Here is a 288,358-nt window from a genome sequence, read left to right as displayed (position 1 = left end):
TTCACCGTCAGGTTAATTTGATTTTCTATAGGACTTCCTTTAAATATTCAGTATGGAGGTGCCAGCGGGATTTAGGTAAAGAACTCCGAAGGACCCAGAGTGATGGGAGGCAAGCAGGCTATAGGGAACTAATTCACTTCCCCCTGAATGTGGACTCATTGTAACCAGGAGAATGTGGAACAAGGGACAATTCATAATTTCAGAGGATAATTCAGAAAAACAGTCTGCTGCTTCCATCTTGTCCCATGGCGTAGTGTTCTGAGCCCCCAGCAGGCATCAGGACCCACTGTCTAATCGGAAGGGAACTTTGAGCCGTCCTAGCCAAGCTCATACATTGCATTTCAGACTTTTCAGGTGAGCTGTGTCTTGTTCAATCCTAACAACAGACACATGAAAAGCTGCATCCTGCAGAACATTCTCTGGCTGATCTGGGCATTGCCAGACAGCTGACCACTGTTGCTTGGCTCCCGAAGATTCACACAATGTACTTGGTCCTCTCTGCAGGGATTTCAAGGTGGTGGAAATTTGAAGCGATCTCACCTAGTGGGAGGTACTAAGGAGTTAGGTCACTGGGCACGCTGCCCTGGGAAGGGATAAATGCTGATTCCTCAGAAGTTAGTTCTCATGAGAGTTCTTTATCATAAAGGATTTCCACTGCACATGCTTCACCTCTACTGTAGATGACCACTTCCCTTCCCTCTTCCCTGATATGTTGTGACCCTCATGAGAGGTCAAACTAATGAGGCTGCCTGATCCTCAATTTTTCAGTATCCAAAACAATAATCTAAAGCTTTCTTTATGAAATACCCAGCCTTTGGTATTTCAGCACAGTAACAGAAATCAGACTACTCTAAGCAAACACAGCACAGTGGTGGGAGGTAGTTAGACACTTGTCCCTGTGTATTTACATCTCTCCTGATACACCCTTATGATCAACAACATGCCTGTGTAAGACAACAGTAGCTAAGTGTTTATACCACATGGGTGTGTACCTTCATCTGGTAAGCAAAGAATAATATCAATATGATTTTGAAGGAGCAGTTCTCCTTCAAAATAGAATTATCTTCAAGTCTGCAATTGTTACTGGTCTTCCAGACGTGGCTCCACGATGGTTACTGAAGAATTCAAAACAGATGCACAGGATTTTAAAATTTCATCTTTGTCTTGTGTCTACCACCTGCAAGCCTTAAATACAACTACATTAGCCACAGATCTGTGTCCTTCTTCCCTCAGTTCTGGGAATAAAACCTAGGGCTTTATGATGCTATATATCATCTATATATCATCTATTTATGATCCTCTATAGCACTTTCTGATGGTGTGGTGCTGCTGACCCATCCTCTATAGCACTTTCTGATGGTGTGGTGCTGCTGACCCCATCCTCTGTTGCACTTTCTGATGGTGTGGTGCTCCTGACCCATCCTCTATAGCACTTTCTGATGGTGTGGTGCTCCTGACCCATCCTCTATAGCACTTTCTGATGGTGTGGTGCTCCTGACCCATCCTCTATAGCACTTTCTGATGGTGTGGTGCTCCTGACCCATCCTCTATAGCACTTTCTGATGGTGTGGTGCTGCTGACCCATCCTCTATAGCACTTTCTGATGGTGTGGTGCTCCTGACCCATCCTCTATAGCACTTTCTGATGGTGTGGTGCTCCTGACCCATCCTCTATAGCACTTTCTGATGGTGTGGTGCTGCTGACCCATCCTCTATAGCACTTTCTGATGGTGTGGTGCTCCTGACCCATCCTCTATAGCACTTTCTGATGGTGTGGTGCTCCTGACCCATCCTCTATAGCACTTTCTGATGGTGTGGTGCTCCTGACCCATCCTCTATAGCACTTTCTGATGGTGTGGTGCTCCTGACCCATCCTCTATAGCACTTTCTGATGGTGTGGTGCTGCTGACCCATCCTCTATAGCACTTTCTGATGGTGTGGTGCTCCTGACCCATCCTCTATAGCACTTTCTGATGGTGTGGTGCTGCTGACCCCATCCTCTGTTGCACTTTCTGATGGTGTGGTGCTCCTGACCGCCATCCTCTGTTGGCACTTTCAGATGGGATCCCTTTTCTGCTGCACAATGTATTTTAAGGTTTGCATAAGTCAGAAATTGTTTATTCATTTACCTGCCAATTTGCTATTTCAGTTGGTTTTAATTTTGTCTGTTCTTACCAAATTGCTTATAAAATGAAATACAAAACTTAAATTTCTCTTGCATAAAATACCTAGTAACAAGGAACCATAGTTTTAGCACTGAAAAATATTTGTATTCCTAAGTCATTCCAATGAAAGAAAAAAATATAAATCCTTACTTGTCTTATTTCAAAATAAAATTTATTATGTGAATCTCTTTAAGACATATGGAAGAATTTGTAGATTTTCTCACGGGAAAAGCATCAAGCACAATCACATACATCCAACAAATTCCTGGATAATACTTAAACATGTATGCAACATCGCACCTTACAACTTCAATACGTTACAAATCGAATGATTCAGTTATATTATTATTAGACAGATAAACCATGCACTAAGAAATCTGCTATGGCTTTTAAGAGAAAAGTTAAAAGTTGAGAAACCTCTCATTTGAAAAGTAGGACAACTTCAACTGGTTCGTTTTTAAGAAATATGAAATGCCCACATGTTAGACTAGCTCCACTCATTTTAATTAAAGAAGGAAAATGTTTCTCATTCATTCTTAGTCTAAACTCCTATATCTAAATGTCTGAAAAATAAAACTCTTAAGTATCAGAATCCAGGGATATAAGCTTTTGCCCAAAAATACATAGAATCCCAATGTCAACAAATTATGATCCCACAAAATAACCTCATCATTTAGATGTTCCTTATTTAATAACAATGCCATTTACAGTTGTAAACTATAGGTCATCATTATGCAGAAACTGGTTAAGAAAATTTCAAGTACTCCTAAATAACTATCTTTATAAAAAATGAGTATTCCTATAGTATTCTGGTCTATAGAGAAAGACACATGAAAATTACATCAAAGAAAACTCTAAAATGACAAAGGAAAACATGTCCCTTCAAGTTACTTTTTGGATTTTCAAGGAAGGGTTTATCTGTGTGTAGCCTTAGCTGTCCTGGAACTCACTCTGTAGACCATAGTGGCCTTGAACTCACAGAGATCTACCAGCCTTTGCTCCTGAGTACCAGGCTTCAAATTGCATTAAAAAATAACCAAGAAGGCCAATCTGACTGAACTAACAAAGATAAAATGTATCCCCTGACAAATTCCGGTGGCAAAAACTAAACTTTCGAGCAACAAACAAAACTAAGAGTTTCCTGGTCCATATTATAGTACTTACATTCCCTTATCTTAGGACCTGGAGACCCAGCATAAATTAACATGATTCTGAAAGTACAGTGGAGTTTTACATCCACTGAATCTGGCATTTTTACGTCACCATCCATCATTGCCACCTCACCCCACAGCCCTGGGAAAGATCCAAAACCGTGCCACAGAGGTAGTGCCCAGAGTGGAAAAGGCTGGAACATGGGACAGCAAGGCACAGAGGATTGCCTGCCACACAGTGGCAACAGTGCAAGAAGACCACACATGTGTCCACCAGGTTCCAGAACAACGTTCTGCTGCATCAATGTACCCAGTCCTTCGGATGGCGCAGTACTTCCAGAATTTCGGCTTCCTTGGAATTCTCTGGGGGCGAATGCATGTACTCCCACCTATACACATCCCAAACAAATCAACAAAATGTAATCAAAATAACAATAAATGACATACATAACTAATGAAGAATAAAATGCAAAGAGTAAAAAGAATGCATTGTACCTCTACTTCCCTCTTCCTACCCTGCCTTGAACCCACTTGTTAAAAAAATAGAGAGAAAAGGAAAAAAAAATTCTACTTAAGAAGCTAAATTCCTTAATAATTCTTAGGTATATCTGGGTTAATATTAAGATCCTAAAGTCAAAACACACTGTGATTATAAGCTAGAATTTCATAAAGTATAGATCCTTGGATAATACATCGTTAGATATTAGCTTAATGTTTACATGTGTATCTTTCTAGAAACAATACTGTGAGCAATGCCAACCCCAAACCCTCAAGCACCACTTCCCACTGCCTATGCTCTCTCCAGGTCCTCACACACAGTGCTGACATTTGTCCTGTCATTTCGCACAAAATCCAATATGACGTGCCTTATCCACCCGTAATCTCCTTATAACATCAGCAAAACAAGAACAAATGAAGCTGTAGGAAGACACTGTTGGGGTTAATGTGCAGATTCTATAGGATACAGGGAGGGGGTGATTACTATGATGAATTGTCTCCTTACCGGGCCGTTAGAGGTAAAGACATCAAGATGCTTTCGATCCTGGATCCTGGAGTAAAGAGGCCAAACTTGGTGCCCCGATCATACACCAGATTAAACTCCACGTACCTGTCATAAAAAACATCAAATAACAATAAGGGTGTTTTGTTTTTTTCATGTTCTGCAGCCGGCCCACAGGACTGTCCTTGCAGCCCGAGTGCAGGATTGGAGCTGCGGAAGCACAACTCATGACTGAAGAAGCTTTCACAAAGTTTCTTCCTCTCGTGGAAAGTACTGGTTGAAACGAGTACCACCCAAACTGTAAACTGCTCCCACAGAAGTCTCAAGGACAAGTACTGCAAGCAACAGTAGTGGCTGTGGGATCAGGCACAAAAGGAAAGGGTTGAGAGGCTCAACCAGTCAGTGTGAAAGTTGGAGACAAAGTCCTTCTCCCAGAATATGGAGGCACCACAGTGTGGGAGCCCACAGAAGTGGGTCCACCCCACCTTAACTAAAGGTCAGAGAGTTCAGGCCTAGTCTTGCTCCTTCAAGGTTACTGACAGGAGATTTAATTCAAGACAGGGCTACTAGCAGGATACCTTGACCTAGGGTGTGGTTACTTGGTGTTTTGGGTATTAAGGTGGTAATCATTTTGTTCCTTGTATCATGATAAAAAGGTCTTTTGCTTTCTTTGCCTTTTGTGGATTGGGGTATTAAAGATCATAAGAAATAAACATGGGTGCATTCAGTATTCTCCTAGTACTATCCTAGGTCTATTTCTTTTGTATTTCTGTTCCTCTTGTCTAATATTTCTATTCCACACACCCCAGCCTGGAACATCTAATCCAAGCACCCCTACCCTACCCAGACCGGACCCCGACAGATGTCGCCCCCGTGTGTGGCTATGACACTAAAGTAGTTCTAGGCAACAAGGATTACTTCTTACTTAGAGATGATGACATTCTTGGAAAGTATGCAGACTGAAATCACTATTGAAATGGTGTCACATGAACCTGCCCATTACACTGATGCTCTATTCATCATGGAAATAATTTCATGTCTCCCTTTTATAATAAACTTATGATGCCTAAGCCAATGACATCCATCGTCTCTGAAGTTCAGTTTCACTGTGCTATTACAAACATTTCCAAATAAAATAATGTAAATGAAAACAGAACAATAAGCCCTCCAGAAGTCCCCAGGGAACGCTGAGAGGGAGCTTTTCTTCTGGCCCCTATCAACTAGGAGTCAGCAGACAGAAGCAGCTCGCAGCCAAGAGGCGATCTCCCCTAGGAAGCACAAATAAAAGGGTATTCTACCCGCTGAACAATAGATACAGATTGTGCCCAACACAAAGCAATTACAAATCAAGAAGGATATGTTCTCCCCATGAATAAACAGTTCAAACACAATTGGGAAGAGGCATGCACAACAATTAAGAAAGAAACAGGGTCCTCACTGCAGCCCAAGGCATTTCAGAGAGGCAGTTTCACCTCACTGTGCCTCACAGCAGATGTTAGGAGTGCTGAACATCCACTGCTAAGGACCACAGACCACTGAGCAAGGAGCCATCTGTTAACAGCAACTACCAGCTCAGATCCTGCTCCATCTCAGCATCCCCAGAGATGGGACCACTCCTTCCTCCTCTGTTTTCAGCCATCACTATAAAAGCTACTGCTTTGTGATTCAGTGCTTAGTTTTACCCTCTTTTTTGTTTCTCTTTATGAAAATATTTTTGGTACCTACTAAAGTTAGGTTCAATATATTGTCCAAATTTTCTACCCACTGTTAGGAAAACAGATTAGAAATCCACCTAACCTAAACATCTGTTTCTGTCTTAAACATCACAGTATTCAAAAGCCTCGTCAAATTTAAAAATGTTATTTCTACTGTCCTAAAGAATTCAGAATGAGGGCTGGAGAGATATCTGGGTCAGTGGTTAAGAGGCCTGACTGCTTTCCAGTGAATTCAGGTTCAATTCCCAGCACCCACATGACAGCTAACAGCTGCATCTAACTCTAAGATCTGACACCCTCATGCAGACATACACGCAGGCAAAATACCAATGCAGATAAAATAAAAGTAGATAAGTTATTTTTTAAAAAAAGAATTCAGAATGACCCATAAGCATGAATTTCTCTATTTCCCTTCCAGTCACTTCCCGATTCACTAGGAACCACTCGCAATGGAAACTTCCCTCATTCTTATTTGGTGCACAGGCTGCTGTCTTTAAGTCCATCAACAGCAAAAACAAAGCAAGGCAACAATCACACAAAGAGCATCTCCAGGATCCTTTTGGAAAGACAGACAAGCTTGGTGTGGAAGTTTGTTAGAGGACCCGTAACAATGTAAACAACTGTGTCAATGGATTCCTTTCTGTCTCCGTCTTCCTTGTCACTGACTGGCTTTCATGCACGAAAGGCTATTTTTATTCATTCTCTGCCTGTCTCAAAAGATTAAGTGTTGAAATACGGAGCGGCGGGCTGTGTCCCGCCACCCGGCTAGCTTTACCCGAAATAATTACACGGAAACTGTATTCTTTTAAACACTGCCTGACCCATTAGTTTCAGTTTCTTATTGGCTAGCTTTTACATATTGATCTAACCCATTTCTATTAATCTGTGTAGCCCAAGAGCTGGCTTACCAGGAATGATCTTAACCTGCGTCTGTTTGGAGTGGGAGAACCATGGCGACTCCCTGACTCAGCTTCTTTCTCCCAGCATTCCGTTCTGTTTACTCCGCCTACCTAAGGGTTGGCCTATCAAATGGGTCTAGGCAGTTTCTTTATTAATAAGAAATCACTCCCACATCATTTCCCCTTTTTCTGTTTAGACAAAAAAGAAAGGCTTTAACTTTAACATAGTAAAATTACATATAGCAAAATAGTTATCAAGCAAGAATTACAGTTACAATATTTATATCTATTTTATCTTTTATCATAACTAAGGAAAACTATAACTATCTATTTATTCTTCAACTCCATCAAAGACTCCAGAAGGATATAATACTACCTAAGTAAACAAGAAATAAGAAAACTCTAGAAATGACAGAGACATCTTGCTGCCTGGATAGTCACCCAAAGTTCTTTTGTATGGTTGGGGCATCCATCTTCAGCCTTCAGGCCCATAGTATCCAGCAGACATTTCCATGAAGCAGGAAATTTCAAAGACAGTTCAGTCACTATCTGCTGTGTCCTGCAGAATGTCTCGCAGACTCTTTCATGAGTCAGGAACCCCGAAAGACCATCTCACCTTTAGGCAAGTTTAGCAGTCTTCTCTCTGCGGGTTCTCTGTGTCCATTTTATGCAACAGTCCAGGCAAGAGCAGTTTCTTGCCCAAATGGCTATCAAACTCCATAACGAGCCTCTTCGATGCCCATCTTCCTCTCGAAGTAGATTGGTGCTGCCAGGAGCAGATGTGTCTCATTGTCATGAAAAGTCCTAAGTTATTAAAATATTTTAAATGCCATATTCTGTAGCCTTTGAGAGATATGAAGAATGCCTATCTGAAATATATCTTTATATATCTAGAAAATCTAAGTAACATGACTACAAACTTGACTATTATGATTATCCATCAACAACCTATATTTCCTAATTATACATTACATTTTAAAAATGAACTACACAATCACACCTTATTCAAGATCAAAAATACATATACATATAACAAAATTGACCTTAAAATCCATACCAATGCAAATTATTCATACCTATATCATATCCCCCTTTAAATGTAAAAGAACATTTATAAACAATATTTTGGGAACATGGGCGCAGTTTTTTCTCTCCAAACTGCTTCCTGCTGAATGGGGGCGTCGTTAATTAGGTCTTTCATGGTATAACCTGTGTGCTAGTTTCATCTCAGTCTGCAGTTGAGCGAAGCAATTTTCTGAAGATGTTCACAACAACCTTTCAGGAGGGCGTGGTCTATCATACCAAATTGTAATAGAAGAAATCCACAGGGTCTGGTCCTCTGTGAAAACAAAAGAAGACCCTCTCCAAAGCATCATATTCTTAAACCCAAATTTTGAAATCGTAATACCTTTATATCCATTCTGGTTTAGCTTGGCAGCCCATGTAATGAAATGTCTGTCTGTACTTAGCTCCTTTACAGTCAAAAATTTTAAAGAAAACACAATGTACATAATCCAGACTCTCTGTGAATTTTCCATTTTTACGTGGCTTATTTTTCTTTATTTATTTTAATCTCTTAACTATCTGTACTCTGTCTCTTTAAAGACTTTACCCTTTTTTTAAGACATTTACTTTATTCTCTATATTCTTATTCTTCTCTCTCTGAAGCCTATGTACATTCATCCAACACTGTGATCCACTGAGGTCTGTTATGTCTGAATCTGTTTTATTGTGAATCTGTAATATTTTTACTATCCAGGAGCATTTCTTAAAATGTTAAGCACTTCTTAAAAACTTAAGTTGCACCATGTACAGGTAATACGGTACCACCTGTGTCCTGCCCAGTCTAAACCTTAACTGTGCTGTTATTATGGTAATTATGGTAGTTCCTGCCAACCAGCACAGTTCAGCAAGGAGCAGCTGCTCCTGCCTCAGATCCATTTGGTGCCCCTGAGCTGTGCACAGTTCCAGGCACACAGCAAGTCCTCATTGGAGCCGCACTCAGCAGTTTAATTTTGAGACTGAGCATGCAGCACAGAAACTCTTTTTATCCAAGTTACAACCAAATCTGACACGCAGAGCAGTGAGCAGTCTGAAAACACGTCTCTTCCACCATGCTCTTCCGCCTGCCTAAGCCTGATTCTGCCATCTGCCTAGGTGCAGGCGGGGAGCGCTGAGAGCACTCTCCTTCTGATCCCAAGCGGGAACACAAACATCCAGTCCCATAAAATCCATTGAAATGCTTTAAAGCCAGAGTTTGCAATGGCGGCACAGTCCCAAGAAGCCGCACTTTAAAATGACGCAGCTTTTTTTTCTGTTGCTGTTGCCGAATCAGGAAATCTCTCTACAGCATGCCACCAACAAACAGCAAAAATCTGTGTTAAAGTCTCTCTCCCTTATTTTTAAGCCTTCTCAGGTTTTTAAGTGGATTTAGTCCATCACGTCGGGCGCCACTCTGTTGTATTACGGAGCGGCGGGCTGTGTCCCGCCATCCGGCTAGCTTTACCCGAAATAATTACACGGAAACTGTATTCTTTTAAACACTGCCTGACCCATTAGTTTCAGTTTCTTATTGGCTAGCTTTTACATATTGATCTAACCCATTTCTATTAATCTGTGTAGCCCAAAAGCTGGCTTACCAGGAATGATCTTAACCTGCTTCTGTCTGGAGTGGGAGAATCATGGCGACTCCCTGACTCAGCTTCTTTCTCCCAGCATTCCGTTCTGTTTACTCCGCCTACCTAAGGGTTGGCCTATCAAATGGGTCTAGGCAGTTTCTTTATTAATAAGAAATTACTCCCACATCAATTAAGCAATTAAAATAAACTCATTCCTGAATCTGTAGGAAAGGATTTCCCCTCTCACCAACCTTCTTCCCTTGACATCACCTTTCTACAACATGTTTCACATAAAACACGTTTGAAGACCTATCTCAAGGGCTGTTATACAGAAATACTCAACATACATGGTTTAACACTGAAGACGTATCTCCTGTCCCAAGGACTGTTATACAGGAATTCTCAAGGTGCACAGTGTAGCACTGAAGACGTATCTCCTATCTAAAGGACTGTTACACAGGAATTCTCGGTACACAGTGTAGCACTGAAGATGTATCTCCTGTCCCAAGGACTGTTATACAGGAATTCTCAAGGTGCACGGTGTAGCACTGAAGACGCATCTCCTATCTCAAGGACTATTACACAGGAATTCTCAAGGTGCATGGTGTAGCACAGAAGACATATCCTATCTCAAGGACTGTTACACAGGAATTCTCAAGGTACACAATGTAGCACTGAAGACATATCTCCTATTTCAAGGACTGTTACACAGGAATTCTCAAGGTGTACAGGGAAGCACTGAAGACATATCCTATCTCAAGGACTCTTATACAGCAATTCTCAAGGTGTACAGGGTAGCACTGAAGATATATCTCCTATCTCAAGGACTCTTACACAGGAATTCTCAAGGTACACAATGTAGCACTGAAGACATATCTCCTATCTCAAGGACTCTTATACAGGAATTCTCAAGGTACACAATGTAGCACTGAAGACAAATCTCCTATCTCAAGGACACTTATACAGCAATTCTCAAGGTGCATGGTGTAGCAGGCCTCTGTTCCTTCTTTGAGTCAATGCCTCCTTGCTCAACCTCTGCCTTGACTCTCACAGCTTTCACTTGAACCTGACCATTCCAGTGCTTTCTGTGCATCTAATTGCTGCCATTCTGATAACTCGCAGACTGTAGAGAAATGCCGCAATTCTATCCTGATGCCTCCCTTTCCCAAAAATTAGAAAGGAAAAAGTTAGTTCAGATTTTAGTTCCTATTTTCTTATGGGAAAAGATGACTAAGAGACTAACATTCACGGTCTAAGAAGAGAACAGTAGTAACCGAGATAACCAACTAGATGAGATACACAGTAAGAGTGTAAATAAAGTCAAAAGGGAATCTGAATGGCCCCTGAAAGGGACAGCCTTTTTAGGGGTTGTAGGGGAAAGAGCTGTAAAGGATACAGGGTAAGAACTGAAGCCTGTGCTTACCACTAGGTGTCGCTGACCTAGGGGCGTCCTTACAATGATGCTGGGGTTATCTTAAACTCCAGAGTCCACGTGTATCTCCCAACCCAGAGATAAGAGTGACAGAGAGCTTTTATTTGACAATTAGTGACTTACTGAGCCATGAGGAATTATTCTAGTACTTCATGCATTTGTTAACTCAAAAGACAGCGGATGGACAATGATACACATAGCAGAATGCACAGAGTAACCTGCCATCAGAGGATGGAGAAAAATAATGGTCATTTGATCTAAGAAGTGGTAAAAACTTCACCTAAGGAAGATTCATAAAACTTTCATACTTTGCATACTGACTATGCTCAATCCTGAAGCAGAGTTTTAATTGGCAACTCTTTCCCTACTGAACTAAGAGCCACTTGTCAGTATGTCTATGCTATGCCTGCCTACTCTGTAGTCAGGCCCATGCCTACCCAGGGGAGAGGGGGGCAAGACAGACAGAATGGGAAGGGGATGGTCGATAAATTGTGTATGTGTGTGGGGGGGTGTCAAACACGCATTGCTCAAACATTTCTAAAAGAAAACTGAATTCTCACTGCAAGTTGTTACATGGGGACCAAACAGGGCACACAACTATTTAAGTAAAACAAACTCAGAAAGCAAAATACAAACATGTATCGTTAAACTTGGGATATTTAAGTTGACTTCTTCAAGGTACAGCTTTACCTCCTTAGGGCTCAAAGTTTCAAGTGCCTGAGAGAATTAATATGAATTAAAAGATTTCATCCTACGACTGTGACTCGTGGTACATGCACGATTAAGACGGTCAAAAGAAACAGGGAGCCGCAGAGCAGAGATATGGGCTGGTTCGCGAGAATGCTGTCACTGAAGAGTCTATCTCACTAGCTATGAGCTCACCATGTTCAACCCAGAGTCAGAGGCTGGGGATAAGCATGGGTGAAAAGCACATCCAGGACAATCCAGTTTCACATCTGGGATGTTATCAGACCTGCTGTATAATCTTGGGCAAAGGAATTAACATGGTAAGGGCGCCTTATAATCAGTAAAACGATGGTGCCATGTATACCACAGGTTTCCTGGAAAACCAGACACAAAGTACCTCACACAGGGGCTATGCATAGTAAGAGAGGGCCAAAATAAGTAAAGGTTATCTTTGTTTGTTTGTTTGTTTTCAAAGCAAGGTTTCTCTGTGTAACAGTCCTAGCTGTCCTGGAACTAGCTCTTGTAGACCAGGCTAGCTGCGAACTCACAGAGATCCACCTGCCTCTGTCCCCCAAGTGCTGGAATTAAAGGCATGCGCCACCACCTCCTGGCTAAGGTTATCATTAAATATAAATTATTTGTACTAAAATCACTTTCATAAATATTTAAGATGAATTTTTAATGAATTTATTAATTTATTTTTTTTTCATACCAACCCCAGTTATGCCTCCCCTCTCCTCCTGTCCCCCCCTTCACCCTACTCCACCTCCCATCAACTGCTCAGGGAGGTTAAGGCCTCCCCTAGGAAGTCAACTAGGGCTGCCCTGTCCCCTCACTGAGGCAGGACTAAGGACCTCCTCCCACTTAAGATGACTACAAATTTGTAAGCAGAAAAAACCTTAAATGATGTCCTCATCTTAGCGAAGGAACAGAAACTGCCATTAGGAAACTAAGAGAATTAAATGTCACAAGTACTTACCTCATGGAATATGTGCCTACCACAAACATATATGTATATATATGAATTAAGTAAGCTTTGTGATGTAGATCATTTATACAATGCTATTAAATTCATTTTTAATATTCATCTACTTAATAACAATTAACAGTGCAGATTAATATGGCTAATTAGAAAGTATTTGACCAAAGCAATACAATAGCCACTATTATTAGAGCCGCCCCTACTTCTGTAAGTTGCACAAAGAGATGTTCATGTTCATTCTTCGGTCACTCACCGTCCTCTCCTCAGCTGCTGCCACAGCTTATCCTGGGGGGTGAATGAGTCGTCACAGTGCTTTTTCACAATGGGGACATAGGAAGGAACCACAGCTTCAGCACACGACTTAACTAGGCGGAATGCTTCCTCCTTGGATGGAACGTTGAGATCATCGAAAAAGATGCCTCCGATGCCCCTCCGCTCTCCACGATGCACTATATAGAAGTAGTCATCACACCTGGACCGTGGCAGAGTTAAATCACGGACCAAGAGGAAAGATGAGAGATACACGGAAACAGATGTGAGCCTTCAGGTTCAACGCACTCTCCTCGACTCACACCAGCAATGTCTTTACTTTCTACACAACTATGAAACTAGAACTCTGGCCAGATTTTCCGCAGCTACTACCCATGTAGAACATGCACATACTCTTAACTGTGAAGCAACCAGGCAATTCAAAATAAGTCCATCTAAAGGATAAGGAGCACTAACAACTGCAGCGAGTAAAACAAGAGTACCTCCTGAAACAAGTGATACCAAGCAGGGGATGGGGGTCTCCTAACACTGACAGCAGTTGGGGCGCAAGCCTGAGCTCTTATGATCGACTCTGCATTCACCAAAAGCACAGTGCCATCAACAACTTGAGGTCTCTTTCAGTGTTTAAAGGGGTGACTCTAAGGCCTGCGCCGCAGAGCGACTTCATGCATGTTAAAGCTTACCCTTCTGAGCCAACACAAGCCAGCAGCCTACTCTCCATGTCCAGAGACAGCACTTACTAACACTGAACATGAAGAATATTCCTTCACCTGGAAAGAGTTCTTTGGAAGATCTTTATATAAATAAGGCCCCACAGGCACATCTATTCAAACAAAGGTCTCAACAGCTTACCATTTTTTAAATTTGGGGTAGATATCTGGCCCGTGCTTATCACAAGCTTCCTTCAGAGTGCGGTGAAAATGGACAGCATCCTCTTGGTTCAAGTATGTTGGCGTAAGGTCACATCCACCCCCAAACCACCAGTGAGTATCACCTACCAAAGCAAGGGAGCTGAGTCAGTGTTGCCCAGAGACTCAAGCACACCAGGGGTTGTACTAGCAGGCTTAATTTAGAAACTTAATTCCTTAATATGAAATAGGTCACAGCCAAGGAACATTTAACTGAATTTGGTTCTGACAGCGGTAAAGCTGAGGCTGGCAAGATGTAAAAACAGAAAGAAAAGGAAACAGGAGATAAGGGAGGAAGAAGAAGCTGGCAGGGAAATGGAGGGAACAGTGAGTGATAACAGCCCGTACAGCTGGTCTGGGCTGTGCATCTCGATGTTGTCTTAACATTAGGATCACACAACTCAAATAGCTCAGATCACTATAAGGAAAAGCAGTTTCTACCTAAGACATGAAAGGTTAATACAAACAATGCAGGAGATTCTGATGATCCCACTATTAGGAGTCACCCCAAAGCCAAGGACACGTTCCACTTACCCGAAAAAGGGAGAAAGCACACACTAAGGGAGCAGTCTGCCATGTAAGCACAACTGTTACACATACTCACTCGGTAAGCTGTCAACACCAGCTACCAACTTTTTGTGTGTGTGCACGTCAGTGGATAATGTTTGCGTGTGTGCATGTGAGTGTATACTGTTTGCATGTGTGCAGGTGCACATGGGTGTACATGCAGGCATGTGCATTTGTATAGAAGCCAGAAGTTGACAACAGATGGCTCTCTTAATCACTTCACCATCCTATTTGTTTTGAGGCGTGGTCTCACACTGAACCTGGAACTTACTAATTAGCTACAGTGACTGGCTCCAAATACCCTCCTGTCTATACTCCCCAGCTCCTGGCTTTTTACATGAGTGGCGGGGGGAGGGAGATCCCAACGTAGGTCTTCATGCACTGTATATAGTACACATATACTTGTGTGTGCGCCCCAGTGGCAAGTTGTCAAGTAATTTTGTCCTTTCTCCCTCTTTGATAGGGTACCTTTTGCTTTCCTTAAAATACAGACTTTGCCCAATGATATTCTGCACAACCCTTGAGAGGCTTACCATCAGATTCTTCTACTTCAAAGTATCTGTAGTTGAAATGCATAGTGGGTGCATAGGGATTCTTGGGGTGAATCACAGAGCTTACACCCATAGCAGTAAATGGCAGTTTACCTAGAGAGTAAAATAACATTAAATGGAGAGGTTTGACACATATTATCCCCTGTGATCTCTGAATGCATTCTCATAAGTTGCTTTGAACTGTGTTCCTTAAGATAAGATTTTCACAGTTAAAGCCTGTGAACATCCCGGGCATATGCATCTAACGGCTGTTCCAGAAAAAGTGCTACTTTTAGGTAAACCTGCTGGGAAAAGCGCTGGCAGGAAGAGTTACCCAACTTACCATCCTTCCTCGTCAGGGACATTCCTCTGCTTCGCATCTGGTTTGCTGCTTCCTCCGAGAGATTCCCATGAACAACAGAAATGCTGACCCCAGCCTTTTCAAACACACGGCCATCCTGAAGCACACAGGTGATGCCACCACCCCCTGTCCACAGAAACAGAAAACCAGAGAACAGGGGACCATCAGATGGGATCCAAGTCTCCCAAGAATGTGGCAGCATGAGGGTTGATTCCCCTGTAGCTCCAGAGCCATCGATAGCATATATTTTAATGCACAGGACATTAGATGATTAGCTTAACTTCCTGTCATAAGCCGTACATACAGGGCAAACATTGGACCCAGACACAAACCATCAAAATGTTTCCTCCGTGCTTTCACCAAAGTACTCTCTCTCTTCAAACATCACTAAAAGGAATCCATTTGCTATTCCCAAAATTGAACACCAATGTGACAAGCAAGGGTGCTACACTTGAACAGTATTCTACTTTCACTGAACACAAGAACTCCATATTGCTTTGTGGTTGTTTTTCCTCAACCTACTATTACCTTTAATTTTTAAATATAATTTTAAAATGTAGCTATTCAAACTCTTAAGGAATTTGGAATCTTAGATTGAGTAAAACATATATTACTATTTAGGTATATCTGTTTAATAGGATTTTTTTTTTCTTTAAGACAATAGGGTCACCAAAAAGCCATTGCTTCTCAAGAGTTAATGTTTGGGCTGCTTTATTTCTAAGAGCCGGCAAGAGTGTGCATTTGTCAAAGGATGATCCAGAACAACCCTTCAGTGTTCCAGATGAGGAAAAACTCAAGAGAAGCAGGACAACATATCCGAGATCTCACTGTTGGGAGATGTGGGTGATATTTTTTTTCAAGTGTTGACCATGTTTCTAAAATTCTAAGGACTCTACAAATATTCATAAATTATGAAAAATGGTAAGAAAACAGTAACATCCAAAACTAGCTATATAGTATATGAGATTGAGTCGTGGCCTTTACTTGAAAACATAACAAGATGGAAAACTATGAAAATGAGATGGAATTTCATTTAACATCGATGTGACAATATCACAGGTCAAAATGCATTGAAGATATGCTGTTATATTTCCAGCTGGGAAAAGGTCAGCAATCCTCAAGTTTAAATTCAGGATAGGAGGGGAACAACATGGTCACCAATACATGACTCGACAGGACTGGGTCGTTTCTGGGGATTCTAAGGACATGGTTTCCTTCAAGAAATCTGACATGCAATTCAGTAAGAGCTTCTGAAACATTAATCGAATATTTCTTCTGCAACTCCCAAAAAGAGGTAGGGAGATTCTTGACACAGGGTGTCCAGTAGACACTCGGGATGAAGGATGAGTGTTCCTTCTGCCTCTAGAGGACAAGGGACAAATGCACCCTAACCAGCAGATGAAATGTGGGAGGGAAAAAAACCTATCTGTCCAGTAACAAACTTTGAAGTTTGGACGAGCAAGCTCAAGTGTGATGCCGGAAAATGTTCTTTAATAAACCTATAGAAAATGTAATTATGAATTGGCAGTATTTTGAAACGGCCTGTTCTAAATTGTTGGCACTTCTGGGTCCACATCTGCAATCATAGAGCAGCTCTCTCAATGTCTGTCTTTTTGAGGGTATCCCTTCTAATAGGTCAATCTTCTGTGGGTATTGCCTATTTTAACCTATTCCAATTCTAAGCTGCAACTAGCGCCCACTCCATCCCACAGCAGGTGACAGGAGGGCCCTGCTCACCTTCCTTCCTCTCCCATCGGTCCACAGAGAAGTCAGCGACTCCGTCTACTTGGGCCAAAGCCCGACACACCTGGGCCTGGATATCCATAATCATCAGCTCCATCTTGGTCTTCATGTCCTCGGGTCTCTTCCGCAGCTCACGCACATCGGTCACCGGCGAGCTCATGAAAGCGCTGCAGCGGCGGGCCAGTTCGTCACCGTCCTCCTCCCGCCGTCCAGGCGAGGGGCTTCGCGCCCCCGAGCTCTTGGGCACCATCTCCGCCCGCTGCACGTGCCCGAAGGCGGCGGCTGCCAGTCCTGCCAACCCCGCCAGCGCCGCGGCCAGCCCGGTCCCCAACCAGGACCCGCCTCCAGCCGAGGGGCTGTGGCCCAGCCCGCGGCGGGACTGGGTACCGGCGGTGCCAGGCAGCTGGCGGACGCGGGCGGACGCGCCGCGCGGGGACCAAGCGCGCAGCTGGCCATAGTCGCTCCGCAGCGCGTGCCAGCCGGAGCCCGAGCCCAGCCGGGCCAGTCGCAAGGCCATGTCCCTCCGGGACTGGACAGCGCCGGTCCTGCAGACCCGCCGGAGTGCCCGGGGTCCTGAGGCCGACCGAGACTCGCCGGAATTGGAACCGGGACCAGGGAAGAGACACAACGGGTGTGGGCCGCTGCTGCGGGAGACTGGAGGCAGGCGGGAGTGGAGAATGCTGGGAAGTGTAGTCCGGTCCTATCGCCACCTGCACCCGCCTGAACGCTCCCAGAGTGGAAGATAAGACTCCACCCCTCCCCCCGAGGTGGGTCCCACTCCAAGTCTACCGAGGTCTGTGGGGGTGCGAGCACTGATAAGAGAGGCCGTGTAGCCACGTCCACCTTCGATTACCCTGCTAGCTCACCCAGAAGTAGGGCCGGAAGACTGAGGACAAACGAGCAGAAAGACGACACAGAGACATCCCAGTCTGAAAATGTCAAACAGGGATTGCAGGCTAGTCTTGGCTACGGGTCTGGGATATGCCCCTTCACCCCAGTGCTAGGCTTACCCCCAAGCTCTCTGGAAAGACTATAAGTAAATGGTGGGCTCCTGAGTAAATCCTAGGAGAAACATTCACACTCCAAGTTCACTCTTCCAAATCTCTGTTCTCCCCACAGCCCTAAGCTTTGAAAATATAAGGGCAGAAGCTCGCAGATGGAATAGGCAGCAGCTCGTTCAAAGCCATATGGTGCCTAGACATAAATGTCAACGTCAACATATTTAATCATATCAGAAGGGCTCATTTGCCCTTTTGTTATCCGACATGCTTTTAATTTCTACTAGTAAATTATATTCTAGACCACTGGTTGTTTTCCCACAAGCTTTCTGGCCAGAGCAGTGACAGAAACTCAATAGGTGTGGTTCAAACTAGTCTGTTCACCCCAGGGCTTCCCATGCAAACTGCCTGGGACTGCAGGCTTCCTCAGGCCTGGCAGTAAAAGGGTGGCAGGCAAATGACATCAGAGAGAAGTGATGAAACTTTCAGAGAAGACAAACCCTTAACTTTTAGCTGTAGGGTGCCCTGCCTGGAGACCAACTTGGAAGAGAAACAAAGATAAGAATTATCTCTTGTTTGCCTGTGAAGGCCTGTGGTGTCTAGCTGGGCCTGCTGATGATAAATGAACCCCATTAATGAAAAGGAATCTCTCTAAATATTTTCTCTGTAAGAGACCCCTCCCCCATTTATGCTCCCACTCTGCTAATGCTAAGCTAATGTAAAAATAAACCAAAATGAGGAAAATAAGTGGTCCTGAACAAATTGTGCACTGGTTTCCAGCCTTCCTCATCTTTAGTCTTTCTGTCTCTTTCCTCCCCTCCTAAGGCTTCCATCAAAGTCCTCACATTCAATTTCAATGTGCAGTGCTTAATGGAATTCTTAAATAACCTGATTGGTCTGAGAAAAAAAAATCATCTTCCTAGCCGAGCATAGTGGCTCTCACCTGTCATTCCAGCATTCGGGATATAGAGGCAAATGGATCTCTGAATTTGAAGCCAGCCTGGTGTACATAGTGAGACCCTAACTTAAAGGAAAAAAAAAAAAAACTACCAACAAAAAAAAAATTCATCTTCCTGGAGCTCCAATTACCCCCAAGTCCTACTGGTTGGTGCATGGTATAGAAATAAATATCCCTTCTATAAACAAGTTCATGCATCAGAAAGCTGGTGGGGACGAACTCCGTTGTAAACAAAAGCTATGCAGCAGGGGTATTCACCTGGATCTGAACTGGGTGCTCTGCAGTACTGTGTGTTTATTTTCTAGGTGACCCCAAGAGCCAGGAAATTCTGATTAGCCTCATGCGAACACTAGATTCAGACATTCAGTTGTTAGTCTTCAAACTCCACATGCTTCTCAGAATCCTGATGAGTTTGAGCTTTCCTCAGTCAAAAATCACTAATTTTATTAGTATATTAGCTTACCCTGTTTAGAGAGAGTTTGAGGGAAAACCCCTCATTCCTCTGGTAGCTCACTTGTCTTCTAGAAACACACACACAAGAACATACACACATATACACATGCACACACATATGCATACATACACGTACCACACACACGCACATATACAATCCCCAAGTACCATCCCTAAATTATATCATGTTTACCAATTTTCTGTGATAAGCAACCATGAGGTGAGTCTTATCAAAGTTCCATTGCTTTCAGACAGATACAGAAACACAAGCTAATTAGTAACAAGGTATTGCTAAACATGGCCTTGGCATGCTTTCAAACAACTTAGGAATTCTAGTGGGGTTGTGAGGGGAGTGAAATTAACAAGGAAGGAAAGCTTTTGACATTTTAGTATTCTGTCCTAGGATTTACATTTTGAATTTTTCGTCTTAAGAGAACAGTGAAGAGCTGCCTTAAATCAGTATCTAGATCAGGCACGTTCATGTCTGCCGTTTCAACACAAGTGAGGCTGAAGCAGGGTTACTGTAAATTGAGCCCAGCCTGGGCTACAACAACCCTATATATTAAGTATACAGTGCAACTTAGTGTGGTTGACTTGCTCTTATTTTAGTTAAAGTAATTTTAATGAGATGTCCACAGAGAGAGGTAGAAAAAGCACTCAGATAGTTCACATAAGAGACAGACTCACAGTGCCTGCCCCCTCTCCTCTATCTTTTGTTTTCAGCTTCTCTCTAAGTTTTTTTTTCCTACAGTAATCTTGTCACAATGTAATCACAATGATCCTGTGGCTGAGACTGTCCCAACACCTTGGAGAGCAGGTTGCTCAACAGAGCCTGCACTCTGAGGGTGTCTTTCAGCACACTCTCTAGGTCATTGTGCCTACTTCTAGACATCATGTGATCTAGGAGCAAATAATTTAAAGAATGAACTTGTTCCTTAAGTCTTACAGATAGAGACGCTGTCTGTCTTGGTTCACATGCCCACCTTGGGAAAGGATGATGTACGGACATGGTAATTTCCAACAAGAATTAATGTATGAGGCTTGGGAAAGGGGATGGTGAAGCTGTACCTTGTCTTCTCTAGAAAAAAATGAATTGAGGTGGAAAGACAATAGCATGGATATTCACATAAAAGGGTAGGTTAAAGCATATTCTGGAAAACTCTGGCAACTTGAGTTTGATGCCTGTAACCCAAATAGCAAAAATAGAGCCAACCCCTGTAAATTGTCTTCTAACATACAATAATTTTTAAAAGACAGAGAAAGTATTGAAGTTGATTCTGAAAAACTCACTATGCCTCAAGGTTTTTTTTTAAACAGACAAGCTAGCAAGCACAGAGCAGCAGTTTATGAACAGCAAAGGGCAGGAGGCAAGTATTTAATACATTCAGCTAGCAATATTCTTATTTCTCTTCAGTTAGTCAAGTTACTGAAATGCTGTTCAATAATCCGCTTGTACACTGTAAAGATTTGTCACTCAAATTGGCTTAATAAAATGATGATTGGTTCCAGGACAGGAATCAAAAGCTATGGAGAAACCCTGTCTCGAAAAAAAAAAAAAAAAAAAAAAAAAACGATGATTGGCCAGGCAGGAAGTACAGGCGGGATGACCAACAAAGGAAGATGGGAAGGTGAAGGTCAGAGTCAGGAATCACCAGCAGGAGGTGGAGCAAGAGATGACCTTGCCATGCTAATAAAGGTGCAGCCACACAGCAGAACATAAATAAGGAATATAGATTAACTTAAAATGAAAGACCTAGTTAGCAATAATCCTGAACAACTGACCGAGCATTCATAAGTAATATTAAGCCTCTGAGTGGTTATTTGGAAACTGGCAGGAGAAAGAAGCATTAATTAAATTTGGCATTCCAACGAGGGGCCAAAATTTCAACATAAAACCTGACAAAGCTTAAGAAAGGATTCTAGACACACAAAACAGGGGTCAAGCCTGGCTTCCTGGTAACTGCATTTACTCAGGCGGGCTCTATTTGCTGGTGGTGAGCAGAGGAGCAGCTCCTTTTAGCACAGCTTCCTGTCTCACTGTTAGCCACAAGAACAGATGGCCTTTTTAAGAAGCCCTGCTACCCAACATGGGGATTTGTGATCAGTGGATGGGATGCTAGTTGGTGGCAGTGTGGACTCTGAACCTTCCCAGAGCTGGGGTGGTAAACATGACTCCAGCCTGTACTTTCACCATGAAGCTAGACACTCAGAACCAAGGAATGGGTCAGAGGCAGACATCAAAGTCACAGCTTTGATCATGCAAATTAGCAATTTAAATACTCGTATGTTCAGAAAAAGATAGAGATGTGCAGTAAAGACAGATTCAGATGAGAAAAGGGAGCCTTTAAATGGCATATTAAAAATATGCATAGGCTTGGGAGAAAGAATAAAAAGAATATATACAGCATCAGATTTAAAAATATAGTTTTAAAATAAAGTCCTTAAAAAGAAATATTATAATAAAAATATAAGTCATGTAAAGATGGAAAATACACAGAGAGTCTTGATACTGTATGTTATTGTGTTGTCTTTAAATTTTTTGGCTACTAAAAAACAAATGAAAACTGCTAAGATACATTTGATTATGAAAACTACTAGATTAAATCAACCTATATATTTAAAAAATATCTTGACTTCAAAATTTCAGTCAAAAGACACATTACTCTGGGAAAGAGATTCTGCTTCTATTTCCACAGGAAATTACAGGCTATAGATTCATTCTGGGCTAAGAAAAATCAGGCTTGATCAAGGAAGACCCTCTGAAAAATCTCTGGTGAGAATGGATGGCTCAGATGATCCAATGTTTCAGAGCTCCTCTGCTGCAGTTTCCTCTGAGGTCTACTTCCAGAACAGTCTGCTGGCTTCTGGCTGAGATGATCCAACCTCACAGAATACTCCAGACAGGACTTGATTATAATCTTAAGTTTTCTCAGGGTCCCCCAAAGATTACCAGTACCCCCAATCAATAGGAAGTAGCTTAGAAAACTACACCCACATTCCCAAAAATGGATTGTGGATGTTTGCCTTTGTTTAGGGGAGTTAGTTACAAATTGTTTTGGGTCATAGGGGGAAAAAGAAAAGAAAGAAAAAGTTAAATAAGAGAGTTATTCAAAAATTCCTTTCTAAAGAAAAAGGGGCACAGGATATAGAAATGATAGGATTAAAGGGTAGATTATTGAATCTAATTTTAAATTAAAAAAGCAACTACTAATCTTAAGTAGTTTAATTCGTTTGTATTTTGGTTTATTGACACAAATTTAAAGATTATATTGTTATGCTGTATGTATGTTTCTACTCTTTGTTTGTTTGTCTTTGTTTTTTCAAGACAAGGTTTCTCTGTAGCTTTGGAGCCTGTCCTGGAACTAGCTCTTGTAGACCAGGCTGGCCTCGAACTCATGGAGATCCACCTGCCTCTGCCTCCTGAGTGCTGGGATTAAAGACGTGTACCAACCACTGCCTGGCAAATATGTTTCTACTCTTGTGGGGAGCATTTTATTATGCCATTTATTTAAAAATTTAATGCATAATTAAGAAATATAGATTAACAGTCATCTATAATAGCAAACTTATAGTCATCTATAATAGCAAACTTATAGTCGTGTTAGTTAGGTTTTCAAGGTCATGTAGAGATATATTTCTTTAGGTATGATAAAAGACAAACTTGGTACAAAACTTTGGGATCACAAAGATAAGATAGATAATAGCCCATTTTCTCTAATTTTGCCAAATACAAATAGACTACATATTGTAAATTTAATTCTTACTTGAGAATTGTTTCTTGTTTTATATACTCTTGCTATGTTAAAGTTAAAACCTTCCTTTTTAATTAGACAAAAAGGGGGAAATGCTGTGGAATAATTCTCTTGTATACTGTAAAGATTTGTCATTCAAATTGGTTTAATAAAATGCTGATTGGCCAGTAGCCATGCAGGAAGCATAGGCAAGGGAACCAAACTAAGGGTGATCAGAAGAGGAGAAGGGCAGAATCAGGAATTACCAGTGAGGCACAGAGGGTGCAGGAGATGAATGTTCCATGCTAATAAAGGTACCACCATGTAGTGAGAGTAACTAAGAACTATGGGTTAACTTAAAATGTAAGATCTAGTTAGTAATAAGTCTGAGCTTTTGACTGAGCATTTATAAGTAATATTAAGCCTCTGAGTGCTTTTTGGAAACCAGAGACAGGAGAGAAACATCCAATTACACTGAGAGTGTTACTCTAGGGCTTAGGGATATGTGACTATCTGATCCCTTCAGTATCAATGCTCTTTCCAACCATTCTCATGTCAGGGGCCAGTGGGTAGGCTGGGTCATTTGGGAAGGAAGACCTTGGGGACAAAGCAGTAGCATATGTATATATGTGTTTTGTTTCAAGCAATCAAGGAATGGTGAATCTTGGTACCTGGTGAGGAGCCCTCATCATAGAACAAGGAGAAAGAAATTCAGCCTTGCTTATGTGCACCCACCCTTCACTTCCTTCATGTCTTCATGGCACTCACAGCAAAAGGTCCTTACTCAAGAAAAGGTATTCACTCTGCTTCTGCCCATATCCCCAGATATTCTATTCAGCTGGTGGAAGGGATCACTCTTGGAAAATATATATTTAAGAAGTTTTATCTTAAACCATACTGCCATCACTTTAAATTTAGATGGCAAAAATCTGCCTCTACCTAAAGTAATGTTTTTTTGTTTTTGTTTTTTAAATATTTATTTATTTATTTATTATATATACAATATTCTGTCTGTGTGCATGTCTGCAGGCCAGAAGAGGGCACCAGACCTCTTTACAGATGGTTGTGAGCCACCATGTGGTTGCCGGGAATTGAACTCAGGACCTTTGGAAGAGCAGGCAATGCTCTTAACCACTGAGCCATCTCTCCAGCCCTAAAGTAATGTTTTTTACCTCATGCTTGGAAGCTGCTTTTTAGATATGAAGAGCCTTGGATGAAAGCAGAGAGGGAAAATTATATTTGAACGGATTTTTGCTGCAGGTGGGTTACTGTATTAATGGAGAGGTGGACCTCCAAGGGGCTGAGGCTGAGGACAGGTGAACAACCTACAGTGCTGAAGAAGGCTCACACAGAAACCTGCTTAGAGCAAGGGGTTCAAAGTCAGAAACAAGAGCAAGGAAGCATATTAAGGGACAGAGGAGACCAGCAGCCTTAGGGCCTCTGATGCAGTGTTCCTGAAGAAGTGAGGATGATGGCATAGAGAAGAGAGACTCAGTGGAATCTTTGGCTGCCAATGAAACAAGAGCTTCAGGAAAGAGAGAAGCTATGGGCTTTTCCAATGCTGAAGCAGGAACTCCGTGGGAGCCGTTGAGATCAGGCTTTACCTGCAGACCTCACTTTGCATGCCACTGCAGGACTATACAAATGACCCTCAAGCTAAAGCCAGTATGCCAATTTTAATAATAAGTGGAAAATGTAGGGTCCTTCTGGAGTCATTAATACTTTTGTCAACACATAAAATCTAAGTCATAGTAAATTATATATAAAAATATCTGAAGTACTAATTACTTAGTAATTTAGAACACAAATGACTTTGAGAAGTGGGATGTTTTACTTCTTTGGGCCTTTTGAGAATTGCTTGAGCCATGCTCTCCTTCCTGTTCTTATTGTGTATACTGTGGCCTAGAGCAGGAGGCTTTGCTGGGCTTTGTTAAACTGTCACACTTGTCTCTATTCTGGAGTTAAATACGTACTTAAATAGTACAGCCTTTTGGAATATTCCAGCAGAGCCTGTAGTGCTGCTGGGGGGTTTGTTGTTGTTTGTTTTTCTCTCAAACCCACTTCACTTTCTCTGGATCATTTTCATCCAACCCTAAAAGGTTCTTAGTGTATATTAATAAGTTTGACTTCTGTAAGTTTTTTAACAATTTTTATTACATTTTATTGAGTGCACATGTGTGTGTGTATGTGTGTACTTGTGAACCACAGCACCCTGTGGAGGTGACATGACAATCTGTAGGAATCAGTGCTCTCCTTCTGCCACGTGGGATCAAAGGACTGAATTCAAGTCGTCAGGCTTGGTAGCATATTCCTTTACCTGCTGAGCAACCTCACTAACCACTTCTATAAGTTCTGAATGATGATAATTTTATGTATCGTTTACATTGGGCCACATTTCCTAGCAGTTTTGTCAAGCATTTATCTGTATGTTCATGCAAGGGTAGTTTCATACGAAACTGAAATTTCTATCAATGAGCATTCAGCCTTTCAATATATGTGTAAACCTAAGCCAATCAGTTGAAGACTCAAATGGAATAATGGATGAGCTTACAGATTTGAGATTTGCCAGACTCAAACACTCTTAAAACACACACACACACACACACACACACACACACACACACACCCCTCTGGTCATCCTGGAACTCTCACTGTAGACTAGGCTGGCTTCAAACTCAGAGATTCGCCTGCCTCTGCCTCCCAAGTCTTGGGATTATGTAGTAATATGAGCGGCGGGGCTGCGTCCCCAGCACCCCGGCTGCCTGCTAGCTTAGCTTATGCCCGAAATAACAACACACAAACTGTATTCATTTAAACACTGCTTGGCCCATTCTCTTCTAGGCTAATTCTCACATATTAATTTAGCCCATTTCTAATCATCTGTGTATGGCACCCCAAGGTGCGCTTACCAGGAAGATTCTAGCCTATGTCCATCCTGGGTCGGAGCTTCATCCCGGGAATGGGGCATGGCGTCTCTCTCAGGCCTCTGCTCCTGAGAGGAGAGCTGTCGAGACTGAGTTCACTTCCTCTTCCTCCCAGCGTCCTGTTCTGCCTACTCCTCCCACCTATCTTTCAACCAATAAAATGGGCCAAGGCAGTTCCTTTATTAGCCAATGACCTTCCTCCATCAGGATTAAAGGTGTGCACCAACCCCACCACCCAGATTTCCCTCTCTTAATAAATACACAGCAATAGTCCTGACAAACTTTGACTAATAATTTTTTTGCGTCTCATATAGCTGTCTCAAAATGATAACAGTGTGATTTTCTGTGTCAATAAAGTCTCTTATAATTTCACTTAAGTTTGGCCAAAACCTCGCTTCCATGGTTGCCACTCACTTTTTCTTCCCTTCCTTCACTTTCATCCTTGTTAAATAATTCCCTTTTCCAATCATTCATTTAAATAAAATGTCACATGGATCTACCCCTGGGAGGTAAGGAAGCAGCATTAGTTATACACATTATACCATAAACATATATCGAGCAGGTTCAGAAAGTAACACCATTGATCAGTGACCATAAAGAACACTGTTTTTACCTAGTGATTTATGAACCAAAGAGGCAACTTAAAGTACTTTGCACAATAAGCCAAAGTTGCATAACTGACCTTTGAATTGTGTAGTTGGGGAACGGGGAATAACCGAGGCAGGGTAATTAGCTGTAATCTGTGCATGCTGGAAGGGGAGCGAGCAATGCAAGCACGGACAGTGGGGAACGGGGAATAACCGAGGCAGGGTAATTAGCTGTAATCTGTGCATGCTGGAACAGGAGCGAGCAATGCAGGCACTGACAGTGGGGAACGGGGAATAACCGGGGCAAGGTAATTAGCTGTCATCTGTGCATGCTGGAGCAGGCGACGCAGGGACTAACAGTGGGAAATGGGGAATAACCGAGGCAGGGAAATTAGCTGTCATCTGTGCATGCTGGAGCGGGTAATGCAGGGACCGACAGCAACTGCTTTCCAGTTAACTGCCTTGGTTCATAATCACTGAAGTCCCATCAAGAAGGACCATAAAGGAAACATGGTTGTCACCACAACCAGTGGCCCTTCTGCAAGAATTGTAATATTTCATTAACTAGAGTTATTGCAACACAGAACATTTTTATCATAATTTCCATAAATAATCAGCACACAAAAAAATATAAAGTTGTCCGAATAACTGAAGTATCCTGTGAGCAAAAGTGCTATTTTCCACCCAAAATCCAGTCTTCTTTTTTTCTGCCTCTATCAAGAGCACTCTGGGTTTGAACAGACTTGTAGCTCTTACTCACAAGAAATCCCCAATCCCAATCTCTCTTGACACTTTGACCCAATTGTAGACAGTGGGACGGACAGGAAGGCGTGTGTGCCGCTTCTGGGTTTGGCCTCTAAAGGAAAGGAGGTGCTCCTCCGTGGCTGGGATACAGATGTAAGGGTGGGGACTAGATCGGCTGCTCGGAATCCATCCTAAATAGAATGTACTGTGCGGTCTGAGCAAAGAGCTAGTCCAGCGTTCCACACCACGGACGGCTGCCTGTTGACGGTTGCATCAGAAAGAACAAACTTCACCACTGTTTGATCCTCTGTCCTTGGGGACTTTGGACTATAGGCACTTGACTCCAGCCTGACAAGTTGTTACTTACCATTTCCTGTTTGGGGATAACAATCCAGTATGGAAAAGGGGAGATCTATACACGTATCTTGCTATATGCGTGTAACATATAGTATAACACTTATGATTCATGGATTCTCTTCCTTCCAACTTTCATCTAAAGAGGACAAGAGGAAAGGATAAGGGACACATGTCTACAGTTATTCTTGTGAAATAAGCTGGGCAGGCCCAGCAGCTGCGGTGACTCTGCCACTAACACGGCAGTTGTAAGTTTCCCTCCAATAAGGTGGGATGTGGGCTTCCAGAAGTAAAATTGAATTTTGTGCTGAGAGATGGTTCAGTGGGTAAAGGTGCTTGCCCCAAACCTGATGAATGACCTAATCTTGATCCTTGGGACCCACATGATTTAATAAGAGAATTAACTTTCGATCTCTGCAAGGGCTTTCATACGTACACACATATATGCATCTACACATAAATAAACAAACAAGCATATAAATACATAGCGCGCAATTTAAATTTTTAATGAATTTTAATTCCCAGGACTAAATGGGTACTAATGACAGTCATTTGGTACTATTCATATACTAGTGACAAAGTTCAATTGAAGTTAAAGACTCAGTCATCATGATGAAAATAATTTATCCTTCTATATATGTAGAATAAACGCATCACAAAATCTGGCTCATACACGGGAGAACTTGAAAGGGGGAGGAGAGAGAAGATGAAAGTAATGTAAATATTGTCATCTCAAAAATTAATTTTAACCCTAATTCATTAAACTAAGAATGGTGTCATAGTCGAGGATAGCCAGTAGAGGGCACTCGCCTACTATTAGTCCTCAAATGTTTTAACACTAAGACTTCTGCTTGTGGATGGGACTGTGAATCTGCCCTTTTTAAAGCTTGGTGAACAGGATGACTCGCGGAAACCTGGCTTTGTCATTCATGAACTTGGGTGGTGTTGATTTTAGTTTCCTGAGCCCAGGGTCCCTGACCCATCAGAAAGGTTAGAAACAGAACCCACCTCTTAGAGCTGTTGTCACCAAGTTGATTTAAAGCACAAATGCAGAACAATCACTGACATTTCATCAGGAGTACTATTTTAATAAAGGTGTTTGCTGAATTTCTCTGTGAATCACTGGGCACAATATTATGTAAGAAATAAAAATGGTGGGCTGGAGAGATGGCTCAGAGGCTAAGAGCACCGGCTCCTCTTCCAGAGGTCCTGAGTTCAATTCCCAGCAACCACATGATAGCTCGCAACCATCTGTAATGAGATCTGGTGCCCTCTTCTGGCCAGCAAGCAAACATACAGACAGAACACTGTATACATAATAAATAAATCTTAAAAATAAATAAATAAATATGTTCATTGTCTCGTAGAGCTGCCAACCCAAACGTCAGTTCTGATCCTCAGCTGCAGCAATCATGGAGTGACATTAATCAGGGCTGTGGGGCAGTGAATGAGGTAAGGTAGGGCTGTTCTTTACGTGCGGTTTTGGAGTTTATGCTTTACTCAGAAGGGAGTAGGATCTGTTACACAAGGCATCGAGGCACAGGTCGGATAGCAAGACCAGATGTAGGCTTGAGATGATCACTGTAGGAGAGGAGGAGGTGGAAATGAAGGATGGATGAGTCTGGGGTCAAGTAATTTGGGAACAGAGGTCAGTATAAGATTTCCCCTGTTCTGGACTGGGCAGTGGGGGTGACACCTTTAATCCCAGCACTTGGTGAGGCAGAGGCAGGCAGATCTCTGAGTTTCAGGCCAGCCTGGTCTACAAGGTGAGTTCCAGGACAGACAGGACTACACAGAGAAACCTTGTCTCACAAACAAATGAACAACAACAAAAAAAAAGTCCCTTTTCTAATCTAAGGAAGAATCTTCAGAAAATACTACAATTATTTATATCTATGACTTTGATGATAACAACTTGAACCTTAAAAATATTTTCTTCTTATGGGATAAACATAGCCTCGGGAGTTTAACGGAATCTAGTGAAAAACTTTGCACTAACATTCCCTGATTTATACACAATGCATATTATAAAGATACCTTGCAGGCTCCTTCCTAAGTTCTGGGCATTCAGTCCTCCAAGGAGAAGGTTGTGATCTTTGCAACCACAGGGGAAAGCAGAGCTGCTTTTCCCAGAACAAAGAGCCAAGGAGGACAAGCACTTCTAGATAGCCTGGCAGGGCCGTAGCTAATGTGATGGGTTTCCAAGAACTCAAAAGATACTGAATACATTTCAGTCCACTTTATCACCCTGAGCCAGAATGGGTGAGGCTGCGGAGGTGGGGGTGGAATGGGGCAGTAGGGAAAGAGAGAGCGGGTATTGTGGTTTGGATCTAAAACATACTTCACACACTCAGATCTTGAATGTTTATTCCTCAGCTGATGGTAATCTGTTTGGAGCCTGTGGAATCTTTGAGAGGTGGAGACCAGCTGGAAGAAACACATAGCTAGGGATAGCCCTGGAAAACAATGGTCAGCCCTGGGTTCTCCCCATGCTGTCTGCTTCCTGGCCTCCTGCCTTGCAAACAACCTCTCCCATGTACCTGAGGCCCTACAAACTGACCATGTGCCTGGGTCTCCATGGCATCCTCGCCATAAAGTACTGAAACTCTCTGAAACTGTGAACCCAATAAATCTACCCTCCTTTAAGTTGTCCAGTATTGCGGCCCCAGTGAATGAGATTAACTGATACAGATTACTGGTGCCAGAGATTAGGGTCATTGCTATGATTAATCCTGCCCATGTGGCTAAGTCTTTGAAACTGGTGTGGGAGACAAATTTAGGAAAAAGTAGGAATGTGGGCTGGAAAACCCAGAGAATGAGCTAAGTATAATTGGATAGCCATTCCAATGGGAGCTCAGAAAACTAAAATGAAGATAATAAAGGCTGTGTTCATAAATTTTTAGATAAGATCTCTACGAGGATAAAAAATAGAGGCTAGTTATGTTACAGACTGGCAAATAATTGGCCAGTGTTTTGCTGATGCTGTGATCATTTGAGTGATGCTGAATTCAACGAGGAAAAGGAAATTTCAAGACAGTATAACACTTAGAATGTGGAGTGACCATTGCTAATTGTAAAAGCTCCAAATAGAACAGGATTCAGAGAGTGGCCATATGGGCTACAAACATCAAATCCATAGGGATGGGACTGCCAAATGAATATCATGACATCATAGACCCCCTTGCTGGACATGGAGTTATAGAATGTTATGTTTACCCTGGTGGGTTTTGGTCTGTATTATTCCCATCCCTTGTTTCTATGTCCCTGTTTCTCCCTTTTTGCATGGGAATATTTGCTCTGTGTCTGTATTTTAGAAGCATTTCTTTGTCTCTATTATTTTTCATAGAATCACAGCTGAGGGACAGCCTTGAGACAACACAGGAACAGTTAAGACCATGGTGACTCCTGAGGTTGGGCTGAATGAACTGTGAATTAATTGTATGATTGTCATAAATCTTTGGAGGACAGAGACAGAGTAGTACACTTCTCTTCATGCAGGCTTCTCTTTTGAATGCCTACTAGCCGGTATTGCCATTTTCTTTCAGAGACTGTGAACTGTCTGTGAAGTGAAGCTTAAAACCCTAAGTAAGTCAATGGGGAGAGAGGGAGTCAGTCTTTGAAGATGATGCCTGGTCCCCGCTTCGTATCATATTCTGTGCTTTCTGATCCACTGTTATATGAACAGCCTTAATCTCATGGACCCAGTCCCATAAACTGAGTTGCTCCACCATTGCCTTCCATAGTGGCAACCTTAACAGAAGTAAAGAGTGCCTGAGATCGCCTTGGTTCTATCTAGAACTCACCAACAGTTTATGCTATTTTCAAATTAGTGGTACCAGGGGAAAAGAGGTACATCTGTTTTCTCTCTAGCACCTGAGTGATGACTAGAAATGGCTCCACAAGAAAGGACTTTTCACCTTGGGATGCTTTTGCCAGGAGTCAGCCCCAACTTTACATTTATTTGAGCCTCATCTATTTCCCTCATACCTAGTCACTAAGCGAAAAACGTGCTTGATATAAACAGACAAAACTGCTCTTCCTTCTGTCAAAATCTTAAAAATTACAGACTCTTGGGGTTTTATCCGACACTTCTTTTAAGATAAAAGGAATCGAATATAATGACTTTCAAATTTTACTATCAAATTATTTGAAATTAAATGCTGTGAAGAAGCCCATTTAAAACATGAACGCATGTCTAAGCTGGCTTTGTTGTTGAAAGTTTTGGGTTGGACATGTCTCTGTTGTTGGTCACACTTAAACACTAGATGGTATAAATGGCTTCTTTGAATTGTCAGAATAAAGAAAAGCTTGAAAGTCATGATGAAGCAAATTCTGCTCTCTATAGAGGGTAGGAACAAATCTCAAATAGTAACAGCTGTTTGGCTAGCACAGAAGAATGCTATGCATGGTTATAAAGATAAAACTGAAGATTGTTATTTCAACTCGTGGTGAAGAATGAGATCAGAAAGAATTTTTAGAACATTTTTGGGAGTGGGATCAATGACAAAGCAAAGGAGGGGACCCCACAGGACAGATCAGAGAGTTCCCCAGGAGTCATCGGATGCGCTGTGGCTGGCTGTGGGATAAAAGTGAAATCCAGGAGTGGTCTTAAAGAGAGCTGAAGGAAGTTCGATACCCGTACGTGGTAGCAAAGAACTGAGACAGAAAGGTGACTCCATGTGAACAGGACCCCTACACAGAATTCAACACTGTGGAGTCAGAGCTTCCCGAATGCTGGTCCAGAGATCAACAAGCATACTTCCTATGGGGATGCTCTCTGCACCTTCATAGTGAAAACTTGGGTGTTATAGCTGAGAGTCACCTACGATATCTTGTCTGAGCTTGCCAAGTCAAAAGACCTTGCATTTTCTTATCTCTGGAAATCCACCTTTCTACACTGAGTCTGCGTGTATATGCTTCGAGAACCAGTTTGGTCCTGAAGAAGCAAGAGTATTTGGGGAAGGGAGTGCTGAGAGTTCTTTGTAGTGTCAGGCTGCTGTGTGAAGAATGGATTAACAAATATCTCTTCCTGGCGAGATGCCAGGGGAAGCACAGTTACTTATAGCATGAATGGAGCGGAGTCTTGGGACTCCAAAAAATGGGTGATAGGTTGTGTGGAACCTGCCTGTGGCCATCCCCAGCATGGATAGCTGCCTCCTGTAGAATCTTTCCCCTCTCCAAAGGGGCAGCACATGCTGTAAGAACCAGCACTGACTCTCTCTCAGTTACTTTTCTGTTGCTGTGATAAATCCCTATGACCAAGGGCAACGAGAAGAGTCTGTCATGGTGGGCTAGCATGACAACACACAGAAGACTTGGTGGCCGGAGCAAGGAGTTAAAAGAACACATCTCAACCACCAGCACAAAGCAGAAGAGTGACTAAAAGTAGCACGAGGCTATACATTCTCAAAGCCTACCCTCCCGCCCTGACACACTTCCTAAACCTTCCAAACAATGCCACCAACTGAGGATCAAATCACCTCACAGACATGTCCCATGGTTTGCTTCCTAGGTTGATCTAAATCAATGATTCTCAACTTTCCTAATGTTGGGACCCTTTAATACAGTTTTTCATGTTATGATGATCTCCATCCATAAAATTATTTGTTGCTACTTCATGACTGTGAGTCTTCTACTGTTATGAATCATAATATAAATATCTGACATGCAGGATGTCTGATATGTGACCTCTGTGGGGGTCGTGACCCATAGGTTGGGAATCTCTGGTCTAAATTATTTCAGGTTGATGAGCAAGACAAACCATCACAATTCTGCTCCTTGTTAACTTAATACCCAAACATTATTTTTAAATTATTACTTTAAAAAAATTAAAAAATAAAATATTACTTTAAAATTATTATTAATTTAAAATTATTACTATTTTAAAATTATTTTAACATATTAAACATTATTTTAAAATTACTATTATTTTAAAACCGAAACATCATCTTTCCCTGGCCCCTACAGGTTCATAATGAAAAATACATTCATTTCAATCTCAAACATATCAAGTCATTAAGAATTGCAACACCCTTTACAAATCAAAGTTACTCTTTTTTTGAGACTCAAGCCAAAATCTATCTATCTATCTGTCTGTCTATCTATCTATCTATCTATCTATCTCTCCTTTCTTCTCACTTTCCTCTCCCCTCACCCACCCCTGGTTTTTCAAGACAATGTTTCTCTGTGTAGCCCTGTCTGTCACTGTCCTGGAACAACTTCTGTAGACCAGGCTGGCCTTGAATGCACAGAGATCCACCTGCCTCTGCCTCCAGAGTGTTAGGATTAAAGGTGTGCCACCCCATACCTGGTTGAACCCAATCTCTTAATTAGGAGCCTTTATGGAAGGAAATGTTTAAAAAATTACATTTTTCCAATATTACAATGTTACAATATAATATTGTTACAATGTCTCAATGACTATCCCCATTCCAAAATGGAGGAGTGGGGGCATAACAAGGAAAGATTGGACTAAAACAAGACCAAAATCCCATAGAGAAAACATCGAACCCTATAGTGCTTTGTCCGGCATCTCTGGGCTTCAAAGGGATAGGTAGCTGCCCCCTTCCAGCTTTATTACCTGCAGCACGCATAGCCTCCTCTTGGCGTGGACTGCACCTCGTACTTGGATTTATCTTGGCAGAAGTCAAATCTTGGCAGAGTTTTTCATCTCCAACATCTTGTGGCATCCATCAAACCCCAGGCTTTACCTTTAGAGTTTCATGCAATGGCCTTGTGGGACCTCCTTGCAGAGCCTGCGGCCCTGCCACACATTGCCTGGCTGCAGAAGACTTTGGGAATCTCGATCCAGCTACCATAACTCCCTCATTCTCGTAACTTTCATGCCTGCAAAACCAGTACTACTAGGCAATACCACCTAGTTCTACTACCAGCTCAAGGTGTAGACTGGCCTTTAGGAATAAAGTCTCAACTACCATCGCATGCCTAAAGAAACATTTTCTCAGGTGCTTCAGTTCAATCTGTCTCATTTCAAATCAATTTTCATTTTACAACCTGGGGACTTTGATAGGTAGAGTCTTACCTTCAGGACATCTTACTATTATCCCAGGACAGAGGAATAAGTTTCTCTTTAATAATGCTAATAGCATTAATAAAGACAGATTAGAGTTGTTTTCATACTAACCCCGTCTCTATCTTTAAACTCAGTCTCCTTTCTGCACGAAACTACACACTTTGTTTATTTTCTGCTGTTTGTTGTCCTTTCTGTCTGGGGAACTGGATGAACATGAGCAGTAATTGTGACACAGGCTTAATGCTACCATGCCCTGACACTTCTTCCCTCTCATGAATTAGACCATTGTTTCTAAACTTGGCCTCACCCAAGCTGTGAAGACACAGTCAGGATGCAGCCGGATTCTTCACCTGACCACAACCCAAATAGCCACCAGTCCTGTTCTTGACAGAATTCACGTCTCAGTCTGAAGTATCATGCCAGGCTTCTACTGTCTGTCTCTCTCTTGGCATGCTTGTCTTTCACTCCCCAACAGAATGTCTCATTGAGTTCTGCTCATTGCATTCTAGTGCTCTCTAAATGCTTACGGATTCCTATGGCAAATCCGTTCTAAAGGCCTCTGGCCTACGTAGTCGGGTTTATCTCAGCAACTGTTCTACACTTAGTACCCACTTTCTGGATTAGTTTCTTTTTTCATTAGAGAGACAAAATGCCTCATGAAGGCAAATTAAGGAAGAGAGTCTTTTGCCTTGTGCTTTAAGAAGATATAGTCCATCATGATAGGGATGTCAGCGCAGTAGGATCATGGGGCAGTTGGTTATAAACATAATAAAAAATATGAAAAAAAAGCTCAATTAATATAAAATGTCATCAATGTGGATTCGTTAGAAGAAAGGGGATGGGAAAAGGCAAACGCCTAAATAACATCTTCCCCACAAGGTTTAATATCAGTCAGCATGTCAGTCCTTGCCAGTGACATTCACACGAGCCAACCATCGCCTCCATCATCCTTCTTCTCACACCTGAACCAATCCTGCACAGCCGTTCAATCATAGGATGCCATTGGTGGCATTGGTTCTGCAGTTTTTGTTTTCATTTTTTCCAGTGTTTGTGTCAAACTATGCTGGAATCAAACCAGACACATACTCACCAAAAACAACGACAGCATGTTTTTTCTCATCAAACACTACACATTAGTTCCTCGGCAGAGAAGGAACTGACTGTAGCCGTCCAGGGAAACTGATCTCAACAAGGATTGTCCACATCACAGACTAGCATACGAGGGTGGGTTTAAGAGTTTGTTCGGTTTTCTGTTGCTGTGATTGTTAGTTTTGGTAGTAATGACGTTAGTGGTGGTGGCAGTGTGTGTGTGTATGTGTTTGTACAAATAAACTACGAAAAATTCATGTGATCATATGATATCTATCTTGTTGTGATAAGTATTTACCAGTGTACGTGCTAATAACATAGACATTCTAGTCTGATTAGTGAGATCATAATTCCCTTCTCTTGGGGTAAAATTAGGTTGCTTTTCAGTGGGTGAAAGTCACATTTTTCACTAGGATGTACACTTTGGGGTACCACAAAAAGCATTCGCCAAATTAAAGTGCAGGTATGGTTACTATAGCTATGATAGAGACATGTTGTCAATGCTATTTGTGTCTCCAGAAAGTGGTTAAAGCCCCATTGAACTCTATTCCCTGATCATCTTCTTTTCTATGACTATTTAAGCATTTGCATGTGTATCCAATATAATGTGATATAACAATGCCTCCTCATATTTCACTGATCCTATAATAGGGGTGATTTGTTCTTTCCTAAGAAGACATTAGGCTATATATAGTCAGTGATCTCTTAGTCAATCACAGACTGTTCATTTTTAAAACTATAATTTCATATATTTTATGATAATTATACATAATAAATATTTTTCAGGTTGTAGGGGTTGATTTAGAAAAAAATAGCTGTACCTGAAAGCCTACAGAACATCTGTCATACTTTATTCCAGCAAAATTATTATAAAGGCTATAAAAATAATGTAAAGCAAAAAAGAAACCACTGAAGTTCTTTAAAAATGGATAAATAGCAATATAAGCAGCATTCCTTAGAATGACGGCTATTCTGGGTTGTCTACTGGGGTGTTTCTGGAATGCCAGAAATGGAGGGCATACCTGTGATCTTGAGGCAGGAAGACACACCTTTAATCTGGGCCACACCTTCAACTGGAAGCCTATGGAAGGACAATGGAAGGAAGGTTTCCTTCTTTGGCTGGTTGCCCTTGAATTGGAGCCTACTTCTTTGACATTTCAGCATGTACAGAAGACCAGCTGAAACACCCAGCCTCATGGCACCGAGAAACCACTTGATTTTTGGACCTTCTGTTCACAGCTAGCCATTGCTGGACTACAGCCTATAAGTCAGTCCAATAGATTCCCATTCTATAGAGAGAGGAGATTACTTCCTTAAGTTCTGTGCCTCTAGAGAACCCTGCCTAAACCACTTAGTAATATCTAGCCACAGGATAAAGCTAGTATTCCTTCATATGTGTGCATAAAGTTTATATGACTATAAGTACATATATTCAGTTATGTCTTGTCCCAGAAGGAATAGTAGAACCATGCCACTTTTGTGTGGAGGTATCATTACAGTATCTTAGAATCCTGCAAAGTTAGCCAACTGATCATAAAAGTCTTGCTAAACTACAATCTACAGCTTGTTGATTCATTCACATAGAAACTGCATCATACAGAGAGTAACAAACCAAACGTTTTATCAATAGCCCTTATTACTCACACAGTATTCTGATCTTCTGAAAACTTTCATGAACTGGGGAAGGAGGAGTTGGGTCATGTTTTCCTCAGCTGTGAGCAGAACCAGTGTACAATTTTTACAGCTTCGATGTTCCTTCCCCTTGGCCTGCTCTGACCTGCAGAGTCCAGTATCCCCAAATGTCGTAGCATTTCTGCTTCCCAGGGACTCTGTCATGGAGGTACTGACAGTTTAGACATGTCAGGGCAACATAGGGACCTCTGGAGAATCTTCCTTTCTCCTCCTACTCAAAGATCACCAGCAGCATGGCTTCTACCTTACAGAATTTCATTAGGATCTTTTGGGGAATATTCTTGAAACCCTTCTTCTCAAGGTGTATCCCTTGATGGGGAGCATCTGGCAGCAGCTCAGAGATGCAGTGTATCAGGCTCCACCCATCACAGTTCTGTAGTTGAACCTAAGTCCCAGGTGATTCCTATGTGAACTATGGTTTGAGAGGCAATGTCTTAAACTCTCTGTCTTTCTAAAATGGAGGCATAAATTCAATGGGGGCCAAAAACAATGTTGCATCAGGAAACAAAAGACACAAGTAAAGTGACATTTTTATAGTCTTCCTTAAAATATTTGTGTATGAAACTCTGCCCAGCTTTGAAAGCTTAGCTCCTTCACTGACTCGTCCTCCCTCACGAAAGTGCTCACCCCTCATGACCTCACAGAGATAGACTTTTGGACACATGCAATTCCCACTTGTATTCATGCAGACATAACTTAGGTCCAAGTAGAGATCCACCAGACATATGGAACATTTGGCCTTTTACGTACATAGAAAATACACTGTTATTAATCAGTGCTGGTTCAACATGCTACCTAAAAGTAGCTCATTATGGATCATAGGAATGGTGGATCAAGTACAACAGTCCCTGGCCTCAGAAGACAATAGATAATGAAGAAGTTGGCATCAGGCCAGGTAGGAACTTCAGAGAGATGGAGTACGAAGGAATTCAACAGAGAAATTGGGAAACTACGGCCTCATCTGGAAGCTGCAGTTGTTCTCCGGAAGATCGCCTCCTTTCTGATTCCACTTCTCTGCCTTCCCTAGCAAGACAGATTTAGAATGCATATTTTTTTCAGAGACTCTGCCCTACTCTTCCTAGCTGACATGATTTTGCTTTTTCAGAACCCTGCTTTATCCCACGCTAAGCTCAGCCTTGTGAAGTCTGCTGAGGTCTTACGCACAAAGTTTGGGGTCGTAGGGTAGGTTCTCTGTGGAGCCAGCACGCTGAGCCATCATAGTTCTGAAGGGAGAGGGATGAGCAAAGGCAATGAATCCCTTGTGACAATATACCACTCTCCCAGGGTTATCAGCTTTCTCTAATCATATTTAGAAAGATTGGCCAGAACACTGAACGCAGAGATAACTAGAGTAACTACCCCCTCCACAGGTCTTCTTTGAACAGAGTTGGTCTTCCATTCAGAAACACTGCCTTTGTTGGTGGGTCGGTTACTATTAGTTACAGCTGGAAGAAAATTCACCTTGTCATTAGAAGTGGGCTGACCTATCAGATTTAAGAAGCACTCCACAGCAGTGGGAAGGTCCTTGTTTGGCTGAATTTCCCTAGTGCTGAGATGGATTTCTGCAACCCTTTTTCTAAAGAATGTGTAGATGCTTTGAACCAAGCTGTGGCTTACCACCTGCATATCTCCTATGTGTATTTAGGAATGGTTAGTATGGACTGTTGAACTCCTATGTGGGAGGATTCTGCTCTGTTATGGGTGACAATGGATTTATTATCATTTAGAAATATTCCTAGGTATATTTGCAATTTGATACTAGGTAAAATGGCAACTCAGTTTGTTATGGTATTGATGTCTGTTGATTTAGAACTGTAATTGGAAATCATGGGATAGGATGAGGAGAATACAACCTTTGTAGTAGGTCCCCAGAATTAAATGGACATCGAACAGTTGTGTGAGGCAGAATTAATATGTTTATACCACTATGTGATTATTGGTATATTTTTTAATGTAGACACCTTGGGATTAATGAATCTTTCACTGCATTCTGTCATGAATCTAATAATTAATGAACAAGAGTGCTAAAAACAAGACTAAGCTTCTCCCATCCCCAATATTCTCATAGTCTTACCTCTGTCCTAGGCCTACAGCTTTGTGGTTGATAAGAAAATGCCCCCTTTTGCCCGGTTCTTTGAAAGTCAGGCTGAAGCAAGGAGGGAAGTTGCAAATCAATTCCTAAAACGTCTATGGAAACGTAAGGGTAAGATCTGTCCTCCAATTCATAAGGTAACTATAATTTTACTGCGATCGTCTCTCCAGGGCCTTGTCTAGGCCATGGAAATAATTGATTGCTATCTCGTTTATTAGTTTATTCATGTTCTTAGATGCTCTTCTTTGTGACAGAACTCTAGGGTAAGCGTGTGTCAATACCTTTGGGGGTAAAACTTAGTCACTGAATGCTTGTTTCGCTTTTCTTAATGAAGTACACAAAGAATTGTCTCTGCACCAGCAAACACCACCTGAGGATCCTGAGAAATGCAAATTCACGGATCTCATCCCAGGCCCAAGTTATCTGTGAATGGGACCTCGGAGTTGTATCTTAATACGTTCCTCATTCTGTCTTAACTTGATCCAAATGTTCCATAGACTGAGAAGCAGTATCCTCACAACGTCTTCATAGGCCCATTAATATCCTCTTTCCTATCACTGGTTGAGCCACAGGTTCAGGTTTCATGACTCTTTTCAGTGCCGTACTCCATCTCATTTCTCAGGAAAGACACTCAAAAGAAATAGTCTGAAACTCAGGGACATTACATCCCTGATTATCTAAAACGTTACTGTTGGTTTTTTTTTTAATGAACCTTTATAAAGAGAAATATCTACTAATAAGAAAACAGAATTGTCATCACTATACAACTCCAAACCTAGGAATAATTGAATATATACCTGGGCCATTTACCCTCAATGTCCTTGATTTGTAGCACATTAAACATTATCTCTGCAGGTGAAAATCCTTGATCCCATCTTTTAAATCAGTGTTTGCAAGTGAGCCATCCAGACTCAGCCGATTCCAAGGCACTCAAGATTGTGGAAACTGTTGGATTGTGCACGTCTTATCGTTATATGTAAAGTAGAAATATAACCTGGCCCAAGGAAGGAAATTAACAGCTCTGTTCCTCTCCAACAGAAGCCTAATATGAATGAAATAACCACTCCTACAGAAGCTCTACAATTAGCTCAGGAGCTGGAAAGAACATTAACACAGATCCTGTTAAATCTAAACACGAGAGCTGGTCTGGACCGTGAATCTGATGTAAGGAGTTAATTGATTCTCCCAAGGTCATTTCTCACTTTTGGCTAGCAATTTGCCTATGGAGTGTGCAGACAGAAGTACACGCCACAGTACGTATGTGTGTTTATCCTCCAGGAAGAACAGAAACTCATGCTGAGTGTAACCAGGACCTGAGAGGCTAGAGATCTAAGGAAGGAAGGGTGCGATGCATTACAACCTAGCTTTCCCAGAAGCAAGGTGTTCTGGACAAGTATACAATTATACAAAATGGTCTGGTGCCAGCTTATAAATTTCATTCAGAAATGCCTAAGCTCATTGATCTGAAACCCTGGGAGAACTCGCTACCCAAAACTGCTGGCACCCACTCACAGTTTATTTCGTTTAATATGCTTTGTGTGGGGTCTCCACTTGCTTTTGAAGCAAGTTGCAGGCGATGCTGCTGCCAGCTGGGGGCACCATTTGCCATGTGATCATCCTGTAGTCTTGATGAAACCTTCTGGCTGGTGGTGAAAATTCCTCCTCAAAGTAGAGTTCAACTCACCAAGCCCTTAATGTCTCAGGAAGTCCAAAAAAAAAAAAAAAAAATTACCATAGCACAAAAGTTCTCCACCCTAGTTAGACAATGTGCTCACCAAGAGGCTCTAAGGAGATGTCATAGTTGGACTTTAGGCCTGAATACTTAGCTTAGTCTTCAAAAAGGGGCTCTGGGTATCTACCTAGTCAAAGTCTCCACGTGATTCAAGGAAAGGGGATTGAAAAGTATGCAGTAGAAGCTTGTTCCTTAAAGTCTTATGCACCCCTGATAAAACACCCTGGCACTCTGGCAAACAGGTGCCTGTGTTTACATAGGGGTTTTGAAAGTCTTTGCTCAGTTCTTTTGGCCCTTCAGTCTGCCTATGAATCACCTGGTCCTGCTCAATACTCTATGTAGTGATTTAGTAGATTTCCGGCAGAACTTGAGATTCTGTGTATCTGCTGGGCTCTGGACGGTGGCTCACAGGTTACAGTTGAGATAAATTGCCTTCCATTGAAGGTATGGTCCTTAATGAATGTTCTTCCCTGTTTATGTCTGTAGCTCTTAAGCTTTTTGACATCGTTGATCCAGAAACAGAAACGGAATGAAGATTATTTAAAATGTCAACTGAATTACCAGGAAAGAGTAGAAAGACAGAAACAAAAGAACATCCAGACTGAAAAACCTTCTACTTCATCAGGTGAAGGGATTTAACTTTGAAAGGCAAAGAAGCAAACCGGAGATCAGTGATTTAAGAGTCTTCATCTCCCAATTGCTGAAGACTGCTTTCTTTCCTATTTTTCTAATGCTCATTTTTAAATAAAATTAAATCTGTTTTGCATTATAAATGTGACTTAAGAGTTTAATGCTTGAGAAAGTTTAGTTTTGTTTTGCAAAACTTTAGTTTTACAGAACTTGGTACAAACATTATGAGGGCCCCTAAGGGACATTAAATTTGTTTTTCCTACCTTCACTTATGGTTCTCAAACATTCAGTGACAAACGATATTAGGGGAACTCAAATACAAGTGAATGTATAGACATTAAGTGGTAAACGTTAGTTTATGTGTATGGGTGTTTTGCCTGCGTGCATATCTGTGGACCAAGTGCGTGCAGTGCCTATGGGGTCCAGAAGAGGGCGGCAGATCCCCTGGAACTGAAGTGAAAGAGTACTGTTAGCTCCCCTCCGCGTGCTGAGAATCCAGCCCAGGTCTTTGAGAAGATCAGCCAGTGCTCTTAACATCTGAGCCAGCTCTCCAGCCAGTAACAGTTAAAAATCTCCATATTCTGCCCTCATGTGTGTACGTATTTTAAACTTGAAAAGATTGGGGGGTTTTCTTGTTTTGTTTTTCAAATTAAATGCAGCTTGAAAACAAGGGCTGTTCTTGTAGAAAGGATGATCCCCACCTGAAGGATGTACAGCAGATGGCTAATGTCATCTGGTTCCGTTTTATAAGCAGAGATAGACATGGGTGGAGCAGTTCTGTTGAACTTGTCCATATTGGGTTTCATGGTCTAAATTGATGACGATGACTGACCAGGTCTCTTTCTCAAGAGGGCACCAGATCTCATTACAGATAGTTGTGAGCCACCATGTGGTTGCTGAAAATTGAACTCGGGACCTTTGGAAGAGCAGGCAATGCTCTTAACTGCTCCACCCATGTCTATCTCTGCTCCTGAACCTTGCAGTGTGAGTGCATATGTGAGTGCGTGTGTGTGTGTGTTATGCAAATGTCCTATTTAGAGCTAAGCACTCCATTACCACTTCTGAGCACCTTGACCATATGTGATTGCCTTTATTAGCTGTTGTCTGCTACAAACAGAAGTGCTACAAACCGAAATTTGTAGCAGACAACAGAGGCAGAGAGCACTAATCTATGGGTATAAATGAAAATGTAAATATATAGCAGGCAGTTTGGTACTACGTCCCTTTAGCAAACCAGTTGTAGTAGATTGTAGCCCCTCACCCAGTGTCTACAACCACCTCCAGACCTTTGTCCAGATTTACAGTACTAGGCATGAATTCCATCCTGCAGAGTGAGCCTCAAATCCCTTCACAAAGTTGCTACCTCCATAGCAGTCATGTATTGTAGTGGGCATTGCTAGAAAGGTAGTTTTCCAGTTCACAGTTCTTAGGCCTTTGCTATTGACAGCTTTTCCTCCTTAGCAGTCTGTATGGCACCTCCTGGCCCTATGGAAACTGTCCAGCAGGGAGAAACCTTCCAGCTCAGTTCCCACTTGATTTCTCTGTTTTGCAGTTGAAATATGTCGTTTCTTCAACAAGGTAGTATTCTCTAGTTTATAGTGGGGAGTCAAGAGCAGTGATAGCCTCCTGCCTTCTGTTGGGGTCTCCGTGACCCATAACTTATAAGGTAGTATCTTACACCTATCGCTGGGATTTTCATTTAACAACCTATAGCTTCTGGGAGCAGTGATATCCACCCTGGCAGGGTACCACTCTTCAAACTGTTTATATTTTTTGATTATCTTATCAAGTGGGTCTATTAGGGTTTAATTGTGTGAAAGAGTACTTTGGTGGATCGGGCTCAAGGAATGACACAAAGTCTCATGCCAGGCAACAGACCTCACACAAGAGATTTATTGAGATGGGGGTAAACAAAGACAGCCTCTGATCAAGAGTGGAGGAAGGAGGGAACAGACTGTGAAGCCACTGGCTTTGTGAAGGGAATAGTGCAGATAATAGCGGGGTATGTGACTCGGAGCGACCGTGGAGATGGTGATGATGTGGCTGCTGGTGTTGAGTTACTGAAGGGGGCTGTGGGAGTGTTTCCAACATTCTTCCCTCTTGTTTACTATAAAAGGAGGGGAGATAGAAAAGGGTGACTGGTGAGGCAGGAATGGGGGTACTGTGCTCTTCCTGTTGGCTAGCAGGTGTCGACATCTTCAGGGTTCTCTTGATCCTCACCATCAGGATACATTATGTACTCATGAGTCCCCAGCCATGTGGCTTCAGATTGCTAATCTTGTAACCATAATAACTGATTGTTTGATTAGAGATTTTTTTTAACTCATTGTTGAAGAAATTGATAAAGCAGGGTACAATTGGTAAAAGCAGGAAAATGAGAAGGGGGGATCAGGAAGGGAAGTGTCTAATTCCATATGGGGTTCTCAAAGGGTCCAGGGATGGAGGCATCAAGTTGTTGTCTTACATTTTGGAAGTCTGAAGTTGTTGGCTCAAACTCCTCTCACCAAGATCCACATGAGGCCGACTCTCACAAATTCTCCGACTGCCACATATACACTATGGTACATAGGGGCACACACACGAGAACTCACATCCACGTAGGTGCATAGATAACTGCTTAAAAATGTAAAGCAAACAAAGGCATCCGCTCACCTAGGAGAGTTACTGCTAGTGTGGGGTCAGAGGAGGTTGGCGGCTATAATCCAGCTCATAGCTCCACGTGCACCTGGCCTAGATTGCAAGAACCAGGGAATCTCACCATGTCTGCAGAGATTGGTTGACAAGAAGAAAGCTGAGAAGTAGGATTGAAAGTAGGCTGTGGAACCCAACAGAATATTAAGAAAGCCTGCCTTATCACATACAATCCTCGAGGCAACTGTATTTTTAACTGCTAAGAGCACAGTTGGGCTTTGAGGACACATATGAGCAAAAATATGGGGGCTGGAGAGATGGCTCAGCAGTTAGGAGCACGGGCTGCCCTTCCAGAGGTCCCGAGTTCAATTCTCAGCAACCACGTGGTGGCTCACAGCCATCTATAATGGGATCTGATGCGCTCTTCTGGCATGCAGGCATATAGGCAAATGGAGCATTCACACATTAAAGTAAACATAAATAAAAAAAATACGATACAAAGACACATCTGCCATCAAGTCTTATATTTTCACTCAAAGCTTGCCAACTGCAGGTGCTGTGTGTGGGCCTGGGGATGCCCCTTCACCCTTAGTACTAGTCCGTTAGAGCCTTGAGAGCTTCTGGAGATGAAGCAAGGCCTAGACACTGCTTGCCTAAGGAGTTCTACAGGGAATCTACAGGGAGCACTAACTGGTGAGTTCCTAAAAAAAAAAAAAAAAAATCCTAGAGAAAGAACTGTCTGGGACCAAGTTCACATCCCTGTTCTGTGCCAAACACTGCCCACTTGATGACTTTCAAAACATAAAAACAGGAAAAGTAAAGCGATTGTGTCATTAAGCCAGCAACAAAGTCCTGGCCTGGAAATTAAGACAGGTGGGATTTTTAATTGCTTATTCTATTGCAAGGTGCTGTCACGTGTGTCTTGCATTTATTACTGATAAACAGGGAAAACCAACATCCACGCTGCAGGCCACTCATCCTGTCTTCTTTTCTCCTCAGTTCTGCACAGAAAACATGAGGGCAGAAGCTAGTGCTTTTGACAGGCAGCATTTTGTTCCTGTAGAATACCAAGCCCTAGGAGGAAAGGCGAGATGAGAATTATCACTCCTGCTAGGGTCCAGTCATTCACCTGTTAGAAATGTCTGGCACTTTCTGCTTAAGAAAAGTCACATTAAATAAAATAAATCTCTCAGGTCTATTTTTCTGGAACAAACAAATAAAAAATCCATTGCTTCTGATAATAAAAAGCTAGTAAAAATATAACTTTAGAACATTAGACAAGTCACAAAAGTTGGTCCTAAGCAAATGGTGTACTAGCTTCCCGTCTTCCTCATCCTAGTTCTGCTGTGTGAAAGCGTTATGCCATGTACAAGTGAGTCCTGAAAATGTCTGACTGGTGTGAGTCAAATCGTCTTCCTGGGGCTTCAAACCACCCGTTGTATTAGTTACTTTTCTTGTCACTGTTGGGACCATATGGAGTTTTGGTCTTCAGCTGCTCTTTCCTGCTAGAGCCTTCTGATTTGAGATACTAAAAGCTGTGCCTTGCCTTGAGGATCAGAGGAGAAGGTTTTCACCTGTTGGCCCACTTGACTGTTGGGTATAAAAAGCCTCCATGGTGCTATTGAATAAAGGGCTTCTTACCAGTGATTAGAGGTCCATGGCTCTATCTGTCTCTGTGTGCCCAAAGCTCGCGAAAAGTATTGTAGCGCATACAGCACAGATGGGGGCGCTGTGTACAGCAGTCACTGTGACAAAATGCTTGTCAGAAGTCACTTGGAGAAGGAAGAATTCAGGTTGAATCACAGTTTCGGGGTGGGGGGGGGGGAGGCACTGCAGTGTTCACTGCCCCAGAAATGGTTTCTGTCCATGGTAGCAGGGACACAAAGGCATCTGACTCAACACATCTATTAGGAAGTAGAGAACTTGGGCCAGAACGAAAACTAGCAATAATCGTGCATCCCCACCCACGTGGCCTGTTCAGCTAACTGCATCACATGTGGGAAAAGTTCCAAGACCTCCCTAACAAACTCTTCAAACATATGAACCTGTGGGGGCAGCTCACAGACGACCATAGTAACCTCCCAGCAGGATACCTCAGTTAAGTCCCATTCAGTTACTAGTGGAATGGTGTGCTTTCCCAGAACAGACACGTATTAGATGTCTTGTCGTCTTCATTTTCTTACATTCAGAAGCCAAGACTCCATTCTTACTCCCCTTTGTAACTTTGTCAGGTTACGAGGAAAGGCGTTTTCAGAACTGAAGAAGCTGAATGAATCCAGAAGGAGAGGAGCAAACACAACATTCTCCCATACTGTAGACTTGTTGAACTAGTTGATGAATGCTGATGGGGGCCCAGGATGAGGACAGGAGGGATATACTAGACCTCGCAATGCTGAGAACTTAGAACAAACAGATAAAGAGCCCAAAATCAAAGCATAGGACAACAGGTAGTCATAAAGAAAACGACAAACCTTGAGCTTTTTGTGGCAGTACCATGGAAGCAGGGCAGAAGATGGCACGGAAAAGGAGAGAGGTAACTCAGTGGGAAAAATATTCCCTGTCCAGTCTACAGAGAATCTAACTACAAGAGGAGGTTAGTGCTAAAGGCCCTGTAGTAAGAGGAGCGTCAGGAAATCTGGTCGAACAGCAGTTAACCTGGCACAAACACAGACCCTGTGGTACTAAGGGTGTGAAGTTATGTATTGGCATTTATTTGAGGTTGATGATTGGTACTTTGTTTTGCTGAAAGAAATGAGACAGTATAGCAAAACTAAAAGAATAAGAGTATGAACTCCAGCGACCTCATGGGTGGCCAAAGATTTGTTTTCTTCTCTTTTTAAATTATACCAGCGAGACTACACCAGTGAGCATGGAAGTCAAGATGAATGGAAAAAAATTGGGAGTAGTGAACTAGCTTTCATCGGTCCTTTCCTTCTTCCCTCTTTCTCCTTCTGATTTCTGAAGGGGAGCTTCAGTGTAACTCCTGCTGACAAGATACTCTGCCTCATCTCACAGCAATGGGGCCAGACAGCCTTGGTCTGTAACTTCTGAAACCCAGAGCCAGAATAAACTTTTCTTTCCCTTCAGTTATTTTCTCAAGCATTTCACCAAGCAGTGTATATTCTTAATAGCGCAATACCTAACCTCAACTGCAATGGAAAATTACGAGAACGCCACAAGGCAGCTATCGCTAATCAACCGGAGCCCAGAACCAGTCATTTTCTTTTTATCAGCACTTTCTATGTGTTGGTTCAAATCAATCTTGTGTGCACAGAGGGTCATTGCAGCCACGCTCACATGACACATCAGGAAACTGAAGCTTGGGGAGGATGAGAGGACACACACAAAGTCTAGATCTTGTCTGTAATTCTCTCTTAACATTCTTGTACTTATTGTACTGCCTTTCATGAGACGTAAAGTTGTCACTAATGCAATGTCAGTAAAATTTACAAAGTATATGCACCTCGGTGGGAACTTCAGGGTTGCAGAGAAGCTATCAACACCACTCCCCGGCCCCAGCCCCCAGCCCCCAGCCCCCAGAAGCAGCAATCCATTTGAGTCACGAGATTGTGTATTCAAGAGAATTACCTCATTTTGCATGATGCTGCAGGACCCCATGAAAACGACCCACAAGCAGAAACAAGATCATTCTTAATATTCAGTGGAAAATATTGCATCTTTCTGGGGGCTTTAATAGTTTTGTCAATATAAAAGAACTAAGTTTTAGGAAATTATGAGTGAAAATAGATTAAAAAATATTAGCTAGAATGTTTTCTTTGTACTTTTGAGAATGACTTGAGCCATGCTTGCCTTCTTGTCCCTACTGTGTCTGATGGTCTGGAGGGGGAGTCTTCCCAGAGTTTGCTGAGTTGTCACGTTCATTCCTACAAGTGGGTCAATTTGTAAGGTTAGAGTCTTTGGGCTTTGATTCTCTGGAATACTCTAACAAGTCCTTTGATGTCATCTTAATTTTTTTTTTTTACTTTCAAGCCTGTGTCACCTTCTTTATATGATCTTCATCTAACATAAACCAGTTCTTCATGCATGTCCAAGAGTCTGCCTTTGCGAAGAGCTCGTGGTGGTTAATTTTGTGTATCCATGTTGGGTTACATTTCTTAGATATTTGGTCAAACATTACCATGTATGCTCCCGTTGAATTGGATTTTAGATGAGATAAAAGTTTATAATGTGGATGGTGGACCTCCATTCATCACCTCAAGATTTTCCTGAACAAGAAGGGTTACTGCAAATTTCTGCTGCAGAAACAGTCATACTTGAACTGCAGCGTGTTCTCCTTAGCTCTCCAGTCTGCTGCTGCTCCTCTCTCCAGCATTACAGATTGTGGACTTGCCACACTCCAAAGTTCTTAAGACAAAGATCCCTTCTCTGCCTTGTCTTTGTCTCCTCTGTGCCTCAATTTGTCTCTGTCTCTGTATACAAATAATATATGTGTATTTGTTTGTTATATGTGAATTTTAAAGATAGGAATGTTAAATGCACATGCATGCCCACGCTTACTCCTTGTTATTGTTTTGCTGACCTTCCCTGTCACCTAGGTACCCTCTCCCTTTAAGAGACAAGCTCCACCCATTCCCAACCTCCTCCCCTTTTACCAAGGCAAGCAGATCCCCCTGCCTCCTCTCCTGCATTCTCTCTCCTGTCCCTCTTCTGAAGAGGAACTTCTTCCTCCCTCTCCCCTTTACCCCCTTCTACTTTTTCCCCTTTTCTCATTTCCCCCTCTTCCGCTTTGCCCTTCCCTTTCCTCTCCATAACCCACTAAATAAACTCTATACCCAAATACTCTCTCTGCATTATGTATCTGTCTATCTCTTACCTGCCAAGGGAATCCACCTAGGTCTCTGGGGACCCACCAAGGCCTCGGGTGACCCACTGCTGCCTCTCGTGAGACCAGTCCCCCACCACCATATCTTTAAAAAAGAATAACACTCCTGGTTCTGCTTCACTGACTAGGTTGTTAGAGATGTATAAAGATAAATAGCTAAGTAAATATAATTCCTCTAGATCTTCTGTAAGTTCATTTAAGTACTGTTATCACTTTCCATTTCCTTTACATCCAACCTCATCCCCTCTTACTATCGTTCATTTTATTATATGGCACATTAATCTACCACTGGCAGACAAAGAAATAACATAGCTGTCTGTATTACCCACCTCGCATGAACTGAGCAGCAAACCAGAGAAGCCAAACACCAAGCACTAGAAGTTTACTTTATGAAAAGTAACACGATTGACCAGTGAGCGTTGCGAATACTGCTATTCACGCAGTGGTCTGTAAACTGATGAGCTAAAGTTTGTCTTTTTCATAATAAACGCATTGTACTGTGTACAGTAAGTACAATTGAGGTAACTGACATTTGAACAGTGTTCTTGAGCAACTGTGACATTTAACTAAAAGCAGGGCAACAAACTGTAACTTGAGCCCAAGAAAATACAGTGACAGCTGACACTTATTAGTTATCTAGATTCACAATTATTCAAGTGATGGCCACGAAGGTCTCTCAGACAAGGAAAAAGCGTTCCCACAAGAATCGGTAGCCCTTCTATAAGAACCCTATCACTTCACCAACCAGAATCGCAGAGATAGCTGACACTTGTAGCTTAATAATTATGAACAATTGGCACACAGGAAATTCACACTAAAACATGTACACACACAGTGTGAGTTGTGATGGAGACAGTTTTCTCCCTACAATTCAAAACCTCTTCTCCCTTTAACCACGGTGCTCTAGGTTTCACTAGGGCAAATGGTTCCCTCTCTGAAATTGTTAATTGCACCCTCTTTCGAAGCTTGTGACCAAATATTGGTCAGAGAGATATGGAGGAATCTGTTGGGCATGGCTATGCTTTACTCTGGCTTTTTCTAGTATTTCTGGGATATAGACAAAATGAAGGGAATTAAGTCAACCACTGCGAACCCCAAAATGGAATCTCTGTGTGAAGTAAGAGTACTATGCTCCCTAGACTGCTATCTCTGTACAGTTATATAAAAAAGAAAAACAATCCAATTTTGTTCTAGTCACTGTATGTGTGTGTGTGTCGAGGGTGGGGGACTGTTTGGTTCCAGCCACAACCTGGGCCTGACAACTGCAGTGGACTGTTTTCTGTTTGGGAATAAGCAGCTGCTTACATACACAACAGTAAATAGTGGCCTAGCTCCCTTCCAGCTCGCAATGAAAGACAAGAAAAGGGAACATGATGAATGAATATTCCTTTTCTACAGAATGAAGCTGGACAGGTCCTGGTGAGGACATCACTGTAGCCGTGTTGAATGAAGAAAGCCTGCCTCGCAGAGTGGCTGTGGTCCGCCCCACTTGTCGTTTCTATACACAATACAGATTTCCATCCCGATCACCAGATACATTGGAGTAGAGACTTCCAACATAGAACCTGAATTCCCAAGGACAGCTGAGGCCTGTGGAAATCATCTGGCATCCACTTACACGGTAGCTCTCAATCTGGCTAGAGTCCTATGATCTCCATCCCGACTTTTGCAGGCTAGGCACACACATGGTGCACATACATATATGCAGGCAAATACTCATACAATGAAACAAGAAGAAATGTCTTTAAAAATAATGGTGAGTGATCTGCACAGGTGCCATATTTTTGGCCTACTCTGGCCTCCAAAGCCCAGCTATTCCAAAATGCCATCGCATGTCCGCCTCTCCAGGATGCTGCCATGGAGGACCTGACAGCTTGTTCCTGTCAAGCCAGCACAGCAGTCTCTAGAGAATGCCTCCACTTCCATCTTACTCAAAGATTCCCAACTGTGTCATAAATGCCTGGCAGAACATTACTGAAAACTTTTCAGGAATATTCTTTAACCCCTTCTCTTCAAGGTACGGCCCTGCCCAGGCAGTACCTGGCAGTAGGCTAGGAATGCAACACCTCAGGCTCCACCAATCACAATTCTGCATTGGAACAAAGGTCCCAAGTGATTCCATTTCTACATGAACTGTGGTCTGAGAGACACTGTCTAAAACCACCTCTCCTTTTCTAGGAGTAATCTCAGACTCTATTGGAAACAAAGGCAGGGTTGGGTCAAGAAGCAAAAATGGTACCTGAAAGACACGTTTGCAATCGTTCCTTCTTTAAGATCACCTTGTTTAACTCTGTCCCAAGTTTGAACATTTGGCTCCTTCCCTCGGCATGAGTTCTCCCTCAAGAGGCTTCTTCATCGTTCACCACCTCACAGAGATGGACTTTGAGGCAATTGCTATTACCTTAAAACCGTCTCACACATCACGATTCTTACTGCTCACCCTCCTGAAGCTTGGATTAGTCTAGCACCCAGATAGCTGCCATTTCCATTCACTTCAAGCAGACAGGGCTTAGCTCAAAGTTAAGGTCTGCCAGATGAGAAAGTTTGAGCTTTCTTTGCAGGGCAAACCCATTTTCATCAACAATGACTCAGCACATCCCTTCAAGCATGCCGTTACCAGCCTAAAAATAGAGAAATAGATGCAGGCTGAGCCCCAGAAAAGCCTTTGAAAACATGAATAAGAAAGGAGTCAAAAAGATGCTACTTTGGAGATAGGTAAATTACAGCCTCATCTCTTAGCTACAGCTGGGTGTGGCAGGCTGCAGGTGGAAGGCCTTTCTTCTATCTCCACTTCTTCATCTTCCTTCTGCTTACAAGTCAAACTTAAAGTGCCAGGATACTAATGAAATCCTTACGACTCCTCCTCTAACAGACAGGATTATGATATTTCATAACTCTACCATAGTCTACTGGAAGCTCACTTCTGTATGAGGAGGGAAGGGGTTGTAGTGTTTCCTATAAACAAACGTGTTCTCAACATGCTTCTTAGAATCTGATGTATATCAAACATTACTCTTCAGGAAGTATACTTGCATTCTCAAATAAAAAATAAAAGGAAGGAAAGTTTGTTCAAGCTGAGGGTGGAGGTGGGGGTGGCGGGTCAAGGTCATCACAAGGAAACCCACAGAAACAACTGACCTGGGCTCATAGGAGCTCAAAGACTCTGGATTGACAGCTAGGGAGCCTGCATGGGACCTACCTTGTCCCTCTACATATGTGTGACAGTGTGGTAGCTTGATCTACTTTTGGTACTCCTAGCAGTGGGAGCAGGGCCTGGCTCTCATACTTTGGCTGGCTTCCAGGAAACTTTTCCTTATACCTGTTGCCTTGCCCAGCCTTAATACAAGGCGAAGAGCTTAGTCCTACCTCAACTTGATATGTCAGGATTTGTTGACATCCATGAGGGGCCTGGCCCTTTTTGAACAGACACAGAGGAGTAGTGGATTTGGGGTGGAGGATGAGGGGAGAGAATTGGAGGAGGGTGGGGGGAAGAGGAAACTCCAGTTGGCATGTAAAATAAATGAATAAATTTAATTAGTAATGATAATTTAAAAAAAAAGACTGAGAAGAAAGATTGGCCATTGAAGAAATTAGAAGACAAATCCTTGCATCCCCTTCTAATCCATTTTTCTCCATTTAACTTGATTTCTTTACCCAGGCACAATATCTCTGTTGGTAGATTGGCAGTTGCAGCCTCAGGTGGTCGTGATTTCATCTCATTGCGAGGAGTGGGCTGTGATCACTCTTCTTAGTATTTAAGAGACTCTCCAGTGAATAGGCAGCACATCTTAGGGCTGAAATTTCCTATTGCTGAAATGGCACCTAAGAAGAGAGCAAAAGTGGAAATCATTCCCGACGAGTCTTTAACTGCTATACATCAAGTCGCCTGTATGCTGATGAACATCAGTGATGTTTATTATTTCTTGGTTAGTAGGGCTCTTGGGCAGCTATGTGGGGACTTTGCTCTGATCTGGGTGATGATACATTTACTTCTTACCTTGCAGTCTAACATTAGGTGAAACAGTGGTTCAATAGGGAGACTTTGCTAATTTATAACTCTGATAGCAAATTACAGGCTATGAAAAGGAGAATCACAATTCTCCAGTTGAGTTCCCAAAGTTATTGGGGCAAAAGCCAATGGTGGCAGAATAGTTGTTTTTTTTTTATTTTTTTTTTTTTTTGTTTTTTGTTTTTCAAGACAGACTTTCTCTGTGTAGGTCTGGCTATCCTGGAACTTACTCTGTAGATCAGGCTGGCCTCTAACTCACAGAGATCCTCCTGCCTCTGCCTCCTGAGTACTGGGAAGTAGGTTCCACTACTACCTGGCTCAGAATAAGCAGTTTAACACCTTAATGCAATTTCATACTCAACGTTGGTATTCTAGGATTAGTACGATAAATCTACTCTTAGATTTTTAGTAAATCTGCACTAGGCTTCTGTCACGGATCTATACGGTTACTGAATGAAACTGATAGTGTGTATGGTAACATATCTGACCCATAGACAAGTCATATTGTAGAAAGATTAGGGACTTGTTTAGGTGACTGCTCTTTGGTATAGTCTGAGTTCAGGGGAAGAGAAAATTCTAGGATTTAAAGGACAAACCAGCCACCCAGGAACAACCAAAGACCTTTTCTAGATGACCACTGAGACAATCAACTGTTTTCATGAGATTACTACCTAAAATTTTAACTTCTCTTATTGCCATCTCTTCCCCCACATTCTCACCCCAATCCTAGAGTTACTATTACAACGATGAGGTGGCAATGGCTGGTTTTGGAGCACATGTTCAGGACCAGGCTGTGACAAGATGGCACGAAGCAAAAAAGTCTCTGAAATACATCACAGGAAGAGGTAATAAGGTCTGCCTTCCAGATATTCAGGTGACTGTAATTCTATTCTGATCATTTCTTTGGGGGCTTTTGACTAGATCTTAAATACAACTGCTTGCTACCTAAACTTACTAGTTAGTTTATTCTTGTTCTTAGTAGCTGAACATGAGTCATTATCTTCAGGCCTAAAGCTTGGCCACAACAGACCTGTTTAGCTTTTCTCAATGAATCAGCCATGGAGATCTCTGTATCACAAACCCCAGTCCAATATCAGGACAGTGAGAAATGCAAATTCATGACTCTCACCCTGACCCAAGGAACCTGATTGTGAATGGGGCCAAGAAGCTGTGTCTTAAACTCCTCAGATGATACTACTCCTCTGAAGAGCTTAGAGGCAGGGCTCTCAAGAGTTCTCCCTGGAGCTGTACCATCCTTTTTCAGTGGACAGAAAATTCAGGTAGACCCTCAAGGATTTATTATTGTTGTGTCGTCAATGTCTCTTACTACATCGGTCTCACTGAATGCCAACACTCCAAAGAAACAATCTGATCTTAACTGTTGTATCCTAGCTCAGGAATAGTTGGGGCAGCAACGCACACCTTCAGTCCCAGCACTCGGGAGGCAGACGCAGGCAGCTCTCTGTGAGTTTGAGGTCAACCTGGTCTACAGAGTGAGTTTCAGCACAGCCAGGGCTACCCAAAGACTGTCGCATCCATTCATCTGTAAATGTCATTTTAGATGTGTTTTTATGAAGGAAGTACTTATCTTCTACACAACAAAATCCAACCATCATTATAGAATTTCAAAGGCAATGGAACAATTATTAGCCTGTACTTTTTGCCCTTAATACCCTTGCTATGCAGCAACTGAATTTGTCAAGGATCTTTTTACTGTCCTGATGTCCAAATCAATTAATCAAGATGACTGAGGGGAGCCAGGTGCCAGTCGTTAAGGCTTTGATTCCACTGTGCTATACGAAGAGTGAAATCCTTCTCACTCACAAACCTAGTCCTCCTCTTAAATAGAAATTACCCGAGACAGGAAATTGACTACCTTCATTTCCAACAGAGACCTGAAATGAACAACTGGGATCATGTTAACTGTATGACAACTGCTCTAAGTATGGAAAAAGAATTAACCAATGTCCTGCAAAATCTGCATGCCTCAGCCTTTAATATTGGAGATACCGAAGTAAGTAGCCAACTGGTTCTGATAATCTCTGGGATCCCTTCGTAATAGTTGGTGAGCACTCTGGCTCAAAGTGTACCTTCTCTTTCACTAAGCCCATTGCGTCTCAGGAAGTCAAATTGAAGAAAATGTCACACAAAAGTTCTCCACCCCAGTTAGGCAATGGGCTCAACCAAGCGGCTCTATGAAGGTGTAAGCAGTTGACCCTTGTGTCAGAGCACTAAGTCTTGAAAATGGGTTATTTGTAGCCAGTCAATCTCCACGTGATACAAGTAATCAGGATTGAAAACTTGTCAAGGGCCTGGAGAGATGACTGAGTGGTTGGGAGCATTGACTATTTTTCTAGAGGACCCAGGTTCAATTCCCAGCACCCACAAGGCAGCTCACAACTGTCTGTAACTCCAGTTGCATGGGACCAGACACCCGTGGCAAAATACCAATAGACATAAAATAAAAACTAAAAAGAAAAACTTGTCAAGAAAACCGTATCCCTTAAAGTGATCTCCACAGTTGATATTCTTCATCACTCACTGCAAGTAGGCACTTGCATCTACCTAGAGGCTTTAAATGTCTTTGATCTGCTCTTTGGGTTTGGGACCTTCAATATGCATATGAATCACCTGGTCCATTTGAAGACGCAGGTATTGATTTAGTGGGTCTGACAGAGCTTGGGAATATTTTTCTGCTATGATCTGGGCACTTCTGGTTCATGGGCTAATATTTGGATCAACTGCCTCTCGGTTCGTAGATAGTCTTTAATGGAGTTCTTTTCTATTTTATTTATGTAGACATTAAAATTTGTGAGAGAGTTCATACCTAAACAGAACACAAATGAAGCATTGTTGGAAAAGGAAATCGCTGAGCTGAAGAGGCGAAATGAGGAGGCTCAGATGTAGGAGGAAGAGGAGGAGAAGGGAGAGGAAACATGCCTGCACCCTGTCACCCTGACTTGGAAGCTGCCAACTGAGTGGTGGCAAATAGGAGCAGCCATTTTATTGCCGGTCCTAGAGTCAGTAATTTAAAGTCTGTCTTTTCCACTTGCCTGAAGAATGTTTTCCTTCTTATTGTCTCATGGATGAAAATAAATCTGCTCTGCACTGTAATTTGTATAAAGAAGTTCCCGCACATGGGTTAGGTTGTAGCTGAGTGGTTCAGCAGGACATCCTGGGGGATGGTATTATATACATTTTAAAAAGGTATCTCCCACCCTGTCCTATGGTCCGCCAAGCGCTCAGTGCCAGTCAAGATTAGGTAAATTCTGGAGAAATTAAGAGGCAGAGATGTAGAAGGTGGATATGATGAAAACATGTCTTATCTGACATTTCCAAAGAATAAAAAACTGGATAAATACAAGAAACTGCAGTAGAAGAAGCAGTCAGACTTGATCTCAGTGCACTCCCCTCATTATGTATATTTTATGCCTGGAGAGTAGGGTTTTAAAAGAAATTTTTCATGCAGAAAGGTGACCCTTCCCTGAAGGGCATAAAGCAAATAGCTCCTGCTGCCAGGTGCTTTCTCAAGGCAGCAACAGCTGCGGCTGGGTTATCCAGAGGTAATTAACTCTCTGTAGTCCGGAGGACACTGCAAACTTATTTGCAGGTGCAAACAAAGACGTAAACTTGGGTCAGATTTTTCAAGACTGAGGTGGGTAATTCAGGATAGATATCAAGAGCTGATGTGGGCAGTATAGGGTAGAAGTCTCAGGGCTGATGTGGGTAGTACAGGATAGACTTCTCAGACCTGGATATGGGTAGTGCAGGATAGACTTCTGAGGGTTGATGTGGTCAGCATTTCCTGAGAACAAATGGGAACCTGTTTAGGATTGTGTCCCAGCTACAAAACTTACTAGCTCCATGCCCATGCATGAGCTTTACCTCTTTTTTTTTTTTTGCCTCAGTTTAGTCTATTAAATGGAGCTAATATTTCATAAGGTATAAATTCATACGTGAAAAGTACTTAAAACACCACCTGTCCGAGTTACGCATCCTGTTTATATACTGCTACTTATAAGCATGAGGAAGCTGATATCTAAGAAACATTTCTAGTAAGAAAATAGCACGGGGGAAACTGGAGGACTATCTTAAGAGAAAGGTCAATTTTGTTGGAACAAAAAGATATGGGTATAAGAATCAGCCACAGACACCTTTCACAAATTTTAAGAGGATCAATATTCAAATTGCCAATTAAGCATTCTAGAAGTCATCTCAGATTCTCAGCTTGGGCTAATAGGAAGAACCTGCCTCAAAATAAAAGGCAGGAAAGAGCAAACATTTTGTTTTGCTTTGCTTTTTGGTACTACCTAGTATTTTTCTAAAACATCACCATCAACCTTAACATTTGTTTTAACTATTTATTTATGACACAAGGGGTCATGCATTCCAGGCTGGCTTCCGATTCGTGTAGCCAAGAATGAGCTTGAACTGATTCTTCTGCTGCCTCCACCTCATAACGTGAGTGTCCGTGGACTAGAGATGCAGATTAAGGCATCCCAAGTGTCATATGAATGCAGTCTTAGTTTCACGGAGAGTTTGTGTAAGAGAACGAAGAAAGATATTGTCAAGACGCTATGCGAATGCACTAGTGGCTGCATAGGCTAGATCTCTAACCTCTGTTATAGGTCCCAGGCGCTAGGATTTTAAGTAAGTGGAAACTAGCTATCTGTATGTTCCAGGAGGATTTACTGAAGTCACACAAATGCTGGGTCTCACACACAGAGGTAGGCAATAAACAACATGTAGATGCTGTGCCCTGCACAGCTCCAGTGTTTGACCTAACTAGGTCAGCCAGGAAGTGAAGAAGGGACAAACACAGATACGTGGACATATGAACATAAAAACTGGAGTCTGATGAGAAGCCTCAGTACCTGGAAGCTCAGATTTTTTTTTATTTTATACAGAACAAGGAAGCAGGTTTCGTTAATCTTGGTAGGGACAGTTCCTATTGGGGAGGGGGCAGTCTTCTGGCTATAAAGAACCACAGTGAGAAAGCTATGGTGGACATTTTCAGCACACACTGTCAACACTCACACTCAGACCCAAGGAAGGTTTTGCTATTACTCTGAACCTCACCCAGGAAAGGCATGGCCATTCCCATGCACCTGAAACACTGGGTTTCTTGATATGGCCATCACCATGTCAGCAATGCACACTTCGTTAGGACTTCATTTGCTCCCCACACTTGGAGCAAAAATGGCCCAAGACAGTTTGACTCTGCACCTGCAACATTCCATCTCCCCACAGGCATTGAACTTTTAATTGCTAATAAGCCTGGGGGAATAATCACAGCCATAAGCTTGCTAAGCATAGAGGTCATCCCACCAGAGATTCCCCTAGCATAACCTAGAAATGGTGCTCACTGCTATGCTAAATGCCACTGGTTTGAACTGTGAGCGAAACTGAGAAGAGATTTTGGGCTTCTTTCTTTCTTTCTTTCTTTCTTTCTTTCTGTCTGTCTTTCTTTTTTTCTTTCTTTCTTTCTTTCTTTCTTCTTATTTTATTTTACATACCTTGAAGATAAGCACAAGCTTTCATGTAGCAACTGATGGAAGCAGATTCAGAGACCCACAGCCAAGCACTGAGAAGAATTTTGTACCTGAGAAAGGTGAGTTAAAAAACATGGGTGTTTCACGAGTAGTCAACTTGGCTGTACTTCTTTCAGTGTTGATAGTTTTTACATTGATTGCTTTTATTGTTGTGTGTGTATATTTTTATTGTTGTTGTTTTCTGAGGGATAAGTTCCTCTCATGGAAATATACATATCTTTAATGTGTGTCTCCATGGAGAATTCCATGTGAACACTAGCAAAATTAAGATGCATATTTTTCTTCAGTATCCATGTTCTCTTCCAGTCAATACCTTCCACACATGAATAGGCATCATACTCATTTCTACTGTGTGCATACTTTTGTCTGTTGATTTTATTTTGTTACTATGTGGGATATTAAACATATAACCCTATGCATCTTTGATCTAATTTTGAAATTCTGCAACATACTTCTACAATGTGCAGAATCTTGCCTCTGTCTTAATTTTTCTTGTGTTTATTCAACACATCTCTTTGAATGAAGTCATCACCCTGAATTTACTGTTTTTGATAAGTGATTGAGCTATTTTCCATTTTTGAGCTATTACAAAAAAAAACGGCTAGGTACACTCTTGCACAATTTTGGTGGCTCTGTCTCTGTGTCCTCATTTTCATGAACTATATTTTCAGATGGTAAGATAATTTAAGTCATTGATACACACACTCCCAAGACAGTTCTGCCAATTTATACTCCCATAAGCAATGGAAAATGTTTTTGGTCCCATGATAACACGATATATTCATCCACTTTTTAGTAAATTTTAATATGACTACAAATTTAAATATTTAAAAATTTGTAATATTTAACCTGGATGCTAGGAACTGGTCTACACTTCCACCCAGAACTCTTTCACAATAGGTAGCCTGGGATTCACAATTACTGTACAATAGGATACTATCTCATCATGCCTGCATCAGACAAGGTCACTCTAAGATCATAATAAGATGAGAGAAACCCACACATCATAATGTTGTTCAAGCAATCCACAAAACATCAACTGTCTTCTCTCCTTACGAATGGAAACAACTGTTGCAAATATAACTTGTCCTCGCCCAATGCTGCTCTCTGTGTGGATAAGATAACAGTTGTTCACAGCAGTGTTGTAGATCAAAACCACAATGACATAGCATCTCATGCCTGTTAGAATCTATCACCAGATAAAAATAGTACATGCTAGCAAGGATGCAGAGACAGGGACAGTCCTAAAAATTGTTGTTTATTGGTGGAGGATTAAATCCCAAGTGAATGTATATTGTTGACACAAACATGGCCATGTCAAGGACCCCAATGCCTCAGATCCAGGGCAATGGCAAAGCCTTCTTTTGGTCAAGGACAGAGACTGACTATATATGCAGAAAGTATCAACCACAACTTCCAAGACTGCAGTCCAGCACTGCCATCTATACAGACCCACTACCAAGGCTAGCTCGCCCACCTCCTCATTCAGTTGTAATAAATCTGACTCCTTGTTCAGTGATATATAATAAACGTCCTAAGCTTTCAACCTTCTATTGCAGTTCCATCGGAGCTCACTACCCAACAGATCCCAGCTTTTCTGTATGTGTGAGTCATTTCTTCATTCCCCATCACCCCAGTCAGGTCAATCCTAATGTCTTGCAGGTTGTTGCAGAAGGGAGAAATGCAAATTAGCACAGTATGTTACCCTGCAATCCCGCCACAAGGTTATTTATCCAAAAGAAATGGAATAAGCAATCAAATGCATATGTGCAGGCCCATAATTACTTCAGTACTATTTACAATAGCCAAGATATGACATCAACCACGGTATTCATCACTTGATAAATAAATAAATAAAAGAAAGAAAGAATAAGTGTGCTATATATGCACAATGGAATATTATTCACAAAAATCATATCATTTATGGCTATGCAGATATAACTTGAGGCACTATGTCAGGTAAAATAAATCGAATAAAAAGACAAAAGGCACATGCTTCCTCTCATCTGTGGAAACCAAGTGAGCTGAAGACATAGAAATACAGATTGCAATGGGGTCACGAGAGATTAAGAAGGGGATGTAAGAGAAATAACAGTGAAAGGAGGAACAGTGCGTACCAAAATAAAGTCAGAGGGGAGAAAGTAATCCTGTTGTCATAGGATAGTAACAAAACTATATCCCACAATTAATTACATATTTTTAAATAACTATAGGAGAATGGTTTAAAGGGCTCAAACATAAAAATTTTGTAATATTTGAGAAGTTGGAAATACTAATTATCTTGATTTGACAACTACATGGTATATTAAATATATCAAAGTACTCTTCTGTATCTCATGGTTAAGTACAGCTGTTATATGATATTAAAATTAAAGCTGAAGATTGAGTTCAGTATACAGTACCCAGTACCCAGGAAGAACCATTTCGGTTAAAAGTATGCATAACTTTCTTTAAAAGGATGTCGAGTTACAGAATCCCTCTACTTTCCAATCCTCTGGCAAGTCCCACATTCTTAAACTCAAATCCAAATCCACCCGGCAAACTTTAAGCAGTTTAACAGGTTTGACCACCTCTCTGCTTGCCAGTCCCTACCTAGAGCACTCTTCCTTGCTGCTAGAATAACAAACACAACTCATTCAATCACAGGCTTCTCTAGAGGTGGCCTTTGGCTAGAGAACACTGACAACAGCTTCTTATAATGTAAAATGCAAGGGAAAAGCTGGACACATTTCCATACTTTAATACTGCTTTTCTAAAACAGATCAAATGAATTTTTAGAATGATCCTAAGAAAAACATAGCAAAGTCATGTATAAACGGTTTTATCAAGAAAAAAAGGTGTAATTGTTAGAAATAATCCTTAAGAGGAGCCACTCTGCCAACGCAAAAATAACTCCAATCAGACCAGATTAGACCAAATCAAAGATGACCATGTTTAATGAATGCAGCGCTCCTGGGTGGCGTGGGAGCATGGTGGGGGAAAGACAAAGAGGGGGGAGTCCTGGCAAACCCCGAGATCACGTGTTTCTTTTTCTTTTTTTTTTTTTCTTTTTTTTTTTTTTTTTTTTGGTGTGAGTCTAAATAGCCTGTGGGAGTGGTCCTGACCCTCCCTGGGGAGGGGTCAGCACTTGGCGGTTTCCCGGAGGTGGTGTCTGGACCAAGGCATCTCCGAGGGGGAGGGGGCTTAGGATGGATACCAGGGACTGCGATGATGCTTCCAATTATCCCAGACTCCTTGGATATAGGGGTATTAGAGGGCTGGGAGTCTCAGTTCCCATCAAACATCCCCGAATTTTTGTATGTAGGGATATCGGCTCAAGTCTGGCTACTTCCTGCAGGCATGGGGTGACAAGGGAGAGGGGAGAGTTGAAAGTTGGTGGGCTCATGCTCAGCGAGAAGTGTGGCTGGAGCAGCTTCCGGTTTACTGTCATCCTGGAGTCTTCAGGCAGCTGCTTTTGGAGGAAACTGAGAAGGCAGGTGAATAGGAGAAAAAAATATTGTTATTCTTGGTGCTATAAAATGGGGCTAGCCATGGAAGTCATTAACTGCCACAAAGAATGGGACAGAGAGGTGCCCTGGTTGTATAGGTGAGGCTTGAATGTGTAATTGGGATACAATGGCATATAAAACCAGATTTTAGTTTGTAGGTGTCCTTGATCCCGGAGAGTTGGTACCAATGGTGAAGTTCCAAGAGCTGGTGCAGGTGTTTGGCGTTATCTGGAGAGTGCTTTGTGAGTTGGTCTTGGCCCAGGCAGCAGAAACTGGATGAGGTTAACATAGCAGAACTTTTTCTTGGAACCTGTAAAAGAACTGGAACAGATTTACATTTTGGTGTCATAGCAAAAGGCTATTGCTTTAGGTTAAAAGAACATTTTAGAAGACAATTAAAGGGAATTGGGAACTCTGGATTTTAGAGATACACCTGTTAGTCCTGGATTAGGAAGCCTGTTAAAGAGGCATACTTGTGTGTATTTTAACAGGAAACTATTAAATGTCATGGATGAAGTAGTAAGTTAACAATATCTTAAATTATCAAACGCCATTAGACAGATCTGGGAGGGACAGATGAACAAAAATGAGACCGCTTTTTAGCTATGCAGCCAATCCCAAATCTTCTCCTTAGTCCTTGGAGAACACCAGTCTTAGAAGCAGTGCTTGCCGTTAGCTGCTGAGTACAAGAGGCCCAAAGATTTTTCCTGGGGGGGGTAAGATTTAGTCTACCTGTCTTGGCAGAAGATCGATTCCCTGGGTGAAGCATTCAGGAAGCTAAAGAGGTGAAAGGCTGCTCACTGCTGTGTGGGTGGGTTTGCCAAACCCAAAGGCAAACACCTGGTTCCAATAAAGACCACAAACTGAGACTTCCCAGGCACCACCTAGAAACAGATCATCCAAAGGAAATTTCTAACATTCCAACCATTGTAGATAGGATCACCTGCCAGTACACGCCCATTGCTTTTCACCATGATGCCCCTAGACAAATGTCAGCCAATCGGGGGTCCTGAACCTTAGAAATCCCTTACCCCCACCATTGCTACTATAAAAGCCCAACCCTAACTGAGCTCTCTGATCACTCAAATAAGTTGGATACACAGAGACCAAGTTTGCAAACGTTTGTAAGAATAAAAGCTCTTTGTTCTTATATACAGGACTCAGTCTCCTAGTTAGTTTTGGGGGTACTCTGTGATCTGGGCATAACAAAAACCAATCCATGTTGCTAGACAAAATAAAAACCAAGAATGGTATTTTGAACAAAAGTATAATTAATACATATCATTATGAGTTTCTGGAGGTCAGGTTTAAAAGTCATTTGGTAATCAACAACCATTTGTCATTTTAGAAGTTATAGTTCAAAAAATAGACATGATCATGTAAACCTGTAATCTTAGCTCTTTTTTTAAATTTCTATTTATTTATTTATTATGTATACAGTGTTCTGTCTGCATGTATGCCTGCAGGCCAGAAGCGGGCACCAGACCTCATTACAGATGGTTGTGAGCCACCATGTGGTTGCTGGGAATTGAACTCAGGACCTCTGGAAGAGCAGTCAGTGCTCTCAACCTCTGAGCCATCTCTCCAGCCCTAATCCTAGCTCTTGAGAGCTGAAGGCAGAAGACAGGAAGTTCCTGGCCAGCCTGGGATACAGAGTGAGATAGCACAACCTGGCCACGGGTGGGTGGGGGAGTTCTTGGTCAGCTATGAGTAGACAGAAACTCAAATGTGCTGAAGGGTAATTATAAAATCATACACTGGCCTGGTGATGGTGGTGCATCCCTTTAGCCCAAGCACTTGGGAGGTAGAGGCAGAAGGATCTCTGAGTTCCAGGCCAGTCTGGTCTACAAAGTGAGTTCCAGGCTACAGGATAGCCAGGGCTACAGAGAGTAAACCTGTCAGGGGGAGGGAATGAAAAAAAAAAAAGGAACAAACACTCATGCAGTGAAATCTTTAAAAACCATCTCTTTAAAATCAGAAAACAAGATCAAAATTAGTGCTCTCTCTATTTTATTGGCATCTAAAATTACCTGGTGCAAGCAAGAAGGAAACACAGAACACACAACAGACCCTTTTAGGAGTTTATTGGAGGGGGGGTGCACAGGCCTGGTGAGGTCGGTGTGCAGAGAGAGAGAGAGAGAGAGAGAGAGAGAGAGAGAGAGCTGAAGATGGTACCTCGAGCTTTTAAAGGCTGCCTAATGCATGCGCACAGGGGGATGAGGTGGTTATGTCAATCACAGATGATAGAGTTCACACATGCATGCAAGGGCTCACACAGTTGAGTCAGATGTTGGTGATGCAACCAGCCACACACGGGTCATGCAGGGTCCTTTAAGATCCCCGGGGCCATTAGTCACTTCTGCCTGAGGGCACTAGTAGCCCTAGAACCCAGAAGTGTCAGCCATGCCCTGTGGCTGAATCATTACATTCCACTCTTTATTTATTATAAAAATTTGGGGGGGTTGGGGTCTTTAATGGATGGGAATGGAGCATCATAAAGTCTGTTGTGACTGCTTCCTGCTGATTCTGTGGGCATTATCAGGTCTCTTGAGACTGCTTTTTGATGATTTTTGAGGGAGTCAGAGAGTTGAGATGCTGACCATCTCAACTTGTTGGGGTGGCTGATTACCTGTGTGTTTTTGCCAGGCTCCGTGCAACTGGCTGGCTGGCAGCTTGGACCTTGCAAGATGCTGGAAAGGCAGAAAATTAAGACTGGAAAATATTTTAGATCATGGTGATTAAGGAAGTAGAGTCCCAATATGGAAGATAGAGGGGTGTTTTTGGAGGGTGGAGGAGGGAATTTCCCAGGGGTTCCCAAGACCAGGAATAATAAGGAAATAATTAAATGATACTTATTCTGGGCGAGTCTGGTCTATTTAGATATGTCCAATTGGCTCCCTGGAGCTTATGAAAAAGTGTTTGAAAAGAAATAAATTTTAGGCATATTAAAAGCTTATGATTATGATGGTATAGTGTTGGAATAGAAGATGGTGGAGAGAAGGGAGGAAAAGAAGGGGAAATTATTAGAAAGGGGAATTATTAGACCCCTCAATGTTTTACCTGAAGCAAATCTTAAGGCACTTGTTCTCTTTAGCATCATGGTATTACCTTACCATCCAGGAGACACTGCTGCAGTCAGTGATAAACCTGTCATGTTAAAGTCTGTTTTGTGAGTTTTTGGAGTCTAGAACTGTGACTGTCCCCAAACTCATTATTGTTTCTTACCACCTGGGCTTTTGGGAATCCTTGTACCTCTGGCTCTGTGTTTGATGATGGTCCCTGTAATAACAACTGAGTGGTTAACTGGAAATTTAAGTATGACATTGGAGATATAGAGAAGTTGGTAAAACAGATAGGAGAAAGAGGAAGAGGGAGAGTATATGGAGTTTTGGGCAAATGAGAGTTGAGTATGGTGATGAAACTTTTATTTTTCTGGAACTGGAGAAGGGTGGCTGATCTTGGTGCCCTCTGGAACTTAAGGGTGCAGAGACCTGTTTGACTTACCATATATGAGGGGGGTATTTTGAGCTGGAAGAGTAAAAGGTTTAAGGTGAGACAGGTGGATCCAATGAAAGAGTCCCTAGACCTAGGCTGCTGTGGGAATTACAAGAATTACTTTAAAGGGGCCGTGACATTTATGGGAAAGTGGGGAGGGGCATTGATCTGGTGAAGAGAATAGTACCTGATCTCCTCTTTTAATTGGCGGTGGGCATGAATTAGCACATGGTTGAGGTAATGAGTAGCAGTAAAATCCCATAATAGGGAGCAAAGATGGGATAACAGCAGAGTAAGAAGGTGATCAGGAAGGGGAGCAGTTTTAGGTGAGAGGCCAGGAGTTAAAACTGGCCATCCATACATGAGTTCAAAGGGCAAGATGGAAAGGGAGCTTTTGGGTAGAACTCTATGCCCCAAAAGGGTCAGAGGCAAAAGTTTTACCCAGTCAAGGTAAAGCTCCTGTAACATCTTAATGATTTTTAAAGAACAGTTAGTTTGTTCTGCTTCCCTGAAGACTGAGGGTGGTATGGGATATGAAAATGCCAGGGAATATTAAGAGCCTTAAATAAAGTTTAAGAGATCTGGGAGGTAAACTCCGGGCCATTACCCTACTGAAGAGAGGTTGGGATTCCAAACCGGGGGATAATTTCTCAAAGAGGAACATCGGAAACTTTCTGGGCCCTCTTGTTAGTGGTGGAAACTCTTCAATCCATCCAGATATGGTGTCCACCAAAGCCAGGATATATTTAACTTGTTTGACTATGGGCATATGATTAAAATCAAGCTGCAAGTCAGTTCCTGGAAGGGAGCCCCTGGCCTGGTGGGTGGGAAAAGGGAAGCTATGATATTTGGTCTTGGGATCTGACTTTTGACAGATTTTACAAGAGGCAGTGATAGCTTTTAAGTCCTCAGGGGTGGGCTGGAGGTGAGCCTTGACAAAATAAAACAGAGCTTTGCTAATAGGATAAAAGAGCTGCTGTAGGTAGGACAGAATTTGTTGGGTGTCAGTTGGTGTATGCAAGAATGTGGGCTGTAGTGTATGAACCCCCTGAGGTGATTGAGGTAGGTTTGGACTCTGAATGCTGCTGTCCTAGCTGCTTGGTCAGCCCAGTTATTTCCCGTGTAAATAATAGAATTGTCAGTCTAATGAGACGGACAGTGAATAATTCCTATAGCCTTGGGGAGATAGGAGACTTTTAACAGGTCCATAATGTAACCCGAGTTAGTTATGGATCCTTTTATTATAAGAAGTAAGAAGCCCCCGCTCCTTCCAGATAGCTGTGTGGGACAGGAGCATATGAAAGGCATATTTGGAGTCTGTGTAAACATTTAAAGATTGTCCCTATGCTAACTGGAAGGCACGGGGAAGGGCTAAATTCCCCCTGATTAGTGGTATGGGCAGGGAGTGCCTGTGCCTCTACCACCCCAGTATCTGACACTATGGCATGGCCTTCTCTACGGGTCCCATCACATCAAAAGGAGCTGCCATCTGTGTACCAGATATAAGTGGCCTGGGACAGTTTGCCCTCCTGCATATGTGAGGGGTGGGGCAGTAGGTCCTCTAAGGCCTCGATGCAGGAGTGAGATGGGGAATAATTAATGTTAGGCTGAGGGAGGAGATTTGAGATATCAAGGGGTGGGCAGCATTGGAAAATGAGTGTGGCATCTTCTACTAGTGCCACCTGGAGGCAAAGGACTCAGGAAGGAGGTAATGTTTGTAAGCCTTTGTAAGTTAAGAGATGGAACAGATTTTGGTGGGAGAAGACAGTGGTGGGTGACCCAAAGGTTAATTTCTTTGACTCACAAATAAGAAGCTCAGTGGTTGCTAAAGTGTGCATGCAGTATGTCCAGCCCTGAGTGGTGAGGTCCATCTTCTTTGACAGGTACGCTACAGGTGCAAAGGAAGGTCCCAGTTGATGCCCTAGGACCCCAAGGACATATCCCTCCTTCTCTGTTACATAGAGGGAAAAAGGATGAGTTAAATCTGGGAGATGAAGAGCTGGGGCCTGGATAAGGGCCTGCTGGAGTCTCTGGAAGGGTTTAGTAACCGGATAGAGAAGGGGCTCATGCAGAGAGCTGGAGTTGGCTCATATAAGGGGCAGGTAAGGAGAGAAAAAGAGAGGATCCAGGAACACAGGAAGCCAGCTATTCCTAGGAACAATAAAACCATTTCTTTTGTAGGAGGAGCTGCATTAGCTTTTTCCTGTCTAGGGTAATAGCTTTTTGGCTTGGGATAATAATTAATCCCAAGTAAATAACCTGAAAGATAGACATCTGGACCTAAGAAAGTGAGACTCTATAGCCCTTTTTGGATAGGAAATTTTAAAGAATGGAGGTATTAGTTTTGCTGATCTCCAAGGATGGACTGCAAAGTAAGATATCATCTATATACTGTATGAGTTTAGAGTTAGGGAGAGACAGTGAGAGTAGATCAGCAGCTAAAGCCAGACCAAATAGGTATGGGCTCTTCCGGAATCCCTGAGGAAGGATGGTCCAGGTGAGCTGTGTGGAAAGGTGAGTGTCAGGGTCAGTCCAGGTTAAGGCAAAGATATTTTGAGATTGAGAGCTGAGAGGAATAGAGAAAAAAGCCTTCTTAAGATCTAGAACTAAGAAGTGGGAGGTTTTGGGGGAGATAGTAGAAAGAAGTGGGTAAGGGTTAGGCACTACAGGATAAAGAGGGACCACTGCAGAGTTAATGAGCTGGAGGTCTTGAACCAGGCAATAGGTTCACTAGGTTTTTTAATAGCAAGTATTTTTAACAGCAAGCCCCTATGGTTGGGGGCTGTCCCCCCATTTCTACAAACACCAGAAGATTTCAGGGAGCTCAAAGGTCAATTCCTTGAGTTCAGAGGAGAAATGGTTAAACTAACCAGAATGGGGAAACTCACAAACTGAAGCTGGTGGTGTGCATAGAGGTCATGCTCAGGCAGATGGGACATGTGGTTGTTGTGGAAAAAACACCCGGTTCTGGATTCCGACCCCAGGAGAAGGGCAGAAGAGCTTCCCGAGTCTCACAGCACCAATGAAATTATCTGGTTCAAGTTAGAAGGAAACACGGAACACGCAACAAACCTGCTTACTAGTTTATTGGGGGGGCGGGGCGGTGTACAGGCCTGGTGAGGTCACTGTGCAGAGACAGAGAGCTGAAGATGGTACCTCGAGCTTTTAAAGGCTGCCTAATGCATGCTCACAGGGGGATGGCGTGGTTATGTCATACGCAGATGACTGAGCGCATGCATGCACACAAGGGCTCATGCAGTTGCCCTTGTCAAACATTGGTGATGCAACCATGCTGCACATGGGTCATGCAAAGTTCTTTAAGATCCCCTGGGGCCCTTAGGAACTTCTACCTGAGAGCTTGTCAGTACGTGGGTACGTGCGTGGCCTAGGACCCAGAAGTGTCAGCCACGCTGTGTGGTTGAATCATTACAGCATCCTTGCCAGCTTATTAATATTTAGAACAAAGTTTCTAAAACTTTTAGCAACATTGTGTCAGTTGCTTAGTACCACATGTTCCTACTTCTCTTCCCAAAAATTTATCCCATAAAATAGCAAACATTCAAAAAGCATGAAATTAAGAGAAGAAAACAAATCCTCTGCAAGATAGAATCTAGACTGGCAGACCAAGGGAAAGAAGCAAGAGTGGCCTGGGTGTGAGATCTGCTGTAGATGAGATAGGTCTACAAATAAATAGTCTCTACCTCATACACAAATGCCTGGGCACAAGCACTTAGACAAACTCTGGCAGACAGACAGATATGGCAAGGGGCCATAGATGAATAATAAAGACAGCAAACTTCTCACTTCTTCCTCATCTGAGACAAAGGCATGGCTTTTGTCCTCTGACCACTGACCTATCCTCCAAATTCAAAGTTAGAGCAGGTCTCATTAGAACTCTGGGCCTAACAGCTTCCTCTTGCCTTTCTTTAAAGTGACCAATCCTGAATTCAGGGAAGAAGACCTGCATTCCAACACACCAAAGGTAATTCAAAACCAGAGCCCTCAGGGAGAAACCAGACAGCTTCCTCCATTTCACAGGGCTTTAGTACTTACTGTTTGCCTTGCTGTGTGTGCCAACCTTGAAGCTTTTCTTTAACAGTTGACTCTGCAGCTACACCTGAGATTTTCTCCCTGCAGATACCTGTTGTGCTGCGATTATGGGTTTCTTTTTTGATTTTTTTTTTTTAATTTGTAGAGAAAACAAACCCAATCCAAGGTCCTTAGATAGCACCAAAATCACAGCTAAAATCATTGTGGATTTACTGTAGTCAATCTCCACTTATTTTAGTTCTGTTCACTCTGCCGTTCATTCGTATCCCTCCCTACCCCCAATAAGAACAATGTTTTACTTTGGATGTAACCTGCAACTTTTTAATAGTGAATATATGCTTATGCTTAGTGGGGAGACCAAATACACAGGCACAGTTTTGGCATGTTTCTTTCTATCTGTATACCAGCATCACACGTTTAATCACAGTACTTTCTGTTTGCTATCTGTGAACCAGCATTAAATACAAGAGCATTCAGCACTCAGAGAAGCACTAAGAATATGTTCCGAGTCTGATAAATATTTACTTGTTTATTTTATGTAAATTGGTACCATTATCTGCAAGTACAACTTTATGCCAGTAAAGGGCATCAGATCCCACTACAGATGCTTGTGAGCACCATGTGGTTGCTGGGAATTGAACTCAGGACCTCTGGAAGAGCAGCCAGTGCTTTTAACCACTGAGCCATCTCTCCAGACCCCATGTTCTGTATCTGTCTTCTGAGTCTGTCATAACAAAGTACCACAGACTGGGTGGCTTAAACAACAGAAAGATATTTTCCTATAGTTCTGGAGGCTGGAAGTCTGAGATCAGGGTGCGGGCAAAATTTCTCCTGAGACTACTCTCCTTGGCTTGTACATGTCTGCCTTCTCATGCCCCATTTCTCTGCGTGTACTTGATTCTGGTGTCTCTCACTGCATCTGAATTCCCAGTTTTTACCAGCACTTCAATGAGATTGGATCATACCAATCTCACTTTCCTTCTAGACCCTCTCTCAAATGCCCCTCCGTTCTGAGGCTCTGGGTGGTAAAATCCCAACGTGTGCATTTGGAAGGACACAATAGTGCATGGGGAAAAAAATTATCTGAAGGAAGGAAGGGAGATATGACAAATGTCAAGCTAACTCACTGTGTTAGTAGAATTCAGCTGCTGCTATCTAAACAAAGGATATTCTGTGGGTATCATGCAAAATTCTAATTATAAATCAGTCACTTGAACTTCATCAACATACCATAATTTCAATAAACAAGACTCTATAATGAGCGTTATATAACTGTAGTTGTTAGACCTGCATGTTACTTTGTAACCTTCATGTCAGCTCTGTTTTAGTTTGGGATCTATTGTTAGAAACGTTCAGAGTTCACCCCATTCCATCTGCTAACAAGTCCATGATCTCTTGGTTCTCTGCAACATGATTCAGTAAGCCCTGATGTGAATAATAATTTTCTGGGTCCTTGATCGTGGAAAAACACAAGCCTGGCCTTGACACTTGAAAGACAGTTGAACTGAAGGGGGTGGGGGGAGGGGGAGGGAGGGAAGGAAGGGAAATGGGAGGAGGGGAGGAGAGGGAAATTTTATTTTTAAGTAAAAAAATAAATAAATAAATAAATAGAATTCTCGAGATACAAAACAAAACAGAAAGATAGTTTAGATGAACTCAAACCTTTGGCTACAGCTCTCTTAAGTGTTGAATGTAGATAGTGTCCGTTTCTGGTGTTCACTCTGGCTATGACAACTTGGCTTTCCTTCCCAAACAAATGACACAGTGTTCTTGTCCCGCTGCCCAGTTATGACTAGAATCAGCAAGATGATCTGGCTTATTATTAATAAATATAGCTTATGTATTAATAGACACAGATACTGGCTCTTGATACTAGTTTTGACGCTGATTATTCTAGGACAATTTATTCAGGTTTTGGATGGAATGTTCAGCACAGTCTTACTTCAAGAAAGCATCCTAAACCAGGCATAGTGTCGCACGCTAATCCCAGCACTCAGGAGGAAGAGACAGGGAGATCTTTGAGTTTGAGGCCAGCCTCATCTACATAGTGAGTTCCAGAACAGCCATGACTCATTCTCGTGCTTGTCCTCCATGGCTTGGTTTGCATCTGATTGTAGGACCTACCATTATTCATATTTTGAAGTCTTCTCCCCTTCAATTTAAACTTTCACTTATTCTGTTTTACAAGTAATTTTGCTTCTCTCTTTCATTTTCTTCACTTTTCACATGAGAATAAAATCTGTGTCTTCTTGTGCTTCCTGTGGTTTACCTTGTGTACCTTATAATTTAGTTCTTCCTTGATTCCTCCATCTCTCCCATAACTTTCACAAGCAACCGTTTTATATCCTGTCTTTTCTGACCGTTGTCTCCTTTTAATTGGCCATCCTAGTGGGTTTTGGCCATGTTTTCTGAGGGTTTATATTTTCATTGTGTTCCATCTTACTTTCAATTATATCATTAACTTATTTGTCTTTTTTTCATGTTGGAGTATTATGTTATATCCATCCTCTGCTTTGGAGAAATATTTCCCAAGTTAGTGTTAGTTGGCAGGGAAGCTTTTTTCTTGTTTGTTTTTTTAGCTTAGCATTCCGTTCACCCCATTCTTCTCTAATGTATCTCTCTTTGGGTGCCCTAATTATACAATTATTTTGTTAGTCGTATTGAAGTGAGTTGGGAATTTTCTCAGTTAGAAGGAGGAGCTGCACAAGAGGCTGTCACTTTCCACATTCACAGCACCGTTGTACGGCGTGTGCTTCTTCTGGTGCCAAGGCTCACCTCTCACCACCAGTTCTGTGCTTCTGTGGTTCTTTCTAACCCTCAGAGGAGAAAACTTCACCAAGAGATCCCATTCCCAATGTGTTCTCAAACATGCCTTTCCAGTAAAGGTGCTGTTTTCTTGAGTGTATCTCTGCCCAGGGCGTCCCCTCACTCCCAAATTTTCTACATTGACTGCTTTTCTCTCCCACTGCACTTCCACCGCTCAACTACCGCAGTTCTCACTAGGGATAGCTCTCACTCTTTGGGGAGTAAATATTTGCTTTTAATTTTTGATATCAGCTCTTTATGAAATCCCACTCTGCATCTCATTCTGAGATACACTCATGGCCATTTTAAGGCTTTCTGCAACCATACTGCTGGGTTTATTTACACACACACATGTGTGTGTGTGTGTGTGTGTGTGTGAGAGAGAGAGAGAGAGAGAGAGAGAGAGTTATTATACAGAGTGCCCAAAGGAAATATGGGAGAGACCGCACAGTATAACAGATACCATAAAACACAAGCATTAAAATACATACTTCATAAGTGTGAGGGAATCCCTCTAGAAGACAAAACTCCATCCTGTGTTTCCTCCAGAAATAGTTCAGGAGGTGGTAGCAGACAAAGTTGTGCACATAATACAAAGAAGCAAGACTTCAAAATTGCCACGGAGACTAGAAGAAACCAGGTGAATCTGTAGTTCCAGGGAAGAAATAAGGAAAGTCATGGAGTATTCATCGGACTTATTTTTCTGACTCCTACCTGAAATTCTTGAAAAAGTTAAGCCATTCATCCCGACTTCAAATAGCAACTATAAATATACAAGGAGAAAGGGAAGAAAAGAGTGGAGAGGAAGAGGTGGAGGAAGAGAGGAGAATAATTGTCCTGGCTTGTGTAAAGTTGTAATTATTAGATAAAGGAGGGTAACTAAACATTTTGTTTCCTCTCTTTTTCCTTCTATATCTGAGGTACAGGTTGTGGCTTAGCTATTAGTAGAATTTCCTGTAGGAACCAGGAAAATAATCAGTGCTAAAAAATCATGGCTTTCCTTATGCAAACTCTTTATTTTCTGGAATCACAAAACATATATTTTAATTTTAGCCTTGTATACTAGTTATGTTGTAGATTTATTTTGCATTTCTTTATGACTGGAAAGGAAACCTTTTAAACTTATGAAATTGCATGTGTCAATGTGCTGTGGTTCTCTGTAGGGCCAGAACTGAATCTGACTAAGAGGAAAACCATTACAATGGAATCTGTCCACTTTAGAGTCTGAATTTTCCCACTATCAAAATACTGTTAGTTCATAGCATGAAGGCTTACTGATGCTCACAGATACTGTTGTTATGATATGATGATCATTGTGCTTAATCCTAAGACATACATGAGCAACTGCTATATTTATAGACAAAACTTATTTGTGTCACTACTCAGTGTTCAAAAATGTGTTATAGGTAGAAAATAATTCCCTTTAAAACACCACAGCTTGTTATACATGATAAAACAAAATTGTTCAATATTGTTCTTCAGGCCGGGCGGTGGTGGCGCACGCCTTTAATCCCAGCACTCGGGAGGCAGAGGCAGGCGGATCTCTGTGAGTTCGAGACCAGCCTGGTCTACAAGAGCTAGTTCCAGGACAGGCTCCAAAAACCACAGAGAAACCTTGTCTCGAAAAATAAAAAAAATAAATAAAAATAAAAATATTGTTCTTCATACTAAATCAATTCAGTAAAACAAGTATTTATTGTGCTTCATCTTTTTCTTTATTGCTTTGGGGGTGGGGTGGGGAAAGCGTTCAAGACATGGTTTCTTTGTAGCTTTGGAGCCTGTCCTGGAACACACTCTGTAGACTAGGCTGACCTTGAACTCACAGAGATCCACCTGTCCCTGCCCCCCAAGTGCTGGGATTAAATGGCCTGTGCCACCATCACCCGCAGGCCTCTCTTTCTTTCTGTTTAACCTAGAATAAAAATTCCAGTCCTGTCTTTCTTTTTCTTTCTTTCTTTCTTTCTTTCTTTTTTTCTTTCTTTCTTTCTGTCTTTCTTTCTCCTTTCTTTGTTCCTTCTTTTTTCTTTGTTCCTTTGTTCCTTTCTTTCTTTTCTTTTTTTAAATTCTTTTCTAATACAGGGTTTCTCCATGTAGCCCTAGCTGCCCTGGAACTCACCGTGTAGACCAGGTAGTCTTAAACTCACAGAAATCTACCTGCCTCTATCTCTCTAGTTCTAGGATTAAAGGCATGTAATCCCAGTAAGTTTCATATTTACATCATAACCTAGATATGAGATATCATTACCCATGAAACCTTGATAATAACAGTTATAGTTTCCAGAAAAGCAATCCAAACTTATCATTGTCATTTGAGTTGTCCATATTGCTGACCATGTTCCTCTAGAACTTTTACCATGGAGATCACAGGACTTTTTCATAAATTTGGTTGTTGGTGGTTACTGACACTGATTATCCATCAGCCTGTAATAGTGACAACCTGTGCTAACTTGTTCATTATTGACTGATATTAAAGATTTCCCTTCCAAGAATATGAGCACTGCCATCTTTACTAACAATGAGAGATCTCTAGGTGGAGGTGCCATGATGGTAGCTGACCCAGTGTAGTTTGCGTATCTAATGGCATCATTTTCTGGGGCACCTATGGGAGTCATGGTTCAGCGCTATTGCCTCAGATGTTCAGAAGAGGTTCGTGACGAAAAACAGATCACTGTGGAAGAATCAGTGATCGAAGAGATCTTCGTAGTTGAAAGGTCTTCCATGACTACTAAATCTAAGGTCCTGGGCAATATATGTGGGTATTTTATAGACTATTCAGAAATTTCTTCCTAGAAGGAGAGGTATAACTTCAGAACACTGAATTGGTAGGAATTGTTGAACTCATGCTTTTATTAAAAAGAGCTTTAATAACATATGGAAATATTGTTAACAGAATAAATATTGATAGTATATAATACAAAGATAAAATATATAAACAAATTCCTTAGAATTAGAATTTTTATGCTATGTTAAATTTCTTTACAAATTGAATTGTTGATAAAACCAAAAGTTATTTAGACTCATAAATATAATAACTAAATATAAAAGCAATTTATTGAAAATAACTTTCTTGATATAAATGAGACCAGTTATTTAAAGTTATTTAATGTGTCTATGCAAGAATATTAGCGATTGCTAACATAAGACAGTCCTTTAGCATTTTGGCTAAGCTAAGTAGATGGGAACAAATGAATTTTGTAATCTCTATGTTGCTAATTATTTAGGCTCTTCCTGAACTTATGCTCAATGTCACACAGTGTTCTCTTATCATAATGATATCGTCTAACTTAGTGGGAAGGGGAAAAATCACTTGGGAAAATTAATTAAGCATCCTTCAAAGTCATTTCCTTTCTCATAATCAACTCTGATGTTTTTAGAGGGCCCACCATACTGGAGGGGTTCACTCCTGAGCAATGTACCACAAAAACGTTCTAGAGGATGAGAGTTAAGACATCAGTTATACATTGAAAGAAGGATATTTGTGGGAAAAGGTGTCAGCAAAATAAAAAAAATTAATATCTCCATCTAGGTATTATCTTGGGCAATTTTAAGATAAAACACAAAAAGAAGTGAAGGATATATGATCTATCTGATTCTGAACTTTACTTGAAAATAAATGATAGATAGATAGATAGATAGATAGATAGATAGATAGATAGGAATAATAAGTATTTGGCTAAAAAATTAAACAGTGATTTTTTATAATAATCTTATGGTATAAGGACTATGAATCTAGAAAAGAGGTAGTGTATAGAGAATTTAGATTTGAATCAAATTAGATTTAACCAGATCTAGATTTGAATCAAAAGCACAGCAGGCAATTTCTTGATGATTGTTCTCTATGTTATAACTTGATCTGTGTCTGACACTTCCTTTCTGCAGATTCTCTACCTTTTGACTACATGGTCAAATGAGTCACCTTATCATATATCCTTCATGTCAGCAACCAGCAAAACCTGGCCCATTCTATCTGAATTTTACTTCTCCAGTACTATATAAACTTCAGTCAGCCTGGGAAGTCAGAGATGCACTATTGGAGCAATAGCAATGGCTCTGAAACACGGTGAGATCACATATTATAAACATTCCTGCAGGGATTTACAGGAAAAGTTTATTTTTTAAAAAAAGGTGAGTATAGATGCCTGGAAAATGTCTATCAGACTGATGGATGGGTTCAGTGTACAGAGATCTTTTGCAATACAGACTTACTTGCATTAGAAACACTAACAAACTAGATGTACTCCATCCTATCATTCCAGAACAAAATTCATTTATATTCTTCCACAGGCCTACAAAAGCAGACTTTGGATATTCTCAAAATGGAAATCACAATTTCCCCTCTAAAACTGACATTGCAAATGACTACAAATCAATCAATCTAAAACACCAGAAATTTATTTTTCAAATTTTAGAGCCCAGATTTCTGTTTCAAGGTTGGTTGAACCTCGGCAGGTTTGGTTCCTTTGGAAGACGGTTGGTGGGAGTTCTGATTGAGAACTTACTTTCAGAGTCTGGCAGCTGTTGTGATGCTCAGCATTCCTTGGCTGGTGGATGCTTCTCTCTAATCTCTACATTTGTGTCTTCCCTTCATTTCTCCTCATCTATCTTGTACACAGTTAGTCTCGTTGAACTCAATTCAACTCCAGGCATGCTCCAGAACTTTGAATTTGGGAGGAGGGTCAAGATACAACCCTATATAGTATCCACAAGACTTCCTTTGCAATGAACTTAGACCTTCCTGTCCCACTTGTCTCCCTGAGTCTATTTATTACCTTTATGTCAAACTATTTCCCTGTGGGTGGCACCATTTTCACCTTTAAATACTAATATCCACCAATTGTTAGGAATTGGGTTTGTTTCTCTGCCGGCAATAGTTTTTTCTTCTGTGTGGAAGTCTGTCAGTTTCACCTTCTGCTGATGGCTCTTTTTCTGAGAATTGTGGTTTAGTTTTGGCCCAAGACAGCTATAGCTGCCTGGTATGGAGTCTCTGGTCTCTCGCTTGGAATAGATTGGCACCTCCTCCTGGAAAAAGATGAGATTCAGAAAACAGAAAGAAGTTTTAAGGTTCATGATGACAATATATTTTTAGAAAATAAGAGCAGCCAAATTTTCCAAGGAAAGAGGAATGTAAAACATAAGGAACTGAGCCAGTAGCCACAGCTGGACACAGTGACAGGCTATTTCCCTCAGCAGTATGTCAGGGATGTCCCCTTTGCTTCAAGAGAAGGTATTTTGTGATCTTGCCCCTCACTAGGCCTTCCTTCTACATTGCCACCTCTTTCTTTCCTCTACTCAGACCCAGTAAGACAGCTAGCTAACTTGCAACTGAGGTGCTGTGTTGGACTGGTTTTTGCATTTTTTGGTTGTTTGGTTGTTTTGGTAGGTTGGTTGGTTTTTCAAGACAGGGTTTCTCTGTACAGCAGTTCTGGCTATCCTGGAACTCACTCTGTAGACCAGGCTTGCCTCTAACTCACTGAGATCCACCTTCCTCAGCCTCCTGAGTGCTGGGATTAAAGGCGTGCACTACCACTGCCCAGCTGAACTGGTATTTTTAATTCTAACTTCTGTTTTGATTTAAAACACTTTGCTGTGCCTTTAATCCCAGCTCTCAAGAGACAGAAGAAGGTGGATCTCTGAATTTGAGGCCAGTTTGGTCTGGAGAGAGAGTTTAGGGACAGTCAGGGATACACAAAGAAAGCTTGTCTTGAAAACCAAAACAATCAAACAAAAATTAAATTAAAAAAAATTCCTTGATAATCTATAACAAAGTAAAATGAATGAGAATCTAGCATATCAATTTCATTTCCTTTCTAGAGGAATGACCTAAGTAACAATTTACTTGAAGTTTACTTGGAAGTGGCATTCATTGGCCTCAGGGACCTAATGATATCATTCCTTCACTGTGTTTATGTCCTCAATGCAACAGTAAGCTGGTCCCTCCAACCTGTAGGCACTATTAAAATGCCAGAGCATCATGGCTTGCAGGAAGGATTAGCTACCATAAGTAACAAAGACATTACTGAAGTAAAAAAGATGAAATCAATATATTTGATGAAATCAATGTACTTGTATATGGGAAGACTTATTGTCCTTGTGGGAAGAAATCAAAACTGAAATAAGTTATTAATGACTTCTTGCTAGAAATTGGAAAGCATAAACCTTTTAAAATGCTGAGTGTAGTGGTATGGTGTGGGAGTCCCCTCTGTGTGTTGCTTTTCTTGGTTAATGAATAAAGAAATTGCGTTGGCCTGTGGATAGTGCAGAACTTAGGTAGGCAGAGAAGATGGAACTGAATGTTGGGAGGAAGAAGGCAGGGTCAGGGAGACACTATGGGGCCACTGCTAGAGTCAGACATGCTGAATCTTTGCTGGTAAGCCACTGCTATGTGGCGATATACAGATTAAAAGAAATGGGTTAAATTAATATGTAAGAGTTAGCTAATAAGAAGTTAGAGCTGACAGGCCAAGCAGTGATTTAATTAATACAGTCCCTGTGTCATTATTTTGGCGCTAAGCTCTCCGGGCAGCTGGGACGAACAAGCAACCCCTCCTGTAACAGGGGTGAAGTCCTATAATTTCAACATTCAGGAAGGAGTGCCACAAGTTGAAGGCTAGCCTGGGCTACATAGTGAGGTCTAGGTCAACTTCGCTAAAATGAGATTTTGTTTCAAATTCTATATACATACTTTTACATAATTTCTCCTCACATAAATAAGTATAATTCATTCACTCTAATGTGTAATACAATTAGTCTATAGCTGAACTTTTCTTTTTGTAAATATAAATAAGAAAAATGGGTACATTTAAAAAATAATACCAAAGCAAGGGCAATTGCACTCAAATAAATATACTGACATGGTTTCAGATAAATTTTATCTTTTTAGCAATAATTTTGGAAACATATTTCAAGAAGTATTTCCAGAACTTTTTCTTGGCTTTATGAGCAGCATTTTGTTGAAATTAATCAGACATTTATTAGCAAGGGGTGAAATTTGTTCTAAAGTCTTGAGATATTTCCAGTAATCAGTCTCATTGTTTGATAAGAATGAAGTAAGCTGATGCCAGGAACTGTCAGGTATCTGAGAGTCTGCAGCTGTGCATGAGATTTGAGAGTTTCTCAATGTCTAGCTCTCCTACATCTTTTAAAATTTACAAAATGCTTTCAAGATAAGAGGTCAGATATAGCACATTTCTGTGGTACTTGGCTGAATTATAAATTCAACAGAAAGTACAAGATTTCATATGTTGAAAGGTAGTGTCCCCTATTCCTGAAGCAAAAGAAAAGAGTGCCCCTCTATCCTTTGTCACTAGCTGCCCTGTCTCTCTACCTATGACATTTGCTGGAGGCCTGCAGATCTCCCTGGGAAAGGTAGAAAGAATAAATTGAAATTTGAAACCAAGTCCTGGTCCTTTAAAAAAAATTCAGCTTATTATCGGTCCCTCATGAGTCAGTAGCATATTTTCTTTTCCATGCATGAGTGTGTGTGTGTGTGTGTGCATCTGTGTGTTTGTGTTGTGTGCTCTTGCATACGTACATGTGTGTGTGTGTGCACACACGTGCGTGCATGTTTGTGTATATTTAGTTCTTTGAGAATTTTGTACAATGTGTTTTGATCACGTTCACCTGCTCCACCAACTCTTTCAGGATCTAGCCCCTTCCTAACCCATCCAACTTTGGATTCTTTTTTTTTTTTTTTAACCCATCAAGACCAATTTATGTTACCCAAACATTCTTGGATATATTCCTTTCACTGGAGTGTGGTCACCTTACCACGAGATATACTGTTAAAACAAAACAAAACAAAAAATTGTCTTTCCCTTTCCTAGTAGCTAGTGATTGCTTATAGTCCTGTGGCTAAACACGGATATCACGTTCAACTCCCATTTCCAAGCTGGGATCCACTCTGGCATGGATTTGTACAGCTTTTATGGATGCTTCCACAGCCCTTTGTATACCATGTACTTGAGTCAGACCATTGAGAAATCAAGCCAGTATGAACTTGGAAATCTCATCCTTACTGGCTAACTTTCACAGTGCCAGGAGGCGTTATGTGCACCACTGGAGAATGAATCATCATCATACCGAGCCGTGAGCGCTTTAAGCTATAATAATGGCTGCCCTGGCAAGACGTGCCTTTGGAATAATACTGGCAGATACAGCAGGGGAATAACCAACCACTTTGGTATTGAATGTAAGTCCTCCTCCACAAGATGAAACACATACATGCCACTGTTATTGGGCCAAAAACCTATGACCAGACAGGGAATAGGCCCCAAGGTAGTACTTAGTACTGTTATTTTGCTAAGTTAGCAAAGTATTATAAAAACTTATCATTATACCCACAAACCGATGCATCTCAAAGTCCTCATCTAAGCGGCTCCTAAATGCAGCAGCGTTTTCTTAAGACGCGGCAACCTTTCTGTGAGAACTCTAACGTGTTATCAGCACTCTTGCTTTCACCAGCTGCAACACTTCACAAACAAGTAGAAAATGGTTCCCGGTAGTAGTTTGAGGGTAATTGACCCCTATAAGCTCAGGGAGTGGCACCATTAGGAGGTGTGGCCTTGTTGAAGTAGGTGTGGCCTTGTTGAAGGAAGTGTGTCCCTGTGATGGAAGGCTTTGAGGCATCTTATGCTCAAGCTATACCTAGTTCAGTTCACTTCCTATTGCCTTTCAGTCAGGATGGAGGACTCTCAGTTTCCTTCTCTGCATCAGGTCCGTCTGCACACTGCCATGTCCTGCCAAAATGATAAGGAACTAAACCTCTAAACTGTAAGCCACTCCAATTAAATGTTTCTCCTATCATAAGAGTTGCCTGCCATGGTCATGGTGTCTCTTCACAGCAATGGAAACCCTAACTAAGACAGAAGTTGGTACCAAGGACTGGGATATTGCTGTGATAGGCCTGACCATGCTTTTGTTTGAAGGAATATGGACCCTGCAACTGTAGATTAGAACTCTTTAAGTGCTGCTTAATGGCCCATCCTAAAAGAAACATGGAAGACAGTGGTGCCGAGTGTGATTTGAACTATGGGAACCTGGCTAAAGATTCTTCAGAGGAGAAGAATGTTAGTTGGTATATGGACTAGACACTGGTCTTGTGATATTTTGGTGAGGACTGAGGCTGCTTTTGGCTCATGTCTGAAAAGTCTGCCTGAGGCCAAAGTGAGAGTTTTAGATTAGTTCTTTTGGCAGAGGAAAACTCAAACAGCCTAGTTTAGACCCTGCTGTGGTTACTAGTGTTAACTCTAATGCAGATGATAGATGGATAGATAGATAGATAGATAGATGATAGATAGATAGATAGATAGATAGAAGTGGAATGGAGCTAAATCCTCAAGGAGATAAACAGATTAAGAAATGGAACAAAGAGAGTGGTGACCCCAGGGTAAGATTCTACCCAGCTAAGCTTCCCACTTGTGGAAAGGATTTTGTTTTAAAAAAAGTTTAGAGCTGGTTGTGGTAGCGCACACCTTTAATCCCAGTACTCAGAAGGCAGAAGCTGGTAGATGTCCGAGCTTGAGGCCACAGACTAGTCTACAGAGCAAGTCAGGATAGTAGAGTTTAGGCAGTGAAGGAAACCACAGATAATAGAAACTGGTGAAGATATAATAGAACAAGGTGGTCATGTTCTTACCCCAACAAACAGCAGAACTTGGCAGTTCCGGCCATGTGGTTCTAGCTTTAAAATCAAGGAGCAACTAAGGAAAGACACCAAGGCCGGGCATGTGTCAAGGGTGTTCCTGAATGGAAGCCCAAAGAGGCCATTATACGAGGCTATGTTATTGAAGCCTGATTACCTTGAAGACCCCAAGATATTAGAGATGCCAAAGTCATGGGATATCTGCTAAGAAAGGCTCCTAATAGGAAGTGGAACCAGTTCAAGAGAAAGAAATGTCTTGCAGTCAACAAAGCTGAAAGGAGCTGGAGCGCTTTGATATCAGACATGGAGATGTAGACTTTGGAGTTTGCCCCACTGGTTTTCCATCTTGCTTTGGTCCAATATTTCCTCACTATGTTCCCTTCCCTACATTTTGGAATGGTAATATATGTCATGTCATTCATTATATCTTGGAAGCATGTGATCTGTTTTTTTTTTTATTTTGATTTTATAGGGTATTACAGTTAAAAGATTGCATGAATATCCGAAGTGACTTTGAACTTTGGACTTTTAAGCACTATTGAGACTGTGATAGACTATGATGATTATTTTGATTAAATATATTTTGCATTGATATCGTTATAAACTTATTGGGACCAGGGAGTGAAATGTTGTAGTTTGAATGTAATTGGCCTGCATAATCTCATAAAGAGTGGCACTATTAAGAGGTGTGGCCTTGTTGGAAGAAATGTGTCATTGTGGGGGCAGGTTTTGAGGTCTTTTATAGTCAAGGTAAGCCCAGTGTCACAGACCACTTCCTATAGCCTGAGGGAGAAGATATAAGAATCTCAGTTCCTTCTCCATCACCTTGTCTGCCTGCATGCTGCCTTGTCCTGCTATGGTGATAATGGACTAAACCTCTGAACTGTAAGCCACCACAATTAAATGTTTCACTTTGATAAAGTTGCTATGGCCATGGTGTCTCTTCATAGAAACTGAAGCCCTAAGTAAGACACAGGGCAACAATAAACAGTGCTGAGGAGAACTCAGCTCTGCCAATGGCTTTCACCAAATCATATTGCTTTGTAGGATCAGAGTCCTCACCTAGAGAGTGCAAGAGTGTTGTGTGATGTTTTACTCTTTTGGCTTTTTGGAGGAGCCCACCACCCAGCTCCTAACTAAATCACTCACAGAGGCTCACTCCTAGTTATGAATGCCTGGCCTTAGCTTGGCTTCTTTCTAGCTTTTCTTATCTTATTAACCCCTCTACCTTTTGCTGTTGGCTTTTATTTTTCTCTATTTCTGTATACCTTTCTTTGCTTCTTTCTCCATGTCTTGCTGTGTAGATGGGTGACTGGCCCCTGATGCCCTCCTTTCCTTGTTCTCTTACTGCTCCTCGTTCTCCCTCCTCTCAGGTTTCGCCTTCTATTTATACTCTGCCTGTTAGCTCCGCCTATCGTTGCTCCTGCCTCACTATTGACTGCCCACTATTTATTAGGACCATCAGGTGTTTTAAACAGGCAAAGAACCACAGCTTCACAGTTAATCAAATGCAACATAAACAAAAGTAACACTCCTTAAAATAATATTCCCAACACAAAAGGATTGCTTCTAAGCTTTTATTCCCTTTTTGGATGTGATAAATGTAACAGACGAGTCCATAAACTAGAAGGATTTCCTGAGCAGACAAAACGTTTTTAGAGATTAAGTAAGAAATGAGCATCTATTTAAAACTCTAACTGCTATGCTTTAATATATTGTGAAAAGGCCTTGGCGCAGTCAATCATGAGTCAAAGCAAAGGTCAGCAGACGAATCCTGTACCTTTCTAGAGGAGTGAGGAGCATAGTGCTTTGCATTATTCACAATAACCTATAAAGTCTAGTGTGGCATCCCTGAAAGCTTGATCCTATGTCCCGTGTCTGCTGTATCTCTCTCATAATAACTCCTCCAGCTCATGCTTGTTGTGGCAAACAAACACTTCCTTCTTTTGACAGCCTAAATAGTTCTTAACTCTGTGTGTGTGTGTGTGTGTGTGTGTGTGTGTGTGCGTGTGTGTGTGTGTGTGCGCGCGCGCGTGTGTGCGGTTTGCTTGTCACATCTTCTTGGCCTGTCCCCTGGTGAACACAGCTGCCATGAGTAATGCTTCAATAAACACAGGAGTTCAAGGCTCTCCCTGGAGCACTGATTTCTTTTCCTACGCACATGAAGCCAGTTGTAGGATTCCTTCAACTATGTGTGATCATCTAGTGTTGATTTTTTGAGAAAACTCTGCTGGTTTTCATAGTGGCTGTCCTAACTTGTTTTCTTAGTAACAGTGTGGCAACATCCCCTTTGTTCCAGTCATTGCCTAAACTTGTTATCATTTATCTTTTTGTGCTTACGGTTTCTTTTCTTTTCCCCACCCCCAGGAAAGAATGGTTAGATAGGATCTCTAGTAATTCAGTTGGTCTTGGAGATGGCGTGTAGCTAAGGCTGTCTGTGAACTTTTGATCTTCCTGCCTTCACCTCCAGAATGCTGGAATCACAGATATATACCAGCAGACCTCTTAATCATATGTGTTTGTGTACATATAAATTTGTAACAATAATATTAAAGAAAAAGAGTCATAATTTAAGATAGAGTGAGGGAGAGGCATGGGAAGGACAGGAGGGAGGAAAAGGAGGGGAGAAATTCTTTTTCAGGAGGATTTTTGAGACAGGGTATCTCTGTGTCTTTGGAGCCTGTCCTGGAACTCGCTCTGTAGACCAGGCTGGCCTCTGACTCACAAAGATCTGCACCGGAGTGCTAGAATTAAAGACATATGCCACCATCGCCTGGCTAATGTGATTATATTTTAATTAAAAATAAAATAAAAATTTAAAATCCTCAAGAGCTGAGAAGTGGTAGCTCATCTCTTTCATCCCAACAATGGGAGGAAGAGGCAGGAGGATATCTGAGTTTATGGCCAGCCTGGTCTATAGAGCTAGTTTTAGAACAGCCAGGGCTACACAGAGAAACCCTATCTCAAAAAAAAAAAAAAGATAAATAAATAAACCTCAAGAATTACTTGGGCACGTTGTTTATTATTCCCTCTCAAGCTTGATATTTTCACATGGAAATAAATGAATTAATCCGATTTTCCCCTTCCGTGATGATGAAAAGACACATTTTTAGAACACAGAGTCTTTCTACAAAGCCCAGATGAAAACTGTGGATCCTCTGTCCTCAGCTTCCCGGGAATTATGTTTACAGGTGTGCAGCACCATGACCAGCCAATTAAAACATTGTTAAAGACACATGACCTTAAGAAAGTGCTCATTTTATCTTCTGTGAAAACCACAGTTGGCTTCCTTGATCTTGCTTACTCGTAGGTCAGCATTATTACTCTGTAACATAATGGAGAACACTGTGAGCAAGATTAACAGATTATCACAACGAGAGTGCATATCTTTAGAGCAAGCTTGAGACCAAGAAGTGGAACATAATCAACGATAGACATGTTCTTCCGTCTTCTTAGCCTCACCAAATGTACCCTTCCCTGACTCTCGGGGCCTGGTATGGAACGCTCTAGTGTGCATCATTTTGTACCTGTTTCTTTCACTTTACTATAACGTTGGGAAATTTATTCCAACTGGCGTGAAGTATTTTATTCACATTCACCCTGCAGATTCTCCATGTTTGAATGTGACATATTGTATTTATTTTTTCCTATACTAGTGAACATTTGTGCGTCCAGATTGATGGTATTACAGTCCTATGGCAATCCATACATATGTGTAAACACAGTTCTTGCAAGAATATTTACCAGAGTCTAACTGCTGTGTGTTTGAATGGCTTTGGTATATTCTGTGAAACAGTTTTCAATGTTTGCCGATTTTTCTATCAAAGAGGCATGAAAGTTCTTGTTCTACATCTCCATATTTGATATCAATGTCTTTTTCTTTTAAAAGTTTATTCTACTAGATTTCTGTCTCATTGGGATTGGACTTACGTTTCTCTGATTATGATAACTAATATGGTTCAAAACCTTTTTGCATAGCTGTCATTTGTGATCTTTGGTGATGTGCCCATTTAAAAGGGTTGAGTGGCGTGAGCAATAAGGTCTTGCTAACAAGTCCTAGAGGGTGACCGGGAGCATTGGCAATTGCCTGTAGTCTTTGAGGGTCTATGAAAACTCACTGGCCAACAGCTCCAAAACAGGTAACCCATTCCTCACCCTGAGCTTTTTGTTTGTTAGCCATGGTATCTAATAGGGCCATTGTCGTTGGCTATAGCATAACTCCATGAAAACTCTTGTAATATATGTGTATGTATACATCTTAGGAAACCTCTACAGTTGTAGATTTCTATAAGACTTTTTTAAAAAAAGATTTCAATGTTTCTTCACACTTCCCTTATTCTTACCTCTGCCCTGCCTTCCTACTTCTCACTCCATTTAACCCTTCCTATTCTTAGTTGGAAATAAGGTAGGTTTTTTGAGGACTCTACATTCTGATATCTATTTTTTTTTTCATTAAGTCAGTTGCCTCTTAAGCAACTACTGTGGTAATAGGCAATTGCAACCCCACAGCTACCAATAGATGTTTGGCAACCCTGGCCATAGCCAGGTGAGAAATTTGTTCCCTCAGGCACGAACCAGCTCTTTTATGGTCACTGAAAAGATAACTTTAGATCTCCACCCTTCTATAGAACTCAGGATTCAAAGGTTAAGGTAAAAATCTGTTTGGTCAGAGAGGCTGAAGGGCAAGGAGCTAACCTTCTCTCCTAGCTCTTGGCTCCCAAAAACAGTGCATCCTTCTGCTCTGTCCCCACTTAAGAACCTTAGATAGACATGGGTCCTCACCACCTCTTCCCATCAGCTAGTTCATGGCTCAGCCTCTTGACTGCAGGTTAGTTTTATTTAATCAAGCGAATGTTACACATTTCTGCATCATTAAATAAATATTTCACAGCATAAACAAATGTAACACATCTTAAATTAATACTCCACAACAGATATCCATAGCATGTAGACTAATTTCCATTCCCATGGTTGGAAAATTTAACACAAATTTCTCAAAACTAATGGAAAATTTAAAAAAAAAACTCAATCCATATTCAGAAGATTTGAATAAGGTAATTATTAATGTTTATTGAACTGACATAAAACACAATAACAAAAAGAGCTGGATATGCACTCTTTTATGGACATATGAACATTTCCTGAAATTGGCAACATTGTAGACTGCAGTGAAGTTTCAACAAATTCTGAAACATCAAAATTACACGGAATACATTCTCTGACCACATATCAACTCAGACATAATTATGCCAAACTTTGATAAAATTACATAAAAATTATAAGTGCTGATCTCAATCTGTCATCAAAAATTATCTCAAATAAACTATATATTTAAGTATATAACAGAAAAACATACAAAATATAGGGTCCAAAACTTTGGCTGGCAAAATTTCCCTCTATAAGACACAAAATAAATTATGAAAATATGCATGGATTCTTATCAAAGTTTAAAACTTCTCGCTGCTAAAAGTATAGCATGGAGAAATCTATGTCAGCAAACCACAGAGATACTTGCCAGTTGTTCACAATATCTAAAATATGAAACTAGCCTGGGTTTCCATCACCAGAAAATGGATTAAGAAAATATGGTTGATTTGCTGTCAGCTATGTTTAGTATTGTGGGCACATAATTTTTCTAGAATTAGAAATAAAGGCTTTAACATATTACCGGAAGCAAGCAAATAAAAAGTAACCCTCAGCCCTTTAGAGGTAGGATGACCCGCTTGTGATAGCTCACTCCTGGAATTCTAGCATTTCAGGGGTAGAGGCAAAAGGATTGGTGAGGCTTTCAGACCAACCTAGGATACAGACTGCAAAACTGTCTAAAAAAAATTATCAACAGAAAAAGTTTTACATCAATATGAAGTGTTGACTCATGTACCGCTGGTAGCCAAACACAGTTGAAACTAGCCAGCACTCACCCCTTCCAATAAAATTAGCAAATCCTCAAGATGTCATGTTTCTGCCAGTGAGAGTGGAAACCCTTGAGCGTTGTGTGAACTCTTTGGGTGAGTTTGGTGGGCATGTTTTATGTTTCATAACCGCTCACTCTATTATTCATCGTGTGGAAAGTCTCAGTATGACTAAGTTATGAGTCATGGGGGAGCCACGGCTAAGGACAGAAAATCCACCTGTAATAGCACCCCAAAGTAAGAGTTTACAATTAGCTTCTATTCACCATGTGTTTAAGACAGACAGCTGTGAAAACTCGTTGCCAGTGATCATTTGTGTTTTTTCCTCTCTGTCTCTGATCTAAACTTCAGTCCATGAACTGGCTCCTTAGAAACAATGCCCACATTTCAGGATCTTCCCAACTATTGTTCCAGAACATCATTTAATCTCCTGCAGTTTTTTTCTTTCTTTCTTTTTGTCCAGGATGTGCCAAACATACCGGTTCTTAATGTGAACTTCATAGAAGCTCACCATTGCATCCATTAAACATTTTGTGTAGCGGTAAGGATCATCACCAAGAGCTCTTTTAGGAACCCTGACCACGCTGCCACATGGCACTTTTTCGTGCATCTCGAATGCCTCTTGTCAAATGCAAGACCCACTCTTGAAGAAACCCTGATGAATGTGTTCTTAATGGTGTTGTTGTGAAAACTCACAGCTACTTCACTTACTTCCTCAAAAATAAGTGCACATAAAAAGATTTCAGAATAATAGCGTTCATCCATTTCCTACCAATCTGTCACTTGTTGGCGCCATCGATCATTTTTGCCATGACGAGTTGAATGTAGTAATACGAGCAGCAGGGCTGCGTCCCCGGCACCCGGCTGCCCGCACGGCTAGCTTTACAAGAAATAATTACACGGAAACTGTATTCTTTTAAACACTGCTTGGCCCATTTCTATCTAGCCTCTTCTAGGCTAATTCTGATATCCCGATCAACCCATCTCTAATAATCTGTGTGCACTGGTCTTACCGGGAAAGATTCTAGCCTACGTCCATCCTGGGTTGGAGCTTCATCGCGTGTGTCTGCCCGGGAGCGGGGCATGGCGTCTCTCTCTGAGGCGTCTTACCTCACTTCCTCTTCCTCCCAGCATTTTCTTCTGTTTACTCCACCCACCTATGTTCTAAGCTATGAGCCCAGGCAGTTTTTTATTACTTAACCGATGAAATCAACAGATTGATATATGACACTCCCACATCAGTTGAAGATATGGGACAAATAGGTAATAATGACTTTTCTATGTGAAGGGAATAGGTGTGATTATAGTTTTCTCCTCCAAACTAATCTACAGCCCACACTCAGAAATACCTAATAAAAATGTGTATTTAGTGACGAAAACGTATTCGACATGACCTACAATATAAACATATGTCTATAATATGTAGGTATGAGATTGTACACCAGAATGTTAATTTATCACATCAGGTGCCAGATAATTTTCTTATGTGACTATTTGTATTTTACTCACTTTATTTAATGATCATATAAAGTAGGTTTTCAAAAACCTACTTTAAAAGATTTTGATTAACAATTCAGACAAGTGTGGTATTCTTTGAGTTGCTCCAATAGGTAATGAGCCCGAAATACCAGGGATAGGCGCACGCTCTGTTTTCAACAGTTATTATATATAATTTTTACCAGAGAGAAAAGTAAATTCATCTTTTTCACTAACTACCAACAGCACACATCTACAGTTAAATCATCTGCAAATTACCAGGACACTTAAATGGTCTACCAAAGAAAGATTCTGTGCCTCCCTCCTCTCTCGACAGGGCCTCTCTACATAGTCCTGACTGAGTGACCTCACAGAGATCCACCCCTTCTGGGATTAAAGGCATGAGCAACACTGCCTGGCAATGCTGCCTCATTTTAAAAATGAAACATCATTCTGATAGAGGAATCTATGACAACTACTACACAGAAAAATATGAGAGGGTCAAGGTCAACCACTCCTTAGCAATTAGTGACAGCCTTGGCTGGTGGATATTCTCCAAACATAAAAGAAAAAGAAGACTGGAGAGTTGGTGCAGTGGTTAAGATCACTGAAAGCTCTCCCAGAGGACCTGAGGTGATTCTCATGGCTGCTCACAACCACCTGTAACTCTAGTTCCAGGGACACATGAGATACATAGACATATATGGATGTAAGTCATCTATATGCATAAAATACTATTTTAAAATATTAAAATGGAAAAAATAACAAGAGATTACCTGGACAGGAAGAGGATAAACATCTTGGTGGCATGGACGAATGTGGAGGACACTGTGATAGGCAAGATAATCCATTCACAGAAGAATTTGTACCACATGATCTCTCTTATATGTGAAATTTTGAAAATTCAAGCTTGAAGAAACTGGAGTAGAATGTTAGTTACTGGGACTGAGGAAGTAGTAACCAAATTATGTAAAAGTTGAGTAATGTTGGAGGAACAAGGTCAAGATACCTGTTAATATGGTAACTGCCATTAACAACAATCTGTAGTAAACATGACCAAGAGAATAAATTTAAGTTTAAAGGTTTGTAAGGTAATGCATAAAAATTAGCTATCCCATAGTATATGCATATTTGAAAACAGAATGTAGCATGCCATAATTATATAAGCCTTTATGTCAGTAAATAATTCTTTAGAGAAGAAAATGATGAGAGGAAAAGAATAGAAATGGTTAAAGAAGGGAGAAATGTAAAAGAAAAAATGGAAAGGATATGACGTCTATGTCAAAGAATTGGAAAAGGGGTAGAAGACGGTAGAGTTATAAGGTTGGAGAGGGCTCACATGACAATGTGCTTGCCTTGTAAGCCTTGGGGAGAGGACCTGAGATTCATTCCCTAAATCCATGGGGAAACGCAAGAAGTGCCAAGAGCTGCTACCTCTAATCCTTAGTACAATGTTGGAGGTAGCTCTTATCATTCGGATTTCAGAGCTGATGAGACCACAACTCGAACACAGTAAACTTATCTCTGTATTTCTGCTAGTAAAAATATAGAACAAGGAACTGAACCTTTGATTCCAAGCCATCAGACACAAAATCACTCATTAAATACTGCTAAGGGAAATGAGAACTGATCATCCAAGGAAGGGGCAAGTTTAAAAGACCAGAAATCAAACAAGACAAAATACTTGAATTCTTGCTTCTAGTCAGCGTAACTAACTACAAAGCCACGGTGGATATTCAGATCTTTTGAAATGAGCTGAGCGCCAGTCAGTAGGTACTCTCAACTTACATAGGTAACCATGCTGAGGTCTGGCTGATAATCCTGTTTATCATAATTCTTGGTCAAGCTTACGGTGACCTTCATAATTTTTCATCAGCCCTTCTGGGAGTTTTCCCTGATTATCGAGCCCACAAAATTAATTACCCTTTTGGACGTTTTTTCTCAAGAAGGTTAGTTAAATTCAGTTCCTCACATTGCCCAACTGTAAAAAAAAAAAAAAAAAAAAAAAAAAAAAAAAAAAAAAAAAAAAAAAGCTCTTGATTTGACTGACATAGCAAAGCAAACTCCTCTTGCCAACAGGATATTCTGTGAACTATGTATGTAAATAAATGTTACACTTCGTCCCGTGATTTAGTCTGGGCCCTCAAGCAAATGACAATAACAGCCTCTTTGTTCTGAAGACAACGTAAAACCCATCTTTAGGTGTCGAACGTAAGTGGAAGAAAAAGGAAAACATGAAATGGAAAGAGCGACTACTCAAACTATAAAACCTAGAATACTACATTCTCAAGGAAATCAGAAACTCATTTAGAACAAATGCTCCTGGCTGCCACACTGCTGCCTTGGCTGTGTCGCTACTCTCCCCTTCTCCCTCCCTCCCCCACCCGGAAATGAGGGAGCTTGATTGTAAAATCCGTGACCGGTTTCAGGCCCATTCTTACTTTCCCAATGCACTCTGGGATAAGTTCCAAAGCTTTCCTATTTACCCAATACACCATCTCTTTTCAGGGTCCAGCTCTCTCCTCTCCCACCTGACACCCATATCCTTCCGGCCTGTGGTGGGTGGGGTGGGTTCTGGAAGGAAGTTGAGGATGTAAACAGGTTGCCTGACAACTCCATACCAGAGCCAAATAGGAAATTATGCTAGCAGCTTTCCCCCTGCAGTTATGAAAGATGCTGACTCTCTGAGAGATGAAACACAAGAGTCCCTCAGAGAGCAGCACACATGGGGAACCTGCCAGCCTCCCTGTGCCCTCTGCACTAAAGCAAGGGGATGTAGCATCCTTGATCAAGAAAGTATTCATTCCTATGTCTGAATGACCAGGCCAAAGTAGTGTATTGGCTGAAGCCCCATGGTGGCTTTCTCTCACCTCATTCCAAACCCCTGGGAAGGAGAAGGAAGAGGCTTTAGTTTAATTCTCATACCTATGAATAAAGAAGGATTGTTCTGCTTTATGCCATTGTAAATTACCAACATCTTCGCTCAACACTTTATTAATAACCTCATGCAACATTTGGGAGTTATATTTGATATAGAAAAAAAGATAATGAGAAAGTGAAGATTTAAAAGTAAATTATTGAATGAACCTCAAACTTTTAAGACACGAATTTATAACACTTTTAAGAGCTATAAATTTATTAAAAAGAAAGCAGAAAGACATGGAGAAATCCAGCCCTGGTGTTTTATATTGTCTCTCTGTGCACTAGCAGAGTAATTCTGATCAGAGTAATAACACAGTGGTTAGTCCACCTCATCATTGAAATGAGGTAGGTAATGATATTGACCACAAAAAGCTGCAAAAGAAAAAAGAAATCTTAAAACCTATGGTGGTGGCACATGTCTTTAATCTCAGCATTCATGAGGCAGAAATAGGCAAATCTCTGAGTTTGAGGCCAGTCTGGTCTATAGAACAAGTTTCATGGCTACACAGATAAATCCTGTCTTGAAAGCCATCAAGTTTAAAGTCTAGACTGACTTAGTTTTAAAAAAAAAAAATGTGTCTCTCTTATCTTCCTATGATTTATATCAGTCCAAAAGAACTGAAAGTAGCTTGAGGGTTTTAAACTCTCAAAGCCCACCCCTAGTGAAGTACTTTCCACATCAAGGCTGCATCTCCCCATGACATCTTCAAACACTGGCACCAGTTTAGATCAGGTGATCAAATACTCAAGCCTATGGAAACCCTGTTTATTCAAATGACCACATCTAGCAACAGAAAGTCCCAGATTTGATCACTAGGACCAAAACAGGATCAGGGACTGTCAAGGAAGAGGGAGCAGAAAGATTGTAAAAGCTAAAGGTTGGGAGGACCAGAGCCATGTAGGGTCCCCTGCACATGACAGGACATGACGTGAAGGCATCTGTGCTTGCCTTCACCTTGCATGTTGAACTGGGCCTAAGATGAAAGCATTGGCCTTGGGAAAGGCAGAACAATGACATTTCCTGAAAACAGAGAAGTTGAGTCACTGTACCTAAAGCATGAACAGATCCTTAGTCATTCTGAAGAATTCAGAATCTTATAAATACATAAACGCCCTTGCTTGAAACTCATGCAGACAATTAGAACATATCTCCAAGATGGAAGTGACTTTTGTGGGTGAAGGAAATGATTTCCATTTCAAGGTATTTAAATGTGAATGGTAAGAATTGTTTGGAGACCATTTTACATAGAGAAAATGCAACATACCGCAGAAGTTCACAGGGCGATGAGTGGGTTTATTCTGAGTCTTCTGCAGTTCCTACATATAACAAAGAATATGTGCTCTCACAGAGTGACGTTGTAATATTTCTCTTCACCGCTTGAGATTGCTAACGAAAATCATAAGCATAGCACTAGCTAGATATGAAACAGCCCAACCGACCGTGGGAGATTTGGAATGGGCTATGGGGGAGTTAAGATATGGAAAATATGACATTGTCTTACTTGAAAACTGTGAAACAAGAACAAACTGCATTCCCTTTTAAAGTCCTTTCCTCTTGCTTGTGACTCAAACACTATTACACAATTACTGTGAGCAAAGCCCTGCCATCTATTCTCAATTCTGATCAGACTCAATTCTTTTAATGTCTGTATTCGCCTGCTCCTCAGCCAGCTTTCCCTGGGGTGCAGTGGGTTGGGGCACTGATTAATGGGTCCACTGGTGATACCAGATGAAGGCATTTTCCCTTCCCTATCAGCAAAGAAGAGAGTCTGCTAAGCTGCCACCCTGTCTTCAGAGCCCATCCACTGAACCTGTGAAATGTCTCTCCTCTGCTGTTGTCAAGTGGGTTTCTGTGAATTTATGCTGAACTAAAAAAACAAATAGAGGACCTAACAAGTAGTAGAAACGTGAGAGGTCCCGTTAATCTTCAAAATGAACAGATGAAATCTGGAAATTGAGACCACCTGAAAGGTGCTAGAGATTATATAGGTGCAAGATGACAAGGAAAAGGAACAAAAGATAGAAGAAGAGTTAAATACTGCTGGGTTTAGTAAAAATCAAATTCTTTTTTTTAATTAATTAATTAATTTATTAAAGATTTCTGCCTCCTCCCCACCACCGCCTCCCATTTCCCTCCCCCTCCTCCATTCAAGTCCCCCTCCCTCGTCAGCCCGAAGAGCAATCAGAAAAAGCATAAAAATTTAAAAGGCATAAAATAATGAAATGAAATTCTATTTGATTACCAATGAATGCTTGTTCTGACCTGTTAATGGTATGTATTCATAGAATAGGCCACGGAGTTTAAAGAGTCACAGATGACATTTGAAATGCTCAACTCATCTAGTTCACCAAAGACTTTCCAATTTGAGCATTGAATTGTCCACATCCTAGGATCATCTTCAGTCTATGCACCTTGAGTGGCTGGTTACTCTAAGTTGTTACTGACTATAATAAAGCTTCCATGCTTCCCATTTCCCAGGAGACTAATAACCTCTAGTTTTTTCATTAAAAAGAAATGGTTAGAGAAGATGAAAGAAAAACCATGATGGACTGTGAAACTCAAGTTCTGATCATAGAATCTGAATTTTCTTTCTTTTTTCAGTCTGCAAGACAAGTCAGGCATAGCGCTTGAAGAGATAGGATGGCCAGGCAAAATCCTTTAATCTAAGCACTTAGGAAGCAGAGGCAAGTAGATCTCTGTGAGTTCAAGGCCAGCCTGGTCTACAGAGCAAGTTCTATGACAGCCAGCATTGTTGTATAGAGAAACCCTATCTTGAAAAAATAATAAAAATAAGGGGGGAAAAAATAATAAAAGAATGGGGGGAAAGTTCAATGAGAGTTGAGAAGAGAGGAGAAAACAAACAGTAAAAGATATTTAATGCAGAGAGAGTGTGTGTTTATGCATATGTATACACATGTGTACCTATGTGCCTGTGTATCTGTGTGTGTGTATGTATGTACATGTGCGTGCTCATACATTTCTGTGTGTGTCTATAAGGACGATATGTCAATGAACCATGATTCTGTCCTCCAGGAAACATTTAGCAGATCCCTCGGTTGTTACAATGGAAGGAGAACATCACTGTCAGGGGAGTAGAAAGGACACTGGTAAACACCAATAATGTACACAAACATCAATATAAAGAAGAGTTTTCTGAAGCCGAAGTGTCCATAGTGCCAAAGTTATGCGATTCTGACCCACGGGAAGGGACTGATAACGGACATCAGGAAAGTACAAACAGCAGGAAGATTGGCTTGCATCCTCTTATTTTCCCTTAACCTACACCATCCAATGATATTGAAAACTAAGATAATTTTCTTGTGCAAAGTTGTCTTATTAGAACATACGTATAATGTTAGGAGACATGGGTGAAAAACAGGAACCAGGTGCCAAGCTATTGTATTCATATGTCCAAGGTCTATAATGAAACAATCTGGTTGAAGAAAATACTACTTATTTATCTCCAAAGCTTTCCAACATTAATATGAAAGTTATAACTTAGAAGTTATAAAAACAACTGAATTTGAAATAAAATTAGGGAAAATAAAAGTCACCTCTTGGTCACTACAATCCACTGATTCATTTACTCTACACGGATAATATCTCTTAAAGCCAGGATTCTTGAAGAAATCGGGGTATGAAGATGAACATGCTACAGCAAAGGCACAAAAACATAGCCCTGGAGTGAAGGCAAGCACTGAGCCTCAAAAACATAATGAATGGGGGGATTCATTCTGCTTGAAGATGTCTCAGAAAAGATAAAAATTCCTGAAAATTAAAAACTGAGGAGTGGGTGAGTGTGAAACATTCATCAGAGACAGTCAAACTCACAAAAGTACTTAGAGTACCTCTCCCAAATTCCCATTACTGTCCTCTCCTACCTTCACACCTAGCCCACATGCCTGTCCCGGGCTACAAGATTATACTTTTCTTTCTCTGTTTAGAAGTTTCTTGTTCAAAGTTGGCTTCAATCTTTGACCTCAGATCTTTTGTACACGTAACAGCTTGAGATGGAGGTAGTTCTGTCACTTAGTAACCAGCTATTAAACACTAACCACACACGGTAGCATTTGCATGTGGATTGAGTTTCTGTGCTTTAAGGAGGGTACATGGGTTTTAAGATGTAGCTTGGTGTTCTTGTTGGATTCCTAATAGTGTATGTTTGAGGGGGCTGCTATGCCATGTTTGGTTGGTGTCCCTGGGAGGCCTGCTCTTTTCTGAGGGGAGGTACAGAGGAGGTGAATTTTGGTGAGAGGGGAGGTGAGGACAGGGGAAATTTGGGAGAGGGGAGGGAGTGGAAACTATAGTCAGAATGTAATATACAAACGAAGAATGAAAATTTAAAAAAAAAAGAAAGAAAGCTCTTCAGCTGTTGACACTGTTTTAGTTAATTTTCTCTTTCTGTGGTAAAACTCCATGACCAAAGCAACTTATAGAAGAGAGAATTAATTTTGCCTTAGTGTTCCAAAAGGTTAGAATCCATAATGGAAGGGGGCAGGGACAGTACGGCAGCAGGAGACAGGCATGGGGTTAGAGCAGGATGCTGGGAGTTCATATTCTTTATGATAAGCAAGAAGCAGAGGGGAAAATGGAAATATTGTGAGTCTTTAAGTGCTCAAAGTCTGCTTCCAGTGACATTCTTCCTCCCACAAATGCAAGACTCCTGAACCTCCCTAAACTGCACCACCGACTGGGCCCCAGTTGTTCAAATATGGGAGCCTACAAGGGGAGGGGGGCATTCTCATCAAACTAACACTGTAACCTCACCTCCTTTCGTCATAGGTCTTGTCCGTCAGTGAGAAGGTGCTGACAGCAGTGGAAAGACCACAGATGAGTCGCAGGCCTAAGGAATGACCATTTATGGTAGGCCAGAAGCTCAGGAAGAGTACCTGGCATTCTTTTCTAGGAGGAAAGGCATTTTGCTCAAGGGCCCAGCTAGTTTGAAACCGTGAAAGAATTTGAACCTAGGCCTCTTTGACACTGAAGCTGAAGAGCTTATTCTCTACTCTTGTAAAATGATCTCCTTTAGGATCTCTTTCGGGAGCATAATTGCTCACACAGCATCCTGCTGCTTTCTCACTCAGTATAAAGGCGGTCACTGATTTCATTATCAGAATAATGCAACATTGGTCTTAAGTTTAGTTAAAGAAAGAACTTCATTTATTCAGAGATGATCAGGGATTTAGAAGAGGAAGCAGTTTCTTGTTCATCCACAAGTAACATATCTTGGTGAATGTTTTCTGAAAACAATTCCCTTGGTGATAATACCAAAGCAAATGATGGGTTTTGTTGTTGTTTTGTTTTGTGTGTGTGTGTGTGTGTGTGTGTGTGTGTATGTGTGTAATGTTGGTTTGGGAGTAGTTAGACAAGATGGAATGAAAAAATTTTATAGTTCATTGTGGACAGAAGGGATATCACCAGGCCTTCCCCTTTCCCCAGACTTCTGCGGGAAGTTAGAAGGAAATAGAGTTTTCAGTTGCTGGTAGCCAGCTCCAGGCAGCACTTAAGGGGTCTGAGTCATTATTTCCCAAGCTTCTCTTCTCAGCTTAACTGAGCTCAAACAACTAATTAACTTCCCCCAAGATTTACCTTCCTTCCTTCCTTCCTTCCTTCCTTCCTTTCGATATGTTACTTTGTTTTTATGTTTGTTTGTTTATAATTGATTTTATTGAGCTATACATTTTTCTCTGCTCCCCTTCCTGCCTCTCCCCTCCTCTTCAACCCCCTACCATGGTCCTAATGCTCCCAATTTACTCAGGAGATCTTGTCTTTCTCTATTAATCTACATGGGAAGATTTCCCTTTCTTAACACCGTGACTTTCTCCCCCTGAGACAGGGTTTCTCTGTGTAGGCCTGGCTGTCCTTGCCAGTACATTAGATTATGTTGTAGATCGGGCTCAGAGATCTGCCCGACACTGTCTCCTGAGTGCTGTCCTTCAAGTTGCATGCCAGCATTGCCCAGCTAATAACTTCTATTTTAAAGAGGGAATCAAGCAGAACAGGAAGAAAAGAAGATCCAAGGTCTGAAAGCAGGGATATGACAAAGGCTGCTGTTTCCTGTAAACATGGAACTTCCCAGTTGATAAGCTTTTTTTTTTTTTTCCTGCCCCAGTTAAAAATGTGTGGTGCTGCGGTCTCTCTCGCCAGAGCTGTCCACTTCGCTCCTTTCCTCGGGGCCTGAGTTATGGCTATGAGGGCTGGGACAGTTTGCTCTTTGCACTGTCAGAATCAAAACCACAATTTCGTTACGATAGGCCCTTCAGAAATCCTGTCTCACTTCCTTCTCAGAGTTGGCTGTGAGAAGATGGCATCAATGTTGTCACCTCACAAACAAGGACGAAAGCTTAGGCTTGGGACATATGTTCAACTCTTCGGGAGTTAACGACCCATTCTCCAGTCTCAAGCTGAAGTTTCTTTACATCAGAAGGTGACTGTTAAAGTTTTCAAGCCCCTTGGCCTGGGAGTTGCATTGCTCTGGACTCCAAATCCCAGCATGCCAGGTCCTGACCCCTCCCTAGGGGAGGGTCAGAGGGTCAGGACCACTCCCACAGGGTATTTAATTGGACACCCAGAGGAGGAACACATGGTTCTGGATTTGCATGTGCTTCCTGCTTTCCTGTCTCTTCTTCCACGATCTCAGCCACCCAAGGGTGCTGCGCTTAATAAAACCTAGGCATTTCATTTGGTTTAATCTGTTTTAATTGGATTTCTTTGTGCCAGCAAAGCGGCTTGCGTTAGGAAATATTCCTCACACCAAGCTATGTGAAAATTGGTTGATCTCATACCTGTGTCTTGACTACATAAAAAGTAAATGGGTGTTTGAGGTCCTCTTTCTTTTTAACTTATTCTGTCTTGTGCTGTAGTAAGGCCACTTGTTTGTTTCCCCGCGGCCTGGCAGCTCAGCCCTGAAATAACCACACAGAAACTATATTAATTAAATAACTGCTTGGCCCATTAGCTCTAGCTTCTTATTGGTTAACTCTTACATATTAATTTAACCCATCTCCATTAATCTGCGTATTGCCATGAGGCTGTGGCTTATTGTGTAAAGTTCCAGTATGTCTGTCCTAAGCAGAGCTACATGGCTTCTCTCTCACTCCACCTTCCATCTTCCAGCATTCAGTTTAGTTTCCTCCTGCCTAGCTCTGTTCTACCCCATCAGAGCCAAACCAGTTTCTTTATTAACCAATAGTATTCACAGCATACAGAGGGGACTTTCACATCAGTTTGATTTATTTGTTTCACTTATCTATAAATAGCAAGGTTTTCTTTATAATTTAGGCTCAAATTAAATGTTCCTTCCTCATGGAAACTTAACTGATTGCCATTCTCTGTGATAGCATCCGGCATAGCGACAATGCTCTAATTCTCAGAACTCAATTATCCAAATGCAGAATAAGTATATTCTTGGGACACGAGATAAACAAAGGCACCAAGCATTTTTGGAGAAATTGACAAATTATTATTTTTTAACTACAAAAGAAATTATTTGGGAGGCAAAAAAAAGGATCTTGTTACTCTATCACTTATATCTGGGATTGGTTTTATTTGATCTTATTTTGTTCTTTTGCACACTTGGAAATTGAATCTAAGACTCAGTGTATGATAGCAAGGCAAGTGTAACACTGCTAATCTATGGCCCCAACCTCTTTCTTTCTTTCCTTCCCTCCTTTCTTCCTTCCTTCCTTTCTTTTTTGAAAATTTGAATAGAGAGTTCTGGTACCCTGGGTAGCACTGAGCTCATTCTATAGAGCAGGAAGTCTTCAAACTTGCCATTTTCCTGCCTTAGATTTTCAAGTAGCTGGGATTGCAGGAAGGCATATACCACTAGGCCTGGTGGGTTGGTGTTATCTTTACGTAGAATTACATAACAGGCTGATCTTTCAAAGGCACAAACACCCTTGTTGTCTGAGATTTTCCGTCCTTCCTGATTCCCGCAATAATTAAGTCCCAAAGAAACCACACAAAAGTCTACATTAGTTATAAACTGATTGGCCCATTAGCTCAGGCTTCATATTAAATTTTATAACATATATTAGCCCATATTTCTTATCTGTGTTAGCCACATGGCTCAGTACCTCTTTCAGCAAGGCATTCACATCTTGCTTCTTCCCTCCTTACCTTTAAAGTGGTTGACAGATAAACCTGTGTGGGTTGATCAATGACCTTTAACAATAGAGAAACTGCAGCCTTTAGAGCAGTTGGTACAGGAGCAGATAAATCCTCAGTACATTGAAAAATCAACCAGTCCTTGGAATTCTCCTGTATTTGTTAATAAAAAGGAATCTGGAAAATGGAGAATGGTAACAGATCTAAGAGCTGTTAATAATGTGATTCAGTCAGTGGGCTTTCTACAGTTTGGGATTCTTTTGCCTTCTTTATTGCCTCAAGGATGGCCTCTTATAGTTATTGATTTAAATGATTGTTTCTTTGCTATACCTTTAAAAGAAAAAGACAGAGAAAAATTTGCCTTCACAGTGCCTACTTTTAGTAATTCTCAGAATGTTAAGAGATATAAGTAGAAGGTTCTCCCATAGTGAATGTGAAATAGCCCCACACTGTGCCAGTATTTTGTAGATCAGCCATTTGGAAATAATACAGAAGCAATTTCCTCAATCTATAGTTTACTATTACATGGATGACATTTTGCTATCTGACTCATATGTAGATACTTTAAAAAGAATGTTTAAAGTAAAAAAAAAATTGCCTTGTTGAAGATCACAAATTACTCCTGAAAAAATACAAAGAGGAGATTCTATTAATTATTTAGACTATAAAATAGGTTTACAAAAAATTACACCCCAAAAGGTACAGATTTGGAGAAATCAGTTGCAGACTCTTAATAACTTTCAAAGATTGCTAGGAGACATTGCCTATCTATGGCCTACTACTGGGGTAGAAAATGATGAACTGAGTAATTTGTTCAAAACCTTAGATGATGACAAGGACTTAAATAGTCCAAGAGAATTATCAGTTAAGCTGAGAAAGAATTGGTTTTGGTGGAAAAGAAATGATAGGATGCATATGTGGATAGTTCAAATCTAAAGCTTGATTGCATTTTGGTTATCTTACTCTCTAAGAATTCTCCTAAAAGAATATTTCTATAGAGGGTAGATATTATGTTAAAGTTATAACCTTCATTTTTATTTAAACAGAAAAGGGGAGGTGATGTAGGAGTCCCTCTGTGTGCTGTGATTACTATTAATGAATAAAGAAACTGTTTTGAACCTATAGCAGGGCAGAACTTAGCTAGCTGGAGAAAACTAAGCTGAATGCTGGGAGGAAGAAAGGTGGAGTCAGGGAGAAGCCATGGAGCCACTGGAGACAAATGTGTTGGAACTTTGCTGGTAGGCCATGATTCATAGTGATGCGCAGATTAATGGAGATGAGTTAAATTAATATGTAAGAGTTTGCCAATAAGAAGTTAGAGCTAATGGCCCAAGCAGTGATTTAATTAATACAGTTTCTGTGTGATTATTTCAACAACAAGCAGGCCTTCTCCTATCTTAAAACAGATTTTTGCCACATAAAGAGAGTGAAAAATTAAAAACGTATGTGGAAAAGACCTGAGTTGATTCTAAAGGGAAAAATATAATACTTCATCAATTAACAAGAATATATCCAACAGAAATTATAGCACCTTTTACTAACAGTGAAAATAACAAATTATGGGCAGAAAGTGAATTGTAGCAAAGAGCTTGAAGTAATTTTTTGGGGGAGAGATTAACAACAAATATCCTTAAAACAAGAGAATTCAACTTACAGTTTTTCTTGTTACCAGATTCAGAAAATAAATATTTATTTCCTTCTTAAGTCTCTGATGGAGTTGAAGTCTTTAGAATTACAGTTTCCTTTGTTACCAGATTCAGAAAAGAAATTCACTAAAGAGGTGTAAAGTGTCTAAGTTTGAGAGAGACATTAAAAGATAGTTTTGTATTGCAAGTTAGAATAGAAAAAGAATCAGGTACAACATTTTGAATTCATCAAGATAGGATAGACATGGAGTATTTACTCTGAATTTGTCATTTGCTAATGGATTAGACATTGTTGATGTATTTATTGCCTATATATATTGTATACAGTTTTTCTTATATTAGTTATAACCTTCCTTTTTACTTTAGACAAAAAAAAAAAGAGAAATGTGGTGATATTTTGTTTGTGCTCTAACAAATAAAATTCACCTGAAGATCAGAGGGTGAAGCTGTCCATTTGTTAACCACTGAGGTCTGGAGGTCTATACAGATAGGCCGGAAGTGATATTGCTGGGTGGTGAAAGGAATATAAAATGGGAAGAGATAGGCGTTCAATCCTTTTTCAACTGAGGAGTTAGCAAGGTAAGAATTGGGTACTGTTTGCTCTTTTGTCTCTCTGATCTTTCAGCATTTACCCTGATATCTGACTCTGGGTTCTTATTATTAAGACCAATTAGAACTCATAAGACACATCATGACCAAAATCAACTTGGGAAGGAAACAGTTTATTTTACCTTCCAATTCCACATAGCAGTTCATCATCAAAACAGTGAAGGCAGGAAGTCAGGCAAGGTTGGAACCCGGAAGCTGATGCAGAGGCCATGGAGGAGTGCTTTTTGTTGGTTTGCTCCACATAGCTCGCTCAACCTGATTTCTTATAGACCCTGGGGACAACCAACCCAGTGGGTGGCCCCACCCACAATCCACTGAGCTCTCCCATATCAACCTCTAAGTAGAAAAAAGCCCTTTAGCCTTGCCTAACTCCCAGTCTTATAGAGGCACTTTCCCAATTGAGGTATTTTTTCCTTTCTGATGACTCTACCTTGTGTCGAGTTGTCATAAAACTAGACAGCACAATGTCCTCTTCATACACAAAGCCTGTGGGCCAGTAAATAATCTACTCTCTAGATATTTAATTAGGACAAGACCTTTGCCATGGCAAAGTTTATTCCCTTGTCATATAGTAGAAAATATGGGGACCAAAGGAAACAGTCTGTGAGACAGGGACTGCTTGAGCATTAGATAAATGATGCTGTGAATTGCGTGAGACACTGTGGTCTTGAGAATCTGGGAAACCAAACAACTCGCTGTATGATAGCTCTTCCCTGGTGAATAACTTCATTCTGTCAACAAACGATGATTTTCACTGCAGGGTTCTGAATTTGTGCCACACTAATGTGACAACAAAAGGCAGAGCAGAGATTCCTCCATCTTGTGTTCTTGCTGAGGTTGTTTCCAGGTTTAACTAGAATCTGATCTCCTTGGTGGATCCCATGGAAAACTAGCCAATTCTATTCTAGGAATTAAAGGTCAGGGTGTCCTAGCTTGTTTGTACAGAACCTCCTCCAGCTAAGAATTCATCTTAGCTGCCTATTTGTGCAGAACTCCATTCCACTGGCTAACCCCTTAACTTCTGTTAAAACTCCTGGCTTCAAACTGCTTACTCTGCAAAGCTGCCTGCAGCTGCTGAGCAAGAGGCCAGGACAAGGTCTCTGCCCTTAAAATTCCAGTGTTCTGGACACTTAGGGTCACACCTCTGTCCCCAAACTTTTGGATATGGTCCCAGCTAGCTGGAAGAGACACTTTCAACTGTTTCTACAATGAGTGTGTGTGGTCATCCCTGATGAGCTCAGCCTAAACTTTTATTTTATTTACTGTACTGTTCATTTGCAAAGTGTTAGGCTCCATGCCTACGGCCGTGTTGTAGGGTAGTCGCTAGTGCATTCCCAGCTCCCAGGCAGCTCAGACCCAAAATAACTACACAGAAACTGTATTAGTTAAATCACTGCTTGGTCTGTTATTAGCTCTAGCTTCTCATTGGTTACTCTTACATATTAATTTAACCCATTTCTAGTAATCTGTGCATTGCCACATGGCTGTGGCTTATCGAGTAAAGTTCTGGTGTCTGTCTTTGGTGGGGCTACATGGCTTCTCCCTGACTTTGCCTCCATTCTCCCAGCATTCAGTTTAGTTTTCCCCGCATACCTAAGTTCCTTGTGCAGGCCCAAGCCAGTTTCTTTATTAACCAATGGTATTCACAGCATACAGAGGGGAATTCCACATCACAGCTGCTTTCTTGTTTCTGTGGCCTCAACTCCTGTAGTAGCCCAAGTTGGTTTGGTGGGTTTCTTGTTTGTTTGTTTTCTGCTCCTACCTAGCTGGTATTCAAGCATCTTTACTGGGTTGCCCTTAGGGTCCTGACAAGATATATCCTCAACTTCAGTCACTACAAGCACCTCCTGTGCACATTTGCTACGTTCCTTATAAAAGGCAAGCTTTGCCCACCTCCCACCCCTCTCACTCTCCTGCCATTCTTGTCCCCGGGGAACAGTCTCTGTTCCCCTTTCTGCCCCCTTCTCTTTCCTCTTCCAATATACTTCCTCTGTAAGCCCTGTTGTATGGTATAACTCTACCCACTTTTTTTTATTATAACACTACCTTTGTGCTAGAGTTTGGATCTTGAACATCCTCTAAAGGCTTACGTGTAGAAAGCCTGGAAACTTTCCCTGGTGAGGAGGCCTTAGGAAGTGAGACCTGGCAGAATGTCAACCGGGAGTGCCTGTTTACAGGGTATTACAACTCATGCTTCCTCTTTTCTCTCTTTGCTTCCTTGCTGCAATGAGATGAACAGTTTCTTCTGCCATGTGCTTCTGAAATGTACTTATTCTTCCATCACAGGACTGAAGCAGGCCACACACTGGCACATCTGAAACTTGGAGTCAAAGTCAAACCTTTCCCTTCTTTAAGTTGATTCCCTCAGTTATTTTTGCCACAGTGGGGAAAATCCTACTTTCCTTCTTTGTAGTTCTCTCTCTGCTTGGACCATGGGGTAATCCTTTAGACAGAAGTTAGATAATCTCACCCATTGGTCCACATCCTTTAGTTAATTTCATTCAGACTCCCAGTCCTTATCTTCAGGATCCCGTGGGACTCATGATCTGGTTCCTATTTCTCCTTCCTCCACTCAAATAAGAATTTATTTCACCTCAGATAACAGTCTCCAGGTCAACTGGTCTGTTACCATTCCCCTGCATGCAAAGCACATTCCCACTTGAGATATTTTCATGAACTCTAACTTCCCGTATAACCACCTGGGATGTTTGCATGAGCTCTTTACTTCCTGTGCCTGGATTGCTGAGCAGATCTAGGAGTTGAGTTTCTATTTTAAAACCTCTCAGAATTTCCTCAAATCAGGCAGGATAAGTCAAACAGATATGAAATGACTTCCATGAAAGAAAGAACTTCCTATACTTGCGCATCTCTAGAAACAAGACACATTCCAACAAGGGTCACATGGGGAAATGTGAGGGTCATCCGGAACAGAAGAAATACAGACAACCAAGGCAAGAGCCATGTGACTTCTGAAGATACAATGGGGCTAAGAGAGAGAAACAAGTGTTTTAGGATGTGCTAATTTGAGTATTTCCTTAACCGGCTCTGCAGTATAAGGAGAGTGTTTTAAGCTGGCTGGTACTTGTCCTGGGGCTATTAAAGCTAGAGACACTTGGCCTGAAATGCCAGGGTTCAATGGAGGCTTGTGAGGTAGATTGGTTTGTTTGTAAATTCCATACTCAGGAACTTGGCAACACTAGTTCTTCCCAAGTCAGGGAAACCCTGAAAATCAAAAAACATGAAAAGATAGGAAATGACTTTTGTACAGTTAGTACCATAGCTCTATACACATCCTTGAAACACAGATGTAGACTTTCAGAAACAATCTTTAGAGTTGTGGTTCTTAACCTTCCTAATTCTGTGACCTTTCAATACAGTTCCTCATGTTGTGGTGAACCCTAACCATAAAATTATTTCATTACTACCTTGTAACTGTAATTCTGCTACTGTTATGAATCATAATGTAAGTATCTGTGTTTTCTAATGTCCTTAGGTGACTTTTGTGAAGGGGTCATTTAACTCCCCAAAGGGGTCGCAACCAGTGGGTTGAGAACTATTGATCTAGAGACAAGAATGCTTCTCTTCTGTGTCTGACTTTGTAATTAAAGTTTGACTTGACATTTTTCTCTGGACTTGATAACAAGCCAAGTTTTCTTACTCTTGTTCTTAAAGGAGAGGAGGGGCAGAGATCTTGCAAATGCATCATTCTTAACCAATACTTCTCAGTGAAAACTGGCAAGAATGTGACTCTGAATGAAACTCCCCACTCATGCTAAGATTGACAATCCTCCTTTATGGTCTTTGAAGGGAATCTTGAATGTCATTGCTCATTAAAGTATCTGTCCCCCTCTAAAATCTAAGGAGGTCCACATAGTTCTAACAACCTAATTCAAATGAGGCTCCAAACAAGAATGGCACAGAGGAGGATTCCACCAGATGTAAGGCTATCTGGTACAAGGTGTTGGTGCTTAGAAAATAGACAGGTTTCTTGCCCACAGAAACAAGGCAATAGTGCCGTGTAATTTTAGCTGCAGGCATAATTGAATTGTTGTTGCTGTTCTCACATCTTCCTATTTGGTTAAATTTTACCATAGAAAAACAGAGAAAAAGTTAGTTTGTCAAAACATATTGAGAGTTTAATCCAATGCTTAAAAATATGGGTTATAGACTCTCAGGGATACAGAAATTATATGAGTTAGAAAATTGTTTGCTTTTATAGAAATTAATTCTGCAAGCTATTTACACAGTAAATAAGGCAGCTTATCCTATTACTAGACACCATGTGTGTTAATTATAATGGATAAATTGTAGGCTTCTAATTCAATACTTTGATCCAATGATAAAAATGATGACCTTTTTTTCCTTGGGGGGTAGGGGAAGGGAGAAGCCACCAAGAATCTCTCACCTAGAAATCAGGCCAGGAATCTAAAGTCAGATTTTCATGTGAACATAGAAAACCCACTTTTTTTCTACTAAGAACTTGGATTGTTGAGTTCCCATGATATTGTTTGTATATGCAAGTTATTTGGGGAGCTATCACATGAAAAAAAAACAATAACAATACGATTGACCATAGCATTGAATCTATCTGGATATATGTCTATTAATATACTGATACGTGATACTAAGATTCTAGGATTGCATTCATATCAGCCACAGTCCAGATCTCTGTCTTCTTGTCCAGCATCTCTCAGAAATTGTTTGTCCTAAGGTGATTCCTGAGTGTTTAAAGATAGATGCCATTGAAACATCTTAGCCATTGGTAAAATGAAAATCAAAACCAAATCTCTCCCCAGCCAGAAAATCAGAATGGTTATCAATGAGTAAACAATGGAATGGGACACTCAATATACCATTGGTGAGAATTTAAATTTGAATAGTACCTATGGGAATCAGTATGGTGGTTCCTCAGAAGACTGAGAAGAAAACTAGTGTAAGTGTATAATAAGCCACTCTACTCCTGATATCCAAACAAAGGAACCAAGGCATCATGGAATGGAGATGCCTGTACACCGTGTTTACCACCACCCTGTTCACCGTAGGCAGCTGTGGACTCATCCAGTTGCTCATCAGTGATAAATGGGCAAAGAAAATTCAATACATTAAACAATTATTATTCTGTCAAGAAAGAAAAAAGTATGTCATCTGTAAGAAATTAGATGGAACTAGATGTCATTGTGTTAAACAAAATATATCAGTTTCGTAGAAAATGTGTTTTCTCCCATAAGAGGAATTTAGAAAAGAAGTACATAAAGTATAGAAAAGGGAATAAATAAGGATAGGAGGGAATGAAGAATGAATGTGATCGGGGTATATAACATGCATACATGACAATAACATACCAAAAACCCATTATTTTATATGATCAGAAAATTCTGTTTTAAAAAAGAAAAAAGTCTGGTATGATGGCATACACCTCTAATTCCAGAACTTAGAAGACTGAACTGTGAATATAGGATATCCTCATGCTCATGGTGCTTTTATTCCTCTTTAAAGCATCTCAATGTCTACCCATATTGTTAAGTCCTCTTAGGTTGTCCCACCATCCTAGTCCCTGTTATTCCCACTGATGCTGTCTTTAGGAAGTTTGCTTCCCAAGATTAAAGGAATAGATCTTCAAGGTCCAAACACAGGAAACAACCTCTCAGACCAGTTTTATCCCAAAGTATAGCAATTTGTCTGTGATAGGTAAGGAAAAAGCTTCTCATTTTAGTTCAAATTTCTAAAACACCTATCTATGAGGAAGAGAAAAAAGTTATTCCCAGTCAAAGCATAAAACATTTTAACTTTTAAATATTTTGAATTTTAGCCATCTATAATAGAAAGAGTTTGAGACTTCAGCATAACACATCATAGTCACTGCAAATATGAAATATTAAATTTAACTTTGCCTACTACTCTTAACTTTGCATTTTATACATGCCTCCAGCCTGGTTTTCATCCACACAGCAAAGATATTATTTGTTCTGAATCCTTTTAGTAATGGTTTTAATTTTGGTAAATTAATGTGTTTAATCCCTTAGCCCATGATTTTTAAAGTGTTGCCTATACTTGCTATTTCAACAATTTCAGAGAAAATGTTTAAAGCAAAACTGTCAGGCCACACTATAATCCCACAGAATTAGAAACCCTGGGGCAGGGCTGAATATTCCGTCAGATCATGTAAAAATGGGTTTAAGCTTGCCTATTGGAAAGATTAAAGCTCAAGTTACTGTAGCTTTATTCTATCAGATTAGGGTGTGAAGTGCATATTAGGATGCTATTAAAATTAAAACACACTAGCAAACACAAACCACGAACAAGACTGCATGGCATTCTGGGTCTCTGTTAGAGTTTCAAGGGTCTTTAGGGTAAGTTACTTAAGCTGGTGACCCAGAATCCTTGGGTTAAAAATAAGGCATGCTAGCTTTATTTTAGGAAAGGAAATTCAGTAGTAAAAGATGTCTTTAAGAAAGAAAGAAGAAAAGACAAAAAAGAAACCATAAAGAAAGGTTGTTTCTTCTTTTCTTACCACCTTGTGCATATGTCTAATAATCACAACACTCCAATGAGCAAGGCTGGTATGCATAGCTACTCTAGTCTGAATATCTGGCCCCTGCCATTCATATTTTGTCATCCAACAGTGAAGGAGATAATTTTAGTAGGTGAGAGCTTTGGGAAGTGATTACGTCATGAGGGTGGAACCATCTGGATTGATGTCTTTGCAGAAGAGGTCTCAGGAAACTGCCTTGCCCCTTTCATGACTGAGGATATAGAAGAAACCTTGTGTGAAGAACCAGCCACTCACCGGACAACTTGCCCATCCCCCTGGTCTTGATTTCTCTGCTTCCACTCTAGTACAAATTCTACTTGTTCTTACTACTAAAACCTCAGAGTCAGCTGTCAGGGTTGAAAACTGAAGGATCAGAGAAGCAGATCTACCAGCCACTAGAGTTCTTTTTTGTTTTGGGGTGTTTTTTTTTTGGGGGGGGGGTTGGTTTTTTGAGAGAGGGTCTCTCTGTAGCTTTGGAGCCTGTCCTGGAACTAGCTCTTGTAGACCAGGCTGGCCTTAAACTCACAAAGATCCACCTGCCTCTGCCTCCTGAGTGCTGGAATTAAAGGCATATCTCTACCAATGCTCAGACCAAAGGGGCAATCTAGTTCTCAGACTGCCTCTTCAGACTAAGTCCTTAGACTGCTGCCTCAGACTGTACTGAACTCCTGTCTCCTCCCACCTTATATTCCTCTCTCCACCTAGCCATATCCCTCCTGTTTCTACCTCCCTAGTACTGGTATTAAAGGTGTGGGATCCCAAGTATTGGGATCACCTTTGTGTGAGCTCTGTTTCTCTTTTAGACTGAGTCAACTTCATGTAGGGCAGGGTGGGCTTGAACTAGCAGAGATTTGTCTGCCTCTGTTCCCTGAGTCCTGGAATTAAAGGTGTGTACAACACTGCATGGCCTCTAGTGACTTAACTCTGATCTTCAGGAAAACTTTATTTGTTAAAACTCAAACAAAAAAAATCACCACGTTTCCACAATTGTGGGTTGATTTGTTTGCCAGTTTTATTGTTTATTTGTTGTTTTTTGTTATGTTTCATTTGGTTTTTGAGACAGGATCTCACTATGTAGCCCCAGGAAGCCTGTAACTCACTTTGTAAACCAGGTTGGTTTTGAACTCACAGAGATCTTCCTGTCTCTGCCTCTCAACTACTGGGATATGTATGCTATCAGGATCCACTAGCTTCTGCAATTGTGAGAATAAATATTTGTTTACAGCTGGGTGGTGGTGGCGCATGCCTTTAATGCCAGCACTAGGGAAGTAGAGGCAGGCAGATCTCTGTGAGTTCAAGGCCAGCCTGGTCTACAAGAGCTAGTTCCAGGACAGGCTCCAAAGCTACAGAGAAACCCAGTCTCGAAAACCCAATAGCTTAGACTTTTTATTAACTAGCTTAGATTTATTATTAACTAGCTCTTACATTTTAAGTTAACCCATATCCCTTATTTACACTGTGCCACATGCCGGTTTCTTTGTTCAGTATGGGGTGCCCATCTTGTTCTCTCTGCATCTAGTTGGTGTCTTCTGAATCTGCCCTTCTCCTTCCTGTCATCCTTAGTTTGGTTGCCCCACCTCTACTTCCTGCCTGTCTACAGGCCAATCAGCTTTTTATTAGACTAATTACTGTACAAGAGGATCAATCGACAGCATTTCCTCCTTTTTGTCTAATTAAAAAGGAAGATGTTAACTTTAGCATAGTAAGGTTATATACAACAAAAAGAGTTGTCAAGAAAGAATATCCAGGGCTGGAGAGATGGCTCAGTGGTTAAGAGCATTGCCTGCTCTTCCAAAGGTCCTGAGTTCAATTCCCAGCAACCACATGGTGGCTCACAACCATCTGTAATGAGGCCTGCAGGAAGAATACTGTATACATAATAAACAAATAAATATTTAAAAAAAAAGAAAGAATATCCAGTTCAATATCCAGTCTATTTGTATTTGGCAAAATTCAAGAAAATATTTTATAACCTAAACTATCTTTGTTAGTTCAAAGTTTTGTAACTAATTTACCTGTTATCATAACTAAGGAAAACTATAACTACCTAGTCTTCAGCTTCATCAAAGACCCCAGAAAGATAAAATGTTACCTAATGACAGGAACCTCAAGCTTCTTGGACAGTATCCCATAGTTCCTCTGTAATGTTGGAGCATCCATCTTCAGCCTACAGACCTAGAATATCTGACAGACATTTTTTTCCCCAGAAGCAGGAAATTTTGAAGAACTGTTGTACTCTGTCTTGGCAAAGATCAGCAGTTACTTTTGTTTCTTGCTAGTACAGATTGAACAACAGCTAAGCCAATGGCAGTTTCTTTGCCACATGGATAGCTCTTGCCATAAAGAAAGCAAACTCCATATGGAGTTTCTTGTATGACTGTCATTCTTTTTGAAGTTATTGGTGTTGCCAGGAGCAGACATATCTTACTGGTGAGAAAAATGTAAGTTCTTAAAACATTTTAAATGTCATATTCTGTAGTTCTTTGAAGTATTTAAAGATTGCCTATCTATCTGAAATATATCTCTGTATGACCTTGGAAACAGATCTAACATGACTACATTTACTATTATAGATGATTACTAATCTGTATTTCTTAATTATATATTAATTTTGTTTGTTGGTGTTTTGTTTTTCAAGATTAGGTTTCTCTGTGTAATAGCTCTGACTGTCCTGAAACTTGCTTTGTAGACCAAACTGGTCTTGAACTCACAGAGACCTGCCTCCTCTGCCTTCCAAGTGCTGGGATTAAAGGCATGTACTACTACTTCCTGGCCATATTATATTTTTTAAATGAGATGCATAAACATAATACCCTAAAGTAGAGTAGAGGTATGCATACAGTATAACAAAATTAACTTTAAATTTGTATCAATAAACTTAAATCTTTACCAATGTAAAATATCCTGAGATTAATAGTTGTTTTTTGATTAAAGTAGATTCAATAATCTATCCTTTTATTCTATCATTTCTATATCCTACCCCCTTTTTTCTTTAAAAATGGTTATATGAATTTAACTCTTTTGTTTAACTTTCTTTTCTTCTTTTATGTATTTATTTTTTGATCATGACAAATAGCAATTTGTAACCAACCCCCCTAAACAATTATAAGCATCCATAATCCTTTTTTGGGGAATGTGGGCTTAATTTTCTAGGCTACTTCTTCAAAAAGAGGGGCACTGGTAATTCTTGGGGGACTCTGAGACAATTTAAAATCATGTTTAAATCCTGATTGGAGTACTATGTGAGTCTAGATCACCTCAATCAGTCACCTTCAATTGGCATGCTCAAATAACCAAATTTGAAGACATTTGTTTTCTCTTTCTCTTTTCCATTTTCAAAAATATGAATTCAAGAGATAGAGACAGGGAACTACCATCATAAAGTCCTGATAAAGAAACAAACTTGGGACTGGAGAAGTGGCTCAGAGGTTAAGAGCACTGCCTGCTCTTCCAGAGGTCCTGAGGTCAATTCCCAGCAACCACATGATGGCTCACAACCATATATACTGGAATCTACTGCCTTCTTCTGCCATGCAGGTGTAATGCAAGAAGAACTTTTTTTTTTTAAAGAAACCTTGTAGAAATTAGATTTGTCTAATTTTTTTTTATTCTTTCTTCACCCCCTCACACCTTGGTTCACACTGGTTTTTTTGAGACAAGGATTCATCTGCCTAACAGCCCTACCTGTCCTAGAAATCTCTTTGTAAACTAGGCTGACCTCAAACTCACAGAGATCCGCCTGCCTCTGCCTCAAGTGTTTGGGTTAAATGTGTGCACCACCATGCCCTGCTGTCTGTCTAACTCTGAAGGAAAGTTCAATGTCTTTCCTTATTGCTGCTTTTGAGAGACCATTAGTTAGATAGACTCCCTGGTAAGTAGTCAGATAGGGTGAAGGACCATGGCTAGGGAATAAATGTGGCCAGCTTCTTCTTTACTCTTCTGACTTAAAAGTACAATAGCTTAAACCTGTGATTCTCAACTTTCCTAATGATGTGACCCTTTAAATACAGTTCTTGTGTAGTGGTGATCCCCCACAATAAAGTGATTCCGTTGCTATTTCATAACTTTAATTTGCCTATTATGAATCATAAAATAAATATCTGATATGCAGGATATCTGATAGGGGACCCATGTGAAGGCCACGACCCACAGATTGAGAATGGCTGCCTTAAGCCAAGAGCTTTTCAGGCTCTTGTCTCTTACTGGCAGGCCCCCCGCTGATGGACTGACTCTGCTCAGGACAAGCCCCACAATAGTTCTGGGCCAATCCACCATGCTTGCTTTCTTCAAACTGGCCAGCTCTAAATTAGGAGAGGCTCTAAATTAGCTCTTCAGAGGTTTTACAGTTCAAGAAGAAACTGGATTTTCCAGCTTTCAGAAGCTCCCTCTGCTTTCAGATGACCTTTCCTGTGTGTGTCTACTGCATGAATGTTTCTTCACCCTCAGCAAACACCTTTCTTCCACTGCTGATTCTGTCTCTGCTGCTACTACAGAGCTCCTGGGTCTTCTTGCCTTTTAATTGTCTAATTGGGATAGAGAATGGACCCGATTAAGACCCCTAGACTATATTACCCACCCCCGTTTTTTTTTTTTTTTTTTTTTTTTAACTTAATAGCATGTTACCAGCAGCATGCACTGGTTGGGGGCACAGAAACTAGCCCAATTTTTCTTGTCTCGAAATCCTTTATTTTGGGAACTCAAATTCCCAGCAGGACACAGTTTTGGAAAGGCTACCAAATTTCAAAGTCAAATGTTGACTCCTTCCTGTGCTAACAGCTCTTAAGCACACTGCCTCTCACTGTGATTTCTTCAATAAATCTTACCCAGAGGAAACTTTAGCCAAAAAGAAATAGAGTTTAAGTTCTTTAAAATAAATGAATAAGTAAAAAGCAAAAAGCAGAAAAGAAAAGAAAAAGAAAGGGGAAATGTGAAATGCTAATCTGGATGAAAAAGTGAATGAGTCATTATTTATGAAATTTAACCATTTTGTTAATAATAATTTTCTTTGTTACAGGCTTTCTCATGAGCAGCATGGGACTCCCCTCACCTGATGATGCCACATAAAACTTTGTGCTGTGACTTTAGTCCAATTCAGATCTAGGTTTGAACCTGGCTTCATTTCTGGTTTTTGTTGTTTTGTATTATATCAGTCAGACCTATCTGCCTGGCTTATTGCAAAGTCCCTTCCTTGGTGCCCAATTCCCTAGGCCACTGATTCTTAAGTCTGTCTGTTGTGCTTCCTTACTGAGCTTCTGTGGATAGATGACCAGCCACAAGAATTGGTCTCATTTCTCCCACATACCAAGATTGTGTTTCTCCATCTCAAGGAAGTAATGCAGGCTTTGCATCTGTTCTGGTGGCCTAGTGGCTTCTTGTTAGGGTGAAAGCAAAGTTATCAGATATTCAGGAGTCAACCTAGTGTGTGGTGGTTGAGAAAAACAAAACCGGGTGGGTTGAGTTTGGAGCGGTGAGGTCTGCCCTTTGGCTTTGTTTGGGGAAGGACGAGAGTTGAGAGCAGTAGGGATAGAAGGTCGTTCAAGAGAGAAGGTTATGGGGAGGAGAGGGGGTTGAGAGCAGAAGGGAAAAGAGAGAAAGGAAGGGGAATTGGAAAAGGAAAAGAAGGGAGTATTGAGAGGTTGGTCCCAGGGTGAGAAGTAGAAAGGCAAGCTGGTCTCTAAATATCAGTGCAAGAGCCAAATGCCTTGTAGCTCTAGAGATGGGATCTCAGTTGTGTGGCCTCAGAAAGCAAATGAATGCTAAGTGAGAAAAGGCACAATTGAAACTCAGACAAGAGATCAATCAGCAAGGTGACAGGAAAACTCAGTTGGTCATGAGTCATTAGTACTTATACTACAGGCCTAGAGACCACTGATTTCTATCTTTCTCAAACTGCTCTGCCACTAAGCACAGGGGTGTCTGGCAAACAGGGGGCACACTTAAACCTATCTTTAATGACTGGATGTGGAATGTGCTAATGATATGAAGGATGAATATTCAGTGGCTTTGGGGAAAGGAAGGGAAGACCAGGGTGACTAAGATTTCACAAGGCAAGAGAGGGGCTGGATGGAGCTGTGTAAGGCCAGGTGGGCAGGAAGACAGAACAGATAGCTTTTTACACTTGTTGACACCGCCTTTTGTAAAGCACTTGGAATAAGTAGTGCACTGCTAAGGACATGCTGAACTGAATGCAGAAGCCTGAACTAACAAAGTAGGCGATGGCTGGAAGTGAGGTTGTGAAGAGTTGACATGTACTTAGAGACAACTTTTAAATGCCCAGCGTTCATATTTCATTATTTTCGGGTCTAAAGTTTTGTCCCTCTAATAAATATCTTACCGGCAGGACTCTGGGCTCTAAAGAGCAGAGGAAAACTCAAAACAATTGCCTTTGTTATCTGCAATCCATATAAAGAAATCTTTTATCAGGTATAAAACATCCAAAGTCCAGGAGCTGTTTAACCTGGTTAAGAAGCATTAATTTATCATATGATAGGACAGAGACGTATAATTCAACCCTGCCTACTCCCATCTCTTTTTGCAGGCAAAACTGCAAGTACATCTGCTTCTTTTTAGCTTCTTAGACAAGCATATAGAAGTCGTCCATGCTATGGACTAACACTAAAATAACGATCTAAATTAAAGCCATCAGTGTTTGCCGGTTTTTACACACTGCAGGCAGCTGTTTGGATGTCAGGATATCAACACTTGCATAGTGAACGGTCTTGTCACAATCTGTAATCATTCTGTTAATACCCAGGATTTGGAAAGATTGTGCTTCTTAGGATGCAATGGCTACAAAAGAGAGAAAAGAAAAAGTAAAACAAACCAGAAGCGCAGAAATGAAAAGTGAGAAACAGATTCTTCCTGTAAATCATTAGGAAAGAGTGGTCAGATTGAATTCTCTCTACTTGGAACTCGGGTTTTCACAGTGGCCAGTTTGGGATGCCACTGAAAACTGCAAACTGGATAATTTACAGACAATTGACACTCAGTCCTTTCCACCCTGGAGGCTAGCAGTCTGAGCCGAGGTGGTCAGCACAAACAGGCCCTACTGAACATCTTCTTGCTGTCTGCAGACAACTGTCTTATGGCCTTTCATGGTGGAGTGAGGGAGTCATCTGGGGCCCTTTTCATAAGAACATTAATTTCATGCTTGGGGGCTCCCCACCCCAAAGCCCAATTACAGATCAAAGACCCTACCTCAAATGCCATCATACTCAGAGTTAGGATTCAATGTATGAAGTTGGCTGGGGTAGGGCACATTCCATCACATGGTTCTGGTGTCCATGTCTGACCTTGAAATGAACACTTCCACTTAAGTAGGAGGGATGGAGAACTCAGGCACTGGGCTTGCTCTTTCTGGGGAACCGCTAGACTTATCTGTGAGGACCTCAGTTTTAACTAGAGTTGCTGCTAGACCTGGACATTGGGAAAAAGAAGCACCCTAGAGTGCAGTCAGGCATGACAGAGAGCCCTGGACCTGCTATGAGGAAGGGTGGCTGGGGTTCCAAAAAATATTCATATTCATCTGTTTTATTTATCCCTAGAAAAAATATTCTGAGTTGAGTGAGCTGGGTCTGTAACAATGGAAAGCAGAAATGACTAGTTTCATTTCATTTCATAATTATATGCTCAGTGTATCAGAGGTTCATTGTAGGAGGTGTTTTCTTGTCCAGTAAGCCATTTCCCAAATAACCAACACTGAGATTTACTATTACTTTAAAATGCTTGGCCAATAGTTCAGGCTTGTTACTAGCTAACTCTTACCTCTAGATTGACCCATGATTCTTATCTACACTCTACTCTGTGGCTTGATACCTTTTTTCAGTACCGAATGCCCATCTCGCCTCTCCCTGCATCTGCTGGCGACTCCTCTGACTCCACCCCTCTTCATTCCAGCATTCTCTGTCTCAGGCTGTCTTGCCCAATCACTTCTTGCCCAGCTATCAGCCAATTAGCTGTATACTAACAATGAGAGCAATAATATTTACAGTGTACAGAGGATTATCTCACAGCAGCTCATCCGAGCTTTGCAGGCTTCCCTCATTTGATACGGTGAAAACTATCTTTCAGAAATGTCATACTCCAGAATAACTGCCATTAATTCTTCTCATTGGTTGAACAGAAAGACACTGCGTCACAGGTATGAAAAGAGGGTTTTTAATACTTCATCAGGTATCATCCCATTGGCAACAAATGTTAGTGAGGTAAAGAAATAAACAGTTCTCATTCCTTTTCAGTTACAAAGTCAATAGGTACTTACTGTAAAACTCATTCAGAAATGTTTCTATAAAACAGCACAAGTCTAGATTTGTAAGCCACTTTGTAAGATGAGAGGCAAAGAAGGGTATAGGCTAATATTGTTAAGCATTAACAAACCAGTTAAATGCTCAACATGCAGGTATTTGCAACCCTTTAAAAGAACAGGGGTCATGGAATGAAAGCAGAAACCAGAGAGAAGCTCTCCCCTCTCCCCTCTCCTGAAGTGGGCCTTTCCCCTATCTGAATAAAAGCTCTGAGCAAATAGCATTGTTGTGTTGCTGTTGTTGGAAACTGTCTCCCTCCTCTGACCCTCAGAAGGGACCCTGGCATTTCCAGGCTTTTGTGAGGAAGTGTTGCACAGCAACCAGAAAGTTTGATCCTGTGTTGATCAGGGTAGCTAGGTGCCAGCTGAGAGACCTACGCTTTTCCCCATCTTCCTCCTCAGCACTAGCTTGTCTGTTGGGTCAAGGCCACACTGTCTTCTAAGGGGCACCTCAAGCAAGAATTTAAAACCCAAACACCAAGCAACCCTGTGAATTTTACAGCAACAACCAACCTGTTTTCTCAAAATGAAGTACCGCTTTATAGTTCCATGAAGATTTTTCTGACACCTTTTGACAAAACTGGACTTCAGGAATACTTCAGCCCCTGTAAAATGTATTCCTAATTGTTTATTTTTTATTAAACATTGTTGAAAAAGAAGAACTTCAAGAAAGAGACTGCTTAGTGGTTAATAGCACTTGCTACTCTTGTATAAAACCCCAGTTCAGTTCCCAGAATTCACCTTAACCCCTGTTCCAGGAGAATTAAGTGCTCTCTTCTGGCCTCCTTGGGCAGCATGTACGCATGAAGTGAACTTACATACATGCAGACAAGCAAAACATACTTCCTAGGGTTGTCAGGATAATAAAAACAATGCCAGAAGGTCTATGACAGATGATGGATTTTGTTACAGGACTTGACACATCATCAGCTTTGAATAATACTCAACTCCTTTCCTCTCAGTCAGTAGCTCTTCTCTCCTGAGGGTCATTTGATTGCATGTGATTATTTGACCAGAGCCCAAAGGATTGAGCTGTAAATTGAATGCTAAACAATGAATTATTTGACCAACATTGAAATTTAAGAGCATTCAGAACTATGCAAGTAGGAGGGCATTGAATATTGAGGGAGCTGGTGAGATGGTTCAGTAGATAAAGGTAACTGTGGCCAAGTTTGACTACCTGATTTAGATCTCTGGAGCCTGAATAGTGGAAGAACAGAACTGACTCCCATAAGCTGTTCTCTGATGTCCATATGCAGTGCTTGCACACACATACAAAATAAATAAAATGTCATTAAAGGAACATTGGGAATCTTGCACATGTTTGTGAGTCATTTTATTCATTATATGAATTTGAATTATTTGTTAAGAAGGCTGTCCAGGACCAGCATCGACAAACATACCTCTCATCAGAAGAGAGGCGAGGGGATTTAGAAATAGTCAATAATATGAAGATGTGAATTAAAATAATAAAATGGAGAAAATTATAGAATAGTATTGGGAGGGAATTCCAGTGAGTACTGAAAATTTGCCCGCGATTAATTTCCAACTTAAAATACCTCTGACCCCAAAATGTAGAAGTAAGACAAAAGACTGCATTAACAGGATAAAAAGAAAGGAACATGACAATTGAAGGTGGCGGGCTACATTCATAATTAAACATTTTGTTGCTAGGACAAAACAAATCACGCTCACACACTAGACCAAAACATTCTGTAGGCAAACCACTCCCTGGGTGGAATCCAAGTTATTTCCATAAAGGGAACTGGAACTTAGTTGTGTCCTTAGAGGTAGGAACAATCTTCTCCATTCCTGGAGTACAAGGTCTGGCTATTAGCCACAGCTGTTGACAATAACCTTCAGAAAGCAGAACTCTCTGATCTATGTCTAGGTGGGTAAATTCCAAATTTTTGGTCAACGTGGAAATAGGCTCACATTTCTGGGACTCCACTGAAGTCTGTGTCTTCGTGATTTGATTTTTATGGGCCCATAACAAATATTTATATTTTCTGGATATTAACCCATTTGCTATTAATTAGCAATTGTTTCCTGGTATATTAATTATAGTTTACACCAACCAGATGTTCCACATGCTAGATGCATAGGACGTGTTATGAAAAAAGAGAAAATCTGTTTCTTGAGACTGTTGTTACAACTTTTGAAACTGTGCTTGAACTATACAATATCAGGGCACTCTTCATTTATGAAATAAAAATGTTAACTTCCTTATAGATTCAAATTTCCTTTTTCTGTGTATAATTTCCAAACTGGCAAAAGACATTACAGCAGATACTTATACATGTAGAACTATAGCTGAGACCCTAGTCTGACACACTTTGGGAAAGTATGGTCTCTCACAAAGATCCAAGCTCCTTGCTAATTTAATAGTTTTCCCACATTATAGTCATTGCTGTAAGTCACAATGTAGATGGCTTAGACACTGTGGCTGACTCTTTCTGAGAAGTTCTTGCTATTGGGACACTTGCTGGAGGGTGGAACTGACAGGTCTTCACTTCAGCTGAGGAAGCACTGAGTGGAAATGGGATCAGCTTGATCAGTCAGTCTCAGCCTTGAGTGAGATGTTACTGAAAACTGAACAACTTGCAGGACTGTGGTGGCACGTACCATTAATCCCAGCACTGGAGAGGCAAAGGCAGGTGGATCTCTGAGTTCAAGGCCAGCCTGATCTACAGAGTGAGTAGTAGGACAGCCAGGGCTATACAGAGAAACTGTCTCAAAAATATAAAAAAGAATAAAAACAAACCCAAATACTAACCCCCCCAAAACATGAAAAATGCAAACTTTGAGAAGTGTTTAAAAAGGAAAACTTTAAGAATTATTAATATTAAGTTAATGTGTTATAAGAAAGTAGATTGCCATTTTTTGAGTATTTCCAGTCCTCAAGTGCTGTGGGCGTGGCCTCTTATACTATATATGCTGAAGCAAAGTGTGCCTCTGGCCTCTCCTGGCTGCTGGATTCAGTTGCTGTTCCCCATTTGAGCAGAGAACTGTAACCTGTGAGTCTTCTCCTAAACAAATAACCCTCTATTATACTCAATTCTGAGCTAGTGTGGTATTTCTTTTAAGTGTCCATTTTTATCTGGCGCCCCACGTGGATCTGAACTCCATACCTACCTGGTGGATCAGTTTAAAGGGCTAAACTATCTACAGCCCAGGAAGTATCCCATCCTTACCCTCCTTGACTTGCTTTTACCTACTAAGCAGTTTTTTTTTTTTTGTAAAATCCCTGCCACAGCAGAAATTTCCCAAGTGCATGCACACTCCCCCTCCCCTGGCCACCACTGCCACGTGGGGACTTGTGGAACTTATGGTTTTATTCCCAGCTCCTGAGTTCTGGGTTTCTTGCTCTGTGTATGGAATTGATTGAATTGCTTTAATTTGTCAAGCAAAGCATATTTCTCAGTATTTAGCCAGTACCAAGATGGAGAAACCAAGCCGCTAAGGACTGTTCGTGGCACCAGGTTGCACCTGTAATCGCTACTCTGTTACCATGATACCTCTGGACAATAAAGATTATTATGCCGAAAACAATTGACTGGATTTCATAACAGGCAATTAATAAATCAATAAACTTGAAGTTATATAATGGCAGACAACATAACCTTTGAAACTTTGAAAAATACTATGACGTGTATTCTGCAAGGCTTATATGGTTATGGTGATACATCCATTTATTGGATATTGGGACTCAGTTTTTTCTTCATATTATATCCTTAAGAAAATGGTTTGATAACAGAGCTAAGAATGAGGCACTTTTAGAAATGATACAGTCTTTACAGACTAATAATACACACCTACCTGACAAAATTAATACCATCGAAACTCAAAAGTTACCTGAAAAAATTAATACTATTAAAAAGGGTAACATTAATTTGACAGACAAAATGAATCCATGTCAAAGGATATTGAGAAATTATCTGAAAAAATTAATACTATTGAATTTGACAATCAAAATTTGTTAAAAAGTTATCATAAGTTAGCAGATAGAGTATCTCTCCATGATGGCAATCTGCACGCTATCCAAATAATGTCCAAGAATGAGATGTTATTTTTAAAGGAGAAACTTCAGACCTTGGAATCACATGTGTAAAATGAGAACCAGAGGCTAGGTGTGTCAATAAAATCACTAGAAATATATACAGGCCAGGAGATTCAGGATTTAAAAAAGACAGTATTAAAAAGATTTGAAATGATTGAGGAAATTATTGGAGCTGATGAGCAGGGAAAGAAGGTACACGCACAGGATTCAACATTGCCAGTAGCTGTCAGAGATGACTTACCCAGGGTTTTAGCTTCCTACCCTGTAATCTACTCTGACAAAACATCAAGTTCTAAAGGTTCAAAAGGATCCAAAGAAGGTAGATGGATAACTATAGGAATGAAAGATCTAAAGGAAATTAAGCAAGCAATAGTGACTTACGACTTGCATTCTGCATTTGTTAAGGAGATAGATGGTAAAGACATAGGCTTCTAGCACCAAAGCCATGCCACACAACTGGCTTCAGTTAGCTTCAGCAGTTCTGGATGGCAGGCCTCAACTGATGTTTAAATGCTATTTCAGAGGAGAGGCTAAAATTTTAGAACAACAGGGAAAAGCAAAAGGACTTGAGACTTCCTAAGATCAATTTCTTGGTAAGGGCACTTACACTGACCCACAGGCTCAAGCTCTTTACTAAGAACAAATCTTGTCCCTATGCCACAAACCAGCCTTAAATGCTTGTGACAGGATTCAAGAACTAGGAAAATGAATTGGCTCATATACCAGGTTTGAACAGGGTCAGAGAGAAACCTTTAGTGACCTTTTACAAAGATTAACTAAGGCTGTACAAGTAGGAGTAACAGACCCAGATGCTAGACAAGTACTTGTTGAATCTCTGGCTTTTGAAAATGTCAATTTAGAATGCAAAAAAATACTTTGGGCCTTTAAAGGTTAGAACAGCACCAATGGATGAATAGATCCTGCATACAATAAACATTGAGACATTTGACTGTAATACTGAATCTTGGGTAGAAGAAGCAATTTCCAAAGGAATGAGGAGACATCAAAATGCCAAATGTTTTAATTGTGGTAGAATGGGACATCTGAGAAAAAAAAGAAAGGATTGTGGACAAGGAATTCCTAGGTATAATATCTCCTCTGGGAATGGCAAGAGTAGGACTCAGTCTTCAGGTATATGTAGAAGGTGTGGCAAAGGCCGACATTGAACCAATGAATGAAGATCAGCAAAAGACAGAAAAAGCAACCTGATACTATCATGAAGCTCCTTGGGGAGCCTCTCGCAGGCCCCCAAGTCAAAAGTGGTCCAGTCAATGCCAGTCACTGTGGAGGACATGTTTCACCAGGAAAATTAAAAATATCCAGAGCTTCTGTAAAAAACCATACTATTCTAGATAATGGAAGAAATATAGAGGATAAATAAAAAATTCCAATAAATAAGAAACGTGAAGAAGGACACTTAAAAAAAAATCCCACATTAGCTCAGAATTGAGAAATGGATGGTTGTTTATTTAGGGGTAGACTCACAAATTAGAATCCTCTACTAGAACGGAGATCAAAAACTGAATCCTGCAGCCATAAAGGAGAGACTGAATGCATGCTTTACATTGGCATAAACAGTATAAGAGGCCACACCCCAGTGGGTGGGTAACTACTGGCTGTAAGCCTTCCTACAGCACCTCCCCCTTTTGTTTAAATAAGAGAGTTCTAAGCCTAATAATAATTATATACAATAGGAACAAATATATTCAATAATAATTCTATTCTAACTCGTTTAAGTCTTGTATAATAAATAACTTCGCCAAGTCATGAGAGGAAAGTAACTACAACTATTTAGTCTTCAACCCCAATGAAGATCCAAGAAGGGAAATAATATTACTTGAGTAAGCAGGAAGTATAATCAAGCAACTTCCAAAATGTGCAACAAATGACAGAGACAACTGGCTACCTGAGCAATCACCCAAAGTCTCATTTTGAAGCAACCAACTTTGGCTAAGGCCTAGAATAACTGACGGACCATTTTCAGAAGCAGGAAAAATTTCAAAACCATCTTACCCTGTCTTGGCAAAATTTGACAATCCTGCTTATCCATTTCCAGATACCATGTATCTTGTCAGTGGTTGAGGCATGGGCAGTTCTTTGCCCAAAGGCCAGTTTTGCCAAAAAGAAAACAAGCTCCAAGTGGAGTGTCTTTGGTGCTCAACATTCTCTCGGGACTAGATCGGTGCTTCCAGGAGCAATCATGTCTTACTTCAACAGAACCCTAAATTATTTAAATGCCATATTCTACAGGTCTTTGAAATTACCTATCTATGCAGAATACAATCTCTACGTATCTAAAGAACCTGATTCGTCTAACTATAAGTATGACAAACATGGATGACTATTGATCTATAATACTTAATACCTATATAACTTAAAGACTAAGACATCATATTAGAATATTATACAATAAACAACTGTGCAATAAGTAAGGACAATGACCTCAAAATGTACACAATGTATAAGTATCTTGATCAGAGGTAAAAATGTACATTGCAATATGATAAATATATATCAATATATAAAAATGTTTTAAGCAGAGGTAGAAGCATGCATACAATATTCAATATAATTTAACTTTCAGCAGTTTCAATATGCAAGACAACTCTTTCTGCATATTGTGGATCAGTAACTATATTAAGAGGTTCTTTAAAATCCCTTAACTCCATGAGAATAGCATATAATTCTGCCTTCTGGACAGAATTATAAAGGCTTTGTTCCACACAGACAGTTGTGGAAAGTTCAAATCGAACTATAAATGATATGTTAAAAAACAGAAAGGGATGGAAAAGACCCCCAAAATAGATTACATGATGCTTTATTAACCTTGAAATTTTCTTAACGCTATGAGAAAGGGAAAACAGCAGCAGAGAGACATTGGATAATAGAAAAGTCATCTGAATTAAATCAGCCGGTATATTTCCAGGATGTGTTGACCTCACAATGGAGACCAGAAGATGTAGTACTTTGGGGAAGGGGTTTTGCTCTTGTTTCCACAGGAGAAGAAAAACTATGAATACCTTCAAAATGAATAAAGATTTGCTTTGAAAAAGAGAAATCTCTGGAGAAAGAGAAATGACAGTTCATTCACATTGGTGACAACCATATAGGTGGTAAGGAGACCATATAAACTTGGGGCAGGGTTCTGTTCTTGTCTTTGCAGGAAAATACTCATCTTCAAACAGTTAAGAGACCCTGGACATCTAGATGCTTAAACAGGAAAAGATAGTATCCAGATAGTATCACCACGCAAAGAGAATTATCACTTGTGAGGACATGTCATCTGAGGGTAAGAATCTCTGAATACTAATTAGAATTCACTTAAAAATCAAAGCTGGCTTTGGAGTTGGACAATGGATCTGTCCTTCTCTAAATCCAAGTATGTTGTTAAAAGAAAGAGTTTCTGTCTCACGTCAAGTGCTGTCTGGTATGGGACAGAAAGAAGAAAGAATTTAGAAATAATTTTACTTTTCTTCTACCTATTTTTGTCTCTAGCATACCTTTCATTGAATATATAGATGTCTGTATATGTGTACATAAATTGTGTTTAAGTTTTCCATAATGAAGAATGAATTTTCCTGCAGTAATCTTTGAAGTTTCCAAGAAGATGGGGCCCACCACAACTCCACCTGGTTGATATGATGTCATGATGCTGATAGCACTACTACTTTTTTTTTTTATTTTTATTTTTTTTATTTTTCGAGACAGGGTTTCTCCGTAGCTTTTGGTTCCTGTCCTGGAACTAGCTCTTGTAGACCAGGCTGGCCTTGAACTCACAGAGATCCGCCTGCCTCTGCTGGGATTAAAGGCGTGCGCCACCACTGCTACTTTTTTACAATGTTCTGGCCAGAAATCCAAATAGGAACCTCAGAGAATCCCTACTGAATACAAAGAGACGATTTGCAATTATATCAGACAGTAATCTTGGAAGTTACCCGCCCACTTGGGCATGGCCTCTTGTACTATATATGCCAATGTAAAGTGCTTGTCCGGCCCTTCTCTTCTGGCTGTTGGATTCGGTTGCCGTCCCTTGGTCAAGCAGAGGACTATAATCTGTGAGTCATCCCCTAAATAAATAACCCTCTATTATACTCAATTCTGAGCTAGTGTGGCATTTCTTTTAAGCTTCCATATTTACCGGGGTTAGTCACCTGTGATCTAATATAACTGCCCTGGGTGAGAACACTCATGTAGGAGTAGGTCTCTTCCACAAGGTGCAGGCAGTTTTCCCACCACTGATTCTACAAATAGCTGGGTTTGGATAGGCTAGGTCTCCACAATCTCCATGGGGGCACAGAAGAAAGGCTGCTTTCCTGAGCCTTCCTCTTGACTACATGTGTGGGCAGTCTGGGAAGTATAAGGAGCCTGGCTTCTCTCCATCACCCAGGATGCAAAGGGTATCCTTGAAGCAGTATAATTTTAGTTTAAATGGATTGCATTATTCACAAATTACAAGAGTAATAGGACGGGCTGGAGAGATGGCTCAGTGGTTAGGAGCATTGCCTGCTCTTCCAAAGGTCCTGAGTTCAATTCCCAGCAACCACATGGTGGCTCACAACCATCTGTAAAGAGGTCTGGTGCCCTTTTCTGGCCTTCAGGCATACACACAGAATATTGTATACATAATAAATAAATAAATATTAAAAAAAGAGTAATAGGACTGTCCCTATATGCCTAAATATTATCATCCCAGAGGGCTCTGAAAGGCCTGCCATATCTCCAGTGTTCTTTCAAGCTGATGACTGATCCCTGCTACATTGTTAGACTACATCTACAAAAAGAAAATTCAAATATATTTACATTCTGAAAGAAGTTTTCTCCAAAACACCAAAAGCATTAAAAGCTAGCAACCTACAAACCTGACTTAATCTTTTATTATCTTTCATGAGAACTCAAAATACCTTCATAATCACTGCTGTGTACCCATACAATAATGTCTTCAATTTTTCAGAATGAGTATTATACAGATGAAAACTTTCCATATATAAGTTACATGCTTTAAAACAAAAATAGAATATTTGGTCTCTAGCACTTGTGTTTAAATCCCAGTCCCAACTTCTTCATTTCTAACCATAGATAATTCTGGTTTTCAGGGAGGAGCTGAGGCACCATGAAGGGCAGCTGACTCATGGTGGCTCATGACTGGTAGCTCATATTCTCTGTGCTATTTTAAAAGTTTACATTTTACTTCTTGAACTGATGGTCTAGGTCTTGTGGTACTGATGGTCTAGGTACACAGGGCCTAGAATTTCTTCCACCATTGTGTTTTAATCTTCCTAATAAGCACTATAAAGTTTGTCTTGTTTCACTTCACAGCTAATCAAAATGGAAGCATGTGTAGGCTAAGGTCACAAAACAGGTCAGCAGGAAAGGCAGCATTCCAAGATAGGTGAGCAGCTGTTAACCCCGGGTCTTTGCAGAACATGAACAGTTATGGAGGTCACCTAAATGCAGGCAGATGCCTCCACCATAGCATCTTTCTTTGCAGATTCAAAAACCTAGGCATACGGTGCTAGAGAGATGGCTTGGTGGTTAAGAGTGCAATCTGTTCTTCCAGAGGTTCTAAGTTTAATTCCCAGAAACCACATGATGGCTCACACACACACACACAAAAAAAGTCTAGGAGTACAGTGCATGAGCGTAATGTAAGCCCTTGGAAGAATGACGCAGGAGGATGACCGTGAATCTGAGACCAGCCTGGGTTACACAGGAAAATAAAAAGACTCAGTATAAACAGCAACGACAACATAAAAATAAAATGGAGGAGAATTTAGGAATACCCCTCTCCACTCCACCACCACATAGACGGGTGCATCCCAGTACTCCAGAGTCTGAAGAAAGGTGGTCTAGAGTTCCATACCAGCTTAGATGCTGTATGAAGGTGCTGTCAAACAAAAAACAACCAAATAAACAAAACCTGGAGGATAAGAAGGGAAAAAGCAGAATCAGGTTTAAATTCAAAAATGATGAAGAAGAGCACATAGAACTCAGCAGAAACTGAAAGTGTGTGGAAATTCTCCAAAAAAATTTATCCAGATAGACAAATTCCAGCAATCTTTTTGGCTAACCTGGTGTCCCAAGAGTCAAGCTTATAATTACACAAGCTGTGTGAGTTATGTCAAAGGCAATTTGTAGAAAGGTCAGAGAATATGAAGGATCTGAGCACTTTTCATGTTTTGATTGGAAGAACAAGTGATACTTCCTACGGTTGTTGGTATAATGAAGACAAATACCAGATGGTCCATCACAGATGACAGACTTTGTTACAGGACTTGACACATTATCAGCTTTGAATAACACTCAACTCCTTTCCTCCCAGTCAGTAGCTCTTCTCTCCTGAGGGTCATTTGATTGCATGTGATTATTTGACCAGAGCCCAAAGGCTTGAGCTGTAAACTGAATACTAAACAATGAATTATTTGACCAACATTGAAATTTAAGAGCATTCAGAACTATGCAAGTATGAGATCATTATTAACACAGACTTTGTCCTAGAGAGAGCTACAGAAAGAAAGAAAAGGGAGGAAGGAAGAGAGGAAGGGAGGGGAGGAAGGAAGAAGGAAGGAAGGAAGGGGAAGGAAATACAAGGGGAGAGGGAGCCCAACCTTCATTCTTACTGAGGTAACAGCTGTTTTGAAAGATACAAAATGTACTAAATGTCTAGGGCTACTCCCTCTAACACTAACACTTTTGTATTTGAAGACCAGAGTCTGGAAATTGTGTAGCTTTGTGAACACCCCTCCCTTTCTGCTAGGGACCAAAATGCCTGCTGTGTCTGATGTCACAGACAGTCCAAGCAGCGACCAAACTCTGTTGATTTCTGCCTCCTGTAAAGCACCAAGGGGGAGAATCCCTCATAGCCTCCCGCTTTTGCTCCCGCAGCTTTCCAAACAAACTGGGGCGGGATGGGAGTGTCTTCTTGGCTCTGGAAATCAATCCTCCTACCTTGTCCTGAAGCTACCCGCCGCCCTTCCCGGGCCCTCCCTTCGCAGTGATTTTCCTGTCCTGAACTCCGGGCAGGAGCGAGCGGACCCCGCCCTAAAGGTAGGAGCCCCGTGGTGCGGCTGCGGGCCGGGGGTCTCTGAGCCCTCCGCACAGCACTTTCGGCGCGAACTTGGGGGCGGCGGCCACCGTGCCTCCGGCGCCAGCGGCAAGGAGGAGCTTCCAGCCGCGTCGCACGCAGCCGCCGGGGACGCGGAGCCGGCGCGGCGAACAGTAAGGGGACCGGCGGCCGTCTCGGACTCCCGGCGCCGCAGCGCCCTGCTCCGCTCCCCGGCCACATCTAGGGAGAAGGAATCGTGTCCGTGCCACCTCGCTCAGGCTTCCGCTTGTCCCCGGCTCGGGGACCCGATACGACAGGCGCCGCGGGACAGACGGCTGCGCGCTGCGGAGAGCGGAGAGCCCCGGCCGTGGAGTCCCGCACATGTCTCTGCGGTCATCGCGCCCGGGCCTCGGCGGGTAACTCTCTGCGGCTGGCCGCGGTGTGGGTTTGCTTGACTAGGGGTGCTGGGAGACTGCGTCCCACACCCAGCTCGGGGTTTGGGGGTGCTGTCCAGACATTCCGGCTCTGCAGCCGCTGAGAAGTAGGGAAGGGGGCTTTGTGCGCTCTCATTCCCTCCGTCCCCTGCCAGCCCCTAGAGATGCCGAAGCCATAGGGCCCTGAGACCCTCCAGTCAACCGGGTGTGCGGGGTGCCTGATCGGTAGCTCTACTGTAGTGTCCTTGGTATCCTGGAGCTGTTAGGAAGAAACCTGGGAGATCAGCACCCCGGAGCACCAGGACCCTCCTCTCCTTAATCTCCCCTGTGCCTGTGATCTCCTCCGACTCTGTGAGTTGGGAGGCCGACCTGGGTCGGTTCCTCGTTCACCATTGTTTGTGAGAGGGGCAAGTGAGAGTTCTTCTTCTCTCTTACCATACAAAGTTTCCTGAGAAATCCTCCTTGCCACGTTAAAACTAAACCTAACAAAATACCGAGGCAGCTTATTTGGAACAAAGGGCGACGGTGAGAAAACTGCTGTTTGAGCTGCGGTGAATTTTTAAGATAAGGGAGAAGAAACTTGTTATTTTGCTGTCGTTGCCTCCGGAGCTTCCGTGGGCTTCAGCTCTTTTCTTGTGCACTGTTATTTTGGGTTAAAAGAAAGTCTATAAAAAGCAAATTCTAGAAACTAAAGAAACTCGAAGCGTCTTCTTTTAGGATCTTTAGAAAAAGCCGGGAGAAGGACAGGCTGGGGTGAAGAATTCTGTTGAAAGATAATGTTTAAAAATTGTGTGTGGGCTGGGACGGGAAGTACATAGGTGCTAGCCTATCGGAAACAACACAGAGTCTAAATTCTGAAGTCAAATTTGTTTATAAGAGGACCGACCACCTTAGTACCATGGTGAGAGGATGATTTAGAATGGCAGAACCTTCCTGGCTCTGGTGCCCCATCCTGCTGACCTTCGGGCCTCTTACTGAACACATCCTCAGATCTCTGTGGCCCCCTCTATTAGGCTTACCTGTCTATTTAACTGTGCGGGTCTTCAAATCGAACTTTCTCTTCCAGTTTCTGACCACAGAACTATCTTTTTGTTCACACGGTGTCGTTAAACATTTGGGAAGGCCTGACCAAGATACCCAGTTATTTTTCATCAGAAAACATCCTGATTTGATGTTTGCTAATGGGTTCCCGTTGCCTCCTTTTCATCTCTCCAAGGATTGCTTTTCCAATCAAGATCAGAAAAAAATCAAAAATTTAAAAAAAAAAACCCTTAGTTACTTTGACTTTGAATAAGGCTGGCTATTTCAGAGGCTCCTCAGATAAAAGCAGTTTTGGATCAAGGGAACTTTTGTAGGAAATATTTATATGAATCTGATTTGTTTTTCCAAGATGCCTCTAAGGCTAATATAGAACAGGCCGAGTGGGCATTCATTGCTTAACAGCCCTTTCCTTGAAAAATGTTCTTGCACAGTCCCTGATCACTTTCGGGTACCTCTGGATCATGAGGTAGTAGTGATACAGCTAAATGGGACTGTGACGAGACCGACGGCAGCTACCAATTTTTTTTTCTTCTGTCCCAAATCAATACAAAAAAATCAAAAAGAATATATGGGCCTGACAGAAGAATGCAATCAACATGCATCAGTCTATCTTTTGTGAAGTTGTAAATCTCAAGTTTCCCATTCCAGAACTCAGTGGCCGAGGGCGGGATTCCACAGCCCCTTCTTCAGTTAGAGATATTTCCGTGTTCCACATTGTGAAGCACAAATGAAGAACGCCCTGCTTCCTAGACTCCCCGATAAGCGTTGTCAGCGCATCACGCAGACTCCAGATGGCTTTCGTGGAAATGATGCTCCTTTACAGGGCTGGGGACATCCCTTTAACCTAGATGATGCCCCCTGAAGAGGGAGGGCCTGGCAGCATGGAATGTGTGTGGGGCACCCACTTTGGTCCCCGGTGTGTTCTCACATGTCATTTCATTTCATTTTCCCAGCAATGCTGAGACAAAACATTTAGCCCACTTTCAAAGCTTAAAAAAGAAGACTTCTTTAAGCGGAGCTGGGATGCATCCTGTGAAAGTCTGTCCATTTTACATCTTTATGGAACCCTGTAGATGGCACAGCATGTATTCTTCACAAATTCTTCCGTTCTTTGTTTACGTCTTCACACACACCACACACACACACACACACACACACACAGACACACACACACACACACTGTAGTTGGATCTGGTTGGTGGTTCTTCCCTACACTCCAGAGAGGCTTGGAGAGATGATTTGCACGCTTTGGTGCCCTTTCCATTTGACGTTCTCAGACTTTGTTTCTTCTGCAGAGTTTAATGCACCCGTGGAGACACTGTATCTGACCAATCTAGGCAGTCAGCTGACTCCACCGGGTTATAGTCTAAACTTCTTTGCTTCCTGAAAATATAGCAAGAAGCTCCTTTCCTTCAAAGGTCGGCTGTGTCTTGCCTGTCCGTAGTCTTTCAAAATCACATTCTCATCCGCCACAATAAAATGAACCTTTTTCTTGCATACTCCTACTAACATGGATAACAGCATACTCCACAGTTCTGAGTTAGCACTTAGGATTTGAAAATGTATTGGAGGAAGAGAGATGGCTCAATGGGTAAAGGTGCTTCCGATCACGCCTGAGATCCTTTTTGGGGACCCACGTGGTGGAAGAAGAGATCTGATCCCAAAGCTGTACAGTGGTGTGGAGCAAGCTTGACATGTGTGACAGAAGAGTACAATGGCATCGCGTGTGTCAGTTCTCACTGGTGACCGACTGGGTTGTCAGAAATAGTGGCGACTTGCTTTTCATGAGTGGAAGGAGCTCTTTCCTGATGGCGATGCCTCCTATTGTAATTACCTCAGACTTGATCAAGACCTTGCCATGTCCACCCAGGCTAAGGAAGGCTGAGATTCTGGGAGAGAAGTTATGAGGCTGAGAATAAGGAGCCACAAGATCTGTTTTCTTCCATTTTGGAATTTTTCTTCTTGGTCATCACAGTGGGAATTTGTGACCTATCTCTCTCTTTGCCACACTTTTGGATCAGATGCCAGGGGATTTCCTTTCATGGGAAATTGGGAAAAAGTGGGAGGAAATCAAGCATCTCTTAGGAATCCTTATCATAAATGTTGAAAAACAGAGTAGAAAGGTCCTATTTCCCAATTTCTCTTTCTTCTCATATATGTGGACATACATATACAGATGACATCATTTTTTTCAGTCGCATGTAAATACTTTGAAGACTTTCTAATCATTTATGTGCTTTTTAATCTCATTGAGAATGGAAGGGAAATATGGTGAGAACTAAGGCCTCCAGATGAGACGCAGAAAAGCTAGCTATTTCCTCTAGGGTCATTCTTCCTTCCCGGTTGTGGAAGTTGGCTTGGAGTTGGGATGAGAAGGAAGGGAGCTGCCCTAGGAGGTGAGACAACAGAGGGAAGCAGTTCCCAGTGGATCTCAGCTGCCTCATTGCACTTGTGGTCACTCATAAGGTAGGGCTTTCTTCAGGTACAGTAAATACAACTTAGTATGTACTATATAGCAAGAGGGGTTCTTAGAGGAGGAGGGCTGCATAGTGTAGTGTCAGACAAAACAAAAGCCTTATGTTCTTTTTTTTTTTTTTAAAAAAGATTTATTTATTTATTATGTATACAGCATTCTGTCTGCATGGATGTCTGCACACCAGATCTCATTACAGATGGTTGTGAGCCACCATGTGGTTGCTGGGAGTTGAACTCAGGACCTATTGGAAGAGCAGCCAGTGCTCTTAACCTCTGAGCCATCTCTCCAGCCCCAAGCCCTATGTTCTTGTAGAGCTTCATGGGAATCAGAATCCGTAGCAAAGGTAGAAGTGAATGAAAGGCACATTTCAGATGGGATGGGCATTGTAAGGGTGGTGCACTGTGCAGGTGAGGTGAAGAGGGGATGGAGGACAGCTGCCAGCCTCTCTGAAGCGGGGCTATTAGACGAGATGTGATTGAGGGAGGTGCCAGTCAAGTGGAGAGCAGAAGGAAGGCCATTCCAGGTAGAGGAAACAGCAGCTGCAAAGGTTCAGAGATGTGTCGATGGGAGTATTTGGAAAAGGAAAGGTCAGTGTGGGAAGAGATGCTGGAAAACGTTGCCCCAAGAGAGAGGAAACAGTGGCGCAGAGATGGTGTTCAGGATACAGAAGACTGGCAGATTTTATGGGGCCATCAAACTGGTGCAGGAGCTTGAAGGAAAGTTGCTGGAGATACTTAATTGCAGGTTGCCTTTTCCCAGGGAATTCTAAATCGCCCCCCACACATACACACACTGCACAGAGCTGTAGCCTCGGGTGGTTGGCTCACAGTCAATCCTGGAGTTTCTTTGTCATCCCAGCCATAGGCCTAGGTGTACCCAGGGGCAGGGCACAAAGACCCTGCACTGTATGTCTCAGAGCCTCTGAAAGATTCTCACATATTTGTTTTACAGCGAACGAAATGCCCCATGTCCCTGTGAAGCCTTTGGATTGGCTGATAATGTCTGAATCCAGATACCAGAAATTAATTATCTATTCAAATTGAGTCATAGCTGAAAACAATTAGCAAGACAGTCGCTTCTGAGAGTGGCAATATTCTAAATAATTCAAAGGCTTTGGCTTCCCTGAATTTATATCTTATCCTCTTTGCAGTCTGTCATCTAGGTTCTTTGTACAGAAATCTTGTCTCTTTGTCATGGGAAGGCACTATCTGTGACAGTTCCTTCTCCATCCTTCTCTAGACACGATCTTGGATGTGTGAGAGTAGTCCACAGATCTGAGACTTATTATTTCTGATAAAATAGTAGTGCTGGTTTATCAGAAATGCTCAGATGTCTTGTAAACTTCCAATTATTCTTTAATTCCAGATGATTTCATGTGACCTGCATACCACCCACTGGGAAAGACTAGCCTAGTTTTTAGAGAGAAAATTGTTTTTGAGATTCTTTGATATGTTCATTTCTCACTATATATCCACTATCTGCTTTTCTTTGACATCTAAAAAATGTAATGATATATTTTTATTTTTATGTACATTGGTGTTGGGCCTGCATGTGTCTGTGTGAGGGTGGCAGAACCCCTGGAACGGGAGCTATGGACAGTTGTGAGTGGCCATGTGGGTACTGGGAATTGAACCTGGGTCTTCTGGAAGACCCAGTGTTCTTAAGCATTAAGCCATCTCTCCATCCTCTGCTTTTGGGGTTTGATTCCACTTTCTCCCCTTTTAAAATGGGGTCTTGCTGTGTAGCCCAGAACTTTTAATCATCCTGTGTCAGTTTCTTAACTCCCTGTGGTCTTGATTTGCTCAACTTTGTATTCGTGTTCTCTCGATTAATACGTGGCACGACGTGGCCCGAAACCTAGAGTTCGTTCCTGTTTGAGAGGACAGCACAAGGGCCCCACTGTTTTCATCCCAGCATCTTCAATCACCTGTCATCGTGGTCAGCATGTAGAGATAGCAGATGGTTGCCAGACAACGTGACTGTTCCACGTTGCTGTATGTTGCTGTGATAAACACCATGGCCAAAATCAACATGAGAAGGAAATGGTTCATTTGGCTTTTGAGTGGCAGGCCACCATTGAGGGAAAACTCAGAGCAGGAGCTTGAAACAGAAACTCTGAAGGAATAATGCTTCCTGGCCTCTTCCCTTGGCTTGCTCAGGTACCTTTCCAAACAGCCCAGGTCCCCCTACTCAAGGACGACACCTCCCACAGTGTCGTAGTTGATGCCTAACTGATGGTGGCAATTCCTCAGTTGAGATTTCCTCCTCCTGGGTATGCCAAGTCGATAACCAAAATCAGCCATCACCTACCTAATGCTTCTATCTATTAGTGTTATAATATCGGCTCAGTTACAAAACTGTCATGATCAGCATTCATGCTGGTAGTTACTGTGATTCTCAGTGTGTTATTTGAAAAGCCCCTCCCACTAGAGAAAACAGGTCTTTCCCATGAATCTGTTTATGCTAGTTGAAACCCTAAGCTGAGGGATGGTGGTTGCACCTACTTCTACCCCTTGAGTCTGTGAGGCTGAGGAATGAGGATCAAAAATTTAAGGACTGTCTTGGGGTACACAAGAGAGTCATCTTACAAAAAAACCAACAAACCAATCACCAAACAAGAACAGAACCAAAAGCCAAATGACAAAGAAAAACACCCAAAACTGTAGGGAAAAATAAGTTTTCTTTTCCTGGAAACTGCGTTGTGTTTATGCTGGAGGAGGTGGGATGTAGTCGATGCCCGTGGGTGAATGTCCTCATCCTTGTTCTCATGTGCAGCAGACTGTCAGAACAGCTTCATAACTCCCGAGTGATGGTGATTTGTGCTGGGCTACTCAGGGTTGTGGCTGCATTAATGAGGCGTTTCAGTGTCCCATCAACAGGAATTGCAGTTAATTGACTCATTAGGAGTAAGACTTCTCAGCTGGGCCTGGTGACTCAGGCCGATTCTCACCGCTGCTCTGGAGGCTGAGACCAGAAAGTCGGAAAGGTCAAGGCCAGAATGGACAGCTTAGCCCATGTTTCAAATTTTGGGTCACATAACATGTATGAAGCCAAGAAAAGAGGGGGGAAAAAGCTTACAAGCTTCGTCTTTATAGTTTCATGCATTTTCCCCCAAGCAGTTTCTTAGGTCACACTTTCATGACTTATTAAGTTCCAACTGCTTATTCCGGTGTTTCCTAAATACCCATTTGGCACTTACTTAGTGGGAGACATATTTAGTGCCCTGAGGCATGAAAAGCTCTCCTTATTAGAACAGACAGAGCTGAGTGGAGGAAAAGATTGGCGAGAAGTGGGGGTGGAGTCAGGTTTTGGATAACTGCTGTCACCCACTGGTACTTTCCTAGCATGCACAGGCACAGAGCTCAACCCTTGCACCACACACACAAATAAACGCACTAGAAAAATCAATTCTGCTGTGGTGGTTCACGCCTTTAATTCTAGCACTCTCGAGACAAAAGCAGGCAGATCTCAGAGGCCAGCCTGATCTACAGAGTGAGTTCCAGGACAGTCAGAGCTACACAGAGAAACCCTGTTTCAAAAATCCAAAATAAATAAATGTAAAAAATAAGATAAATAAACAAAAGACAAGAGAATTTTAATCTAGGCATTCAAGTGGATGAGCAGTTCTTTGTTTTAACAGGAGTTAGTTTATAATTTTAACAGGGTGTGATGATTTGAAGTTTTCTACAGTAGATGGGTCTTGTAACAGACACTGCTGTCAAATGCCTTGATATTTGGAGCCAATACTTCAGGTAAACATCAAAGGACTTAGTTCTATTTTATCAAAATTCCTATTTTAAATAACTAGGATATAAGAGACCATCATGCAGTTTGAGCATAGGGTATACACGATTGCAGACTTTGACTGTTTTGGAGGATAGATCTTGCCTACTTACTACAAAAGCCTTTTTTTTTTTTTTAACAAAACTGGTGGGCAGAGTTCTTTGACATTCTAAAGAACCATATTCTTAGGCTGGGTGATGATGGTACATGCGTTTAATGCCACTACTCAGGAGGCAGAGGCAAAGGTAGACGGATCTCTGTGAGTTCGAGGCCAACCTGGTCTACAGAGTGAGTTTTAGGGTAGCCAGAACTGTTTAAGAGAGAAACCCTGTCTTGGAAACACCAAAACAAGACAAAACAAAATGAAACAAAAAATCATATTTTTTTAAAACTTTTCTGCTCAAGCACTCTTCCTATGAAAATTCCTATTCCAGTACAGAAAACATTCACATAGCATTTCTTTATCTCATATATATATATATATATATATATATATATATATATATATATACATACACACAGAAATACATACACACATATATGCACACACACATATATACACACACACACACACAGAAATACACATATAGTTATACTCACCCCTGGTTTTGACATGACTTTATGTGTACCTACTTTCTTAGACTCTTCTGTACCTGTTGCAAGGAGGGCTGCTTGTTGATTCCCGGCCGCTAAGCTGCGAAATAATCACACAAAAACTGTATTAATTAAATCTTTGCTTGGCCCAGTAGCTCTAGCTTCTTATTGGCTAACTCATATTAATTTAACCTGTTTTTATTAATCTGTGTATCGCCACATGGCTGTGGCTTACTGGCTAAAGTTCTGGCGTCTGTCTCCAGTGGGGCTACATGGTGTCTCTGAGACTCCACCCTTCTTTCTCCCAGCATTTAGTTTAGTCTTCCTTGCCTAGCTTTGTTCTACCCTATCAGGCCAAATCAGTTTCTTTATTCATTAACCAATAAAAGCAACAGAATAGACAGAAGGACCTCCCACACTATGTACCTTTAGCCAAATTTGGGGTATCAATAGATAAGGTAGTCCTCTTTAAAGAGCAGAATTCTAGAAGGAGGCTTGGTGGGAGGCAGGAGGGTGGAGACAGTGTTTCAGAAACTTTATCAAAGGTACTCAGGCATGACTTAGTGTCTGAGAACTGCTTCAAGTTTAGCGTTATTAGAGCAGAATGTTCAAAGTTGAGCACCTCTAGATATGAAATATTAGAGGCTGTGGAAGCCAACTTGATCAGAATTAAGGCCTGTGGCCTATATATTTACTTATATTTCCCCTTAAGGCTATGCACTTAGGGACACAGCTCTACATAGGCAGTTCATAATGGTTAAATTCTACATGTTGTTCCAAACATGGATCTGAGCTTTATAGCTGGCATTTAGTAGCTCCCTTTTAACTGCTGCTCTTACAAGAAAATGATTGAAATGTTATTATTAACCCACATTAGGAGTTTCAAAGATAGAAATATTATTTATTACTTGTGCTTTCTGAGGTGTAGGAGTCTAAAAGCCATGTGATAGTAGTGACATCCAATGGGAGCAATCAATAGCTTTCATGAAAGTATATGCTTTGAAACTTGTGCTACTAAGATCTTATGTAATAGAAGCTGTATGTATCCATCTACAGATTCCTTTTGCATAATTATATTTTTCGTAATTTATATGCAAATTTTGGTCCATTATGCTTTATATAGATTTGTTAGCATTGCAGTTAAATTTCACTTCCCTCCTCTCCCTTGAACTGATGAAGAAAGAATTTGTTATTCACTGTGTATGTATTACCTGATGCTAAATGTCCGCATTATATTTAATTCTAGAAAACCTTCTCTGCTCCCCAAATCTGAGGTTTACTAATGCTACCATTGCTTAGGTGTTTTTCATTTTGGTGGTTATTGAGCAATAGGACCCAGCACATTCTAGCCATAAGAGCTTAAAGCCCTAGGAAAAACATAGATGTGAAAGGAAGAACATTGGCAGTTCATTGAGCTGTAATTAGCCTGGGGATGGCATGCGAGGGGGAGCTCTGCAAGGAGGGCAGGAAAATAGAGAGAAAGCAGGTATCTCAGCACATTGCCAGCACTGTGCAGGGTAGTGCACTCTTATGGGCCCGTGCTTATCAAACAGACGCTACATTATCAGTCTTCGCTTTGCTTATAGAACTTGCCAGTTTGCCGGTTCAAACAGACAGGCTTTTGGCACTTATATTCTTCTTAGAAGCCAACTGCATTGCATTTCCAGTTCCACACTGGCCTCCTGGGAGCTGTTCCTCTTAGGTGAACTGATCACTCAGGCAGATGTCTAAGCTGTCTGTAAGGAGGTGCTGAGCCCTCGCTGTGTGACACGGGGTCAATGATTCGCCTGTGAAATTTCAACGGGGCTGCCAAGACCCCTTTGTCTTGGACGATATTATTTTCTTTAACGATTTATGGAGATACATTAAATGTGTCGAGGACCCCACAAACCATATGAGTAAATCTTGATTTATGGAGATACATTAAATGTGTCGAGGACCCCACAACCCATATGAGTAAATCTTGATAAATTTCCCCCACAGTAAACAGACCCAGGCCGGCTGCCTTGGATGAAGCAGTGGAGTTCCTGGCTTCAGGAGGGCACCACCTGCTCCTAACCAGCCACTTCCGCTCCTATATGACCGTTATGTTGGCTTCCCTCAAGATTCATAGTGTTTTGGCTCCGTCCATTTAGCACTGGTGTTAGTACCTGTGCACTCTGAAGACTCCATTGTGTCATGAGGGCCTAGTCTCCCTGGGAAGGTGTTACCTCTTGTCAACCCTAAAATGGGAGCACCTGGTCAGTGGTGCGGTCTTATTTGGAAACAGGGTTGAATCTGATGTAATTCAGAGGAGCTCACACTGGAATAGGATGGGCCCTTAAAGCAATTAACTGGTGTAAGGTTGGAGGCCTGGTGGAAACACCAGGTGATGGGAGAGGCTGGAGGGATGTGTTTATAAGCCCCAGAATGCTCAAGATTGAAAGCACAATGCACAGAGCCAGAGAGAAGGATCACCATGACTCTCAGAGGGAAGATGCGCCTGCCAACACCTTTCTTTCGGGCTTCTAGACTTCAGAACTGTGTGAGACAGCATTTGTCTATTGCTTTAAGTCCCCTATCCCATGTCACTCCATTCCTGAAGCCCTGGACAGTGGGTCTGCAGGACACTGGTAGAGAGGGTCTTGTGGGGTGCTGATGCCCTGCCTCTCATTGGGCATCACTGGCATTCGCCTGGCTCTGGGGCTCAGGGGCTCAGGGGCTCAGGTTTGCCTCTCTGGGTGTTCAGAGGCAGCCTCTGCCTAAGTTCCCAGGCTTCCTCTCTGGCCCCTTGTCCCTCCGTGTCTGAAAGAGCCCCACTGGGTGACAGGGTTCAGTATCACCTTGTGACTTTGCCTTCTCCCTTATCAGTGTTTCAAGTGCACTTTCAAGATCCCCCCACCTTGGTTTCTTGATTAAGATACAGATGAACTTTGAGTACCAGCCTTTCTACCTTTCAACTGGCTCTCTCTGAACAGGTCTTTCCCCAGGCCCAATATGGCGGGTGCAATTTTCCCATTTCTCTGCTCCAGAATAATTTTTTGAAAACAAAACAAAATAAAGCAAAACACCTGGAAGGTTGCGTTTTAAAACAAAGGCCCCCTTTTCCGAATGGTTTGGTGTCTTGTGGTTAGAGGCTTCATTCTGCTGAACTTAGGCATATTAAAGAACATTTTTCATTTGAGAAAATAAAGCCTTCCACTCAAAAGCAGCTTGACAATGAGATTTTCATTAGCAAGGAACTGTGCAAAGCTTATGAGTCTACTGGAGGGGTTTCTTTCTGCCCCACCCCCCACCCCAGCAAAGACTGGGTTCAAACTGCCGTAATACTTAATCTAGCTTTTATTTGGGGCTAAGTTTCTAGTGTGACCACAAGGAAGGTACTGTTTTGCAATCCCCAGGGTAAGTCCGCAGACATGGCCCAATTCCTGAGCTCTGTGCTGGTGCCCTGCTTTCCGGGCCTAGGGACTCAGCTCGCAGCAATTCTTTATGCTCTGAGCGCGATCTTTTAGTCTCTAAGGACGTCCTGAGCCTAGAGTGGCTGCAGAGAAGATGTGCACTCTCCAGCTTGTGCTGTTAGTGACTATGGGAACATCTTGAGGGCACTTAAAGCCCCAAACATAAAACTTGCAGAAGTTTAAAAAGGTTAGTTTTGTCTTCTGGTTTTTATTTATTCATTTATGTTTTATTTTTTTATTTTTTCTTCATTTCTTAGGCCATCGATTGGCTTTAGCTTCTAGTTCTTGGCATTTATACCTGGAGAAAAGGGAGGGAGTTTTAGGCTATTTGTATCTTCTAGACAACATATGTATTTATCATAACATAAATTATAAAGCACCATACCTGGGACAAGCAGTTCCGAGGTCAAGGGCAGGACCAAAGGTTCTGTTTATGTTCTGGTTAACTGTGTTTAATTGTGTAACTAGGGATTTGCCTGACAGGTGGCCTTGTTTTCAGCTCAACCCATGCATCCTGAGATTCTGTGGTGGATGCTAAATGGATGGGTAGTAATAGATCTAGGATGGACGGATGAGTATAAAGAGGGGGATGAGGAAGGGAGCGGCGGAGGAACACAAATATGTCACTGCTCCCTTTCTCTGGCAGGTTTTCTTACTAAAGTGCTAATGGGATTTCAGGTCTGCTGAAGCCTGGGAGGGTTTTCCCTCAGCCCGGCAGGGTTTTTTGGGCTTCATCCAGGAATTGAGAGGCACTATCTTGCCTTGCCTATGGAATGTGCTAGAGCATTCTTGTAGTTCTTTGTGAAAACAGCACCAAGTACCTGGACTCCATGGAGACTCCAGTGTGCGGGCATTGCTTCTTAGGTTGGAAACACTAATTTCTTTTGATTTCCCACCTTGGGAATGGTGCGTATTTTGTTGGAAATCATCTCAAACAACCCCGAGAGAAATGCACTTCTTTTGAAAATTGTGGACATTCAGTAAATTGTTATATATATTTCGAAATATCTAATGTTTGAGGTTGGCCCCTTTTTTTGATGTTTGTTTATAAAAATGTTGAAAGCTCAGGAATTCCATTAGAGGATTTTATATAGCTTGGCAGTACACCTTGTTCTAATGCCCTTGATCTAAAAAACGCAGCAAACACAAATAGATAGATCCTTATTTTCAGTTACTAGGTCTTAGGCGTTTTGCTGAGTTCTTTAATTGCCTATCTCTTAACATTGTCTCTGTTGCCCACTAGATACTTCACAATCCTTTTTATTTTCTTTTTTAAAAAAAAAATGGCAGTTTTTATGTTTGTACTTTGGGTTGTTTTCTGGACGGAGCATAGGACCAAGCATTCCAGAGAAACCTTATTTTATCTGCTTTTCCACACGGCTGATTTTCCAGCAGTCAGTGTGTTTCTTGAAAGAGAGAGAAAAAAATGTATTTGCCTCCTCATTAGGATGCCTTTAAAAAAAAAACCAAAAAACAAAAAACAATAAAACCCCAAACAGAGTTTCTCTATGTAGCCCCGGCTGTTTGGAACTTGTAGGCTAGGCTGGCCTTGATTGAACTCAGAGATCCACCTGCCTCTGCTCCCAAGTGCTGGGATTAAAGGTGTACTCCACCACACCCAGTTAGAATGCTTTGTTTTTAACATTATCATAGGTTCATATAAACTAGAAATCTGTTATCGTAAGATTTTTGTCATTTTTTGTATGTGTGTTTGCATGATCACAGGTTCATATGAGCTCGCGTAAGTGTGAAGGTTGAAGGTTAGCGACAACTTGTGTTTACGAATGACGGCGTACCTTATTCTAATGTCCTTGAGGCAAAAATGCAGCTAATGCCAATAGATTTCCCTCTGCCCTGTTTCTGGTGACTGCTCTCAGGCTTCTGTCGGAATGGTTGCAGGTGCTGTTGCCTCTGTCTGGAATGCTCTTCCTTCCTACAGACCCAGACATGGTCCCCAGCAGCAGCCAGGGCCTGGTTGACATCCTGGCCACAGCTGGCAGTGCAGTCCACTCAGGTTGGCATGACCCCGGGCATGGCGCCTCCCTTGGTCACCACATGTTGTTTCGTTTCATGTGATTCACACTCAGCTTTCAGAAGCTGTGTCTTGCTTTCCCTGTCTGGATTAGTTCTGATGGCTCCCAGCCATAATTTGATAAATGCTCGTGAATGGCTTGCTGATGTATGTCTCTGAGGCACTGTATCCCTGGTGGCATTGAGTAGACACTGGGAGTTTGTTTATGGAGTGTCAATGATGTCACTTCAGAGGTTGAAGCAGTGCTCTGAGTTAATTTTACTGAATAGATATTGAATTTTAGTCAATATTTGTCACTATAAGAATTATTTGTCTAAAAAAGAATTATTAATCTACTGACATTAGAAAGTAAATACACAATGTATGGTTTCATGAAAATATATAACTGATGCTTTATTTGTAATAAATAGCTAGTAGCCTAAATTAAGATGCACCTCTCATTTATAACTCCGGTTAGATCATCTAACAGTGGTGCACACGTTGTCACATGGATTTGCCCTGAAAAGCAGGACAGTTTCTAACACAGAGATCTTAAGGCTTGACTTCTGCTTTCTCTGAGCTTGATTCCTTTATTTTAAAAGTATCTGAAGGAATGATCTAGACTCACTCAGGCAGTGCAGAGGTGGTTTGGGTTTTTGTTTGCTTGCTTGTTTTATTATTTTCCCTTCTTTGCCCAGCACTGGGAAACTTGGGCCTCACTGAAGCCGGCCAAGCACTTCCCCACCGAGCTCTCTCCCCAGCCCCGCTGCTATTTGTTTATGTTGAAACAGGATCTTACTAGTTGTCTAGGCTGACTGACCTTGGAGCTGTTCTGTCCCAGCTTCTAGAATAGCTGGGATTACAGACTTGGGCCAGCAGGTCTGCCTTGGTCCTTGTTCATTGCAATAGAATATTCTCCCAGAGGGAGACTAGAGAATGCTTACAGTTTGAGAAATGGGCTACATTCAGATCTGTATATTTCTCCAGAGAAGGTTTTGTATAAGGTTCAGAACTGATCGAAACACCCAGTTTACTAGATGAGTTGGGGAGTAAAGCAAAACATGACCAATCGATTCCAGGTGGGTATCAGGTGAACCGGCAGGACTAGGGAAAGAACGGAAAGACACAGGAGAGCTACCATTTGAGGCCTTGAGAGACTGTTTCCTTTTACAGGTACTCAATTTTATAGAAATCATTGTGAATAATTACTTTAGAGCTGTCTTATTCACATTCTGTATTACCATAAACTAGTAAATTATTGGCTGTGGTTTCTTTCAAAGCTCAGGGTGAGAGTACCGTTTTGTTTTTGTTTTAAATAGAAATGGCTGGGCGGTGCGTGCACGCACCTTTAATCCCAGCACTCAGGGAGGCAAAGGCAGGCAGATCTCTATGAATTCAAATCCAACCTGGTCTACAGAGTGAGTTCCAGGACGGTCAGAGATACACGGAGAAACCCTTGTTTCGAAGCAACCTCGCAAAAAAAAGAAGTGAACTTCATCTTCGAAGCTGTGTGTAATTAGTATTCAAGATATGACTGTAAGGTCCTCAAAATAGCATGATGTCACACTTCTTCCAGAACTGGGTATGTCCTCATAAAACCTCTTGCCCTGTTATTAACTATCTGCCCCCAAAACAGGGTTGGAAGGGACCTTTGAGTGTGTGGGTACACCTATATCTATATGGATGTGTGTACACATAGATATGTGTACATATATGTAGATATGAAAGCACAGGACTGCATTTAGGGAAAACTGCTTCTCATTCGTGTTCTCTCCTTACTATACAAAGTGTGAGGCCATGGACGAGTGATGTTGGAATCACCTGGAGGCCTGCTGGAAGGGAGGACAATGAGGTTTTGGCGCAGAGCAGAAAGATCAGAATTGGCATGCCCAGCTGATGCCGATGGTTTTTAAGTGCTGCTCTGCAAATCCTGCCAAGTAGGCTGGGGAGCAGAGTAAGTATCTTTAGTAACGAGTGACTCACTAGCCCATGGTGAAACCTGTTATTATCTTTAGGTAGCCTAAATCTTAGGGAATTCTCCCGAAGAAGGAGCTCAGACCCAGCTCTGTGAATGGCTTTCACACCACAGAGTTCCTCTTCATGAAGATCCTTCAACCGTGAGACTGGGCTCGCTCTTGACCAAATGATTTTCCCTGGGAGTACCTACATTGCCATCTCCCAGCTGATTTTGGTATGACCTTGTTGGCTATTTCTTTATGATCTGTTCAGAATAAAGAACCCAGAAGGACCTTGCCAGCACTATAATTGGGATTCTTTTACTCCAGTTAGTCTTGAGTGGTATTTGGTTGAAGGTGAGAGAAACCCAGGAATTTTGTGTCCTATATATTCATGGAAAGCAGTTCGGTATAAATGTACAGACTTATCGTGATTCATAATTCTTTAAGTTCAACGTTCTGCCTCACAGAACTGTTGCATGTAAGGGTGGCCATCCAAAGCACCACTTCTGAGTTCTAAAAGACCCAATTTCTTGGTACGTCAAAAGAGAAATAGTATAGTATATAATAAATGATAATAATATAGTATGTAAAAATAGTATTTTATCGTTTTTGACAAGTTAAAAAAATTCTCCTCCATGACTCAAAACATCCAATGATTTGTGTTTCTCAGCAGTCTGTCATGTGTTTGTTTAGACATACACTGAACTAGCCTAATGTACTCAACTTTGTAATCTATTTTTGATGGGCTCTATCTTTGCCTGGCACTCAGTGATTTTATAATCAGCACAATTATTTATCTAGAATTCACAAATAAAAGTCACCATCTTTTTGTTTCTGTATAATTGTTTTCTAAGAGGTCTTCCCTCCAAATGTTTTACAGAAGCAAGCAAACATGACCTTGGTTGGTTAGTCTGTGTTCCAGTTAACCTTATATAAGAAAAGCTGTATGAGGAGCAGTCTTAAATTTCTTTTCAGTTTTTTTTTTTTTTGAGTTGGCCCTTGGCACAGCTGACACTAGCTGCTGGCTGTGCTTGTGCTGTTCCCATGCTGTCTTCTTGCTCGTTCTTCTGTTTCTGTTCTTCTCAACCCCCACCCCCATCTTCCTTTCTTCCACTCTTAACCTCCTAAGGCTTTGAGAGCCTGCAGCCCCCTTTCACTTCTGCATTTAGCAGTAAAGCTGTGTGTGTGTGTGTGTGTGTGTGTGTGTGTGTGTGTGTGTGTGTGTCTGGAGAGAGAGAGAGAGAGAGAGAGAGAGAGAGACCCCGAAAGTTAGACAGTTGCTTCTTTCACTTCCAGTTTGCTTTGGATTAATTGGGCTGAACCCGATATTTTTCAAAGAAATTGAGCTGGATCCTTTGGAAAATCAGTCTGGAAGGGCAGAAATGTAACTTGGGGCTTGCTCGGCTGTTTGGTTTTGTGTTTATTTCATTTAGCTTTTGTGTTTGGTATTTTCATCCTCCCATAACGCAGTCTTTAGGAACTCATAGCTGATCTGACTAAAACAGTGTTCTTACTATATTTGTTACTGGTTTCACCTCCCTGCAGCCTAGCCCTCCCCTAAATGTGCCACCTCTGTGTTTTGTTTCAGCGCTTGCAACTGAAGCTACAGCACAACCCTTCATCGTGGATTGTTTCCAGTATCCAGACCTCCACATGTCAGCAGTAGGCTCCTGATGCGGTCCATCCTCCTCCACCCCTCCTCACTGTTTTCAAAGAGAGAGGGCCTTCAGGAAACACACCCCAAAAGTGCAGGTTGGTGGAGGCAACTCAGCCTTGTCTCAGGTTCTTTAGATGTGAATTTCAACGCGGGAAATGTGAAGTCACTTGCAGGTGGCGTGAATGTGTCTGTTTCCAGCTGCATGCTGTTCTCCTTTCAAGTTCTGCAGGTGGCTGCAAAGCCCGGAAGACATTAACCAGTCAGTTTATGTCTATCCATAAGGCAGGCTACTGAGGCTGGGAAACTTTTGTTTGTTTGTTTGATAAATTTCATGCACCAACTCATCATTTATTCTGAGAAATCTTTTAAAGCAAAAATATTCATCAGGAATCAGCTACTTAAAAACAAAATCTATGAGCTCTTGCAAATTTGTTACAGTGCATCCCTTTAAGCCCTTTGTTAGGTTTTGTCTCTGTGTGCATCTGTATGATCCTGAGGGCCACTGAGGTTTTGTCTCTGTGCGTATCTGTGTGATCCTGAGCGCCACTGCGCATGCTTGTGTGCCAGCTCTCTCCTTCTACCAAGTGGGTCCTAAAGACCACACTCTGGTTGTCGGTCTTTGTGGAAGGCAGCTTTCCCCACTAAGTCAGCGGTTCTCAACCTCCCTCATGCTGCAGTTCTTTAGTACAGTTCCTCATGTCGTGGAGACCCCCAACCATACAATTATTTCCTTGCTACTTCATAATTGTAATGTTGCTACTGTATGAATCGTAACGTATATATCTGCTATGCACAGAGCTTAAGAGCCACTGTGCTAAGCCATCTTGCTGGCTCAACATTACCATCTTATTTGCCAATCTTTTTGTATAGGACACATCTTGATTGAGGATATTACGCTTTAGCAACACTGGCAATTTAAATATTCACTGTGCTCTTGGAGTTTAGTCCTTGAGAACTTCTTGAGTTCTTGTTTATTAATTCCGATACGATATGATTTGTGGTGTTTCATAGCCCACCCCACCCAAGGATAACCCTGGTTCTTACACTTCACTGTAGTGTACCTAGACTTGGATAGTGGGATGAGATCCTCAGTTTCTTGCTGCTACCAACCTCTTGATGGAATCCGACCTGTAATCTTGATTTTGCCTTTCTTGTCAGTCTTTCCATTTTCTAGCATCAAGGAGATGGGATGATTTTTGAGAGTCTCTATAATAATGAAAGTCCAAGATTCAAGTCCCAGCCCTGCTGCTGACATTGTTGGTGTCCTCAGGCAGGTTTTGTTTCTTCTGTGGAGTGTCTCCATCAGGATGAGAGGGATGGAAAAATAAATACCCATTTTAGAGGCTGATTTTCATGACTAAAGATTTCTACAATCTACAACCTTCAGAACCGTCTCGGCAGCAAAAAGTTCTGAAAAAAGGGTTTGTTGAATTTTAGCTCTTTGTTGTTATCTGCTGCTCAGTGTGCTGATGGGGTTTTGTCAACTTGACAGGCAGGGAGGAGGAAACCTCAGCTGAGAAAAGGCCTCCCCTTGTGGGAGGGGCTGGCCCATTGTGGGCTGGCCGTACAGTCCTCCAGGGCCTCTGCTTCAGTTCCTCCCACCAGGTTCCTCCCCTGACTTCCCATTACAGACTGTCATCCATGATGCTCCCCATTGCTTTTGACCAGTGTTTTATAGCAGCAATAAAAAGCAGACTACTGCGTGCATACTTTGTCTGTACCCATTTTCTGCCCTAGAGCTTATAGGCTTTCCAGTCTTCACCCTCACCTTGTTAAACGTGTTGAGTCGTGTGAGTTTGCTTCCACATCTAGAACACAAAAGCTAACTCTTTCTCAAGACAATAAAAAATCTTAGTATAAGATGAACTAGTCACCAGCTTACATTATTTGTAAGGGTTTTGATTTTGTTTATTATTTTTAGACAAATGTGAAGCTAGGAGGTGTGATAAGCATCAGTAATCCCAGCAACTGGGGAAGTGGAGGCAGAGGGATCAGCCAGACTGGCTATGTACAGTGAGCATGAGGAACAACTAGCTATGGGATACCTGCTTCTAGAAGAAACGGAAAAGATTTGAAATGCTGACTATAAATTGGGATTTGCTTGGTTTTTATTATCACTCAGTAGCTGTGTAGTTTTATTACAAAAATGATAGAGAGGTATTGCTTTCCTGGCAGAAGTAGGATTTAATTTTGAATTTCGCCAAAGAATTCTCACTTCTGTTTGGGATGCTTTTAATTTTACATTCAAAAGTATGTAATTAAGAAAGACTTCCTGACAGTAGACACTTAGAAATGTCAAAATTAGTGTATAGACATAATTATTGTTACTGTGGTAACAGAAACTGAATTCTTGAGGCTATTATAAGCATTATGCCACGTGTTCTGTAAGATCCTTAGCTTTTGTGTTTTCAAGATAGTTTTGGGTAAAGACTTGGTATATGGCCAGTTTTACTAATTCTAAAAAAACATCAAAATAAGATTTAAAAAGTTCTTACCACCTGCCAGTTGCTTAAATTGCATGCAATAGTTGTAACACTTCCGTTACATAACATCATTATTCCCCATTTTATAGAGGACAAAAAGACACAAAGCAGCTCAGTAGATTCCAGAGTCTTTTGAGTAGTCAGGACTTGCGGAGACTGAAATCTAAGGTGTTCAACTGACAGGCATCTGAACGCTCAATTATGGTGCTTCCTACAAACTGCAAATTGCATGAAAAAGATGACGAGCAGTAAATGGAAGGGCTAAATTATATAGACGTCTCGGATTCTGGGCTCAGTGGTTTTATGGGCATGTGGTAGATAGCCAGTCAAAGTCTCACTGTGGGTTCGTGGCAGGATGGAGACCGGCTGCACGTGGAGAGCTGGAGGCCTCCTCTAACACGTGGGCTGGAGGCCTCCTCTAACACGTGGGCTGGAGGCCAGCTCTAACACGTGGGCTGGAGGCCAGCTCTAACACGTGGGCTGGAGGCCACCTCTAACACGTGGGCTGGCTTAAAGCGAACAGGAGAGATCAGTAGCTGAGTGAGCTGGAATGACAATGAGGATTTGAGAAACAAGATTAAGATAGCTGCCTGGGAGCTTGAGTGTGGATGGGCAGAGGTGGAAGTGGAGATCTATCTAGAAGCATGCAGGGAAATGACGTACAACCCAGGCTTTTGGGGCACCACCCAGAGGGAAGTGGGCTAGATTATCAGCAAGCATGGGACAAAAGAAAGACCAGTGAAGTCAGCAGTACCATTTAATTCCTTACTGATTTGCTTATTCGTTCTGTTACTGAAGGTTATACTCTTCTGACGAGTTTTTAGGTTTCTTTTTCACAATCTTGGCTGTTCTTCCGTAGTTTGGTACTTAGGGCCACATTCTGTCTAAGTGTCCTAAACTTTTGATTCCTCTAAGATTGTCATTCCTGGATCCAAGCTATAAATTGCAGTAACTGGAAATATGTTGTCAGAATTTGAACCATGATTCATTTGGCACTTTTGAAAAGACCTTTACATTACACTTATTTCTATTTGTTTTTATTTATTTACTTATTTATTTGGTGTGTGTGTGTGTGTGTGTGTGTGTGTGTGTAGAAACAGAGATGGGGGAGGAAAGTAGGCACATTACCATGATAATTTATGGATGTTGGTTTTCTCCTTTAGACATGTGGGTCCTGGGGTTGAGCTCAGGTTCAAGAGTGGTTCTCCACATTTCCTCCCCTAAACATGAATAGTGTCATGGGACAGTGGTAGTAGGTAGGGGACTGAAGTGGCAGTTCTGCAGGCTCAACCATGTCTGGTGAGTTCACAGATAAACCACAGACTCAGAGCCCAGCTCTTCTTTAACCCCCCTTATCCTCAAAGGGTGTTTGGTTTGTTTCTTCCAAGAAATGCCTATTCATTTGCCATTTTGAAAGATGCCTAAAGGCAGAAGCATGGGAGTTGGAAGGAACTTCTAAAACCTCAAACCCCCTGGTTTTCACAAGGGCCTGACCCTCTCAGTGGGGTGCTGTGACTTCCAGCAGGGCTTTGGAAGAATGCATCACTACAGCTGTAAAAGCCCCTCTTCTGACTCAGAGGACCAGAGAGGGCAAGAGCGTGTATTTCCCTTGCCTTCCTGGACCATACTGGAGTACTAGGGAAATGAGATATTATTTTTAACCAGTAACAGATAGCTAAAATGATTTTTGACTTTGTGTAGCTTAATTTCTGTACCACATGGACTGCTGTTCTCTATATCTTGAGGGCACATATGCATTATGTATAACTGTATGTTTCTAATCAATGTATTTTCTTTAATGCATGTAGAGCTCCTTTTGTTCAGTGGTTTTGTGTTTTTCAATAGCACCAGTAACCAGTTGTAGTTTTTTTTAATTTTAACCAATTGAAGCAAAAGTGTCATTTAAAATTAGGTATCAGAATGCAATCTAAAGTCTTTGTATATAGTTAAAAATATTTACTCTACTGTCTAAGTGTGAATTCAGTTGCCGTGATAAAATACTGACCAAAACAAACATGTGGAAGACAGGGTTTATTTGGCTTATAGGGTCAGTCAGTTACCGAAGGAAACCAAGTAAGGAAATCAAGGCAGGAACCGTAGTTTTAGGAACTGAAGAGACCATGGAGGAATAGTACTTAGTGACTTGCTTCCTACGGTTTGCTCAGCCTTGAGAGCTTATTTTTCTGCAACCCAGGCCCACTTGGTGGTACCACCTGTAATGGGTTAAACCCTCCCACAATCAATCATCAATCAAGATAATTCAGTACAGACTCGCCCACAGCACAATCCAGTGGGGGCATTTTCTCAAGTGAGGTTTCTTTTTCCCAAATGACTCTAGCTTGTGCCAAGCTGACATAAAACTATCCGGCACACATGGCTTGCTCAGCTTGGTTTCTTATACAACCCAGAACCGTAGTGAGCTGGGCCCTTCCGCATCAATCACCAATCCAGCAAATGCCACACAGACATGCCCAGAGGCCCTTCTGATGAAGGTAGTTCTTCGGTTGAGGCTCTTTCACAGGTGACCCTAGTTTGTGTCTGTTGGAGCTCACAAGACCTTAGAGTAAATGTCCAGCTGACAGGTTCATAAAGGCAGACCCACGAGTGTACAACTTATGGGGCACCCGTTTTGCAGAGCTGCAGGAACACTCGTCTTTTGGAAAAGTCACTGTCATATCTGTAAAAACCTTGTGAAGCCATGATTCTTTCCTTCAAAATGGGATTCGTTTCCAAATCACCTCATCAGTGTGGCTTTTATACAGGCAATGGAGTGACCTTGCTCCCCCCCTCCCCCCCCCCCCACCTTAAGGCTTTGGAGCAATGGTATTCACTCTTTGTTCTAACGAATTTCTGTAGAGTCAATCCCACAAATTTACCTGCCAACAGATCACGTAACAGGAAGGCAGCCTGCTCCACCTTAGCTAACAAACAAATCTAGGCATCCCCTCCCCCACCCAACCTGGTTGTCACAAAAGAGATTAGATAAGGAGAATGGGTGAATCCAGGATTCAAGATGTTTAACATCTTTATCTAATGGTTTGGAAAGTCAGGTGTTTCTCTTGAAGGCCGTCTCCTTCCTGGGTCAGGCCACCTGTTCTGGAGTCTGGCTTTGTCAGGTTCTACCTGCCCTTTTTGTGATTTTGATATGCATATTCTCATTGTCCTTGTCTATGGAATTTTCCAACTATGCCTGTAAGAACTAGAAACCTTGTGGAGATCAGGCCTTATTCTTTCTCCTCCACGCCCCCTTCACTTCATTTTTTCCCCCTTGCATGAAAAGGAAAGAAGATGCAGAGATAATGTGCTTGAGTTAGGTTTTTTTTCCCCCCTCAGATTCTTGCCTGCCATAGACATCCAATTCTGAGCCCTGAGGGAGTACTGAGGTTGGCACTCAAGGCCCCTAGTACTTCACAGGTGACTCTAGTCTGTGTCAAGTTGACAAAAACTAATTAGTACTATACTGTCCATAAAAACATATTTCTACCTGAATAACTTTATTTGAATGTTCACTATAGTTTATTTATAGTAAACAAAAACCTACAAAGAAATCAAAGTCTTCTTTCCAGGGAAATGATAAATCAATTCCTGTGTATCTAGCCACAGAGACATGTACCCAGCAACACATACTCTGCGTCCAAGCAGCAACGATGAATGTACCCTTAATATATCAACATAAGTAAGATACACCCTGTTTGACTGTGTTTCTATGAAGTTATAGATGCAGTGTAACTAAAGTGATGTCATCAGGTTGCCAGGGACCAGGAAGGAGGGGCAGAGAGCTGACTGCAAGGAGAAACAAAGGGAATTGGGACTTGATGAAAGTGTTTGCTATCCTCACAATAATGGTCCTTACAGGACTGTCTGCATTCTCCAAACCTCATCAGATTGTACAACTGAACTGATGAAATTACTGTATTGAATTTCTGTTAGAATAAGGCTAATTTTTAAAATTAAGCACAGTCATTTATATTATCAAATACTTTTTGCAGCTGAAATCTTCCCAATAGTATATTAAAATAGAAAACTAGGTCAGGCTATTGCTCAATGATGACTCATGCTACTAATGCCAGAACGTGACTGGTAGACACAATAGAATCGGGAATTCAAGTTTAACTTACAGTAGTGAGTTGGAGGCCAGCCTGGGCTACATGAAACTCGGTCGCAAAAAGAAAAAAAAATGAATTCATCTCTAAAACAAGTGGACCACCAGGTAGTGGTGGCACATATCTTTAATCCCGACCCTCAGGATGCAGATCTCTGAGTTTGAGGACAGCCAGGTATGCAGAGTGAGTTCTAGGACCGCACAGAGAAACCCTATCAAGAGGTGGGGAGGGAGAGAGAGAGAGAAAGAGAGAGAGAGAGAGAGAGGTTCCTGAGATGAAATACATGAGTAGACAGACAGACAGACAGACAGACAGGCAGATTGATAGAGGTGCATCCCTGAGAGAAATCAGGAGTACACAGAGGAAGTATAAAACTTCCTTGTGTATGTGCACTGGAACAGAGTATCAAAGAGTATCAAGAGAGAGGTTCTAAGAATAGGAACATTAGTTCATTTATTTTTAGCATTCGATATTTTAGCGTCCAATACAGTTGCTGATAGCTGAGTGGTTTTTGTGCCTGCTGTGCTATTAAAAGTAAAAATTACGCTGCAAGTCATTTCTCTCTTTTTCACGTGTGCCATGAGCATGTCCCCTGTGGGTGGGGCTGGAGGCATGTGGGGATTTGGTCATCTGCTTTGGCAATGGCAGCTTATGTTCAAGTAGATGGAAAAGGCTGTCTGCATTGGCACAGGATGAAATCTATCTAGCGGAGCACTGGCTTTCTGCACAGACTGAAAGGGAATGGTGTGTGTGGCTGAACATTAGTGCATTATCCAAGCAACTGATGGATGGGAGACAAAGGAGCTCACTCTGCACGATGCTGCCTTCCTGCCAGGAAGAGGGAAACAGCTATGGCTTTTGAAAGTGGCTAGAATTTAGATAGTTGAGGAAACTTTGTTGAGACTTCTCAAAAAACAATTTTTGGAGAGGATAAAAGCCAAATTATAATTTTCTGTTGGTTTATTTGTAGGTGTTTTCCTCATTTTAATATTTTTTTAAATCACATGATAGTAGCTACTAACTTCAGATTTAAAGTAATAGTTTCTGGTGGCATAATAGTGCCCGTTATTTGTGTATGTACCCTGTTTCTTTAATTATTGCCTATTGAAAATTTCGAGACGTTTCTAGGAGAAAATTCCACCGATACTTTAAACTATGTCTATGTGCGATAGACTAAGGTGTTTGTAAGGCAGTGCATTTTAATAAACACTTATTTAATGTGCACCATAACATTATTTTCTATTTGCTTAGTATTGGACATTGAACCTAGGCCTCAAACGTGCTAAACACATGCTCTATCACTGAGCTACACCTCAGTCTCTATGTTTTAATTTTAAAGTATATAATTAAGTTCATAGTGTTATAGTCAAAAATACAGTTATTATAGTTTTACTTAATATACAGTTTAAAATTATGAGGTCAGATAGTTGCCAGTTTGAATTCTGACCGCTGGTCTAAGTATTAAGCAATTTCACTGAGTATTTTAAACCTCTTGACTTAGTTATTATGTACAAAAGGGCTTAATACCACGCTGTGCATTTACTGTGTGCATAATGAACTCTGCTATTATTTGCATGGTCATGACCTACAGAGAATAAATGGCCTTAGTATAGAAGAGGGCCTTCCCTGCACATTGGGGACATCAAGGAAAGTAATAAGGACTATACACCAGAAGGAGGTTGTGAGCTGAAGACTGAGGCTTTTCCATCTGTCAATGTGGGGTCCAGCATTTCCAGGAAGACTTGGGCTAAGCAGAGATGGCTGGTCCTGTGAAGCTGAGGCTTAGGGCTGGATCTAAACATTGGAAATTAACATCGGCTCGAGCTTGGAGGTTTCTTCACATGAGTATGTAATTGCAGAGAACAGTCACAAACTGAGCAGTAAGGAGAAAGAGGAAGGAAGGCAGGATGTGAGATCTGTTGGCCTCATTCCAGTCTTAACCGTTTTGTCAGTATGAGCTGAGGATGGGCAGAAGTGGAGGGAGGCGCGCAGAAGGGCAGAATGGACACAGGTGTCTGCAGGGCCACCGGGTCAGGATGGTAGGTGTGTACCTTGGACAAGGGTGGCTAAGGAAAGTCACAGCCAAAGTCTAGCTGGGCTGAAATCATAGATACTGGGTGCTCGCATCGTTGTGTGGAGCTCGTAGGCTGTTCCTTTCTAATTTGCCTAGATAAGTAATTCACTAGGGCTTAGCAACAGCACACTGGGTATAAGAGCTGGCCTAATGTGAGCAGTTAAGTCATGTTTCACTGACCAAGCAGGAAGCACAAGAAAGTCACAGAGAACATGGGGACATGGTTTAGGACCCGAGTAATTTAAATAAGTAAGTAAGTAAATAAAGAAATAAAATTTGGCTACCAAGCTGCTGGAGGGAAGGGCAAGTGAGTGAGTATGAATGAATGAATGCAGATATTTGAAAAGTGTGATCCAGTGTTGGAACCTTCCAATGGAACCAGCTTTGGCACATGAATGCTGTCTGCAGGAATCCGATCAAACCATTGAACTGCTAGCGCTGGGCCCTTCAGGCTCCCTTTTCTTGAACCAAGATTGGCACCAGATCTTGGGGTGGCTTAGTGTACAGATGGACATTCAAAAGGCTCCGGAGAAAGGCCAAGAGGAAACAGGGCCATAGAAACCAGACAGTAGGCATCTGCAAACACTTCGTGTAGAAAAAGCCAACACCAGGGCTGTTTCTGATCTGCTGTTGAATGAGATTGATTTTGAGACCAGCAGGGTTTTTGTGCTTGTTGAGTTTTCACTATTGTTGTTAAACATGCTTTCTTTTTTTTTGGCTGTTTAGCAAGCTCCCTGGGGATAGAGAAAACAATAGGAGGCCCCTAAAGAAAAATATGGTCATTTTTTTTCTAGCGCTGTTTTGTAGGGCTTGCTTGTTTCTGCAAATAATACTAGAATAGTAAGGAGGGGCAGGTTGGAAGGAGAAGGGTGGAGACAAGTAGGGTTTTATTTCAGCAGAATTTGTGTCAGAAACTGTCAACTTTCCATTTTATTAATTGGCATTGAATCATTTCTGCTAAAAAAAAAATGGGTGGAATTGACAGAGAAACATTCTGTAATGTTTAATCTGGCATCAAGAGTTTGGACCTGCTCATCTGTGAAAGGGACCCCGGGAGAGATAGTGTGTACAGGGACTCTGGTCTAATAGCTACTGCTTGAGTCACATGATTCTGTCACATGTCAGGTGTGAAACTTCTCTCAGCCCTTCATGTTCCTCAGCTCTAAAATAGAAACTGTAGGCGGTCCACTTCCTTGCAGTTGTTAGGGCGGCCAGTGATGATTCACCAGAACCCTTCCCCAGATGTTTGCTTTTCAATGAATTCATGTCATCATTAGTCCTTGGCCATGTGCCACACACTAGGCATTTAGAATGAAAAATTAGTTGGACCGTTGAGCTCTGGTATCTGTAACTACATTCAACAACCATCTTCTCTGCAGCTTCTGAGTGACATCCCCTGTGGAGGAGAAAGATAAGAAAGGTAGTGCGTGCTTTCAGGTCACCTGTGGTCCTATTGGGGACATTTACTGTACCATCTGTTATAGACTCAAACAAACCCAAAATTTTCTTTTTCTACATCGTGATTCTATAGTGAGTCCCAGAGCAGCGCTTCTCAAACTTCTGTATGCATTAAGAACCTCACGTTCAGGGTGGCTCCCACCTCACCCTGGCTGGTGCTGACCTTCACTGTTGTTTGCACTTCCTAAACAATGACAACAAAGCACCTGGAGGAAGTTGTAGAATACAATTCTCTTGTTTGGGTTCCCCTCTTGCCTTTTATCTTGAGATGACAGGATTAACCGGGAATAGATCTCAAAGGGAAAGACCAGACTCCCTTTCTGGTTCTCTTAAATTGTGTGATGGGAGACAACCTTTTTTCCCTCACTTGTCTGGAGGACCATACCCACACATCCACTTAGCAAGCTTATTGTGACCCTTAGAGGAGATGTTAGCCTTTCAGGCTATTGGTGGTCTTAGCAGCTCAATACAAACAGTACATTCTTTTGCTATTGAAGAGAAGGGAAAGCTGCTGTCTTAAAACACAGTGTGTGTGTGTGTGTGTGTGTGTGTGTGTGTGTGTGACATGTACTTAAACTTGTGTCTATGTAGGCCAGAGGTAATCATCTTTCTCAATCACTCTTCTCCTTATCTTTTGAAACCAGGCCTTTCTCTGAACCTGGAGTTCATCTGTTTGGCCCTTCTGACTGGTCACTGAGCTTCAGGGATCTGTGCTGTGCCAGGGTTTCAGAAAACTCACCCACAAGGAGCTTTTTTTGGAGGTCTGAACTCGGGTCCTCATGCTTGCATGCCGCACAATTTACAGAGTGACCTTTTCCCCACTCAAACTGATGCACTGAGAAAAGATCCGCTCCTACCCTCTGGGCGTGAGTTATGACTTCCTCACAGCTCCCAGCCCTCAGGTTGAAGCAGTGATGACAACCCTGGTTTGAAGGGCACCTGCTCTCCAAAATTGGCTACCCTTCATGTTTCATGTCAGGATCTTAAAATGTGCTAGCTTGTTTGTCGAAGCTGCATTCTAGACTCTTATGGCTTTTCAAAGCCATACATTGTCTGTAAGAATCCTGAGTGGTTTTCCTATGAATACTTTTGCTTAGCGTAACATAGTCGGTCCATTTATGGGATCACAATTAAAGAATTAATCTATTTGTGAAAGCTTTTTTCTGTGGACAGACAGAGGGGCCAGACATGTTTATCACAAGGATATCCGGGTTGGCCCTAGTCTACTTTGCACCTTGAATATCAAAGCTGTAAGTTGGCGATGAAATTCCAGAAAGTACCTTGGCTGCTTCAGGTTTTTCTTTTTTTTTCTTTTTTGGGTGCTGTGTATAACACCTCTTGATAAGCAGGTTTATTTTACTTTTTGAAAAAAAAAGAATGTTTTCTCATACTCCTTTGTTTTCAGTTGAACCACGTATTAGTGAGTGAAAAAATAAGACGAGAACAAGATTGTCACTTACCTATAATGCCAGGCTTCATAAAATGACCCCCTCAAGAGTATGTCTTAAGGGATAGAGAAGCAGATTGAATGCTAACTACTAACATTTCTAGGCCCTTATGTGAAACTATGTTTTTTTAAATTTTGCTGACAAACTAGGAAGTTATATCTTTATTAAATATTTATATGAAGTATTATTCCGAGTGGAAGTTTAAAGTTTTGCGTCCCACAACCCTCTGACAACCTGCTGAGAATGAGGGAGTGCTCTTGCTTATAGACTGTGGTCACTCATGCTGCAAGCAAACTGACTGACCAAGGTCCCCAGGCCTCAGGCGGAGTTGGGCTGTGGATCATGGGATTTCCCAGGAATTACACAAACTTAATTCCATGTATGTGCGACTAAAGTTCGCTCAACTCCCTTGTTGACTTGCTTTCTGCCGTCATTTGAAACTAATTTATTACGAGGGTGCTTGGGAGGGGTGGCTGCCAGAGCAGTAGCTGATAGTCAGAAGTGACCAAGCCCAGTCAGGTAGTCATTACAGGTAGACATTACAGGTTAGGACTGCTTAGCAGATCTCCTACGTTAACATCCACACCAGTGAGTCTCAGCTATCAGAAACCCTGGGCAACTGTGATTCTTAAGATGACGCCCTGTTTTAGAAAAGCAAACAAAACAAGGAAAATGCTTGAGTTTTTGTTTAGTATGCTCCATTTACAAAGGCAAAAAGTGGCCAAAGATTTCCAGCTAGGGGATAAGAGGATGGCTCAGCTGATAGAGCGCTTGCTATACAAGCACGAGGACATGAATTCCACCCTCAGAATCCATGTAAACAAGCTGAGCATGAGAGCAGACTTTTATAATCCTAGAGCTGGGGAGGCAGGGACTGACAGGTCCCTGGGACTGTCTCACCATTTGTATCAAACAGACAAACAAACAAAACAGAGGTTGTCCTCTGGTCTCCACATGCTTGCACACATACATGTGTATGAAGTGTATGTGCACACACAACAGCACACAATTTAAAACAAAACGGATTTTCACTTCAACCCATTTTCCCTTTAGAAGGAACTGGACATGATTCCAGCCAGCTCTGACTTTGTACATTCAGCAGGTCTCTGGATTCAGGTCACTAGATATGGATAAGAAAGAAAGGAATGGGCTATGCAGTCGTTTATTTCGTCTGAAACCTTGGTAAAGGAAGCAGAGCGATAATGTACCTGTTTAAAGTCAAATGCACTGAAATAAAAGGATGTATTTAGAACTACATATTAAGTATGACTTCTGCATTTAATTTTATACTGAAATAATAATAGGAGTTTTGCATGTCTGGATTTGAAGCAAAGGGCAGGAATACCAAACAAACACACTTCAAATGTTTCCAGTGGCCCGGTAGTGGTGTGGCGCATACCTTTAATCTCAGCACTTGGGAGGCAGAGGTAGGCGGATCTCTGTGAATTTGAGGTTAGCCTGGTCTACAAAGTGAGTTCCAGGGCAACTGAGACTGTTACACAGAGAAACCAAAAAAAAAAAAAAAAAAAAAAAAAAAAAAGTTTCCAGTGGTTCTCAGACTTCCTTGTGATGTGACCCTTTAATATAGTTCCTTGCTTATGTTGTGGTGACCCTCATCATAAAATGGCTTTGTTGCTACTTTATAACTGAAGTGTAATATAAATATCAGATATGTAGGTATCTGATATATGACCCACACACAGGTTGAGAACCACTGGTTTTATTTTATATTCCATAAAGTATTGTGTGGTATGTGTGTGTTACAATCTAGAGAACATTGTCATCTTTATTTTCTCTGCCTACAAAGGTACAAGGAGTAACACATTAGTGCAAAACAAAGCTGAGGATGTTGAAGAGTCAAATACGAATGTCTGAAAGTTGAAATGTTTTAATAGCTTCCCCCTGTTTTTTGAAATGCGGAAAAGGGCACTGAAACTATGACATCGTATTTGAAGTCACTTCAGGCCACGAAGGGGTCAAATGGTTATTCACATCTTGAAGCACATACTCACTTTTTATTGGAAAGGCTCAAAAAAAGATATTCTTCAGTGAGTGTTTTAGAAGAAAGGTTTTGGGTGTGGAGATATATAAATTCTCCTCTTGAAGAAGTTTTTCCTTTTTTTTTTTTTTTTTTTTTACCTAATATGAGGAAGTTTCAGGGAAGCCTCTAGCTTCGGCACCACAGAGCTGTTGGTTGTTGGAAACCTGCATCATATGTTGATCAATTGCTAAGACTAAGCCAAAGTGTTCTTTCTGTACATTCAGGGGGCGTTTTTTTTTTTTCTTTCTTTAAAATTTTTTTATTTAAAAGGTTTTTTTTACCAACCACAGTCTCCCCCCCCACTTCCTCCTACTCCCCTGCCACCTTCCCCCTCCCACCCAACTTCCCTTCTACTCCTCAGAAAGGGTGAGGCCTCCCATGGGGAGTCAACAAAGACTGGCATATCAAGTTAAGGCAGAACCAAGTCGAGGTGCCCCCCCCTCCCAGTATTGAGACTAAGCAAGATAGCCCTCCATAGGTAATGGGCTCCAAAAAGCCAGTGCACACACTAGGGATAGGGATAAATCCTGGTTCCACTGCCAGTGGGTCCACAGACTGCCCAAGTCACAGAACTGTCATCACTCTCAGAAGGCCTAGTGGGTCCTATGCAGACTCCCCAGCTATCAGTCCAGAGTCAGTGAGCTCCTCAGTGACCATCTTCATCATTTGTCTCCTCTCTCTTTATAGACTTATTTATTAATTCAAGTATTCGAACCGTAGTGAAAACCATCTGCATAATCATCCCCTCTGTCTTTGGATCCTGTTTCAGGCAGGCCAGCCATGAGAGGGTACCTGGTGGCCCTATTCTTGAGTTGCGTCTTCCTCTATTATGTGCTACACTGTATCCTGTGGGGAACAAATGGCTATTGGTAAGTTTGTTTTATTACCTAACATGACTTTCAAACTGTCTTCCCCTTATTTATGTAAAGAAGCTTCCAGAGTATTGTATTGTTTTGTATTGTATTACAATATTGTATCCAATATTGTAACATGTTGGATTTGTCTAGCCTTTCACCATACACTGGGATTTTACTATTCAGGATGCTGTACATTGTTTCTTTAACAATTTAAAACTGTTGAGTAGGTCTGGGGAGATGGTTCAGTGGCTCAAGTGCTTGCTGCATATGGATGAGGGCCTGGGGGTAGATTGTTAGAACCATGTGAAAACCAGGTATGAAAACCCTGTGCATTTGTAACCCCAACACTGGGGAGGAGGAAAGGGCTGGAAATAGGAAGAGCACTAGTGATGGCTGGCCGAATATCAGGTTCAGCTCCAGGGTTTGGGAGGGACTCTGTCTCAAAAGATTCAAGGGCAGAGTGGCAGAGCAGGACAAAACAACACACACACACACACACACACACACACACTCACACTCACACTCATACACACTCACACCTACATACATGTACACTTGCACACAGTCATACCTACACTTACACACTTTCACACACACACACTCACATCCACACACACACACTAACACCTACACACATACACACTCACGCACACTTATACATACACTTACACACTCTTACACATACACACAGACTCACACACAGAGAAAGAGACCGAGAGAGAGAGAGAGACTTAGATTTTTTTAATTGAGAAAAACCCTGTTGGATAGCCCTATTTCTTTAAAAGATATTTAATGTTAAAGTGTGTGTGTGTGTGTATGTGTGTGTGTGTGTGTGTGTGTGTGTGTGTGAATGTGTGTGGATATCTGTCGAAGCCAGTAGAGGGTGTTGGATCCCTGAAGCTGAAGTTGCAGGTGGTTAAGAGTCACCCTCCACATGTCCTGGGAACTGACCTGAGGTCCTCTTCAAAAGTAGTATGAGCTCTTAGCCTCTAAGCCACCCCTCCGACCTCAATCCATTTCTTATTGACTCCCAAGTAAAGCATTCGTCTTGACTACTTTCAGGATATAACATTTTGTATATATACAATAGCTCATCTTCTTGAATTAATGAAGTGGTTCTTAGACTCAGAATCAGTCGAGCTTTAGGTTGTTAATGCTAACACATACATACCATATCCAGTTCCCTTCGTTCAAAAATGCAATATGCATTTCAAAATAGCTTTGATGTAAAATACTTCTAAAATTTTAAGGCATAATTTTACTGAGTAGAAAATTTATTAAGTGTGCTTTTTACACTTCTCATTTCAGTCCTTTGGCTGCGAATAAAATTTTGGTGACCTTTAAATCCTAAATCGATGTCAGTACACAATTAAATGCATATAAATCAAGTGGTTACTTCCCAGTGTTTCAACGGCAGCTCTTAGGTTGTTTCTAACTAAAACAAAAGAAGAATCTCATATTTCTGTTTCTGCACTTTCATTGCATCACTGAAGGATTACTGCAGTGCTTTTTCATGGAATAAAGTTGGCCAAATGCCACTAGAAGAAACCCTAATACCAGCCAGGTGGTTTGAACCTACAGTTTTAGCCTCTGCACCTGATCTCTGGGCCAGAGAACATTGAAGTCTCATTCAGCATTCATGGAAGACATCTCTTCCTTCACTCTGGCTCCTTCTAATAATCATAGAAGGGGAGAAAAGGCAAAAAGATTGCTAAGCTACTATTTGTAATAGACATGGTTCTCTAGAAGGATAAAACCCATACAATGTACACATATTATAAAAGAGGGTTTATTAGAATGACTTCCACGAGAGAGGCTGAATAGTCCAATGGCTGGCTGAAACCCGGAGAGAGGCTCAGGTCACAGCAGTGGCCCGTGTGGTTCAGCCTGAAAGGCTTCAGCTGTCCCTGTGTCATGATGAAGAGCAGGAGGATTTCTTCAAATTGGCTGGGTTTCAGTTCACATTGGAAGACAGAGCAAGTGACGGACAGACATACTCATAGGCAAAGGAGGCAGGCAAGCTACATTGTATTTTCCTCTGAGTGTTTCCTGTCTGGGCTGCCTACCAAAGGGTGCCATTCACTCTGGGGTTAGGGTCTTTTCCTAATTAATCATTGCTAGAAATACCCTCAAGACCCACCCAAAGGCATGCCTCTCAATTCCACATCTCAAGAGATTAGATTATCTACCATTTTACTTTTCTAAACATCCTGTTTATCACAGAGGAAATGATAAAGGAGATAATAAAAATACGTTGAATTCACCACCATCTCTTGTCACCAGAATTTGAAGAGTGCCCACGCTCAGTTAACTTTACCCAGCTAATGTGGGTGTGCACCCCGGTATTTCTTCCTTTAAAACTGTCTTAGGGGAGCTGGGTACGGAGTCCCTGCATGGCCCTTAGAAATGGACCTGACTGGGGCAGCAAGGGAATAAAGACAAGACAGACAGATGGACATAGGAATAGAGGTCTGGGCGGGGGGATGGTCAGAGCTGTCTGCTAGAGAAGTCTGAGCACCCTGGAAACTCAGTGTGCTAGTTACTATAGACAGTCGAAATGAGAGAGCAAGTTATTGCATACAGCTGGAAAAGAAGACAGGGATTATGGCGTACAGCTGGGTCAAAGTGACAGGCTCAGCTAATCGTGACAGGAGCAGTCTCTGGAGAGGAGCTGTCTTCAGGCCATACACACCAGGGACACACCAGGGGAGAAAGCAGTGGTGGACATTCTCTGCACTCAGGATCAGATCCCTTTTGTGTGTGTCTCTCTGAGCCTGAGGATATAGGGTCCTCGACACAGCTGTGTCCGTGTCAAGCCCACAATTTCACTCAGGACTTTTCATTCAGGACTTCTCTGTTCCCTATACTGGGGAGACAGTTAAAGGAGCAGGGGAGATGATTCAGTTGGTAAATAGTTTCCATATAAACACAAAGACCTGAGTTTGATCATAAACAGCCAGGTGTGGTAGTACCAACTGGGCTAGTAGGCTTAGCCTGATCCATAGCCTCTCGGTGAGAGACTCTGAGACAACGATGCAGATTGGCTCAAATGTAGGCCAAAGTGGTTCTCTGGCCTACCCGAACACATGCAACACATCACTACCAACAGGAGGCAACTCAGCACTTAAGGCACTTGCCATGCAAGTGAGAGGCCCAGAGTTTGCATCCCTAGAATGCATGGTGGGTGTCAGAGCTCACCTGGAGTCTCAGCTTTGTAAGGGAGAGACAAGAGGTTCCCCAGAGCTAGCTGACTCCCAAGATACCATGTTAATGAATTCTGGGCTTGAGTAAGTGATATTCTAAAACAGTTGTCTACGTTCAGTCTTTGTGTTGCTTCTCCATCTCTTACCTTAGAAATGAAGTAATCCAGTTCATCTTGCTCATGGAATCTAGCAGTGTTTGTGCCTTGCTGTGCTTGCCCACCGCATCTGTGTATCATCCTATGGATAAACCACATGGCCCTTGCCATTGCAGTATTCTCAAAGCATCTCATTATCTACGGGCTGACATCCTCTTAGTTCAATAGCTTACTAGTTCTGAGTATGGAAGTTTTCGTACTTAAAACAACGAAAACCAGGGCTGGAGAGCCGGCTCAGTGGTTAAGAGCCTTTCTTGCTGTTGCAAAGGACCTGGGTTTGATTCCCAGCGTCCACAACGTGGTACTCAGATGTACATTCAAAACACTCATAAAATAGTAAAAATAAATGTAAAACAATTTAAACTGGCTGTAGTGTGCCTTTAACCCCAACACTTGAGAAACTGAGACAGGCAGATCTCTGTGAGTTCAAGCCCAGCCTGCTCTACAGAATAAGTTTCAAGACAGCCAGGACTACATAGAGAAACTCTGTTTTAGAAAAAAAAATCATAAAAATGGAAAAAAAATTACCTGTCTACAAAACCTTCAGTCTATTCAGATTGAGTCTTATTGATAGTAGAAAAATATTAATAAATTTTTTTCTTTATCTTGTTCAGTCATTTAATTTTAAAGCATCAATTCTTCATGTAATCGTTGATCAATGAATGAAACGCAGTGATGCTCTTTCCTCTTCCGGCCATTTCCTCCCATCACCCTCCCCCCACCTCCCCACTCCCACCCCTGCCATTTACTTTCCTTGTTGGGTTTCACGATGCATTTAGGAACCACCCGAGTCAAGAACTGAGGACAGCGAGATATGGCTCTCAGCCGTGTGACCTGTGGCACTCCAAAAGCAATGGTCTGTTCAAGTTGCTCTGTCGGATGTGTACACTGTTTGCCGTCACTAGGTGTTCCCACATATGACTTGGGATGAAAGCCACGTTCACTTGGACTGTTTGACTTCGAAGGCCTTTGAGGACTAAAACTAAATGGGATTTTGGCTTCCACATTGTGGAAGAACCCTTCCCAGAGGCCCCTGGAAATCCCTGTTCCCCCAGTTCCTTAGGACAACGTGGGCCTTTTCAAACGTCAGGGCTGTATGTGCGTGTGTGTGTGTATGTGTGTGCATGCGTGCATGCGTGCATGAGTGCGTGTCTGTCTGTCTGTCTTTGTCCTCTGCTTCCAAGGCCGGTCAGCAGTGGAGTCCAGTGAGTTCCTGGTGTACATGTTTCTCTTTGGGCAGGATTCCTGGTTCTAGTTTCTTACTTTATAATTCTTTTTCCTAGGGTACCATCTATGGATGTCAAGAGTAAAAATATCAACACTTGTCCAAAAAAGCCAGCTTTCAGCTCTCTCCTAAGGTAAAAAGTAGACTAAAAAACCTGTAGCCATACAACATTTGTGAATGTGTTTGTGGTCATTTTCACACTACCCTTTTCATGACATCTTGGTACATGTGATATTGCGTGTGTAAGGAAGTGTGTAAGAAATTTGAGTAGTCTGCATGTGTGCATCCAGCCAGATCTCTGAGCATAGTTTAAGGAAAGACACTACAGCTGGTGTTCTCTTAACTGAGGTGAGATTGGAGAGGCCTATGTGGGTTTGATTAGAAAAAAAGAGAACTGTTCTTTAGTTTTTTTTCTCCTCCCTCCTCTCCTCCCAGTCCTCTCCCACCACCTTCCCTCTCAGTGAGACTTCATCCAGCAACTGATCCGAGTAAATGCAGTTTTTTTTTATTATTATTAAAAGTTTCCCCTCATGGGTGGTGCATGCCTTTATTCCTAGTACTTGGGAGGCAGAGGTAGGTGAATCTCTGAGTTTAAGGTCAGCCTGGTCTACAGAGCTAGTTCCAGGACAGCGACAGCTGGGGTTACACAGAGAAAACCTGTCTCAAAAAAAATAAAGAAAAAGAAAGAAGAAAACCACACACACACACACACACACACACACACAAATCCCCTGAGTTTTATAGAACTATGTAGAATGCAAAATGATTGATCACATGTCATGTGAACAGTGAGTGAGCGTTGTGGTTGCTGGGATTTGTAGTCTACCAGTTCACCCTTCCACCTACAAAGCTGTCTTCTCCTGTGCACTGCCACTTGGATAGATGGCTGGGCCACACACTACTAGACAGCCAAAGCAGCGCCAAACTTGGTTCGGCATGTTCAATTATATAACATATTCGTTGAGACCCCTCCCCCAAGGTTATAGTGTTTGTTTAAGACAGCTAAGTGAGCATCTAAGACTGCAAGTAAAGGCACAGGCAAGCATGCATTTGTCATTTGCACAGTACACTCTGAGGATGCTACTTTCTCCAAGATGGATAAAAGCCAGGAAGCATCAGGAAGCTCTGCTCAGGAACCTGCCTGGGTGGAGGACTCCTTCCCTCAGAATCAGGCTTCTGTGCGGATTGCAGCTTCGTCTTCTGTGGACTGGTGGCTCCCTCTCAAAGCAGGAACTTCACCGCCCATCCTTACCATAGCAGGCTTTTGTAGGAGTAACAATCGCGGAGCCGCACTGTGATAAAAGTGCTTTTTAATATGGTTATCCTACTTATTACAGGTAAAATTAATACTTATTGAGGCTCTTAATATGTCTGAGATATTGTGCCAGATAATTATTGCATTTGGAGAGTCATTGTAAGCAATGAATAGAGGTTTGGCTAGGAAGACTTGTTAGTTAACGGTCTCATTCCTGTCTTATCGCCCTAAGCAGCTCGGAAGTAGAAAGCCCTTTGCCGGAGCCTCACATTGGAGCTCGGCTTCTCCAAGGAGATGATCTTGAATCTTCTCCCCCAAGCTTGAACTAGTGTCCTGGCACTTCCCCCTCCCCAGTGTAGGTCCTGAACTTGGGAATCAACACTGATTTAGAAATGGCTTTTATAGGGTGGCTGCCTTAAGGCTGCTGTCACAACCAGCACTGAAGCCTGACCACACATTTGGTCAGGGAAGGCCACTTTCTTCCCTGTTTCCTCTGCCAAGATGCCATGTCAGTTCGTAAGGCAGCTCTCACGACCAGGATCAAATTGAAGGCCTGCACTCTCAGTTGACAGCTATTTCCATTTGACATGCAGCATTAGGAAAGCCCAACCTCACTCTGGTTTCCTGCTGTCCTTTTAAATATTAGCCCAAAGCTGATGGTGGGAGTCAGATAGTGCCCATGTGGGGTCTGGAGTAGAGTGCGGCAGGTCCTGCCCTAAGAATTCCAGTCTTTCTGGTGGGAGAAAATATCTTAGAAATGGGACCTTTAAGATATTTTCCCTCTCTTTAATAACACGAATAAACACCTCTCCTACTTTAAAATGGTCCTTTGAAAATTGATTTGGAGTTAAAATTCATTCAGGCAGTTATTAAACAGGTGTTGACTGATTGTATTCTGTGCTGGATACTGTAACAGCTCTTCTTGCCTCTACTAGACATTCCGAAGAGAGGTATGGGAGTCACAGGGCAATTTCTTTTCCTTCTGAGACAGGGTTTCTCTGTAGATTTGGAGCCTATCCTAGAACTAGCTCTTGTACACCAGGCTGGCCTCGAATTCATGGCCATCCGCCTGCCTCTGCCTGCCAAGGGCTAGGATTAAATGCGTGTGCCACCACCGCCCAGCTCCACAGGGCACATCTTGAAGTTAGAGCATGTAGCAAGAAGAAAGATGTCCATAGTTTTTGTTCTCGAGTAAAGCTTAGTTTAGTGACTTTAGGGCAGAGTTGAATTCTCCAGCTGTATTTAACTTTTATTGTATCTTTGTTTTTACAGTAGGTATAGTTTATGCATATGGCACTTTTTAAGTTTAGAACAGCTTAGCATCAATCCCTATACAACTTCCTGGCCAGCACTGTGTCACTTAGACGGTGGTTTTACTTACACTGTAATATAACTTTGGTTCCTGTGCCTGAAAATGGCATAGCTCTAACCTTTAAGTATTGTCTTAATTATTTAAAAAAAATATTTGCCCAACCTAAGTCATCCCCTGTAGTAAGTTTCGGTTGTGATCAAAGATGTTCAGAAACCTAGCAGACACTTGACTTGATCATGCTTTATTATTTCCTTCCAGGTTTCCCCAGTTTTACCCCTTTCTGTGTACATCTGATTTTGCAAGGATTACTTCTATGTACGGTACCAATAATTTTGTTTTACCCTATGGGATAAAGTCATCAGGTCAGTCCCAGTGTTCTTATCCTGCCTTTTAATTTGTGTGGTGTTTGATGCCAGCGGCATGTTTTTGTTTCCTAATAGCTCCCAGGAGATAGGATGTGGGGACAGAATAAAGAAAAAAAATTAAAGTTTTAAACATAAATACACTTTTAGAGGAGGTAGAGAGGCAAAAGTGGTTAGAATGTTTTTGTTGTTTTGTTTTGTTGCTGTTTTTGTGGTCGTGGTGGTGGTACTGGGGAAAATGGACTTCCGTTTCTTCTGTCACAGTGGGACTTAGCTGGGCTCACACGCCTAACTTTATTATAGTTTAGAATTAGCAGGATAACCTTAAAGGGCAGCTTCTTCCCAGCTCCTTCCTTTCACCTTTGTCTGTGTGTTCATGTAGACACATGTGCGTATACGTGTGAACATGTGAAGGTCCTAAGATCTCAGATGTCATTCCTCAGATCCCCCCTCCTTTTTTGGGAGGCAGGCTCCTTCACTGGCCCGGAGTTCACCAAGTAGGCTAGAGTGACAGGCCACCGAGTCTAGGGCTCTCTGTCTCCTCTGTCACAGCCTCCCCATGCTATGATTGCAAGCCTAGGCCACGGTGCTGTTTATGCGGGCTTCAGGGACTGACCTGGGTCACATACTTGCACACAAGCACTTTGCTGACTGAGACTCCCCAACCCCAGTGTTCCTCTCATCTCCTTCAGCAGCAAGGTCTAGATCCTTACTATTTTACCTTTACTAGTAGGTGTTTATTTTCATTAAATCGAGAAGGAATAATTCCGACTGTTAACATGACAGCAATCTTTCCCCATTCATGGAGAGCTTTTGGGACTTATGTAGAAAGTTTAGATTTGGGGGAGGCCTTAAGAAACCAAGTGGTGCCAGTTACAATTTTGTGATATTTTACTTTTTCAACTGATTCTGCTTTAAAATTGCCCATGTGTATGTGTGTGTGTGTGTGTGTGTGTGTGTGTGTACGATTTGCAGAAGGCTAGGATGTAGCTTAGTTGATATAGTGCTTACCTAGCATGGTTGAATAAACCAAGTATTGTGGTCCATACCTGTAATTCTGGCACTTGAGAGGTGGAGAGGCAGGAAGATCAGGAATTTTAAGGCCTCCTCAGCTACACAGAAAGCTTGAGGCTAGCTTGGAATATATGAAATCACACACACACACACACACACACACACACACACACACACACCTATACACAAGTATATACATATAAGTATATATACGTGTATTCATACACGTATGTATGTGTATCAGAGATTTTAACTAATTGGTTTAAATTCACTGAGTTCCATTTTATGGTTCAGAATCATCTGATTGCTAATTTTTATTACTCTTTGTGACTGTTTTTACACTGATCCTCACTCCCAGGAAATTACTTCAAAATATTTACTACTTTGAGTGTGCTTTTTGAGTATTGTGATCAAACTGTAGATAAGTTGTCAATTTTTCACTGATCATCTCCAACACAGCCATGGTATTTAGAAAGAGTCTGGGAGCTGGGGAGCTGGGAAGATATGGTTAGCCTTCTGTTCCTAATGCTGTATTTGTTTTCCAGCGCCATATTTTCGAACTGTCCTTTCAAAACTGAAGAGCTGTGATCTCTTTGATGAGTTTGACAAGTGAGTTTATTTCTTTCTTTCTGACTTTCAGCTTTATTTAAAGTGATTTAAAGTATTTGCCTTAAGAAATTCAAAGTGCATATACTCTGGATTCTTCTGGATGTGTGTGTTATTAAAACTCCAGTAGTTATTTCTGCTCTTATTCCCCTGGAAGTAAGCAAGTTATGAAATTAATATAGAAGTTGCAGCATTGGCTGGCTCAGTTTTCAGTGTTGAACACTGTTCAGTGATGAACAACAGGAGTTTCTACCCATGGTATTTTTGACCCATGTCCATCATCTCTAATTTGTTTCTACAAAAGAATGAATTCTCCTGTACTGCTAACCAATGCAGAGCCTCCATCCACCGTGGTTCCCCACACCTTCTGTGTGTATCCCCAGGACTCCTGATTGTTGACTATTGAACTTTAAAGCAGTTCTGTTCCTTTTTGTTGAGAATTACATTCGAAGAAAGCAGATAGCTTACTTAGGTATACGTCTTATATCTATAAATGTTGCTTTGTGTGGAGAAAATTTTCTTGCCAAGATAATCCATAGAAAACCCATTGGATGTCTTGGTAGGTAGGCTTCCTTTTACAAAGGTGGGCTTATTTCAAAAAAGTTTGAGGATACAATTTAGAATTTGGACCATGGAGTAGCATAAAGAATGAGATGGTCTGTGGAGATCAATCCTGTACTTAAGAAGGGAAATGGCAGAATTCTTCTTGTCCAAGAGTGCAGTGGTGCTCCTTGAGAACCGTGGAAACTGTAGTGGACGCAGACGTGAACGTGGAGAGGGAAGTTAGAGCACAGAGTTGGACAGGAGTGTGCTACATTTTATTGAGATCTTTCAGGTCTGCGAAAGACACAGATTATGGAAATATGGAATATGTATGGTTGGTCCATTGTCACTTGTTATAACTGGTAATTCAAAGCTATGCTACCTACTGACTGATCAGTTTCAACTTATTGCATATCAAGAAGTTGGTTTTTGTATTTTGAGACAGGGTTGCTTACTCTGTACACCAGGCTGACCTCAAACTCAGAGATCTGCTTGTCTCTGCCTCCCGAGCCCCGAGATGAAAGGCATGTATCACTACCACCCAGCTACCACATATCAAGAGTTTTGAGTTTTGTGCATGTACACATACATACACAGAGAGACATATACTTCTACATCTCATATTTTACATAGTTTTCATTTGTAGAGTTTTGATTTGTGAAGATGGTTGGCTTATGTCCTTTAGGTCAGTTTCCTCTAATTTTGCAAAAGGTGAGAGCAAGGCTGGACAGACAGACAGCTTGTTCTAGCTGGGAAATGGCAGAGCGAGGATGAGAACAGAGGTAGCCGCAGCTCCAGTGCTTAGATGTCTGGGCGGAGAGCAAGAGCAGGGATCTGCAAACTGTTCTGCAAGTTGTCATTTTTGAGAGTCAGTGAGCAGAAGTTTCACCCTTGTCTCCTTTTACTGTTACTAGACTGTTTGATTCAGCTGCTGTCCTGGCTGTCTCAGGCAGAGAGAGATCTTCAGCCGTTATCCGTTCCTTTCTCTGACTCGATCGGGCTGTCCCCACTGTTTCCTCTACATTGCTGCTAATGCTTCCACTCCTATCAGGCTATGTCTAATCCACCCACTGGAAACCTTCATCTTCTCCTCTTTGCCCTCTTTCTCATTTCCAGAAAAAAAAAAAATTTTTTTTTGCTGCTGTTTCAAGTATAAACGCTTTAAGGTCACATTAGTTTGCTTCAGATAACTAAATCAAAAGTGTCTAATGCTTTGGTAGATTCCTTTGTGAAAGGGAAATGTGAAGTATCAGTTAAATTTGTAAGCTGGATACTTTCCTCTTTCTCATTTTTTTTTTTTTTTTTTCGAGACAGGATTTCTCTGTGGCTTTGGAGCCTGTCCTGGAACTCGCTCTGTAGACCAGGCTGGTCTCGAACTCACAGAGATCCGCCTGCCTCTGCCTCCCGAGTGCTGGGATTAAAGGCATGCGCCACCATCGCCTGGCTCTCTTTTTTTTTTTTTTTTTTACATGCATGAAGTTTGCAGGCCTGCCCCGGCAATTCTGTGGTCATCAGGGCCAAGGCTTCTTTGTGTTGGATGCTGCTGTTGCTCAGTTCATGGCTTCTTCCTTAGGGTTCAACATGAAAACTGGGGTCCAAGCTATTATGTCTCCATTCCTACCAGGGAGGAGGAATGGGCGAAGGGCATGAACCCCTTCGTGAGGCTTGCCTTCTGCTTGTGGAGCTATCAAGAAGCCACACATAACTGTTCACTGTACCTGCTGATGAGCTGGAGCCAGAAGGGCCAACATGGGAGGGCTCTATCTCTTGCCAGCTCCAAAGTTAGCAGTTTTAGCTGGAAGCTTGCCATCTGGAGCCATTATTTATGTCATGGGGATTGGCAAGTCTTACAAGCTGGAGCTTTTCAGACTGTCTCCTCCTTCTCCACCCTCAGAATCGATCATTAAATACGCCCTCTCGGCCACTGATGACTCTCGTGGGGTAAACTGAGGCACTGGACATGTCTGGCTAGAAAGGGCATGGGAGATGTTGCCTGTTGTCTAGGTCATTTTGTGCCCACCTGGTAAGCCTGTGGACATCCTGAGTTCGACTTCGGGTACATAGAGTGAAAAGAGAGACCTGAGTGTTCTCTCTCACACTAAATAAGCAAAATGCAATAATAATAAAAAAGTATGTCCTGTTGTAAGGGTGGAGGGAAGCATGGTGATAGTCTTTTTAGGAGCTTTCTCTGTTGTTTCTTTGGTCCCCAAGTGTTTATGTGCCACGGATGCTCCTGAAGTCAACTGAGATAAATAGCCCAGCCACGCCTCTCCGCGCTGCTCCTGTGCTTTCTCACAGATAAAGATTTTCTCAATTCACCTAAGCTCAGGGAGCCTAACTTCCATGCCCACTGAGCCTCACTAAGGATGGACATTATAAGAAAACTGCAAAGGACACTTAAAACAAGCCCATAATCTAAGCTTATGACTTCCTTGTTGCCCATGTCACTCCCTTGTTCTAGCCTGGTCCTGGCCTCAGGGATATCGCAACCTCTCCAGTGGAATTTCATCCCTCCCCAGCGAGGAGCCACAGAAGCCTTGGCATGCAGAACTGCAGCTTCCACTTAAAATGCACCAACTTGCTGCCCACCCCCAGCCACCAGATGAAGAATGCTTTAGTCCCACGGTCTAGGTAGTTATACAGTGACTACAGATAAATACCTACGAAGGGAAACACCTGCATTAAAGCAGTTGGCAGCTAACTGCGTGATGGGTTGTAGAAGTTGTCTAGATGCTTCATGAAGCAGAACCCACTATGTCAGCTCAACAGAACTGGGTTGGATTGGTTACAAGGAGAGGCAGGGCAGGATCCTGCAGTGAGAAAGAACAGAAGCTTGTTAGAAACGCTACGAACATGATGAAGGTCTGCATCCTGTCCACACTCTGACATTCTGCCGAGTGAAGGATTGTATAGCTCCAAGCCCGTGTAGGGTGGAGGAGCTGAGAGCAGAGGAAGTTGTGATCAACAGAGGGTTCATCTGTGGTAAAAAGCACAGGGCAACCACTGCCCGTTTCCTACCATCTCTTCACAGATGCTAAGATAAGATACAAGAGCTGAGGCTCCCCTATCCAAAACAAAATGAAACAAAACAAACAAACAAAAAACCCCCAACATGGAAGACGTCAGTGGTTTCTGTATTTCATACAAACTGTGATGAGAGGGGTCAGATCATCAAACCACATTCCTAGAGGCACTAAGGGAGTAGAGAACCTGGCCTTCATCCCTAATTGCACACTATTTCAGGGTTTGGCTTCAAGGAATATTGATTTCTGATTGAACATGCATTATCAGTCTTGAGGTTTATGGTTCCTATAGGGTACGCCAATGGCTTCACTGAACATAAAGTGCCAATTTATACCCGAAGTTGTCTTCCTGAAGCTTCCTGAATTTAGACTATGTGCAGTCTTAGCATCTTTATGGCATGTCTCTGGTTGAGGGGTTGAATAGTGGCTCAGTGGTGTGAGGAATCTAAGGCAGAATCTCTGTGGTTTTTTTCTGTTTAGGTACAAGATGGTGGTCTCTGCTCTAACCTATGCCATACAGTGTCAATGTCTAAGCTGAAAGGAAGGGGAAGATCAAAAATGTTTTACTTATACCATTGTCTTTCCAGGGGCAGAATCTTTTCTGAAAGCATCTGACAGACTCTCCTACTATCTGATTGATCATGTGGGATGAGTCACATGGCTGCAACTAGACCAATCAGTGTGAGGGATAATGAGCTCACCACTGTAGGCTTACAAAAGGAGGCTTCTGGGTTATTGAGAGCTTGGCCAGTAGGACCTGCCATAGATTCTTACACTAACGCCAGCGTGACATGTTTTAATGTATTGCATGTTACCAAGGTAAAAAGAGAACATCTCAACGCACTCAGTAATGAAGATATATCACAGACGGTTTGTAATAGTAGCTACAGTTTACTTTCTGTGTATTGTGGAGTAGTGACTCAGCCAGGGGTTGTAGCCCTGTACAGTGTGTGACTCTTGGTCTTGCCTGATCTCAGGAGAAACATGCCTTCTATGTGGAGGATATGAATCCTAGCCCTGCTTCCTCAGCGGCTGTTGAGGTCCTACTTTTACAAGTTCTGACACTCTGCAGTTATTTGATTAGTGGATAAGACTCTTGGGGGTCTGTGTATTTCCTTACTTTTTTCCCAGGTAGAGTAACAGAAATCTGCCTCTCTACACACTTAGGGAGAGTAACGTCCACACACTTAATGTGAGAACCGAACTGAGTTTGGAAACCCCTGTAAATGAATGAGTGGTTTTGTTGGAATCACAGGCAAGAAAAAGGACACCACTCTTTCTTCTAGGCACTCAGAATTCACCTCAGCTATTTGTGCATGAAGATGGTGCTAAGTAAACATGATTGATGAGCCAGATGGTGGTGGTGCGTTCCTTTAATCCCAGAACTCAGGAGGCAGAGAGGGGCAGGTTGATTTCTATGTGTTCGAGGCCATCTTTGTCAACAGAGCGAGTTTCAGGACAGTCGAGGCTATACAGAGAAACCCTGTCTCAGAACAAACGAACAAACAAAAACAAAAAGTAAACATGATGAAGTTACACAATCCACAGAGGATTCTGGGAATCCTTTCTCACATCTAAGGTGCCAGGGCATCCAGAGTCCAAGGTCAAGTGCATCATGAGGGGCAGGACGCTTCAGTTCTTTTACAGAACATGAGAATCTGTTTGGGAGAAGCGAGTTCCCAGAGCAGTGGTTCAGACAGTTGGTATCGTTCTGTACCTGCCAGAACTGCAGTGGAGCTGTGGATAAGACGCTCCTGGGAACAGGCCATGCTAGCACTACCCCCCATTCCCTGTAACCTAGGTGAGCTTCAGTAAAGTATATCAGTCTTTGTGGTATCTTTTCCTCTGAGGAAAGACGGGATCTCAGGAACAGGGTTTCCTCTGGATGCTTGGGGAGTTTTTCTTCCAGCAAAGGCCCTTTCTCCCCCTGTCCCCTGTAAAGCTGGCAAAGAAGAAAACAGAAAATGGAATTCCTACAAGTGTTTGACACAGAGGTGTGATGCCCAAGAACGGCACTCTGTGGGGCTAGTTTTCGAGGACCCTGTAGAAGAGATCTGCCTGTATCCTTGGTTCTCTTGGCTGACCGTATTTTAGTAAGGCCTGTGGGAGGTTCAGGGCTCGCACTTGGAGGGGAGAATCAATGCTCTGGCATGACAGATGGTAGCCCCCATCTGATCCTTTGGTCATGATGCCACATACAACTTGGTCCGATAGGGAGGTATATTCTAGGAATACTACGGTTCACCCTGTCAGTGCATTGCAGCCTTACAGCATTCGCCCAGTTTGGGACTGAGCCAAGTTACCTCTTTCGGAAATGAACTTCAGAGCTCCAGCTTATGAGCCTGGAATCCTTTATTGAAACTCCAGTGTAATGTCCCAGAGGGCATGCTGGGAGCCTTCACTCCCAGCAGCGCTTGCCCTTCTGTGGTTGGTGTATTCAAGATTGTAGTCTGGTATCAGACAGGAGTTCCAGGCCAGGATAAAAGCTGGAGCCCTTAGAATTCTCCCTCTACTTAGGGAAAAGCAGTTCTTCGCCCAATAGAATTGAAAGTGGCCGAGCAGAGCTAGTTCCTGTCAAATCTGTTACACACAGAAACCCTGTCTCGATGTCCCCACTTCCAAATAAAGAGCGGAAAGCGGCTTTCAGTCTTCAGTGGAGGCTGAGGGGTTAGACTGATGATCGCTGATACTCTTCCCTGATCTCCATTCAGGCTGTCTCATGGAAACAGCTGTTGCTTCTAACCTGTAGGTTCTGAGCCACCCTGTCTAGATGGAGCAGGCTTGCTCAGGATTTCCAGGAGGGGCGAGGAATGGCCAGCTTCAGCAGGATCAGCCTGGGAAAGAACTGACCCTGAGTTTCTGGAGAAGGAATTGCTCCCTGTGGAGGGCATTTGTGGGACAGACCTCCTGAGGAGAACAGCTGTGATACTCTGAAAAGAGGGTTTGACAGTGGTACCCTCTAGCAGTGAGGAACTGGGAGCTGTGGTGAGCTGGGCTTCCTCCAGTTCGTATTGAGGTCACACTTGTTTATAAAAGTCTCCAGATACAACTTTCTTTCTTTCTCTTTCTCTCTCCTCTCCTTCCTTTTTTCCTTTCTTAATGCGTGATACTACTTTGTAATTTTTTCAACATAATATTTTTATTGATTATTTGGAAATTTCACATAATGCACCCAGACCACATTCACTTCCCAGACAGTTTCCTTCTTAAAATAAGCAGACCTAAGAAGACACCTCCAGAACATATTGTGATGTGGATTGATTATGCAAAGATTTGTGAGCACACTTTTTACTGGATAATTTTTATTTTTTATTGGATAATTTTATTGGGCAATGCCCCTGTCTTTCAGCCCCCAAATTCTTGACAGCCATAAAACTGTTGTTTCTTGTTCTTATCTGGTGAAGTAGATACTGATGCCAGCAGAACTCACAGTTGAGAACTAAGAGCCTCTAGTTAAAGTGTGTCAGAATATTTGGGGGACTGGGGCTGGTGAGATGGCTCAATAGGTATAGGTGCTCACTGCCATTTATGATGGATTTGTGTGTCGCCAGCACCCACATGATGGAAAGGGAGAACCAATGCCCATAAATTGGTTTGACGGTGGTACCCTCTCTCTAGCAGTGAGGAGCTGGGAGCTGTGGTGAGCTGGGCTTCCTCTACCACACTTCTGATCACCACACTTGTGCCAGAGAGAGAGAGAGAGAGAGAGAGAGAGAGAGAGAGAGAGAATGAATATAACTAAAACAGGCAAAGAATTTTATATTTTTAGAAGTGCTTTTGTAATATCCATGTTAAAACATGACATAATTCATTGAAATATGCAAGGCAAGTCTCTGAAAATATGTTAAACTTGATTACAGAACGCATACATCATCTCTTAACCCAATCTGGGTTTTAAAAAATGTTTTCCCACTCCTACCCTCTCCAGGTTTAAATATTACACAGCATTTGTACAGTTTCGCTATTAAGGTTTAAGTCTTAGAATTTGGAGGTTGGCTCTGCTGCTGGCTTGAGGACCAGGTTTGTCTTTAGATTTCCCCTGTTAGGAAGGAGCCCTTAGCAGACTCCTCTGCTTGTCTCCTAGAGATCTATGATTTCTTAGGCCTAGTGGATGATGGTCAGAGCAAGAAAATCCCAGGCCAAGGTCACTTTAGCCAAGGGCCAATGCTGTGCCACCCCAGGGTTGGATTCTGCCGTGGAAGCCCCCTTTGTGTTCTACTTAAAGCTTTTTTTCAGAAGCACAGTGAATGCTGTGTTTGGGTGAAACACCAAGAAGCAGTCATGTTTGAGAAATTCAAGAGAGCCCAGGCAGAAAGCTGCCCTTCCTCTACCACATTCCAAACTGGTCATTTCCACACTCATATGATGCAAGAGAAAGCCAGGGGCAGATAAGGAGTGGGGAATACTGGTTTAGAATGGAGATAGTGATGTAATGGGAGCTAGGCTAGCAGGACCCGCAAGTTTATGCTGATGGAACCCCTTGGCACTCTGAAAGTTCAGAACCAAATGCTAGTCCCACCTGTTCGGAGTTTGGACTTTGAGTGATACATTTCCCCTCAAATTCATTTCTTCATTTGTCTATCAGGCTTCTCTCTCCAACCTGGTGATGTTGAGGAACACAGGAGAGAATGGACGTGGGCATGAGCTGTTAAGGGTTGACATCAACCATGATGCTTTGCTTTCCCCAACAGCATTGTTTTTCCTGAGTCTCTGGACCTCAGGCACAGTTGGTTATTTTTCTACTTGGATGACAAATGAAATTTTAGTTAGTTCTTGAGAGCAGGAACGGGTTCTTGGAATCACTCCAAATCCTAAATGTGATTTTTGAGTCTCACACTTGTCTGTTTGCTCCACAGTGTGCCGTGTAAAAGGTGTGTGGTGGTCGGTAATGGAGGCGTGTTGAAGAATAAGACATTAGGAGAAAAAATCGACTCCTATGATGTGATCATAAGGTAAACATAGCTCCTATTTTCTAACCTAGAATTGCTCGAAAAGAGTGTGGCTTCCCACTCTAGCACAGCTGTGTTTTAAAAATGATCGTTTATGCACCTGATTATAGAGCTTTCTGCCTTAGTTCCTGGGTACAGTAAACTAGATTTCAGATCACTGATTTAGCAAATATTTAATAAGTCCACTTAGTATGCCAGGGACAAAGTTAGCCACAGGGGAGATCATAGCATGATAAGAATGTTCTTGTTGTGGGGTTTATATTCTAAAGCAATGGGGAAAACAGTAATTAGATATATAAGAAGATATTGTAAGTTTAATACAGACAGAATTATCAAGTGACTACTTGAAAAGGGGTGAAATTTAAGCTAGACCAAAGGACCCCTATAAGACTAGCTATATGAAGACAATGAGAGCACTCTAGACAGAGAGGATGTTTTGCAGGTCCTTAGGAAGCTTTCATCCTGACTTTGTGAGAAGCAGCAGATAACCCAAGCTCAGAGAGTGGTCTAACCAGAAACAGAGGAGGGGGGCAAAGAACAGGCTATGCAGGACATTTAAGATTAGAAAATTGTATGCTAATTTAAGTCCTTTAGGAGCTTTTGAAGCATTTTAGATAGGAGCTGCAGGAAATACGTTTGTGTCTGGAAAGTATTCTGGCTGCAGCAGACCATGGACCACGAGGGACTAGCCATGGTAGGAAGCGTCAAGAGAAGTTGCTGTATTGAGGCAGTAGATGCATGGGTAAAATTGTCATTGACGGGAAGAGGGGAAGTGGCAGACAGGAACGGGGTTACGGAAAAAGGGGTATCAGGATTTACTGCTTCATTAGATCAAGTACTGCAAATAGAGGAAGCAAGGGCCCTCTGGCTGTTTTCAGCTCCATTGATTGGCTGGGGAGTTACAGCATTCATTATATAGCAAGTTTGGGAAACAAGTTTAGGCTCAGGTTTGGAAGAAAATAAAAATTTCTGTATTGCTGTGTTATCTTTGAGATATTAGTAGGGAAGTTGCCAGTCACATCAAGAGGTAAAACTTTTCAATAGTGACTGTCTTAAGAGCTGTATTTAAACCAAGGGCTTGGTGAAACAGTTTAATAGTTACTCATGTTGTAGTGCCCCCTTCCCCCAACCATTAACTTCTTATGTTCCTACTTCATAACTGTAGTTTTCTCCTGTTGTGAATCAGAGTAAATATTTGATATGCAGACCATCTGGTATACAACCCCCGTGAAAGGGTTGTTCGACCCATAGGCTGAGAACCTCTGCTCTTGGGCAAGCTGGGCAGACATGTGAGAGGGTCTGGCACTGATGTTTGCAGCTCTTAAGACGTAGCGTGATCTACTGGTGAGGCATGAAGAAAACGGGGTGACCACAGTTGCTAATCGGAAGGCGAAGTGTTTCAGAAAAGAGATCAGTTGGGTCCAATTGTGATGAAAAGCTGTGCAAGGGCAGACGGGGACCAGCTGGATTGTCTGCCCAGCAGTCACTGTCACCCTTGACCAAAAGCTTCAGGCAGGAGATGGCAAGAAGCCCAACTGGAATGAATTGAGGAGAGAATGAAAGATAAGCGGGAGAAACCAGTATGGTCAACTATTGAGAAATCTGAGCAGTTGAAAATGAACTGGGCCCTGGAGGTGGTTGCAGAATCTAAGAAGGCATAAGGTTAAAGTAGTTGAGTAGTGAAGCTGGTGGGATAAAAAGAGGCCCCGGGGTCAAGAGTTCAAGGGTGATTTGTTTTCTGTAATGGAAAGGAGACCTATGCAATTGTTACAGCTACCAATAGTTCCTTAATCATAGTATGGGCGGGGGGGGGGGGGCGGGGGGGGGGACACGACGACACTTTTCTATCTCTGCTGTCAGAATGGAAGGGGAGCTAAGGTTGTTATCTGGGTAAAATTCTCTCCCTGTCTGTGTCCCCCTTCCCTAATCCACCCCCTGCCCCGGGTATGTTAGGGATAGCTTTAAGCAGCCATTGTAAATGGTGACCAGATCACACACTGGGAAGACCTTGCAGTGTGCCTGGAGACTGGGTTGCAAGCTGATTTCTGCATAGCAAGGTCATCTTACTTCCTGTTTATTACCCATTTTGAAGGAGCTGTGGTAATTTATCAAACAATTGGATTTCTCCTCTTTCCCACTTACAGATGTTTAACTCTGATAATTTTTAGAACCTCAGCAAGCCTTTGTAGGGAACACCATGGGGACATTTTTGAAAGCCATTGCAAGTGTCTTGTATTACACAGAGTTGGTGGCAAAAGGGTAAAACGCTATTTATCCTCTCAGGGGACATTGTTTTGGAAACAAAACATTCCTTTTTCATATAATGCCTTTATACTGTGTGCACAAACAGTGATTGTCTAACACTGGCCTTAAGCATACACTGATCCAACAGTAGATCTTTTTACTGTTTATAGTTCACCAGCCAAAGGAATTTGTCTAATTGTGCTCAGTGTGATACAGAATTTTTATATAGTTAATTTTAGAATGTTTGTGCCTGTTGCCCGTGGAGACCAGAAGAGGGGAATGGATCCTTTAGAACTGGATTTAGGAATGGTTGTGAAGCCAGCATATATCAGTGCTGGGGACCGAACTCCAGTCCTCTGGAAGAAGAGCAAATGCTTTTAACCACTGAGCCACCTTTTGAGCCCCAGAACAGTTTCAGTGGGTCTTCACACTAACTTAAATGGTTCTTCAGGCTCATCAGTCACATGGGTGCACATCCATATAGTTTTGGGTTATATAGCTTATAGGCATATAACTTTCTCAGGAATTCATGGCCATTAATTACAAATCCAAGGTCAGTTTGTGTGATTATCCCTCAAGGTCTCTTCTAACTATAGTAATTCTGTGGTTTTGTAGTCTCATTTCTTTTAGTCCTGTGTAGATCAAACTGAATGACTGACGCTGTAATTAGTTTTCGAACACAGACGACTGTCTCATGAAGGAATCATCTCCCTGGTCATCACTGTAAAAATATTTTTCAGTTGTCTTGGTGCTTCTGAGTGCAGGAATCATGACTGATGCTCATTCAATTCTGAAGCCTCAGGACCAGACAAAAATGGCTCATCCTGTATATATTGTTGTCTTACTATCCGCAGAATGAATAATGGTCCTGTTTTAGGACATGAAGAGGATGTTGGGAGAAGGACAACCTTCAGGCTTTTTTATCCAGAGTCTGTCTTTTCAGATCCCACTCACAATGATCCCAACACCACGGCAATTCTCATTGTCTTTAAGCCACAGGATTTAAGGTGGCTCTGGGAAATAATGAGTGGTACCAACATAGTAAGTTGGCAAAACTATTTGGTTCCAATTACTTTCAGTATTTCCCCTTAAAGAAAAAATGTATTCACAACATCCCATTTTCTGTGTCCTTTATTTCAGAACACTAATGGTTTTTGGAAGAAGCCAGCCTTAAACTTGATCTATAAGCTATACCAAATCAGAATATTAGATCCGTACATTATCAGAGAAGCAGCTCATCACCTGCTTCATTTTCCCAAAGTTTTCCCCAAAGATCAGGTATGTATGTTTCATCACCTAGTTTTGAACTAAAGACCTAGCGAAGGGGACCGAGGGACATTAGAGCTTTTGGAAACTAGGGACCATGGTTTAGATGGCATTGTGTTAGGACTACAACTGTGTGCAGAAATTAAACACCAGATGATATTACCAGATGTTTTACAGGTTGCAAAATAAAGTGGGGAGGGTGTGTTTGTGCTTGTGTGGTCTTCATAGATTCTTTTTCCAAAGGCTCAATGATTCATTTCTTACGACCTCATCTTCAGAGTTGTACAGCAAGGCCAGCATGACTGGTGGGTGCCCAGCAGCCCTGTGTGCAGAATAGCTTTAGGACAAGGAAGTAGCTTTTCAGAGTAGAGAGAATTGTCTCAAGCACTCTGTGTTTGTCAGCTTCATGCTACACGAAGTAGCGAAGGTATGCCACTTAGGAAGAAGAGACTCTTAGCTCAGGTTTGAAAGGTCCTACACATACTGAAGGTAGCAACCATTGTGGGAGTGTGTTAGAGTACTCATATCTCAAAGGCTGGGAAGAGGAAGGGGCAGTGTTGATCATGAGGCCAGAGTAAACGGAGCATCCTTATATTTTATTGAGAGTCTCAATTCTCCTAAGGCTTTGCCTTAGCAACTGGACTCATGTTATGATGTTTTGTTTCACATCAAACAACCACAGCAGGATACTACTCTTCAATTCACAACTGCTCTCTATGCTAAAACTGCAGCTGTATTTTAGAGACTTCCTAAGATACTAGCCATAGTGTATGTTCTTTTTAGAGTACTGTGTACTCTTTGGGGCTTGAGTCTTAGGATATAATGATGACTTAACTATTTTTCTTTTTAATGTTTAGAAATCCATTTTCATCAGACTAGGTATGTCTGGGAAGAATGTGGCTTATTTGTATTTTTAAGTTACTGATTTCTTCTTAGAAACCCAAACACCCCACGACAGGAATTATTGCCCTCACACTGGCATTTCACATATGCAGTGAAGTTCACCTGGCTGGTTTCAAGTACAACGTTAACAACCCAAACAGTCCTTTACACTACTATGGGAATGCCACCATGTCTTTGATGAACAAGGTAATTTTTCTTTTTTACTGTTTAGAAAACCCATACTTTAAGAACTGTGTGTAATGTGTTCATCATGTTTGTAGGTGCACACATGTATGGGTGTCTCTGGGGGCTGCGGGGCAATGTTACTCCTCACCTTGTTTTTCTTTTTATTTTAGCTTTATTTTTTATTTAAAAGGAAAACTACCTTTTTTCATTATACATGCCAATTCCAGTTCCCACTCCCTCCTCTCCTCCTATTCCCTCCACTTACCCCTCTATCCAATCCTCAGAGTGGGTAAGGCATATTGCTTTGGAGAAGGTCCAAGGCCCTCCCTGCTATATCTAGGCTGAGAAACTCTCCTTGTTTCTTTAATACTCTCTCTGGTACAGAATTTACTAAGCAGTGACTTGCCAGTCCCAGGGATCAGCCTGCCATTACCAAGCCACAGCAGGGATCACAAGTGTACGCCACCACACCTGGCTTTTTACATATGTGCTGGAGGTAGAACTCTGGTCATTTCAAGTACTTTACTCACTGAGTTTTGTCCCCATTCACCCATGTGTCCCCTTGCATACCTTTGAGCTTTCAAATGCTGAATCCAGGATCCTGGTCCAGAGGTCATTTTACTATAGCAGCAGTTTCTAACTTGTAGATCTCAGATTCTTTGGATAGCCCCACAGTGACTGTTGTTTCATCAAACCCCAATACGGACAGAGTCTTATTTGAGATTTCCTTTTTACATTATTTAAATATAATCAGCTGGTGTGTTTGAGACACATGAATTCACCAAATCATCACTATGGTCATAGTAATTAACTACTTAACTTTTAGTTAAGTAGACAGGTGGTCTAGAAACATGGAACCCTATGAAAGACTTCATGGTGACTAAGTGGCAGACCTCTTTACCAGGCCATGATCCTCTCCATCAGACACTGATGCTGGTGGGCTTGATCCTGAGGGTCCAGTTCTGAATGAGAAGATGTTTCCTACTGTTGAGAGTTCTTAAGATTAATGATACACCATAAATGACACAAAAATGTTATGTTTAAAAATTTGAAATGGGTCATTTGCTCTAAAGTATATTGCAACAGCTCATGAAATCTGCCCTGTTAAACAGCCTCTGAATACCCCAGCTCGGGAAATGACACTCATGATGAATTTTACTGCTGTCTTTTGTTCTTCTAACATGAGACAAATGTTTAAGCTAGGGCTGGAGGGAAAAGCTCAACATTTGTTCTAAGCGTAATCATTTTCCTGATGACAATCCTATTTCATTTTCTTTTTCAGAATGCATATCACAATGTGACTGCAGAGCAGCTCTTTTTAAAGAGAATTATAGAGAAAAATATGGTAATCAACTTGACTCAAGATTGACCATACAGATTCAAAGGATGATGCTAAATAGTATTAGTTTTATTTTTGTACTGAAAATTTTAGTTTATTTTTAAATATGTTGAATGAACTCATCAAATTATTATTATATGTATTGTCTGTTGATGCCTGGTGATTTATAACCACCAGCTTAATTTCTGTGAATGTATTTATGAAATACAAAACAAACCTTTTAGTTATGATATCAGGGAACTATTTAAAGTTTTGACTTGTTTAAAACAAGCTGGTGTTTTGAGGTGTTTTAAAATACCTTTTTGTAGTCCCTTCATCTTAGAGTTCTAGGTGATTTAGTTGACGTCACTAGTTTTGATGGTCACATGTCCATCAAATTATTTATTATTTGTTATTCCTGCCATATGACTGAGGTCCAGGTGCAGGAAACTAGAACCACTTGGTTTTGGAAGTCCATGGTGTGGTGTTCATAGTGGTTTAATTAAGTTCCCCATGCAATTAAGTAAACTAGTAATAACTTGCAGTGTTAGGGAGTAAATCAGTCTTTTCTTATATATGCTAAGATGAGCACTCTCACCTTGATGAGCGTCCTGAGATTTTTTTTGTGGGGGGTGGGATGAGGCACGTTCTTACTATGTAGCCTAGGCTGGCCTTGAGAACTTGGGTTCTTGCCTCATCTTCCCAAGTTCTGGGATTACAATTGTGTACCACTGTACCCTACAGCATCATTTTTTTAAATTAAAAGAAAAAAAACATTTTTTTTTTTTAAAGACAAGATTTATGTAAGCTCTGGATGGCTTAGAACTACAGTGCAGTCCAGGCTGGCCTTGAACTCAGAGATGGGCCTACCTCTGCCTCTGGAGTGCAGGGATAAGGTCAAGAATGAGAAACTTAAGTATTTTCCCAGTCTAATGTATCCATTGACTCTTAATTGTTTATTTGAAGCAAATCAGAAAAGTAAACCAATGAAAGTAAAGCCTTAAGATTCCAGCTGATTCTCTGTTTGTTTGTATAAAAAAAAAAAGTCAGCACTTCATGACTCAATTTAGCCTTCACTAAAACATTTATTAGGCCACTTCAGGTACACTAGAGGAAAGTCTGATGAACCACAAACAAAAGTTAGCCCTTGACGCAGTCTCCAATTGTTAATACACACAAGCAAAGGCTCTCGGGGGCAGAAAGGAGGAGAAAAGAGTAGCAGAGGTGGCAAGGATGGATTCAGATACCATCGGAGATCTGAGGAGAACAACAGTCACTGTCCTTGGAGCAGCATGCATTCCTGGAAATGTAAGTGGTACTGGCAACTAACTTGCCTCTCTGAAGAGAGTACACGTGAAGAGTTCAATACCAGGAAAAGGAGGAATGAAATGTTGAAAACCAGCTTGTGTTGGATGGATAGTGAGGCTCCCTCATACTGGAACAGTGCCCAGCTTCATAACTCAGAGGTGGAAGCCGCGCACTAGAAGACTCTACGTGTTCATGAGGAGTTTCCCTCTCACTGCATGGCCACAGGGAGCTGGGCTGCCCAGGTTCATGTTCATGGTATGTCAGGGGGGAGCTGGCGGCAGAAAAGGTGACGGGGAGCAAAGGAGAAAGAACAACGGGAGCATTTTGAAATGATGCTTTAAGCACTATAATCTTGGTCATAAAAATGTGATGTCAATGCTGAGAAATCTGGCATTTTATGGAGTATGATGTAAAAGGTTGTTTTATTTAATCCAAATAATCTGAGCAAGACACACATATATAATTTATTAAAAACACATTAGAATCTCACTATTTCCAACAGCCTAAATTCTAGCAACATATACAAATATCAAGTGACTACAGTACATGCCGAGGTAAGAAAATACATTCTGGGAGAATATAACTGACAGTCAAGCCATTTTTACTTCCTCTGTATTGCAATACATGTTTTATTTTTACCATTCCCAGTGCCAAAAGTGGGAAACGAGGGAAAATACACACAAGCTGGACTACATAAGAATTGGTGCCACAGTCAACTTAAACATTCTCTAACTCTCTAACCACCCAACCCCCTAGGTTTGCAGTTTAGGGACTTTTCAAGTTCAAAACCAAAAGGCAGAATTAACAGCCCCTCTACAGAGCTTCGTTAATTCTCCACTGAGGGTCTGGACACCATCGGTGTCCCCCATAGTCTCTGGGTTCTTTCTAGTGGTCTTGTCTGCTTTAGTTTTCTACTCCCCAGGTGACAATGTGGAGCCAAGGCAAAGAAGCTCTCGCTCAATCCCTGACCACAGCTCTGTGGCCACAACCGTATTTAATGCTTCGTCGCTGGGACAGGGAGAGGAGAAGCACACACGTAGAACACATCATAACCGTCATGACTGTATAAATTCTCTAAGTGAACAGCGAATAAACCCATTGTTCAATGCAAAGTGCAAACAGTGAAACATGAATTAAATAACTGGACTAGACCTGGCACATTCAACAGGAACTATCTGGATCTACAAACAGCATTTAATAAAATGCAAACCAGAATTAACATCTTCATCTGTGCTGGTTCCAAAGATCAAGTAACAGCCAAGTCAGTATAATTTTCTGAAACCTCTTGCCACACTGCTGTCTATATATTTCTATAATTGTATTATTAGGAAAAGGGAAACTGAATAAAACCACAGTGACTTAAGTATTGAGTATTTCAAGCTAACAATTAAAAAAAATCAAGAGTTTGGTCAAGAAAAGGTTCCTTTCACATTTTACTTGATTGTCTTCCAAAGCTCTGTATCAGACATGTAAGTGACTGAGAACCAAACACAATCTATATTACATAAACAAAAATACAAAACCAGAGAAAATCATTTGAATTAGGCTCAGCTCATCTGCAAAGTAAAAAAAAAAAATATAAAAATAACCAGGATTTTATGAAAATCATTGGTAGAGCTGAAGACAGCACAGTGGCAATATGAATCAAGTCTTACAATATGCATCATACGAGAACATGGCCTCGCTTTATTTTAAAAACGTTCTGGGGAAAATGATCCGAGACACAGTTACACAAAATAGCAAGCTTCTTTGGGAAAATGACTTCATCTTCAAAATGTCTCTCTTAAAGCTTCCAATGGGAATCAGACTCCAAGAAAACTATACTCTGCCTACTAAGCATGAATAAAAATAAAACAGCAAATGGTTTACTTTGCTCCCACCTGAAAGGGGACAACTGCACCGTGTGCTTTACACATTCTCAAGTGGTTCAGTACAAGTTCAATATCTGTGCTTTTTGCTTCATTACCTTGAAACAAAATATGCATTGATTTTTCAATGAGTGAAATTGTGCCTCAAAGTCTGCAAAACAAAAGGCAAATTACAATAAAAAACAACAAAATCATATGAGGGGCAGAGGCAGGGAACCTGCACAAACAGACAACTCTGTTTCTGAAGCAATGTTTTAAAATACTGATATACTTGTGGAAGGGAGCAGAGTAAATACTGTCTACCACTATCCAAAGTTAGTAAAGTTTGGCAATGCAGAACCTGGATGGTATAAGCTGAGGAAAAAGACCAGGACCTGATGGCCTGATATACTTTACAACTTAGCCAACCAACAGGTTTGTGGACAGGGATAGGGAATTTTATGTCTACATCTGATGGGCTTCTTCAGTTATCTTGCCCGCCTACAGATATGAGAAGGTGGTTTCTGCACTGTAGGCTAACCCATTACAATATCTAATCAACCCTATCTGACACGAGTCTGGGCAGGTTATGCTCAAACAGTGACAAGCTGCTGGGGAGAATCGTGTCAGTTCAGAAGTGATGACACTGGTCAACCAGGTCTGACACAAAGGATTACTTGGGCCTCTCTCCACAGAATTACACACAACTGAAGAATGCATGTTGGCCCTCTTTTCTCTTTTAGTACTAGGACTGAATCTAGGGCCTCACACTTACTGTAGGCAAGCACAAACCACTAAGACATATCTCTGCCCCTTTCTTATTTTGAGACAGGATTTTATGAGTAGCCTGGGTTCATCCTGAACTTGGGATCCTCATGCCTCAGCCACCCAGGTCTTAGGACTGCAGGCCTGAGCCATCAGGTCTGGTTCATACTGGTTTTCTTTTACTTTTTCTTGTAATAGTTTACTGAAGAAAATAGAAACAAACTATGATTAAAATTATAAAATACCTTCGGACTTAGAGAAAATTTTTGTATTTGAGCTTGTGTGTAAATAAAACCAAGGAGGTTAATTAAGTTTAGTCTCCCTTCAATTTTTATATATCTCTGCAGAGGGGAGTGGAGGGACCAAGTGGCTTCTCCCCCATTTCCATGGGAAGAAGACCTAAAGACTGCCTACTGAAAGGGACCACCAGCATTTATAAACACAGGATAGAGCGAGGCCACAAATGGTCCTGGGTGGGATGAGCAGAGGTGAGACCAGGTCCTGAGCCACCTGGTGTTAAAAGAGTGTTACCAAAGGAGAAGTCAGTCACCCAGCGTACTGCAAGGCTGGGTGCTCCAGCTATGCATCTTCCTAGGGAAATACAGAGCAGCGCACACGCCTGCAACTATGACGATGGTTATGGACCGCTGTTGAGGAGAAAAGACTGCGGACAGGAATACAGGGTTGAAAGAGGAGAACATGATAGTACCTACCTTTCACAAAGGGAGAATTTCAAGCCATTTGATAATTTCAAGAACAGTACCATGCGTTATTGCCAGCAAGGCTTACGGAACCATCTCAAGTTCATTAATGTACCTGCAGCATTGGTAATAAATACTCAGTGATTCTCAGGTTCTTTGAAGTGCATTATAGGAAGCCTTTTCGGTATTAAAAATAGTGTTTTACAGTAGTAACAAACAGGATGTTCAAAATGTAACAGGCAAGCAGGAACTGTGCCACACAGTAACACCTTTAAAGCAAGATGGCAAGGTAAGTAGTTTCTTGTACCTCGGTCACCACATTCCCCCATCCACGTCAGTGACAGATACATAATACATTCTACTATCACTACACTACAGATTAAAAAGCCATGTGCTTTAAATGGATGCTTCGTCAAAAACAGCACCACCTTCAAAGGATTTCTTTCAAAGCATCACGCTTCTCATCCCTTTTTGCTCCTGATATTTCCTGGGTGCTCTGTGGCACCTGGTACACCAGTTCCTCTGGGGCAGCGGCTGGCTTCCCACCTTTCGGAGTGTCGTACTGAGCCTGGCCCGAGGAGCAGCTGTCAGTCCGGGAGAGAAGTGTGTTGTAAGTTCCCACTAAAGCGGGAGGAGGTTGGTTCCCTGCCGTTTTGAAAGTAGACGTGGAGGGCAGACCAACTGAGGCTGTGGGGTGCCCTGACATGTCCATGACAATCGGGGTTGCGTACTCAGGCCCCGTGATGGGCAGCGGTTCCGCATAGGCGTGGTACACTTCCTGTACTGGAGAGTTGTAGGGATCCAGGTCTGCATAGCCTGCTTCTTTGCCTTCCTCAGGTTTAAAGGTGGATCTCTGATGGAGTGTGCCCACGACTCCTCCCACGAGGGGCTGTGCATATTCTGTTGTACAAGACACAAGGAGATGCTTATCTGATGAAAACAGTACATACTTTAAGGTGACAGCTACTGGTTGCATCAAAACCACACCTTACATCACAGCACTGTTGTCTTTATCAACGGAAAACTATAGAAACCCCGCCCACAGGGACCAGCTGAAAAATGAGTGCTATCCAGTACCTCACAGTAGTAACCTGATACAACAGAAGGCTTCATTTCTATCCTTTTGCATCAAGTATTTGTTCTTTAGACTCACAAGTAGTACCTGCACAGAAGTAGTGTTTTCTTAATGGAGTAAGTATTAGTCTCAGGAAACATCACCTCTTCTTCCCTTTGAAACTATTGGGAAATGGACATGTACGAGGACAGCAGAATGCGCTGTCTCTCAGCTTTTCCTGACCTTTTATTATTTTGCATATTGGCATTCATTTGTCCATACGGAGGTAAGAGGTCAACAGTGGGTATTATTCCTTACGAGCTATACACCTTGTCTCTCACTGAGACCTGGGCTTGCCTAATTATTGGGCTAGCAAACCAACCCCCCAGGCTAACAGATAGAATACCCAGTGTCTTTAGAAAGCAATGCTTCAGTTTTATGAACAAAACATCTAAGCAGAAATGATTTGTTCTCTCAAGGTTATTGTTTGAAAAAGTTAACCTTCAGAACATAGTTTATCTTAAAATTTATGTGCATGAATATCTGCCTACATGCATGTGTGTACCATGTGTGTGTACCATGTGTGTGCCTACATGCATGTGTGTGTACCATGAATGTCTGCCTACATGCATGTGTGTACCGTGTGTGCACCATGTGTGTGTACCATGTGTGTGCCTACATGCATGTCTGTGTACCATGCATGTCTGTGTACCATGTGTGTGCCTACATGCATGTGTGTGTACCATGTGTGTGCCTGGTGCCTACAGAGGTCAGGAGTCTGATCACCCAGAACTAGAGTTACAGATGGTTGTGAGCCACTGTGTGGGTATTGGGAATGGAACTCAGGTCCTCGGCAAGAACCACAAGTGCTCTTAAGTGCTGAGCTGTTTCTCCAGCCCCAGAACACAGATTTTTCTTAAGATATGAAAAGCATCAAACATATTGTAAATCCTAAAGTCCTTGGAGCGAGCGTAAGTGTTCCTAGTCTCACCTGCAGAATCAGCCTGGAGCACTGTGGTGACTTCTCTCGGGCTCAGGTGGCTAACTTCACTATTGCTGTAGCGAACTGGTGTCTCCTCATGTTCCACGGATTTGGCAGGGAGAAACTGTTTCACGCCTTTCCACCAACCTTCATTGTGATTGTAAGCCAGGGACCAAGTGTTACTTACAGAGACCAGTTCTATAGAAACCAGGTTCATATTTGTGGTGACTGTGCTGACAGAATGCCTAGCAGCAGTCTCTAGCCAATGTGCATGCAGAAACAAATCACTACTAATCCATGGGCAGACAGGGCCACCTCGGTGTTTTTAAAAAGTTTTTCTCAGAACCTCTCACTTTTTAGCTGTCCCTGGGCTGGACTGTTTAGCCAGTGGCCTGCTATACTCTGGTCATGGCATTGGCCGAAGGGAACTTTTAGGAATTCAGATGACTAAGGCCTTCAGGGGTTCTTAAAGAACTGATCCCACTGGTGAGCAACATGGCAGACTCACATACATACACTGTTCCTAGGACTCCGGGTCTTGTTTGTTTTTGTTTGTTTGTTTTGGGGGGGGGGATTGTTTTTGAGATACGGTTTCTCTGTATCTTGATTATCCTGGAACTCTCTTTGTACATCAGGATGGCCTTGAACTCACAGAGATCCACTAGCCTCTGCCTCCAAGTGCTGGAATTAACACTGCCTGGCTGGTCTCCTCAAGAGGAATAATCACAGGAAAAGACCAACTTTTCAGAGGAAAAGATAACGATCGGTGTTGCAAGAAATTTACATTTTCCCTTTTATCACTTTACAAACCAGATGGTGGGAGCATTTAATTTTTTTCTAATAACTTATTTATTTTTATTTCATTTGCATTAGTGTTTTATATGCATGTATGTCTGTATGAGAGTTCCAGAATCTCTGGAGCTGGAGTTACAGACAGTTATGAATCAACATGTGGGTGCTGGGAATTGAACCTCTGGAAGAGCAGCCAGTGCTCTTAACCACTGAGCCATCTCTCCACTCCAGGAGAGCATGTTAGCTTCTAACTGAGGCATCATCACTAAGGGCTGAGAACATCTTTCCTCCACTATACCCAGCAGAGGAAAGATTCCTCTCTGACTGGACGAAGAAGCTAAGCTCACAAGTTACCTGCCCGATCCCAGTGTGGTAAGTCATAGGTGCCTTCAGTTTTTTTCTTTCTGAAAACAAAATTTAGAAAACAGTGAATCCCCTAGTAAAAATCTCCCAAAGGGTAACACAGATACCAATTATTAGTCAGGAGCATGTGGTTCTTTGGCACAGATAAATTTTGAGTCTCTCATACTCTTAACTGTATAGCTGTCCTCACCCAATCCCAGCAAACACTGCTATCACTAGCAGTGACTGGTGGAGGGAGGAGAATGTTTCTGCAGGCCTGGAAGGTTCTACAGAGTCTGGGAGGCAGAGAAGGGCACAGGCGCAATGAATAAGACCATTCCCAGCCTAGTCCCGACCTCAGAATTCTCACTCGGCCGCACCAGGAGAACTGGTCTCTGCTAAGAATCACTACTTACTGAGAGCCCTTTCCATAAGGAAATCGGCAGTGAAAGGACATTTCCTGATACAAGGGACAATCTCACTTGGGCTGCGGAGATGGTTCCACAGGTAGAGGGGCTTGCCATCAAGCCTGGGGACCTGATGGTGAACCCTGGAACCACAGGTGCACAGAGAAAAACAGGCTCCCACGCATGCAGCATGGTGTGTGTGTATCTGTTTACACAATATTCAAATGTAAAGATCAACAGATCAAATTCCAGCAAACAGAAGGGACGTGGTCATGAATTTCCACCCCCTCTGAAGAGTTGTTGATAACTAAAAGCTACCTGAAGAGGGAGAATTAATTACTTTTCTTCAAGGGCGTTGCCCCTGGTAGGTGGATGGCCACACACCCAAGAGTAGACATGATTAAGCTGGATAGGTGAGAACACAAAGTTGGGTGGTATGGAATAAGGGGAGGGTGGATCTGGGAGGAGTTGTGGTGGGGGTGAGTATAATCACAATGTAATTAGCAATTCTCAATTAATAAAAATATTATAAAAAAAAGAATTACTACTTAGAGCCGTTTACAGAGAAAGCCTAGCAAATGAAAGGCAACTGATAGAAAAACATGCAAATCTAATCAAACGCAAGTTAGTGTTTACAGGCAGGCCATCGGGAAAGCAGAAATTATTCTGATTTACAATGAGGACACACATAGCTGTGTGATTTGTTGTTTAAGATCCTGAAGAGCTCAAGCCACTTACGTTGCCTGCTAGGATGTACAGATCTTCTAGCACAAGGTCAATACTTGGCGCAAGGTTACAAGCAAATATTCAAATACAGTTATTGTTGAATTTGAGCTGTTAACTCATGGCATCACTACTAGTCAAACTCCAAAAGCCAACGTCCTGCATCCTTCTGACACGCTGTAAAACAAGTGCTGGGCTACACACCTGCCTGACCAACTGGCTTCAATTTTCATCTGAATGCCTCTTCTCACCTCTCTACCATTCACCTGACCCAGACTTCACAAACTGCCATTTTCTACAGCCATCTGACTATAACCATTCCCTCAACACGAAATACTTTTCTAATCTATAGAACAAAACCCGAAAGCCCTTCGTGATCCAAGCTCAGAGTGCACCTCCAACAGTTACATCGGTACACCCCCATGCCAGGCTCATAGATGACTCAGTGCTTATCCTGCCTACCGTCTTACTTAAACAACTCGCCCAGTTTGGACTATTAACTGTGATAAGACCCAATGCCTGTGTCTCTCCAGGATTCAGATGTTAGAATCCTAACCCCACATGGTGACGGTGTTGGGAAGTGGGGTTCTAGGAGGGATCAGGTCATGACTGCATTGGAATCAGTATTCCTAGGAAAGGCTGAAGGGAGCTTGTTCATCCCTCTACTGTCTGAACCACAAAGGGGTCTCTCGCTAGCCACTCATCTGCCAGCACCTCAGGTTCCAGTTCTCAGCCTCCAGAACTACAACAAGGAAATTGATTTACAAACCACCTGTTTTATGGTATTTTCTTCTTGCAAACTGAGCGTTAAGACATCTACTTTCTTTTATCTGGGTAGATCCTATTTCTTTAAGCAAAACGTGAAGCTGCCATTCCTGAAGAGAGGGTTTCAGGCTGACTCTCATGGTCTTCCCAGTACTTCATTTATATGGCACTCACCAAACATGAGTGTTTATTATTTTGGTAAGCCAACTCTGCTAAACATGTTAGAGAGACCAGTGAGTCTAATTTTTTCAGTGTTGCCAAATAGCTGTATGTTCATCTTAATGTATAGCTCAACAGGGACAGCGCAGACCTCATTTACCACTGGAGCTGCACAGGCACTAACTGTCCTTGGAGATGAACAGGTGAACTGTACTGGACTTCCATTATTTTATATATAGGGTATGTTCCCCATCACTGCGTGTCTCCCAGGATCAATCATGGAAACAAGCTCGGTACTGACCTGTTTCTCCAATGCCATGTGCACACTAAAATGAGGATGAGCGTGGTGAGAGCCATGACCAGCACAGGAACAAGAACGGCAGCCAGTGCGACATCTGAAGCCATGAAACAGAACAATCACATTAACAGTGAAGCAGAAATCACCACAGAAAAGAAATAGAAGCTGAGGCTTAGCATAGCAACACTTAATCTTAACTATCATTTATGAAACAAGGCTGGCCACCAATGGGTGACACAGGCTTGTGAACATGTCCTTCAGCTGCCCTCCAGGCCACCTCCACCTCTATCTCTGCACATGTCTGAAACAGATGCAGCATAGACTTTAAATTACCAAAAGTTGAAAGACAAATGATAAACCAGAAAAGCATCTTATGCATACATAGTAGAGTGTATGTTATAAGACACAGGTCAAAACCACGCAAAAACAAGTTCATGGTCAATTACCAACCCACACAGAAAATACAAAGAAGCCTCGGATGCAAAGAACTGCTAGTGAAAACCAAGACAAGGTGCAACTTATGCTTATGGCACTGGAGGCCATTAAAAAAAGAATGCATATTTGTTGGAAAGGACAGCGGGGAGCAGGTTTGTTGATGAGAAAGAATATAAATACAGTATTTCTGATTGGTCTTTTGAGGCAGTATGTCTAAGAGCCTATTAAGAACGGCCATTCTACATTAAGAGTTTATTCTTGGGAAGAAATCAAGTCAAAGATACATCTTCAAAGATGCCCAGAAGAGTGAAAACTGGAAGAAATCTGAATATCCAGTGAATATCTGTGCTATTTTCACAATAGATCAGAAAATAGCAACCAAAAATGATGTTATAATAAACATCTATAGCTGTGGCCAGGTTACAGTGCAGGCAAGCACAGAAAGCAATCTGTACATAAATAGTCAGAAACATACTCGATGCTGGAGTGGGCAGGGACTTAGACACCACCTTCTCACCTCATCTCATCCCATGGAAAACGGTCTGCTCAGAGCTACTTGGAATAGTAATTCCTCTTCCGTCAGTGAGCAGGACAGGGCAGCACGGGCGGACAGGTCACTGAGGGTCAGCGGACACTGTCTAACCCGTAGCTTCTCCTTTACGTTCCACCATACTGTACCCAAGAGGGGAAGAACACACCACAGAAGGGAGCAGCAGGGGAGGGTGGAATAACGTCAGGTACTTAGGAAGCAGATGCTTGGGTCCAGGTCCAGGGGAAGGGTTTCATCCTGGGTAGCACAAAAGACTTCCTTTATCAGTGCCTTAGACAGAGCATAGAGCAGAGTAAGTGTGCAGGCTCCCCCAAAAGGGATTTTCCTTTTCATGGTTTCTGCCTTGAAAAGTTGGAGGGGATAAAGGGGGCTGTGAGTGAAAAAGCTCTTGATCAAGCATTTGAGAATATGGGGAGTATTTAAAATAGTTTTCATAGAGAACAAATGGAAGAGCTCACTGGAAGTATCTGACCATGATATGATTTTCTCCATGAAATTAAGTGCAGGAAGAGAAAGAGGAGCAGGAGCAGTAGATGAAATAAAATCATGACCGAGGCCAGGAAGCACTCAGAAATCAGAAAAATGAATAAGCCTTTTCCTTACTGTTTTTAGAGCTGGAGGGAACGTCACAAGGTTTACGTGACCAGTCTGATTAAAACCCAGACATTAAGACATCTGCCTAGACGCAGGAATAATGAAGTAGCAGCCTTGTCAAGACGAGGTCTTGAATTCAGTCTCCAGAAACCATGTTAAAAACACAAAAAAGGTAGGAGTGTTGGCATGTGCTTGTAATTCCAGCGTGGAGGAGGCAGAGACAGGCATATCTGGGAGGCCTCCTGGCCAGCAAGTTCCAGACCAGAAGGAGACCCTATCTTACAGAAAAGGTGGACAGAGTCTGAGGAACACATCTGAGATGCTTTTTTCTTCTTGTGAAGCACAAATAATTTAGCTTAGTCTTGAACCAAACAGTGTATGTCTGCATTATTACCTGGAAGCTGGGTATGCTCAGCTCTGTTTGCTCAAAGAACTCTGGTTTCTGACTAGCTTTTCCTATACTATGAGGAAGATGAAGTCAGGCAAGAAGCTCATGGATAGAAAGCTGGAGAAAATAAGCTGAATTTAAGCAGATTTTTAGAAAATGAAAGTAGTTATTAATTCTAGAAAGGGGCTGGTGGGACGCTACTGTGGAAGAAGTGCCCTCCAGTGGCCAGAGTGTCCTAACTGGAGAAGGAAGCATCAAGACGAAAGAAACAGACCACACCAACGCTGGAAGCTTTTCCCACACGAAATTTCATATACAAGCAGAGAATGCATGAGAAAAGCTGGTGGCACCAACAGCAGTGTGGGCACAGTTCGAGGTCCTATAAGGGCTGCACGCCGGGTGCCCTAACAGTTTCGAGGCTTTCCTTCCTTCAACTCACCAACCCCACTTGCACTCCGGACATGTGGTTTCTTTCTTCATAAATGGTCTCTCTACTTTTATTTCTAACCACGTGACCTGGCAAAACCCTCGGTGTGGGGACATGAGGTCAGTCCTGGATCCTCTGAACCCAGAACCACAGCCTGGCGCCAAGCATGCTTTTCCTTCTTTCTCTGTCTCTCTCGGATGTTCTATGTGTCCCCGCCCCGGAGGGAAGGGGTGGGGTGGGGTGGGGTGGGGTGGGGTGCGGTGTTTCTCAGTCTTTAAGGCCGTCTCCTCCTCTCCCCCACAGCTGCTCACCCTGCTTGCTAACTTTCTCTTTTCCTCTCCTCCAGCTCCCTGACTCTGCAGCTGTGGAGATTCACAGCTGCCCTGCTGCTTCCTTCTCATGCGGTACAAAAACCACCCTAGAGCCTTGCATCTTTATTAAGGAGACAGGAAATAGCAGGTCCCTAGTGACACTTTCTTTCCACACTTTGCTGAAAATGAGCGGTTTTCACCAGTTAGCACTGGCAGTGATTTTCCTGTGACACTGGCACCTTCGTTTCTGAATTTAATGTACATTTTTCTTCTCAATGAGTAGGAAGAATTATAGTGGTTTATACATTTTAACACTGTACTCATCACCGTCATACAATTTAGAAGTAATTCTAATGCTTGAATGAATAATCAGGAACAAACCCCCAAAATTACAAATGTATAGAATGCAGAGGGCTTTTATTTTTTAGATTAGAATGCTACTTGAAGTATTTTTTTAAAAAGCATTTGTTTCTACTCAAAAGTTCTGTGTTTTTTTTCCTTGCCTCTATCAACTCTCCCATTTGTAATTTAACACATAATATGGGTAAAAATGCTTGCTTGCTGCTGTGGCTTAATAATTTCTAGAAGTAATAAGTTTCTGAGCTTGAGAATCATGTGTTTAGTTGATGGGGGTCATAAGGGGAAGCCTACAGAACAGCCCAGCACAACAGCTGAGTATCAGGCTTACACGGACCAGAGAACAGACCTAGGTTCTGTTCTGACCAAAGAACATGCGGGTTTTTCCCTAAGGAGAGAAGTTTATATTTATTTATTTTTTTCTTGGATGAGCTGCAAAACTATAGGAAAAGTCAGTAAGCTGGAAACCCTGAGTTGAAGACAAGAAACCCCCACGAGGTAACCGAATTGCGCCTGGTCTGCCTACCTTTGGTTACATTGGGAGTTACGGTCGTATTTTTTATATCAGGAGTGGCAGTTGTCTGTGCTGTCTGTGCAGGAAGGTCATTCCTACTTCGAGGTTGAAGTACTTGAGTAAATTTAGGGGCACGACCTTGAAAAAAGTTTGGAGAAATCTTTATTTTTTTATCATTAGCAACTTAAGTTAATTTTTATAATGTTTTAGATATATTTATAGGACATTATGTCATAAATCCAGGGCATATCAACTCACATATTAAAAGCAGGCATACCTTTACCTAGTTTGGGATGAGCTGTTGTGTTCTTGAGGTTATTGCTGTTCCGAGGTGGAGGAGGCTGAGTAAGCTTTGGAAGACGGCCTTAAAAATGGTTCAGAAATGTTTATACATATTACTTTTAAAGAATAATAGTTTAAAAAGACTAATGTTAAATGGTCAGGTCATCAATTCCTAAATCAATTCTGCAGAGCAATTTTAAATCCCAGAATCCAGATGGATAAACTCTACATTAAATGTAGAAAAGCTAAGACTTTCCAGCTTTTAAATATTTATTAATAAACAACCTTAGGAGAATACTGGGGAACAGAATGCTGTTGGACTCCATAGCAATAGTTCAATATGTGCCATCTTTAGTGCATTTAATAAGTATGTATAGGCAGCCAACTACGTCAGGCACAGTGGTAGTTTCGTAGGACATAAGAGCAAATAACAGCCAGGTGACAGTGGCCTTTAATCCCAGCACTTGGGAGGCAGTGACAGGAAGATCTCTGAGTTCGAGGCTAGCCTGGTCTACAAGGTGAGTTCCAGGACAGCCAGGGTTATTACATAGAGAAACCTTGACTTGAGAAACAAAATAAACAAACAAAAGAATATATAACATTAAATGTTATAAAATATTGAGGGAATTATTACAGTTTTTAATTAGTTGAAAATCAAAGTTACTTATGCTAAGGCTGCTGCTCAAATCTCCAGTGTACATATCTCATCACACAAAAGCTGAAGATGAGTCTTTAAGACTAGAGTCAAAATATGATGCTGCCTTTTAATTTGTAGTTTTAAACTAATGATCAGGAAAACAAATGAGCAATTCCTACTAGAGAAAGGAGACCGACAGGTTTCCAATACAAAGAACGGTATCCAGCTGAAGTGACAGAGAGGGCCATCACTGGCCATGATGTCTGTGGACACGAACAGAAAGCCACAGTATCCCACGTGTGCAGTTACTAAGGGCCGGTGCAGCGGGAAATGCAGAAGGGGAAACAGTGCAGACCACTGCTGTGCACGCTGACTCTTTACCTTTGAGAGTAAACTGACATCCGAGTAGTTCCACTTTCAGGGCAATTTTCTGTTGCCACTGGACAGGGTTCACTCTAATGAAACGTGCAATAATTGGTGGCAAAAAGTTATTACGAACATCCTTGTCATAATCTTTGTTTCCTTGAAATATCTTTAAAAAATAACAAAAATTGGTATTTTACATCAAAAGAGACCAGAACTGGACTGCTCCACTTAAGCATGTTCAACAACATCTGTAAAGTATGACAACAGAACAGACTGCTCAGAAAATGACTTCATTACAACCTGGAGAAACAGTTATTCAGAAGCTGCACATTTTCCACTGGAGCTAATATGAGGGAAATACTAACACACCAACTATAAAAATGCTTTTAGGCTGGCTGAACAGGAGTGCTAACCCGACAGTCTGGGAGAAGTTTCAAATGCAGCAACACAGTTAATTGAATCAATAAACTATCAGCCCCAGTCCCTGTGGAATTAATAATTATTTAAACATATTGATTCTACTTTGAAAGTGAAAAAGAGCAGACCATACGAGGGCCTGGTCGCACTGTTCTCTCGTGCACTATCTCCCCCTAGGCTGGACCTGAACGCAGACGGGCAGACGTAAACAAGCCTATACCTCCACCTGCTGGACCTACTATATTATGGCATGCCGCAGATCACAACCCAGTTCAGTACTTGTTGCTCATAGGAAGTAGCAATAACCGAAACAGTGTTCCCGTCTATATGGTGACTGTAACTAAACAGCTAAAAATGTATTACATAAACCATCTTTAAGTAAAAACATGATTTAAAGTGACAGCTCATTCCTTTCAAGCAAAAGTATTTTATACTCTATATAAATAAGAGCTGACTCTTATTTATAAAGAATTTTCATGTACTTGCCATAAACGATTCCCAAGGCAGGGCACAGAAAGCATGACTCATAGAGTAACAGTGGCCAGCAGCAGGGAGCTGACATGACTGAGCCCTCTACCTTAACCACAGGGCTGTACTAGCTGAGCAGGGCCTTGCTTTCCCCTCATGCCAAATCAATGAGGGCCATTCTATTATAACCTAAGGGGAGAACATGCACATACTAGACACGCCAGCCCAAGTATGATAACTATGTCTTCTGGGCCTGTCCACAGGTAACTAAGTTATATACTTTTAAAGATACATTAAGATCTATAATATTCTATAGGGTTTGCTCTGAGCATCCAATAACCTCCACTTCTGTAAACTTCTATGATTTCCTCAGATACTGCTCTGAAATAGAACAAAGGCAGAAACTGCAGTTTTGTTATTAGGGAACAGGAATTAACTGAAGCACCATTTCGGGACAAGACTAGGCTGGGCTATATGAGACCCTGTCTCAAAAGCAAAATGCTATAGTTGATCTACCAACATTTACTGAGAATCTGGTGCACAGGGAGGTTTGTAAGACGCCACCCGTAGGAAAAATAAAAGCAGAAATAAAAGCCTACTCACGGAGTCTGTCATATGGGGCATTATCTCTCACACACTCTCTCATTCCCCCCCCCACACACGCAAACACACACAAAGATGTGTAATATAATGGAAGCAATAGATTATGAAAGTTTGAGATATATTGATCATGTTTTCTGGAAATAAAAGCAAATGTAGGCTCTGTATGTATGCAGACTTAAAAGATGTGTGAAAATAAACACATCGATTACCCAAGAAGAGAGCACAACAGATTTCAGTGAGGAGAAAGAGTGCTGTTTGATGCAAATCAATGTAAGACGTCCTCTGCTGTCTGTAACTGAGTGACAGGAGCTGGACCTCAGCCATAAACAACTGAGAAAATGGGAAAGTGCATGACAGACTCAAGACACTGGGCAGCAGGAAGCAGAGGGTAAGGAAGAACCACAGAGAAGGAAAACAGACACGGCGAGCCCTGCTCATAGGTGCCGACTGGTGAATTTCCAGGTTACAGGGCAAGAGTATTCCATATGGAACCGACTGCTCTATTGGTAGCGCAGACAGAGTGAGGGACCATGAGGCCAGCGGATATCTACAATTCCTGGCGTAGAGTTTAATAGAGCAGGAAGTTGGAAAGGAACAGAGTAATGACAGCAGGAATGGACGAGCTAGATAAAGGTTAGTAGGCTCTGCAAGGGGATTTCCCTTAAGCCCTCATCATACATGAAGACACAGCTTAGAGTCAGAGAAAGAACCCCAGGGCCAGTAAACAATCTTAAAATGACACAGGCCTCAAAATACCATACATCGCTAGTGCACACAATGGAGAAGTCTCATAATGCATGTGACATTGTCTCAATGGTGTATGGCAAGTTAGAACCCAAAGCTGCTCATTGCCTAGCAATTCTTAAAAGTCAAGACCTGAATAGAAAAAAAAAAACCTGTTTTCTGACAGCTTAATTGCATCCCAGAATAAAGCTCAAACACATAAAGAATTATGATAATAAAAGCATCCAGCAGCAATCTATGGCATAATGGCATTGTGATATGTAGGATAGAATTACTGGATAAGCACACCAAAAGAGTTATATGCTCAATGTTCCATGTACCTATGAACAAAGACATGGAAGAAAAATTTAAAACTCAAGATGAAAATAAAGAAGGGAAAATACAGTACTGGAGCTAAAATGCATTAGATGGGGCTAACAGATAAGATACTGCAGAAAAAAGACAATAGAAAGACAAAAAAGTAGGAAATTTCCAAGCTAAGTCATGGAGAGGTGAAAAGAAAAGAAAAGACCAGAGCACCAGGGCCACTGTGAGGTTGCCTCCAGGGATTATGAAATATGAATGGGGAGAAGCACTAAAGGGAAACATTGCACATCTCACTGAGAGAAAATGCCATCTTCACCTTCCTTGAGGATAGAGATTCCTCCTCTTAAAGATTTTCTCAGTGATCACAGCCCAGAAACCAGGGAGTGGGACAAACACCCGGGGGACACTTCTACCTCCTCTTCCATTTTCTCACCTGCTTGGCCAGTTCCAGTATCTCCACAATCTTTTGCTAAGACGGAAATGTCTAAGTATCACAGAAATTAAGAAAATTCTGCACGTAGGAAAATCTGATTTTTACTGACACAGACAGTGAGGTAACCTCACAATGGCCTTTCGATCTTCAGTGTTCTTTAGCTTTTGGCTCTAACTCCCTCCCTTCTTGTCTGTAGTTGAAATCTGAGAAGGAAGTCAGAAACTTTAGAAAGACAAGAAACGGAATGTAACTGTTTAGAAGTTCTTACTCTAGTAGCCAAAATATTTAGATAAAAATTCAGTAACAAAAATCAGTACTTATACAATCACAAAGACCTGGAATCACCAACAGTTTTCTAAGCCTATTTATAAGGTGAAGACAGTAACAAACAGTACCTAGAATACCCAGAAGAGAGCAGTGTAAGACATGCTATGAGCATATTTAAGTATGAACTAGCGAGCTTCCGTAACTCAGCCAAGGTCCACTTTACCTTGTCCTGCTCCACACCAGGCTCTCTGTAAACAGTCCATTTCTGCCCGTCGTCACTGTACAGAACTCTATAGGCAGACACATAGTAATTGTGTTCTACCATGGTAGATCCAGTGGTTACAATACCTGGGAACAAAGAGTTGCTTTCATCAATGCACAGGCAGAGACTCCCAAAGTCAGCAATAAACACCTGCGATGCACCCTGCAAGTATTTCTGTCGGCGGCTTATTTCCACCTCTGTGGGCAGTGTTCATTCTAACAGCCCCAGCTTTGCTCCTTTGGAGAAAGGAAGAATTATGAGCATGTGTGAGGGAAGAACTACTGTGCCTTTGCCGCTTGTATTCATACCGTTAGAAGATACATTTCCACTACCAAGAATGATTTTCTGGGAAAGAACATCAAGCACAATGACGGGTATCTTCAGTACTAGGGCAAAATGAATCTTTCAGCCTAAGTCTCTAAAGCAATCTCAATCACCTTGATGGCCGTTGAGTCGGCCTGAGTTAAATCTGTACTCAGCACATGTGGAACCTAAGTTTCTTCTAGCACTTTCGATGCACTTTCCTTAGCTATCAATTCCTTAATAACTGTAAGAGGTCTCAAAACTCACTTAACTAAAACTCTACCTTAAAAGGATCATATTAAAAATAAAATAGAACTACTAAAAATTAAATGCAAATTCTGCTTTTGGCAAAATTTATGAAAGCATCCCCAGCAATACTAATACCCGTGGAGAAAACTGAAGTGCAAGCTTTATAATTTTCAGTGACCTAATTTCCAAAAATTTCAGCTGTCATGGGGTTTCCAAATAAAAGCCGTGCTGGTGTGCTGCAGAGAGCATGTCTCTCACCTGTTATCTTCTTCTCCTTATTCAGGTCGATTTGCAGCCACTGATGCTCATCCGTGGCAAACGCAGCCCACGGAGGCCCAGGTTTTCTTAGCCTGGCCTTCTCCGGTTTCCAGCTGTGCTCCTGCCCCATGTGGTCAGTCCACTCCAGCACAGATGATGCGGTTATCTGGGCGTCGGCAATCACCCCAGATTCCATCCCCAGAGTCCCATAACAGCCTGAAGTAGAGAGGAAAACCCATTTGGTTTCTAGAAGTAAATTTGAGATCTCTATAGCAGTGCTTCTAGAGACTTGTGACTGCACAACCAGGCAGCTGCTTTCTGGGCCTTGGCCTGTGTGTCCCACCAGAAACCTACAAACCTACACTTGCCTCTTGCTGTCTACAGGGGACCAGTTCTGAACAGCCCATGCTCCCTGGCAGTTACTAAAACCTGCAAATGCTCAAGTCTTTTATATAGAATGTGATAGTATGGGCACATAGTGTGCTATCTGTCAACTTTAAGTCACCTCTGGGCTACATACAATGCGAAAGAAAATATAAATTGAATGTATATAATTGTAACACTATATTGCTTAGGGAAAAACAACGTGGGGAAAATTTCTGTGCATGTACCTAGCACAGAAACAAGATTTCCTCTACATCTTTCCAATCTGTAGGTGTGAAAGCCATGGATTTGAGGGTCGACTAGATATATTTTCAAGCATTAGCTGTTAAGTCTGCAGAGCTACACTATCCTGTCTCTGCAGTGCCCAGCAGGCGAAAAGGCAACTTCTTCCTGGACCTCTCATAGGTTTTGTTCAGTGGCATATCTTGTTGTAAAGCCTTCCCCAGCTGACTTCAAACTTTCAGACAAATGGAATGAATTAATTCTTTCTTCAGACAAAATCTTTGTTTGTTTTTCGATACAGGGTTTCTCTGTGTAGCTCTAGAGCGAACTCAGAGATCCGCCTGCCTCTGCCTCCCAAGTGCTGGGATTAAAGGCACGAGCCACCACGGCCTAGCTAGCCTACCCTTCATATAATTAGGTCCTTATTTTACTCATGCTCTTCTTGAAAGCGAATGAGAAAGAGTAAACAACTCAGCAGTTACTGGGTGCCTGATGGTGCTCAAAACAACATTAGCTATGACACAAAGAGGATGGCCCGCGTGCATGGAAGGCTTACCACTTGTCTTAAATGTAAACAGACTCGGAGATAAATAGCCCCTGAAAGAGAGAAAGGGTCTCATGTGATACTCAGTTAACATGTAGCTTCTCTGTATTAATCACAGTGAAATGTTAATTTCTCCTATTGTTTAAAGGGCTAAGAAGAATCCATGACTACAATCAAACAATATGCATTTTAAAAAGCTTCTTTTTCCCTGAGGAAGACAACCTGTGAAATTACCACAAACAACTTTTTCTGTTAAGTCCGGCTAGCATCTAGGTTCACAGGTGACTGTACAAATATGCCGTGTAACTTTTAATTCTTATTTTATTCCTTTCTCATGAAATAAATACATAAAACTTTTATTCTCTTTAACTCTGTGAAAGAACATAAAAAGGGGTATTTCAGAGAATAAGGTGAGACTCAAGCGTCCTCATAAGCACACAAGAGTTGGCTGCTAGTAAAGAGACTGCATTTTCCTTAGAGAAAATCAGCACGTCTGAGGTGAGCTATGACAGCCATCACATCTGGACTTCAAAGGAATGGGTAGGATGGGTGAGCTGATGAGGACAGAAGGGTCAGACAAGAGAAAAACTTGCCTGTTACAGAACAAAAGAACACTTAAGACTCCACAAGACCTGGAGGATGTTCAGTTACACTCCTCCCTTAACACAATGCTCAAATGGTCACAAGAGGATGCAAATTATTATTATTATTATTATTATTATTTTGAGATAGGATCTCTCTCATTAGCCTATGCTGGCCTTGAATTCACTAAATAGCTCAACTTGACTGTAAACTCTGGATTTTCTTGCTTCCCCTGCCTAAGCCTGGAAACTGCAAGCATGCGACACCACACCCATCTTATGTTCCATCAGAAACCTACAAACATGCAGTTGTCCCTTGGGGTCTGAGGAGACCAGTTCCAGGACATCCTATACTCCCTGGCAGGTAGCAAAATCTGCAAATGTTTAAATATCTTATACGAAATGGCACAATAATGGGACATAACCTACTATCTGTCAACTTGATGTCATCCCTGGGTTACTTACAATGCCAAAGAAAATATAATTTTTTACATATGAAAGGGAAACTACACATGCCTCCAAACTCTAAGGGTAGAACCCAGGAAAGAATGAAAGGATGTGCCTAAAATCATGTAACAGAAAACCAAAGGGAGAGAGCAGGCCACTTTTGCCTGGCAACAGACTAAGAATGTTTTCTATGCAATTAAAAGGCTGTGGATAAAATAAACAAAAAAGCATTAGTGGAGGAGACATGTTTTGTTTGTTTTTGGAGACAGGGTTTCACTTTGTAGTTGAAGTTGGCGTCAAACTCACAGCCCTCTGCCTCTAGCAATGTGGGCACGCGCCTGTAAGCCTGGCTACTAGGTGACCTTTCACAGACAAGTTTGCTGGTACTCTGTCATGTCCTGTGTAAGGACCATGCTCTTTTTCTTCTGAAAGGAACCTGTCTGCAGGACTGAGAACAGGGAAGAAGCCAGATTTTATAAGCAGACTGCTAATACTGCATTTTTAGTTAATGTTTCAATTGGTCCTGATCTGGATGTCTTGTCTTTGCTTTACAAAATACCTGAATACTGTAGAGACCAAGAGAATCCATATTTACAACTCTTTTGTGAGGAAGACTTTTACAATACTCCTACTTTATGTCAAAATCTATTTCTAGTAACGATTTCAGTTAGCCATGGTCCACTCTGGACTGCACAAACTGCAAGGACTATGGTTTCATCTTCTGAATCTATTTGTTTGTTTGTTTTTGTTTTTTGAGACAGGGTTTCTTTGTCCTGGAACTAGCTCTTGTAGACCAGGCTGGCCTTGAACTCACAGAAATCTGCCTGCCTCTCTCGAGTGCTAGGATTAAAGGTGTGCACCACCACTGGGCATCTTTTGAATTTTATCTTCAAAGGACGTATGACCTTGTCCACAAACTCCTAGACTTCTGTTCCAAATGGTTTCAAAGCCGTGAAAAGCAGCAGCACTCACAAACCTTGGTGCGTCAGAACAAGGCAAGCAGTGCAGAGCAAGCGAGCCACAGGGAAGAACACCTCCACCCTGCTGGACTGCAGATAGCCTGTGTGTGCACGGAGCTCCAGAGCCACAGGGAAGAACACCTCCACCCTGCTGGACTGCAGATAGCCTGTGTGTGCACGGAGCTCCAGAGCCACAGGGAAGAACACCTTCACCCTGCTGGACTGCAGATAGCCTGTGTGTGCACTGAGCTCCAGAGCCACAGGGAAGAACACCTCCACCCTGCTGGACTGCAGATAGCCTGTGTATGCACGGAGCTCCAGAGCCACAGGGAAGAACACCTTCACCCTGCTGGACTGCACAATAGCCTGTGTGTGCACAGAGCTCCAGAGCCACAGGGAAGAACACCTCCACCCTGCTGGACTGCAGATAGCCTGTGTGTGCACGGAGCTCCAGAGCCACAGGGAAGAACACCTCCACCCTGCTGGACTGCAGGAGCTCCAGAGCCACAGGGAAGAACGCCTCCACCCTGCTGGACTGTGTGTGCACGGAGCTCCAGAGCCACAGGGAAGAACACCTCCACCCTGCTGGACTGCACGATAGCCTGTGTGTGCACGGAGCTCCAGAGCCACAGGGAAGAACACCTCCACCCTGCTGGACTGCAGATAGCCTGTGTGTGCACGGAGCTCCAGAGCCACAGGGAAGAACACCTCCACCCTGCTGGACTGCAGATAGCCTGTGTGTGCACGGAGCTCCAGAGCCACAGGGAAGAACGCCTCCACCCTGCTGGACTGCACGATAGCCTGTGTGTGCACGGAGCTCCAGAGCCACAGGGAAGAACACCTCCACCCTGCTGGACTGCAGATAGCCTGTGTGTGCACGGAGCTCCAGAGCCACAGGGAAGAACGCCTCCACCCTGCTGGACTGCACGATAGCCTGTGTGTGCACGGAGCTCCAGAGCCACAGGGAAGAACACCTCCACCCTGCTGGACTGCAGATAGCCTGTCTGTGCACGGAGCTCCAGAGCCACAGGGAAGAACACCTCCACCCTGCTGGACTGCAGATAGCCTGTGTGTGCACGGAGCTCCAGAGCCACAGGGAAGAACGCCTCCACCCTGCTGGACTGCACGATAGCCTGTGTGTGCACGGAGCTCCAGAGCCACAGGGAAGAACACCTCCACCCTGCTGGACTGCAGATAGCCTGTCTGTGCACGGAGCTCCAGAGCCACAGGGAAGAACACCTCCACCCTGCTGGACTGCAGATAGCCTGTGTGTGCACGGAGCTCCAGAGCCACAGGGAAGAACACCTCCACCCTGCTGGACTGCACGATAGCCTGTGTGTGCACGGAGCTCCAGAGCCACAGGGAAGAACACCTCCACCCTGCTGGACTGCAGATAGCCTGTGTGTGCATGGAGCTCCAGAGCCACAGGGAAGAACGCCTCCACCCTGCTGGACTGCAGATAGCCTGTGTGTGCACGGAGCTCCAGAGCCACAGGGAAGAACGCCTCCACCCTGCTGGACTGCACGATAGCCTGTGTGTGCACGGAGCTCCAGAGCCACAGGGAAGAACACCTCCACCCTGCTGGACTGCAGATAGCCTGTGTGTGCACGGAGCTCCAGAGCCACTGGGAAGAACACCTTCACCCTGCTGGACTGCTCTATGGCCTGTGTGTGCTGGGAGCTCCAGAGCCACAGGGAAGAACACCTCCACCCTGCTGGACTGCAGATAGCCTGTATGTGCACGGAGCTCCAGAGCCACAGGGAAGAACACCTCCACCCTGCTGGATTGCTCTATGGCCTGTGTGTGCTGGGAGCTCCAGGTTTCCAGTTTCTGTGAGCTGTTACCAACGCTGAGGTGAGCTTTGGTGATATAGCTCTTTTGACTACTTTTTGTTCCTGTAAAGAACCTGTCACCCTATTCCTGTAAGAACCACCCCCTCAAAAAAAAACTTTCTGGTTCACCACACTGGACTACGGTGCTGTCATTGGTTGTCTCTCTGGTGGATATCAGTCTATGTCTCCCCTGGAATAGTGTCACACAACTCTACCTCCCAGCATGCTTACTACAAAGAATGTGCACTTACACCACGGAAGTGACGTTGTTGGCCAAAGAGCTTTCATAGTACGGGGTGCCTTTGCTAATCACAACACTGATCTGGCCACCCAGGACGTTTGACACTACTCCTGCATGGATTCCAGCCATACACAGTGGCGAAGACTTGAAAAACAAAACAAAACAAAAAAATTAAATGAACTTTTCTTCTTATCATTCATAAAGAAGATACCTGTACTTTTTCAAGAATTTAGCTGATATGGCAGATTCTCAGAAACAGGTTTTACTATAAAGGCATCATTTCTAACACATGAAAAGACAGAGACATATAATATATATTATCTTGGGAGCATTTCTGAGTTTAAAATAACAGTGTACACAGCAGTGAAGGAAGTCTGTATTCAACTTACATCTCTGTATCCATGAGGAATTGTTCCAGATATTTCAGCAAAAGGGAGCAGGCAGCCAGCTGGGCAGAATTTACTGAGAAGGCAAACAAGTGAAAAATGACAGAATGCTTACTTCCTGCGGGAAACACCCCAAGAAGAAATCTTATACAATCCATACATGCTGAGTCCGTGCAGTACAGAGCAACATGGAGCCAGCCCTTGTGAAAAAGCCCACTCACACTTTCTTCGACCCACATACAGTGAACATACTGACAAAAATGTTCTCGCAGCCTACAACTCCTTGGCTATTTTACTTCGTCACGAGCAGTAGATTACTTTCTACTCTAAGATCTATATTCACCATGCCCCTCAGGTTTATATGAATGTCCACTATGTTGCCCAATGAGGTCTGTGACTTATGAATGCTAACCAAATAAGATACGGTCCTTCCATCTGAATCCATACTCAAATGGCGGAAGAAAACATTCATTGAGCACTTACACAGATGTTTGGGATGAGGAGGGGGTTTTTAAATGACTGAGAGAACTATTATCTAATAAAATACATACATCCAGCAATTTTGCTGTGTCTGAGGGGGCACCCCAAAGGTCTCAGGTAATCCACACAACCATCTCATAGAGGAGGTACTTTTATTGCTATTGTTTCCATTTTACAGACAAGGAAAGTAAAGAACTGTGTACCTAAGTCACAAAGCTAGGTTCCTCTTACACAAGGCTTGATATTGCTTATTTGAGCAGGCAGATGTCACTGAAGTAAGTCACTGATGGGAAATCCACACCAGAAGCTAGGAAGAGCATGGCTCTGAGACAGGATGCTCTGCTGTGGTCCTAAAAGGTGCTGTGAGTACAAGCAGAGGAGCAGGATCCAGGTCCTGTAGAAACCATGTGGGCTGTGAAGTAGGGGATGCATCTTCAAATCAAAATAGGAAGCCAGTAAAGGACTGTGACAGCTTACACACGCAACTCAGTGAGTAACATTTTCGAAAGGTTATTCTTGCTTCTAGGAAGGCACGAGATTATAGGGACTCATGAGTGAAAGCTAGGGGACACAAGGAAGAGAGCACATAGTACAGGAGGTGTGATGAGAGCTCATATGTGGGGGTGACAACAGAGCTGGAAACCATGTCATCCAGGACACACTGAACAACACTGAAGCAGCATGTTTTCCACAGAAATATCAGTCTTTTATGTGCATACGTGTTTCCGTGTTTGTGTGCATGTATATGAATGCACGCTCATTTGTGTATAGAGGATGGAGTTAACGTCAGGTACATTCCCCAATATTTCTTCGCCTTAGGTTTTGGAGATAGATACTCTCCCTAGACCTAGGATTCTAACTCACCAGCTAGGCTAGGCTGGCTGATTGATGCTGAGTCTCACAGGTTCTCCTGCCTCTACCTCCCCAGCACTGGTATTACACAAGTGTGCAGCCATGCCTGGGTTTTATGTGGGTTCTGGGACACTGAATTCAAGTCCTTATACTTGAGTTTTAATGGCTCTACTCACTGAGCCTCTCCCCAGCCACGGAGCCATTCCTAAAAATAAAATAAAGGTTCTTTAGGGGAGTGCCAGCACAACGGAAATTAGTGAGAAGGGCACTGAACACAACATGTTCTGCTTTGCAGTGAGGAACATATACTATGTACACAGACAAGACTGAAGTGTGACTAACAGAAGAAAGTCAGCCAGGGTTAGAAAAGGGAAATCAAGAAGTCAGTTCTTGTCCAAGCACAAGACAAAGGCATAAAGCAGAGATATTGTAGGAAATTGGTGAGAAAAAACATTAAGAACCCTATTATAGTCTCTGTCAGTTTGTCTGCCTGCCTATCTATCTATCTATCTATCTATCTATCTATCTATCTATCATATATCTACCTATATCATCTATCTATAGATCATCTATCTATCTATCAATCATATATCTACCTATATCATCTATCTATCTATCTATCTATCTATCTATCTATCTATCTATCATATATCTACCTATATCATCTATCTATAGATCATCTATCTATCTATCTATCTATCTATCTATCTGTCTATCTATCTATCATATATCTACCTATATCATCTATCTATAGATCATCTGTCTATCTATCTATCAATCATCTATCATCTATCATCTATCATATATCTACCTATATCATCTATCTATTGATCATCTATCGATACCTACTATCATCTATGTCTGTCTGTATCATCTATCATCTATATATGAATGTATCTATTATGTATGTATGTATGTTTGTATCTATCTGTCTAGCCTTAGCCTATCTGAAGAACAGTTGATGGAGGCTGAGAGAGGGAGAGTTATTCATCTTTGGGGATCTGGCCACTTGGTATGCTGCTCATGTCCCAGAGGATGGCCACTCACCCATGAGCATACAGGCAAGCTCAATGACAATTAAAAGAAGATATGAAAAAAAAAAAGAAGATATGAAGCTGGGAGGGAGATGGGATGGAGGACACTCAGCGAGTTCAAGGGCAGTAGTGGTGGATGGGTACTACCAACATATATTGTATAAATGTATGATACCTTCAAAGGATAAAAATAGAAAAATAATATGGAGAATGAACAGCTTTTCCACTTTTAGGAGCAGCTCTGTCAGATTTAAGAGACTGCTCGAACTTCAGAACATCCTACTAGTTACCTTGAACCATGGCACCTGGACGCAGTGGAGGTGGATCCTGAGTTCTAGGCCACTTGGAACTACACAGTGAGATCCTGTCTCATACACTTCTACATAAAAAGAAAAAAATAAAAGGTATATTCCTGGTTTGGAGATCTAACCATTACAGTTAAAGTAAAATTTAAACAGGGCAACTGGACGACTTTAAATAAGCATGGTTTGCTGCAGTCTTCATCAATGCCTAGCTATGCATCACACTTTATACAGTAGCCTGCTCTCTAAAGGAATGAGAGTGAAGAGGTGTGCTGGAACACACACGCGCGCGCACACACACACACACGCACAAGCATACGTGCAAGCTCATACCTGAACTCAGGTTCCGAAATTTTAGTTATGTTATCCAAACAAGTGATTAAATCTAGAAAAAAATTAAAAAACTATTTAATAAGACTTATTAATTTCATCAAAATGCCATAATGCTGTAAAATAGTATAAAACTGTATTCATCTAAATTTCAAAATATGACTACCTATAACTTCACAAATTTTGTTAAACCGTTTCTCTTATTTGATGTATCCACTTCTGGAGCTGTTTTCCTTAATACTGCTGTTTAATATATCACGTCCTGAAGTCACAGATCATGTGTAGTACATAGAGAAGTATAATTTATATATTCCTTAGTGGTTCTATAAAATATGGCCCTCACTACACAAAGAAAAATATTTATTAATTATTATGACTAAAAATGAACTTATTCTGTTTATAAACAGAAAAAAACAAAACTAATGACAAAAAGAAGTAAATTAATTCTAGAGCTCTAATTTTAATTCCAAGTCTCATCAGTCCACAGATGGGACCAGCAGTATCCGCATCATCTGGACACTCCACAGATAATGAGCCTTTTGTTGTAATCAATGCTCCATGCAATCACTAAGCACATTGAAGAATTTATTTTCACAATTCACTGGAACAAAAGCTAACATACCTTTAATTAAAAACTCAGTCACAGGCACAGTTACTTAAAAAGAACATCGAGCGTCTTCCCTTCCTTGTCTTAGGATAGAATAGAAAGTCTGGATTGAGGCATGTTACAGGGCTGGCCTTGCTTTACTTTCAACATTAAGGTTTCTCACCACCCTGGCTTTTTTCTGCATCTCTTGGCACACTGTCCTGCGTCCGTGAACACAAAAGTTATCTGTATCCCTGTATTCATACTCCCTGCATCCCTGGGCACACACTCTTCTGCATCCATGGGCACATACACTCATCTATACGCCTGGACAAATTCTCCTGCATTTTTGGGCACATACTCTCTTACATGCCTGGGCACACATTCTCTTGCATCCCTGGGCACAAACTTTCCTGCATCCCTGGGCACAAACTCTGCTGCAACCATGGAAATACACTCTTCTGAATCCTTGGGCACACACTCTGCTGCATCCCTGGGCACACCTTCTCCCGAATCCTGGGCTCATACTCTCCTGAATCCCGGGCTCATACTCCTTTGCATCCTTGGGCATACACTATCTGCACAGCTTTTCTATTGCTCCGAAAACCTAGCTGACTACTTGCTAACATCTCAACTTGACCGTCAAGTCCTCAAAAAACCATCCTAGTCTTTCACACATGAAATCCCTTTATCGACACATGGGACTTCCATTTTGCTTGTTTTAACCAACACATAATTATAGATCCCAGCATAACTTATATTATTAAAAGGCTAATTTGCTAATAGAATCATAGTTACAAGCAACATTATTTTCTAACACCTCGTCCTTGAACAAAGAGTAGAACTGTGTAGAGCTCACTCTTCTGGAATTATAGAAATTAGGAATTACAGTGTAGGCTGCACAGGAGACTTTCAACGAACATTTATCACTGATTCCCTGGAAAAACAAAAGTTTCTGTTTGTTACCATGTTTGGCTACATCCAGTAACTTACCAGACCCAAGGGTAAAAACCTGGAAGGAGACAAGAAGGCAATAACAGATAGTATTATGAGCATTTCTTGTTGGTTGGTTCCCCCAATTTGACACAAATGTAGACATATCTGGCAAGATGGGCCTTAATTGAGAAAATGCCTCCATAGGATTGGCATGGAGGCAACTCTGTGGGGGTACAGTCTAGATTAACAACTGATAAGAGGGTCCCTGCCCATCATGAGTGGCACTGTCCCTGTGCAGGTAGTCCCTGGGTCTGGAAGCAAGTAGGATGAGCAAGCAACAATTAGCAAGCCAGTAAGCAGTGTTCCTCCATGACCCCCTCTTCAGCTCCTGCCTTGAGTTCCTGATCTGACCTCCCTGGATGATAGACTACAAGTCATAGGATTAAATAAACCCTTTCCTCCCCAAGTTGATTGTGGTCATGACATTTTATCACAGCCCTAATACCCTGAGAACCTTTTTTAATATTTATCTATTTATTTTACATCCCAACTGCAGTTTGCCCTCCCCCTGTATTAAGGCTGGTTGAGGCAATCCCTTATGAGGACCTCAAGAGCCAGCCAAAGCCTTACGGATGACTTCCTACAACACTGTTACTACATACTTATAAGACCCAGAGTGTGTGTTAGCAGATAGGACAGCAGTATTTTGAGAAGAATTTGTAGAGATCAATATGTATGTATCACTGCAATTTCAATTATTTAATCTGTTTTCAGAGTTCTCCATGGGGGTTCACTATTAGTTAATTCACTAGGAAGGGCAAGTCAACAGAATTTGCCTATCAACCTCTGCACAGCATCAGTATGAATCAATTAAGAAACTCAGCTTCTAAAATTAACAGGCTGCCATGAACAGTACCTGTGTGTTCCAATGCAGCATTCTAGCTGCAAGGTGACTACTAGCTGCCTCTCCTACATTCACACCAGATGTACAGTAAACCCATTCAGGGCTTAAGCTGCGCAACAGGCCATGCTAATATGCAAATAATGACCTGGATCTCAAATTCCAAAGAGCTCCTGAGGAGGAAATAAAAGCCCAAAGTGGACAACTCTGAGAGCCGAGAAGACTGAAGGCAGGAAAGGAAAACCATGAGTATAAACTGACATTTACAACTCCATGAAGGCAAATAAAAACCACCAACTTAAGGATTTAAGAAGTTATGTGCCTTTCCTAAAAGCTTTTCCCAAGGAAATTGCCTTCCGGAAAACTGTTATTATAAAGCTTTCAACAAATAAGGACAAATCCGGGACAAGGTGAATGTGGTTAGAAGGAGGCTCCGGACAGCAGTGTGCAGGGAGTTACTGTGAGGAAGGGACTAGGATTAAGGTCACAAGAGTCCAGAGTTAACCCTTCGCATTCACAGTCAAGTGAATTTCAGCTGTGGTGTCCGGATAACGTAACGGAGCAGTATGCTGGTGGGATCGTCTTGTGAGTAACATGACATCGATGTCCATGATCCAGTCACAAAAGAACTAGTTACCTCTCTCACATATACAAATACTAACTCAAAGTCACCAAAATTTAAGAACAAAACTGCAGACTTTTCAAAAATATAGGAATAAATCCTGATTTTGGATTAAGGATTGATTTCTTAAATATGATGAAAAGCACAGCAATCAAACTCAGATAAATAGAAATGATAATTAGAAAAGCCTATGCTTCAAAGGTTAGTGTCAAGGAGAAAGATGGCTATGGGGATTGAATGAGAATGTTCCCCATAGTCTTTGGCATTTGAACACTTGGTCCCCAGGTGATGACACTGTCTGGTGACGATATAAGTGGTGCAGCTTCAGTGGAGGAAATATTTCACTGTGGGTGGATCTGAGATTAAAAAGTCTCAGCTACTTCCAGTTTCATCTCTCTGTTTCATCCTTGAAGTTCAAGATGTGAGCTCTCAGCCTTCTGCTCCTGCTACCAAGCTGTCTCCATCATATGGGCTCTAACGAAAGTATATGCTCAAATAAATTCTTTTTTCTCTATAAGTTGTATTGGTCATGGTGCAACTTACAGAGTTTTTATCACAGTCATAAAAGTAATTAATATAATGGCATACAAAATTATTCTGACAAGTCATATATTTGCTAGGATCTAGACTCAATATCAAAAAGTATTAAGATGAAATATTAAAAAGGCAAATATATATATAGCCAATGGAATATACTTTGGCTATAAAACCAAAGTATTACCTGATCACAACACAGAAGAACTTCGCAATATGTAGCGAAAGCCACCAATCACAAACATCCCAAACTATATTATCCTTGAAGTGTCCAAAATGAGTAACCCTAGAAATAAGAAGTGGATGGGTGTGGTTGGTGACAAAGGGTGGAGGGAGTTAAAGCAGTAAGTGGAGACAGACTGAGACTGACTGTGGGCTGTCCTCAGGGTGATGAAAATGCCCTCAAACAGTGGCAAGGACTACAGTGTTCTGAAAATTCTGAAACACCGAGTCACTACTCTGTGCAGGAGTACTGTAATGTATAGGAATTAAATCTTGATAAATTTGTTATAAAAATTAAAAACCATAAGAAGAAATAACCATTGACTTTAATATATACCACATAGGCATGTCTGGATAAAATAAAGCATAGTAAAGAACCATGGTGGGCATTCATTCCATTGCTCCTCAGCAAACATCAGATATAAAAACATGACCAGGTAGTAGTCTAGGCATTAGTGAGAAGACAGACAGATGAAAATGTCTACATATATAAAATACACCAACCTCCAAGTGGGAGAGGGTAAGAGAAAACATTCGTATAAAATGTATGTATAGTAAGGCAGACGGTGATAACACTTCAGTTAAATAAAGGTACAAGTGAGGAAAAGTTTAAGACTTGAACTTTCACGAGTGATATCCAGCATGGACCTCACTGCAAAGGTGACGTGTGATCAAATCTCTAAGTGGTGAGGCAGTGAGGCTCGGGATATGTGGCTCTGAAACTAGGTATGAAGTAAAAAGGCCCCGCGTGGGTGCTTGGTCAGCACTTAGGAAGCCACGGTGAAAAGAAGTCAGGCACATCACAGGCAGCTGAATCCTACAGGGCCCTGGAGGCAAGGATGCTCGGCAGATGAAGGTGGGAATTTCATTTTAATAAAATCACACTGACCTGGGCCTGGAGAGATGGCTCAGTGGTTAAGAGCACTGGCTGCTCTTCCAGTGACCCGGGTTCAGTTCCCAGCGCCCAAATGGCAGCTCACAACCGTCTGAAACTCCAGTTCTAGGGATTCAACACCTTCATACAGAGAAGCAACAGGCAAACACTAATGCAAAGAAAATAAATATTTTAAAAATCCCACTGACCACTTTACAGAGAGTACCTTCAAAGAGAAGCAAAGGGACAAAGGTCAAAAGGGAATCTGCCATCATAATTGAGGTAAACACTGGGAGTGACTTGAACTACTGGGGTTAAGAGTGGAGCTGCTGGTATGTAGCCAGATTTTCATAGAGATCTCCAGAATTGGCCAATAATTAGAGATTTGAGAAATAATGGCAAGATCTTTGGAATGAACAATTTAAAAGACTAACTCATATGCAAAGTATTTAAGATTACAATAATAAATACTGATGTGGAATTATTTGATTATTGTGTGATGGAGGAAGGTCATTGGCTAATAAAGGAACTGCCCTGGCCCATTTTATTGGTTAGAAGATAAGTGGGAGGAGAAAACAGAACAGGATACTGGGAGGAAGAGGAAGTGAGGTCAGAGACTCCACAGCTCTCTAGGGAGCAGACGCCTCAGAGAGAGACGCCATGCTCCTGGCTCCTGGGCAGACGCACGCTATGAAGCTCCCACGCTATGAAGCTCCGACCCAGGATGGACTAGGCTAGAATCTTCCCGGTAAGACCAGTTCTCACAGACTATTAGAGATGGGTTGATCGGGATAACAGGATTAGCCAGTAAGGGGTAGAGCTAAAGGGCCAAGCAGTGCTTAAAAGAATACAGTGTCTGTGTAATTATTTTGGGGCATAAGCTAGCCATGTGGGCGGCCGGGTGTGGGGGACGCAGCCCTGCCGCCCCATACTACTACAGGTTGGCGCCCAGACGTGTGGACAGCAGAAACCCACTTAAAAAACCTGAGAAGGCTTAAAAATAAGGGAGAGAGAGTTTAACACAGATTTTTGCTGTTTGTTGGTGTCGTGCTATAGAGAGATTTCCTGATTCGGCAACAGTAGCAGAAAAACCACTGTGTCATTTTAAAGCACAACTTCCTGGGGCTGTGCCGCCATTGCGATCTCTGTCTGGCTCCTGCGGGAGACAGAGCTTTTGAATAGAGCATTTGGAGTAAAGTGCTACGATTTGTTTGATGGCAACTAGACTTGCTGTGTTCTCGGGTCTGCTCTGCTTGCTAGAGGCAAGCAGGCGCCTCATCTAAGAGAGGCTTCCTGACTCAGCTTTAGCTGCAAAAGCCTGCAGCTCATTAAGAGGTCCTGCCACGAAACACTTAAACGGTTAAAGCTGAACGCATGCTTTTCGGTTTTCAGGCATAGCAGGAAAAAAGCTGCGCCGTTTAAAATGCCGGCTTTCTGGGCCATCCTGCCAGGGCAAACTCTGACTGTTTGAGGCAGGAGGGCCGGCTACCGAGAGAGAGGACTTGAGTGTTGTCTGTTGTAGCTCACTTGCTGGCAGGGACCTTGAAATGCCATACAGTTGTTGCAGTAAACATGGCTACAGCCTGTATATCCGCCATGAGGCTGGAAAGCTAAGGAATGTACTGAATCTAGCTGGCAAAGCCACGCCTTTAGTCCTACTGAGATTGCTTGGTAAATTAAAGATTCATGTGGTCAGAAAAAGAGAGATATACAGTAAACAGAGATTCAAAGACAAAGAAAATTTCTAAATGGTTTGAAGTGTGTTAAAAATATATGCAGACTAAAATTTAAAGTTCTTAAAGTAACAAAAAAAAGGAAGAGAGTTGTTGTGTGTGGTACACACCTTTAATCCCAACACTTGGTAGGCAGAGGGAGATAGACCTCTGTAACTTCAAGGTGTGGTAGCACACGCCTTTAATCCCAATGCCTGGGAGGCAGAGACAGGCGGATCTCTGAGAGTTCAAAGACAGCCTGGTCTACAGAGTTACTTCAGGTCACAGATACAGAGAACCTGTCTCAAAAAGCAAAAAGTTAAAAGTAAAAATAAACAAAATAGAGGTTAAAACAAAGCGTACAAAGATGGAAAATACACAGAGACTTTTGATACTGTATGCTATTATGCTCTCTTTGAATTGTTTAAATGCTGAGGAAGGAGAAACAGATGCTAAAAGATATTTGTTTATAAATACTGCTGAACTAATCCAACATAGATATTATGAATTTGGATCTAAGGATATGATACTTTGGAAAGGAGTTTCTTATTTTGTTTTCACAGAGGATGAGACGCTGTTCATTTCTTCTATTCCGATTTGGTATGATGGACCACGCCCTCCTGAAGGGTTGGTGTGAACGCCTTCAAAAAATTGCTTCGCTCAACTGCCAACTGAGATGAAACTAGCACACAGGTTATACCATGAAAGACCAAATTAACGACGCCCCCATTCAGCAGGAAGCAGTTTGGAGAGAAATAACTGTGCCCAAATTCCCAAAAAATGTTTATAAATGTTCTTTTACATTTAAAGGGGGATATGATATAGATATGAATAATTTACATTAGTATAGATTTTGCTTTATTGATAGCGATTTAAGGTCAATTTTGTTAAATGTATATGTATTTCTGATATTGATTAAGGTGTTGTGATTGTGTAGTTCATTATTAAAATGTAATGTATAATTAGGAAATATAGGTTGTTGATGGATAATCATAAATAATAGTCAAGTTTGTAGTCATGTTAGTTAATATTTTCTAGATATGCGTAGATACATTTTAGATAGGCATTCTTCATATTTTTCAAAGATTATAGAATATGGCATTTTAAATGTTTTAATAACTTAGGACTTTTCATGACAATGAGACACTCTGCTCCTGGCAGCACCAATCTACTTCAAGAGGAAGATGGGCATCGAAGAGGATCCTTATGGAGTTTGATAGCCATTTGGGCAAAAAACTGCTCTTGCCTGGACTATTGCATAAACTGGACACAGAGAACCCGCAGAGAGAGGACTACTGAACTTGCCTAAGGCGAGATGATCTTTCGGGGTTCCTGATTCATGAAAGAGTCTGCGAGACATTCTGCAGGACACAACAGATAGTGACTGAACTGACTTTGAATTTTCCTGCTTTATGGAAATGTCTGCTGGATACCATGGGCCTGAAGGCTGAAGATGGATGCCCCACGATACAGAGGAACTTTGGGTGACTGTCCAGGCAGCGAGATGTCTCTGTCATTTCTAGAGTTTTAAAAGTTGCTTTTTTCTTGTTTGCTTAGGTAGTAGTGTATCTTTCTGGAGTCTTTGATGGAGTTAAGAATAGTTAGTTATAGTTATAGTTTTCCTTAGTTATGATAAAGATTGTTGTAACTTTTACTTGATAACTGTTTTGTTATATGTAATTTTGCTATGTTAAAGCCTTTTTTTTTGTTTAAACCGAAAAAGGGGAAATGATGGAGGAAGGTCATTGGCTAATAAAGGAACTGCCCTGGCCCATTTTATTGGTTAGAAGATAAGTGGGAGGAGAAAACAGAACAGGATACTGGGAGGAAGAGGAAGTGAGGTCAGAGACTCCACAGCTCTCTAGGGAGCAGACGCCTCAGAGAGAGACGCCATGCTCCTGGCTCCTGGGCAGACGCACGCTATGAAGCTCCGACCCAGGATGGACTAGGCTAGAATCTTCCCGGTAAGACCAGTTCTCACAGATTATTAGAGATGGGTTGATCGGGATAACAGGATTAGCCAGTAAGGGGTAGAGCTAAAGGGCCAAGCAGTGCTTAAAAGAATACAGTGTCTGTGTAATTATTTTGGGGCATAAGCTAGCCATGTGGGCGGCCGGGTGTGGGGGACGCAGCCCTGCCGCCCCATATTACTACAATTGTGTAATGCCAGAACATCAGTGTTCTAGAAGTGCAGGCAGCATGCAATTAACTACACTCTTAGGTAAGAGCTTCTACATAGGACTTTTGTATAATTTTAGTCAAACACATAAAATATACTAAGGCATATACACACGTTATGACATAGCATATTATGTTTTTCTTCAGTACTCTACGCAAGAGCATCTCTCAGGGCCCCGAAAGAGCAGCCTTTACTCCTGCTCTTCTGTGTAGCTCAAGGAGAAAAAGCATCTATGGCAACAGTTCTTCACTAGACAGAAGGATAAATGTAAGCCAGGTGGAGGGTAATCTTAAGTCCTGTAAAAGGCTTCTGTCCTTCCTCTAACTCAGAAAGGCCAGTCTCAGATGAACATCTGTACTAAGTATCCTGTTTTCTTAAGACAACTCAAAATTTAACAATATTATATATATATTGCCATCTTGATACGGCTTGCAAAATAAACTTTCAGTACAATTTACAGAGAATGTCGTAGCTGTTCTATGAAACTTTATTTGCACATATTTCAAAATCTTAGGTTGTCCCATACATAATACTGTAAAAATATGGTAACTATTTCATATGTCAGCAAGTCATTTAATACAGCAGCATATTGGTTTCTCTCATAGGAATATTTTGATTGACAGCAATGGCTATTTCTGAGATAGTGTTCTATTCTGAGATTATGAACTACTTTTATTTAGATTTTCCCTGTCATACTGCTGTGTGTTCTTGAGTGAATTGAAAAACGTCACAGTAGTATCAGTAACCATTATATATACAGTCTACATTCTATTAGTTGTGGCATGTAATATCTTATACAACTGTAATCATTTCTTTCTATAGGAAAGGAACCTAAATGTAACAAAAGATCAAGTAATGCTCCTAGGTGACCATTAATTATTTACCAGAAATGAGAAAACAGGAGAAAGACGAGAAACCAAGAAAAAGACAACAGATACATACTTACAAACTCAACTCTTTCAAATCCTCTAGAATGCCTTAAAAGGGCCAACTTCTCCAGCCTGGGGGAGTGCTCTAGCACAGGCACAGCAACACTGTTTCAGTAACCTTACTTCCCCGTAGGCAGACCTCTTTGCCCAGATACAAAAGGGTGTGGGATATGGCTGATCTCTTTGATAGATATTTAAAGGTGGAGATTAAATATGAGGCTTCTCTTAGACAAATTACAATGATACCAGTCAAAGCAGACTCCATAGGAGGAGACTGGACACATCTCTGTGCCGAGAAGTAAGGTTCTTATCAATAACGTACAAGACAGCTAAGTCGCCTAAGCAATTAACCATAGTTAAATAAGCTGTAAACCACATAAGGTAACTACATCAAATGAAATTTCCTCCACACCTAACTTCCTATGAATGTAAGACATGTCAAAAGTTAGCAGGCTTCTTTTGTGACCTACACAGTATCTAGGACACTAAACACTGCAATAGTGTTTAGCAACAGTGTATCTAGAAGTGACTGTTAGCTTAACTCAGCACAATCCTATTGGTTCTTTTTCACAGACTTTCTAAGGTATCAGAATCCCCAATTACACAAGAAAATACTAGAAGCAGGATGGTACACTTCAGATTGTTTATGTGTCTGCTTGGCACAAACGTCACTCCATAGGCTGAACTACCTCTTCTGCAACCATTTTAACAGATAAATTCTGTTTTAAATTATGTCTCTGCAAAACTGGTGAAACTACTCAAAAATATGCTTGTTGTCTAAATTAGCATCAAAATATAGTTGTTTTCAGTACGCTATTTATATAACACACCTGACTGTGTGATCATTGTTCATTGGCTTGTAAATACGGGCTCATCTGGAGCTAGAAATCAAAGGAAAACTTTACCAAGAGTCAATCAATAGATTCAAAGTTTAGTTTATTTATTTCCTTTGTTTTGGTTTGGCTTTCAAGATAGGGTTTCTCTGTAGCTTTGAAGCCTGTCCTGGAACTAGCTCTTGTAGACCTAGATGGCCTTTAACACTTAGAGATCCGCCTGCCTCTGCCTCCCAAGTGTTGAGATTAAAGCCATGTGCCACCACCGCATGGCAGATTCAAATTTTTAAAATGTGTGTCAGATACAAAAACAGTAAAAACTAAAAACATAGCGTGGAAACTACAAATGGGGCTAAAAGTCAAATCTGACACAAAACAGATTCTGTGTCATCACTGCTGTCGAGGCAGCAAATGATCTGAAAAACTTACACCCTACATTCAAAACCAAAAACATTTCACATAGAAGAAAAAAAATTAATCAGCAACAGAAACTCAAACTCCATCAGAAAAAAAAAAAACAACCTATCTAGTCTGTCCTGTGTGTCACAAGTTTACATAATATGATGGAAAATGAAAGAAATGGAAACATTCACAAAAATAGTAGTTAAAGACAGTAACAATCAGAAAAATTTTATGACATTGGTGTTGATTCTAAAAATACTTCAACATACTGCAGCAGTGACCCTGAAATGGATGTTTTCAGGCCCAGCTGTTCAGAAGTCTTAGGTACACTGTCAGCAAATTCTGAAGTGGGGGCAGCAAACGGACATGTGTTTGTGAGTTCACACTGAGAAGAAAATGCATATCCACATGGGGTCATTCTGTGTCACAAGAAATTTGCTGTTTATTAATTTCCTCCAGAAAAATAAAGGCAAATTTAGGCTGTCCATTCCAAAATTCTTGGCTGGTAAGACCTTTAGTATTTCCTTTAAATAATGTGGTATTTTTTTTAAAGTTTTGATTTGATATTTTCTGAAATGTGCCTAAATATTTTCTAAAACTATAAAATTACCATTTTCCAATCTTGGTTGTATCTAACCACCCCCACACCAGTCATGAAACACACAAATGAATGCTGCCTTGAAGGATTTGAAGATTTCAATGCATATGTAAGTTCACTGGTACATAGCAAAAATGTCTAAAATCCACTGCTGAGAATCCTTCTAGAAACTGGCCAGGGTTGAAGAGATTCAAAAACAGAAATTTAGATCACACATCTGCAAAATTCATTTTATTTTTGAAGTACAATTAAATGCTGTTTTTAATTAAATTTATGTGTACGAGTGTTTTTCCTGCATGTATCTATGTAAATCCCATGCATGCCCGTTGCCCTGGGGTCTCAGAAGAGTGTTGAATCACCTGGAACTGGAATTAGAAACATTTATGAGTCACTGTGGAGGCTGGGAATCAACCTGGAGTTCTCTGAAATAAGAAGTGTGCTTAACTGCTGAGCCATCTCTTCAACTCTAAATGGTGTTTTTAAATTGAAATTTATTTATGAAAATAGTAGCATTTATTATCAAGCTTGACTGAAAGATCTGAGTTACTGAGTCCCGAACTATGAGAGGCTGGTTAGACCTCAGGAGTTTTCATCAGTGCTTGATCATACGTTTGCTCATGCCTCAAGGGCTCACACGCTTTCAGAAAGCCCACTGGAACTGGATGTGATTATGCCAATTTACAGTAGCAATGCCCTGATGGCCGGCTGGTTTAAATGATGCCCCCTCCCCCACAGTCGCAGGCATTTGAATACTTGGTCCCCAGTTGGAGATGCTGTTTTAACAACTCTGAACTTGGAGGAGGAATGTCACTGAAGGCAGGCTCTGGGAGTTTAAAGACTTGTGCCATTTTGACTGTGCTCTCTTTGTTTCATGTCTGCAGCAACTTGGAAGTGTTAGCTAAAACAAATGCCTCTCTCCTTCAAAGGTGGTGAATGCAGACTCTCAGCTTCCAGTTCTAGCTGCCCTACCTCTGCTCTGTCACCATGCACTTTGTCCTTGTCCTTCTGGAAACCTAAACCCAAATAAACCCTTTCTTCTTCAGGTTGTTTTGGCCATGGTATTTTATCACAGAGAAGTAACTCACACGTCTCTCTCAGGCTGTGCAGTGCCCCCACCCTAAGCATTTCTGTTTGCCTGCCACCAAAGGCAGAAAACGGGAACCTATTTTTTTCACAGTAGATATGATTCTTCTTTTGATGTCAAAGAAAAAAAAATATATACAATCCTTTATATATAGGATGTTAACTACTACTCACCAATCATTTAAAAGTAACAAGGAAGGGGATAACACCCCGAGATATTTTAAAAACAAGAAACAAACATAAAGAGGATGCTAGGAAAAGGTCCTAGCATGACCTGGGCATGGATAACTCTGGATGCCATTCAAGAGAACTTCACCATGAGTAAAGCCTCTTGTTATAGTTTAAATTACAAGGAAAATGAATCCTAATTCTTTGCAGTGTGTCTCAAAGTGAGTCTAAGTACCACATCTTTACAAACGGACATTACTTTAGCATTTGTATCACAAGGCCTCTGAATTTAACCATCTGGTCTCTTCTAACAGCCTCTTCACTGGCCTTCCTACAACTATCTTATTTCTCTTCTATCTACTTCTCAGAGAGCAACAAAGAAAAACTAACATTAACACAACACAAACCTAGTCAGGTCATTCTACCAATCTAGAGCAGAAAATGACAAGAAACAGAACTTTGCATGGACTCTGATATAAAATATATCTTATATAAAACCATGACTCTCTATATAATAATATAGTATGTATGCATGTATGTAGGTATATATGTGTGTGTAGTTCAACATACAACATAGCATTAGCAAATCTTTGTGGGAGAATATAAGAAAAGAAGACATAGCTGCTGAAGCAACGCTGTTCACACATTTTAATCCCTTTTACTCTAAATTTCAATTAGACTCCTAAGTGAGGGACATGTAGCAATGATCCTTCCAGACATTTCAGGAATTCATAGTGGCAGTTAAATTTCCTGGATGGAAACAGAAATCTCAACCAAAGTCAAACAGCCTCTGAACAAATGAGTTACTAGAAAAAAAATGTGACTGAGAGGCCACCCAAGAAGCAGTAAGAAACTCAACCAGTGTTTCCTAGAATGTGTCTTAGCTAACTAACTTCAGTCAAATTAAACAAATGCCTGACAAATTGGACAGGGCATGACAAAAAACCATGACACTGGAAGTCAGCTGGGAAATGGCATTTCTCAAGACTGTCACTTTGGGATGGGTTAGTATCAAGAAGTTGCTAAAGTCTGTCTCTCATTTGTGCTGACTCTGTGTGATCGCTGACAACATCTGAGGCTTTTATCTGACACCAGGGTCAATTCTTTAATGAACTTTACTGTAAGGACATCAAGTTTCCAAGGGAGAAACAACTACCCATGATTTGAACACTTAATGTAAAGCGCCTTTTATAATAAACAGCAGACATTTTATTTTCCAGGAACCCCGAGCTTGATCAGTAGAAGGAGAAAACTGGGAAATAGGAATCAAAATGAGAATTTAAACCCATGAAACTTCAGGTAAGTAAGTACAACCAACTGCCATTTTTTAACCTTCTCACCTGTCAACCTGAGAGGCCCACAGCATGTGTTGAAAGCAAGAGAGTTCTTACGTCTGTGTTCTTTACTCCACAGACTAGACAGTGGGGAAATGGAAATATGTATTCATAATGCAGGGTGGGGGTGACACTGTGTCTCTGTGCCTTGTCTATAGACACCCCACACACAGAACCCATGGCGGTGAACTGACACGACAGAGATTATCTGGCAGGCACACACAGAAGCGGGCTTGCTTGATGATTTATTTATTTGCTTGTTTATTTATTTATTTTTAATTTTGGCTTTTGAAAGAAGGTCATCTGGCCTCAAAATTTGTGATCCTCCTGTCCTGCTTCAGTTTCCAGAGTGCTAGATTACATTGTGAGTTCCCACACCCAACCAGAAACCAGTATCAATTGAGATATACCTAGTGCCCTTCCTGTGACATAACTCGTCTTAATTTTCCTACTCTGTCAAAACATCCATTCATCTAACTTTACACTTCTAATTCTTTTTCCCACATTATTTCATTCAAATGAACTAAACCTTTCTCATTGTCTCTGAGTTTGTCAGCTTCCCATCTTGCCCATGGTTTACAATCTATGAGAAAGTAGATTCCCTTCAAAGTAGACACAGCTCTTTCCTTCATGTAAAGGTTCTAAATGACACTTATAGGGAAACAGTATTCATCTTAAAGTCACCCTAGCTTAAGAGGGATTGCTTGCAGTGCCCTCAGTGGTTCCAGAGCTCAACAGTCTCATACCTAGGAGGGTCTTGATAGTTTTTCATCCAAATGGCCTGAAGCAAAAGCTAATATTTACATTTAAATGGCCAACTTAGAATATTTACTGTTGAACATAAGAACAATCATCTATTTTCTAATGCAAAGGCCTGTTTTCATAATCCTTCCAATAGCACCACTTCTGAGAAGTCCTCTTCACAGTGCCTCGAATAACAGAGATGAGATACAAGCCACAGTAGTAAAAGCACTTGACAGATCACATACAGGTAATGCATTTCATGACAGAGATTCAACTAAATTTTAGATTTTATTCTATTTAATACCTTTGCTGTTAACATCAACCCCTTTCAGATCCTAAATATTAACAATAAGAAAAACATTATTATGTTCCATCTCAGCATTCGCAGGGAACTCTTGGTAATATGAGGGTCAAGTCTTTGTAAACAATTGGCCTTCGGGATAGAATTGTGAAATTGTAACTTATAGATAATAAACCTTTAAGTTGATACACTTTACCTCAACGTTTCACAGATTTCTTTTAAAATTATGACAGTTTGTGTTCTGACATCACAAAAGTGAAAAATTAGTGGTTTTCTTTTTTTAACCAAGGAAATGAAAGTACGTAGACAGAAATTAATACAGACACTTTTCATAATGCAGATCCTGACCCTTCTGGTTTCTTGGGCATTATTAGTTGTTCAGTTTCCTGTTCTACTCCAATGTCAGATAACAGGTATTTGAATATTTTCCTTCTTGCTGTAAGAAATGACAAAATGTGGGAGCTACAGTATAAGACAAAAATTACCTTGTTTATCTATAACTGAGTATGAAGCCAAGAATCCCCGTCCAGAAGCATGGATTCCACTCATGAACAGCACTGTGACTTCGCTGCCTTTGGACTCAATTGACCCATTCATTTGTAAACCCAGACCGCAGTATTTGCCTAGGAATGAAAAAACAGCATGTATTTGATGTGACTCTCATAAAGTTAGTATTTGTACTGTACATAACAATAGCAAACGATGTACTAGAGTAATGAAATCAGTAAAACTTAGGTTAGAAAATCATATTATTCTGGAGGAAAAACTAAATGGCAAGTAATAATTATTTAAATGATTCAAAAGAAAAAAATGTTACAGATTTCCACTGAACTTAGAGATTCAATTTCTATAAACACACATATATGCTCTTTAAACAATAGTGGAATAGTTTTAGAAACAGGCATTCCAGACAGTGTGATAACTGCAAGTAAGTGATTAGCCAGCAGAATGTTTACAAGGTTCCTTCAGGACCTCCTAGATTCCGCACCTCAGCACATTCCTCAAATTTCCTCAAGTGGGACCCACTCAGTTTTCTCTCTGTGGATTATTAGATCCTTCCTGCCTCAACTAAGATCTGGACACTCAGTAGCTTAAATTTCTACCCATAGTCTTGGCCTTGAAGTCAGACATATATATTCAATGTATAGCACATATGTAACACTTAGTAAAGTCTAAGTAAACTACGAAAGAAGAGGGAGAGAAAGCATGGAAGCAAAATAGGCACCAATAGGCAATAAAATAGATTTCCTTATATGGCTGGTAACGGTACCAGCAAATCTGGAATACAGAGTTCCAAAAATTGTTTCAAGCTGTGGCAACAATACTATTTGAAAAAGATCAATGTAATGTGATATCATTCATCCTTAGAGAAATGAAATTAAACTATATGGATGTATCACTGCATACTCTGATGAATGGCTGCAGTCAATAGTATAGACTATACATTAAGTATCAGAGAACATTGGGAAAGTCAGAACTTCATATATGAATGGCAGAAATGTGAAATACACAAACTTGAGACAGCTTGGTAATTTATAAAAGTTATCTATGCAGGAAAAAAGAAGCTACACCCACAGAAAGGCTACAAATGGTCATTCACTACTCATTCAGCCTCAAATGAAAACCATTCGATTTGATCAACTAATACCTAATGAGGTATACAGCCACAGGGAGGAACACAATGTTAATACATGAGTACAGGCTATTTGCAACGTGGACAAATCTCAAAGATAGCATGCTAAATAAGAGAAGCCATTGTATGATGCTTCTAGAAAAGGCAAACAAAATGACAAAATTAGTAGTGCAAAGCAGATCGGTAGCTGCCTGGAACCAGGAATAAATGAGAAATGCACTTCAACTCTTCAACTGGGCACATGGGGAACTGTAGATATGGCCTGGAATTTCCAGACCTGTACGCTAGTGACGTCTATGCAGCTGCACTTTTATGTGCAAGCTCATCAAAGTAGACAACTTAAAGATAGGCTAATTTGGTGATATTTAAAACATAGCTAACAGGGCTCATAAGAGAAACATAATCTTTTATTGAGTGGAATTATCAGCTATAAATGAATTAACCATTTTTATGCAAAAAAAAAAACAGATCACAGAATCAGATACTGTTTAGAGACAAGAGATCATTAGAGAGCTATCCTAAAATCCTCTTTCAACAACTGAAAACTGGAAAATCATGTAGATATCTTGATCACTTAAACTGACACTACAAGGTACTGGTAAAGTCAGTCCAGAACCTTTGTTTTTGTTATGGAACGACTATTGCATCCTCCCCAAATTCTTACGCTGAGAACCTTAGTCCTACTGTGACAGTATTTGAAGTAGACCTTTGTAAGAGGGAGGCTGTGGGAGTAGAGGTCTCATGACAAAAATCATACCTTGAGAAGAGGACCATGTGAGGGAACAGGAGAAGACCACAACCGAAACCAGAAAGTGGCCTTGCCACACAGCAATCTATTGGCTCTGAACCTCAGACTAAGGGCTTCTAGAAAGCTGAGAAATGACTTTCTGATAGTTCAGCCCATAGCACACTTGTTACACTAACATCTCTTTGCTTATACCCTAAGAGCAAAGTTCATGAAGCAGACACTGCCTCCCCTCCCCCCAGGGTATATAGACAGTTGCTGCACTCCCTGTCCACTAGGTCATCCTTCTGGGCTCGCATTTTCTTCCTAAGCTCCAGCATATGTAGACAGCTACACTAAGTAATCTCTCCATCTCTCCCTCGCCCCATCTGTCTTGCTCCCACACAATACTCCTTCACCAGGAAGGGAGCTGGCAGTGCTTGGAAGCAGGACTGTGAGGGTCAAGTGTCTGGTGCCCCCTTCCTCCCACATCGACAGCCTGTGATTGTGCCCATCACCATCCCATCACCAGCCTCACCCTTGACCAAACTGGCAAACATTCTGGCTTGTCTTTGGTACGCATTCTCTGAGTGTGTAACAATGCTACCCTTGCATGCCTTACCTGTGCAAACCTACATGGGGAGAACTGCACCCAGGAAGTGATAATTGGTTTAAATCGACCCTTTTTATCATTATATGGAACTTTTAGAAAAAGATTTCAAAAAGCAAACAGTGGTTACACCTAAGGGATATGTCTTTGAAACAATAAGTCACATTCCAGTTTTCCACAAGCCTCTCCCTGCATAATGTCTTCTGTACCATTTACATCATGATAGTGCTGTTATCTTTCCAGTGCCCAGGCTTTTCCACCCATTTATTCCAGATGCCTGGTTCATGTTGTGAATTTCTATCCAGCTGTGTAGACTGTAGAAACATAACTGTTTTCATATAGGATTCAGAGACCAAAAAAAAGAAAGAAAGAAAAAAGAAAGAAAAAAAGAAAGAAAAAGAAATGGTATAAACAGTAATAAAAATATAAAAATACTTTTAAAACAATGAAGTCCTTATAAAAAGAGTAGAGCAACATTTAGAAAGCCATGTAAAGATAAAATATACACAGAGTCTGGGTTCTGTATGCTATTGTGTTGTCTTTGGATTTTCTGATTGCTAAATAAAGAAATGATAGCTGCGCTAAGACACATTGAATTATAAAAACTGCTAGAGTAAATCAACCCATATATTTAAAAAATATCTTGATTTCAAAATTTAAATCAAAAGGTATGTTTCTTTGTGGGAAAAGGTTATGCTTTTTTTCCACAGAAAATGAGAAGCTATGAATTCATTCTGGTTTAAAGAAAATCAAGTTTGGTTGGGAGAAGACCCCCCCCCCCCCGAAATCCGGGCTACAGACAAAAAAAAAGAAGAAACTTAGAAGAACTATAAGAAACATAACATATATTTTACCTGCCTAAACATAAAACAAAAGACTCATTTTTAACTGACTTGTGCACACCACATATTCCATACTTGTAACGAATGTTACTTTTAAAAATTTATGTATTTCTTTACAGAAGCTTCTCAGTTTCAAGAGGTCCCATTTATTAATTGTTTCTCTCAGTGTCTGTATTACTGGGATTATACCTAGGAAGTGGTTTCCTGTGCCAATGCGTTCAAGTGTACTTCCCACTTTCTCTTCTATGAGGTTCAGTGTAACTTTATGTTGAGGTCTTTGATTTATTTGGACACAGTCAACAAGACAAAACGACAGCCTAAAGAATGGGAAAAGATCTTCACCAACCCCACATCAGACAGAGGACTGATCTCCAAAATATACAAAGAACTCAAGAAATTGGCCATCAAAAGAACAAATAATCCAGGAAAAAAGGGGGGGGGGCACAAACCTAAACAGAACTCTCAACAGGAATCTAAAGTGGCTGAAAGACACTTTAAAATTGTTCAACATCCTTAGCCATCAGAGAAATGCAAATCCAAACACTCTGAGTTTCCATCTTACACATGTTTTGATCACTGATGATACCTTATGCAGGAGAGGATGTGAGGTAAAGGGAACACCCCTGCATTGCTGGTGGGAGTGCAAACTGGTACAGCTCCTTTGGATATCAGTCAGAAAATTAGGAAACAACCTTCCTCAAGACTCAGCAATACCACTTTTGGGTATATACCTAAAGGATGATCAATCATACCACAAGGAGATGTGCTCAACTATGTTCATAGTAGCATTGTTTGTCATAGCCAGAACCTAGAAACAACCTAAATGCCTCTTGACCAAAGAATGGATAAGGAAAATGTGCTACATTTACATGTAGCCCTATGGAGAACTACACAGCAGAAAAAAATAATGGCATTTTGAGATTTGCAGGCAAATGGATGGATCTAGAAAACATCATACTGAGTAAGGTAACCCAGACCCAGAAAGACATATGCCATATGTACTCACTCATAAGTAGCTTTTAGAAATAAAGCAAAGAAAACCAGCCTACTACAATCCCAGAGAACCTAGGCAATAATGAGGACCCTAAGAGAGACATACATGGATCTAATCTACATGCAAGTAGAAAAAGGCAAAATCTCCTGAATAAATTGGGAGCATGGGAACCATGGGGCAGAATAGAAGGGGAAGGGAGAGAAAGAGTGGAGAGCAGAGAAAAATAATAAATAAATAAGTAAATGAAAAATATGTACTTCCAGAATGAGGGGCCCAAACACCAATGAAAACAGATGGCCCAAATGATCCAGCATTTCAAAATGCCCCCTGTTTCTTTCTACTCAAAACTCTGCATCTAAAATAACTTCAAGCCTGCTGGCTGAGATGGTCCAACTTCACAGACTACTCCAGCCTAGACTTCATTATTATCCCAATTTTCTCAAGGTTCCCACAAAGATAACAGTGCCCAAAGACAAGAGAAAGGAGTCTAGAAAACAATGCCCATATTCACAAAAGATGGGTTATGGGTGTTTATTATCACTATTAAAGGGGGGTTGATAACAAAGTTTTATTGGTCTTAGTAAAAAACCAAGCTAAACAAAAGAGTTAAATCCAAAGATCTCCTTCTAAAGGAATAAATGGGGGATATGATATAGGAATGTGAGAAAAAAGGGTAGATTATTGAATCTATTTCAGTTCTAAAAACATCTATTAATCTCAAAATATTTTACATTAGTATGGACTTTGGTTTATTAATACAAATTTTAGGTTATTTTTCTATACTATATGCATGTTTCTACTCTTGTTTGGAGTTGCTTATGCAACTCACATAAAATGTAACGTATTAAGAAATACAGGTTAGCTGTTAGCCATCTATAATAAGCAGTAATGTTAGGCACGTTTTCAAGGTTAAACAGATATATTTAGATAGGTGATCTTCAAACACTTAAAGGCCTACAGAATATGGCATGTAAAATGTTTTAATAATGTAAGACTCTTCTTGACAGTGAGATATGTCTGCTCCTGGCAGCGTGAATTTATTTCAGAGAAGATAATAGATATCAAAGAAACTTCATATGGAGTTTGCCTTTCTTATGGCAAAAGCTAGGCATTAGGGCAAAAACCCTGCCTTTACCTCAATTGCTGACAGTATAGTATCCAAACTGGATCAGCACGACCCAATAGAAAGCAACTGCCAGACTTGGCCAATACGACAAATCAGTCCTTCAAAATTCTCTTAGCCAGAACCTGGAAACAACTTAAATGCCCCTCAACTGAAGAATGGATAAGAAAAATGTGGTATATTTACATGTAGTACTATGGAGTACTACACGGCAGAAAAAAATAATGACATCTTGAAATTTGCAGGCAAATGGATAAAGCTAGAAAACATCATATCGAGTGAGGTAACCCAGACCCAGAAATGCAAATATCATATGTACTCACTCATAAGAGACTTTTAGACATAAAGCAAAGAAATACCAGCCTACAAATCACAATTCCAGAGAACCTAGACAACGAAGAGGACCCTAAGAGAGACGTACATAGATCTAATCTATATGGAAAGTAGAAAAAGACAAGATCTCCTGAGTAAATTGGGAGCATGGGAACCATAGGAGAGGGTAGAAGGGGAGGAGAGGAAGGAAGGGGAGAGGGGAAAATATACAGCTCAATAAAAACATTAAAAATTTCTTGCTTCTCAGAAATGTCTGTCAGGTATACCAGGCCTGTAGGGCAAAGCTGGATTCCCCAGCATTATGGAAGAACCTAGGATGAAGCCAGACATCCCTGTTGTTAGTTAATATTTCAATCTACTGGGGTCTTTGATAAGAGTTAAAGAGTAAATAATTAGACACACAGTTTTTCTTAATTATGATAAAAGGTAAATAAGTTATAAAACTCTAGACTCACAAAGATAATATTGATAATAGAATATTTTTTTTCAGATTTTGCCATATACAAATGGACTGGATATTGTAACTATAATTCTTATTTATTAACTGTTTTTGTTGTATATAATTTTACTATGTTAAAGTTAAAACATTTTTTAATGAGACAAAAAGGGGGAAACATGGACTATTCCTTTATAGTGTGTGACTATATGTCACTGTCATTGGCTTAATGAAGAAGCTGACTGGCCAATAGCTGGATAGGATAAGGTTAGGGAAGAAAACCAGACAAAGGACACTGGGAAGATGGGCAGAGTCAGAGGGTCGTGGGTCAGATGCAGGGGAATCAGGAGTGTAAAAAATGAGTCTCCCTGTCAGTTTGGGAACTGGCAGATGGGTTATGAAAAGTTTGCCTATAGATCTCTCTCATACTGTGTCTGAAAAGCTGATTTTTAAAAAGAAATATTGCCTTAGCTAGAGCAACTTGGATAAAGACCCACCTTCAGAGGAGGGTGTCATAAGTAAGATCTTTTCTTTTTTGAAATAGAAGCCAGGAGGTGGTGGTGCACACCTTCAATCCCAGCACTCAAGAGGCAGAGACAGGTGGATTTCTGTGATATTGAAGCCAGCCTGGTCTACAGAGGGAGTTTCAGGATAGCCAAGACTATACAGAGAGCACACAGAAAACCCTATCTCAAGACACCAAAAGACTATGAGGTACACAGCATTTAAAATGAGATGTAAAAACCAGACACTGAGTATATTCCAAAGGATGGAACAAGATCACTAAGAATGTATTTGCCTTCCTTTACAAAGACAGTCATGACTGTTTTAAAAACATCAATCTTTTATATCAGGAAGTAACTATGTTTTGATATTAGACAAGTTAGTTCAGTTAGTTCACCATACTTCCTTAATGAATGGATCTGATATTTGCACATTTAAAATGAGTAAAATCTACATGTGAAAATGTACCCTGACATCTAACTCCTATCTCAAACATCATACAAAGAAAAAGAAATCAACTCTGGAAAAAGTCAGGAACTACCTGTAGATGGCACAAAGACGAAACCTTGAAAACTCCTCATAACCAAGAAATGGGCTAAAATATATTAAATACAATACAACAGTGTTAGTCATAAAAGGAAAAAATTTAATCAAAGTGCATTACATTAAATGAAATTAACAATCAAAATGCATTACATTAAATGAAGTTGCCTTTAATGTCCGTTTATCGAAGTATACCAATAAGGGAATGAAATGACAGGCCAAGAAAAAGAGTAGATATTGTCAATGTACACGGATAAAAGGAACTCATAACGGGACTGCATTTATAGAGCTCCTACAAATGAATGAGATCACAAACAAAACCCAGCATGTCTGCAGCCCTAGCTACCTGAGCAACCTCAGCAATATTGTGAGGTACTAGAAAAAAAAAAGAGAGAGGTGGGATTAACCAATGCAAAAAGTACAGGACAATTGCTATTCTTTACCAAAGAAAGCATTAACCTGGTTAACAAACATGAGCAGTGCATACCATGAGCCACCATGGAGACACAAAGCCGACTGTAAGGCACACTGTCTAGACAGCAACACCAGTCAAAATAGAGAGTACCCAGCAGTAGTGGGAGGTACAAGCTGGTACAACCATTGAAAACTCTGGTGATGTCTAGGAGCATCAGCAACAGGAGACCCCTAAACTCTTCTCGGTAGAGAAATGTGTGCTGAGTTCAGAGTGGATGTCCTTTAGTTACCTGAACCTGCTCACACCACAGACATAACTCAGCATTCCTGCTTCCAAGCTTTCTACATAGGGAATGATGCTAACACTGTAACTAACATTATTCTAACACGTCTGTCTCTGAAGGTCCTTAGTGCTGACTCCTCAAGAGCACCATCCCATCCAGCTACATCTAGTCCAGCATCCTCTGCACAAAACAGCACCATCTTCACCAGATTGACATAAAATCTGAAACTTTTAAACTTCTCCACTTAACCAAAGCACAGGGAGCTGGTTTTAAAGTCTTTGGTTGTAAGTATAATTGCCTCCTGAAATATTTTTTTTTTTCTTGGAATTGCAGTTTACTGTGGCACGCAGGTGCACTAACAGGCAGACCAAAGCATCCTGATACAAAGGTTACAGCATTCAGAGGGATCAAAGTATTCACTAAGTGAAACTGATTTGCCCATCAGCTCTGTAGACTCTGTCCTTCCTTTGGGAAGCTTCCACTAACAGTGATTGAAGAGGTATTTGCCAAGCCTGGCAAGATGGCCCAAAAGGTAAAGGCACTTATCAAGTCTGATGACCTGGTTAGGTCCTATAGATTCACATGGTTGAAAAAGAAAACAAATTCATACAAGTCTTCCTCTGATCTCTGTGAGCATGCACACACACACACACACACACACACACACACACACATGCAAGTACATACAAGCATATGTACTCACACAAATACATGTAATTTTGTCAAAAAAATTATTTTTTAAAACCCAATTTAGCAGCATATGCCACAATTCCAGCATTCAGAAGTGTTGGTGGGGTTTCTGTCCTGCTTGGTTCCCACAATCGTTAAGTCCCAAAGAAATCACACAGAGGTCTATGTTAACTATAAACTGATTGGCCCATTAGCTCAGGCTTCTTATTAACTCCTATAACTTATATTAGCCCATTATTCTTGTCTATGTTAGCCACATGACTCAGTACCTTTTTCAGCGAGGCAGTCACATCTTGCTTCTTCTGTGGTGGGGGCGAGGACTGCAGAGGAATGGGCTTCCCTCTTCAGAATTCTCCTGTTCTCATTTACCCACCTCTACTTCCTGTCAGGTTGTCCTGCCTATACTTCTTGCCTGGCTACTGGCCAATCAGCATTTATTTAAAATATAATTGACAGAATACAGACCATGGTCCCACACCACAGGAGACTGAAGCAGGAAAATAATTCCAGGCTAGAGGCTAACCTGGGCTACATTGAGACCCTGCCTCTAAGGATCAAACAAGAAAAAGCCATCTTCTGGAAAACCAACAAACTTATGGCTAAAAGTGAACTTGACATTTTGTTTGAATTTCGTGATAAAATCTCCCAAAAAGGTGCTGCTTGAAGGTTCTGGCTCTTCTAAAGCTCACAGCTTCTGTAAGGATAGTGAGCAGTCCCCATGACAACCAAGTTAGTCTAAAAAACAGAGGGTCGTCATGTGTAAAACCAGACCTGTTGCCAGGCAACAGGGAAGCATTCATAGCACACTGAGAAAGCTTTCTCAAAGCTTTTCTAGAAAAATAAACTTTTATGGGAGATACCAAAACTTCTTTCTTTCAAACACGGGGAAAACAGCACTTCCTCAGGTGAAGACTCCACACAAATAAATTTAAGTAGTCTTCTCCTGCAGGTAGGGCCACCATATGGATCACACTCCAGGTTCGTACTTAAAACATGATGAGACTTTTGCCTTTGTAATTCTACTGTACAGTTCTTGAGTATGAACTTTGTGGAGGACAAAGTCATTTGAAAGTGTCAAAAAGCTAAACACTCGAGAGAGAGAGCACGAGCAAGGAACTCAGGACCGCGAGGGGTGCACCCACACACTGAGACAATGGGGATGTTCTATCGGGAACTCACCAAGGCCAGCTGGCCTTGGTCTGAAAAGGCCTGGGATAAAACCGGACTCGCTGAACATAGCGGACAATGAGGACTACTGAGAACTCAAGATCAATGGCAATGGGTTTTTGATCCTACTGCACGTACTGGCTTTGTGGGAGCCTAGGCAGTTTGGATGCTCACCTTACTAGACCTGGATGGAGGTGGGTGGTCCTTGGACTTCCCACAGGGCAGGGAACCCTGATTGCTCTTTGGGCTGATGAGGGAGGGGGTCTTGACTGGGGGAGGGGGAGGGAAATGGGAGGCGGTGGCAGGGAAGAGACAGAAATCTTTAATAAATAAATAAATTAAAAAAAAAAAGCTTAACACTCGCAACAAAGCTTTAGCAATTCTGAATTTTCTGGTTTGAGCACTGAACAAAAGCACAAGGAGACCTAGAGAGAAGTTATAATACACACAGAAAAGGATGGAATGAACCAGATAATAAATAATGGGTAAAGATTAAAAATCAGCAAGAACTCAACATTTTAAATAAATACAGTTAGAGAAAACAAAAAAAAAAACCAGATGCAATGTGTACATACCAGTATTTATGCCTACCCACACATCAATTATGAAGTCTGTGTTTAGAGGGTATGGTAGCCCACTGTTCCAAACCTAAAAAAGATACTGATTTCTAGTTTTATTCTACATTAACAGAACAAAAAAACTTCTTAAGAAATAATGAATTGTAAGATATGGACAAGATAAATTTAAGATATTCTGCGCCTTACATTAAGGATTAAAAAAATCAAAAAGTTTAAGTCAAAACTCAATTATCTTTTTTTCTTATTCTAATACAGATTGCTTAAGCAGAGACAGAATTCCCTGGAAAGCCACTTAAGACTCAATCATTACACACGCCACCTGTCCCTCAGTGTTTCTATCCCGTGTGGTATTCCAAACACCTCACAGTTTGGCAACTCAGAAGTCAGGTAGAAAAGGTGAGGCTGCTAATAGCATATACAAGAACACAAGAAATAACTGCCCAGCCGCAACATAGATCAGCTGAGCACATCCTAATGAGTATGATTTAAAACATCATCCTCTAGGAACTATACTTCTATTTCTCTCCTCTGTAATCCTCTGCAGAGATACATTGGCCAGAATGTTAACTGCCTATTTTAAAAGGATCATCGCTTCTTTGTGAAGGGTCAGAAAACACATCTCTACCACTAACCATAGACCATGTGGCAATGGAGGACCAGCGCATGTCACTGCTATGAGCGAACAAGGCCCTCAAACTGAGGTTCTGCAGGAGCCATAGTTACTCGGCCCTCTGACCTTCCTACAACTTTGTACCTTATGAAAGGGTGGAGGTGGGAAGAAAAAAAGGAAAAAGAATGGAAAATACAAGACAGCTGAGACCATTAAACACCTATCACATGCCAGCAGGATCAAATATGACTTTACTCTGTGCCTTTAAAGGTACAGAAGATGACTGAAATCTAGGCAGGTTCACAGTTGGTGAAGACTCGTAACAGGGAGCTCCTGGAGTGCTGGCTAGACAGAGCAATGTCAAACCCATGTCCCCAGTGTCTCCCATGCCACTGTTCCTTTCTAGTTACAAGGCCAAAACTCATTTTCCAAATACACTTTGTCTTATTAAAAAAAAAAAGTTACCATGAAAAGCTCCAAAAGACACACAAATATTAGAATGTTAGCTCCTATGCGACCCCTTTGTTTGGCTCATACCTCCCCTGCCACGTTTACTCAAAGTCTTTGAAGTCGTTTCCCCATTTAAAACAATCATTCTTTATTATCAGTGAATGGTCAGTGCCTCACAAGTTTCTCTACTAAGCTTTAAACTACTTTTTAGATACCACACACTTAGGATCCAGGACTCAGATGATTCAGGCTGAAAGCCTCTTTCCTCTGATGCGCTCAGAAAACATTACGCAAGCTGTTCAGGGAGGGAAGCAATGAAGTGGTCCCACCCAGCTGCAACATCTATGAAGCAGGGCAATTACAGCATGGTTAGATATACATAAAGGTGCAAAAAGTAGTACTCACATGTCTGTGACAACCAACAGCTGTCCACCTGAATGTATAGCCCACTCAACAGGAGGGAAATCATACCAGGTGCTGGAGGGCTAACCAGCTTCATGGGACTAGTGAGATCATGGATCTTAGACAAGAATGCACCACTGTTTTGCCAAAGCAGCATAATCACTAACTCCATCCTAAATCTTATCTTATACCCACAGATAAGTGTGGCTATCTCTCATCAAATAAGCCTCTTTTTATGGAAAATTGGTATCATCACAAAAACCCATAACTGAGCCAGGCAGTGGTGGTGCACGCCTTTAATCTCAGCACTCAGGGAGGAAGAGGCAGGAAGATCTCTGTGAGTTCGAGGCCAGTCTGGTCTACAGAGTGAGTTCCAGGACAGCCAGAGACACACAGAGAAACCCTGTCTCAAAACAAAACAAAAAAAAAACCCAAAAAACAAAACCCACAGCTGGACAACATGTGGACATTAAGGGATTGTGGGGAGTCCAGTCCTAATGGCTCCATCTACATGGCAGCTCCTGAATCTATGGCTTAGGGAACACTGTGGAAGAAGGGGCAGGAAGATCCTAAGAGTCAGAGTACCAGGAAGAAGGTGGTGAAACAGTCTCTCCTAGAAATGGCAATGGCAGTATCAATGGATATGTTAATGTAGAAGGGGGGAGATTTGGTAGGGGTCTCACCCCAGACAAAGAATTACAGGCCGCTACTGACTGCTGGAAGAAGGAAAATTAACTCTCCCAGGGATGAGCCTCCTCATTGGTTATCCAACACAGTGTCAGCTCTGAAAGCATATATGTGCAAATAAAAAACCTTAAACTCAACAGATTTTACACACACACACACACACACACACACACACACACACACACAAAGAAAAAGAGACTATCTCCTAGAGTGGGGTATATGAGAGGGGCTGAAGAGAGGAAAGAGAGAGAAGTGATGATATTTTATTTCAATTAACATACTAAAAACAAATAAAAAACTTGAAAAGTAAACAAAATTTAACTGGAAAAACGTCTTTTTAAAGTTAGTTATCTTCATTCAGAATAACCAGGACCCAAACATTACTTTCAGCCTCCTTTCTTCCCATCCTTTCTTCCTCCTCTTCCTTTTTCTTTTTTAAATGATATTATATGTGGACCAAATAAGGCCATTTGTTTCTACAGAAGCTCCCCTACTTTTACTTAGTCCTTAGTGAGCATGTATAGTGTATTTTTCCATCTCTTCCATTTCCTATAAAGTGGTAGACAAGCTGGTGCTCACAGAGCACTAGCGCCTGCTCCTCTGGATCCCCAGAGGCACGACCCATGTGGTCTTCCACCAGTACTGCAGTACTGCTGCTCCCCATTCGCAGGTGGCCCAGGTTCTGCAGCTTTACCCAGCACCTTATGCTGATGAATATGCAGGAGGTGCTCCAGCCACCAGGTTAATCAAGAATTTTTAGAGTAACAACACAGGTTACCAACCAGTACCCAAGAGGTGGGATGGGATGAAGACATGGCTAGGGATGAAGAGGTCAGGGGATAACCACAAGCTGGATAGTCAAAGAGCAATTAAAAATTTCCAACTATAATTCTGAAAACTACTGTGTGTACTGATTCCAAAAAATGCTTCCAAATAAACTCAGAATTCGAGAGAGCTCTTTATTTCGTGTCAGTTCACTAAACCCTTTACAAAGTTTTCAGCTTTCTTCAGAGAATGGTACTGATCTCTAAGCCAAACTTCTAAATCTTGGCAGCGAAGTCGATTCTCCTGGAAAGCTTTTATAACTCCGAGGCTTCCGTCTCACACGATCAACTTCAATCTGTTGGTCTCGGATGGAAAGCGTGCCTACGGTCTGTTTTTAGGTCTCCCAGGTGACTCTGTTACACAGCTCTAACTGAGAGCCACTGCTCCGACAGACTGGAAATCATCTGACAGACAGTCACCACCCCACACTCTGCACCACATACCATTCTAGGCACTTTACATATACACTTGCATACGTGAGAAGGCAGGTCAGGTGCTCTCAAGAGATCACAGCAGGCTAATGGCAAACACACTTTAATCCAAAGTGGTTTGGATTCTAAACCCACAAACGGCATGCTACAATTCCTCCTAAGTACGCATGAATTGTATCTCTATCAGAAGAAAACATAAAAATAAGAGAATTAACTTCTACCTTTTTAGAAGCAGCACAGTGACACCCTGAATCAAAGTAACCAAGCACATTTTGCACAAGGGTAACCATACACATCTTGCAATAAGATAGCATGTATATCTTGCATTAAGGTAATCGAGTGCATTTTACATGGGGGTAACCAAGTACATCTTACATGAAGGCAACCATATGTATCTTGCAAGAAGGTAACATGTGCATCTTAAAGAAGGTAGTATATGCATCTTACAGGAAGGTTGCCATATGCATCTTGCAGGAAGGTAACCACCTGATATCTTGCAAGGAGGTTGCCATGCCCATCTTGTACTAAAGGGCACATGGTAATAAGCAGATGAGAAGATCCTCTTCCTGTAAGAAGATTTGATTTGAGATTTCTAAATTTTCTATGATTTCTCACATCATTTTATGCACCAGCTATTCAATATTAAACATCAAAAACCATTTCAGTTTTAAAGCCTAAGGGAATGATATATAACACGCATTAATGTCCTACCTATTTCTGTTCTGCTGACTCCAATTCCATTAAAGATTTTCAGGTAATTAAGGTGACAAGAATCAGAATCTTCAATGTCAAAGTCACCAAACTTGATGCGAATTCTCTCTCCCATCTTTACTCGGATCTCCCACTCACACACGGTGCTGTTAGGGTAGGTGTACGGGTAGTTGATGGATGAAAGTGTCCCACTCTCAGGGCCTAGTACGGTGTGCCCACACCCATCACCTTGAAAAAAGAAACAAATAAATTATTCTCCCATCTTAAGCTTACATGTAATCAGGACTTTTACAGACTAAACAGCAATGTATGACATCATATGTTTTAGAGAGCCAGCACTTCCTTTACAACACACACAGCAGATGACATACATGGCTCTGAGCATATCTATTCCCTGCAAGGAACCAGAGAAGTCAGGCTAGGCCAAAACCAACAACGCAACAAAATTAAAATTAACATGATTTATAAGTTCAAAGATTTTCTTTCCATTGGGACATACAATTATGTAATAGTTAAATATGTATCATAATAAATGAGAATATCAGCACGTATTCCTGGTAAACATTCAAAGTCAATGTAAATGTAAAAACGTGGTCAGCTTCCCCGACTTACAAATACAAGATGCTCACAGAGGTGAGCCCCAGCATTTTTAGAAAACATCAATGCATACGAAGATGTCCCAGGCACCAAAGCAAGATTTGCTGGCATTTAATTCTACATTCCATTGAGAACAGACTGTGTAACTTCACCCAAAGCTTATCTCTCTCAGAATACAAAGGAAAAAACAAAATGTTAATGACTCACTGAAGACTAGGAAAGAAATGATCTTAATATCTTAGCAAAAGGATTACTTTGTTTCAGAAGTTTCTTCAGCAACTGAGCATTAAAATTTTAGTACCAGTATGTTGTCTGGAAACATGAAATATTTGCATCTTAACTTTCTCACAGTTGATTTTCAAATAAGTGTCCATGTTATTGACTAAATGTACACCTAAAGAATTGAGCTGTTACTCCAAGATAATATTCAGCATTTGGTAGCTATGGGATTCAGTGAGCCTCTCTGTAACAGGATGATGAGTGTATCCTTTTAATAAAGGGGTTTCCTCCTTTAAAAGAGCTATTGGTTGTCACGTTTTGGAATAGGATAGATCTTATGGAAGAAAACATTAAAATTAATACTTCTGAATTTTAACTTAATCATGATCATGGAGGCTGTAACACAACTTCCATCATGTTGATTTATTATTTAACAATGTACTATTGATATCATTCACTAGAACAGATTAAAGATTCTAACAGCCTAGTAGTCTTGTAGCAAGTAGTGGGTGTCTAGCAAGAATGTATTAACTGGACGCAACAGAGAAACTTCAGTTTACCAAAAAGCAATTTAACTTCCACAAAGGAACAACTGCCTGCCTGAACCCCTTTAACAACACTTGAAACAACACGTATCTTCTGCTGGCAAAGTTTTATTATCCAATCCACATCAGTACAGCGTATTTGTGTTCCTGAACAAACACTTCTCATATAAAGTTCAGTCAACAGTGAACTATATGTTTGAGCCCCGCTTTCTTTCATGTACAAGAACTAGGCATAGTGGATTAATAATATAAAAGACATAAGACGAGAATGAAACAATGTGGGGTTGAAATGCACCCTCTGATTTTCTCCAATAAAATAAGCTTTTTCACAAACAGAAAAAGAAAAAAAAAACAAAAAAAGAAAAACTAAAATTTCCTCCTGCAGCTACCATAAAATCCCATGAATCTCCTCTGGATGTAACATAAAGCAAAATCACAAGGCTATAAGAACCTTCACAGTGATAAGTCAAGCAACTTTGGCTGATCACTAACATTTCCCCTTAGAAAGGCAAAAACAAGTACTCTAAAATAATTCTAACGTTTGAAACTAGCCTGTGATTCCTGGAAGTGTTTCAATATTTTAAAAACAATCCCTTGATAATTAAAAGCTTCAAAATGCTGCTATTTCCGATATGCAAAAGTGAAAGCAACGATTGGAAGTGCTGATGGAATCCCGAAAGCCAGCTCCTGATAACTCCGCACGACTGTGCCGCAGTAGCGCAGTTCATGCGTCCCCTGCAGACTGCCACTCACCGAAGGTTGTTACTTTAAAATGAATGCCAAAGAGTACAAGCAGAGTGTTCAGAGTAATTTTTAGATGTCCTAATGAGACTTTTAAATTTTCATTAAAATATACAAATTGCTTCTTGTCCTTTTCACCATTAAAATGGTTTAAGGTTAACAAAACAAATAATAATTGGAGAAAATAGGGTTTTTGCATGCAGTGTGATCAGGAAAACAATTAAAACGGAGCTGTCTTTTTTCAGGCTCTTGTGTCGGGGGAGGGAGGGCACAGCCGATGAGTCTACAGCAGTGTGCCAAGAATGCTCTAAAGTATGTGCTGGAGTTCAGCACTCCCTCCTCTCCAGATGATGTGCACCAGAAACCCAAGTTAAAAGGATGTCTCCAGTCTGCTGCCGTGAGCGTTCCCGAGTGTTTTAAATTTCAAAAACTCTGATAAATTTAACCCAACTAGATAGAATTTGCCACCATCTATGTGTTTAGAACAGCCCAGCTGGAAGGGGTGGCTATGCAGAACACATATTTACTATGCCAGCAGCTGCATGTTTGCCTGTTGCTTTAAATGAAGAAACACACTTACATTGCAACTCCCGGACATCTCGCATGCAGATTCCTGACCTGCTAAACCAGCTTTGACCTAGAAAGCAGTAGTTCTCAACCCGGGGGTTGCGACTTCTTTGGGGTCAAACAATCCTGTCACCTGGGTCTAAGGCCTTCAGAAATATCAGATATTTACTTTACAATTCATAACAGTAGCAAAATTACAGTTACAAAGTAGCAATGAAAATAATTTTATGGCTCGAGGTGGGGTTCAGCACAACATGAGGAACTGTATTAAAGAGTCACAGCATTAGGAGGGTTGAGAACCACTGGACTAAAGAATCCATGCCTACAGTGTGGAACACACTTCTCACCACTGAAAGGTCCCCACGTTAAATTCAAGTCAAGGGAAAACCATGTCCTTGCTTCCACTTCAAAAGTGGCAATCAATTTCCCGGTTATTTTTATGCTTCTTAAAACTAAAACCAATTTATGAAAACATCCAAAATATGTAAAAATATTTAAAAGTAAAGCCAAAACCTAGAAAATTATCAAGAGGCCATCTAACTTACTTCCAGAGGAGGTTCCCCAACCCCTCTTCCTCTTACAGAACACTGCAGGTTTTCAGTTGTCTCTAAGGAGGAAGAGGACTTTCACTGCTTTAGTTCTCAGCTGGGTTCATTTGGCCAAATGGCAATGCTGCTCGGCTCACTCGGGGTGCAGTTAAAGGGTGGAGATTCGTATCTCCCACTTCCTAGTGTCTGAAGCGAGTGAATCCTTCAGTTTTAAGTTATAGTGAAAAAGTCTTTTAACTAATCTTCAATGAATGTTCACTGGAGACTCCGAGCTTCCAGTCTCAGAAGAGGACGAGGAGGATGCTACAACAGGGTCAGGGTAGCTGTCCCTAGATTTTCTGACTAGCCACGTATACTGAAAAAACTAATGCTCTGTGCCCAGGACATGCCCATGTCTGACAGAGTTGACAAAGTACAACTACTACAGAAGAACGAAACCAAACACCACCCCAGGTCCTCCCATCACTGTAGTCTACACACTACAGCATTGGGAACTCTGCAACCGCATCACCACCACCACTGCTGCCAACTTCCTTCTCCTTCTATGAATGGTCTCCACCAGACTACGACTGGCCAGAAAGGGTGGACGCCCGTTACTGTGTACTTTCCATTTTAAGTTTATTTCAGTGGGGAAAGAACATTGGAATTTGATCTGACTGCTTCATTGCTGGGCTGCAGACAGATGTACCCAGGGATTACTTAGAGACCGTGTGCTCACTTCCTCTGAGGAGTGCAAGGCCAGATGTGTTAAGGCAGATAGGAGATTTTGATACTCTTCCAGGAAAACAATGGAAAGACTTTCCTTCATTTTATTTTTTACGAGTTTTCCCACAGAAGACAATGAACATAATCAAATGACTATGCAATAATGCAATTAGGAATACAGCTTTATTTCAGGCTGTTCTAATCAAATTCCAAACCAAGTGTGTTTTTAGACAAGTGTGTGTCCGGATGCTGATTAGGCTGGGCCTCTGGCCCCCTTGTATTTTAATGGTATGGTTACTAGTAAATAATACCATTGCTGAGTTTTAATATTAGGAGCCCTGTGGCTTCTAGAAATGTATCCTTTAGCAACAACAAATACAAATGCAGAAAACCTATAGAAATATGCCCCAAATATAGAGCAATGGAACTTTCTTTACAGCTCAGCCTTTGTCAGAGAGTTTTCAAGGGCTGTGGTTTTATCAGTGAGATGGTGAGCCTAACTTTGCTTCCTCTACGCTTTGCTTCTGACATATCTCAGGACGCATCTGTGAGATAAGACAAACATGTAGCATTTAGTGAGGAGAAGAAAGCTCATAAAGCAAAGTTATAACTGTTAACAATACATTCAGTTTCATCCGACTACAGTGGAGGTTTTACTGTTTTATTCATACCGTGAATTTCACACCAGAAGTATTAGGTCAGCCCTAAAACTACCAGATCTCCTAAGCTGTATAACCACAAGCAGATATCACTGCCTAGTACTTTAATTTCACTTCGTGCTCTTTGTCCCGGGAACATCCTGTGTTCTGAAGTCAATCCTGTCTAAAATTAATGTTGGTGTTGTAGTTTTCTTTGGATGGGTGGTCACGTGGTATATCTTCCACAGACCATAGTTAGTTGTAGACAGACTTCTTGAGCACGGGTTCTTCACAAAGGGATACAGCTGACAAATCTCAACAGACGCATCAACTTCCAGAGCTCAGAGAGAGTCCTTCTTGGTCCTGTACATTCTCTGGATCTAGGCAAATCTGGATACTAATGGCCACACCATGTATTCACCCCTCCTGGCGTTCCCAACCTGCACTCACGCCCGCTGGCAATCACTCTTCTTTACTGTTCGCGTTGCTTCTTCCAGAATGCCAGCAACTGGAAGTTCTGCTGTGCAGTCTTCTCAGAGCAGCTTCTTTCACTTAAGAAATTAAGGTTTTTACTGGCTGATAACTCCTTTCTCTTAATTATTTTCTTAATACTAAATATATGGCAGACATATATGTAGAGCCAAGGGACAACTTTTAGAAACATAAATAATCCCATCATTCTTTCTCCTACTGAACTCATGTCTCCACACGGTCTTTATTATTTGTTTTGGGGAATTTCATGAGTACTGTATTTACATCTCCCTTCTCCGACTCCTCCTATGTCCCTCCAGGCTCTCAAATTCATAACCTCTTTAGTTATCAGTTACATACTGTGAGTGTGTGTATATCACATGTATATGCAAATAGAGCCTCCTGAGTTCATTTACTGTTGTTTATTTACATACGTGTTTTACAAAGCCACACCATGAAATCTCCAAAATCCAGTCGCCTAAACTAGACTTGGACAATGACGCCACCAGCTGCCATGCCATTCCCTGAGGATGGGGATAACTCCAGGCCCTACTTCAGATGAAGAGCTGAAGGTAATTAAAGGAGAGGAGGGGTCTCCTTTAATTCGGGGCATGAGCCCCAAAGAGATTATGTAGTCTATGAAATAATTCACAGGTATGACTTAAAAAGGAATGTAAACTATGTGAATCCTCACTACACGCAGACTTTACCCAGGACACCACTGTTAAACTTCAGAATTCTACCGCAGGTTGAGATGCCCATTCTCCGTAAGTCATTTTGACCTTGAGGTTAGCTACTGTAGCTAAGCTACCTTTTGCTGTCTGTAAAATGGGGACAGGAAGAGTCCAAACTTCATGTGTTGAGAAGTGGGGATTTGATGAGCACACCTGACAGCAGGGGCAGAACCCACCCCCTCACTCTTGTCATACATTTGTACTGCTGTTCTCTCAAAACTATAATAATACCACAAAAAACCACACCCAAGCTTTGTCTGTCATGGGCTGACCTATTACATTTGGCTACAATCTAGCTACTTAACAGAAGGAAAATGGCCCTGTACCTTTGAGAATTTGTAGCAACTTCAGAGACCAGATAATCTCTGGTCTTATGAGGATAATAAATTCCAGAGAGATGCTCCTTACTAAGCATTTCTATTCTAATTGAGTAGCCCATTCATTTGGAAAGTTCCAGAATTCCCCATCTTTCTCCAAATCCTCAAAACTTGCCATCTACTTAAAAGATCCGCTTCCGCTCAGCCGCGGCACAGCATTTCACACTCAGTATCCCCAGGCCTTCAGGGGACAGCTTGTGCACGCCATGGTGGGCCCTGTCCATAGGGTTTACAGCAGGCAGACCCAGCAAGGACTTCAGGGAGGGCGAGTTCTACCAGGAACTCCTAGTCTCTAGCAAATCTCCTTACTGTATTTTAATTTGATTAATTACAGACATTATGGCAGCTGACCACTGCGATCTGGAGGGCAATGCACTCTACTTACGTGCATGGTCACAGGCAGGCATAAAACACAAAGCTCTTAACACCCTCTGCTTAACTCAGAAGCAAACCCCAGTCAAGAACTTCTGAAATCCTCCATAATTCCATATAAGCTCACTTAAATGTGATTTCTACCACGCAGATCCAAGGCAATTGTGTAGATTCAATAAGACCTTCTGAGCTGAGAGTGGTGGCATTTGCCACCATGCTTAGAAGGCTGAATGCAGAGGAGTCAGAGCTTAACGCCGGCCTTAGCTAAGTGGTCTGCAGCAGACCAGCTAGGACTGTATAGCAGGAGCCTGCCTCACAAACACATGAACACAACGACCGCATATACAAAGCTCTTTAAATTAGCACACTCAGCTGGGTGGTGTTGGTGCAGGCCTTTAATCCCAGCACTCGCGAGGCAGAGGCAAGTGGATCTCTGTGAGTTCAAGGCCAGCCTCTACAAGAGCTAGTTCCAGGACTGGCTCCAAAGCTACAGAGAAACCCTGTCTAGAAAAACCAATAAAACAAAATAAGATAAAATAAAAATAAATCAGCACACTATTAAAAGTTCTACTTGTTTCCCACCCTGAGAAGATGGCCTTGTCAATCCAGTGCTGATCCTCCTGAAGACTGTCCGAAGGTTCTGAACAGTTATATGACATCATGCCTCCTGGTTGGCTGACTGGTCCATGTACGGGCACTGACTCACCCGGCGCCTACTCACTCTTCCCTCCAATGTCTGTGTTTTGCTCAAGAAGGAAAATCCCAGAATTTCTGCAGTTTAACACTTATCTCGGGGACTTCCAGCGACCATGATCTCTTCTACACTGGGCTGGTGTAAGAGGGGAGAGCAAAGCCCAAACCTTCATTTTGGGGGGAAAGAGCTTAGTGATGTGCAGCTCCACTCTGAAAATTAGCCCAGAATCCTCCAATAAGTTGTCTACATGCAGCAGGTTTGGATTTCAGTTTCTACGACCTGAAGAATCCTAACTAAAGCACACCCACCACCCTTGCCATGCCTCACATCCAGACAGCAAGCTCCTGGGATACAACACAAACACAGGCAAGCAAGGAAGGATAAGATAAACCATAATCCAAAATGACTGTAAAGGGTGAAGTTCAAGGACAGCTGAGACATATCAAAAGTCTCAAGAGTTACAGCAGGAGGGAGGAACAGTATTGAGTGCTGAGTGGTTTTGTGGCCGGTTATGGGCTAATCATGTGATTTTCCTTCGATACCTGAGTCTTCAACTTGCAGAATTTGACTCTTCATTGAGCGGGGTAGAACTTCTATGAACAGTAAATGAGATAAGGACCAGGAATATGGATGGAGAAGAGGGTCTTCACATTTGAAATGGGGATACTTTAACTGCTGAGCCGAAGAGTTGAATTAATGGCATATACTGATCCACTACTGAAAGACCAGAGAGACAGCTTTAAATCTGTGCAGCCCATAAACTTTGACACAAGTGACACATGCCTGGAATTCTTGATCTACTTTCTCCTGTAGGAAGGAAAAGGGCTGTGGCAATTATCAGAAACAAACTCTAAGTCAGAATCTAAAGGAGATGACGCAGGTGTTTGTTCAACTTTCTGGCAATGATTTGGGCCGTCACCATTCTTAAAAGCAGCTAATCAAAGAGAAGATCTTACTAGATTAACCATGTCTATATTCAGAGCTCCAGCTTGAAGGAGAACTCCCAGAGTCAAGAAACTATAGCAAAGAGGACCGGTGCTCCTGGGAGGGCTGGGGAAGACTGATAAACTCCTAGGCCCTGGGAAGCAGGCAGTGAAATTCAAGGGAGGGCTCCATTCCCAGGAGAGTAAGTGTCCAAGCTTCTGGAAGCATGGCCATGTGTGAGGATTAGCCAAAAGCATGAAGGACTAGCACCAAATAATGTGCAGGGGCAGTAGATGCACAGCAGAAAGGCGGTTATTACAAACATTCTGAGCAACAGACACCACAGCAAAAATTAGGAACAGGAAAACAAACTCTGTTGACTAGAGTACTTGAAATCCAGCATGGAAAGTCCAAAGCAGAGATAGGTAGTGATGCTTACAGAGCTCTTTCTAAGGGTGCTGCTTGGTGATTTTCAAGTAAGACTCAGGATTATCAAAAGAAGAAAGGAGCAGGAGGGCATTGAATCTGAGAACAGATGACTGAATATATAGAGAGATCAGGACAGACACTAAAACAAAATGTTGTGAAACTGCCCATTAGTGAAGCACAAAGTAGCCCCATCTTATACCCCAACTATAAAGTGCTGACAGGTGCTTGTATGGTATTAGGACAAAGATGAAGGGAAAAACCAGTGGTTAAAAAATATGTGTGTGACACCCATCGAAGTTTGTACAGTATCCTGTAAGTGATACAGCGGCCAATGACAGATGCTAGGAAAGTCACTGTGGAGAGCAATATTCTACTCCGTGGGATCACAGCTGACTGGCAGTAACCAGTCAACAGATATCTGTCAAGTGGATAGGCAGAAACAAAGGGCACAGGACTCAAGGAGGAATGATGCCAGGGACCAGCAGCTGAGGCTGGCTGTTCGTTGTAACAGAGTAGCTTTTGACTCCCTTCTGTTGATACTATGATCACTGCTTCTCAACATCTGCCAATTCTTCAAAATTCAGCCACAAAAATGATCATCAAGGCTTCTGCTTCGCAGGTACTATAAAATGTCTCCTTTAATCTACACTGCTGTGTACCCTACTCCAGTTGAACAGAACCATTTGCTCGACTTGCTTGTAGAGCCTCAGAAGACAAGGTGATGTTGTCTCTGAATGTCACAGGGTTGTACTGACACATGAACACTCTCCTGCGAGCTCATCACTGCTACCCTTCACTCTCGACAGTTCTTGATAAAAATAGAGCAGAGTACTGAGAACTTCTGTCACATTCCAAACAATACAATTTAAGCCCAAAGCTAAAGGAACTTTACTGAACAAAAGCCTTGCCGAGAATTCTATGCCGCAGTCCTTAGGAAGCCATCTTTAAACAACACACTCTTCAGAGTGTGGGCTAAGTGAAGTTTAGTAATTATTAGAAGTCCCCACTATCTTGTCTGCTTTAACGAATATTTTACTGGCTGTCATAAAAACTAGTTCATCTGAATACTTATATTTTCCATCTTTTTGAGTTATATTGAGTTAGCCCAAGTAACGACCTGGAAAATTATCATAAAATACTTTATCAAACTAACATTTTGAAGTGAAATACTTCCTTAAAGATTCTCTCCTGAATAACAAGTATAATGGATAAGAAAATATTGAAAAAGCAAGTCTGAATGATATAACAGCTTCATAAAAAATGAATGCCTTGTGATAATATTTGAGCTTCTATGATTTGCTGTATTTTACAAATATGTTTATCTGTGTTAAAGTTGTGAAACTACAAGGACACAAACTAGGAAGGAAAATGGAAAACTGATAAAATAAGAGACAACTGTGGACAATTCTCATCTAAGATTTTCACTTTACAACACCATCATCATCTTCTGTAGAATATATTCATAGTGCCGCGACTGCAAAGTGCCACAGCTGTGAACTTGTGACAAAGTGATCCAGAACCAAGCCAGGAGCCCACAGGAAGTTGCTAACTGGTCTCATTCCCTACTTCAGCAATCGCATGGAGGCAGTGTGGCTATGACACTCTTCCTATTCATTCTCATCTTGGGCAGCCTTCCACATCCTTCCAAATGACCCGTGTATCTGCACAATGAAATTCAGGTTCACTCTTCCAAGTTGCATTCTTATGTTGTTCTTTAAGACTGTAACTACCTGTTGAACCTGAACTAAACACATGCAAATAGATGGATCCTAAATCCTCAACTTGAGAATGACTATGAAGAGTGTCGTAGCAGCAGCCCTGCTTTGGTTTGGTTCAGAGGTTAGTTGACAGGTTTTTGAAAGGCCTCACACTGTAGTGTAGCTAATCAGGAAGTCCTGATTCCCCTCTTTCAGCAAAGAGCTAGGATTTCAAGAAAGCCTGTGCTGCCCTTGTGTTTTTATCAAACCGAGACAGGACAGAAAACGGGAAGTCAACCTAATATAGGTAATTATAAACGTTTCTTTGCTGAGAGAACCGAGTTCTTCATATATGACAATTCACAAATACTTTGGCACCACACAAGTCAATAAAGGAACAGCCTACCAGAGCACAATCAGTTTCATGCATTAACTACCAATATTACTGTCTAACCGAAATGATTCTTTCAAAGAAGCAACCTGATTTGTTTCGTAGGTTATTAAATTGCAAACCAAAATCAATACCCCTGCCAACATATCACATGAATGACTGCAAACAAATCAGTCTTAATGGATTTTAAAAATTAATTTCCTGATATTCCATCATGTTCAAGTCACATTCTAGCCCACAAGGCAGACAAACCCTCTATAATATAAAGAAGGAAGCTGGGCTATGAGATGAGGTGACCCAAATTCCTAGTCATAATGTAAACTGGAGATAGAAATTCAATCACAGTAGAACATCAACTTCTTATTAGGCAAATTTATTACCGTAGCAAATACACAGTCAGGTTAGGCTCCGCTAATTTCAGTTTTGTTAAAAAAAATGTATATTTTTAAAAAGGTTTTGAAAATGAACTTAATATAAACATCTGAAACAATAAAGATTTGAGGATGAACTTACCATGAAGTTTAGAATTCACATATATGAGCTACATCTAAAAAGCCTATAAATACATGTAAATACACTGAATCTATTTATAAATTTAAAGAATACTAGTTATAGTATATTGCTGTTAATGATCAAGTTTTCAAAACTTTCATGAATTTTATTCTAAGCCAAACAGAAAGAAAAATCATTCTCAGTAGAAAATCTACTGAGGAACAGCTATGCATGGCACTAATTGGAACAAAGGTAATAGATTTCAAAACAATGTCAGAAAAATAAAAAATCACTTTTGTACTTGAATAGACACAGAATACATTTCTGTCCAGCTAGGCTGAGGTAGGAGAAAAAGATCTAGTCAGCAAAAACCATTTTCTCAATTTGTCTTTATTATAACTACATACGAATAGCTGATAATTTGAAAAAGTAAAAAGAAATGGCTCACAATTCTACCACCAAAGACAGCAAATAACATTTTATTATTTCTTTCTAATCTTCTTCCCAAGGCTTCTTAGAGAGTACAAATTCCATCTTGGAACATGTAGGCATTCTCCTATTAAAAAGTCTAGAGGTGCTTCAGGGCTGGACTTCCTGTGTGAGGGAAAGCATACGACATGAAGGCAATGTGTACACTAGTCAAGACCAGCTTCAAAGAAATTTCACTGCAGGCGTCACTGGAGCCCTTTGGGTAGGAGATTCTCAAAAGTTAGGGAATTCACCTCATTTCATTTCTGAATTTTCAGATGCTCACCAAACTGGCCCTCATTTTACCAATTTAGTAACTCAGGATTAATAACTGGTGAATACATCATGCTTTCCCTTTGTAAAACTACATTTTCTTAATCTATGTAAGAAATGTAAATTCTCATATGAACAAGACAGAAGAGCGATACAAAGAGATACAAAATAACAAAACAAAATTAACCCAATTTTGAAAAATAAAAATCGTGTCTTTTTGACATTCCCAGTGTCATTTCTATTTGTGTAGATCTCTATTGGTGTTTACGTAGGAAAGATGGGAGACAAATATAATGTTAAAATGCTGGTTAAAATTATTCAGAGTCGTTAAAAATAAGATGATGTTGCATGTTACATTAGTCTGCCCATAAAATATTCCAAAAGACAATAATCTCCTATTCGAAGATTTGTTTTAAACACGATGTAAACACTTGGCTACCTAGAAATGTACAAACCACAGCAGTGTGCTGCTTATAGTCATAGTCCTTTCTATATTAAGATATGCCCCATTCACTGTGCCTCGGTTTCCTTCTGTTGGAAATGGGATAACTACCACCCTTAACTGTGGGTTAAAAGTACTGATTTACACGAACCACTTAGTCCTGGGCCTCCCACACGCTAAGTGTCTCTAAGCCATAGAGGTCTGTTTCCTCACCATTAGGACGAAACCTCCTGCATAGATGCCAAGATTTCAGAGGCTTCCACACTCTAATATAGCAAGCGCTGACTGAAACCTGCCTGCCACACATCTAAATACTTAGTTCAAATGTGACTACGAAATAGTACAGTTTACCAAGCATATATTTCCCTTCGAGATTACGCTCTCACGTGGCCATCAAAGTCTCAGCTTCTCAAGACAATCCCACGACCTTGGAGATGCACTTTACTGACAAAAAACGTGCACTCAGCGGGAAGCTGGACTTATAGATGAAAATGTATTTTTAAAAAAGAAACTCTTCCTAGCAGCAAGTAACAACACAATCCTTATCTTTCCTCATTGCGATGCAATGAGAAAAGCAACGGAAAATGTGTTTAACAACTAGTGCCAAACAAAATGTGGTATGCTGCCTGAAAAAGCAACACTAAAAAGTTCTGTCCTGTATTCTCTTCCCATTGTGATGATTTATCAGCCAACAGTTTTACCCTCTTCAGGGAAAAGGTTTTCCGAGGATTGTAGATGGGGGGGGGGGGGGGGGGGGGGGGGCGGGGAGCTTTGTCACTTTCTGGAAAAATTTGTCCTTTTGATAGTGGACCGCTACCCTGGGTAGCTTCTGTGTTTGATCAGATCAATCTACAAACCACCGTCCTCAATAAAGGCAGGTGTTCTAAAGGACGAATTACAAATGCAAGGCTCTAAAGATCACTGCCATCTGCTTCATTCACTTTAGAACCTGGGCGCTTTCCCTAAGAACAGTAATCACTACCTGTCTTTTCAAAGCTCTAGATGCTTTTTCATTTGCTTCCTACTCCGTCCATCAGTCCAGGAGGAGATAGAAAAGAGGCCTCCATGGCAGTATCTCAAGTCCCTCTTTTGAGAGAAATGAATGGCCTCGAGGAAAAGTAAAGCGGTACAAACTTGAGACACAGAGCGGCAGAGCCTCCCCTTGGCACATCGAATGTGGTGTAGTTGCATCTCTCGGTGCGTCCTCAGGTTCCTTCAATAGCGAGGAGCCTCTGGAGGCCGACCCGTCCCGGTCACCACTCACCTTGCTGGGCTCCAACGTCCTGGAGCAGCAGGAGCAGCAGCAGAAGCAGCAGCAGGAGCAGCCCAGGCCTGGAGGAGGAGTTGCGGCCACGAGGGAGGGGACAGCAGCCTGCGCTGGGCAGCGGGGCCCGGCCGGTGGCGGCGGGCGCGGCCTGGCCTCGGGGACCCTGCGGACTGTGCGAGGCTCTCAGTGGAGCCTGGCTCGCCATCGCGGCGGCCGGCAGTCCGCCCGCATAGTGCGCGCGCCTCCAAGCCCCGCGCGCCCGGGGCCCGCAGCACCCGGCGAGGACGCGGCAGCAGCGCAGCGCGCCTCGACCCCTCTGCCCGGCTTCCCGCGCCCGCTGCCGGCTGCCCGCGTCGCTTCGTCACGCTTCCCCTCCCGAGAACCCCAGCCGGAGCGCGGCGGATCGGAGGGCTGGACCGTGGGCGAGCTGGGACCCGCTCCCGCCGCGCTCGTAGCTGGACCGGCTAGCGGACAGGCCAGCCCCACTCGCCCGCCCGCCCTCGCGCGCGTGCCGGCCACGCCTCCTCGGTCCACCGGGACCAATGAGCGGTCAGTTCTGGTCCAGCTCCTTCCGTACCGCCCAATCAGCACGCTTTCTGTTCCGTCGACCTGTTAGCTCCTCGCCTGGAGCGCCACCGCCCCTCATCCGCCTTGGCCAATCGCCTTAGACCTCTGAGAGCGTCCCACCCGCCTCCCTCGATCCGGGCCCGCCCCCAAGCCGCGGTCGGGAGCGGTCTCCGCCCCGCTGGAGAGCTTGGAGTTTTTGGGACCACTGCCCAAAGTGAACCCGCCGAGATTCTCCGGTCAGTGACTTCCGGGACTTCCCCATCCCGCGCTCTCTGGCTTCCCCCAAGCCAACTTGCTCATGGCTCCTCCCCCGTCGCACATCAGGCCACTGGAAGGGGTGGGATGCTGGATGCTGGAAGAGTTCAGCGGGGAGCTGTTTTTAAGGGACTGTTTTAAATAGCAGAGTGCGTTTTTCTTAATTAAAACTGCAGTTAGTTGTGGCAACATCTCCTCCCAGAATTATAGATGTGATGTTCAGTTTTTGAAAGAAAAGGTATTTTCTATGTCCTTTATTGTGGAAGTCTTTGGAGGGGGTGTATAAAATAAGACCCATACTGCCGAGACAATTTAAGTATAATATCTAAACGTGAATCCAGTTATACTACGAAGTTGTCTAGCGCTTGCCATGTATCTGTAAAAACTGTGCTCAGAAAAGTCTCCGGAGTTACAGCCACCTTACAGGAAGAAATGTCAACATATCATGCAAGTCAGAAAGAAACAAGAACAAATTAGAGTAATAGGCAACTTGATGGGGGCTGTGAGCAGACATTACAGCAAAAAAAGCACATATATCTATATCTATATCTATATCTATCTATCTATATAGAGAGAATGCTGTTTGGATGTTTTTTAATAGGGGCTCCCTAAAAAAAGCATGACACCTTTAGCAAACAGGGAATTAGTAACATAGAACTGATTGTATAGGAAAGGAAGTAACAATAAGGCGTCTAGATTATCTCCCAATTTATGGTAGTTCAACATGGTTCATTTTCACTGGACCAGCAAGTATGTGCTGTGATGCCCTATCCGAGTGCTTGACTGCCTTAACAAGTCAGTTTCCAAGCAGATGGGCATTCTCAGGGCTAAACAGCTGGTGCTCTAAAGCATACTGATACTGACATAGGTAGGATGTCGGTTACCTTCCATTAATTAAATGCACTGTTGGCTTACAGTATTTTCATGTTATGGTAGATTTATCAAATGTGACTTCATCATAAGCTAAGAAGCCTCAATACTGGGATGCAAAGCCGGAGAGATAGCTCATTGGTTGAGAGCCCTTGCTGCCAGTCCCGATAACGTGAGTTAGAGCCCTGGGATTTACATGATGGTAGACGGAGAGAACCAACTTTTTCAAGTTGTCCACTGTCCCCCAGTTGTGCACTGTGAAACATTTCCCCTGACTCTCACAAACTAAATACATAGGTTCTTTTTTTTTTTAAGAAAAAAAAGAGAGTGTTATTTATTCTCAGCCAATAAGTGAAGCTATATAACAAGCAGGTTGTGTAAATGTCAATTTTGAGAAGTTGGAAATTGAGTCTGGAATTCGTGAATACATGTGGTAGCCATAAACATATAAAAGACTGGCACCATGAGAAGAAGATCTGAGTGTTGGAAAGGACCCCAGAGACCATCTTTTTCAAGCTTTTGCATGCTTCTCACATAGTAAGACTTCTGCTCAATGTATTTGATGAGCATTTATTGGGTATCCAAGAAAGCCTTGTTGTGATAGGTTCAATATAGACACTGGTCACAGAAAGTTCAGTGAGAGAAGCTGAAGTTCAAGTGGGGAAGACACACATTTAAACAGATCCCTTGTCGCAAGTGCCAATTTGTGAACTGACAGACCCAACATTATGACCCACCCTGGCAAAAAGCCAGTATGAAGCCAAGACTTCTAGGGATAGACATCCCTGAAACAAACCCCTCCCTTGTTGAACCACCCCTTCCATAGGGGCAGTCAGTGGTGACTGTGGCCCACAGAGTGGACAGAGCAAAGTACTTGAAGTTTCTGGCTGGTATTCCTTCAACTGTGTAACTGCACCAGAAGCAGAGTGAGCTAGCACAAGTATGGAGACCTTTCTAGAAAAGATAAAGCTGAGGTTGTGGCTCTTGCACCTCTGGGGAGCACAGCCCGAAAAGATTCAGTATTTGTTGTTAATGAATACCCCTAGAGCAAGAGAGAGGAGTGCTCACGTTTTCTCTCTGTTTAGTAATTTTTAAAAAGAATTCTCAAAGTGGAGACTAGCATGGTAAAAGGTTGCAGAGGACAGGACAAGGAAAGAAAGAGGAGAAACCAGTGCCAGTGCCTGGAAAATGATGCTATTTGTCTGTTTTTTTTCCCCTGTATTGTTTTATGCTTCAGCTTCCGGAGTGGAGAACACCCCTCTGCTGCCTGAGCGTGAGAAATCATAGGTGGAGCACTGGTGTGAGGGAAGTGAAATGTGCTGCCCACTCTGTCTCTCCTCTTCTGACTACTGAGTACAACCAGCTTCAGAAGGCTACCGGGAGATAATGAAATGTTTCTCAGGAACCTCCCACAAAAGTCATATATCAGGCATTGGTGTCAGGAACAATAACTACCAGAAGGAAATCCTTCTCCCTCCCTCCACATATTTCTTTAGTCAAACTTACCATTTCCTTTGCCTCTGAGACTCAGTTTCCTTGCAGGTGAGCATCTGCTGAGGCAATGGGAGTAGGATGATTTTGCTCATGAGACTCACCTACATAGGGCCAGGACTGAATTGATGATTCTGAAAATCCAGACCCAAAGTGAATAGGTTTGCAGAAGGCCGCCATAATAAGAGTCATAGCTAGAAGCTAGGGTGTGTCTCCTAGACAACCCTGGCCCCTCAGATTTCCTACAGAATATCAAGAAGGTGAGAACTTTAGAGATTCCTTTGGGTGCAAAGCAACAGAAGAAACCTGAACTGAGTGGAGACTTCATTCCATATGAGTTCCTGGACATGAGCCAGAACTTGGCGACAATCACAGTTGTCTCTTCTGACTGAGAAATAAAATAACGCTTTTAATGTAGGTTCTGGGGAAGATTAGGACTTGAGGAAAACATCACACAGGATAGTTGGATATGAAATACTAGGAATTAAAGTATGCATCATTTTAATGTATATTTACTCCATGTGAAGACGTTTAAAAATAGAAACAGATTGCCAATGTGAATTTTAATTCACAAGATCTCCAACCTAATGTCTTTTTCTTCCTCTTTTTTTCCTTACTGTTGCTTTTCTTTCATCTTCTTTTAGTCAATAAAAAGCAACAGGAATTGATGTACAGAGAAAAAGAAATATGAAGAGTCACACCCCACAATTTCATCTTGTAAATGAGCTCAGGAAATGAGAATGGAGGGAAAGCCCCTGGGGCTGGCGGCCTGTGCTCCTGTCACTGCAGACATCTGGGTTTTAATGACATGATATGGTAAGAATCATTTGGCACCATCATTGCTGTTAAATGTCTTTCAAGCATTAATAAAACATAAGAGACTTGCTTAAAATGGCATTTATGGTGGAAAGTTTACGGTGATGGTATGTGATGAATCGTTGGTGAGTTTTATCAGTGGCTGCGCTTTTGACAGGGTAACTGGAAGTGGGGAATGAAGGCGAGTTTGCTTTTGTAATCTTCCCCTGAGGTCACAGAGAAAGAAGCCTATGGCAGTTCTAGGGAAATATTTCAAACTTCAAACACTGGAGGCCTAAGATCTGCTTGCTGTTCTCACAGGAGCGTTTTCTTTTTCTTGTGGGCTGTCTGGACAAATGTTTATAGCCACTCTTGTTGCTGATCTGCTAGTGATCCCTTCTGTGGACAGAAAGGGTTTGGATGCATCCTTCCCTTTATGTGGTTGGTTCCTGCTAGTTTGTCTTTTCAGACAAGGTTTTCATGTTTATTCCTCAGATTTTCTTAACATTTATCAACTTTTGAAAAATATATTTGTTAAAGCAAATTTAATATATATATTAAAATGTGTTTAGTTCCTGCAAGTAGGTTATGAGTTCTAACTTTCTTCTTGTAAGATTAACAACAGTGTGTGTCAGTGACTACTTTGATTCCTTTCTTCTGTATTTGCAGTTACTGCATCTGTCTCCTCCATCATATTCGTACTCCTTTCATTTTTCTAGGAATACAAGCAATTTGAGATTGAGAGTGTAGCTCAGTTGTAGAGTACTTGCCTACTATACAGAAGACCCTGGGGTTAGATTTTTTTTGTACCAAAGGTAAAATAAGTAAATAAAATTAACTGGTTAATTCTCTTGTGGTTCAGAACAAGAAGCTTCCACTCTATTGTTTGTCTGTAATGGAGGCTTCAAAGGAATTTAGTGAGAGCATGTGAAAATTGCCTGGAAATGAGAGAATTAAATATACATGAGTGGTTAACATATCACTTAAATACAAATACTGAAAACAGCAGAGGGTCTGAGAGTATGTATTTTAAAAGTGAAGTAGTTTCGTGCTGCCATGGCGTTATGCCGTGTCTTTTCCTGTAGAGGTGTTTGCTGGGAACAGTTAAGAATTAAAGTATAGAACTGAGATGCTATTTAACATCTGAGAAACCTAGTTGTTTTATAACATTATGGAAACATCCCTGGCTTAGGTGCATGCATTGAGCATCTACTGAAAGTGTTCCTAAATCACCTGCAAGGCTCAGACCTCAGCTTACATTTCTCTGTCCAATTGCAGAAAATGGCTGAATACTGTTATAAATTTAAAGATGAATATTTCTATGTTTTCGTTGTCTGCCTTCCTCCCTTTCTTTTCCACTTTGTCCCCCCATCTTTCTTTACCTGTGTGTGTGTGAATGTGGACACTATGCCATGGTAAGTAATTAGAAGTCAAAGGCTAACATTGGGTGTTAGTCCTCAGCTTCCATCTCCTTTGGACTGATATACAAGGTTTCTTATTTGCTACATCATACTTAGCTAACAAATAGCTGCTGGAGATTCTCCTGCCTCTACCTCATGCATCTCCATGGGAACATTGGGGTTATAAATGTGCACTGCTTCATTCAGCTTTAAATGGGTTCTGGGAATCTGAACTCAGATCTTCCAGTTTGTGTGTGATAAATGCTTCACGCACTGAGCCATCTTCCCAGTCTTGCTGCTTTCTTTTACTTCTTGGATAAATTCGAAGCCCTCCATTTCCAAATTGCTACACCTTTTGGGAAAGGGAGAAAACAAAGCTGATGAATACAGAATTGGTTTCTAGGAAATGTTTACTCTTAACAGAAATGTACCTTAAGTGGTGCTTAGAAAGCAACTCCCAAACTAACTAGCTTCATTTTATCAATGCCTGCACGGATAGACTAAAAGAATAGCCACATTCTGTTCTGTGGAGGAAGCAAACAGGGTCTTGGAGCAAGGAAGGCAACATTATCCAGGAGAAGACGGAATCAGAGGAGATAAAGCTGGTCAGCTATGTGGCAGGAAAGTGTGGCTGCCAACAGTGGACAAATCAAATTATCCTGTTGTATGAGTGCCAAGATGCCCTTAAAGTAGAATTAAGTCAGGAGTGATGGTCCATGCCTGCAATCGCAGCCTCATAAGAGGAGGGCATGTTTGAGGCTCACACCACTACATAGTAAGACTGTCTTAGCTGACAAATTCAAGCAATAACTAAGTAGGTTTTATAATGATAATTAGAGAGATCCAGTAAATCATTTCAAGGCATTTTGTGTTTGATCTATTGCAGTCCTTTCTCTGCATTCTTTCCCAATGCTGCATTAGGTTAGCTAGTCATAGCCTTGATTTGGATGAAGCTCATGCATTGGGAAGGGAATATAATCAAGACATTGTCCAGTTTGTTGATTTTACATAGAAAAGGGCAGTATCCTCCAAGGAGTAAAGTAAAGGGCGATCAGGAGACCATCAGAACCATAAATTTGAGAAACTTACAACTCCATGTCACTCCCCACCCTTTTCACAATAAACTGGATTTCCAACTCTTCTTAGTGTACTTGCAAAGGTAGTCATAGCTAGCTAGAGAATCTGGAATCCTCTAGACAACTAATACCTATTATGCTAGGATAAGTAAATAATATAATCAATTTTAAACATTCTGTGAACCAAGAGAACAGAAGAGGAAACTGCAAATTTTAAATACACACATCATTTCCTTCAGCTATTTGTTTTCAGTCCTTCAATTAAATTTTAATTTAATTTCTTTAAGTTTAAAATAAGTCAATAACACAGGATCCTAATATCAATCGTTTGACGTTTAAAAGGAAGAACTAAGGTCTTTTAAAACAAATAAGTGTATTATTCCTTTCATGCTGCATTCACGGGCAAGCTAATGTTAGCTCGCCTAGCACAATAACATGTAAATGAGATGATGTATGTTTTCATTTAAGCGAGTTCTTTTTTATTCTTGACATTTTATTAACCGTGGTTTGCGAAATGATAGATTGCGGATGCAAAGGAAATGATGTATTATTCAGATTAACCTAATTTCCCACGACCTTCTGCACTGATAGTCAGATTTTAATACCGTTGTAAGTATTGCCTTTGACTGACAGCTAACATTCAGCACAGAAGGAAGGAGGCGAATACTTCTGTTGAGGGATTGGCTGCAGACTATGATAACTTGTAGGAGAGTAGCATTTCCCTACACTAGTTATTTTTGTCCCATCTTGAATAAGATATGTCTAGTCTGTGGGGCATTTTGATAAAACAAATAAAATTATTTTCTTCCCACTTAAATAGTACTGTTCACAGCTGCTTCTTCTAAATCTCGATTTCACATACATTTGTGGATCTGAAGATTCACTTTGGCTGTGTATAATCGTTTTTGATACACATGGCTTGCATTATTGTTTTGACTAAATGGAATAAGCATGGCCTTTGTAAAAGTCACAGATTATTAAGTCATAAAAAGTCATGTAGTGACAAAAGACCACACATTTCCTTCATATTTAGAGTTCATGCATGAAGGACACAGATATAAGCAGCACCCATCTAAATATTTACTTATATATTTTGACATTAATATGCTTTTATTCCAAAGTATATTCTCAAGCATAGATAATCCAGGATTTAATTTAGTCTTTTTGTTATTTTCCATTACTCTCATATTCAAAAGCAATAGTCAGAAAGTACTTCAAACACAATATGAATCACTCACGAATATATTTGCTATACCTACTGTTAGTTATGTATGAATGCTGCTAATTAAATCACCCACAAAATAATATTCCTCACCAGAGAGCCAAGCTGAATTAGCCTCAGATTTTAATACCATCTCCAGCACTGCATAATTAAATTGAAATTCTCTCCAAATAAATGAACTCATGTGACCACTCAGGATGGTGATAGAAGCCATCCATTTAGAAAAATTAATATTATATATTCCCAGAATAGAAATTGTAACACAATTCTTCAGTCATAGAAAAAAATGAAAGAAGCCATGCGTAATATGTAAAAATATTATAGTCAAATCTTGTCTGTAATAAGGCCCTCTCTTCTGTAACTTATTTGTTAACTTCCATGTCTATATACTCTGTGTATGAAACATTCAAATTCTTTACTCAGCAAGATTTTCTTCCTAATTCTGAAATTATTTCTGTAAATGACATTCTTATTCCTTTCTGTTAGATGAAATAGACCATCTTTATTTTTCTCAAATAAGACAATAAGAGAATTAATGAATATTCATGAAAGGTAGAGTGGCTCTCCTCTAAATATCCCTTTCATATATGACCTCTATGATCTGGGTGTGGTGATGTATGATTTTAATCATAGCCCCTCTGATGTGGGAGTGTCATATATCAATCTGTTGATTTCATTGGTTAATTAATAAAGAAACTGCTTGGTCTGATAGGTTAGAACATAGGTGGGTAGAGTAAACAAACAGAATGCTGGGAAGAAGGGAAGTTAGGCAGATGCCATGCCGCTCCTCTCCAAGGCAGATGCAATTGAAGCAAGCTGCCAGGTCAGACATGCTGAATCTTTCCCAGTAAGACTGGTGCTACACAGATTACTAAATATGCATTAGGCAAGATATGAGAGTTAGCCAAGAATAGGCTAGATATAATGGGCCAAGCAATGTTTATAAGAATACAGTTTCCATGTTGTTATTTCGGGGCATAAGATAGCCAGGCAGCCAGGAGCTGGGTGGCAGGAAGCAGCCCGCAGCTCCCACAAGACCCCTCTAGATAGAGACAGGAAAACCTGAGTTCAAGACTAGGGAGGGCCATGAAATAAGTTCAAGCTAGCCTGTACTACAGAGACTCTTAAAAACTCAAAGGTTATGGGTATAGCTCAGAGGTTGGGCTAGCATTCTCATAGTTTGGGGGTTCACACCTGCACTGCCAAAGAATGGAGAAAAGATACCTTTGTGGGTTTGATAAAGGTATCAAAGGATAAGAAATTGTTATGTAGAAGAAAACAGCATGAACTGCTATGGAGGCATCCTGAGAGAATAAAAAGTTTAGAACACGACAGTCTGACAATGTTAATCCATTTCCTGTCAGGTTTCCAATAAAATAAACCATAAAATAATGACACTTGAATTTGTGAACTATGGCATACACGCTTCACCAAGGTGGTAAGTGCTAAATGAAATATGGCATATATATTGAACTAGTCCACAGAGATAATAAATGCAAATAATAGCACCACATGGCACTTTCCAAGTTCTGAGAACCCCACATGGAAACCTAAGGCTTCCCCATATAGTGGGAGAAACTGTTGACTATAGTTCAACTCTGGACTTTACTGTGAGAGTTAGGTTGTGTGAGATCCGCAGAATCACTAGCATTTTAAAATTTAAAATCCTATCCTTTCTGTTGTTTCTTCCAACTAAACTTGTGTCTATCTGAGGCTGTATAGATAGATGCCTTGGGCATTTGCCTTTGATGGAAGAATCTAAATGAAACCCTTTGATTCACTGGTGTGGTGTCATTGTCCTGGTGTACTTCTTTCACAGTGTTGATGCGTAGCTGTGGGAACAATGGGTAGCAAGCTGGGCTACAGATAATGTCTAAACCCCAGCAGTAGTTCAAACATCACGATGCTTGCCTATTAGCCCCTTCTCCTTAAGCAAGTAGATCACAGTGGGTACCACCTTATCATTTTAGGAATTCATTTCACACAATTTTTTTTCCCCACTGGAATTCTTCAAAAGGCTGTTTGTGACAAGGGTGAGGTACCTACATTTATTAAACACAGACATTTTAATTTGGTCTAATGTGTCTTGATTGGAGTTTCTTGCATTGGTGGAGAGGTTTTTATTAAGATTAAACCAAACAGATGGAGGTTCCCACCGAAAAGGGTCTGTCTGTTTCTTTCCCTGCCAGACCAGGGCCCAAGGCCCAGGGCTGCCTGCTGGAAAACACCCTTCCTGTGCGCCCTCTGCCTTTTAAACTGCATTGCCATTAGGGTCTTGGGATGACCCATTCGCTTTTTGGGCTTTTGTTGAAGCCGCAGGCCTGTGTTGGAAGCCTGGTTCTCATGGCAAAAGTTACACCCTCGTTTTTGACTCACGAGCACTGTTGGGTCAGTGGATGCATCACAACAGGCTTTAGTCACACAGATATGTGCTTAAAATAGGTTTCTTGCTATTCCAAGCTGATTCCAAATTGCTCTTAGACAGCCTTTTACAAAAATACTTTTAAATTGGTGCTATCTAACCTAAATTAACAATGCTCCAAAAGCCCATGGTTTCTGCCATGTACTCTGCTCCTCCCCTTCCCCCCTCTACTATTTGCTGCGCTTCCTGGCAGGCCAAACTGCATCAGGATTTTTAAGTTGGTCAGCCAACACACGTTTCTAAAAATGTTTTGTTTGTTTCTTTGTCAGAATGATGTGGTCACACTACGTCTGTGTAAATGTGTAAATGTGTTTTTGTGATGTACTCAAAATACTACTAGCATTGGTAAACTATAACTAACTGGATAAAATACATGCCTAAATTTAACTTATATGCCCAGTTTAAATAACAGGCAATGGTACCTAGTTCTCAAGTGCCTTTACAGATCTGAGGGCATGGCATTTTAACAACAAGAGTTTCTAACACAGACATGCAGCTTGCGCAGCACCCCTTAGCTCCTCCAAAAAGACAGAAGACCTTCCACCTTTAGGCCTTGCCTCTGGGTTTGGCAAAGCCACTCACACAGCAAAGAGCAACCTTCCACCTCTTCAGCGTCCTGGATGCCTTTTGAGGAATCCATCTCCACATCCTGCCAAGCCAGGTAGATTAAATCTTCCCCCACAAGAAAAATTTTTGGACCTCTTGTACTCAGCAGCTAATGGCAAGCACTGCTTCTAAGACTGGTGTTCTCCAAAGACTAGGAGAGGAGTTGGGATTGGCTGCATAGCTAAAAAATCTGTCTCATCTTTGCTCATTTATCCGTCCCAGATCTGTCTAATGGCATTTGACAACTTAAGGTACTATTAACTTATTACTTCATCCATGACACTTAATAAAGTTTCCCGCTAAAATACAGACAGGTATGCCTCTTTAACCGGCTTCATAATCCAGGATTAACAGGTTTCAGGTATGTCTTCAGAGGTTCAGCGTTTCCAATTTCTTTTAATTGTCTTCTAAAATGTTCTTATCTTTTAACTTAAAGCAATAGCCTTTTGCTGAATCTGTTCCAGTTCTCTTAAAGTTCTGCTACACTAACCCCAGCCAGTTTCAAGCATATTTTACAGGTCACTCCTGCTGCCTCGACCAGGACCAACTCACAAAGTGCTCTCCAGATAACGCCAAACACCCACAACAGCTCCTGGGACTTCACCATTGGTACCAACTCTTCTGGATTAAGGACACCTGCCAACTAAAATCTGGTTTGATCTGTTATTATGTCCCACCCCATGGCTAACCTCATTTCATGGGGCCAATAATGACAATATTTTTTCTTCTAGCAACCTGCTTTCTCATACTCCAAAAATAACAGCAAACTGGATGCCGTCCCAGCCACTCCTCTTGCTAAGCGTGAGCACCCCAACTCTCAGGTCTCCCCTCTCCCACATTGCCCCATGCCCGTTGGAAGTATCTAGACTTGAGCCAATGCTCCTTTATCCTAAGAGAGCCTAAAATGTTGGTTATAAATATCACCTCAGCTCCTTGTCACACCCCTATATCCGAAGAGTGTGGAATCACTATTAAGTTGCGGGTGTCACCCCAGCCCCCTAACACCCTTCTATCCAAGAAGTCTGGGGTGATTCGAAGTCCCTGGCCTGGGAGTTGTCCCGGTCAGGACTTTAACTCCCAGCCTGCCAAGCGCTGACCCCTCCCCCAGCGGGGATCAGGACCACTTCCACAGGCTGTTTAGGCTTGCATTGGAAAAAGGAAAATGTAGTTTCAGGTTTGCGTGGGCTTTTCTCTTTGCCATCCTGTCTCAGTCCACTCAAGAGTGCTGCATTTATTAAACATGGGCATTTTAATTTGGTCTAGTCTGGTTTGATTGGAGTTTCTTACATTGGCAGAGAGGCTTTTACTAAGATTAAACCAAATACTAATATCTGACTCCAGGTTTGATTATTAAGAACAATTAGAATGCATGCTACACCACTGCCCATGCTCAGCAGCAACTTCAGCCATTGGAAGAAGGGACACGTATCATACAATATTAATCATTTTATGAATGTATTCCTGTTGTCTCCTAGCTCTCAGTGACTTGACTCAGCTGGGTTGGGACACTAGGGAAGTCTACTGTGAACATTTGTATTTTACCCACTTGATCATTATACCTCCATGCTTCTTTGAGGTAAGGTTCTCTCTAAAGCTTGTTCCTACTTGGGAACAAGTGAAGCATCTAATTAAAATGCATATTGGTTTGTTGCACAATTTGTTAGAGCCCACAAGACTATAAACAGGGAATACACAGCTGACAGACCAATAGACAGATCCACAGGAAATGTATATGTACACATCCACATGGAATAACCCATTTTGCAGAGCTGCAGGGACACTTGTCTTTTGGAAAAGTCACTGTCATATCTGTAAAAACCTTTTGAAGCCATGATTCTTCTCTTTGAAATAGGATTCATTTCCAAAACAACTCAGCAGCGTGACTTCTATACAGGCAATGGAGTGACCTTGCTCCATTCCCCCATACCAGAAGGCTTTCGATCAGTGGCATTCACTCTTTGTTCTAACTGTCAAATTCACATAGAGTCAATCTCACAAAATGACCTATTATAACAGACCACATAGAAATTTCTATAGAAGACAGGCACTGTGCAGGAAGGCAGCATGCCCCAACTTTGCTAACAAAAAAATCTGGGTGTCCTTAAAGCTGGTTATCACAAAAGGGATTTGATGAGGAGAATGGGTGAATTCAGGATTCAGGGATGTTTGGTAACTTTATCTAATGGTTTGGAAAGTCAGGTGTTTCCCTTGAGTGTTTGCTCTTTCCTGGGTCAAGTCACCTGTTGCAGAGTACGGCTTTGTCAGGTTCTACCTGCCCTTTTTGTGACTTTGATATGCATATTATCATTGTCTATAAAATTTCCAACTATGTCAGTGAAAACTAGAAACCTCATGGAGATTAGCCTTTACTCTTCTTCTCCTTGCTACTTCTTCCCCTTACTCTCCTTTTTCTCCTTATTCTTCCTCTTACTCTTCCTCTCCTTCATGCCCCCTTCACTTCATTTTTCCTTTTGCATGAAAAATAAAGAAGATGCAGACATAATGTACTTGAGTTATTTATTTATTTTTGGTTTTTTGAGACAGGGTTTCTCTGTAGCTTTGCAGCCTGTCCTGGAACTAGCTTTTATAGACCAGGCTGGCCTTGAACTCAGAGATCCGCCTGCCTCTGCTTCCTGAGTTCTGGGATTAAAGGCTAGCACCACCAATGCCTGACCTTAAATTAATTTTTTACCCTCAGATCCTCGCCTAGTCAATTTGGAGCCCTGAGGGGGTAATGAGGCTGGTATTCAAAGCCCCTGATAACAATTATTTGATATAGTTGACTGTTTTAAAAACTGTGTTAGTAGATGACCATTATTTTCATTAAACAAATTAGGTCTGAAATATTTTGAAAAGTATACAAACTCAGGTTCTGGAGTTGTGTGGGGCTTATGTAGTATTTAGAGTCAGTGGATTGACAGTCCTTAGCTTAACCTGTTTAATGTAAGTCTAAATGAGGTTTGAGAAACCAGAGATGTTAATTTCCACTTAAATAGTGTGGCTTGATCACACATGTTTATTTTTCTCTCTGAAAATGGTTTAAAAATGACTTTGAAAAGAATTAAAAATGTATTTACTAACAAGATGGTTTTTTGTAAGTCGTATAAGGCAGAGGGGCTGGAATTTGAGAATCATAGCTGAAAATGGACCTGAATGTCTGTAGGTGTGTTTAATGCTTAGACACTTTTTGCTTTCTCTACCCTGGTATCACAGGAGGTATCTAAAGAAATAGCAAAGATGGGCTGTTCTGAAATTTCATTAATATTCTGGAACTTTCTAATTGTCAGAATTATGCATGGGCATAACTGTTATTGTATACCCGCTGTGGACTGTAGTATGCCAGGCTTGATTCAGTGAATATGCCTGTCCTGTATCTCTGAAGTCCACGGGCAAAGTTTACATTTTAACAGCCACTTCCCTGATGGGCAAGAGCATGCATTGACTTAGGGTTATGTCATTCCGAAGAACAGCAGGCTAATTTTTACAGAGCTGGTAGAACAGCATAAAAACATAAATTTTATGATTTATTAAATCATAACTTATCAAACTGTTTGCTGCTGGAGAAATGCGAATATTTTATGTTGATTTCAGTGTCTTTTGTCAGTAGACAAAATTGCAATAGACTTACAGTAATGGTTTTAAAAATAACAATATATACATAAGAAATAGTGATCCTTTTTTACTTAGACAAAAACCTGTTCTTGTTTAGACTTTAGCTATGACTCTCTATTTCCAGGTTTTGCTTTCAGTTTTTCTCCTAGACTCCATTCTTCTTAGATGTGAATGTGTTCTGAGGAGACATCTTCACCACTTCTCCATGATGAAGCATCTTAGTCCTGTTTATTTATCCTTTCCCTACTTCCTGCCATTTTCCCTGGTTAGGTGTACAAGATTACAGATGAGATATATCTGGGGTTCGTATCCACGTTCTGGTTGTGAAGCCTAGATATATAGTTTATGTATCTGTAAAATAGAGAGATATATGTGATCTTGTCTCAGGATTGCTAAGGATTAAATAAGAGACAAATTTAAAAGGCTTAGTGTAGTGTAATAGAGTCATTCTTCAGCAAAGGCATCTTTTTGTTAGTATCATTTAATTCTATGCAATTCCATGTACCAAAGATCAAGTATCTATCAGGACACATAGATCAGTATATTGTATACACCTGTGCCCTGTTCTTAAGCCCTAAGAAACCCTCATTCACTGTTCAGCTTAATGGACAATGGACCAGTAAAAGCACACATGACTACATAGCACAGATACATTCTCTTCACCAATTTGCACTCTCTTCTACAGCTTGATATTGATTAATAAGGAATTTGTTAGTCACAATTACTTATCAGTCTGTCATTTTTTATTTTTCTTAATAGACTTCTAATCTTATTTGTGATGGTAAAGTACTCTGTTAAATATGCACATTAATAAAAAAGTATTTTAGAAATAGAGATGTCCAAATGACCCAGTTCTGACCAGTAAAATATAAGACTCCATCAAGGAAGGTTCCAGAAAACTTCCAAAAGAAGGAAAGGGTTATGCACCAATGCCACTCACACTCTTTCTCTCTTCCTGATGTCCTGGAGTTACAAGAGGTCATTTGGAGTGTAAAGACGGGAGATATCTGACAAAGCTTACATAGTAGAAAAAACAGGAAGAATTAGAAATCCCAATGTCATCTGGACCTATCTTATAGGTACTTTCTAGAAATATATTTATTTTAGAGAAGGAAATAGAGAAACTCCAGTTAGAACTACTTATTAAGTTTTTAGTTTTTTGCAGACAATTGTACAAGGTAGATGGGTGTTTATTGAACACATTCTAAAAGGAGATTGTACTGTAAAGACTTTTGTCATAGGTCAGAACTACCTTCTCTTTTATGTGAAGCACAGTATTGGAGTAAAACTGCTCTTCTCTAGTCTCTGACTGAATGAAGTAGATCTCAGTTAATTCATAATACATACTCTTAACTTATAAAGATGAGTATGAATAAGAAATGGTGTCTTTTTTAAGAGGCTCATAATGGTAAGCCAAGTAAGTACATAAATATGCATAATACAAAATAGGTTCAAGGGTACACCATGATTTGGGGTAAATATAGTGGATGGTGACATTGCATGTTGTCAGAGGGATCTGGACTGCTTTACAGAGGAAAATGGACCAGATTTCAGTAGAATAAAGGTTGAAAATAGCAAATGGTATGGGCAAAGCATGAAGGAGGAAACAAGTAAAGTGGGATCTCAAGACTAAAGGGTTGCCATATGATATGTGCTAATTGTTTTCAGTTCTTGGCTTACGTTAAAATACCTTTTAGATAACTTGAGCTGGAGATATCATTCCATGGTGTACACATCTTTTGTTTTGCTGTCAAGAACTATTATAAACAATCTCTAGGTAATTTTGACTTTATATTTAAATTTTAGTTCAACTACCTATGAAACCTTCATTTGCTAACAATTTGTTTCCCCATTCAGTTCCTTGAAAAAGAAGTAGAAGCATTAGCCATTGTAATTTGAGAAAATTAGCATAAATGTGAATTCTATGCACCTACTGTGGGTGAAGGAGTATGGAACATAATGTGACTTCTTTATTCTCCATGATGAAAGTTGGCTGTTTTGATGATATCAGGAGTATAATAGTTGCAGTCCCCTTGACTATCTTTGTCTTCTGTATCATGCACCAATGCTTTTAATTGTATTCCTTGCCAAGCAGAAGAATTTCACACAAAGGAAGAACCAGAGCCTTGGAACTGATAAGAGATTGTACATTGTGAATTGTTCCACAGTGTAAGCGAGTCCCTAATGAATTCTTGCTCAGCACTTTATCTCCTTCACTTTGAAATGTGATCCATGACATGCTTTGTGGCTGGGGCTGGGGTGGAGAAATTGCCCCTTTTCAAAGTTACCAAATAGTTAATATGGTGGAATTTTTAAAAGCAAAACTCATAGGCATATCTGAGTGAATGAACAGGCTGCAAGGGTCTTAGAAAAGAATTGTAATTAATAAAAAGTATACATACAAAAATTAGGCAAATATGGTGTACATAGAAACTGGAACAATGTTACTTTGAGACTGCTGTGTGTGTGTGAGCTTGGAGACCATGTGCTGTGCCGAGCATGCACTGTTTGAGTCCATAAAGAATGCATTCACTTCACAGTCTATGGGATGACACTTTTGTTGTTGGATGAGCAATTCTTGGGATCAACTTTTGTTTTCTTTATTGTGGCTGAATCCTTGCAGAATTCTTCTGTCATTCTTCCAGCGCCTACTTTTTGTGGAAGCTTCGTCACAGGATTCACCAGTGTCTGTTATCTCTGTTTGTGACTGGCTGTGTTCTTGTCTCCCTACAATATACTGAAAACCCATACATATAAATCCAATTTCTGGAGATTAGGTTAAAGTTTTTTCAGTGTTAATTATTGTTATTCCAGAGTCCAAGGATTTTCCCTACCTATGACTTTGGTCAAAGAAAAGAATATTTTTTTTCCTTATACTGGGGTATAAAATATAATTTTTAACCAGGGACAATTTTGGGTAAATATCATGCAGTCCCCAAACTATAAAGCCACAAAATGCAGACATGATTCTCTAAGAAGGCGATGTCACTAATGACACTAAATTACCGGGTTCAAACTGGGGCTGTCCTGGGCCTCTTGGTGTCTTGACACCCATTCTTCTCTTTCTCCCAATGGGTATTCAGTGAATCCACAGCTTTAGTCGATGAGAACATCATTTTGGAGTATTTCTGTTTTGAGAGTAAATAATCATAGGACTTCTTCCCTGAGAACACCTCCACGCTAGTAGCACTTGCTAAGGTCTCTGAGTATCTCACTAACTCCCAACAACTAAAACGCTAGCCCTTGACCAGGATGGAAGACTCCAGCCCTTTCCTGGGACTAAAGCTGACACCTGCTCTGCAGTAGCCTACTCCGTTCTCACCATTAAATGCTTGGCATTTCCCTACCTGATTCAAAGACAGGAAAGTATTGGATTCCCTTCTCAGCACCTTAGAACTGCAGGGGGACTGCTTCCAATTCAGCTTTGAAAGGAGAGCTCTGTCTCTCTCCACAATCAAGGCATTGTGAAGAGATGGTGTGCCTGTGACTCTAGTCCTGTGAATGGAATGTGGCAAGGATGCCTGGCTGTGGGAACGAGATTAGAAAAACTAGAGAGAGAGAGCATTTCAGACAGCGAGCCAGAAGAAAGGTAGAAAACATTCAGACTTTTGCTTATAACAACAACAAGCCAAAGACAAATATTTTTTGTTAATTTTTTTTTTTTTTTGATTTTTTGAGACAGGGTTTCTCTGTAGCGTTGGAGCCCTGTCCTGGAACCAGCTCTTGTAGACCAGGTTGGCCTCAAACTCAAAGAGATCCACTTGCCTCTGCCTCTGGAGTGCTAGGATTAAAGGCATGCACCACCACCACCACCCAGCTATATTCTTTGTTATTGACTCAAAATTGTAGCAGTGGGCTGCTTGTTGGTTCCCGGCTGCTTAGCCCTGAAATAATCACACAGAAACCATATTATTTAAATCACTGCTTGGCTCATTAGCTCTAGCTTCTTATTGGCTAACTTTTACATATTTATTTAACCCATTTCTACTAATCCGTATATCACCACATGGCTGTGGCTTACCAGGTAAAATTCCCAGTGTCTGTCTCCAATGGCTCAATGGCTTCTCTCTGACTCTGCCCTTCTTTCTCCCAGCATACAGCCTAGCTTTCCCTCCAACTTCTGTTCTTCCCTGCCATAGGCTCAAAGCAGTTCTTTATTCATTAACAAAAAAAGCAACACATAGACAGAAGGACCTCCCACACCACAAATAAAACCTCTTAGGGGCAATAAATAAAAAAATGAAAATTTTATGGTTGTATATAAATGTTAAATCTAGAATACAAAGATCCTAAAAGATACTGGACAAGGATTTGGCTGAATATTAGTTTATTTTTCTCTTCTTTTTTTTTCTTTTGTCATATACTAAATGTATTTTGAAAAGCATAAAGGGAACACAGAAACATCTAGGGGTGTGATGAATTGTACAAGGGCATAGGATCTGGAGTAAGGCAAGTCTGGGTTCAAATCCTAGTTCTGCCTTCTTATTAACCTCTGTATAGCAACTTCCTCAGATTACAGAAAGGCAAATAATGCTTTCCCCTATGCAGAGGTCGCCAACAATTAGGAAGCTGATATAGGCAAAACATCTACCTGCATGCTACTCCATAACAGGTACTTCAGAATCTGGAATATTTTAATGTAGAGTACCAGAACTAAAAGCAAGAGCAAAGAATCTGGCCAAGGAGAGTGGGAGGGTCAGGGTGACCTCAGTCTGGGGAGTGTGTGGAAAACTGGCAGAAGAGCACACCGGAGAAAGGGGAAAGAATGCAGCCGCTGATTTTGATTCTGAGCATGAATCAGTCAGTGGTCAGCAGCTGGCTTCATATAGCAGGTCAAGGTCAAAGATAGCCCTGGCATACATGAAACCTTTCCTCCTTCAAAGATCAAAAGGGTATTTGTGATGATTCCTAGACATACGGTAAAAGAAAGAAAATCATACAGTTAGAATAATTCACCTCATGGGATGTTCAGTCTATATGTTTGCTGGGTTTGCAGCCTTGACGCTCATAGATTCCTGAAGGGGAACTTTGAGATTGTTTCAGCAGGCAATTTTGACCCCTCGCACCCAATTTTGTGACAATTTTAGTGCATAATTTTCTGGAAACTTCTTCTGTTGTTTTTCTTCTAATTCATCAAGAGTGTATAGAGCATATGTCACACCAAGTGATAAGAACTTTAATACAGCACTACTTCCATCAGCATTTCTGAGTATATAATTGAGTTGGGATCAGCCCATTGCTGTTTTGTTTTAAATAATTTGTTGAAAATTAGAAAGACTAGAAAAATAAGCTAGTATGTCAACAATGTAGCTTTATTTGTATGTTTATTTGTTTTTGTTTATTTCCTTAATCAGGTTCTCGTGTATCTCAGATTGGCCTCAAAAGTTCTATGTAGATAAAGATGACCTTGAAGCAGCTGAAGATGATTTTGAAATTCTGATATCTTACTTTCAACTGTAGAGTGTTAGGATTATGAGTGTTTACTACCAGACCAGTTTATGTGGTACTGGGGATAAAATCCAGGACATCTTGTATGGTAGGTGAGCACTCTACTGACACAGCTCCATACCTAGCCAAGGTCTCTTCTGATTCTTACTTTTTCCTCTCACTTATTATCTTATTCTTACTTTATCTTAAGAGATAAAATCTTTTCTTTATTTCAATACACAAATCTGAGGAATCATATGGCTCAGTGTGGAAAACATTTCATGATCATGAGAGGAAGCATCTTCAGACACTGTAATCTTCTTCTGCCATTATCTTTCATTCACTGTCATTATCCTGGGCAAACTATGTCTCGTCCTATCCCGTGGGCTCATAAATGTGCTTATTCAAATAAGCTTGAACAGTGTTTTCTGCTATTTTCAACCAAACACGTTCCAATGGGTCCTTACACTGTATTAAAAGGAAAGATGCCATGGAAAGCACATACACAAGAGCTTTAACCCTTTAAAGCCATGCCCATAGAGCTAAATAGCACATTTGTTTACCTCGTCTATAATAGTTGTAACATTTTCACTGTAGTAGGTATAGGGATGCCTTTGATTCCTTTATAATGTTAAGGGTATTAAAAACCATTACCATTTAAAAAGAAGTACACATACAGAAATTTAGAATGTGTATTGTGAGGTCTTTTTTATGTAGTGAACATGCTTTATGAAATTATAATCATTCAGAAAAATTGAGGAATACAGGAGTATAATTGGGAAGGTCTACAATGCAATAGCCCCAGCCTGCTGCAGAGGAGGCAGCTGGCTGCTTTGAGAAACTGACCTAAAGAGGTAACCCTTCTGTTTTGGCTCTTGTCAGGGTAATTATAACGTTTCCCTGACATGGCAACTGTATGATACATGTGTACTAACCCAGATGACACTTTGCCCTTGACTGTATACTCTACAAATCACAGCTCAGGACAAATCTTAAATTTTCTGCTGCATTATCTACTCTGGGTCATCTTGGTATACATCCCATTTCCAGACTGCAAGGCTATAAAAAAGGCACACCATATTGAATTCTTTCCAGAGCATTCTCATGTGAATAACACAGTCCACTCAGACCCCCCCTGACTTTTGGATGCTCCATAGCATTGAGTGTTACAGAGGAATTAGGATGATGGTGAGGATAATCCATCAATAGCCAGTGACCAGATCTACAGTATTCTTTCTATAGATTTCTTGTCTTTGCAAGACTGATTTGATTCTTCCAAAGGTCCAGGCAAGAAGCCAACATCTTCTGTAGTCTTAAACCTCAGACTTAATAAGAATCCTGAAGACCTGTTCTCACTGAAACTGTATTTGCATTTTATCAATGGCTTGTGTTGATGAATAAATGTACTATGACATTCTAGACTTTTTATGAGATAGGATTGATGGAAATGGCCAGAAATGCAATCATATCTAGTGATACTTATTTCCATACATGGTTAATATAACTCATCTAACTCCTATTTTGTACATGAAGGACTTAGGACATAGATCAAGGACCTCAAGTATCTTGTCTAAGACCACACTGCAAGGTGGTTTGGGACCCAGAAATCTGGCTGTAAAACACTTTCACTTAACCTGATTTTTTGATGCCTTTGGCATGGTATAATAGTTAAGCTGGTAGAATAGTGTAACATGAGGGGCCTGCTTTATTGTGGTTTCCATCCTGCCTGGTTTCCACAGTCGTTAGATTCCAAGGAAAATCACACAGAGAGTCTACATTAGGTTATAAACTGATTGGCCCATTAGGTCAGGCTTCTTCTTAACTCTTATAAAGTATATTAACCCATTAATCTTATCTGTTAGCCACATGGCTCAGTACGTTTTTCAGTAGGGCAGGTCAGATCCTGCTTCTTCCGTGGTCTGGGCACCACTGCAAGAGAGCTTCCTTCTTCCCAGAATACTCCTGTTCTCATTGCCTCACCTCTACTTCCTGTCTGGTTTTCCTGCCTATACTTCCTGCCTGGCTACTGGCCAATCAGCGCTTATTTAAAATGTAATTGACAGAATATAGACAATTCTCACGCACCACAATAGATGCTTTTGCTTGTTAAAAATATTGGCAAAAGCTACAAAGGAAACAATGATTTACTAATAACATGAAGAAGGACCCATGTTGCTAGTTGCTCACAACCTGGATCTCAACAGAAGAGAAATGAGGTCATTCTGAAAAGGAAGCTTTTGGTTTAGGATAAAGGTAACTGTCTTATTGTGTTCTGACTGCTTGAGTTCCTAAGACCACATCAGAATGTTTTACTTAAGTATGGTGTAAGAGTTCATGAGCTCTGGGGAGTAGCGGTTCCTGCAGTGGCGACATCAGAGCTCCCAGGGGAGGGCGCTCCAGCGCCATAGCTACTGCCGTAGTAGGGGCTGGCCTGGCGGCCATCATCCAACAGCTCCTGGGCGAAAGGGCTTCCCTGATCAAAGGGGCCTGAATCTCCTAGATCCTCTTGGAAGGCCATGCCATCTTTCTCCAGCAGTTCAATGATCCAGCTGAGTTCATCTGACGAGCTGGAGGAGGCTGGCGGAGGCAGGAAAGGGTCACTCACCATGAGGTCCCGAATCAGGGTGTAGAGTTGGTCTCCCAGAGGCCCAAAGACCAGTCTTAGCTCTTCAAGGGCACAGCTGCAGAGGGTGGCCCCGTCCATATCGCATCGCGAGAAGTCGATGGAACTGGCGTCGTACTTGTTCTTCTCCACTTGGTAGCTGATCCAGTCCAAAACCTGGCTCTTTGATCAGAACTGGGGCTGCTCCCCTGACCAACTCGCCTTCTCTGGACCTCCCAGGGACATTTGGGGGTTGTTCAGTGTCAACATCAAGTCTTCGGCGCCAAAGGTAGTCGATGGAGGAGCGGGAGCCAGGGCGGGGTCTTCTGAACTGTACATGGCGTTGAAGTAGTTACTAAAAACGTTGCTGATCTCACAGGTGGCTGCCATGAGGCCCCCGAGAGTCAGGGTTCGATGTGGCAGGCGGGTGAGCAGGCTTCTGAGGCCACGGGAAGGGAAGAAATCTAGGCGGCTGAAAGGCTCAGCCAGACTCCGGTGGAAGTGACTTGGACCTGGATCTCACTGATAGCAAGGTCTTCCCTAGAGATGGCTTTCCTGACTATAAGAAGGGGGAACCCAAGCACGGGAAGAGGAAACGGGGGCGCCCCAGAAAGCTGAGCAAAGAGTACTGGGACTGCCTAGAGGGCAAGAAGAGCAAGCATGCCTCCAGAGGTACTCATTTGTGGGAGTTCATCCGAGACATCCTCATCCACCCTGAGCTCAACGAAGGCCTCATGAAATGGGAGAACCGGCATGAGGGTGTGTTCAAGTTCCTCCGCTCGGAGACCGTGGCCCAACTCTGGGGCCAAAAGAAAAAGAACAGCAACATGACCTACGAGAAGCTGAGCCGGGCTATGAGGTACTACTACAAACGGGAGATTCTGGAACGGGTGGATGGCCGGCGACTCGTCTACAAGTTCGGCAAGAACTCCAGCGGCTGGAAGGAGGAAGAGGTCTTAGAGAGTCGGAATTAATGGTCAGGACTGGACCCAGGACCTGGCTCAGACACAAACTTGAACTGAAGCCTTTCTGGAAGGACAGGCAGGCCGGAAGGCCCCCTCAATGTGGATGTGTTCCCTGTGTTGCTGTGGAGAGGAGGAACCCGGAAAGTGTGTTGTATCCTGAAGTGCCTGTGGCCTCTCCTCTCCCACCTTTTGGAATTACAAGCCTCAGGGTTTGAAGTGACCCGATCGCTGACTCTACAGCCCTCAGCCCTCAGCCCGGGACTCCAGCTCCTTCCAGTCCCAGCAGAGGAGACCCACCTGCAGATGCCTGGGCTCAACCAAGGAGGCTAGGGAGATCGTGGGAGGAGAGTTCAGGGGCAGAAGGGACAGGGTTGTGTTCTCCAGCCTTCCTTCCTGAACTGACTTCCTCCTCTCGGCCCAGTACTCAGGCTCCACAGGTGGGGGTCCGAGCATCCCTAATTTATGTGCTATAAATATTCCAAGTGTACATAGAGAGCTATTTTTTGTAAAGCATTCCCCTCCCTGCTCTTCTCCCACTGGGTGCTGCTGGCCAGATTGATTGTTCTAGGTCTCCTAACTAGACCAGCGTGAAGTGGGGTGATGCCAGACCCCTCAAGATGGGGTTCCTGGATCCCTTTTCCTGTGAATGGAGGCTTAGACCTCCAATAAAGTGCCTTCTAGGCTTTTTCTAAAAAAAAAAAAAAAAAAAAAAAAAAAAAAAAAAAAAGAGTTCATGAGCAATATGTTCAGTCTAAGGACATGACTTTTAACAGTCGAGAGACCACTCTGTGTTGGCTGAGATAGAAACTTGCTCAGTACAGTGTACATTACCGGTTTCTCATAATTCAGAATTCCTCAACTTTAGCAAGTACGGCCTGGCGCATCTCAAACCAAGACCAGGTAGAGTCAGGTAAATGGTGAAAAGCCTTGAAAATGTTCCAAGACAATAACCAGAGCTACTTACTTCACTAGGAAGAGAGCATCAGCCACACAGCTCTTCAAAGCATTTGGGCCACACAATTTGTTAAGAGTCGTGTCTGATAGCAATTAGAATATTACTCCAACTAAAATGCCTTAAAATATCCAGATTTCCAAAAATACTTTTTAATTATCAACCAAAAAGGTTGCTCACACAGTTGCTAACTAGAAATCTCAGCTTTGTGCGGACTTTTCATAACTCATGTTAGCGCATACTAATAGGAGATACTAACAAAAAAATCTGAAAGAATAATACCTGAAATGAAATCTGTAAATTCCATATAATGCAGCTGGAAAATGTTGAAAAATAGTTTTCAAATGGATGTGTCTATGATCCCTTGATGTTTGTAATTGTTCTCTGTCTTTGGGATGATGCCACAAAAAACATGAAAGCTAATAATCTAAATACCTGGTTGACATCCACAGTGGGATGCACCCATGGAGAATGTAGAAAATTTTAATGTAATCAGAGAGGTGACTCCTGGATAACCCCAACAAAATTTCTTGTGAGTCAGCTATGCTCACATTTCTTTGAACTATGTCTCTCCCAAGGGAGATGAAGCAATTGCATAGACATAATGTCTTACCCTTTCAGTACAATGCAACCCGCATTCCTCAATCCATTCATCATCATCCATGGTATTTGTGCACGGTGCTGTCATGCAGAGCTAGTTGCCAGCAGTGATTAAAAAGAAATCCACACGGCTCTATGTTCAGGAGACAAAGTAAAACCAATTTTCACCATGTTTACTATGAAGGCATCAAACCATTAAGGGGAAAATCCCCAGAGGAGCTCCTCAATGAGACTCTCTCCATGAAGACTGTCTCCAGAGACCCGAGAGGCAAATGAAGTGATTATCTGTCACTCACAATCTCTCTTCATGAAATCGGAGTCCATAGGGTCGGTCAGGATTTCACTGGAGAACAATTTCTCTCTCCAGGCGCTACTTTGCCTACCTCTTGCTCACTGATTATGAAAGCCTTCTTTTTCTCTGACTTCCTGATAGCCTGCTTTTGTTCTCAAAACAAATAAACCCAAAGATCCCAAACACTCTATGATATCATTACTAGAGACATCTCATGTGGCATGTATCCTATCTAGCACATAAAGATCCTGTTACATTCTTAGAAAAAAAAGAGAATGTTTTAAATCCAATCTCCCCTCTTCTCCCAAGCCCTTCCCTATCCATCTTCCTTCCTGTCTCTTCTTTGTCCCCCCCTTTCTCTTCCATCCTCCTCTTCTTTCTTTGCCTTCCCATGTTTACATTCAACACGAAAAATTTAAGATCACCCAGTTTCTGATACTGCTAGCACAACAGGACTATGGCAGTACTTGCAATATACCTAGTCCCACCGGATTCTAAGCATATTACACATACTGACTCATTTAATCATCTTAACAATTTTCAGAGGTGGGGATAATTGTTAATTCTCTATAAACAAACAAAACCAAGGCATAAAGAAGTTATATAATTTGGCAGTGGCCACATAAAAAATGAGGTCTAAACATTTCAAAGGCCATGTGTGAATCAGTGTTACACACCATTCCATGGAGAAAGAGATTGAGGAATAGAGAATTAACATATACAGGGCCCCTAATTCATTCCAGCTCTCAGGCTATGGGTTACTTAGTTAAATCTGACCAACAATACTACACATCAGACACGATTATCCTTTCTTTAATAAATAAGATTAAAATAACCTTTCCTAGGTAGACTGATAATCTGTTAATTAACTTATTCATGCTAAAACATAATAGATTATCACCTGATACTGGAACGTATCTAAGTGGCCTTCATTTGAAGTCATGTCTTTGCCATTTAGTTCTTGTTCATTCTGAGACCCTGACTACCTGGACATGCTAAAGACTTCAATTCAGCCAGTCAGGCCTACAGCTTCCTCTTACTACTCTTAAGAATCCATTCTCTTCCCTGAAAGACTTCCAGGACATAAGAAACCTCATCAGAGTCCAGGTCCTACTTCTGAGTCTGATTTGTATTACACATTTTTCTTTATCAACTTTAATCCAAAATGGTTGATAATGAGAAGTTTAAAGAAGAACCATATGAATTATCTTATAAGACTTACTCATGGGATTACATGAAACTGTTTTCATACAGTAATAACACAAATGGTGCCATTTCATATAAATCAAAATCATTTAAATTTTCTTATTACCATTTTAGTTCCACAATTTATTTAAAAATAATTAAGAACGTAGGGTATTTTAAAGGCAAGTGTTTAACTGGCCTCAAAAAATAACTGTCGGTATATTTTATATAATTTTATTTTTCATGTAAATGATAAGTGTGGATCTCACAGCCCCAGGACCTACTGTCTGCCATACTGGAATATCTTTTAAAAAATTAAAAATGCTGTGCTCCATGAAAGAGAAAATACAAAATATCAAAATTTATAAAATGCATTAAAAGAGCTGGAAAGGAAAAATTATAAACCTAAATGAACAAAATGCTTAGTGTAGAAAATAAAAATAGTCTCAAGTCAATACTCTCATTTCCCATATTAAGTAACCAGAAAAACATTAGCAAGATAACCTCAAAGCAAGCAAAGCATGAAATATCAAAGATAATAACGCAGACCAGTGAACCTGACAGCAGAAAATCCATAGAGAAAATCGTGAAAGAAAGGTTGTTTCTTTGAAATGATCAATAAAATTGATTAACCTCTAGCAAGATTAACAACAAGAGAGTGTACAAATTACATATATCAGGAAGGACAGGATCTACTTACCTAACAGACATCAAAATTACAGCTAAAAAATGTCTCCCCAAATTTTATATACATAAACTATACAGCAAGTTAAAATGAACCAATTTCTCCAAAAACACAAATTGATACAGTTCCCCCAATATGAAACAGGTAATTTGAGTGGCTCTATAACTATTAAAGAACTTCAATTTATAATTTCAGTCCTTTTCCCAAATGGTTTTTATGCTGAATTATTTCAAATATTTAATTAAGAATGGATGTCAGTTTTCTACATACTCTTCAGAAGAAAGAACACGTTCCAATTCACTGTGTGTGGTCAGTGCTAGTGACTTCAAAATCTGTAAAAGTCATCCATCCAAAGAAACAAACTACAGTGTCTCTCAACATCACATACACAAAAATACTCAATTAGTATTTAGTCCATTAAAAATAGCAATGTGTAAAAAGAGGCCATGAACAGCAAAGTGGGATCAATTACAAGAATATACAAGTTTTGAAAAACCAGTCAGTTTAGTCTAGTACACCATCACCCTAGGGAAGAAAAACCATATGATCCAATCAGGTGGTACAAGAAAGCAGTTGACAAATTCAACATTCAGTTCTATAGAAACGCAGCAATCTTAGAATGGATGGTAATATCCTTATTCTTATAAAAGTCATATATAAAATGTCTTGGTTAACTAATACTTGATGAAAAACTAATAGTACATGGTAACCTCACCACAGAAGACACGGGACGCACTTCAAGCTGAACAGAAGGTGTTTACTTGCCAACTGGAGGCTGTCAGGGGAACGTGCCCAAGTCATGCAGCCATGAGCCTTACTGTTCTTGGATTTTTATAAACAAAAACCACAGCCTGGTTGACAGACAGCCTCCAATTAGCGGGAACTGTTAGCAATAAGCAGAACTACAAAAACAAAAAAAGCAGGGTTAGTGCATTTAGGGACTTTTTGTAGAAGTATGGGCTGTGATGGATTAGGTCTTAGTTTTCATTTTGGCAGATGTTAGGGTCTAAGTGCTGAGTTTTTAGGTAAGAATGGTACATTGGTGTCTTTAACATGCTATCAGTTGAATTAAGAACTGGGGACCTGTTGCATTCCCCACTGATTATATGGGCATGAGTCAAATTGTGGATTCATCGTGGGGTAGGAGGTTGTATTATTCCTCAGTACTAAAACAGAGTTTGCTCTCTGTTTCACATAGTTAAGCAGGTCTTGAGCCAGCAGGGTCCTACAGTGTGAACTCGGAGCAAATGACGACTGGCCCAGCAATAGCTGTAAGTAGTGTAGTTAACTAAGGGGAGCAGGGGAGCAAAAACTGCTACGTTATTAGGTTCTTGACATCTCTTTTCTCTCTTCTCAAGGTTATTTCTGACCATTGATAAACTTTATCTAGTTACCTCTAACTGGTTGGCACAGAGGCAACAAGTTTCTCCCACAGCCACGCAGAGACCTCCTGGTTTCATGCAAAGGTCCAGACCTCTGTGATTCTGAAGAACAGCCTCTGCTGATGAGTCTTCCCGGGCACTCAGGAAAGGAAAAGAGGTCTTCCTGATATACTCGGGATTGGGGATAGTGCATGTGTGTGTGTATGTGTGTGGGGGCATGCTTTCTTCTTCTTTAGGCCTCCTCTCACCTCCTCACAAACAAGGTGACTCTGGCTATGGGGGCTCCAGGAAGAATTTCCCTGGGACAGAGGCAGTGCTTCCCCCTCCACCATTCACCCCACTACCATTTACCCTCTAGGGCCTGGTGGAATTTGACAATGCAAAGTTTTAGAGTTTGGTTATAGTTTTGCTCAAAAAGGTTCCTTTAAGAAGGGAAGAAGGGGTATACTGAGAGTAAGAGAGGGATTAGAGAGGGCATGGGGTGAATATGGTTGAAATAAATCAGGTGCATGCATGAAATTGTCAAAGAATAAAAAAACAGAAGGGGCTCATATTTGAAGGCTTGATATCTAGCACTTTTATGGGATGATTGCGTTAGGAAGGTTATAAATTATCAATGAACTAATAACTCATTGATGAATTCATAGTACGTAACTGGAAGATGCCTATAAGTGACATATCTTGTCCCCAAAGCCTTCCTTTCACTCTATTGCATACTTCACTGTCCACCATGAGTTGAGCTTCTCTCTTTTACCGCATGCCCCTTGCCAACCTTCATGTTTCCCCTCACCATGTGGGGTCCCAGAGCACTGCATATCTATCTATCTATCTATCTATCTATCTATCTATCTATCTATCTATCTTTCTATCTTCATTAAAGAGATAATTCCTGAAAGGCTTCAATCTGCATAAGTTTGCATTCCCATTTTATCTTATAAAACAACAATGAGATGGATAAGCAAGAGAGTTGCAGAAGCCCGCATGGCAGTCAGCAGCTTGTTAAGGGATCGATTCCTTGCTTCAGCCATTCCTCCAGGTCATTCTGTTCCAGGTAGCCAGTGAGGTCATGTTTGACAAATAGGCAGTACAAGCAGTGCTTTAAGTAAATTACTAAAATTAAATCAATAAATCAGTATCTAATAATTGGCATTTTCCACCTTGTTCTACTTTATAACCAATGCCATAAAGCAACAGAAATTAGTAAACATAGAAATTGAAAATAAAACCCTATTGTTATCTGTATCGAATCCTAGGAAAACTACAATAAAGGACAAAACAAAAAAATTACTAGAAAAGTGATTGAGTTTACCATTGTTAGGAGTTACAAAGATAACATGCAAATATCCATTGTATTTCATGTATTGATAAATATCTGGAAACCAGCAGTGAAAAGCGATACCATTTATAGCTCTCTAGAGCAGTAGGTCAGAGTCTTTGATGAGGTCTGACTTCTTGGGTCCTTTCCAAATTTATACACTGAACTGTTCACCTCTCCAAGTGAGGTACTGGGAAGTGAGACCTTGGGATGGTGACTAGGTCATGAGAGTAGAACCTTCTCAGATAGGAATGGTACCCTTATGAAAGAGGCACTGAGAACAATGAAATGTGATATAATTAAAGGCAGGATGTTAGATGTTATAAATCTAACATATATGTAGAATTAAATTAAATCTAGAACAGGATGCTACTATACACCTCTTAGAAAAACTAAAATAAAAATACAAAAAGGGCAGGGAACCCTGATTGCTCTTCGGGCTGACGAGGGAGGGGGACTTGATTGGGGGAGAGGGAGGGAAATGGGAGGCGGTGGTGGGGAGGAGGCAGAAATCTTTAATAAATAAATAAATAAATAACAACAACAACAACAAAAAAGAAACAAAGTTAAGTAGAAACAAGAATCCAGAATAACTACAGATAATGGTACAGTCAATTTGGGAGAGAGTTTTGCAGTTTCCTATAAAATATATTTTAAAAATACATGCTTGCCATATGACTGAGGAATCTCACTCTGAGGTATCTGGGATACTAAAATTTATGTTTGCACAACACATAGAGAAGCTAAAGTTAATGAATACACATCACTGTCGGGAGCCTCCAGGAGAATTCTAGAAAATCATGCATGATGTCATCTCACCTTTTGACCTCATTCACTTTGTCTCTGGGCTCTTGAGCAAGGGAAATTTAGTTCTTTTTCTGTCTGTTACTGAGAAAAGGGTCTGTCTCAGCATCTTTAATCTCCAAAATTGTGAATCTGACAATTATGAAAAATATTGATAACAGTTACATGTGCTCCAGAAAAAAAATGACAATAAGGCTCACATGTTGACTATTATGAGAGAGAACTGTACAATAGTAGCATCTTGTGTATATTTTGTTTACGAGTTGCAAGTACTAAAACCATACAATACTCTTTCCCTCAAATCACTAATAGGTCTGTTTATCCCAGTGGAGATTATGACAGAGCAAGACTAGACTATTTGCTAAAGATTGAGTAGGCTCCTAATTGTTGGATTGGGATTAATCATTATGCTCTTCTTCCTCTTGACCAGAGCTCTTGTTATAAATACTTTTAGATGCAATTAAGCGTGAATCAAAACAAATCACTTATCGAAATCTCCATAGGAGATAAGAAATTCCCAGCTACGTTGGCACATTTGTTCACCTGGATGTTTGGAAACAAGAATTATATTTTATATTTTAATAACTTAAAGTATCTGAGAAATACAGTGATATAAAATATCTTCCAAGATAATCTAACACATTTGTCTTTAAACAAGTGGTTGCTAGAACAGCCATCTTGAAAGTTGTTTCAACTATGGCGTTATTTTCCAACAGATAATGGTAGGAACTGTCTAAATGGGTGTAAGCTATAGTTAAAGCTTCATGATATGTTCGGGTATGAAAACCCATTATTCTCATTGCACATTTAGAGAATTATATGTAGAAATATAGAGTAATTATTATATATAATTATATATTTTATATATAATTATGTACTATATATTTATAACATATAATAAATTAGTTTTCTCCTGTGGAATCACAGTGGGTACACAAACCAAACTTAAGGGAGGCCTCATGGCCAGCAGTAGATGACCAACATCAAACAAACTCAATTATCGTTCTGGAGATGCTTTATTTGGGCATTTACATCGCTTGTCTTCTGCTTATCTATTACGGTTTCTGATTTTGTGTTTTTATGGAGTGTGCATGTGTCTGTGTCTTCTTCTTCCTTTTGGTCCGTTTACTTTGTTTCATTCTGCTTTATTTTTTTATTGGCCTGTTTGTTTTTTACAGAAAGAGGAAGAAGTCACGGAGTTGAAGTTAGATGGGTAGTTGATGGGGAGGACCTGGGAGGAGATGAGGGAGGAGAAACTGATCAGAATATACTGTATGAAAAGTATTTTCACCTAAATAAAATTTAAAAAGGATCGATTGATTTGAATCTGAATGTTGACTATGTGTAGAGAAGGGCAGGATATTCTTCTGTTACATTTTGGCTCCATCACAAGAAAACATTCATTAAAAAGTGTTTATAAAAGAAAGACATCTATAGAGAATCATGACTTAACTTTCCTTAATGGCCATGTAAACTGTATATCAGATCTCTAGAGCGGAAGTGGCATTATTATCAGGTTCAAGGAAACCTAGTTAATGTCATTTAAATTTATGCTACATGTATTTCTATTTAAAATTAACAGATGTATCCTATCATTCCATTATCACTTTAATTGAGAGTTCCAGGATGAAGAACCAAAGGCATCTGGTTAATTTGTGACAGGCTTTTCTTCAGCACTTCCTCCATCATTTGCCTCACTATCATTTTCTTACTAAAGAGGGAGAACATCTTTAAAACCATGTCAAGAATCAATCACAGAAACAGATTCTGAAATAAAATCTTGTCTTTCTCTATGTAAAGAAGACCAAACCAATACCAA

At 41.4% G+C, this 288,358-nt stretch overlaps 5 protein-coding genes and 1 pseudogene across 12 annotated transcripts; 3 read left to right on the top strand and 3 right to left on the bottom strand.

Annotated features, from left to right (window-relative positions):
• Positions 1-2,317: 2,317 nt before the first annotated feature.
• Cpox (coproporphyrinogen oxidase) lies at positions 2,318-17,712 on the bottom strand. Its single transcript, XM_041673383.1, has 7 exons — positions 17,022-17,712; positions 15,267-15,410; positions 14,927-15,037; positions 13,771-13,912; positions 12,902-13,120; positions 4,319-4,423; positions 2,318-3,704 (listed from the first exon to the last, which is right to left on the bottom strand). Exons 1-7 carry the CDS (start codon positions 17,542-17,544, stop codon positions 3,617-3,619), a joined length of 1,332 nt encoding a protein of 443 aa, XP_041529317.1. The 5' UTR covers positions 17,545-17,712; the 3' UTR covers positions 2,318-3,616.
• A 35,621-nt stretch (positions 17,713-53,333) lies between these two features.
• Positions 53,334-97,722, top strand: LOC121461634 (soma ferritin-like). Its single transcript, XM_041672724.1, is given in 5 exon segments — positions 53,334-53,444; positions 54,258-54,401; positions 55,419-55,541; positions 56,327-56,551; positions 97,651-97,722. Coding segments are annotated over 5 exon segments (675 nt in total).
• A 31,338-nt stretch (positions 97,723-129,060) lies between these two features.
• St3gal6 (ST3 beta-galactoside alpha-2,3-sialyltransferase 6) lies at positions 129,061-185,572 on the top strand. 6 transcript variants are annotated; one of them, XM_041672881.1, is made up of 12 exons: positions 129,191-129,584; positions 144,733-144,898; positions 146,491-146,654; positions 160,936-161,035; positions 165,665-165,739; positions 168,432-168,535; positions 170,095-170,158; positions 178,578-178,673; positions 181,769-181,955; positions 182,055-182,192; positions 183,117-183,269; positions 184,531-185,572. In XM_041672881.1, the coding sequence occupies exons 3-12, from the start codon at positions 146,576-146,578 to the stop codon at positions 184,615-184,617; spliced, it is 1,083 nt and encodes a 360-aa protein (XP_041528815.1). In that variant the 5' UTR covers positions 129,191-129,584; positions 144,733-144,898; positions 146,491-146,575; the 3' UTR covers positions 184,618-185,572. The 6 variants fall into 6 exon arrangements, with proteins under 6 accessions (XP_041528817.1, XP_041528815.1, XP_041528814.1 ...); XM_041672883.1 differs by lacking the exons at positions 129,191-129,584; positions 144,733-144,898 and adding an exon at positions 129,061-129,170; XM_041672880.1 differs by lacking the exon at positions 144,733-144,898.
• A 74-nt stretch (positions 185,573-185,646) lies between these two features.
• On the bottom strand, positions 185,647-256,478 carry Dcbld2 (discoidin, CUB and LCCL domain containing 2). 3 transcript variants are annotated; one of them, XM_041672876.1, is made up of 16 exons: positions 256,012-256,478; positions 242,424-242,651; positions 227,918-228,055; positions 212,478-212,529; positions 209,480-209,552; positions 209,101-209,234; positions 205,043-205,083; positions 203,881-204,096; positions 203,032-203,156; positions 199,586-199,736; positions 198,563-198,649; positions 198,298-198,423; positions 194,713-194,806; positions 192,370-192,419; positions 191,233-191,370; positions 185,647-190,087 (listed from the first exon to the last, which is right to left on the bottom strand). In XM_041672876.1, exons 1-16 carry the CDS (start codon positions 256,217-256,219, stop codon positions 189,618-189,620), a joined length of 2,331 nt encoding a protein of 776 aa, XP_041528810.1. In that variant the 5' UTR covers positions 256,220-256,478; the 3' UTR covers positions 185,647-189,617. The 3 variants fall into 3 exon arrangements, with proteins under 3 accessions (XP_041528810.1, XP_041528812.1, XP_041528813.1); XM_041672878.1 differs by having other exon boundaries at positions 198,569-198,649; XM_041672879.1 differs by lacking the exon at positions 191,233-191,370.
• Positions 256,479-278,089: 21,611 nt separating this feature from the next.
• LOC121461633 lies at positions 278,090-278,840 on the bottom strand (annotated as a pseudogene).
• Positions 278,841-278,844: 4 nt separating this feature from the next.
• LOC121461632 (ETS-related transcription factor Elf-3-like) lies at positions 278,845-280,027 on the top strand (the record flags this gene model as incomplete). The annotated part of the gene is made up of 1 exon (XM_041672723.1): positions 278,845-280,027. A coding segment is annotated over one exon (489 nt), but the record flags the coding sequence as incomplete, so codon positions are not given.
• Between the last annotated feature and the right edge of the window lie 8,331 nt (positions 280,028-288,358).

Source organism: Microtus oregoni, unplaced genomic scaffold (genome assembly GCF_018167655.1).
Source record: "Microtus oregoni isolate MIOR12 unplaced genomic scaffold, Mior012 000023F_ref0000262, whole genome shotgun sequence".
NCBI classification, from domain to species: Eukaryota; Metazoa; Chordata; class Mammalia; order Rodentia; family Cricetidae; genus Microtus; species Microtus oregoni.
The sequence above is the reverse complement of the archived record's forward strand: the minus strand, read 5'-3'. Positions and strand labels throughout refer to the sequence as shown.

Bases quoted from the DNA above. Each gene is read 5' to 3' on its own strand.
- Dcbld2 (XM_041672876.1), bottom strand. From the start codon at position 256,219: ATGGCGAGCCAGGCTCCACTGAGAGCCTCGCACAGTCCGCAGGGTCCC. The intron at 203,157-203,880 runs GTGAGAGACATG...CTTTGTTCCCAG, and splicing joins TAAGGAGAAGAAGATAACAG to GTATTGTAACCACTGGATCT. The intron at 190,088-191,232 runs GTGAGACTAGGA...CTTGTACAACAG, and splicing joins GCTCCAGGCTGATTCTGCAG to AATATGCACAGCCCCTCGTG.
- Cpox (XM_041673383.1), bottom strand. From the start codon at position 17,544: ATGGCCTTGCGACTGGCCCGGCTGGGCTCGGGCTCCGGCTGGCACGCG. The intron at 15,038-15,266 runs GTAAGTTGGGTA...TTTACTCTCTAG, and splicing joins GTCCCTGACGAGGAAGGATG to GTAAACTGCCATTTACTGCT. The intron at 4,424-12,901 runs GTGAGTGACCGA...TTTTTATGACAG, and splicing joins CAGCAGCTGAGGAGAGGACG to GTACGTGGAGTTTAATCTGG.
- St3gal6 (XM_041672883.1), top strand. From the start codon at position 146,576: ATGCGGTCCATCCTCCTCCACCCCTCCTCACTGTTTTCAAAGAGAGAG. The intron at 165,740-168,431 runs GTAAAAAGTAGA...ATTTCCTTCCAG, and splicing joins GCTTTCAGCTCTCTCCTAAG to GTTTCCCCAGTTTTACCCCT. The intron at 181,956-182,054 runs GTAAGTTGGCAA...CCTTTATTTCAG, and splicing joins TAATGAGTGGTACCAACATA to AACACTAATGGTTTTTGGAA.